Source organism: Rhipicephalus sanguineus, chromosome 1 (assembly GCF_013339695.2).
Source record: "Rhipicephalus sanguineus isolate Rsan-2018 chromosome 1, BIME_Rsan_1.4, whole genome shotgun sequence".
NCBI lineage: Eukaryota > Metazoa > Arthropoda > Arachnida > Ixodida > Ixodidae > Rhipicephalus > Rhipicephalus sanguineus.
The window spans coordinates 263,244,692-263,512,551 of NC_051176.1; the positions used below are offsets into that span (position 1 = coordinate 263,244,692).

The following is a 267,860-nucleotide window of genomic DNA, read 5'->3' on the forward strand; positions in this document are numbered from 1 at the left end:
AGCTAAGGAATAAATAAAAGCTTGTTTGGGTATCATGGAAAGCAACAGGAACGTAAGAGCTCCCACCACCAGTTGTGGGAATAATATAAATTGAAGCGCGATGGCAGTAATTGAAAGTATAACGTAATGCTTTTGAACTGCTCAGTTAGAAGTGCGGCCATTACACGAGTTTTTACGGTATATACAGTTGTACGGTATATACAGAGATAAAACTAACAAACAAACAAAAAATAACACGCGGCCTTTGATCACAGGCCTTACAACAAAACAAAAAAGAAGGTACACAAGATTCCTCAAGTGTATAGTTTTATTGAAAAAACAAAATCAAGAAAGGCCCAAAGCAAGAAAACTTTGTAGCTTTTATACAGAAAACCAAACAGTTACAGCATGCCTTTTTTTTTTTTTACAAAATAAAGTGCGAAACAGCCAACAAAACGACATGTGTCACCAAGAAGAAAAAGTCATGCGCTACATTTTTGTTTTGTCTCACTGCACAGTTTGAGCTAGTTTGAAGATACACCAACCATTAATCAAGTATTATGAGCAACAAGACAACAGAGGCATTGACATCAACGTCAAAAAACACCACCAATATCGAAAAGCACGTCCAATACATCCGGTGCACTGTAACAAACTACTTGTGACGACATTCTCACACAACGCCGAAGACAATGTGGAAGATATATGGATGAAACGCGCATGGAGAGCAAAAAAAAAGAAGATAAAAAAAAAAATTGACAGTTGGACTTGTGCATACGAACCACTGACCAGCAGTCGCTTTCACATCTGCGTTTCGAAACACATGAACCGACGCGCATGAAGCGATGTATAAACACATTGTGCTCGCACATAGTGAAACACGGCGAATCGTAAAACTACGTAAACAACGGAAGCGAAATGTACAACAAAGAAGAGTGGCCCTTAAGAAAAAAAAAAGCGCGACTTCCCGTACGAAGCCGAGACAATGAGCATCAAGATGATTATCTCCGTCGGTTCCCCTGCAACCATGTTTACAGCAAGCAGTGTACCACGACTTTCACACTTTTTTGGGGCCTGCACATTGTTCCCTCACGAAGGAACTCAAAAGGAGCAATTGTACGTACAATAGTAGAAAGAAAAAGGCAGCATGTTTATCCCCTCTCTCTGTGTAATCAGCGAGGTGAAATGCACTGTCAAAGGCAGAACCAGCTCGCGAAGGGCTCCGCTGAGAGGAATGATCGAATCAAATGGTTATGCGGAGGGCTCTCATTAAGTTCCCAGAAATAAACAGTTCCCGCGTACTGAAAGAATTTGCTGCGAGACTTTCTACGGTGGTCTGTTTACAGCACAGAAGTGGTCGTTACAGCTTCAATTTTGCACCGTCAGTCAATCGGGAGCGCCATCGCTCCAGAAAGAAAGAAAAAAAAAATGCTCCCTGAGAAAAGTTGTTCGGCTCTTTCCGCGTCTCTTTGGCTGAGCGTTTTCAACCTGTCACGGCATTTCTCGATATAAAAGTGGCACGTTTGTGAATAGACAGCGACGTCCGCCGGGTTTGTGCGGATTACAGTGTCTAGAACTAAAGTATGGAGGCGAATGCCTTCGATCGAGGCCGGATTTTGTTATACGGATCGATAGCATGGCACTTTGAAGCACCGGTGGTGACCTTCAGAGCACGGCGATGGAAATAGTGCACATCGAAGACTCCTAAAACCACGAAGGAAAAAAAAAAAGAATCACCATTCGCGCAGTGCTGCTAGACCACGGCGTCGTATACGCAAAAGCGTCGTCGATACCATAGTGGACAGTTGCGTTAGCAAAAAACGTGGCTGCTATCACGCCGCACGTGCTAACGCGTGATCAACGTGAACACTGGATTATCGACTAGTGTTCACTCGGTGTCACTGGGAACTTAATGACCAGCCCCTGCTGTATGAGGAAAGCGGATTGCTTACTCTTACACCTCGGCCCATCAAACACGTCGACTGGCTCTTACAAGACAGGGACGTTCGAGCTTTTTTCCCCCGCGGATTGAATCGCGTTCAAGCTTGCTGTTGTCCCCGACAATGTAAATAGCCGCGACGAAAGAAGTGAAACTCTCCCACCAGTTCCGTGCCGAGGGAACCGATCGCGTCCACGACACACGGCCGCCGTGTCTTCGTCGCAGTGCACGCGCGTGTTCCGCCACATGACCAGGATTTGGAGACATGTGCACGTAGCGCCATCTCTCGTCGGTGAGAGCGGTGGCCTGCCGTAACTGAATGGGAAATAGGCGAAAAAAATCATATCTGACGAAAAAAGGTAGTTATCAAAAACGACTCCCGGTCCTCTACAGCAGAGACTTATTTGAATATTCTGTTAAAATTACAGTGTCGCACCACAAACCATGTGGCTTCCCAGAGTGTTTATTATTTTACAATGGGGCCCCATGTGTTTCTAATGGGCGGTGTACAACTGTCCTGGGAAGCCACACGCTTTGTAGTGCGATACTGCAATTTTACCAAAATGTCCCAGTAGGTCTCTGCTGCATAGAACCCGGAGTCGTTTTTGATAACTAGCTTTTTTCAAGAGATATGATTTTTTTTCATCTATTTCCCATTAAGTTATGGCAGGACGCCATTGCTGCGGCCGACAGATGGCGCCACGTACAGATGTCCCCAAATCCTGGGAATGGGCGTCACGGTGAGAGAGCGAGCGACCGTTGAGCTACGCGCGAAAGAGAACACAACCAGAGCCGAGGATGTCGGAAGATGCAGCGTCCCGCTCAGAGGACGTGGAGATCGTCGCAGGACCGCGATCGCGAACAGGCCTTTCGCAGGAACCGCTTAAGGAAGACCTTGGCCTTGCACCCAGAGAAGGACGACGTGCAGCTGGAGTTGCGCCCCCGCATTCGGACCGAGTCGCGCTTGCAGCTCTCCTTGTAGCTGATCTGATTCTTCAGACGAATCTGGTGCAGCAGGCCGGCCAGGAGCTCGTCCACGTGGTGGTTGATACACGCCGACGTCTCGATGAACTTGACCCGCTCGTTGGTGGCCAAGCAGCGCCCATCTGAGAGAACAAGCAAACAAGCAAAATAAATGTTACGCTGTTTCACTGTGAAACGCTAAAATCAGTGCCTGTTCCCAGTACTAAATGTCGATCACTTGATTAGCCAGGACAAAGAGACGTCAAGAAGCGTAATTTCGGCGAAATAATATTCAGTTTTTTTCCTTAAATGTGTTATTTTGCGGGATGTCAGAAATCGTTACTACCTGTATCATGCGTTTAGTTCACCCCACCCATCCCCTGCAAGTTTTCAGTTTGTCCAGTAAGTTAACAATCGCAAATACAAAGACGCTTAGCACTCAAAACGAAACTGAAAGTAAAAAGCAACCTCTAAGAGAGAAAAAGGGCGTCAAAAAGTTATGTAACAGAGGTGAAAAAAAAAAACACAAGAGCTGGAGCAAAGCGTCTTACGCAGCCAAGCTGTATACCCCTAGACACAGTCTTATGCGTTCGGCTAAGCCTCCGACCGCGCGGTTCGATGTCTGGGCGAAGGTCGAATGGAAACTAGCGCCAGAAAGGCGAACGTATACATGCGATAACGGGGGGCCGGCTGCTAAATGCATATGAAGTAACGCCCTTGCGCCCGCCAGATGCAGCGTCGGATATCGTGCTCTTCGCGTGCTTTTTTCCCTTTTTTTATTGCCAGTGACTCACCTCGAACAAGCTTCGCTCAATAAAAACACGCGCATATTCAATGCCGACTATCGAGCCACGGGCAGCGCAATGTTTCACGGCAGCAAGCCGAGCCTACATAACGCATACGCATGTTGACTACATAGAATACGCCTGTCGGTGCATATTTCGCTCTGTTTGGCATTGACGGTTGCACGTCTAAGTCGTATGGGTGCTCCACCCAAAAATCGAAAAAATAGCCCCATCTTTTATCATATGTACCGACTACTGCAGCAGATGTCGACTTTACACGTTCGTGCCTTTTATTTTAACCAAATCGCGTTTCTCAAACGCGGGGAACGAAAATGGCCAGCACAATTAGTATACGATCGTCGTGGCCTGCGATTCACCTGTTTTTGCCTCTGCGGTTAAGCCCTCAAATCAGCGACTGCGCACGAAAGTCAGACAGAGGCAGAAGCGGACGGTCGGACGACCATGACGTAATGCGAGCTAGATTAGGTCCTCGAGAATTGATGAGTTCTCTAAATTAAGGAACGAGCACGGTGAAAAAGTCCCGCACTATTGCCCAATACCGCTGTAACCTAGCGGTTCGGTTATGCACAGGAGCAACAAGAAGGAGGGAAGAAGATCCACTTGAAAATTTACTCCGCAGTCGTAGAGTCGATGGAAGCACGAAATTGATGACCGCAGTACGAGTGTTAATCAATGAAGGCAGCTATGGTGTATATATACTTATTGGCTCGTTTCTTGATTTCTGCTTAGCTGACACGAGAAACAGAGCGCATGAAGCTCAAGATGAGCCTCTGTGCAGAACGTCTCACATTGCACGATGAGAAACATTGAAGAATAAGCTATGTACAGCGTAACGACGGCTTTAACTTTTCAATCTAAGACCGTGAGGGATCGTGTTAACGTTATCTCAACTTCATTTCTTTGCTTTCGTTAGCTAACTATTGCGGCTTCTCTAGGCAAGTCGCTGACGTACATCGTCTCCCTTAGTCATAAAGCATGGCAACAAGCCTTAAGATGAGCGCATTTCTTCCCTGTTTTTCCTTTGTCTATTTAATAACGATTACAACATGTCTATTCTTTTCTATATTTTCTTTAAAAATTTTCTTTGAGGCAACCATGACAGAACCAATCCGCGAGGTGATTACGTGAACATCTCGTGGACATTCTAAGCCGGTCTTGCTTTCTAATATCACGGCGACCGCCAACCTTGGCGGCTTTGAAGATAAATACGACACACAGAAAATCAATGTTAACACTCCTGTTTCCCGAATTCCATTACGACTGCCACAGTTACACGCAGCTGCGGCGCCTGCGCAGTAATTGAGCTGTACTTGCAGAGCTCATGATGACGCCTGTGCGCGCAGAGGACTGCGAAAGGAGCTACGCGAGCATGGAAGGAACATTGGTCTCAATCTTGTCTCAAAGGTGGTTTACTAACCATCTGTGGTGACAGTGCGGTGACGAACGAGGTCCGTCTTGTTGCCCACCATAATGACGGCTTTGTGATCCACGTTGTCCCAGCGGTGTATCAGAGACAGATACTCCTTCGCGACCTTCAAACTGCTTCGGCTGCAAACGTTGTAGACGACAAGGTAGGCATCTGGACGATACATGACCGCAGGGTTGAACAACGTCGGTGGAGTTCTCAATGCCTGGCACGGGTTCCTCGTATGCTGCAACTGCACGCAAGAAGAAAAGGAGGGTGGGGTAATGCGCATTTGCCTTTTCCAGACCACAGTGTCACGCACCGTTAGGATGCGAACAGTGCGGTGGTGAAAGGAGACAGTAAAACTTTTGAAGAACGAACGCAACGCGACGTGAACACCGTTTTCTAGTTCAATTACTACGCGTGACACGTAGATTAGGTTTACTTATTATTTCACATTGTTAGTGGTTCAGCTAGAGTGCTACCAACAAGAAAATATTACAGTACGTCGGCCTCCATCCATGATAACAAGCACAAAACTTGCGTCGACACGCCCAAAAATTTCCGGCAAAGCTTGCCTCAGCTCGGTCATACAGCGCTTCAACTGCGCGAATATTTACTACGTCCCACGTATACAGAGACGAAACCCTTAGAAAGCCTGACAAATAGGGAAATAATGACTATGCGAGTGAGCACATTACGGGATTCTACACGATTTATCTAGAACCAGCTAAACAGCCTGTTATAAACTAAAAAAAAAGAAGGCGCAACTTATTCGGCAAGCACTCTCAGTAATATTCTTCAGTGTCGTTATAAACGCAGTAATATAGGGAGTACGCCTATAGAGGCTTAGTGAGGCGAAAAAAAAAAAAAGCAATCGAGAGTCTGCCGGTTTCTTTGTGAGGAAACTCGACTGATCGAAAAGCGCCTGCAATCGCTGCAACAACTAAAGCAACCGGTGTGTCGACGCAATCTTCTCGAGGCTCGTCTTGCATTGTTTACTTATTTGCTTTTTTTTTCTTTCTTCTTTTTGTTTATGTCTCACTGGGAATGAGACCCCGAAAGACCAGCTGGTGTAAGGTCTTATAGAGCTGCGGCAACATGTGTTTCTGTGGCTTCCTCCTTTTTATTTTCGTTCTTTTTTTTTCATTCGCGAACACAGTGCCTCTATCTGGGTCTAATTTCAAACGGCCAGTGCTCTTTGTTATTTTATTTTTACTCAAACCGAGGGGCTTCATTCGGCAGCTATGAATAAATGCCTTCTTCCCAAGAAGTACTGACGTCTGAGGACTTGAAGGTTACTACGAGCCTGAAGACAAAATGTACTGAACATTTTTAAAACCAGTATTTTTTCTTAAAGTGGTGTCAGAATGTTTTGCAGGCTTTGAAACTGTATAGGTAAGAGCGGTATGTGTCAACAGTATTTGATACACGGCAACAGACCCGCCGTGGTGGTCTAGTGGTTATGGTGTTCGACTGCTGACCCGAAGGTCGCGGGATCGAATCCCTGCCACGGCGGCCGCATTTCAATGGAGGCGGAAGGCTGGAGGCCCGTGTACATAGATTTAAGTGCACGTTAAGGAACCCCAGGTGGTCGAAATTTCCGGAACCCTCCACTACGGCGTCCCTCATAATCATATCGTGGTTTTGGGACGTAAAACCCAACAATTACTTATTATATGGCAACACAAGTTCGGGAGGAAGCCGGAATACATGTAACTTTTTTGTTCCACACTGTGTTGTGAGTAGCATAACTGTCATTTTATAGCTAGAGAGTACTACAGACGTATGTACATATGACGTTAGAAGTATCATATTCCAGGTGTAACCTGCAGCTTTTAATCGCAAAGCAATATAGTTAATTCCATTGCGGGAAGAACCGCCTTGTTTAATTGCCACGAATTCGCTCTGCTACAATGGCATCGTTGTAAAATATAGTACGTCATGCTTCACTCGGTTACATGCTACTAATGTTATCAAGTCGAAGCTTACCAGTTCGTCTTGATGTACATGTTCGATGAAGATGAGCTCCGACTCTTCTCCATTGAGGACCACCATGACGGATTTCTCATTCTCTTCATCTGCAAAAGGGAACAAAACAAACGCAGAGCAGCGCTTAACAAGTGGGAAGCTTTTACGTTCAACAAGAAAATGCGCATACAATAATACGGAAAATAAACAGAGCATCAATAGTTTATGAACATGGTGCGATAAATTGGATTCAGGCCAGGCGTAGGCAACATCGCAAACAACAGCGTTCGACTCTTGAACCAGCTCGCTGAAAAAAGAAAAAAAAAAACGTTGACGAGCAAATTACAGAAGTGTGTCTGCTATGTGTCTGCTATCTCCTATGTGTCTGTTCCCGGCCATATTTAAGTAAAGGTCAAATAAAAAAAAGGAATGCCTCTCGTATTTTATGATCGCACGCAGCTTCCTCAGAACAAGAAACGCAGGGAAGAGAAAGTTATTTCGCAAACGGTGCTTGCACCGAATAATAATTGCTTTTCAAAGAACACGATCGTAAACAATCTCGTTTTACCAATACGAAAAACGACCAGAACCATGATTATACCGCTTCGCAGTGGCGCGCAATTTGGCATTCAGCCAACTGTGATCAGCCTCTAAACATTTCATTCGGGCGAAGGTTATTCCATTTTTTTCTTTCTTTTTATGCGGAATCAATTTCAAGCCCAAACGCCGCTCGAATGTCGTAAGCCGATTGTTCATAAGCTGTATGCTGTATGCTTACTGTTTCTTTCGTGACATCCGGGGCCAAACCCTGCAGATATTTGCTAGAGCCGGCTTCGCAAAAAAAAGAAAAGAAAATACTGCGCCCGACCCACAGGATGTCACGGCTACACTTGGAAGACGCATTGCCAGCAAAACGGCTGCGAGAGCGGTGTTCCCGCTTGAACGGAAACTCACGCGCGCCCGCGAAGACACGAAGCTTGCGTTGTGTTTTTGCTGGGCGTATAGCTCAGGAACGTCATTGTCACTCAGAACGTTACTCGTTTCTCTCTCACACAACTCCTTCAAATAACCGGCGCTCTGATTGGCAGCCGCACGGCAGTGTAGAGCGAGAGAATCAATTGAATAAAAAAAAAAAAGACGGGAGCAGCACTGCTATTTCCAGAACATGAAGTATAATCGACAGGTCTCTTTGGCGCAGTCTTACGTGCTAGGCATACAAATAGAGCGAAACCACTGTTCTCGCAGAGAAAACAAGCGTCCAAGATGATGTGCGCGCACCTTGAGCAAGGGCGCGCCTTTGTAAATCACGCGATAGCGTCCCGAAAGAAAACAGCCCGGCGGCGGCTGTCAGCGCGGTGGTGGCGCGCGTCGTTGGCCCGCACGGCGCTGTAAAACGCGCAGGCGCACATCGAAGCTCAGGACGACCCGCACCGATACAAGGCATTAAATATAGTCCTGTCTCGCCGTTGCCGCAGCGCTAATTTTGGACGCTGGGGTTGAAGAAAAGAAGGTTCTCCGGGCAGAAATAGAGGAAGCGCCGGGCCAAACACAAACATTTCACGCCGCTTTATTTTCGTCGCCAATTTTCTTTCTTCCGTCGGTCCTCCGACCGCGCTGTGAAACTGAACAGGGACTGCTTTGACTATAAGCACGCGCGAGCTTCTCAAGAACAAGACGCGGGGAGGGAGTAGCGAGAAAGGCGATGGTGAAGTGGAGCTCGGTTCAAGGTTGGGGCACGCGTTACATATTCTCTAGTGAGGCAGTGGGTCCTTGTGAGCGAACAAAATGAAAAAAAAAAAAAAGAGGCGAAGGAGGAGAATGTCGTTGTTAAGACGGGACAGGCTTAGAACGCGAGCAGCAAAAAAAGATGGCTTATCTCTATGTTAAGAGCGCCCTAGACCTCTGATAATAAATGTAAAAAAAAATTGGAATATTCTCAACGTAGTACCTGATAATGAAACATCATGCGCAAAAATATACACGAATAACGAATGGAATGTATTTAGTTTGTGTGAAAGGGCACCACTAATAGATCATCCACTAAATGGTGAAAGTAAAATAAACGCCGCTTTACTTCAGTATATTGAAACATCGCGCGGTTCGTAGTCAGATAAAGATGCACTCCCTACTTCGCGAGCTTATCGCACATCGATGGCGGTGCCCCGTCACAGTGGTCCAGCGGCGCTCGACTGTTGACCCGAAGGTCGCGGGATCGAATCCAGGCCGCGGCGGCTGCATTTTCGATGGAGGCGAAGGTGTCTGAGCCCATGTAGTTAGATTTAGGTGCACGTTAAGAACCACAGGGGGTTGAAGTTTCCGGAGCCTTCCACTACGGCGTCTCTCATAATCATATCGTGGTTTTGGGACGTTAATTCCCACATATTATTATCGATGGTGGTAGGTAAATCTACTGTGTTTTTTTTTTTTTTCAGAGTAATGCCGGCTCGTGATGTTTACCGCTATTGCTTTCTCACACTGATATACCTTGCGACAACCGACAGTGTAACGTGTTCTTTGAACATTAAGATAGTAATATTTCCACTACGTCGTCTCGGTTATGATCTCTTTGTAGACGCCGTATAGGCATCTCAGAGTCGTCAAACGAAATGAGGAGGCATGAGATGTATATAGAAAATTAAATATATATTTCGATCGCTAGCTACAAGGATCGACACGCTGCCTCTACTTCATGACGCTGCGTTTCCGTCAGTGTGGTCACGTGGTGCTCTGCGCATCACTGAGTATGCGCAGCCAAGGCTTCATAAGTTGCCGGAACTTACGACCACGAGAACCGACGCGCCACTGCCGCAAGCGCGAGTGCCTTAAGACGTCCGCCCAGCCGAGGTCAAGGTTGATCGTCCAAGTACGCGAGGGTGGTCGCCGCCACCACGAAATCTACGTTAATACTTCTGTGGACTCAATACTCTGATGTCATGCAGTTCATCTTATTTCTAAGTTTCCGTTTATGAATAACATTTATTTACTGCGCTGACGGCTCCAGCCTGCGGATGCTGTTGGTGAGGGTTGCCCAGGAACCCAGCCAAGAAGACAAGTCGATTCAGAATCGTGGTGCCTACATCTTGCAGCACGAGCTCATCAGTCGCGTAAGTCGCAAACGCTGGCTGGCAAAGCACGTGCGAACCACAGTTTCGGCAATACTCATGGGTACACGCTGCTCCTTCGTGCATGTCTCTGACCCTCCTCCTTTTCCTCGGCCGAAGAAGTAGTTCGTTCTATTTTCAATCTTTGGGCTAAGTTTAGACGCATGCTAATCTGAAAGCAGCAAGATGCCCCGACAGATGGGGCCAAACCATGGGCCGCAATTAAGTGCGCGCGGCTCACCACAAACATAGCCGTTATGTTTGCCGCGGCATCATACGGGAGCGAGCAGCGCACAGATATACGGCACGAAACTCGGTCAGGGCTGACAAGAAACGGGAGGCCCCCTCTTCGGGGCCCGGCTCGATTGCGCCAAGCAATCAGAAAGACCTGAAATGACTGCAGAGCGGGACCCGAGAGCGCGGTTCAGCTTCGAGAGTGTCACCTGCCCGGGACAGCATCGGATACGGCCCCAAGCGGGCTGGCGATGGCTGCGCTTTTCTCACTGCGGCCGCCTCTATAGAAGGTCGGCTGCCGGGGTGGCGTGGGATCCTGTTACTGCACCACCCATGCCATTCTTCAATGGCACGACTACTCAAGCCAAGGCAAGAGCAAGAGCAGTCTTGTCACCGGATTCGGGGACCACTTGAGGCTGTATAGTACTCAGCAAACGATCGTCTATAACGTGGCGCAAGACCGCGGTAGTAAACTAGCGAGCACACAAACATTCGTGCCCGTATGTCGGCCTCTTCCACGTTTAGTCATAGATGTGAGTTTGTATCAGCAACAAGCGGCCCCGTTCTGATGTCATGCGAAAGAAAAGATATACTTCCCAACAGGACTTTGTCGCGGGCTATTTATATAGTTAGCTCGTTTCATTGCAAAGCGCAAACTACACGCTCAGTTTTGTTGTGTGTCGGCTCTATCGCTGTCCGCCTTTACTTGATGCAGTTTTCCTTTACTATAATAATATTTATTTACTTTATAAGGAAAAGAGAGGTCGCTTAATAGGAAATTCAAGAAAAAAATTGGCCGCATATCTGCGTGCTACGCTGCAAATGTCATCGAAAGACGATAGTCTTCTGCCGGCCGTTTCAAAGCCGTTTCAGCACAGACTAAGAAACACTGGCATTTTCAGCGTAGCCTAAGAAACGCTAGGGTTTTTAGAATTACGTATCTATGTATTTTCTAGTAAAGGAACACCTAATACTTACGTATTGATGTTGTGCCTCAGATATGCGTAATATTTGCTTTTTGATCGACAATGTTCACAAGTATGAACGCAGCTACCAGTTCAACATGGCTGGGCGTTCAGCAAGTGCTTAAACTTTGGCTGAGTCGTGTGACAGACAGACAGGCAGGCAGACAGAGCAGAATTTTGCGTTTAAGTTCCCCAAAAAGGACTACCGTCTTTAAAACATGTTGCTTAATCTATACGACCCAGTGCAAGTATACCCGACGTGAAAACGCTCAAAGCGTTTAGACTTTCGCAGGCAGCGGATGTTTTGACCCAGAGCTCGGACCCGGTTCATGGGCACCACCAAAACAGCTGTATAGCTTGCGCCACTTCTTTAATGTTGAGAAGAAGGGCGAACGAGTGAAATAAGGGAGGAAAAAACCACCAAGACTAGCCCGCGCCGTTGAAGGTGCGCACTGTCTTCGAACACTAGCACAGACCTGATGACTAGAAGTACTCGACACAGCTAAGTCCTCGTTGTTTTCTGCGCCATCTCGCACGGTAAAGTAATAAGAAAAACTGAGTATTGCACAAGGGAGCAGTGTGTCATTGCTGAACATGAAGCAGCGGCGCCCGTTCCCAGAAAAATTAGGGCCACGGCCTCGTCTGTCATCTGCAGAAAAAGGTTGCTTTCTGCTGGTCGTCAACAGTAGAGCCGTAGCAAACGAAGTTCCGAACTGCTAATTTCGTGATAACCATGAGTGTGCTGCGGCATCTGCTTCACTTTAACTTGTCCCCGTCTTTAAAAAAAATTCTTCCAAGAAATTCAAGCTATATCGCAATACATTTGCTTATACCTCTTGTAATACTGTATGCGGCGATTATGGCGCAAGTTTCAGCTATGCACCGATCCACTAAACAACGCCAGTCTAACAATAAGCAGTTCAGACGGAGTCAGTTGCCCGCAGAGTCAACATATTGCCCGCGCGTGTGCGCGAACGCAAGTGGATAAGCCCCGTTTCTGCAAACATCAATATCTTTCATATTTTTCAACTGACTATTCCAAGGAAGAACCTCAGTCACGACTTTCAAAACATGCCGCATTTTTTTATATACAGAAAGATCCGCACATACTACGCTGTATTTTTCGTTCAGATCGGCTAAGAAAGAACATCACATCATGGCGCCTACGCACGTGTGTGAGGAGGAGGCGGCTGCGTGCGTGCGTGCGTGAGCAACTGGGGAGCAGCGCGGCTTACGGTGCCGGGAGCGCACGTTAAATATAGCCAGTATAGCGAAGGCATCAATTACCGGGCGATGGTACTAATGGCGTAACGTATAGAGTTGCTGATTATAACACGGAGGTTCCACTGCTGCGTCACCCGTAAGGATTACTGAGAATGTCGTCGTTCGCACAACGACCGATACGTCGCGAAAGATGGGAACGCACTCGTTGCAGCGTTGGCAGTGTACCGAATCACGGCTTCTTGGATTTTATTTTTGAGAACGGTCATTGCTGCGAGCGGCGGTTGTCGGAAATGCGATAAAAGCGAACGAAGAAGTACATGTGCGGAAGATTTTTCTCGACGGAAGCTTGAACTCGGGCAGTGAAGGAGAAATGTAAAGGCCGCGCGTGCATTGCTCGCCGCGGATGCACGCTAACTACGTAAAAGTCGCGTGACGGGAGGACGATAATAGAAAGCGACATTTCCCAGAAGTTCCGATTCTGCAGAGCGCGACGCATACCGCTCGTGCGAGAGCGTCAGCACTTCGTGGCCAGCAAGTGGAAGAAAAGCAGCGAGCGCATTCGACTCAAAAGGGTCCCGGAAAATACGCAGCTGAGCGAGGAGTGCAGACGATCCAATATATTGACAGACCAAGGGAGGGACTCTGTCTGGCAGGTTGCAGATACAAAACGGGTCCCAGAGCTGCACATACGCTGGCCCCTCTCTTCACTCGTTCTCTGGCACACGCACATACACGACTCGCTTTGAGCAAGGTAGTTGCGCCACAATCGCAGCCAGTCGCTGCAACCCTGTTGGGAAAGGAGCAGGGGAATCCGGGAATACTGGCGGCGGCGTCCTTTTTGGGAAGAGTGGAAGCGAGGAAATTTAATTTCGCGCGAATTTTCAGCACCAGAGCACATTTCCACAGACGAGTGAATAAGACGCGCACGTAGTTGAATGGGCCCAACCGTGGGATCCGATCAGGCCTGCAATGTGGGCGCAAGCAGGCGTGCTCGAAGCGGTAGTGCAGGGATACACAGAACGCAACGGTTCGCGTCAGTGCGTATACGAGCGCAGGGGTATATACCTGCCCACGGACGGATCTCGGAAAACGGCTGAACTCGGTTATACGAATTGCATTATGGATGGAGCACCGGTTTTCGAACGTACGGCTTTGGAATCTGGGTGTGCGGCTCGGGTGAGCTATCAAAACTTCTTTAAGGTGGCCTTGGGGGGAAAAAAAAAGAAAGTTAAATTCACAGTTCGTCTTGACGACGTGAAAGCACAGTGTCTTGGCAAACCAACACGCACGCCTGTGCACGTCAATGCTCCTCATCTTTGACAACTATAGCGTCTTTGTGCAGTGACATCGTCACTCACGCGCTTGGAAAGTGGCGGATGACGTCACATGAGGGATCGGGCGCACGGACTGTGACAGGCGACCGTCCCACCTGCATGCATGAATTTTAAAGGGCCCCTAAACAACTCCGTGTTCGAAGATGAGACAGTATATGGCTTCTTTCTCGCCTTCACTACCCTTCCTACAGGCGCTATCTCCTCCTCGCCACTTATTTCTTGACAAAGCACGTGGACAATGTGATCACGAAGCGTTGAGTCTATCAAGATTTCACGATTTTCAGCTACACGCTCTTATCTCCGCTTGCGCGGTCGAAAACGCAAAAAACGAAGTGAAATCAGTTGATCGCGCACGATAGTCATACGAGACGAGGGCAGAACGGGCATGGGACTGCATGGCAAAGCGGGGTAGGAGACAATTCACGACAGATATCCCTCGCATATTGGCCAATCGAGAGCTATTTCCTCATGAAGTCAAGTAACAGACTGCTGGCGTCACGAATTGTGCCGAAAAGACGGGAAAAGCCAGGAGAGAATAACGCCATCTTTCTTTGGAGTTTTAGAGGTTGCTCAGGGCCCTTTAAAGAAATGTGTGTAATGCTCTTGCTCAGGGAGTTATGTGCGCGCAGAAGCGTGAAATTGTGACTGATGATGAATACATTTAATAGTAATAATAAGAATTTCTTGAGTTATACGTGTCAAAACTGATTAAAGAAGGTATTTATACAGTAGGCACAAAAACACAATTGAACGACGGGTATCCAACGGCTACCGCTTAATTTCTTGTTTAAGTTCTGTACAAACGAGATGTCGGTTGGGGTTACGGGACACGAACCTAGCGTCACTGGCTTGAATTCTTCTTGACACCTCAACATACAGAGACAGCGAAAAACCTTCATAACCAGCTTATTGTCGTCTCGGCGCAGAACGAATACAGGATCTCAAGACAGCAATCTCGCTGGACAAGGGAAAGCTGTTCAGTGTTAGCTCCATATAATATGCATATTTGTGGCACATCAACTTAACTGAGGTCGGCCTTAGATTCGCACCACGTGAAAACAGTGTCTTCGCTCACGAGAACCTATGCGAAATAAACTTGTGAATCTCACGAAAAACAACAGAAAAATGCTTGATTGTTAAGTTTATTCCTGGCAAAAAAAAATTAAAGCTATCAAAAGCACATGTAAGGACTTACCACAATAACTAAAGCGTGTTAATGCGTATGGCATCTTTACCTTACTGTTGTTGTTGTTCCATGTAAAAATCAGCGCATTCTTATTGCTCCATAAGCAGCATTAAACAAGAGCAAGGTGTCCCCATAATGCCTATACATGTTTCAGTGTGCCAATGCGAGTGATTATATAAAATAAATATTTAAGGCGTGTTCTAGGCTGCTAGTACTTTCCAAACAATTCTTTTTTTTGGGGGGGGGGGGGCAATAATGTACCTTATACCCTTTTTAAAGAGAGAGAGAGAGAGCCAAATGAGATGCAAAAGGCGGGGAGATTTAAACCGGAGTACAAATATGTAGTTTGCTACCTGCAGCCGCAGGCTTCTCTTGCGCACTGTATCTGCTCGAACGGCCTTTCACTCAAGCGTTTCCTTTGTTATTACCATTTGTTAGTGTGTGTGTTTCTGTGACGGGCGAAATCCCCGCGGACTAATTAGCTTGAGTGATCGATTTCTTGCTTCTAGTTCGTTCTGGGCTCGATTACATTTGCTCTTAGTATTAGCTGCGGAAACAATTCTTTCGTCACAGTATCAGCATTATTTGTGCTGCCTAGCTGCTAGTAAGAGGAGCAAGAACCAGCAACAAGGACAAACAGGCTCTTGTTTCCTTGTGACATACATGCAGCGTCGACTAGAATAAAGATAAAAAGTGCACACCGTGATCGATGGGGTCCGCTCTGACTCGAGCGGCATTCGACGTTTCTTCTACGTCTGCGAGTTAGCTCACTCGATATTTTGTTTCAGCGAATGAGAAGGGGTGGTCCGAGTGAAACCGAATCCATTCATTGCCAAAAGGTCACCCATAGAGACAGCGGACCAGACTGGGCGCCGTCCGGCAATCAGTGAGAGAGCATTTCGTTTTCTTCGGAGTAATTAGCTTTTTCTCTCCGCCCACAGTTGCCGGTCACCTGTATTCCGGAAGAAGCAACAAAGCGGCACTGGTGGCCGGGCGTGGGATTGGTAAGGCTTGCCCCTCGAAGATGCGTAATCTCTGGGAGGATTTACAGCGCATTAGGTTGCCGAAGCCAACAGATGCTCTCCTTGTATACACGTGAAGGAAGAGGATTACGGGACGCGCAGTTGTTTGTTAAGCCGCCGGCAGGATTCCCGAGGAATTTCAGGAACAAGTGAGCGGCCGGGGCCTGAAGATAAGCAGCCAATCTTTCTGAACGCTATAAAGCGCATATTGGGCAGCAGTATGGTACAGTAGCTCTAATAAGGGAAACTTTTTGTCTTACACAAATAGAGCAGTAAGAGCGGCTCTCGGAAACTGAGCGATATAGCCAACCTTTTTTGTTTTGTTTTGTTTTTTTTCACCAAGGAGATTAGTTGCCAGGAGGCTTCCATCGTCGTCTTTTCGTTCTGCAACTAGCTGCCTCAGGTTTTCTTGTCTTTTGAAAATGAACGAAATGAGAGGGGAACCGAGGGGAACCGAGGGCAACCCCCATTTTTTTTTGTTAGTCATGGCCATTCCTCTACTTCACTTAAAACAGGAAGTAATTTCCCGCTGTGATTCCTCAGCTTTATTATCCGTTGGCTTGATATTCTCTCAGGAAAGCATTATAGTTCGTGCCTAAATAAGCGAAATATCTCTCCTGAATAAGAAAAAGAATACCAAGACGCACGAAAAACACACAAGAGTAATGTTGCTATATTGCATTTTAGCTTAGTGTTTTGTCTTGTTATTCATGCGCTAGCTGGGTTAAGTATTTTACTGTATATGATGATCAGTTGTGCCCGGAGGCACTGAGGTTTAGCAGCGTGTGGTGAATGGAAAGAAAAGATAGTTTTCAGTGCGTGCTTCTTTTAATGTCCAACTTAAAGGGCAAAATAGAGGTATAAATTCAGCAGCATTATATGCGTCCCACATAGTGGCGGCGCACCGCACAGTAGACAGCGAAAACAGCACGCCTCCAACAGAAGCTTGTTTTAACGCTAGACACGAAGGGTAAGGCGCGTTTCTGTGTGTGTTAAAGGCATCCCACATACGTGTGCGAATTGTCTGCGAAACTGGCTGAGATGGAAAGCAACCGGGGGCCGTTCGTGAGAGATGGAAACCGCACTCCGCGCGCCACCGATCAATCTGCGGCAAGAACGAGATCCACGGTGCGGGGAGAGGGCGAAATTTAAAGCTCCCAAAACGAAGAGAGCTCACTCACACGGGAGGCGAAACGGTGGCACGGAAAGGCGCTCGTTTTTATAGGTCGCCCAACTTTTGAAGGTCACACCGCGCGCGAGCGGCTTGCAGAGAGCGTGAGCTGAGCCGAGCCCGGCGCTGAAAGATCGGCTTCGCGCCGAACCGTTGCGTACACGCTGGCTGGCTGTTGTCTAGGCCTAATTTTAGAGCGCGATGGGTGCAGAACAGCTGCTGCGCGCGGCCTCTCTGACCGCGCGCCCTGCCGACGCGGCGACGAGCTGCGGTTTGCGCGGCGAGTTGAGCCGACGACCGGCACGCCATCAGTCGCTGCCACAAAGACTCACTACGCGCGGTCTGGTGCAGCCGTCCACGCATTGCTTGCAGCGGGATCTGAGCTTAAAGCCGCTTGCAAACGCAGCACGCAGTTCGCAAAAACACGCTAACGTGTGGAGGCTCAGAGTTCTAAGAGGCCCGAACTGGTCTGGTGTCGCTGTATGCAGAAACGCCGAGCCTAAAGAAGCTTCACAGTTTGAAAGCAAAGCACGTGCGTCGTTTTGTACACCCTCTCACTAAATATATATTATTTAGTGTCATATATCAATTATATGACACTCTCGGCTGATTTTTGCCGTCGCCGTCATGCCCCGGATATGTATAAATATAAAAAAGGCACAAAGAAAAATAAAGCAGAATTAAAAATCTGAAGTACCCGACCGCGGATTCGAACCAGCAACCCCTCGCTCCCCAGCGTGCTGCGTTCGACAACTCAACCACACGCCATGTATGCGCCGGCGAAATAACGGCGAGCTATTTATATACACCATGTACCGCTGGTGCTAGCAAATCTCGGAGGAGAGTGAGCGTATTTTATATCACGCAACGCTCCTAATTTTCTTTCAATGTGAAAACTGCCCTTGAGACGCGCACGACAAAGTGGCCATTTTCTGTACCCACTCGTGATGTGGAAGGGAAAAAAAAAAAGAACAACACCGGGCACACCTTGCATCAGACGCCCCCATGTGGCATGAGACGCAGGGGGTCACTCCACGCGCCGCAGTTTAAAAGAAGAAGAAATATCTAAGAGCGTCTGATTCTCCATTGTCGACACTTGCAGCGCGTTGCCCAAGCACGTAGACGTAACAACTGTCACAGTTGTTAGTTCACGCTTGCCCAGTGCATGCCTGTGCGTTCTTTTAGGGCGACCTTCTTTGTGCTTCAGCGGCGCGCTGCAAGTATCGAGCTGCTTCTGGTTCTTCGTGTTACATTTCAATTTCTTGCTATCGCATTCATTACTTCGCCCTTGCGGCGAAACTGTGACTTTTAATTTATTCATGAAATACAAAGTTTCACGGCAACCCGTACGGCCGGGGAAGTGCATACTGTAAACGCGAAAAGATACGCCGACTAAAAAGAACTAATAGTTGACATTTCGGCTCCCCATACGGGAGCCTTGTTCACAATAACGTCAGTAAACAATTTGTTCTTTTTGGTCGGTGTATCTTTTCGCGTTTACAGCATAATTTATTCATAGCCAGAGCAGGCATCATCGTTAAGCCGGAAGCGAAATTTTAAAGATCACGACAAAGAACGGCTCAATATAACCCAGTAGCTACACACTGACCACTCATCCTGATGTACAGTGATATCGAAGACCTAAGGCGGAAAGTAAAGAATAGCTTTCGCGTTTTTTACTATAAACACCGTCGTTAATATTGTCATGCACAACACAATGCCCCGTCTATAGCTTCAACAATGCTGCACGGTTTTAAGCAGGACAGAAGAAAAGAGAACATATTGCCAAGTCCAGCCCTTCCATGTGACCTTGGCGTATGCTCAAAGCTTGTTGAGCGCTCCGCAAGATGTTCAATAAACATGTCAGGTAGGAAGCGCCGTTCTGCGCCCAGTACAATCAGTCCAGCAAGATGGCAAGACACCATTTCGAACGCACAGCAGCGCCGAGAATAGGGCGAACCAGCCGACAGAGACCTGTGATTTCCGACGCTTACACCCCAATCAGCGCATACAGGAACGACTTCTCTTGTCACGAGAATTTTTTCTAACTATTTTTTCGTTCGCTCCGAGCCATTTTGTTGGAAGAAATGAGGACCAGCATGTATTAACTTCGCAAGAAGCCTTCCTGCTTTGCGCCATTCTCGCCGCTGTTACCGGTATAGAGCTTTTTTTTCTTCGCCTTACACTCGCAGCGGCACGTGTGATTAAAACGACGCAATCGAAAGAAGCCATATAAGAAAAATAAAGGAATGATGACAAACTTACGAAACAGTAGACACGACGAAGTTATTTATTTCCTCCCATATGATGTTTTACCTTTAGAAATGCAAATTCTGGATTACCATACCGCAACACTTTGGTGATCTTACACCTGGACGAATATGTGAATGCGCGCATTGAAATCACTCCGTGCATTCACGTATGCCCACGGCGCGTACCATTATTCTCTCGTGCATTTGCCCGATTCAAAGTCATTTCATCGTGCTCCCACGTGCTTCTCAAATGCTGGCAAAGGCAAATATTACGTGCAAACAGCCATTCCAAGCTCGTAGCACTGTGGATGAAAGGACAGTACGAAAGCAGAGCCACAAAGCCTCTACAGATATTCTAGCGCTTCGTAAAGCAAGTATTATTTGGTGCCTGTTTCAGTTTTCAAACGCGCTCTGCTTTGGGAAGAAATATCCGGCAGGATGACATTATTTAGAGGAGATATTTGAGTTCTGTCGCAACATATCTTTTAACCTGCCTCGAGCGCGACTACAGTTCCATTTTTCTTCCCGTTCACTCTAACCGTCAGATGAGGCCGTGACTGCCTTCAAACAGTTTCAAAATCTTCCTTTCTGCTTCTTTTGGAGCGAGAAAGCGAGAAATAGAGAGCGAAAGAAAAGCACAGCGCGTGCGCATCATGCCTCTCACGTTTAATTTCTCCTGACCTAAGCTTGTTACACAAAGCTCGTTGCGCCTCGAGCGCCGGGTAATGGCCTGCCTCGTCCGCGCAGGTGCAGCAAGGGTTAAACCGTGAAACGCGCACACGCTAGATGAATGCGGACAGCAAAATACCCATCAAGCGACGTTTAACCTTGTTCGCACAAAATTACAAAACAGAAAGAGACCACCTCGTTTTAGCTACTGGGTGACGACAACGCTAAGCTTTTCCTTAAAGGAGATGTGAACGGAGTGATGGATTTAGGAGCCGCTTAATCGCCTGTATTTGAGCAGTTTTTGTGTTTTCGTTTCTTTTCGTAGATCCGTTAAGCAACGAGGCAGGCATTGCGTCAGGTGTTTCGCAATTTTATGGAAGAAAGAATGCACATGACACAACATCAGACTGGCGAAAGGGCATTTTTTCTTAAAGTGATCGTAAATAAGATTTCCACGTATCGTACATGAAGTGGCTGCGTGTCTTTGCGTGACGAAAGCGTTTTTTTTTCTCGTTTATTTCGTGTTCGCGCCATCGTAGACTGAACAACAACTTGTGTCGTTTGTCATGCCACGTTTGTAGCTGAAGTTCTGTAATGCAAATGGCTCCGAGTAAGACATAGTGCTAAAGGTAGCACGAAAAAAAAAGCATAAAACGATGTCTCATCACACGAATATATTTCCTGCTATCATGTTATGGGTAAGCACGCGATCGATTTTGAATTTCGCACGTTTAGGAATGACGTCGCAGTTCGCTGCGGATAAGGAGGCATGGAATAGTTCAGTGCAGGTGAGTTCACTGCAGCACTTTTTGTGTCGGGGCGGGCGGAACAACTTCGTTAGAAATAAGCTATTCCCTCGCTTATTTCGTGAAGATGTTTTGGCCCTCCCAAGAAAAATGTGGGAAGTTACGAAACTTCAACTCTCAGTTTATGAGCTGAAATGTCATCTAGTCATCCAACGTGGTGGCACCCTTTAGGGTCGTCGAACTTGTGTGCCGATTACGGACGACACTGCCCCTTCCGTATTCTATATATACAGACCTGTACTTTCTACCGTTAACGATGTCTCGGCCGGGATTACGTAACGGTTTGCGAGCCCATCCCTTTTCTGTCAGTGGCGACAGCGGCTCCGAACCTACGCTATCATCAGGGTTAGCCTGTCACGAACCGTGGACAATAAGGGGTGAATATAATCCGGCAAGAACAATCCCTCATTTATACCACCGCTGCACCCTTTTGCCTCTCTAGAGTTTTTGCACGTGCAGGGCAGCCAACTGGAATCGGCTGTTTCTTAACTTCCTTGCACTTCTTTAGGCACTTCTGAAGCGCTGACGGAACAAACGACCAACGAAAGGAAGCATTTCGCCGTGAAAGCTGCAAACAGTAGCGGGTGTCTGCAAACTATAGCAAACGCACGCTGCAGAAAAGAAGTGCGAGATGGTACAATGGACCAATGTTCCCTGAACCAAGCGGAACTTAGTAGGGCTCACAAGCCGCAATGCGCGTCCTTTCTCGGCTCAGGTCGCGAATGGAGATGTAAAACGCCGAGCGTGGCGTGAAGTGCGTGGCGCAATGGGGGAAGGGGGGGGGGGCACCTGCCGCCTAGGAAGTGCGGCCGTCCGGGCACCCAGTGCGAGGCGCAAGGAGTGTGCGCAAACAGGTCGAGCGCTCCGCGGTTTGCTGTCAAGGACCAATGCCCTGTTTATAAACAAATGTCAGGCTAGTCTTGGCAGTGGCTCCCCGACCCGGGACTGCCAACGCCCTCTTTTGATGAGTCACGGGGTCGCCGCTGCTGAGGCAGCGAGACAGGAAAGTTTTGCTTGCGTTTTATACTTGCGGCAAGCATGGCCTGCCAGCAGTGTGACGTATAAAATGGTGTCTCGCACTCGGAAGCCGAAAGCAGGCGGCACCCCCGTCCCATGCTATCCCGACAAGATGCTTCTCCCCTCTGCTGCTGTACCCCGACAGCAAGTAACACAAGGAACAGCCGTGTCGAAACGAATGATGCTGCGGCAAATGGAGGGGCTTTGTTTGACTAGAAAACGTGCGTCACACGTTCGGTGGGAGATGAAGCAGTCAGGTTGACAGCTGTTGCCTTGGTTGAACAAAAACGAAAAAAAAAAAAGAAACAAGAAACCCGCGGTTCCTTGGCACTTGGAAGGTACTCTATGCTATACAATTGTGCACTGCCACAGCTCCCTTGCTGTTGGCATTTCTGCTAACGACCATGCCTTGCTTTATATTTACGCACATTGGAGGCTTTGTTGAAGCGTATAAATACGAACAAAGCAGGGTGCAGTGATGTTCTCAAATGCTTCGCCGACAATGTGTACAGAACGGCCGACACGCGTTTATCCGTCTCGCTGCTAGTTTTGTCGGGCACGCAGTCTTCCGGGATCTATCGCACTGTCGCAGTGACGTCTTGTTCGTGGTTCTCCTTGATTCTGAAATGCGGACAATGGTGTGTTGAATCTCTTTACAAGTTCAGCCAAGCAAGCGAAGATTGAGGCCTTATTGTTGTTCCTTCGGCATATGGGCGCCGACTTTTAAATTGTGTTCCTTGTTACTGTTCTATTCAACACTTGAGGTAAGTGTGTATACTGCTACTACCGCTGCTACTACTACTACTACGAATACTACTACAACTACTACTACGCATGTTAGCTGCAGGTGAATCTAGCCTTGCAATATTTATACTACGTAGCGTCAATCAAAAGCTTAGGATTGCAGTATGTGCTTGCGCTGACGTAGGAGTTTTCTTCTGTTATGTCTTTGTCGTCGCCTCTCATGCCACATCTCTCAGTAACGCTGTTGAATCCGATGCTTTGAGCAGCAGACAGAGAAATAGATGAAAAGGAAGAGGCAGGGAGGTTAACCTGGTAGTAATAACTGGTTTGCTACCAAGCACAGGCAGCGTTGTCTGCTATGTGTATATAGGTGAATTTGCATATTAACTGGTGATCGGCTAGATGTGCTACAGCTCTGTCTGCCTCGAAGACCTTGTCCGGACCTAACGACGCCTACCCTGCTCCATTTCGTTGAAGCCCCGTCTTATCGAATAGTTGGTTAATGTTTGTAAGGGTTTTTAATGGCTTCAATGGTTGGTCGGCATGTTCAGCAAAAATCTGTTGGCAAACAGAACGATTGATGAAAGACGGCTAATGGGCGGCGTTCTCAGCGGAAGATACGCATTTCCCTTATCGCACCTGTATAGAGATATACAGTGTTTAGATTGCGTAATTCGAGACAGTATCCGCATTGCCCAACCTGCACTTGTGGGCACCATTGTCAAACGAAGTTTCGATTAGTTCGACCACGCGCCATACGTACGACGAAACGTGCGGCTCCGAAAAGCCGCTACTGAGTTGTTCATTCTAACTTAACGTGTAACGTTTCAATACACATGGGTAAACCGCATAGCAACAGCTTTCGCCAAGTTTTTGACGCTGACGCTGTGGTGCTACTCTCGTCTATACAGTACCCGTTATTTTTGTGTTTGCGTCAGATGCATACCGTGTCAAGTGTTTTATTTTATTGGTGCTTACATACAAGCAGCGTTTGCACCGTCGCAGTTTAGTATGTCCCGAAACGGCTATAAGAAAGAAAAAAAAAAGAAAAGAAGGAGCTGCGTATCTTGATAAAAATCAGTGCGCACAAGTGTTCACATAAACGCAGCGGTAAAGAGGAAATCACTGTGCAGAGAATCGGTAGCGCCGCATATGTTGGCATATACAGAAACATTGATTTACGGTCTTCGCAAGTGCGCGTCCCAACACTAGCTGTTGCCTTGCCACTCTACGCCAAGACAATTACAGTTGCAGCCGCTGTGCACAGAACCTGAATTCGAGAAGGTCCAAACATACATGTATTCACGCACACTTTTTTTTGAATTTCTTTTTCTTTCTTTCTTTTGCTTTTTTATTTTTGTCTCGCAAGTTGCAGTTGTGGATCTGTGGACTGCTCACAATTGCAGACATGGGTCAGAGAAAGAGATAATGTATAAAGAACTAAAGGCAGGAAGTGTATGATTATGCTTAACGGGCGGAGCCCTTAGCGACGCGGCCCCAAGGAGAGGTAACTGGATGAATTATTTCCTCCGTAACGACTGCGTGTTCCATTAACAAAACGATTCTTCATTGCGAAGTAAAATAGCGCGGGATGCTACTTTCATGTGTCTTTATCTCGGGGCTTCGCAGATAATGGGCGCCCGACGCCCTTCCTTAAATAAATTATATTAAGAAAGTTTCAAGAAGTTTAAGGATCCCAAAAACGGCTGCTATTTTTTTTTTCTCCAAGACGCCATTTATAATTATTTTTCTTTATAAGGCCTTCTTTAATCTTGTCCCACAACTGCACGAACGGTCGGCGTCTGCAGCAACTGCAACAGCTGCAATGCTCTGCCAGCCATGACACAGTAACAGCGCTACCATTTTCTTTTTTTTTTCTTTTATTCCCTGTTTACAGCTTCCGCCTCGCTCAGTCGCTATAGAAACAACGCGAACAAGGAGTCTGCCACCGGTGGATTTTTCCTCGTTCTACCGAAAATAATTGGACGCAATCGCGGCGGCGAAAGATTGCGAAGGATTAAAAATTATGGGCGAGAGGTTAATCCTTTTAATGAACTGTACGTAATTCTGAAAAGCAATAAGGTAAGGCGACAGTAAATGCGCACACATGCCGGGAATTATTAGCTAATGTTATTCTGTGTTTGTATAGCCGCTGCGCGATTCCGTTCTTTTTCTATATTTTTTTATGATGAGCCGAATTATAGCGGTCGCCATAATTTATTTTCACGTGCCCAAAGAAACACCGTGCACGCATTTACGTTCGCAGAAAATAAGGGGCCGAATTCGCAATACTTCTCCTTAGTAAGTGCGTTTTCCCAATGGTGAGCAGGCTTCGCTAATGATATGTCCCGCATCGGGATTGGCTGAAATGCTCTCATACGAAAATTGTTATCGTAAGACGTTTATGTGAATACGGGCCACGGTATGCAAGAAGCGAACGCGCTGAAGGTCCTCATATTGAAAGAAAAAGAAGGCTAAAGTTTGTGACTGACTTCCGGATCAGACTGTTTTTTTTTTTTTTAACTGCACCATATATGCGAGACTAGCATTTCAGTAGCGTCGCGCTCGTTACTTCATCTATAGAGACTACCAAAAAAGACCGAACAGCACATGCAGATACACGAAAGCATCGTGTTTCGCATTGGTGTGTGTTAGGGCATTCGCTCAAACAGAAAAGAAAACACTCAAACATGTAGCGACGCGAGTGGCGTAGCGAATGAGAGCGGCGTTATCCCGGAGAGCGGCGCTTCATGTAAATCAGACGCCTCACGAAAACGGAGAAATTAAATTTAGATATCTCGGTCGATTGTACTGGATATTCTAAATTGCTTGCAGCCAGGCCACGCCGAGACGGCAACGTAATCGTTACAATACTTATTTCCTTCGAAACTCTGTTTGAGAGACACACGAATACACAAGAGACGAAACAAGGCTGTTCTATGCGCTCACAAGACACTCGGTTTTGAGGACCAATTGAGAAGTCCGGAAGGCTTTGCCTATCAGTTTATCTCACTTTCAAAAATAAAAGACCTGCCGGGAGCCGTGTTTTAGACTCCTGTCTTATATAGTCTCGCTTTTGCTAACAGTGGTTTCTCTCCTACTTACGATGTATATTATATGGCACTACTAAGCTTCTTTCCTATCACATTTTTGTTAGCCGTCGTTATTGATATTTTTTTCGGCACATCTAGCGTGCTTACGCAAGCATATGACACGTGCTTCGGGATGAGGCAATCGATGCCATCTCAACGCATACAATCTCATCCAATTAGTGTGCAAAGCTATAAGGCGTGCAAGAGTGATATCTTGCAGAACTTGTTCTTTGGCCACTCGATCCACACTGAATGCATCAAATAAGGCGTAAAAGGAGGCACATACGTGTGTTCTCGCATTATTTGAATTTATTAACTACTGTCATGTTTACTGCCGTGACAGGTAACTCACGGCGCTTTAGCGGGAAGAGTAACCATGGTAATTCGACAGTCTACCGACATGCTCGCAAGCCACGAGCCGGCAGCGTCGCAATACTGTCTATAATGCCTACTCCCGCCCTACTTACCCAGCCTCCCTCCCACTAGCTTGAACCTCCCTCCCTAACCGCGAGAAAGAGGGAATAAAAGTAAAGAGGAAAAGTTCGGCTACTGGGCTCTTTTCCCAGAAAAGCGTGGCGATTCACAGCAGCGGCGACACAGAGAGGCGGCCAACCTCGCGCATCATTCGCTGCCACGCGTGATGAACGATGACTTGTCTACTGAACTCATGGCCAATCTGGAGCAACAGGAAGGCGAAACTCGACAGCGCACTTTCTTCCACTCCCATCCCTTTCTCGCGCCGGTGGCTCGCCGCGCTCGGAGACCGCCGTGCGCAGCCCAAAATAGCGGCACCCCGAGTGAGCCAGCGCTGAACGTCATCCGCCCAGTGGCTCCGGTGCCGCCGTCTTTCCCCCGCGGAGCTGTACACCACTCCCGACGCGAAAAGTTTCCAGAAAATATTATAACGACGCTCGCCCGCACCGACCGAATGCAACTGAGCAAATGGGCGACGGTCCCGTGCAGGGCTCCCAGTGGAGTGGAAGAAAACGACCACGTCCTCGCGCGGAGCCGGGTTCAACGCTCAGGTGTGAACCGATCGGCGGAGACGTCACCGACACCGGTTGCACCTCTGAGTGGAAACCGCGCGCGCGCGCTTTCTGGGAACCTATAGGCACTCCCGTACTGGTTGCTGACAACGGCCCCACTGGAGCTCGTTGCGCTAGCGCTTCGCTTGGTCACGCCGGCGATGCGTATTTCCTCCGCATCGCTCACTGTCACGCAACTCGGCACCGTGCTAAGGCCGGCACAGCTATTAAAACATAGGTCGTGCACTAAGTTGTACTGATCAAAAGTGTTGGCGTACTCTTGAATTGTTAAACGTCGTGCAGTCGACAGGGATGTAGGCAGAAATTTTTTTCTGGTGGGGCATCTGCTTGATCTGAAGTGGGGCCCGGGCAGGGAAGTGTTGTCTAGTGTCATCTTGTGGTCTGTATCACATGGGGGAAAAAAATTTCGGGGGGGGGGGGGGGCAGGGGCCCGGTGTGCCCCCCACCCCTGGCTACGCCACAAGCAGTGGGGCTTCAAGGAAGGGAAGACCTCCATTGCTGCTTCTGCGCATGCGCGTACGGAGAGAGAGGGCAGCGAGGTTAACCAGACGTGCGTCCAGTTTGCTACACAGCACTGGGGGAAATGAATAAATGAGTGAATTTGTGCATGTGAGGTATACATCTTAAATCAAGCTATATAGGCGTGATTATTGGTGAACAACAGAAACCAAGTCGAAAAGAAAGTTATAAGTTGCGAAAGAGAGAGGAAGCACTTTATTCACATGTAGATACTCCTGCCGACTTGTTTGTCAGCACCTAGATGTTACCCTGCATAGGCAAGGGAATCGGGGACATAAAGATCCTACCGGAGCAGGAGGGCGGGAGAGGAAAAAGAAGGACCCGTTCAGATGGTGTCTACCTAGGTCGAACATCACGCATCTATTGAAACCACAAGCACTCCGGTTGAGCCATGTGCGTTGTGCTTTCTTGTCACTGAGCGGCAAGTGTAGCAGCAAGTGACCTCGACCCTGCCACGGTATAGACCTGACATGGCAATCTACGTGATGCGATGGCCACTGCTATCTGAACCACTAATGTAGTTGCATGACCTTTCTTGCAGCGTCCTCGTCAAGTTTCACAGCCAATAAATGTTAACGCGCTCCCTGCAGAATCGCCGCCTCACGCATCAATGATGTCGCCTGTATATTTACAGATCCATCCGCTCTAGTGAGCAGTATATATTTACACATTTTTTACGTACGAAAAACAATTGAACGCCTGAGAGTCATCATAAGGCTCGTTTAAAGATCGTGTGCTTCACTTGTCTTTTCGTTAACATGGACGATTCACGATCCCAGTGCAGCGTTTATGAAGGCAGGGAGCCCATTCGAGTGAAAACAACAAAATTCCTACACAGTAGATAGCTGTCGCTCCTTGAGACTTACTGTTTTTTTTTTCGGCTTAAGGACTGAATTTGAATAAAGTATGTAAACTCTTTATGAGCCAGGTAGTGTGCAAAACTGATTGGGCACGAAGTCCAATCAAGAAAGAACGTTCATAGCGGCGAGTATTCAGCAGCTGGTCATTGTATTTGCCCCTCGTGCATCGTTCGGACAGGTAGCGTATTTTTTTAACGCGATATCGTTAAAGAGCTCGTTTCTCAAAAACTTCCGGCGTCGATGTCGGCGGCGGAGGCGTCTTGGGTTGTGAGCGAAAAATCAGCGTTGTCCGTGAGCGAAAATTCGGGGTAGATGCAAATAGAGGTAGGAGCCGGATCGCGTCCGCACTTTGGCTTTCCTTGCGGCACAGTTTAAGTCTCCACCGAGAAGCGAAGGCAGGCTGGCGATTTGGAAGGCGATACGAACACGGTCCGATTACGCTATCGCGTTTTGCGTGGCAGAAGCATAGAGCCGCACCAGGCGTCAAAGCATGTGGATTGCGCAACGAGTTGATGTCCTAAAGGCCCATCGATTACAAAGCGCTCAGCCATAATTAACCAACATCGTCAGCAGAAACAGCATCAAGAAAGCGTGCAGCTGTGCTAGTGTGCGTGTTGCCTTACGGACGCGTAGTGGGTACGTTGCCAATTCGGAAAAGGAAGAATCATATGGCGTAATGTGCACTTCGCAACAGTACTCGCAGTAGGCATTCTAAATTACTGTCAACGGCCAATGTTACGCGCACAGACGTTCCTTGCCTTGCGGCAAGGTTGAGGTGCAAACCGAGAAACGAAGACAGGCTATAGCAATTGAGAAGGCGATGCGAACGGAGCCCGATACGCTATCGCGTTCTACTCTTGAAAGCGAAGCTCAAGCGTCCTCCGAATGTTTTGTCAGTGTGTGCGTTTTCGCATTTAATGCGTTCACATTGTAGAGGACGATCAATGGTTTTCGCGGTTGGTAACTACTGGAAACTCCCGGCCGGCTAGAAGCCTGGCAGGGAGCCAAGAGGAGGAGGAAAGACGCAAGAGTCACGCAAAAAGAAGCAGCATTGGTCACGTGGTGAGAACGAGTTTGGAGGTGTCGGTGTCGTCTCGAGAGAGGTGATAGTGCGCTTGAAGAAGAGTGAAGGCCAAGTCTGAGGCTATGTAACGATTCCATTCCAATTCATTTCATTTTAAATTGTTTATTTCTAGCTTATCGGAAGACGTCATCGTCATAGGCGGCGGCAATGCTCTATCGTATTACAATCGCTTAGGGGTAGCCTGATGGAAAGCCATAATTTTTTTTTATTGCTTGATTATGTTTTGTCAGTTGCAATATTGGCATCCTGTCAGCATCTAAAGATGCACCGGGAGCTTCGTGATTTGGTCAAGTAGGAATTAGCTGAGCCACCGACATCAACTGGGGCCATATAAGACGCCAAAGAGACAATTTCGTTGACGTAGCGCTGGCACCACGTACTGTATAAAAGCTGCTGGCTGCACATATTTCGCTATATTTTCGTTCTTGAGGTGGCAATGTGTCACGCAATTGACGTTTAAGGTATGTTGTATATACTTGCGGACGCGACAACACAGGACATGACAGTATAGACGCATAGTTCAGATGAACATCTATGCATCGTCGTTGACTTAACGAAACGATGGAGAAAGAAGGAGCACTAAAGTATGTAACACCGTACCGGTTCCTTCTTTTGAGGGCGAATTTATTAGCGGGTATACGTACATATATCTAAACCCATTGTGATATTGTTTTTTTTTTTTTAACAAACACGCTTTATCTGCTTTCTTCAGTGCTAGAGCTGTCTCAATCCTCCGCGCCCTCTGCTGCCTTTGCACACGTACCATAAAAAAAAAGAATTTTGGAGCAGAATGATAAGGAAATAAAAATGCCCCCCCCCCCCCCCCCCCCACCTCCGCTTCCTCATTCTTCTCGAAGATACGTAGCGGCAGTGCGCGATCAGGCATGCTCCGCAAGAGCACTGTCGTTCCTGTATGTTATGCCTTATCGTAAACTCTGGCAGATACGAGTACCCTGAATAATGAGCAGTACGTAAAGTCGAGGAGGAGCGCATTGGAGCATTCATTCAGGCCCAACAGTTCTCGGCCTTGGAGATCACCCCCCTTCTTCGACTCAATACCGGTATATACTAAGAGCAGTATAGCGAACGTTTCTGCTGCGCAAGCAGTATTTCGTTTATACGCGTATTCTCGGCGCTCTTGAGAATGTCTCTTCTGGAACGTGAATATGAAAAATGCAGTTGAAAAGCGTGGCTCCTTAAGGTGACGTCTATGTTCCCCGTAAGGAAAGCGAAGCAAAGGAAAGAAAAGTGTCACGTGAGAACGAAAGAACAAAAGGTTCGAAAAGGGATCTTGACTTCTGGGCTCCTCCAGTAGCAAACATCGTTTATCAGTGAACAGCTCTTGACAACAGAGGAGTCCCTTAGAGGAGCAAGCAGTGCGCATGCGGGCGAGGCTCGCTTTGACCTTCGCAACGCCTCTTGAATAAATGAGCCTTGTGCACCGGCGAAGGTTGCCTTGTAGCCTCACCCAATCAGCAAGCGTATCGACCTTTCCTGTGCTATTTCTTGCTCCTTATAAGAAATGCACCGAATAAAGAAGGGGCCGACTTCGCATAGCTCTTTTTTTTCCTTTGTTAGTGATATTGGCCATTGGCCAGAGCCGTCGTCACTAATACAAAATCCAGGATCCAGATCGGCTGGATATTTTTCTTACGAACAATTTAAGAGTTTTTTGTGAACACGGTCCCCGTTTTTTATTGCGTAACCTTTGCAATGATAAATGCAATAGAGCTATAATTAGTAATCTACGGTATGCATGACTGCAACTTATAGGATGCCTTAACGAAAAAAAAAATGTGGGTCTGAACCAAAAAAGTTCATACGCCAGAGTTATTCGTAACAGGAAACTTTGAGTAATCCTTGTGATCGACATGTTATTAGGGAAGGTGGTTGTTCAATGTCAAGGTGGACCTACGAGTGAAGCGTTTTCTGTGTTGAGCTCATGGACTTTTACACACCAAAATTACGATCTGATTGCGAGGCACGACAGAGCGGAGGACTCCGTATCAATTTCGAGCACCTGGGTTTCTTAAAGGTGCACCCATTTATTCATGTACGAATGTTTTTTGTTGGTTTGTTTTGCATTTCACCCTCACTGTAATGCGGTCGCCCGCGGCCGGTACCAAAACCACGACGTGCTCAGCCGCGCCATTGCCTTAGCGAAAGTGCTGCAGTGTTTTGCGTGTATATGTTCCGTAACTGTCGTGCACTTATATATACTTTCTGTTAAAGAGGATGCTTGGGGCATTTGGTGCAATACAGTTGGAATTTAAAACAGCATAAGAGACGAGAGGTCAGTAAAGGGACACAGAGAACCGGCAATATCTAATTTCATTTCTTGGCCTACGTATCTGCAGTAGCATGCAAGGCGTGCCGCCAAGCAAACCTGTCCGGTATTAATTTAACAGGCCCTCTCTCTTCTTCTTTCTCTCTCTCTGTATCGTGACGAGTCAGCGTATAAGTAAGCACACCATGTTTGCTCCTTGAGTGGGCTGTACACTGTTATTATCGAAACATCACTTCAAGCACCATGGACGACTGGCATTCGGGCGCACATTTCCGAAACGTGCGGTTACTTCTGCAAAACCTCAATGTTTACCGCCTAACTGTTGACAAGATATTGTTTGCGTGAGGCGTGTTTCGTAAGCGAGCTTACATTCAAACGTAACGAAAAAGAAAAAGAGACCACAGACTTTCCATTCGAAGATTGGATGGGCGTGTGTAAACAAAAACTGTTTAAGTCTATTTGCGTGCAGTTCTAAAGATATGACTGCAATGCAACTCGGTATGCAACACGGTATGGATCATGGCTAACCCTAGTGGCCAGAGCAAAAGGCTACGTTGATAACCGAAGGCGTACAACATGGAAGAAAAAACGCCAGGCCTGCGCTGAAATCGCAGCACAGTCACAGCGAAAGCTGGAAGAGCGGCGTTTCTAGAGCCCGTTGTAAGCTATCTTGGGGCTACAATAGAAGTACACTAGAATGGTACCCACTACGCCATAAATCACAATTTTTGTGAAGTTGGGAAGCACCTACTGAGACATTATTCGTCATTCTGCGGAGAAGCGAGGCACCAGCTACACGTCTGTAAGGCATTATGTGCACTTTGTTGACGCGACGACTGATGACGATGAAAAATTATGGCTCAGCCCTTTGTAATGGGTTGGAAGCTTTAAACGGCCCACCAGTTATTTCCCGGTCGCCATTTCCCTCTCCCGTCATGCTGTATAACATACGTTGACGTGGGAGAGAGACGGGGAGGGGGCGAAGACCTTTACTGAGACCCCGAGGAAATGGATCATGCGCTTATGGGCTTCCTTGGCAACCAATACAAGTGCACTTGCGAGGAACCCACTACGCTATAAATCATTGTAATTTTACTGAGACCCCGAGGCAATGGATCATGAGCTTATGGGCTTCCTTGGCAACCAATACAAGTGCACTTGCGAGGAACCCACTACGCTCTAAATTATTGTAATTTTACTGAGACCCCGAGGAAATGGATCATGCGCTTATGGGCTTCCTTGGCAACCAATACAAGTGCACTTGCGAGGAACCCACTACGCTATAAATCATTGTAGTTTTTGAGAAGTAGGGCAGCAAGCACTGTGCCATTTTTCGTCATTCTACGAAGAGCCGTGGTACCTGCTAAACACATGTAAGGCATTATGCGCACTTTGTTGATGCTGTGCCTGATGACGACGAAGAATTATGGCAGAGCCCTTTGTAATGGGTAGGAAGCATTCAACAACCTACTCGTTGCGCAATTGGCATTGTGTGACGCCTGGTTACAGAATTCGCATTGTGCGACGCTTGGTGCTTATTTTACTCTTCTACCACGCTATATTGCATATGCTAATGTGGTTCCTTCCCGACATGAAGCCTGTGTAGGACCTTTTTGAAAAGCAGTTTCAAGCACCGGCATGGCTCAGAGGTTGAATACTGGCCTCCCACGCAGAGGGCCCAGGTTCGAACCTCGTTCCATCCCTGGCATTTTTTTTTCTTATTTAGTTTTTTTTTCTTATTTCGAGCGATACTGGTTACGGACACCGGCGGCGGCAGCGGCGGCAGACAACTACGGCGCCAAAAACGGCCGGTGAAATGATCTCATAACAGCTTTCGCTTGTAAAAAATGGACTCGCTATCCCGGCCTTGCGAAAGTGGACGTACAGCGAAGCTGCAAGTTTTGTTTGTGCAGGAGCAGCTAGATCCTTTACAGGTGAATATACGCAACATTGTTTCAAACGATTACTCATTGGTAAGACAAAAATTGAATTCGATGATATATTCCCATCCAATTCTAAATTTCTTCCCTCTAGATATCTGAAAGGCTTGCTAGAAGACCATTTAAGTCAGTTGGGAATTTTTAACGTAATTGCTACTGATGCATCCATGCGTGAAGAGAAAGCGGGAGTAGGTATTTTCTCAGAGGCTTTATCTTGGTCATTCTCACTGCGACTCCCGGATTATACTCCAATATTTGAAGCAGAGCTCTTAGCAATTCTTTTAGCCCTTCGCAAGCTTTCAGCAAATGAGTCGTCAGCTGTAATAGTCACTGATTCGAAATCTGTCTGTAGTGCTCTCACTTCAGCTTCTCCGCCCGAGTCCTCCTCCTCAAATGTGTTCATGTCATTAATTCCTAAAAACTTAAGCACTGTGCGGTTGGTATGGGTGCCAGGCCACCGTGGCATATTTTTAAACGAGATGGCGGATGTTCTCGCGCGGTGGTCCCTAGATGGTCCTGCAATGTACATTGTACCAGATACAGACTTTATTACTGTATCTAGATTCCGAAAATACGCATTACATCAGGATTCCATGAAAGCAAGATTACCACAGCAAGAATATGGTCACCTTTCTTTTCCTTGGAACAATAAATGGTGTCCCTCTCGTAAATTGGAGGTGTCCCTTACTAAACTTCGATGCCGTATTCCTCCTCTAAATTTTTATTTACACAGGGCTGGTCTGGTTCCGTCCCCTCTTTGCTTTTTATGTCAAGAGCCTGAAAACATTGATCACTTTTTAATACATTGCCGTCGTTTCTCTAGTCACAGGAAAAAACATTTCGAATATTTATTCAGAAATTTGAACATTCCTCTAGATTCTGCCAATATTCTTTCCCTTGGGGCGTCTTCTCTGGGTCACAGCAACAGGAACGTTTGCATAGCTGTCTGCGAATTTCTTCGAGACACAAGAAGAGTTCCTTATTAAGTTATTTCCTATTGCAATTTGGTATTTTATAATTCTTTTCTCTGATTGATCATTTTCGATATTACGGTTCTTTTCTCATTCTATTGGCACATAACCCAAAGATTCTTATTGTATTTTCAATACTCGCTTTAGTCCGATTAATTCAATTACTTTTGCCTAAATTTTAAATTTCCATGTAATGTTTACCGACGGTGTCATGGCCAATCCCCCTTTGTGGGTAAGAGCCACTAGAAGAGGATCAAGCAAGCAAGCAAACCACCACTACAACTGCTGAGGCGTGTATTCTCTATAAATGCGAAAGCATTATATGGCCCACGAAGAAAAAAAAATCTGGCGCTAACATTCGGTGTAACGAAAACTCAAGCTCAATGGAAAACTCAATGGTGGCGACACGTTTGTCATCAGAACGCAACGTGATAACGTTTTCCCGTCAAAGGTTGATGACGGCATCATCCCGTCAGATGTTACGTTACGTGTTTACCCCATTGCTACGTGACGATATCACCTGACGACGTCTTACGATGACTTCGTCAGGTCAGACGTGATGTCATGCGATGACATCATCATCACGTGATGTCACCTAAGACGTCATGTGTATGCCTCCTGGAGAAGCGGCACGCTGTGCGCTTCCCGCTCCTTTGCACTGCCTTCGGGATCGACCAGCATTTGTGTGTAAGCCGCACCATGCACGACAAGTACCGCTCAACTAGAGGCTAACAGCTTCTCTGTCTAATATGAATGTAAATGCCAAGTGGTACTCTTGAAGATCCACTGTGAACGAGCGCGATGCGTAACAAATCAACGGTGCATTTGCGATTGTTAGAAGTAAAGATTTGTAAAAAAAAAGTGTTATGAACTTCTAGGACACGTATAAAGGATTGCGAGGATACTTGCTGCTGTGCGCGCTAGGGAAGTCTGGCATTGCTGGAGACTCCCAAATAACAAGTTGCACCGAGAATACAGCAATACAGCGTCAATCACGCTTCAGACGTATCGGCGGATTAGCGGGCTAGGCATTATGGCATATGACATATGCGACAGACAATCGCTTGTGCTTGTCTCTTCTTGCGTGTCGTCCTTGTTCCGATGTGCGTTTCCATATGCCATGACGTATCAATCTCGCCGTCAAGACAGTTCAGACACTACTATACTGAGCGAATCTGCCTGCAGATGGTGCAAACGCAGAATACGGTATATATAAGTTCCAGCATTTGGGTGCTCTTAAGGCTTCTGAAAATGAAGTGCACGTTGCCGCAGTGGCATAGGTTGGATCATTGCATGGTGAGGGTAACGTTTTAGGCTTTATAGCTAAAATGCACGACGAGACGACGTTTTGTGGAGGCATATTTTCCCTTCAGCTCGGCTAACGCCAGTGGAACCAAATAAATAATTTGCTGGTAGAAGCTGCGTTTTGCTGCATGCAACTCATTGTCGCAAAATGTTCACAGAAGCAGAGGGATTCCGAAGGACGCAGACAGAGCGCATAAATCAAATCCGCGGACGTGCTTTTACAATCACATCCGCTTATCCCAGGACGATTGGTTAGCAGCTTCCGCCTTCGCGTTTTCTCCCTTGCCTCCCATTAACTTTCACGCCTTCTTCCCGACGTTGTCCCGAAGCAATGCGTATGCTCAATCCTTCCTGACGGGAGGCACCTGGATGCGCCCTAATCTCGGCGGCTCACCAAACGCGCTCCCGGACCCCCGCGGCGAAACGCAGGCCGCCCACACGATGGTCGCCTTCGACGTGGTGGCAGGTAACCCCTCTCCCACTCCTCAATCAGCTGTGCAAAGAAGGGGCAGAACCTCACTCTACCTTGTACCGGCTATCGATTGCAGGTCGCTAAATTTAGGCCTCGGGGTTGTGGCAGCTCGGGACACATCTTCCCGCGTGCAGACCGGAGGCTGCATTACCGCCCGCCGCACACACACACGGGAGACCACTTGCTGCTGCTGCTGTCGTCGCGCCCAGGTGCTGCACGCGGCTGTCGGTGGCGCGAGCGGAGTCGGACCACACTCGGCGGCTTTCGCGCTAACGACGGCGCGCCTGTCGGACGCAGAGCAGCGAGGCTTTGCGAGCCTCTTTCACTGCCGACCGAGTGAGACAAAATTAGCCGGCTCATCCACACTGCAGGCACCAGCGGATCTACCGAGTTGGGCTTTAGAAAACTCACTATCGATTTCTCGGCTCCTAATCAGCGCTCACATGCTTTGCGAGAAAGGTTTGGAACAAGCCTCGTCGGACGAGCTTCTCTCCGTTGAATGTATATACTTCGAAGCTCTCAAGGTATATATGCTGACGAAATAACACGCAGGGTATAGAGAACACTTTCTGTGCTGACAGCGATGACATTAACCCAGCAAAGAGGGGGCGAGGGATGCCGTTTTTAGTGTGCCAAGCTGCTGTTTCGAGGTGACATTTGCGAGCACTTACTCAATAAGAGAGAGAGAGAGAGAGAGAAGGGATATAGGAAAGGTAGGGAGGTTGACTAGACTATACGTCCAGTTTGCTACCCTACACATGGGGAGGGGAATACGGGAGTAACAGAGAGATAGAGAGAAAATTCCCACACTGAGACAAGGAGGTATTACGCACTGTATTCTTAGTACTCTATGTTGTGACTAAAATGGCTTGGTATATGAGGACGAAGACATAATGAAGAATGTGCTTGTAGTGCTCATGCTTTCGTCCCGCCATGCTTTGGTATCAAAACGCTAAGCCCACGTGCGTGACGTGGCACCTCTGAGGGCGCAGGTCGTGTTACCAACGGCATGAGAGCTTTTCAAGGTGAAAATCTACCATCTACGCCAATAACGAGCCCTGCTCAAACCCGACTGCGAGTACCATGCATGCCACTGCGGAAATCGTAAAAGCACGCGCTTGAGCCCTCTAGAAGATTTCAAGCGACAAAATAAACGCGAAATGTTTGTCGGTTCGAGTGCCGCCAAGTTTTGCTGAAAATTACGCTGATGTAGACGGAACTGGCAGCAATCAATAGCTCCCCCTTCCCCTTTCCCCAGCACAGGGTAGCCAGCCGGTCTGAGAACTGGCTAACCTCCCTGTCCTTCCGTTTCTCTTCTCCTCCTCCTCCAATAGCTACTACTAGGACGCCGAAACTGCTACAAAAGTCCACAGCCTAGAGATGGTTTCTGTGCCATACCGCGTCTCTCTGTCTCCACATGCCTCAGTGGAAACACTGACGGGCCAGCTCCGTGACTAGTTGCTGAGTTTTAAATATGCTACAAGGCTAACAAGCGCATGAACCTTCTGTGAAATACGAAATCTGTGTTCACAGCTGATGACAATGATGATGATGTAGACTGCCGGCGGATGTTTAAAGGCAGAATGTTGTGATAAATATTTACGAATGGCGGGCTCTAATATTAACTGCGTGAACGGGGAGAAATGTCTTTTCGGCTTGAAGGAAGGCATCGTCATAGCCTTTTGCCTGCTGTCGTGAACCAATCTAGAATACGTATTTTCTCTTTTTTGTATACAAGCACTGGACTGCGATTGACAAGGCAAGAGTGCCGACGCCTTGTTTACCGCATCGTTCCGCGACGAACGATGATGCAAACAGGCAGACAGCAAATTACAAATACCTTTTTGAAAATCGAAAGCTTTATAAACCTATCTCCAGAGACGTGGCTTACAATGCATCCCCCCCTGGTCACTAAAAAAATAAGATTGTGACCTCGAACTTTGAAAGACCCCACACGCACTGCCTCTTTTACTTTCGAACCAGAATGTTTTCTTTCTTTTTGTAGCCCCTTCCGCTTGATTCGCCCGAGTTTCACGGCAATTGCAGGTCGATCTGCGACAGTAAGGACAGGAAGTGGAGCTGCTGTCCTTGAACGAAAGGAAAAGCCCGCCGCTCTCTGCCGGAGGCAACAAACACGACCACAGCCATCCTTTCGGTAGTAGCGAGGGCAAGTCGAACATTACAAGCTCTAGCGAATCAGTGAAAGAAGGGATAAAAGCACGCAGAGATGAAACCAACAACTCGTCAGACGAGGTGCTCTCGGCTACTGGACCTTACAGAGTGAATGAGGAAGAGTGCGGAAGAAGAAAAAAAAAGGGGGGGGGGGGGGGCTCTGCGTTAGCCGCCCCATAAACACTGCTGCCAAGATGGGCTGTCGACGGCAAACAATGTTATCTCGGAAGTGGGCTCCCCGGCGCAGAGCAAAGAACGAAGGGCGCTTATTGCGCCGCTGCGTAGCCGTCGGGAGCTAATCAATACATGAAATTGGGAGAGCTGTACAGCAGCGAGCCGTCTCTTTTCGAGGCCACGCGCCGAAAACCAGGTAGTCTCATCAGGTAGTCTCACCTGGAAAATTTTGCTTTTCGGATCGTTACGAGCTGTGTATTTACACGCACCGTGTTTGAGATCTTATACGCGGCCGTGTAGTGGCGCTGAAGAGTGGACGTGGGCGCCGAGAAAACACTCGAAAGCTCAGCGCTCGCCGTCCGTGAAAAGCATCAGCTGGACACACGCAAGAAGAAGGATGCGACGCTATGAATGATGCCTCTCGAAGGAAAAGGAGCTGAAGAACAACGCCCACGCGTCACGCAGAAGCTCGAAGACTCACAGGTGTTCCTACGGCACTCATAACTAAACGTAGGACCGTTCGAGATGGTTAGTTTATCTTTCGTTCTGCTTATAAGGTCGAGCAAGAGTGCCCCAGGCCTTTAGCCTCGCAATGGCTTTCTTCTCCCCCACCTTGTGTGTATACCGGCGCTTGTACTAACGCCTGCGGTGAATGACGACAGCCTTCTTCATGAGAACGAAGACACCGCGCATGGGCAACTGCTATTCACTACCTCCATCTCCCATTTACATGCACGCCGGATGTTCTGTAGCTCCTGTAGATAGCAGTCAAGAGCACTTCGCGCATCAGCTTTGTGAGCGAGCACAACTGAACGGCGGCTGCGGTATTGTTGGGATGTGTCTATGTTACACAGAACAAAAATGCGTGCGAGGCGCTTCACGAATCTATTCCTATGGTGTATCTTATTAAAGTGTCACCGACAAGGGGGAGAGAGCAGGGCTCCCTTGAATAGAAAGAAAAAATTGTTAATATCGTAATGATGAATGCAGGCTTTTACGAACATGCTTTTGGCAATTTCCTGTCTTTGTAGAAGCAACTAATTAAGCTCTGGCACGCATCGGAATGGTCGCAATGTTTAAATTAAAAGTTGTAAAAACCGAGCTAGCTAGCGAAATTTTCAAGATACCTCTTACCCAAACGCTTCCGCGTTCGATTACTTTACATAATAATAATAATAATAATAATAATAATAATAATAATAATAATAATAATAATAATAATAATAATAATAATAATAATAATAATGATAATAATAATAATAATAATAATATAATAATAATAATAATAATAATAATAATAATAATGCCAGCGTATATTGAAAATTATATTGCGCTACAGGTGTGTTTTTTTTTTTTATACTGTCGCGCGTCCAATCATTAAACCAACTGTCAAGTTTATTTCCAACGTCCAAGTCAGAGGTCCTTAGGCGAAAAATGTCGGAGACATCTTGAGAGAGCCCAAAGACCCGTTCAACTGTGTGTCAAATGTCAAATTACAAATGGATGCCCTACTATGTAGTGCATTTACTAAGTTTACTCACTATACACGCACTGGTGTGTTTTTGCCAGTGCTATTATAAACCTCGCACTTCTGACAATCCCCGGCAAGACGTCGGCGCATAGGGGGGGTGTCGACTGAAATGCGTGCTGCCACAGTCGCGCGCTTCCCACACACTTGGACGCACACAGCGTACCCTTCCTCTCTCACTCCACTTTGTTGACCTGCCCAACACGGCCGGGTCCCAGGTCTCTTTTCTTTGTTGTTCTCGCGGCTAGTTGATATCTGTTGGCCGCTATTCTTTCTATACTGGCCACCGTGGTTCTCACTATACAGCTGATTTCAATGCAACGTCATTTGCATGCTTTGTGTTCATATTTCATATTTTTTTTCACGTCGGTACCGTACACTGGCCCCTCAAGAACCGTAGCTAGTGTTCACGAAGTAAGCAGTATACCCCTGCAAGGACGTGACTGCGGTGACGAGTACGCCCGTAGTCTGTCTGGACTGCACAGCACTGTAATTTCAATCAAACCTCTTACGTTCGATTCCCGGCTGTGCAATTGGTACAGAATTCCCTTCGCTTCGTCCTCAGGTTGCTCTGCAAGCTGGGCCTGTATTGTTGAAGCTCCTCTTACGTAAGCGCTGTCATCGATGCCAGTGGCTATCGTGAGTGGTAGCCACTTTATTGCCAGCCATTGCGGAAGTGCATTTTACGTAAGACAATTTGCGCTAAAATGGGCCTACATGAACGGTAAACTGCGAGGTGTTATGACTACGACACCGGTGATGCTTATGCAAGACTGTGTGATATAACCGAAATGCCTAATATAAGAGTGCTACGAGAGTTATTCCTGGACCCTGTGAGAACTTACCTAAAGCCTCGCTAATGATTTGGAATGATACGCTAATGCGTATCATTCCAAATAATAGACGCGTTACGTCCCTCATATTCCTGTCGTGGTTTTGGGAAGTAAAACACCAACAATTATAATAATACATGCTTATGGCTTCTACCTCCCCTGGAAGTGCTGATGACATGGAATTAGCTACCCCCAAACCGTGAAAACATTTTTGTTGTTACGAGCCGATATTCTTGTACAAAAATACTGCATTTGAATGATGCCGATTATAAGCGTTTGCGAGGCTACGCGTTGTTCGGAGCCAAACAATTTCGGCGAAGCACGCCGTGCTTGAACGCCAGCGATCGGACCGCGGTATTTATAGTTGACCGCGACCGCTGTCATTTGCAACGACAGGGCATTAACAGCCGAGATGGAAGAGTGCCGCGCGGAAGGCCTTTGCCGCAGGGGCCTTTCTTTTTGCCCGCGGCGACAGCGCGTAAGGGGGGGGGGGGGGAGGGCGTCATTAGCGCCTCGGATGATTGGACGACGTTCGGGACCCTAAGAGCGCCGCGGCAACTCCAACCTTGGGCTTTGTTTCCGTTGAGCAACTTTGCTCGTAACTCGCGAAGGCGACGCACAAAAGGTGGCCTGCGCGAAGCTTCAACGCACCAAGAACGACACAAAAGGCGCCACCTTTACCTGAACAATGTGTCGTGCCTAACTTGCGTCGCAGACACCCTCCTTCTTGTAACCGAGTGTACACTTTTCTTCGACGGGCGCTTAACGACCTTCGACCGGATCCGCGTCTGTGAGTTGCCACTTGCGCGTGAAGTGTTGACAATGGTGGGTAGAGACTGGAGCAGGATGCCGAAACCTACCCTTACAGCTAATTGAATTACACGCAGTATCAGCCGACAAGACGACTGTGTTTGCAGGACTCGTGGACAGAGGAAGAAAAGCGATTCACAAAGCTCCGCGAGGAGCCTTTGACCGGCCTTCGCTTATCTCATTTTCACTATCGGGAGCTAGACCCCGCCTTTTCAAATACGGACCGCTCCGGAGTGCGCGCACTGGTTTGTGCATGCGGGTTGATCAAGACACCAGTTCATCCCACATTCACGAAGAATGCATCGTTAAAACTGAAACGGGAAGTTTCAGCTCTAGTGAAGCTAACCGTGGTTAAGAGCTACCCGACCAAGGTCAGACTATTCATACGAAAGTTAGCGAATCATGAACAAACCATGCGGGATATTCGACACATGTCTGTAATAAAAAAAAATCTCTTCATTCTCTTCCGCACAACTTTCGTGAACAAACAAGAATTCACAAAACTTTCAAATCCGCGGTCCACAAAAAAAAACGAAAAAAAAAAACCCGCAAAAACTGATGACCAATCGCGTCAGACGACGAGAAAATACCCTAAGGCACGGGACAATGCAAACAGTTAACGTGCTGTTCATGAGTGCAGACATTAGCCTTTGGTTTGAAAATGGATAATAATGCAATAATTACTCTGACGCACCGTAAAGAGAATGAACGAGACAGAGAAAGGGGGGACAAAACAAGGTGTATGCCTGGAATCGCTTTTTATTTTATATTTTTTTTTAAATTCTAGTATTTAAGGGCGGCAACATAAAACTAATTATGATACAATGTCCTATAACAGCAACGTACTTCCACTCTCCAACCAGACCCCCCCCCCCCTCATTTAAATAAAAAGGAGGAACTACATACCCCGTTGAAGCTTGACAACGATAAACAAAACATTCCAGTAATTGGACACGCGTCTGCCAGAAAAAAAAAAAGGAAATCTGTCCCTCAGCGAAATTTATGCCTGGTTAACGCTCACTGCAATTGTTCTTTTGACGTGCAATGCCTTATCAGAAAAGACCGGAGTGTATTTGCTAGGCGTTGTACAAAAAGAGTGATAAAGAGATTGTCTTTTTTTTACATTCCTTTCGCTTTTCTTTACACACACGCGTCGAATTACCTTAACGTTTTGTTAACCATTTCCTAACTGTCGCGCGCACTTTTTCTTACTGTTTTCCGCTGCTCTTAACATCACTATCATTACTGTTTACACACTGTACCTTCAATAAAAGTATCAAATATTAGTCAGTAAAAAAAAATACTGGTACAATGTGAGAGCCCCGGGTACTCGATCTTTCTTTCCCTGTTCTGCTCTCATTTGTTTGGTTTTGAAATGTTAGGAGAATCTCTGCTTCTTCTAATGCCGTCGTATTCATTTTTGCGATTGGTGATCGGCCGGAGCAGCGCCTCACGTTACTATATACGCCACAATTATTCAATCAGGAATGGCAGATTATAAGATTGTCTTAGGATCAGGCGAAAAAGAATCTTCTTTTTATTTTTTCGACGGGCCGAGGTAGCTCGTGAACGAATGTCTTTTGCGAACTACTCGTTTCGTGAATACGGTATTTTCGTTGCAGTGTTTTTCGGCCGCAATCGCACAGATGATTTAGCAGTGTTACACTGGCGCAGGCTTCTTTCGTTTCTATTTAGCGCTGACGTGAAAAAATCGCGAATGAGGAAAGTGTACCAACGACGTTCCTTTTCCATGTAGTCGTTTGATGTAGCGCACTGTCGCGTTCACGAGTGAAGCACGCACGCCTCGTCCTAACACACCTCACCTTCGGTAAGAGGCGTCAATAAAGGGACCGGCCGAATCTCCGCAAGCACTCCTCGCGTCTTGTGCTCGTCAGACGCGCTCACTGCTCGTCGATATCGATTGTCGCCCACGGGCTTATTACAAGATTCATTCGGGGCCCATTTGATCTGCGTGGTCACCGAGCGGTGACGGCGGCCCGAATGTTCCGACCGTTGACGACAGCGCTGATTGCCGAGGTTGCGCAGTTAAACAGTTTTTCATTAGACCCGTCACTGCGCAGCGGTGAATGGACGTAGCGAGCTCACTGTGAATTAAAGCTAAATGAAAGCCTCGATGGACGGCGAATTACTAAGGACTCTGTTTCCGCCTGCGGACACCAGTGAGCGCGGCCGTCCTGCATAAGAGAGCAGCCATTCCTGCTCCTTCGCTCATTTCCATCTCGGACTGCTCTCTGGTTGACCCCCCCTGCATTCTGCCTTTTGTATTCCTTCCTTCCTTCCTTACAGCTCCCTTCTTTTCTTATTTTCTTGTTGCGATGACTTACTATACGTCGTCTGCATTTTCAATGTTTCCACTTTTCTCTGTAGCTATGCCGCGTTTCTTTCGCACATTTCCTTAATTCCTTGTTGAATTTTTGTACCTCTGATCCTCCTGCAAGAGCTCCTATAGGTATGCGGTATCTTCTTCAAGTAAGATAAGAGCTCCTTTATCAACTAGATGAAGCAACGCCGGCCCTTGTGATGTAGGCGAAGACGCGTCCACTACGGCGTACCTCGTAGTGGTAGCGTAGTTTTGGCGCGTAAAACCTCCGAATGCATCTTATTATTCTGCGGGAAGATTTGGCGTGAGTGCTGCTGCACTCGAAATCGACCTGCTTCACCAGCGCCTATCGCGTCATTAGGTGCGCCATAAAGCAAAGCCATGTTTTGGAGAAACAAGACAGTGGCTGGTGAGATTAGGCATGGTTATGCCTAATATGGTTACCTGTCTAGTACAGGTACTTACTGATACTGCTGTACTTTAGAAGTTCATTGATTGTCACTTCAACTGGTCTATTACATCAAGAGGGTTCAGTACGACCCCGCCGTTGCGAAACAAGAAAGAGGCGACACTTGTGCTTCTTCGCATTACCACTAAACTAACCAGTTTACCTTCTTCAGACGCATCTTTTTTTTTTTTTTCAGAAATATTAGCTTTACCTCGGCGTTTTATACTTCGCAACCTCGCTGTTTTGCGCTTGCTTTCTAGAGAATTAGGTAACACATAAGTTCCGCACACTGAAATAAGAGCACTGCCATAGTGGACGCTCAATTAAGACGTTACGTCATTCTTTCTTTAGTCTGTGCATCTGCTACTGGCGATTGTAATGGGTTTCCTTTTCTTCCTTGAGAGCTGTCAGCAATTTATAGCCGATACGAGCCTCTGTTCTATCGCGTCGATGTAATGCTGTGAACTCTGCTGTACGCATAACGTGATTCTGACGTCATTTCTATCTCTCTCTGTCACTGCAGGATGAGATGGTTTTTTTACCTCGTCTCACCCTTGGCGCAGCGAATAGGAAAAGACGAAAACAAAATTGGCAGCGGTAACGGCAATGCACCTACGTAGTCTTCTTTATCGTTTCCATAAAGCCTATAAACTACGCTTAGGAATGGCACAACGCTATGAATATAGCGTGCATGTTTGGTATGCGCGGAGCTGTTCGTCGTTGTTCTGGCCTCCGAGCGAGCAAAATTTGTCGCGTCTCATTTTTGAGCGCTGTAAACATTCCTTTGCCGCTCGTTATGCATGCCCCTGCCTCCAGTTATGTAGCGTTCCTTTTATGTCTAAAATATGAAGGTCGTAAAACGTTGTACGCTCGCTTGACACTCGCCGTACGAAAGACGTTTGCGATGTCTTCTGCCCATGTTAAGCAAATTTTTTAGGGTCCCCCTCCTTAACGTACCGAACAAGGATGACATTATAATGTTACTCGTGCACTATATACGCTCGCAACTCTGGCAGAATTAGGTTACAAAGAAATCATGGGGATGATTGCTGCACTCTGCTGCAACGTACTTTATTTTTAATATATTTTGTAACGCGATATCTTTATCTTGCGTAGGCAACATTATGGGACACCCAGTGCGCGAGCTACAGCTATATAGGAAACTTAAAAGATAGGCGCCCACTGGATCGGGCATATAGATCGGGACGTAGCTGCGAATGCGAACAGCTAAATATTGCCGCCAACCTGAACGCATCAACATTAACGCTGACTGATTGATGAAACATGCGTGTTACAGGTTATCGTTCTTCTTCTTATTATTATTATTACAACACACACACACACACACACACACACACACACACACACATATATATATATATATATATATATATATATATATATATATATATATATATATATATATATATATACATACACACACACACACACACCGGGCCTTTTTAAGGCTGTTTCCCTTCGTCCGCCGTGTCTCGCACATATCATAAACGCGCCGCCGCGCAGAGTAAGCGCCGCGTGCGTAATTTCAGATCCTTATAGCAGGAGTCAGCGGCACCAATAACATCGGACATCCTAGAAAAAAAATATAATAATAAAGTGAGTGGCCGTCCACTTTAAAGGAAAACGACATCGAAAGACACATATGCCTTACGCGAGAAAAAGGCGTTCGCAATGTTCTGGTATCGCTCTTCTTCACGCTTCTGAAATATAGGGGAAAAAAAAAACGCAATCTCGAGCTCCTTGAGAACGGTCCGGCCCACGTCACGGGCTTCGCGCGAGTGTGACTATTTTTGGGTCGCCGAGTCTTGTCCGTCCTCTGTCGCCTCGCTCTCGACTCGAAGGAAACCTTTCAGACGACCCCCATGCTGTCCTAAAACTTTTGCTTTGTTCTTGGCTGGCACCCCGCGCATCTGCCATTTCATGCCACCTCAAAAAGCCGATCGTTCTTTTACCTGCGACAGCGGTGGCTGTCTATACGCAGGGTCGGAGATTGAAAGCATCGCCTGCGATGAATGCGCATTTCAAGTGCTGTAAGCTTTCCTCGCCTATCTATACAAGACAGGGCCGCATCGGCACCTGCATCGACGCTGCGAAAAGCCGATACCAATTCGCGCTACACTTAAGAGCAAATTTAACTTGCCTTTTTTATGTTTAAAAGCGAAAGGCCAAAGCTCTTGAGACCATTAGCTCGCTGTTTCCTTCGACTTCTGGCATTTTGTGCTCAAGCATTTTCCTTCAGCCCATAATGTTTGAACTAGGCGTGATATAGAGTAGCGCTAAAGAACGAAAACACAAGAACGAAGAAGGAATACACGCACTAAGGGTTACCAGTTTGCAAGCTTAAAGGTGGCCGTCTATACAGTGTAGACTGTTCGACCCCTATTCGAAACGACTCTCTTTAAAGCCATCCTAATGCAGCAGCAATGGACGCTCTTGTAAAGTGGCACGCTTGATTTTCTGCAGTGCAGAAGGGTCCCGATGTGTTATCATCAGAACGCTGTTAAAAAACGGCGATCACTGTGCAGTTTACGTCGCGCGCTAAGACAGCTGCGAAGTAATTATTATGGCAGCGTGCTGACCACCGTAGCTTCGGCCAATTGTGCGGTGTGGTAAAGCCCGCTCAGTGTTTTCTAGACTAATTCAAATGCATTTTCTGTAAACGCATATATGCCCTGTCCGCGCAAACAGATTACAACCGCATATTGTTGGCTATGCGCTGTGCGCCTGACATTTCATAACCAATCGACGCATATTTTGACAGTTGCCGTGCGAAAATCGACTGCGACGTCTTTTGCCGATGTTAGGCAAATTTTTATGTCCCCTCCCCTCCCCCCCCCCCTCCTCAACTTGCAGAACAAGCACCACGTCGTGCCTCCACTCGCACCACTCGTACAAGGTTGGAATGCATTGCTCCCTTCAACCTTGTTTACTTGTGTGAGGCCTCGATGTCGCCGGCTTTCAGGGCCAGATCCAGTCATGCAGAGATTTCACAAGCTGTACGCATGTCAAGTTTAATATAATTTCTTATCCTACTTCCCCAGCAGGACTGTACCTTCTGTCTGGGACATACGCTTGACATTTTCGGTGCGAACACTGGGCACGCGCTCTCCAGAGCTCCGCACAGATGCGAATGAAATTTCAGTCGGACCCGGTGAGCACTGAAGATTCGATAAGTCTCTCCGCGAAGGACATATGAAAGGCCCTAAAATTACATCTTCACTCTGCCTTCCTACCGTACATACAACAAACTAGATTCTTATGGCATTCTTTTTTCTGCTGTGATAGAGCGCTTTGCAAAAGACCACGCGATGCCACTTTTTTTCTTGTTGTTAGTACGACGTTCTTCTTAGTGCACACTAAATTGTGTTTATGTGCGCATGCGTGTAGCAGGCCAGCGCGCAACGCAGCGATGTCGAAATTTTCCGGTATCCCAGCTTTCGTTGGGGTATCTAAGTCAAGGTAAGGTTTTTGCACCAGTCTGGTTTCGGTTCGAAAACTGGACCACTGAAGTTGCCTTGGTGTCTGGTTCAACACCAATTGGACACCACGCACTGTAGCGAAAATCATCTCCTTCAATCAGTCCTCTGTAATCCCATCCGAACTCTGCTGACGCAAGACAACCTACCTCTGTCGGCTCGACACAGAGTATTTTCGATTTTCTTTATTCATAAGGATGAGAACGCTGCATTTGGCAACCGGTTTTGAAGCACCTCACGGTTCTGCGTTTTCCGCCACCGGAGTATGACAGAAGCTAAATAATTTTTTACATCTTCAAAAAAAAAAAAAAAGGAACTGTGTCGTTTACTACTTCGCTGAAATAGTAACTGTTTTTGCACTTGAAAAGCGTATTTGGATTAAGCGCGCGTAACAGAGCGCTCTTAATCGCATTGCGTGTACCGTCGGCACGCTGTGCTTTGTACCGGAAACCCAAGCTTACTTTAGTGTTGAGCGCTGTCGCCACGCTTGAGCAATGCACTTTTGAGCATCGATTTTGTTGTATTTATATCTGTCTTAAAAGAGCAATACACGCCAAATGCGAAATTGACAAAAAAATCTAATCTTTTGTCCCCGTATAATCGGCCTACATTTATTCGCCGCTGAATTGCGAAACCGAATTTCGTGTCCTTTTCACAAACATCGGGATTCCTGAAAAGCAAGAAAAAAAACAGTCGACACCCCGAGTGCGCAGCTGGGGAAATGTCCGAAAATGGGCTAGTTGGATAAAAGGGGGAAAAATAGGGTTTGCCCGCGTGGAAAAGTACGTTGCGTGTAAACCTGTGCTAACGGAAGGAGAAGCCGGAAGCATAACAGTTGGTGGGGAAATAGGAAACAGGAAGCACTATACATGCCCGATGAAAGGAATAGGAAACACAACACGCCTTGACGCCGATACAACTTTACCAAAGAAAATATGGGAATCATTTTCTTGTAACGGGGACGACTGCGGGGGTCGTTGCCAGGTCTTGCCGATTATCCCAAACAAAGAGCGCTGCTGGGAACCGTCTAGACACTAGCGGAACAAAATACAGTCGAGAGTTTTTTTTTTTTTTTTTTTTGTTTACTCTCACTGTCGCTGCAGCCAGCACTATCGTCCATTTCAATGATGCGGCAATGGCTTGTCACCCGTGAATGTCCCTATGCACATCGCTGTAATTAATTACCCACGTTTCCTCTACCTCGTCTCTCTTACATGCATTCGTTCACGCGCACTTGTTTTCAAGGGTCACAATAGCGAAAATGATCGTCTTTTCGGTCGCAACGCAGACAAGGTAGGCGAAAATTGCAGGCCCACTGTTCATCGCATTTGCTCGCGTCAAAGCAAGGTTCGAAGCGTGCCCCCTACCGCCGCGGTGGCACAGTGGTCACGGTGCTCGGCTGCAGACCCGAAGGACGCGGGTTCGATCCCGGCCGTGGCGATCGCATTTATATGGATGCGATATGCTGGAGGCCCAAGTGGTTGAAATTTCCGGAGCCCTCCACTACGGCGTGCCAGTGCATGCCTCATAATCATGTCGTCGTTTTGAGACGCAAAACCCCAGCAGTTTTTATTAGAGCGTGTCCTGATGACGTCTTCGTCGCTTGCTTCAAAGTTTGTACAACAGCGGACGTAGGGAGCGAGCTACACTGGCCAGAGGTGCGAGCACATGTAGTCACAGCATTTCAACGCTTCGTTTGTTTACAGGCGGAAATAAACACCTGGGTGCAGTGCGCCGTTATCGCAAATAAATATCGCAGTGCGCAGTGCGCGAAGAAACACCTGGACGCAAGTGCGCAGTTATCAACAACGTAGTACTTTATTTTTCCTTCACGTATATTAGAATGAACATGAGTGTTTGCTTTCTAGTGAAATGGACTAGAAAACAACTCGCTATAACGATATAACGAAGCGCTCTTATCCCCCTAATGTCTACCAAAGGTAAATCAAGACGCTATGGCATACAAGACAACAACAACAACAACAACAATAATAATAATAATAATAATAATAATAATAATAATAATAATAATAATAATAATAATAATAATAATAATAATAATAATAATAATAATAATAATAATTAATAATCAATCAATCAATCAATGATTTATTTAACGTGCCCAGGAACAACCGTAAGGTCTTTGTGCCGGTGCACGCAAAAAAAAACAATAAAAATAAACAATACAATACAGACAGTTTTCAGAAATAAAAAGAGCAAAAACACGTAGACAAAGAGAAATGAACACAAAAGGGGAGGAGTAAAATAAGACAACACGAGAAATATTGACGGGGCATAAAAAATTAGATTGCATATATACAGCTATGTGGAAAGACTGAGAAGGGAAGACTTTGTACATTGTGCCACACTATGTCAAAACAGTGCAAAGCTCGGATAAAAACAATGATTGTGGGCTATGAAAAACGTCAAGATCAAGAAATTAACATTATAGAGACTTTGTATTCTGTGAACGGTAGAGTGTTGGAAGAAGCAGGCGGGTACATGAAACGGTCTGTTCTCTCTGGTTAACTTACGCGGAATTCGAAAATTTACACAATCGAGAAGTACAGGGCAGGATATGATACCGTGGACTAGCTTGTAAAGAAATAAGAGATCAGAGCGATTTCGTCGGCTGTGAAGTGATGGCAGTGATAATAATTCAGCAGTATAATAATAATAATAATAATAATAATAATAATAATAATAATAATAATAATAATAATAATAATAATAATAATAATAATAATAATAATAATAATAATAATAAAATAATAATAATAATAATAATAATATCTGGGGTTTTACGTGCCAAAACCACGATATGGCCGTGAAGCACGCCTTAGTGGAGGGCTCTGGAAACTTCGACCATCAGGTTTTCTTTAACGAGCACTGACATCGCATAGTACACGGACCTCTAGCAGTTCGCCTTCATCGAAATGCGACCGCCGCGGTCGGGATCGAATCCGCGACCTTCGGGTCAGCAGCCGTGCACCGCTGTACCACCGTGGCGGACGTTAGGCAAAGAAGAACGCCCGAAAACTGTCAATGGTGTCAAGCAGAGCTGTTGATATTAAGAGAGAGCTTGGATGTCAGGATAGCGGCGGCACAGGAGGACAACACTCGATCACAATGACCCGCTTTGCGTATCTTTAAAAATGCAAGAAGAATTGTGGAGGCTGCATTACAAGCAGGCTTTCAAGTTAAGAGCGCTTCTCACACTTCTTTGACGTGATCGAGTTCGGAGAAAACTTTGTTGACGCTCTACAACAGCCTGCACTCTCACACTCGGAATACATCATAATATTCTGTTTCGCAACTTTGCAGTATTCATTATATTGAGGTTCAAGGGGTTTAGGGCAATTTTCGCTCACTTTTTGATGGAAGTACGCTCGATGGAGCGCGACGGAAAATAATAAAACCAGACGTAAAGTTTTATAATCGAATGACACTATGATATTTTTGTTGTATTTCTGATGATTCTTTTTCTTACGATTGCAAGCTCGCTCCTGTTACTTAACGCCAACGTTCACAGTAGAGTTAGAGGTGAAAAGCAACATATTTCCTATGAGTTGCGACATACTGGAGTGCTTCTCGGTAGCTTTAACAATTTGCGTTTTTTAACGCAAAGGTCGATGCACGAGGATATTTCTTTTTAATATGGTACGACATAAAGTCAGTCGCTGTGAACACCGGGAATAGAAGCTGCGTCCTCAGCAGCAGGGTACTAGAACAAAACAAAAAAAAATCGAATTATGGGCTTCTTTTTCGTGTGCCCGAATAACGACATGATATTTACGCACGCCACAGTGCGGTGCTAAGTCACCTAGTGCCCCACAACGACGCCATTAAGTCACTTCTATACTTGCCAGCTGCTAAAATAACGGCGCGATGTACTACAGCCTGCCTGAAGGAAAACGGCGAAATTCGGCTGAGTCGGTCGCTTTCTAATTTTACGCCGCCGCCTCATGACCCCAGTCAGTCATACTAACATGGATAAGTCCGCGTTCTTCTGCAAGCGCAATAATTTATACAAAGGTGGTCCCCCGCATTCGGGCGCTGTGCACCTGAAACGACATCCATTGTCACCTTCGGCGCGCTTTTTATTGCAGCCCACATTTATCGAAAAGCATGGTTCTCGGGTTCAATTGGCCCTGCCTCGGAACGAGCGGAAGATGGAACTTATTTTGACACGCATTAAAAGGCGCCGCCATCCCTCCTAACTTTCTCTCGTTTTCGCGAAAGACCATCAATAAAGACAAGTGTTCGCCTGCGTCGTAATTCAGCATTTCCGTGCTAGATTCGCACGCACGATGGTTGCGTCGTTTGCTGCAGCTCGCTCCTCCCGAGGTTAACGAGCGAGGATTCTCAACTTCGGCAAGAGAACGCGCTCTCGCAGGCGAAAAAAAAAAAGGAAAATGCGACGCTCTTACGCTAATTAACAGCACACCCTTATCACGCACTGCGTGTACGTGTATAGCACGGAGCCGTACTTCATTACCAACTTGCAACAAGAAGCCGCACGACACCGCGACCTGATCGGCTTTCTCCCTGTCCTCAACACTGCGAAACAAGTATTTTTTTTTTTTTCGTTTTTGTGATGACCGCGCGCGCTTTATGGCTTTCAGTTCGAACTTGTTCGGCTCGCATTGTCGCTCTTCGAGTGACGCTTTTGAGTCTGCCCAGGTTAGGGTCGCTTGTTTGTCGGGAACTCAGCTCAGTGCGCCACCGATGAATGCGACAGCTCTATTTAGCATTCAGTCCTGCGGTGGTAGAAGCAGGGAGGGGGGGGGGTGATGTCTGTTGCTCCCGGCAATTGGACGCTCCGCGAAAGTTCATCAGCCAACCGAATACATTCAATTAGCGGGGGCTATCTTTGCGGCGCTCCGCCACATTACGACACACTGCCAGCGTCGTTGGACGAGCGCGATAAGCCGCCTCGAAGACGGGAAAATAAACCGAGCAGGCGACCGGGGCTGACGAGTCAACTCGAGCGCGACCAATCTTTTCGCGTCGCGGCTTCGACCCTGGAAAAGCCGGCAGATGGGTTTCTCCCCGTCTTGGCAAGGCAGTTGATCTTCGAGCGGAAAGACGAGATGTTCGCGATCATGCTCCCGCGCCGGAGCAGCGCGCCATCTCAAGGGCGAGCCGGAAGCGACGACGCTAAACTTAAACCGCTTTTGCGAAGCGGGTGTGTAGGTTGCGCCGGAGCACGGGATGACGTGTAACGTCGGTGGCGCAGTTTTTATGCAATCACCGCCGTGGTTGCACGGCTGTCGCGCCCAATTGCCGGAGGGCGGAAATCAAGACGGCCACGCGATTGTCTTCCGGACGGCTGATGTAGGTTGTGGCGCGCGCGTTACGTGGAAACGCGCGTCTGCTGGAATTGGCTCGAGATGGAGAGTCACCTTTTCCAATGTCGAGATCGTTGCGCCTTGGGACGTCGAGAACGGCAACTTAGTGCCATAGGAAGGTAAATGTTGGCTGTCGTTTCGAATGGACCACTTCATTCTCGAAAAGGAGAATGCACCAAATCTCACTGCGGGGGCAGAACGAATGGTAATACATGAACGGATAAGATCAATTATTAGATCTTGAGACATCGCGACAAAAAAAAGGCTTAACAATAAAAATGGGGACATGTACAGGTTTACAACAGGTAGAGTTTAAATGACACGGGTTATTCAAGAAACATTCGCCATTTTTCGGGTGTCGCTGCGTTCTTCATAAGTATTCGTGGGCATACATCGTCATGACGTACACCTTTAGCTAACTTAATGTCAACACCGCCATTGTGACAAAAGGGTGTACGACCACGCGTCCGTATATAGGGCCGCATCGTTTAAAGAGAAGACAAAAATGCCGCGCGAGTGCGCATGAAGGGCTGAGTACGTGCTGCCCCGGCCTCGAACAACGCGTCCATGATAAACAAGTAAGAAAAGGCCTGTATGATCGGAGCTGTGACGCTAAGCTAGTAGTAATCCGGTGTGTTTATGGAAAGTCACGCCATAACGAAAACGGCGACACAGTAGGTGTTCTTTGCATAAGCAGCAGCGACAAAAGCCTCGCGGCCCGGTTGCTCTTACGTATATATATAGAATCGGTGCTCGGCATTATGTATATGTTGCAACACGACCCCTGCCGCGACAGTTACCTGTATGCTAATGCTGTAAGTTTAGCAACTGAAATACTCGGCTAATCATACGCCACTTTTATTTTCGAACGAAAACGCCTCATCATAGTCTTCTTCATCATCACCGCCTTCTTCTTTCGTGTCCATTGCAGGACGAAGGACTCTACAAATGATCTCCAATTGACCTTATCTTGTGCACGGTGCTTCCATTTCATTCCTGTGAACTTCTCGATTTCATCATCCCACCTAACTCGGCTGCGTTTCCCATTGGTCTTTCGGTTGTCCTTCCCACGCTTTATATGTTCGTCCCCTGACCTTTTTTATTTATTTTCTTAATGTCTACTAGAATGTCTTAATGTGAAGAACAGGGTGGTAGTCCTGTTCTCTGGTGGTCCATCCTGCTGACGTCCAATCTCTGCATGTTACGCCTTTCCTTTTCCGTGGTGCTGAACTCTTTCTCAAGCTGCCTTGTTATCCACCAAGTTTTTAGCCCCATATATTAGTGCTGTCAACATGCAATAATTGTGCACTTTTTGCTGTAGGGACAGCGGTAAATTGCTTATCGATATTTGGGAATGTCTGCCGTATGCGCTTCAGCCAATCCTTACTCTTCGAGAAATTTCCTATTTATGAATAGGCTCCCCTCTTAGTAATTTACCTAGTTATACGTATACTTGAACAGATTCTAGTAGCGGCTGATTGCTCATCGTGAACTGTTGTTCCTTCGCCAGACTCCATTATTTAGTCCTTCTAAACAGGATTCACGCTGACGTTAGAACAGTAAAGCGTTTCGGGAAGGAACCAAACAATAGCGTAGCCAGAAATCTTTTTCTGGGGGTTTAACTATACTTTACGTACATTCGTACGAGCGTTTGTATGTGTGCTTGCATATATACACATTCAAAACTGAAAAAATGTGGGGTGGGGGTCATACCCCCCTCCCCCCTGGCTACTCCAATGCACCGTGCTCCAATGAAACCAAACTATTTGCAGGATTGTGCTAGCCATGACATTTCCCTAACAACAATCTTTCCTCTACCTCTCTCTGCGCTATTTACACTGCACAGCGCCCTTCACGTTATCTTCCCAGCAAAGGAACTTCGTTGTTTGGACGATGGAGATAGTAGATGTGCGGACGCCCGCAACGCACGTCGGTTCAAAGCTCCGCTCTCTTCCTTACTCTTTCTATCCTGCTCTACTCTTTTCTATCATTACTCCTCTCGTCCCTTACCCCAAAGACTATGAGCAGTGCTCCCTACGATGACTGCAGAAGTAGCGCCTTTTCCTTGCCGCATTCAATCACTTCCCCCTTCCGCTTTAAGTCCCTTTAAAGATGCGTAAAATGCCTTTAAATCCCTTTAAAGATGCGTTAAAAATGTTAATTTTCGGGACATATATTGAATCTACGCTATCGGAAGCGGTACGGTGTCTGATATGTTGAACGAAGGTGCCTGTATAACGAAGGATTTTAAAGGTCCTGATTACTTCATTATAATGGTGTCTGGATTTATTGAGAGTTTGTGAAGTTTGTGTGATATGTGTTAAGTGCTGTGGCTACAATGTAGCAGGCTCCTTCGAGCAGTCCGTCATGTTTTAGAGCTGTTGTTGCAAATAAAAGTCTCGTTTTTTCCGTTTAAATCTTGAAATGTGTTTGCCGGAAGACACTTACGCGTGTAATTGATAACGAAAAGTATATTAATATGTGCAGAAATATTAAACGTCAATCCTTAGCGTCTGCGTAGGAGCTGGCGCAACGCCTATATGTTGGCCATGTGTGTAAGGTATGCATTTTGCGCACACCTTCATTGGCGCTAGCTCCTCGAGCTTTTGTGCCATTAACGCCGAATTTGCCTTGTCATAAAACTCCAATGCCGTCTATACAACTTTTTTAGCTAAGACACCAGTAACAGTAGAGAAACTATGTGCAAGACGAAACTACATACGAGTAGCTTGTCATAAAGAAAAAAAAAAAAAAGAGCCTGGCAGGCGCCTCGCATATAACCGCAGCCTGAGAAGTATAGATTCCGACGCAAGGAGACCAAGATGCCCGGAGCGCACATTGTTATGAATTATATTACGGATAAGTTGGAGTGGCCGCCACCTCCGACTGTTAATTATGGCTTTTCAGAGAAGGTGACAGCACCGAATATTAAAAGTCGAGTATCTGCGCTGCGCTGGCCCCGTCTTCCTGCTCTGTAGTCCGTGTCGTTAATTCTGCTGAGTATAGCTATCGTTTTCGATTCGTACATTTTGCCATCTGTTAGACGCTTTTTATAATGCCGAATACGAGAGCTTTCATCAAAACGAGCGCGCGCAACCAGGCGGAACACCTCCTCCAATCTAGAAGGCACTGCAATGTGTTCATCCTTAGCTTCGTTTCTGACTCTTCTCTCATCTACACCGTGACCCATGCTGCCCGATGACCGCATGCTTTTATTGGTGACAGAAGAAAAAAAAAGGAATTCTTGATGGTGTTATTCAAAGCGCGCTGAACATTTCTCGCGAAACGCGCTTCATCGCCGATGAAGACGAAACTATTAGGGACCATGTTAGAGCGTCGTAACACGAAGCCTTTTGTACAATGCGTATTCGAATATCCTCGTTTCCAGTTAATGCAGCCCTTGGCATTTCCCGAGCGCGCCGGCGCCTCTGCCTGGCGGCTCGATGATCGCGTTGATTTCAATGGGTGTAATATGAGCAGAGCGGGGCCACGCGCTTCTCAAATCGAACGCATAGAGCGTTTCGCGGAAACCTGTAACTCCATACCTCTCGAAAAGGCCCACCGGCGCTCGTGTTCGCGATACTCTAGGCGAATACAAGCGCTAATGCGAAATTTAATTATCGCGTGAAAAAAAAGTAGTTTTGTTCTCTCGCTGCGCAAACGTACAAATGAACCATAAATGCCGGAAAGCAGCAAAGACAAGCGCAATGTATTCCGTTTCATTAACAGTATTGCGTGGGAGAAAGAAGGGAGGGAAAGCCATTTCAGAAGTTTACTTTTTATTAACAGTGTCATGCTGTTCAGACTTGTTTTCTTTCTTTTTTCTTCGAGGCGCCTTTTCGTGTATTGCATCATCGTTAGGGAGGCATATGGACATTTTGCTGTCTGCAGGTTACTGATATTGGATTGAGGAACGGGGCATTACGCGTTGCGAACACTAGCGAACCTTATTGCCCAAGACTGTCATCAGGCTTTTTTATGGTGTGAATAATTGCTAAACCATCAGGGATATTATAAATGCACTCGGATAAAAAAAAAATCAGGAGACGCGTATGCCAAGCGTGTTAACACGGAAAAGTGCGCGTAGCTGAGTGCATTTAGAACTTTGGAAGTTTTGCATATGCTTTTTTGTTTGTCTGCTTGTTTTCGCTCGTCGCTCTCATTTTGGCCTTGCTCAGCACGGATGATGGAACGCCCATACTTCAAACGCATTGCTTTGGGTCTTCATGTCCGGACCACGATGAAGTTTTCTTCACGTGCGAAGATTCCTGCCTGAAAAAATTGTGCAGAAACCATGCATTACGGTTGCAGACGCATGCGAATGGCCGTGCGCTTCTTGAAACCTATCCGCTGTAATTAGTGAACGGTGCAGTAACGGTGTAGTTGTTGCAGTAAGGGAACCTAGGTGGCGTTTGTTGTTTTGTTGCGTAATTTTGCAGAGAACAGAACCATTTACCAGCACATCCGTAGCAGTGGTACAGCAGACAGCATGTCGAAGAGCTGCGACAATTCGCGCTCGGCGAAGCCTATCTTTCCAAGAACAGATACTAAAGGCACAAATTTTCTTTCAAATGATTCTGGTTTTATGTGCTACCGAATCTCAATGAGGCAAAAAATATGTTGATCCCCGATTCTTGTTCGATTTTTTTTCGCCCCTCTTCAGCTTTTCTAGCAGCTCGTCGCCGTCTACATTATAATCAGAATTTGTCAGCCGCGAGCGGTCGATGATAACAAAGGAAACTAAGAACACACAAAAAAAAATCGTTGCATTATAACCTCCGAAGAAAGGGCAAGCCTTTAAAAAATAAAGCCTACAATCATTACAGTATAATCTGCCACACATTTTAAATAAATATCAAGGTGTAAAGGGTAGCTCACCGAAGGAACTTCGAATACTTTTTTTTATCATGTAACGATTGATTGTTATCTTAGTGTTCTTTAATCAGAGCCACTTACGTATGGTTTTTTGTAACCCTAGCGTATATCTCTTTCTTCTTATGTATTATGTTTTCATTATTTCTGTATATTAGTTATATCTTGTTTTGTGCATTTGTGTAAATATTTATTTACTTTGAGTTCCCAACAATGCTACTATTTTTTCGTGCAACCGCCACGTATGCCTTGTAATGGACCATCGGCCCAGTCAAGCTGTTATTAAACAGCTTTGAGCCAATGGTATACCCCGGAATGTATGTATTTCTGGAAATAAAGATGTATTGTATTGTATTTAGAGGAGGCCTGCCCTGTTGATGGTGCCATGTTCGCATGTAGCGTTTCATTGATTCTAGTAGCTTGAGCTTATAAGTTATAGCCTGTGCTCCACACGTTAAAGGAGACCTCCAACCGGGCTATGAACTATCAATCGTCGCTTTACGGCTATTACTTTTGCTATAGGCTGGCTCGTTCGGCAGAGAATGCGAAAATAAAACAGTACCGTCTCGAACCAGCGGTGCACACATCATGGACGGCGGTTACGCATGCCAGAGCGCAGGCTTCCAGTGCCCTGGACAACTGGTAAGAGATGATGTAATGGTCGTAATCCAATTACTTTCATCCTTAAGCATTCGTAGGCGACTCAACCAGGAAATCTGTCAATCCGTCCGTCCGTAACGCGTAACACGATGCGCTCTTTAAGGAAGTATAGAAAGTAAGGGATGGAAAACGTTGGCAGCGGTGACTTTCGAACCTACAGAACCTCACGCTTGGGAGCAGGGTGTCTTACACCCTGGGCTAAACACACGCACTCGCAGAAGGTGAATATACGCCATCTTTGATGTTATGTAACAGTCTCCACGTAGTGGAAACATACAACTCTTACAAATATGTCCCCGTAACGCTATAAGTAAAATACACCACCGCATCTAGATTGAATAAAGTTTACTATACCTGATGTAAACATTTGGAAAGCTCAAATATAATTAATTACGTTAATTATTAGGTACTCTGTCGTAGTACTGCTTGGAACAGTTTCGCTACTGGCAAAATATGGGTGAGTGACAACACAAGCCATTTGCCACAAGAAAAAAAGACATATGAGTAGAACAAAAACAATTGCCCTCAATAGACAAAAAAAAAGCAGTCAGGTCAGACGGAATAACAGATTGTTGCTTCAATGCGCAGTGAAAATGGACCTTCAGTGAAAAATGGGGTCTGGTTTTTCAGGAGGCATAGCAAGCCTGCGAGTATCGATGCCACATCTTTTAAGCGAGAAAATTGTGCGATTAGAATGCATTGTCATAGTTAGAGTTTGGGTTAGTGAACATGACAGGTTACTGCGGGACACGCTTCCGGAGCTAAGTTAGACCCCATTGATTTATCAATAATCGTCGTCTCCGATGTCTGTACTGTTTGCTTTAACACGCGCGGAGCTTCACGAACGGTAGTGGCTTGTCTGGACACGTGCGTGTTCTGATGGCCCGCACTGTAAACACGATAATCTCAATGTAGCAGTCTCGCAATCGAGAGGTGCTAAGTTCGTTATCCCGTTGGTCCTCAGTGTCCTCTCCGCATTCATTTGCATCGTGTCTCTTCATAACCTGTAAGGTACAACTAACAAGACCATGATGCAAATACAACGACATTCTGGGAGAAGTCGACTGAAACGAAGTTCGCAGTTTAAAAATGCTGAACAACAACTAGCATTACTTATTTGAAAGACGTGGCGCAAAGTTAGAACCGAGAAGAACCAAGAAGAGACAAGAGCGCCGCGTCTTTCAAGTAATGATGCACCAACTGGCCCAACGTAGTGTACTGTTAAGCATTACTTATATTCTGTTTTTCTGAGAAGAAGGGAGGCATCGCCTCTCGTACATTTTCTTCACTGCACAGCAACTTAGGATATCCTATCTAATGACAATCGGTTCGGTTCGCGTTGCTCTTTGCGTTCACACGGTCTCTTTTAAGCCGCTTTTCATTTTATCTTCTTTCTTTTAATCAGCTGCCGGTATACTGACGAACAGTGAAGCTTCCCTTGCAAACGGCGATTACAAGCCGCCGCTCGTAATTGTCGATTGCAAGCGGCGCTCGTAATTAGAAGCTGTGCATGGTGGCAAAGGACCACAGATCCAGCAGCGCCTCCAGGCGTTTATAAACACGCGCCACCTCCCTCGCGGCGTTGGTTCCTAGGAAATGGCTGCGCGCATGCGCCGTTGTCGAGCGGGCAGCTGCGCGCATGCGAATGGAAATTACTCGGCCCGAGCCCAGCAGTTTTATTAGTGCAAATTGCGTGTCGTGCCACTGAAACGGTTCTCGCGTCGGGCATAGCTTTTCGGTCGTATCTGTAAATAAGAGGAGCCTTATACTACAATTCCGCACTCGCATGGCCATTCGTTTTACGAGGACTTCGCTTTAAAAAAGACAAGAGTTGCGACACCAGCGAGGAAAACTGGGCGAATTGTAACGGTCACACGTTCGGGGGAAAGGGGGAGGGGAGGCTGGAAAAGATCGACACTGGTTATGCAAATAGCAATGCAAAATATATGTGAAAGGATAGGTGTAGTACTAACTAATGGGCCACCTCCGCTTCTAAATTTCTCGGTAGGTGTTCTATGCAGTATCTCTGCCGCACTAGTAGTTGGACATTGTCAAAGAAACAGCTTATGGGTCCATTTTCTCCCGTAAATTGACAGAGAGAGAGAGAGAGAGAGAATAAGAATAGAAGAAAGGCAGGAAGGTTAACCAGGGCTGAGTCCGGCAGGCTACCCTGCACTGGGGAAGAAGGGAGGGGGAAGAAAAGTTATAGGACAGGAATTTCACAGTAAAGAATGACATGCTCAAGGCGAATATAATTGTTATTCTCTCTTTCTCTCTCTCAAGCACAAACACCTAACGTAAGTAAATAAAAATGATAATTACTTCATTGTAAGCCTATATCTCTAAAATATTGCTTGAATGTTCTGAAGTTATCAATGGCTCAAAAATCTATACTATAGAAAACTTAGAATTTCCGAGTCATGAACTTAAAGGGTAGTTATGCACTTTTAGCTTACACTTCGTTGTGTGCTTTCCTTTTTGTCATCCATGTTGCATAAAGTATGCAGAAATGTCACAAGGATTTCTCTGTCAGGCAGTAAATTTCATGCTTGGGATTTGTCAGCGGGAACAGCTTTCAAGTCAGAGCGAAACCAACTGGATTGCATTTTCGCTTCGTAAGAGACAGAAGCAGACTTCTTTTCGCCGTTTTAGAAGTTGAAGAGAACCGACACTACAAAGGTGCCACCTTATATAGGCTGAAATCTCGCCAGCTTGCTGCAGCGCGTCCCCTAGCAAAACACTGCGGGCTGTGCACACTTTTGTTATTGCTCTTAACGCGTGCAAGTTTTTAGTTTGTCTTACCTTACTCCCTCTCTTTCTCTCACGAATGGCCCCATGCTAGCAGTTTTTTCTGACCGTTTATTTAGTTCTCAGAGTAGGGCACTCAGACGAAAACTAGTCTCCAGTATGGCACACTTCCCCTGCCACTCTTTCTCCGGAAAGTGTCGGCAGTTCTAATATCGAAGCCTGTCAGTCTAACTGAATATAATACATTTTCGACATGCAATTGAGTGACATGCAAGTGGACATAACGTGCTCCAAAAGATAGGCTTGTCTTTCTGTGATGGCCAGATGTAGGTGCTGCAGAAGGAATTTCATCTAGCAAATTTCACATTTAACGTTGACTGTTTAATAGCGGGAAAGGATAGGTACATTTGTAGCTAGGACATAACCACTAAAGTGACTCGGCTTCCTTGGCAAGTAACACGCTTATTACTAGTTTTAGGAAAGTAATTTGGCTGGGGAGGACACGGCGGGGGACACCTTTCAGACGGTGTTACAGCGCCGCTTGAAACGTGCCCCTGGCCGCAAAGGTGAGAGAGAGAGCCCACTCACCGACAGAGCTGTCGTACGCGTAGATGTACTCGGAAGTCATGAACTGGTTGATGAGCGACGTCTTGCCCACCTCTCGGGCACCAAGGACAAGGATTCGGTAGCGGGCCAGGTCAGCCGGCTCGGCGCTTCTTGTGACCACGACCTCGGGCGGCAGTCCGGACAGGCTCGGACCAGCGGGCTCAAGGCAGGCGAGCGCGAACGTGGCCCGGTCTGTGCGCACCACTGGCTCGGGACTGAGTTGCTGCAAGGAGCTGACAACGCGTCTGTCTCCATCCAACGAGGCACACACGCAGTACGCGTCGCTGGTCGCTTCACCGCCGACGTCCGAGGAGCCAGGGACAGCCAGCTTGTGGCCGCTGCCTGTCGAGGCGACACTGTGCGTACTGCGCGACTTAGAACGGAAAGAGTCACCGCGGTTCACGACGCCCTTGGAGGTGACGGCAAAGTTTCTTAGGCGTTGCACGTCTGCCGCCGGCTCGTCGCAGGGCAACGAGCTGCTGGACGAACCGCGCGAGTCGTTGGCGCCGTTCACCATGAGCAGGTCGCCCGGGATACTGGCGATCCGGTCGCGAAAGTGGCGTTGTAGCGAGTGGGGCCGGCGTGTGGTGCGCATGGACTGGGACCGACTCACACTGGCGTCCCGCAAAGGGGATGCCGTGGCCGAGGCGCAGCCGTTGCTGTGGCTGCCGTGGTATCGGTGCGGGGAGGCACGTGGCTTCCTGCGGACGCTGTGGCTGGGGCTGCGCTGCTGCTGGCTCGATGGACTTCGACCGCCAGCGGCAACGCCACCCGCCCCATCGCCCGTCAGGCATGTTTCGCTGTCAGCCGCCGAACCCTGGCTCGAGGAAGGCCGGGCCGTGGTCCGCGTTGGCGACGCGCGACGCGTCGCGTTCTCCAGGGCCATGTCGGACAGCCTCGGCAGCCGAGCTTCGGCACGACCGCTGCTCTCCCGAGACAAACGCAGTCCGGCAGAGCGCGCGGAACAGCGTGCAAATTGTAGCTCCTCCAGGCGGCCTCGATCACAGGGCGGCCACCATGCGCCGCACGAGGCAAAACAAAGCACGCGCGACTGCCACGCGAAAGCGAGGAACGGAGCCGTGAACGCGGCGCCGACGGTTGGTGGTGTGCGTTGTGTGTACGGCGCGTTGCTTCCAACGGCTCTTTTATGGGCCCGCCGGCAATCACGTGGGCCGTGACGTGTCGCCCCAGCGCTCGCGCCCTGAGCGAGCAGTAAATCTATCTTGGTTGGCTCCTGGGCCTTTGACGCACGCGCACACCCGTTCGCTCCGAGCAGCGCCGAGCGGCAGGAGGGTCTGAGCGGCGCGCTCTCCGCTTCCAGGAACTTCCTCCTCGCCCCGGGTCCCGCGAACACCGCGCAGGTGGTTTCAAAACAGCGCGCCTTGGCCACCGGCTCCACAATCACGCGCGGCAGCTACCATCCTGCAAACAGGGGCTTCCGATTAATCTCGCTTCCCTGTTGCACTCTCTGTTGTAGCGTTTCGGGATTCGTTCTAGAATAACCAGGCGACCTCCTTTCTGTTTCGCGCCTAATAGCACGACGCAGTAGTGAAAAATTGCGCAGCGTTACGCGTGCTATAGTGCAAGTGCGCGATCTCCAAGCAACGTATGCTTTATTTTGGTGCGAAATATAGAAGCACTTATCTATTCACCACAGTTATTTTTCCTTAATTGCTTTCTTAAAGCGGCATTTACTCATAGCCTGTTGAGTTTTAAATAAAACTGAGATTACTTTTTACAGGATATTTTTCGTTCTAACGATGGCAGAGAAAGAAGATCCACATACATTTTCACTACACGATACAAAGACTGTAGAAATCGTCAGTTCATCGGTACACTCAAGTGAGCAATACACTCGTGAAAATCGTGTCTTTTTTTTTGTGCATGTCTATAATATTCGCATCCCCAACATAACGTACTTAGAGAGAGAGAGAGAGAGAAACGAAAACCTCATGCCTTTGAATATATGCGTAAATATGTATACAAAAGTATGGCTTTCTTGCACTACAATGGAGCGAGCAGCAGAGCACGCTCTACAGGGGCACAATTAGAAATTCGAGAATGGCAATAGAAAAACAAGCCTCGTGTACGCAGAAAAGACAAGGGCGGTGTCGTCTATCCCTCTAAACCAATAACGGTGTTTGAAAGAAATGTCAGAAACTGGGGAAAGTATAACAATTTGATAAAAGGCGCCAATTCTAAGGTGATGGTACACTTGTGTAGGGGTGTTAACAAGCACACAAACGATATCGCAGCAAATAAAAGGACAAGTAAACAAGCGTTCGTATTGACGCCCACCATTTTTTTGTATATTGTGGTGTTCAGAAGCTCATAAGTTAAATTATTGTCAGCTTCCCTACAGAAAAATTTCTCACACAGAATATGCCAGAACCTTGCAGTATTCTTGCCGTGATCCCATTCCCACCACTTTCGTGATTATACAGCGAAGCGAGAAAGCGCAAATAATGTATTCACTTATAGCTAGAATGAAATGTGCAGTTGTGGAAATTTTAAGTATATTTTTAATGAAGTCGTTGACAGGAAATTTGCATGTCAGAGCTTTACATCAGTGTGCCGATTTACGAATATCGGCGCAGCGCCCACACCCGATCTTTCCATTGTAGAGGCGTTGGTAGTGTATTATCGATGACTTGAGGCTGATTATGACATTTAAATAGTCAATAGGCCGAAACGATCCTTCCAAATGGCGGAACGTCTTACTTATTCATGAGCAATTGCGACTGACTGATATTTGATAGAATGGAGGACGTATAATTTCTATTTATTTCATGCGAGAAAAAGCACAAACAAGAACGTGCAGTGGAAAGCATTTCCAAACGACATACCGGCGGTTATTCAGAAAAAGTGGAGCCCAAAGCAGCAATACATCGGCCCTGTTTTCTCAACTTTCTTAAGAGCGCTTATGTCTACAAATAAATAAATAAATAAATAAATAAATAAATAAATAAATAAATAAATAAATAAATCCGCGGCTGTGACATGACACGCCCGAACGAGTGCACGACGGGAGAGAATTACACTCTCCCTGTCTACACCGCTCGCTAGCTAGCTATATAATACAACAGGCGTTGTGTAATATACCCCGGAACATGCCTAGTGTCGGCAGGCCCATGCCCTTAAGACATTAGGAAAGGCTCATGAGGACAGCGTGGCGTCGACCAACGGGAGAGAACCAGTAAGCTTCAGTCAGTTTCGTTGGTTTCGTGATCGCTTGGGTTTCATGTCTTGATGCAACATTGCGGCTATGAGAGGCTCAGTGTAGGGCTCCGTGCCGATTTTGACCACCTACGTGCTTCTTCAACAGTGACCTAAGTCCAAGGAGACGAGTGTTCCTGCTATACGCGGCCATCCGAACGCGGCCGCTGCGTTCGTAAACCGTGCCCGCGAACTGGCGCTCAGCATCAGAATGTCATTGAAAGCAATGCTTTATATGATAGGCGATCACGGTAAGCGACACCCGAGTCATCCATCGTAATGTATGGGCTGTCTGCCTTCGGGTGCACGTGACGTCGATCCTCAAAGGTTGAAGGCTATCTAGGAGGTGATGCCTGTCACTGACAAGACCGTAGCGTGCAATATTTTAGGGGCGAAGCTCCTTAAGGCGGCACCCGTTCGTCCCTCGTAGTCGTAGTAGTAGTCGTAGTGCGTAACCATTCTTACGCTTTGACCTCCAAGGTGGTGCCGGTGGGAGATTTTTCCTGTGCGTTGTTGAACAATAAAAAATTCGCAGCGTGCGCGTTAACTAAAAGCCGAATTCTTCTGTCTCTCATTTTCCATTAGCAGCCATTGGCATGTTCCAGTAGGAAACGTTAGTAGAAGTAGAAGTGTAAGTGTTAGCTAAAAGCCGACTTCTTCTGTCTCTCATTCCCATTAGCAGCCATTGTTTACCTCCAAGGTAGTGCCTGGTGAGATTTCTCCTGTGCGTCATTAAACAATAAAAATTTTGTTTAAAACGCCGTTGTATGATGAAATAAACCAACGAAAGACGCCAGATGTTTTGTAAAAGCAAAACGAAAGAACGCCAGATGTTTCTAAAGCAAAATGAAAAGACGCCAGCTGCTTAACGAAAGACGCCAGATGTTTTCTAAAGCAATGGTTTTCTAAACAATGAAAATTCACAGCGTACATGTAAAATTAAAGTGAGCTGCAAGTCGTCATAACTCATCGAACCTTTAGTATAAACGCGCCCGATCTCACGTCGGTGATGAGGTATTGGGCAGAATTCACGGAAGATTCACGGTTTACCGATGAACCTCCGCAGCTTCGCCCACTCATCATCATTCACTCCGTGGATATGCTGTGATTTTTTTATATTTGTTGTTAATACAACCATATATACATAACACCCCAATATTCTCGCTTTTATCTTCGTTTATAGGTTGCCCTTCTTTTACTTTTTTTCTTGGGTTGGAACATGAGGAGTAGGGTGCCTCTCGATGTTGTAAATGTTGTTGATTTTTTTCTTTTTATTTCTTTTTGTTTTCATTGCTTTTTTTATTTTCACTTCGTGTTCCTTTGTTTTTCGATAAGCTTACGCTTTGACTGGGCTATCGCTATATAGGCTTTGTTAGTCGCCGTTTGACGCTGTATGCTAGACACTGTACACTTCATGCCGATTATCGTGATCATTATCCGATTCTCCAGATACGGGAGAGAAATTATTGCCTTGTTATTTTCTGGCATGATATTTCGAATAATAACGTTGAAATACCAGCTCTTTCTTTACGTGTTAGTAGGGACATCTTGCTGGACACCGCGATGTAATGATTATGTGTGAACGGTTGGAATCAGCTCGCGTGGTGCAGGGTCAAACGAAGATCATTAAGAGAGGCCTTCGACCTACAGTGAGCATAAAATAGGCTAATAATTATGATGATGGTAACTGTTTCTTTCAAACTGCCGGCATGCCTGTGCGCAACATATGGCATTTCATAGACATGACCCAAGTAGCCTGTGAAAAAAAGTTCTATTTACGTTCATTTCCTCGCCTTATTCGAAAGGGATTTTTCGAACAAACCAGTTTACCGTCGCAATAAGCTATAGATATGTAATTCACCTCTGTAATGTTTCAGTAAAATGGAACGATATTTTTAGCCCACTCTAGTCCATTGATACCAAGTCTGATATGACTGCGGAGAGGGCCATTAAATGATCAGAAGACCTGGAGCTTACGTTACAACAATAACAATGCTAACGCAAATGCAGTTTGTTCGAGCGTTTACTGCCACCTTTTATAGGCCGCATCAGCAACGTTAGAACGACTGAATCTTGAGTAAGTTGGAAAGGATTCGTGTCACTAAAAGGCAGCCCTGCATTTGAAATACGGACACAAGCATAAACAAACTGGACAACACACACGCTGAGTATACGCGGCGGAAAGGTACTGAATGCTCGCGCAGTGGCGGCTTTATATTTTATAACTTTTTCCTGGCGGGAATTTTTTTTATTGTATGCGATAACAAAAACTGTATGTTCTATATCCCACCTATTTAAGAGCCAAGGTGTAGATGGCGCCACCTTTCTGCGCCGACATCTCCTTCTATCCCATCAGTAAAAAAAGGAACAGGTTACCAGGGGGTGAGAATGGAGTGGAGAGTAGGCCCTTCATTCACTCTCTCTCACACGCACTTAAGAAAGAAGTCAACGCGCGTTTGGCGTTGCCTTTACTGCTGACATTAGCTTGGGAACGAACACACCGCCGAGCGTACAAAGGAGTACAGAATTGCTAGAAATGATCCGACGGACGCTATGCAAAGCATATATCAAGTTCGGAGAATGGGATATTGGCGCAGTTCGCGACGTTCTTCCAAGATGGAGTCGATCGCTTGTATGTGGGCCGAGCACGGTGCCGCATTATTCAGTGATTAATTGCTTTAGCATAAATGTTAACCGGCCGGTGCAACACCGTCTAAACATTCGTTACCTGTCGCGATTTCAAGTGTAGTCCTGAATTTTCAAATAGTATGTGTTGCATCAATTTCTCTTCAAATGTTATTGAGGCATGACGTATCATTAATAATGGTGGCACCTGTCATAGTCAGCCGTGTATTACCATGCATAAAGATCAGTTGTCATATCTAAACAGTTATCTATCAAGAGTGGACGCACATTCACGTGGCACGGAGTTACCTACTAATTTATTGGGGACACTAGCGTTGCGAATGTTGAGTTATCACAGAAACAATGGTTATGCAGTGACTTTTCCGATTTTAGTGCATGTACCTGCAGCCATTTCATTGGCTTGCTTGCAACCTATTGTGTGCTTTTTGTCTCCCGACATTTAAAGCAAAATCCTCTCCTTTTACACGCCGAAGGCAGTTAGACTATGTGCACATCCACAATTACTGCGCTTTCTTAAAATCATAATGTGAGATGATGGCGAAAATGATCCTTTCGGAAAGACATAAAGCCGTTAGAAGCACTAACAACGAAGTTAAAGCACATGCGTGCACTAACTAAGCCCAGTTCATGTGCTGCTTCAACCGCGATGTTGTTCACCTCCTGTAAACACTATAGCGCTAGAGTTTCCTCTGATTCGTCACTGCTTTCCTTTGAGCATGCGCAGATAAGCGTTCTGCGCACCTACTTTTCCACCACTGTGCAAACATTCTGCTGATAGCGTTTGTTTTGTCCCGCTCGCTGTCCGTTTTTCAATGTCTGCTGCTTAGTAGCATGGATCAGCAAGATTATTTGTCTTCGGCGGTGTCGATAGTTTTTAGCACATTATTTCTTATAATCTGGAGGAAGACAGTGGAAGCTGTCTTTCTCCGCACTCCACGGGCTTCTTTCTCTCCGTAAACTATGACATTTTCCCGTTTAATCAGGTCAAGGACAGAACCACACCATTTTTATGTCCGTGCTCAACGACTGGACAGTAATTTCCAAGTAGCAATGCGAGAAATAAGAGGAAATCTTTACAGTAAGACGACCGGGCTTCTATTTCAGAGTGATGGTGAAATCGCGGAAAACGTTTCCGCTAGCACAAAGAGGCTGTTTCTAAATGTTCCAACGCGGCAGATTCTTTACAAACGGCTTCGCAGCTCGGCCGTTTCTCACTGAAACGATCCTCACAGCGGCGTTTATCGCCTTTACACAGCGCTTTCCAACAGTCTGGGCGCCCATACAGTCAGGCGCTCCTCTCTCTCGCCATATCCGTGAATAGACAGAACACACGAAGTTTCAAGCTGGCTTTATTAGCGCCTTTCCGCACAATGCCATGAAAAGAGAATGCCGTCTTCGGCGGTTTAATAACGCGTGCGCGAGAGATGAGCCACTTCTCGAGCGAGTGTGAAAATGTTATTGTTCTTCAGAATAACCAGCGCGTACACACACAAATGCTTTGCTACGTTCACGGCATTCAGCTTAAGATTAATCCTGTGCGTATACAACGTGTGCATGAATGATGTTTATATCGGGAGTATTCGATTACATGGCTTTGCGCTCCGCGGGCGAGTTGAAAAGTTACGCTGTGGTTTATAATGGCACGTTGGGTTTTGTACGTACTGGAGTCATTCACGCACCCTAACGAGCTCGCCCAAAATGCTCAACTGACCCCCCCCCCCCCGCCCCCCCTCCATGACACAAATACTTATTAAGATAAGTGAAGGGTTCCCGAAAGTTTCAAACGCGAGCACAAGAAGAAAAAAGGAAACACACAGGACAAGGCTCGACTTACAACTAAAGTTTATTAAAAGACAGTTTATTTCGGCATGGAATCCTCGAAAAGGAAAAAGGTCGAAGTGATGCCATATCTGCATGGCCTGTCTCACAACCTTAAACGGGTGGCCACAAGGAACAGCATTGCACTGATGTTTTCTGCGCCAAGAAAACTGACCAGGCTGTGCGAAAGTATCACAGGAGGAAAGAAAGATGTAAGCAGTAGTTGTGGGAAAAAACACTCTACTGTTTTCATAAAATGTGTGACGCCTGTAGTTTATCGGATACCTCTCTCCTGCGGTCGGTCTTACGTCGGCCAGAAGGGCTGATGTCTCAATGAGTGCATGCGTGAACATCGCAATTTGCTGCCAACCACCACAGTGCCAACCGCCGCAAACACCACTTTTTGACAGTGTCTCGACTGTGGGGAGGGAACGTAATAGGCTGAACGTAGACTTGGGCGTGTTGGTAATTCATTTCACTATTTTAGCGCACTGTAGGAACAAGGCGGAGGACAGAACACTGTAGCGCTGTGTGCGTGCGTTCTTCTGTCCTCCGTCTTGTTTCTACAGTGCGCTAAAAAATTGAAAATTAATAGACTGGAGAGAGATGATATGCGAGGATTTCCACATCAGGAGGTTGGGCGCCAAATTATGTGTCAGTGAACCTTCGGTGCATATCACTGATAAAGAATTTCAATACCTGGTGAAACTATAATTTCCCATGTAGTGCACGTGTTAAGGTTCGCTTAAGATAAAAATAAGGGGGGGGGGTAAAGCGTGTTAGATAGTATGGTCACATGTTTCTGCTGCTGGCTCTTTAGGCATGCGTGGCGGTGTTCTAGGGAATACCATCTTTTAATAAACTTCAGTTGTAAGTCCAGCCTTGTCCTGTGCGTTTTCTTTTTTCTTCTTGTGCTCGCGTTTGAACCTTGCTGGAACCCTTCATTTGTCATCATGTACCTGCTGGCCCAGAAAACCACACTGCTAAACATACTTATAAATAGCGAGAGGGACCCGCTGCGGTGGTCTAGTGGCATTAAGGAACGCCAGCTGGTTGAAATTTCAGAAGCCTTCCACTACGGCGTCCCTCATAATCACGTCGTCGTTTTGGGACACAAAGCATCAACAATTAGTATTATTAATCGCGAGCGGGTTCCACGCAGGTTTACTGGGCATCGCTGCGTTAGTCGATGATGCATCCCCCAAGTGCAACATTTCGCCCAAGAAAATGCGGCGACAGAATTGAGATGAATGCCCACTGTTTCCGTTGCTTTCTCTTTCGAAAGTAAAGGTAACCCGCCTGGTTGGTGCTCTCTCGTCATGTCTTGGAAGCACTGCCCAAACATTTGGGCCGGGGTCAGATTGCGTTGGCATGCCTCTTCACCTTCCCAATCGAAGCTACGAACAAAACTCGTTCCATCTTGGAGCACGGCGACCCGGCAGTCTAGCCATTCAGACCTAAGCCGAAATGGGTAAACAGGGAAGAAAGCGAAGTGCTGCCGGCTGTACACTGCTCCCGCTACCACGAGATCGCTTCGTTAGCGAACCCTCGAGGGAATGTTCTTTCTTTCTCCTTTTTTCCAGTAAAAGATCTGTCACGAAGGGCAAAGCAACGCAAGAGTAACTGAGACCTCGCTAGGAATATTGCTCTTTTGCAGCTGCCAGAAACATGGACAAACCAAGAGTTCTCTGTGAAGCCATCGAAGTAATAAAAAGGTGGATAAAGAAAAAGATGCGTTTAAAAAAAAGAACAAAAATACAAACGAACGATGTAAATTAAAAATATGTGTTTAGTTGTTTCTTTTTTAAACCAGGTGCCGGTAATATTTCAAATGACATCAAAGAACTGTAGCCCTGAAAGTAGGTCGGCGTATATATATGCTACACAACTGTTGCGCACTTCAAAATTTAAAGGCGTATTTGGCATCATATGTCCCGCTGCAACGACGATACCTGTGATGCATGGCTTTCTAAACGCACGTTAGCTGTGGCCATGCCTCAAAGTCCTCCACCTGCACCGTAAGGCTATAGTGACGGCTATATATGTAACTACGTCGATGGCTTTGTGGATACCGTGACGAAGACTTACGGACACAGCAGACTTAATGATAATATTCCCAAGATGTATGCATACCGAAAAGGCATACTGAGATATAAGTTGTCTCGAAGCCGTTAGGATTCCCAATTTTCAAAAGCCTCTTGTTTCGCCAGCAAATAACTAAACACTCGCCTTTGTGATACCTAGCACGATTCCCTACCAAATAGCTAGCCTAGCGAGCCAGTTCAGTGGAACCCACTGCAAGCCAAAACAAGACTATCAATGTGAAACACTGCGTAGTTGAGGAGTTCAGATTACCTTTTACCGCTTGGTGTTCTTTAGCGTGCACCTAATGCTCCCTACGGGAGCGTTTTTGCATTTTGCCCCCATCAATGTAGACTCACTGCAGCGGAAATCCAAGACGTGAGCTTTAAATCAGCGGCGCAGCGCCATAACCACCAGCTACCGCGGCGGCACTACCACAGCAGTGGTCGAACAAAGGGTGCCTCAGGCCTGTTTTCACCAGATCCGTCACGAAGCAACTGTTGTTGTTGTTGTTGTTGTTGTTGTTGTTGTTGTTGTTGTTGTTGTTGTTGTTGTTGTTGTTGTTGTTGTTGTTGTTGTTGTTGTTGTTGTTGTTTTTGTTGTTGTTGAGTCGCTGGTGACTCTTGGTGCCGCCATGAGTATACGAACGTCAGGGAGCCCCATTTAACACGCGTTCTTTAAGCGCACCAAGGCGTCTCCTGTGGCCTCCCGAATACGATCTAAGCATTGTGTGCATGGATGGGCGCTCCTGTTTTCTCTTACCTTCCATTTTGGCTAGCAGTAATATTTGCTCCATAAAACAGGCGACTCGCAGGACATGACCAAATAAGAAAGTTTTGCCGATTAGTGAGCAATTCACTTAATCCCAGCGAGCTTGCGTAGAATATGTATCCTATTTATTGAATCGTTTATTATTGAATTGGAAAATGTCTCGGGTTCTAAGCGTCCTAAGCTCAATAAGACTACGAAGCACGCCTTAGCGGGGCACAGAGGCGTTGTCACATTTCGCCCACAGGCTTCCGCTGTTTGTGCAAAGTTGAACATTTGGTTAATGTTGCTGTTTTTCCGCGCGAGGCTATCTTCGTCGTCCTCATCCTCCCGCCCTACCTCCGATAGTAAAATCGCTACATTTCATCAAAATCGTTTATTGGTTTAACATTTTATAGCTAAATGTTGTACCACCATGCTTCAACAGCCATACAGCCATTCCCCATCAACCATTTTTATGTATACATTTTTCACGCCGTTTGTTTTTAACGCCCACTTTGCTTTACTCTATAGCTACCTTTTTCGTTTAATTGAGACTTCGAGTGCAAAAATGTGCTTTCACAGTTTTTGCTCGTTACACGTATTACAGTCATAATGTTCGTATTGACGTCATGAAAGAAAACATATTGAGTAATGAGTTATAATGGGAAGTAAGTTTTTACTTCTTCTCTAGCTTTGGTGATTAAGGCCACGCTCTTCTGCCACCGGTAACGCTGTGTACTTTCTTGAGAAACCCTGCAATTAGCTCTTCGACATCGTTAAAACGTCTTGAAACGGTCCGGCATACAATCCTGGAAACAATTTGCCCTCACTTGCCGTTTTATTAGAGGAAAGGAGCAGAAGTCATTAATTCTATGACCGGATTAAAAAAAAAACGGGAGATAAGAAAAGTTATCTTGACATTAAAACAGTGCGCGTTTTACGTTTCCTCCCCAAGAGGAAACAAGAAATGTACAGTTGCGAAACTCCTCGCTAGTTCCGTTTTCTTAACGTCGCAACGTCTTTAAATTGGGGACGTAATTATTTGCTCCAACGTTTCTCGAGTTAGGCTCGTAATCTTTCAGGATAAAGCATCGAGATTCGCCGAACACAATCAGCATCTCATGTGACTCCGTGATAACATAGTCCTGAATATTTTTATTTTGCCTGTCCGTGTGCACGAGCTTTCTTTGTCTTTGCATGTGCGTGCTCGCTTGCATGTTTGTGTGCAAGTACAGTGCGCGTCCTTGCGCGTGCGCTGTACATGAGCCCCGAGTGCCGAGGTATTGTACGGAGAGAGAATACGTGGCAGTCCCGAAGGGTGCCCTCAGATTCCCGAGTCCCTGCCGCCTTTGCTTGGTGTAATACGGCAAGATCAGCGATGCGCACGTCCGCGCACACGGTGCGAGAGCTTTCCAATGATGAATTTTTCGAAGAAATGCATTAGTGTCGCCTACACACAAAAGCGATTGCGAGCGAAAACATTAGCAGACAAGTCTAATACTGCCGCCACATTTGCAAAGACTGCTACTCTCAAGCACTCACTTCAATGGTCCAGTTTAGTTTTGGCGTCATAGAGGCCTACGCATTTTTATAGCACGTAAAGCTTGGAGTGGGACGACAGCGTATAAAATTGCTAGCTCTAGTGCTAATGGAGTTCTTTGAAGATTGCCCTAGAATGACGTGCTTTTTTTTTTCTTGGCCGTCTTTGTGTCCAGGACACTTTTAGTAGATGCATATACCTTCCGAACAGGCCCGTAGCCAGGCCCCCCCCCCCGCCCCCCGAAATTTTGACGACACATGGCGTTTTATGGAAAATAAGTAATGAGAATAGGCATTTTTCTCAAATAGTTAAGGCTTTCAGCAAGTGCCCCCCCCCCCCCCGAAAAAATTCCAGGCTACGGGCCTGCCTCCGAATAACTTGTTGTCTACACTGTGTATGAAGGGCTCAGTTTTTCTCGCTTGACAGTGTTGAACTTGACGAAAAATAACAAAGCGCGCAAATTTATTTTCGTCATTTAATGTATAATTAGAACAATAAGTACCGCTATACCATGAAACACGTTCCGTTTTTACGCGCCCAGTCCACTCCCAACGGTGATGCGTTTTCTGCAGTCTTTGTGCCTTCCGCTGGCCTCAGGCCCACACTTATAGAATGCTACTCGAAAATTTTAGAAACTTAGACCTTGACATCGATATTGGACATAAGTCAGAATTTCAACGATGTACCGGTGGAATGCTAAAGGTCACCGTGTCTCGCATTTCATACTTGCATCAACAGGTTTTCGCGAATTGGCTGCCCATCCTCGCCTGTGAAGTTTAGTCAAGCTATCGACTACGATTACGACAACACTTCTACAACCAGTCCACACAACTGTCATCCATTTTTAAGGCCAGCCAACCGTTCTAAAGTGCGGCGACCACAGCAAAGTGTTCAGTTACATCCGCAAAAGCGTATTTTCGCGGGTTTCGCGTCTATTCCTCATTCCGAGAACACGATACTTGAAGCTCGGACGCCACTTTTATGAAGACCTCTGCTCTAACTGTAACATCTATTGTGGATGAAGCGGCACTCTTCGCATTCTGTCGCTGCCTTACTTTTAAACCATGTCCCCCATTTCCCTGTGTAGGGTAACAAACCGAACGCGCGTCTAGTCGATGTTCCTGCTTCTCTCTTTTCACAACGAACCACTTACAACAGAACACAGTGAAATCCCTTCGGTTAACGCCAACAAAAGAAATGTCGACCATAAGTATCACTTTCCATGCACGCCTTCAAATAGCGAGAACCAAGTATATGAAGCTAATGCCCGATCCAAGACATCAAATCAAGTTTGACAATTGTGCACGGATGTTAGAGAAAACTTTAGCTCGGAGGCTTCTTCTATCCAAATATATGTGTATGTAGAAATAGTTGTTCTCGGCCACGACAACGCCTATTTTATAAGCTCTGTTGCATTGAAAAAGTAAAGGTAAATTATAGTGATTGTAGCGAGCAGACGTTTTAAGGCCATCGTTAAATAAAAGTTTCAATACTTTAAACATTTAAAATGCTCACATATTATGTTTACAAGTGTTTATAGCGCTAAGGAAAATGAATGTAACAAAATTCTGTAAACTGCACCTACTGCGACATCTATAACTTTTTTTTTTAAATTGATACATAAAACCGCTATCAATAACCCCACTAATTTATTAGCGTACTATTACAAAACCGTCGAAAATATTCTTTAAAAAATGTCACGTGAACTGTAATGTCAGAACGAGGTTTATTCGCTTCAGATGCTCTAACAGATGCAGTTTACAGAACTACCATGCCTGTTTCTCGTGCGCAATTATTCATTCGCAAACTTCAAGAATCTTTCTAACTTACCAATTGTCGAGAGTTTTCGTAAAATGTTGCAAGCCCTAAATAAAAATTATGCTTCGGTGGGCCACAATTCAGCTTTCACTCTTAAAATGTTACGAATGTTATTAAAATCGGTCCAGTGGTTTTCTTATGAAAGGAATTCTGCGTTTTAAAGTTGACTGAAGATGGGAAAAGACGTGACAACCCCCCCTCCCCTCCCCCTTTAAGCCACATGCGCATCAAACGCTTTTCACGAAGGGCTGAGCAAAGGAAAAAAAAAAGATAAAGGCGAACACGAGCGCAATTACATTCATCGCATGCATTGCAACCATCAGGGGGCACAAACACCTGTACTTGCCCACTCGTCGCGCTGCCTACATATTGTATGACGTAAGAGTAATCAATTTAGGCATGACATTACGAAATGCTACTTCCTGTACTGGCTTGTCAGCGCTGTAATCCTTCTCCACGTGGGCATGTCGATGCCACATTCCGTTCACTCCTGTTTTTGAGGACGCTGGCTCGATACCCGGCCACGGCGGCCGCGTTTCGATGCGGACGAAATGCAGAAAACGCACCTGCACGTCGAAGAACTCCGGGTGGTCAAAATTATCCCGGAGTTCCCCACTGCAGCTTGCATCATAGTCACGCCGTGGGTTTGGCACGTAGGGCCCCAGAATTTAGTGGTCTTATACTTCTGTTCGTTCAATTCCTCGCCAAAGCGTTTGAAAAACGATGTTTTTACAGCAGTCCTTTCGTAAATCATCAGAAATTTCATTGAATCACTGAACTTTAGCAGGGTGAGCGTTTCACTAGCGGCAGTAATATATTAAAGCCTCATATGCGGCTGTATTTTTTTTTCTCCCCCTTTTGCGGCTGCTTTCATATTGCGCGAGAAATACGGCGCTCATGTTCCGCCACCGCGGCCAGCGGTGTGGCTAATCTGGCGGCCGTCGCCCACCGCGAGGTTCACAGGGGTCACTCGGGCAAAGTGGGCAGGGGGGAGAGCAGTGAGGGAGGGAAGCGCACCAGATGCGTGCGAGCTCTGCACGGAGAAGGGGGAGCGGGCTAACGGCCCCAATTATGAGCCCCTCGCAGGGTTGGTTCGCGCGGGAGCCGCGAAATTAGAGCCGTAAGTGGGCGCATGCAGATGAGCCCAGTTATGAATGACGCGAGGCACAATGCGCGCGCTACCGCACTCGCACCACTTACAGCCGCGCAGGCGGCTTCAAGAACGGCGAGCTTGCCGAGGAAACCTCTCACGAGTCTTTGGGTTTCGCTCGTTGCGAGTGCAGAAGCGTTACGAGATTAGCGGGAGTACGGTAACAATGTCGTCGTCATTTCTTTTTTCTTGTCTCATACTCTGAAAACCCTGTATGTGCGCACCTTGTGCGTGTTTGTGTGACGTATACGCGTCCGCCTTCGTGTGTGTCTCTACTTGTGAAATATGTGTGTGTGTGTGTGTGTGTGTGTGTGTGTGTGTGTGTGTGTGTGTGTGTGTGTGTGTGTGTGTGTGTGTGTGTGTGTGTGTGTGTGTGTGTGGTGTGTGTGTGTGTGTGTGTGTGTGGTGTGTGTGTGTGTGTGTGTGTGTGTGTGTGTGTGTGTGTGTGTGTGTGTGTGTGTGTGTGTGTGTGTGTGTGTGTGTGTGTGTGTGTGTGTGTGTGTGTGTGTGTGTGTGTGTGTGTGTGTGTGTGTGTGTGTGTGTGTGTGTGTGTGTGTGTGTGTGTGTGTGTGTGTGTGTGTGTGTGTGTGTGTGTGTGTGTGTGTGTGTGTGTGTGTGTGTGTGTGTGTGTGTGTGTGTGTGTGGTGTGTGTGTGTGTGTGTGTGTGTGTGTGTGTGTGTGTGTGTGTGTGTGTTGTGTGTGTGTGTGTGTGTGTGTGTGTGTGTGTGTGTGTGTCAAGTGGCATCGCTTCACGGTCCGCTTTTACAACACGACGGTAAAAGTAGCTGAATGCACATCTGAATTTTTTAAAAAATTATGCATATCTGCGTGCGTAATTCCTGCGACGATAGCGCGTTTCTTAGATTCAGCACCATCAAGGCATTACTGCTTAAAGAGTCTGGATGACAGTTTCTATTTCTTCTGGCCCTCAGCTTCCTTCTTTTGATGTGCGTAGGGACGCGTGATATCATATTTGCATTCAGCCTTTGCGAGATTTCGTCGTCCGTATTTCTCCTAAAAAGCCTGCGAACCAGGAAGCTACAGCCCACTTCGTGATCTCGAAAGGTCCCCTGTTCGTATTACTTCAGCTTTGCTTTCTAGTTTCCCTAATATAAAATCCCGGATACGTAAATGTAAGTTCTTTTTTCAAGCGAAGCTTGTATTGACTGACCTGTGTAGCTGGTGGTGTTCCAAAAAACCTCCTCACCGACAGCTGGCGCGCGCGCACCAAATAAATAAACAAAATGAATTTTCTTTCTTGGGCTGGGGTTTGAACCCGGGACCCCGCAGTGCGAAAGCGAGTGCTTCGAACACTAGGCTACGCGCCCGTGCGTGCCCGATATGAACTGAACTGACGCATATGAATGCGTTCTAGCGACGATACAAAAAACAATTGGGAAGCAGTACACTTGCTGCGGGTGCTTCATTGCAATATTTCGTGTTGGCGGACGAAAAGTGATCTGCTGGAAAACGCGTAAGGTCGATGTCAGGAATAGCACATGTCAGGAAAATTCCGACCTCGAAAAAAAAAACGAATTCCTTAATCGCGTTTCCATGATCGCGTGATGGTCCTTTCGTTGGGCCGTTCCACAGGCTGACGAACGCTGGAAATGACATGAAAGACGCCACGACGATTCCGCCCGAAAACAGCGTTCAACGGACGGCCGCTGCCTATTAAGAAAGAAAGAAAGAAAGAAAGAAAGAAAGAAAGAAAGAAAGAAAGAAAGAAAGAAAGAAAGAAAGAAAGAAAGAAAGAAAGAAAGAAAGAAAGAAAGAAAGAAAGAAAGAAAGAAAGAAAGAAAGAAAGAAAGAAAGAAAGAAAGAAAGAAAGAAAGAAAGAAAGAAAGAAAGAAAGAAAGAAAGAAAGAAAGAAAGAAAGAAAGAAAGAAAGAAAGAAAGAAAGAAAAGCAGTAGCTCAGGCACGCCCATGCCAAGCTTCGCTTGCCCCAATTTACCCGATTGAGGAAGGGCTCCTGTATTTTGTGTACATCATATTTTTACGGCACCGTGGCACTCTACAGCAGCTTGTGAAACAACCAATATGATCCGGCAATTTTTTAGCATAATTTTTTTTACGACCAACAGCTGCGTACTCAAGGAATGCCATGGCGTTTCCTTCGTCTTACGGCACACGTAACAACATTGCAAAGCCTTCGCCAGGTACAGGATAACCCCAGCAAAATAACACCGCGCACGAGGCTTTTGCAAACGCGAACCTCACATGCCAGAGCTGGCGCAACGACCTTCCCAGACTCGTCCCTTGTTTTCCTGTCGCGACTGGCGGCCCCTCACAGCGCATGATTTATCCCCTTCACAGACGGGCGACTCTTTGCCTTTCTTGGTGCAACAAACTTCCGCCACACTCTGCCAACCAGAGCTGCATTCCCGCTGCCAACGCCAAATGGATGCGGTCTGTTCGACACAGAGGCAAAAAAGTAATGTTTGCCACGTCGCTCGGGTGTGCTACCTGGATATCGCATCCCTGCGTCTGACACTGGACGGCATTCCTTAAGTCCCGAAGTGTGGGCAAACGCATGTTCGAACACCGTGTCGCGTTCTCCTGATTTCCTTTTTACACTCGTTGCCCCTATCGAAATCTCCGGAGCCGGCCAAATGATGTTGAGGTGGCGTAAAATGGACGTTTCTCAGTCCTTCCAGCGACAGACCGAGCCGCGCAAGGCCGGCAAATAAACAGGCGCGTCTCTACTCTGCCTCCTTCAGATCCTGTCTCGCCCTCAATTTTGTTGCTCGTCTCGCTTCCGTTCTGCGTCCTGCTTTGCACTCGAGCCCGGCGCGGCAGTTCGTAGAAACGGCGAGCTGAAGGCGCGTTAAGTTTTCTGAAGAGGTGCCAACAGTCAAGACGCCTTGTCGCGCGAGAGAAGGGGAGCACGGGGAGTCACAAAGCGCGGCGTGGCTGCCTCTTCCTGTCGCGTACACGCCGCGACGCGGGCCACCGATCCAGCGGCCTGCCGGCGGTGATACCGCAAAAGAGAAGCTATCGACGAAGACGGCGGAACGGGCGCACCATCCTTTCTCATCTTGGGCGCCCGCGACCGTTCACCCGGCGAGGGAGCCCCCATCGTTGGCCAGACAGGGCACGCTTCTAACCCCACCCCTCCTTTTTTCTACTAGCGCCAGTCCGGCTGCCAGCAGACGCTTGCTCCACGCTTTCTCAGTGAAGGTGTGTACGTGCCCGTTGCTTGAAGCAAGGGGAGAGGAGGGGCGAGAGACGGAAGCCGCGGTAGCGAGGTGAAACAAGCTGATGCAACTTCTTTTTCTTGGTTCCTTCAACGACGGCTACACGCGCGTTCTCTTCGAGCGTCGCGTGCTTGCTGCGAAGGACAACGGGAGCTCCACAACAAGGGCACCTCAATTTAATTTCTCGACTTTGTTTCCGCTGCGCGATCTCTAAGCTCATCCTCTTGTTTCCTCTAAGAACGATGGGAGACTTGAAGCCCAAGGAAGAAGTGGGGGGGGGGGGGGGGGGGGGAGCTTAGCTGTACGACACAAATGAACCTGCGGCCGGAAGGACATAGCGCGCATAGGTACAATTATTTCCAGTTTAACAGCAGAGCACGGCACGTGCTGCCTGGATTACCCTTGATTTTCTCCGAATGATGAACGCCTCTTTGTCGGTCGTCGGGATTTGGTTTTCTCATTGAGTTTTGTGCGTGCACTGCTTCACGAAATGAGCGCCTAGTCGAGGAGACACTGAATATTTTCTCCATTTTTGATACTGACACTAATTAAGAGAACAAAGGCAACATTCTATTCTCGGTTCGTTGGGATAGGCTGAGCTCAAGCGTATTTGTCGCTGCGTACATTTTCTGACTCTGCAGACAAAATAATACCGACAGATATGCTTCACAACGCTTTCGTTATTATTATTTTTTGCCTTCTGAAATCTTCGCGAGTATTTGATAACAGTGAACGCGCTTCTTTGATATAAAAAAATATTTTCGAAAGAAAAAATCGCGAGAACCGCTGTTAGGATTCATGAGATCCTTTTCTAGGTAAACTCTGTTTTAAACGAAACTGTAAAACAATCCGATCGATTTACTAGCTTTCTAAACTAACGAGATTTTTAAACTAACCCTACACCTTCTCTTTATTTTTCTATAAACAGCAAACAACTGATTACGATTAGGCTTGGAACGCCACAGAAACTGAACTCCGGGACATGGCGCTGATTCCGGCGTAGGTAATTACCCGTACGTGTTATGATTTCATTTCCTTATGAGAAAGAAATAACTATAAATGAAGTAAGAAATGTTTCAGCAGATTTGCGAGCCAACTTTTAAATTACAAATGCGGAACTCATTTCCTGAATGTACAGCTGATGTCAGTGAGTGCTAATAACTTCATGTTTTAACAAAGTAGTTTAATATTATTTTACTGATTTAATAGAAATGCGATAGAAGCACCAGTTTTGAAATAATTGTTCCCAATATACGTGGCCTAATTTATGCTGGCGTACGCCACGTTACACTGTGCTGCAGTGAGGGCAAAAAAAAGTAGTGAAGAAAACTATGCGTAGAACACCTGCGTATTTGAGCCACATTGTGGGAACGCGCATCTGGAAATTTGTGAGCTGAAGTTGAAGCAATAGCCGCTGTGTATAACGCACACGTTTGCGTGAAAGTAACGTACCCGCGAAGTGACGTGAACTCTTTGTTGAAATCGATCATGCGAGAGCGCACAACAATTTACTCGTCTCAACCAAGCATCGATACAGGCGTCTGCGGTAAACACATACTGATATGACTTTTCGCCTATCGGCTAGAATAAAATGAAGCCACGCCAGTTTGCTGCACCGGATTCGCTTGGGCGTTGCCTTCACTCGCCGCTACGCGCACCTCATACGCCGTGAGGACAGCGCGACGCCATTTAACAAGTAAATCGCGTCGGTCGGCGGAACTGAAATCTTGTATACCCAAATTTTAGCCATATTCTTTTTTAAGTTTTGTGGAATTTGGCGGTAGTCTGGATTCACTTCGTTGCTTCGAGGTTTCTAAAGCTCTAGGCTTAATTTTGCTCTAAGATTGATTTAATTTTTCATTAGATTGATAATTGCTCTAAGCAATTATCAGTCTAATGAAGTGCTTTCGAGACCACGAAACAGAGGAGTCATTGAGTGTATTGGATGATTTGGAGAAAATGTTGACCAAACCTGGCAAAAAACTCCATCGTGCGCCTATAGCCTGCGCCTTTGGCCGGTTTTGTGCAGCTCGTGCGCAGCGACGACTTCGGCGTCGGTCGACTTGGCCTGCCGCGCCGATTGCGTTGCTGCTCTGTACTTCTCGCTCAGCCTCTCTGCGGCCTGATGAAACGGCTAAATCCGACGCTTACACAAATACCATAGCGACTGCCAAAAGGAGGTCAACACTGCAGCGTGCCTGCGCCATGGCCGGATGGTAGGGGAGACGCCACCCGCAGAAGAGTCTTTGTCAATTCCACGGAGTGGCTATGAACCATTAGCGACTTAAAACAAAGTATCGCCGATTTCAAAAACTGGGCATGTACGCTCGTGCTTAAAAATTGAGTGAAATAGCCACTACATGAAAAATACAGCGATAAAAGACACGTAATTTCATCGACCTGTGGATATATAGGTCGTAAGAGCGACCCTAATTAGAAAGGCTGATGACCTGTTCAGACGCCTCGTGTCATCAGAGTCGCAGAATAAGGACGATCGGGCCGGGTCGTCTCAGAGCGATATTGTATGACATGCCATCAAAACAGGCATGTAATGCTTTTATCTTCACGAATCTTCGAACCGGTCGGGTTCACCATTAGCCCATACAATGTTAGCTGATACGGAAGTTGAAAAGAGGGCTGCTTCTGTATTCGTTCTACGCTCACGTATACCTGTATGTACACGTGCGCGTTAATGCCTTGGCGCGCCTGAGTTTCGCGGAGGCATCCGATCCTGCCAGGCTACGTAACAGACTGCGCATCGCGTTACAGCGCCATCAGCTTCCGCGTGCTTGCGGCAGCCATTTCCCATTACATGTTGAAATGGGGCACACGCACAAAAATAACTCCGAGCCGAGGGAAATTGCATTAAAATGCAGGTGCGCGCGTGCCGCCAGGAGGCCTGCACTGCAGGTTTTGACCCGGTCGATAGCCTAGCGGTTTCGGCGCGGCTACGAACGAGCAACTTACACGCTGACCCATGTAAGCATACACGGCCATGCGCATACAGCCGTCAAAATATCGCCGGCGGGTCAACGACATTTAAATAGCGCGTCGCATCCGCATGTATATGTATCATGTTACCCGAACGACGTTCCATCAATTTCGTCGCGGCATATTGCTAAAGAACTCTAAAAACCCTACACCGGCAGCGTTAAGTCCCATTAGCAGGAGAACATGGGACAGCGCCAACGACATGCGCGCTAAGTAAAATTACCATCACTGTTTTTGTCATTGTGTGTCTCTAGGGACCTGTTACGGTAGCGTACGCCATCTAATAGATTTGGCAAATGCCGGCCGATGCCTTGGAGAGTCTATATAAGCGAAGCATTCGCACGGTGTCGATTACGGCAGTTCTGTCATCAGAAAAAAAAGTTAGAATTAATTTAAGTTTTGATGGCAGTTGAAAAAGGGAGCAACCAGTGTGCGTGCGTCGCACTCTTAAAAATAACCCAGGCGGAGCGCGTCACTGCGGGTAGATGTGCCCCTTCGAGATAAAATAGCAAGATACAACTCCAAGCTTTCCTGCGAGTGTGTAGCCTACCGCAGTGCGGCGCACGCGCAGACGCGCAGAGTCGTGCGCTCCCCCTTCTCAATTAATTTGCGCGACCCGTTTTTAGCTTGATCTAGATTCCTTTGAGCTCATCTATCGCGAGCATTAGGGGCACGCGCGGCCACGTGCGCTTCCATACGTGCAAACTGGAAGTTGTCCTGTCGCTGAGAGGTTGAGTTCGCGAAGCTCCAGGCAGCTAGGCGTTCCTGATTTGTCGCCGAGATTACGACACTGCGCGACCCGGCGGAAACCCAGTGCAATCAAGATCGGACCGTTGTCCTCGAGGGAAAAAACAATGGGACAAACTCGTGGAGTTCTCTGCGCGCAGCCATAGGTCCTCCGTCTGGCCTGGAGTGTATGGCGATGCCCTTTTCCTGTAGCTGAACACCGCGATGGGATGTTGCCATGGGAATCGCGGGAGTGGCGCAACAGATTCGTTCGGAACGAATGTCTTGTTCCGAGGAGCCCGTCCCGCGGCTCCACGAAACTGGGGCAACGACTCTACGCGTGTTTGTTTCTCTCCTACACACTGTAACGAAAGTGATGGCCGTAAGATTGAGGATCTGTGAGCACGCCGAACACAGAAGCCGCGTGCATTGTTTGGCGCTACGAATAGCAGTGCAAGTCTACTTTTGCCGCCTTCTTAACATCATGACGATCACTCTCTTTTAGATGACGTATGGCTCATGTGATAAGCGATTGCTTCATCATCATTGCGTCATAGCCGCATGGCGTTATTGCAAGATTTCTTTCTTTCTTTCTTTCTTTCTTTCTTTCTTTCTTTCTTTCTTTCTTTCTTTCTTTCTTTCTTTCTTTCTTTCTTTCTTTCTTTCTTTCTTTCTTTCTTTCTTTCTTTCTTAGAAGTTAGCCAACAGTTGAGGTCATTTTCATACAGTCCATTACATCACCTAGAACTAAACGCTACTTTCCTTACCCTTCTAGCTCGTGAGACTCAATCAAACTACAAGTGAGGACACCTCTGGAAAGATTATGGCGTATTCACTAAGCGTGCGTCAATGTTTCCCGCTTATTTGAGAACTCCAAAAAGCGTGTGTTTCTTCTTCATGCTGTATACCCTGCTCTAAAAACCTTCGATAAAGTCTCCTCCACAGTTGGCATTGCTTAATCACTGATCTCGCCGTGACCATACGACGGTTATGTACAGACTCCCTACAATGTCGGCAACATACCCGCAACAAGCCGGGAAGGGCATTCGAATTATCCGAGCAATGCGCTTTTCTGTGTGCAAGTTATTCGAAAGCAACTTGAAGGTCAACGAAATAGTACAGTTGGCCGCTTTGGGCTGGATGTTCATATTGTCTGCGGCAGAGATTTTCTCCACACCCCACTCACCTTTTTTTTTCTTTTTTCTCGGTAGGGGTACACAACTTTCTTGTGTTGTGTTGACCCGTCTACACTCTTCTCATGAGAATTATGTGCCATCTCACGTTATCTAGGTCTATTGGATTGCGTAAGCTAACTACAGCTCGCATGTTGGCCACATGCACATGGGGGAAGAAGGACCTTCTTGGCATCGCGAGCAGCGCGCCTAACAGATGCCCAGGCATCAGTGCGTGTGGCCCGCACGGCCCGGTCCAAAGAGAGAGCAGCACCTGCCTGTCCTGTTTCCTGGTTAAACAAATACCGCGCCAAGAGGAGCTGGGGCGTCGGAACGCGCGAGACAGAGCGGCGCACGCGGGGCGACGCCGCAGCTCTTCTGGCCCGAGTTCCAGGGAAGCCCATTCCAGCGGCGGCCGTTGAACTCCGAGTCGCACGCGGCTCGTTGACTTCGATTCCAGGTTGCTGAGCATAATGCGCCTGAGCGGCGCTAAACACGGCTCTATTCTTGGGCAGCCGCCTGTGTCTCACAGAAACGCTTGTGCCGAGAAGCTGCCGCGGTGGCTCGACGGCTCGGTTCACGCTTCCGCGACACTTCCTCTCTGGTGCAACCCTTTAGTATGTCTCGTGGTTGCGTGTGCTCTATAGGCAGGGTGCGTTGAACGCTAGTATTCTTCCGCTGGTTATGACCACGGGAGACGACAGCTAGCGTAGGAGAGATATTGAACGAGAAAAGCTCTGCAGATCCCACGCCTTGTGGGAATCGGTTTCATGCGAAACATTCGGCGAGTAATTGCCTTTGCTGAATTTTTTGGCTTTCAACCAAGCGTTGCGAGGTAGATCGACGTGTTTTTGTAAGTGTAGTAGTTGTGTGCACATCGTGGGCTTACCAGGACCGTCGACTACACTGGCGTTTAAAGGGTAACCTATGGTATGACGTAACGCCAGCACTCACGTTAATGCAAAGACGTCCGTATTATCGAAACGAAGTGCACTTTACGGTGCGATGGTGTGAATTTCATACGGAACTTTTGTTAGCATATTCTTCCGGGGTCGAGCAACGTTTGAATATAGCTTGCTGAATCATAGGAATACAAATGTAATGTTTATTAGACTGCTATAGAAGCGGAGCCAACACTGGAACCACAATTGTCGTTAACCCAACATGAAGCCCGTATCATAGGAACACATATGTAATGTTTATTGCTTTGTTATAAAATTAGATCGCGAACACTGAAACTACAGTTGACGTTGCACCGACACTACGCCTGAATAGGGTCTTTCTTCAAAGCAATTTCAAGACCTGGCATGGCTCTGTCGTAGAATATCTGACTCCCACGTAGAATGCTTGGGTTCGATTCCCGCTGTGATGCTGATTTTTATTATTTGCATTCGTCGGGTCAATGCTGACGATATCGGCTTTTCTTAACGATCTCGCGATTAAATTGCCAATGTCTGTTCTCGCCGTTCCTAGGCAGATATAAACTGTCAATCGCCTGTGGCGCATACCCGCATACCGCGGCCCGTGGTGCATATAAGGGTATGATGTGCCACACGTGACTGAAGGAGAGGGTTTGACGACGTACGCGACAGCATTTTCACGTCATTAATGTCATGAGCAGACAGTCGTATTCGTCAAGCCCTCTTATCCTCCCATACCAATTTCGGCCGCTAAAGAGGCGATCACGAGAGCACACAGTCGTAGGCGGCTAGATATTTAGATAGATAGAAACTCTCAAAGTGCCAAAGGTTCGCGAAGAAAGACTTCGCATTTAAAAAGAGAGCCCCTCCAGGTTCCACCACTCTCTCTTTCTCTTGTCTTGCTATCTCTTTCTTTCGTTCTCTTCAGTGGCGTACCAACTCGTTCGCGAGTGGGGGGGGGGGGGGGGGGGGGGGCTGGGATCGCTCACTCTGTCCGCCGCATATATATATATATATATATATATATATATATATATATATATATATATATATATATATATATGTGTGTGTGTGTGTGTATATGATTTGAGGTGATTTTTTATATTTATAGAGCTGATCAGATCACTTGCTTTTCAAAACTGTTTGTTTTAAGTCAAGGAAGAATCTGCGCGCAGGCTGGGCCGCCCTATACCGCGACAACACAGTAGTGTTTAATATCATTTTGGAAATATTACCGTGAAGTTTGAAAAGTACGCCCAAATTTAACCTCATCATCTGAGCATTGCATCAGCAAGCTTCCCAGTCTTAGTTTGGCGTTGTAGATACGATGAGTAGGAAGAACTTGCTTTGACTCTAGTACCTTAAATTCTCACTTATTCAACAAAAAAATGGCGCTGACAAAGCAAGGTACTCCGCAGAAGTCTTCAGGATAAGCCGAGTGCCAACTTCTTTACTGTTAGAGCCCTCTAATATAAAGTATTTCTTAAGAGGAATACCAGGTTCAGTCGATTAATACTTAATCAAACCACATTGAGCTCGCTGTGTATAGTTATAAGATTATAAATGACTACGAATTTTTATACTAGGTGTCATTCCTTGCCCTCCTACTTTTCCCAGCTTGGGTGGGGGGTGGACGGAAAAGCGGTGAAGTGGCCCTTTGCTCCTCCCCTCCAGTTCCTCCCAACTAAATAGCCGACGTAAACTGTGTAAGCTTAAAGTTTCCTTGAAAAAAAATGGTGGCGGTTATAACGTTAAGCTACCCCGCATTGTTTCCTTCCATATAGGTCGTTAGCTGTTAATGAGTGGTCGAAATTTTGTGGGTCATGCTCACTGCAGCTGCTCGTAAAACGACGCAACAAATGACGCGTAAGTGATCCACCGCGTAAATACCACGTATGCATGACTGCGTAAAAATAAAATAATACTGAACTATTTTCAATACGGCGTATTGTTTGTCATTGGTTCCTCACTATTCGTCAAAAATTTTCAATGTGCCATAAAATCTCCTCCTTGTTACGCGACTTCACAAGTCTGCGAAAACTCGCGGCGTTAAAATGAGGTGTGCACAATAAACAGCACATTACTGTTTTGAACAACAACTCATATTTTTTTTTTTCGGAATAGCCAGACAGTGTCTCTTTCTGAACGTAATTTAAAAATGCCAGGCCTGCGCTGAAACCGCAGCACAGTCACAGCGAAAGCTGGAAGAGCGGCGTTTCTAGAGCCCATTACGCTCTCTTGGGGCTACAATACAAGTACACTAGAAAGGTACCCACTACGCCATAAATCACAATTTTTGTGAAGTTGGGAAGCACCTACTATGCCATTATTCGTCATTCTGCGGAGAAGCGAGGCACCAGCTACAGTCTGTAAGGCATTAAGTGCACTTTGTCGACGCGACGACTGATGACGATGAAGAATTATGGCTCAGCCCTTTGTAATGGGTTGGAATCTTTAAACGGCCCACCAGTTATGTAATTTGCATTGGGTGACGCCCGTTCGCTATTCCCCTCTCCCGTCATGCTGTATAACATACGTTGACGTGGGAGAGAGACGGGGCGGGGGGGGGGGGGGGGGGAGGCGAAGAACTTTACTCAGACCCCGAGGAAGTGGATCATGCGCTTATGGGCTTCCTTGGCAACCAATACAAGTGCACTTGCGAGGAACCCACTACGCTATAAATCATTGTAAAGCCCTTTGTAATGGGTTGGAAGCATTCAACAACCAACATTGTGTGACACCTGGTTACAGTATTCGCGTTGTGCGACGCTTGGTGCTTATTTTACTCTTCTACAACGCTATATTGCATATGCTAATGTGGTTTCTTCCCGACATGAAGCCTGTATAGGACCTTTTTCCAACGCAGTTTCAAGCACCGGCATGGCTCAGAGGTTGAATACTGGGCTCCCACGCAGAGGGCCCAGGTTCGAACTTCGTTCCATCCTGGAATTTTTTTCTTATTTCCTTTTTTTTTCTTATTTCGAGCGATACTGGTTACGGACACCGGTGGCGGCGGCGGCGGCGGCGGCGGACAACTACGGCGCCAAAAACGGCCGGTGAAATGATCTCATAACAGCTTTCGCTGTAATAAGGCTGCCCGCCAATCACATTGGCAGCGGCTGCTTATAGCAGCGGGCGAGTTGGATTCATATGTGTATAATAGATACTTTCAGTTGTAGTATAACGATGTTGAGCTGTTCTTGCGCGTGTACAATTCTCTGTGAATTCATCGTTGCGGACAAAGAGGTAGAGAGAGAAATAAACATTATCAGGAACAGACACAATCCTTTGCAGGTAGCCAGCCTTCTTAGTCCAGAAAACCGTGGACGCTGATCATCTCCCTGCTGAGGTAGATCAAGTAACGGGGCAAGCTTGAAAGCTCGGCTTCTCAATATGCTCGAGTCCACTGCCTTGTTACAAGCCGCCACGATCGCTGCAGGCTACCATATGATAAGCCAATAATAATAATAATAATAATAATAATATCTGGGGTTTAACGTCCCAAAACCACCATATGATTATGAGAGACGCCGTAGTGGAGGGCTCCGGAAATTTCGACCACCTGGGGTTCTTTAACGTGCACTGATAAGCCAAGTGAAGCAGGCTAATCTGAGACTAGAGTGAGAATCTATTTTAGGCACAACTAAAATACTGGACACTTCTACACACTCATCAACTCACAGCAGCTTGAATATGGAGTAGTGGCGAAGCTATTCGTTTTCAAAGAAAGAAACTGAATTTGCTCAAAAAGGAGAGCCTTTGCTTGGGCTATAAAACGTTTACTCGTTCCCGCCCATATTTGTGTCGCGGATTACTCAAATTTCAGATCAGGCAAAACAAAATAATATCATGACAGATTGCTGTAATGTTATAGAGCCCCTGCTAAGCTCTGCAATGCTCGAGCGCAAGACGCGCAAGCGTGGAATTGGCAGCCCGCACCGCAGGTAGCCTACAGTGCGTGGTCATGACACACGGAGGACAGCCGTCACAGCAGGATCGTAGGACAAATTTTATTACAAAATTAAGCTATTGCTGCGTTCAAGTAAAACTTTGCCTGACTTGTTAGCTTCCCAGTCTGCAGCCGACAATAACCACTGTCGAAAGTGGGGAGGGGGGGGGCGCCCCCCCAACCTTTCTCAGTGTGGGGGCTAGCGCCTCCCTTGCCCCCCGGCAGATACGCCTATGGTTCTCTTCTTTTCAAAAAAATTTCGCCGTTTTGTAACTATCGTCCTATCATAAGTATCACTGTTTGATATTCCTAACTAATGCACCCTCATTCATTACGAAACCGCGTGCGCATGTATCAAATTTATTTTGGTTTAATTGGTTGATATGAAAGCTCGAAGTGACATTCGAAGGGGGAAGAAGTTCGCTACGGCTGCATCTATGATATTATTACAATTCTGGACTTGTAACATTCTTTTATTATGGTTATTGTCAACTTACCCTTTATATATATTGAAACCGTTTGGAGTGCAGTCTGGCTGAGCTGTACCTGAATATTTATAACATATCATGATTGAAAAGCATGTGCCAATTTGTGCACGGAGCTAGGGGGCGCGGAAGCTAATCTAGTTTTTCTACCGCGAGAAAGAAATGGCTTCTATATAAGGCAACAGTCGGCTTTAGCGACCTAGGTGTTCGTGAATTCCGCTTTCTTTTTCGGGTTCCCAGCAATTCTAAAAATTCAGAGAACCGCGTATAACGAGAATTCTACATCGGTACATAATATCTGTCCATTGTTGGAGACTTCTTTCTCTCACTGTGCCAAAAACTGATCAACGAGAAAGGTCACCTAACGGATCAGGGCGGCGCTATCAGATTTCCCGACTTCCACGGCACTGGCTGTCTTTCGTGATTCACAGGGCGAACTATGCGTAGCAGCGCTTCCCTGAAAATTCAATAGCACGCGTGTCGCGTTACCCGAGCCTGGAAAACAAAAGAGAGCGCTAAAGCTGACCTGCTCTTCCGAGTGGCGTGCTTCGCGTCCCGAACGTCTCCAACTTTCGCTCCGTATCAGCGGCCATCAGTGCTATGCGCTTCCCGTATTGTGCCCGACACATGAAACGAACGTCTTTGTTAAACCGTTCACCTTTGCCACGTGGTTCCTCACGAGCATGACACCCGTATAGCATAGAGTTACTGCATATGCTACCTTTAGCTAGCAGAGTTGCGCGTAGGTCTGGCTAGCAACCACAGGTATGCAGCGAAGCCGCACTCCGTTTTTGCAGGCGACATGCACACCGTGTGGCCGATCGACATGTTTGGCGTGTCGAAGACTGGCAATTAACCTGACTGTCGATGACCAGTGCCAGTCCCGTTCGCTGCTGTACCTGCGGCGTCGAGAAATACAAGAATTGGCCCGAGCGGCAGCTTATCCGCAATGCATGGTTCAATCAACCAATCATTCAATCAGTTTATTATGTATCATGATTTCAAAGGATGTTACAGGGAGTAAAATTGCTGCGTCTCTCATAATCATATCGTGGTTTTGGGACGTAAAACCACAACAATCACTATTACTGCATGGTTGCTAGCGCCGTTTAGAAGACGCGCAACTCTGCTACCTAAAGGAGCATATACAGTAACTCTAATATAGCATGCAGACGAGTGGCAGTTGGCAGAGATTTTTCACAGCGGCGGCTCCACGCGAAGCACGCGAGAACTTATGCCACGAAACCGCGTGATCTCTCCTCTCTGCTGCCTTTTTCGTCGCCTTCGAGGAAAAAGAGCGATGCATTTGCGGCTGTGTAATTTTCCACGCCTTTCGCGAACGGTGTCCTGGGCGACGAAAATAAAGAGACTGGTAATGCGTGCATGCTCTTCGCTTACGGGCCCAACATCAGTCACTGCGGATTTGCTGAGACGTTTCCGCTGTACAGTAAACAGTGTGTGTCGTTTTGGTTTAAAGAGAATCCTTTGGCAGACTTGTCGAGGAGGCGATTATGGCCACCGCCGTGGCAAAAGCTCTAGCTGTTGCAATATAGCCTAAAAGCTTTGTCGGTGGTTCTCGCTTGTATTTGCTACTGCGAGTCCAGAGCTAAAAGGCAGTCGCAAACGAGTCTCCTCCGGGCACCTTTGGGAAGCGCTGGCCGCGAACCTCTTTCAGCCCGACGAAGAAAAACTTTTTTCGACACTCAATTTCTTATCTACTATGGTACTAAAGAACGCTTGGAAAGATTTGTCGCATTTGGGTTCACAGGCGTGCACTCTAGCATGCATAGAGCCCATCAAAAGGATACTAGACTGAAGATAAAATTAACAGGTACGTGTAACATAACGCAGGGTCTTTTCACGCCCGTGCAAACAATACTTTGCGTTTCATTATTATACGTTATTTTTCACACTTCGCGAGAGCCTTAAAGGGGCCCTACACCCCAAAGCACTTCACGTTGTTTTGATTGTACGTTTGCTTGCTATGAGACATAATTGTGACTGTAGCACTAATGAAAGAGGTGAAGTCAAAGCGTTTGATATATTAATTCACTCCTGAATTCGGTTCCCGCGCCGACTGAAGCGTTGTACGTACATCGACAATGTCTGGCAGCGAATGTGACGTATTAAGATGTGGGTGTTGACAGGCAGGGAATAAAGAATGTATCGTACATGATTTCGATGTAGTTACTTTGAAGACCTTAAAAATAGAAACATGTTTTGTACTTGTTAAAGCTACAAAAATACACAAATCTGTGAATTGCAATTCTTTCTTTTGTTTGTTTTTTGCAACTGTTACAAGGAACGCTCCCCAACGACCTGCACAAAGCGAAATCTTACATTGAAGTTATGCGTCAGGGCAAAATCATTTATTCTTCTCTGGCAAAACTCCCGATTTCGCTGCACTTTCAGCCTAGCCGTTCCGTTCTGTTCCGTGTTCCGTGCCACCCCGTTGAGTGTTAACCACTATACACTTCTCCTAAAGGGGAATGTCAGTGAGCAGTGTGGTTTATAGCTGGTGCACATTAGGTCGTGGCAGTTTCCTCCGCTATCAGTGGCCATTGCTGCATAGGCACTGCGAAGAAAACAGCCCTCCGCAGCATCACATCTCCACAGTTTCTTTCTCCGATGTTGGCATTAAATTACGTAACGTTCTGAAATCAGAAGTAATAAGTTCAACACCAGAGGTGCAACTTCCTCTTCGTGTCATTCTTTAAGGTTTCAGAAATAGCGTTTTACAGACAAGAAGGGTGGAATGGAAGTTCACATTTGGGTCTTCCACATCACTCCACCGTATTCGTCTGCAAAGCGCCACGTGATCAGTTTCGATGACGCACTATCTACGTATCAACGGTAACCGGTTGCCAGTTGCAAGCCCATAATATCATATACTACAGTCAAATCCGTTTATAACGAGCCAGGGTACATAGAATTATGCTTTCTGTCGAAGTCGTGAAGCTGTCTCATCATTATTCTTCTGAAATGTGCTTTCTATAACGAGCTGTACCTTGGATATATCTAACCTGTAGAAGCCGCGTGCGGAAGGCGTCAAAGCCGCGAGTGCAGCTGAAGATGGTGGCGAGCTTGCTGCTTTTTGTGCGGAACGCGTTCCTGAATCTGTTCCCCAAGAATTTGGCGTTTAAGATTTTTTCATGCTTGATCAAGAGGTCAGTGACGGCAAGCCCGCCGGATGCGGAAACTGTTGCTGATGTGGTGTCGTCTGGTGATACACGGCAGACAAAAAAGAGCCGCAACAGAAAGGCGATCACCCACGCCCAACATGCGCTGAAACAATCTCCGCGACAGGTGTGCTGCAACGCTGCTGTACTGATATCCAAAGGACTTGAGTTGGTTGACAATATTTCACGAGTTGAAAATGCAATTCACGGTGATATTGCAAGGCGCACGGTGAAAACCAAGATAACCGCCTACTGTAAGTAAGTGCAGATTTCGGGACAATAAATTGCTTTTTGAGCATATTATGCATGGTGAGTGGCATGACATTACTTTCGTTTGCGTGTTTTCGTCTGACTTAATATTTCCTATAACGAACTAGGTGCTGGAATTTGTTCAAAGCGGGTTCGGCTATATCGAAATACTTGATGTATCGAGAAAATTCTTGAAGATCGTGGTGTTCGTTATAACCGGCTTTGACTGTATAGCTTTGTTACTCTGTGTATGCAGCCCTTAAACAGATGCATTGTTAGGCGCGATAGTGCCGTGATTACTTCGGCTGCTCTCCTTCAGCTTCTCAGTGGAATGTTATTTACGTGAGAGAGAGGGAGAAGAGGAAAAGAAAAGGCAGGGAGGTTAATCAAAAGCACGTCCGGTTTGTTACCCTGCACTGGGGGAAGAGGAGATGAGGAGAAAAAGAAGGAAAAGCGAAAACGAAGAGGGACGCTTCATCCGAGAGTACATATTGACACCACAGATAGATAATAATCTTTAATGAAAATCCCGGAGAGGTTAGCCTGGTTTGTCGCCTGGCTTTGACACCACAGTTTGTCACTGATGTCTGCAGAGGTCGGTTGCTGAGCTTGAAACATGAGCCCCTGACATCATACTGGGCATTTCATGGAGAAAGCACAGCAAAATGTTCAGAAAGCGTCTATCCATTGGCTATCATATGACCGAGGTTTCTACGCAGTAAGTAAAGCTACCAACTATAGCTTTCATACCTGTAAATGAGGGGTTGCATTTTTTTTTCTGGGCCCCATTAGGATAAACGTAGAGAGTTTTCAAGGCGGCCGTACGAATAGTCAGCCGCCGTCTGGGCTTGTAGTGCGGACGCTGCAGGCACCGAAGTGTGCGCAGCTCAACGGAAGCGCAGCAGTCAACTCTTTTTTATCCCGAGTAGTGTGAGACAGACTTCTCACTGGCTGCTGCGGTTCCACAGCAGGCGACTTGACTGCGGGAACGAAAGCGCACAGACGGCAACTTCAAAAGATCGTCTGGGGTCGGGGGACTTTTTCGGGTCGCTTCCTAAAAATAAGATGGCAGACCACGGAGCCCTCACGGGCCAGCTATACCACAAAGCGTGCACGCGCAGATGCAGCTGCCGGCTGCCACCTTGCACTGTTTTGATTCGTCTTCCGCCCTGGCGCTAAATTTACTGCTTTTCTTTAAGGTGGAGCGAGTAAACAAGGCTAGCGACCCCTTTTAAGCTTCATTGCACGCCCCAAAAGGTGCATGGTCGAACATGATGAATAAAGGAGCCTGCAAGACGGGTAGCAGCCTGCCCCCCAGAATTTCAATGTAGGGAAGAGTTCGGGAACGAAAGATGCGACCGCCAACGTGGAGCACTGACACAGCTCGAGTTTGCTGTCCAGAGAACTAAAAGTACTTTGTCGTGTTTCATGCAACTGGCGGTAAATGAGTTCATCTCCCCTCTATGTCTGTTCGCTGCTGGCTGCTTCCTTAAGCAACGCCTGTCGCACTGGGATCAGAGTTCCACGCGTGACATGACATATATGGCTGTTTCCTTGGTACCCAGATTCGGCGCCTTTTACGAGAGGATATATGACGACATTGCGCGCTTCGGCTATTCAACCGCCTCCCTTTAACGCACTGCAGCTGTAGAAATTCGCCGACATGTGTACAACGGCGGGTGTGTCCTTATCTAGACGTCCTCGACAATCCTATGACAGATAAAATGGCAGAGCTTTCTTAGTTCCACCAGCGCGCCGTGCAAGTTAGCCGCGTATCGTGGAATGCGATAACGGTATCCCAATTTAGCGTGGTCACCTCCGCGGCTTCGTGTGACGGCTGATGGGTTGTGCTCATCACGCGTCATCGACTAGAACGGCGGAGCGCTTATATATTATAGTCCATGTAATCAGGGCATCGAACTGTCCCATTGCAATTAGCATGTGCTGCTATAAATGTGTCGTTGCTAAAGTCTTTTCGAAGGTTGCGCATGCTAGTTTCCGTGGTGTCAGAGTTAACAGTTTCGCTGCGTCTTGTCACAGCTCAAGTATACTCGCTTCACGTCACTTCTAGTTGCTACTGGGAGCTTTTCGTGGCGCATCCGGTCCAAAATGATTGCCATAAGATACCGTTGCAGTGCTGTCCCCACTACTTCATTTGCTCCACTCTGAACTGTTGTTTCTGTCGGAGCAATATAAAGTTATTTCTTGGGGAAGAGGCGTTTCTTCGGCAATGGTCATATCGTTCCCTGATTGTTGATGATGGACGCGTACAATTTGTTTTTAGCCTAGCCTTATTCTCGATATCCGGGTCATCAAAGGTATTTTTACTAAGTGTAAACATGTTGAAACGCGATAGCGAAGATTCGACGAAGAGGGAATGCGCCTTGCCATGTTTGAAAGGCAGTGAAATATCTGCATAGGAGCTCTCAGCGATGCGGCTAAGTCAGACTGTGCTGATGTCTCTGGGAAAGAATATGAATTTTATAAAATGGTTAGCAAGTCTATTCCTCGCATAAGCGCAAAGCGTTGGTTACAATGCTGGCGAGGCACGCTATAGTATTTGATTTTGCACAGAAGTCGCATAGACCTCAGGCGCCCAGCACAGGCACTCGTCACAAGACCTACACCGGACCTGCGCACCCCCTCCGACAGAAACCTTATCGCGTTTCTGCGTCAGAGCGCAAGGTCATTTCAGAGCAAGTCAGCGAGATGCTAACCTCCAGCGTAATTCAAGATTCGTCAAGTCCCTGGGCTGCGCCTGTTATCTTGGTCAAGAAAAAAAGATGGGTCCTGCAGGTTCTGTGTTGACTACCAGCGTCTCAACTCTATAACTAAGAAGGACGTGTACCCGCTTCCTCGCATTGATGATGTCATCGACTGCCTGCATTCAGCGTCCTATTTTTCATCGGTGGACTTGCGGTCCGGGTATTGGCAGATTCCCATGGATCCGAGTGACAAAGAAAAGACGACTTTTGTTACACCCGACGGTCTGTTTGAATTTAATGTTATGTCATTCGGCTTGCGTAATGCCCCCGCAACATTTGAAAGATATATGGACACCGTCTTGCGGGGCCTCCAATAGGAAATCTGCCTGTGTTAGTTGGATGATGTGGTTATTTTTGGCCGAACATTTGAAGAACATAATCATCGCCTTGACCTCGATCTAACCTGTCTGGCGGAAGCTGCGCTTACACTGAATTAAAAAAAAGTGTCGCTTTGGAGAACGTGAAACCTTGGTTCTGGGACACCTGGTGGATAAAAATGGCGTGAGACCGGACCCACAGAAAGTCACCGCTGTCGGCAACTTCAAACAGCCGCAGTCCCTCAGGGAGCTGCGAAGCTTCCTGGGCCTATGTTCTTACTTTCGCCGCTTTGTTCCGAATTTCGCTGATAAAGCACAACCACTGAGTGACTTGCTGCAAAAGGATGTCCCTTTCCACTGGACACCGGATTGCGAAGCAGCCTTTAAGCAGTTACAGTTCATGCTGACTTCAGGACAGGCACTACGCCATTTCGATCCTTCTGTTGAAACGGCAATTCACACAGATGCCAGTAGAATCGGCCTTGGTGCTGTGCTCGTTCAACGCCATGACAATGCTAAACACGTGGTCGCTTATACGAGTGGTCCGTTGAGCAATGCAGAGCGCAATTACACTGTTACAGAACAGGAGTGTCTCGCAGTCGTTTTCGCCGTGCACAAGTTTCGCCCGTACATGTACGGCCGTCGCTTCTCAGTCGTCACCGACCATCATTCTCTATGCTGGTTGGTAGACCTCCGAGACCAATCTGGACGACTGGCGCGATGGGCTTTGCGCTTACAAGAGTTTGACTTCACAGTACGCTACAAGAGCGGTAACCGGCACGCAGACGCTGGCTGCCTATCGCGCCTTCTTCTACTGACGACTGAGTGCCACGCTGACAACTTCGACCAGTATATCGACGTTATTGTCTCTCAGTTTCCTGACCTTGCGACTTTCTGGACAGCCCAACACGAGGACCGTTCCTTAGATTCTGTGTTCGCCTCCGCGGATGAACACGCAGACCCAAGCTGTTTCGTGGTTCATGAAGACGTCCTTTACAAGAAGAATTATTCCAGACAAGGCGCCCGTCTGCTTATAGTCGTTCCACGCGCTCTACGGTCTCACGTCTTTCGGTCCTTACAAGACGACGCAAGCTGCGGCCACATGGGCTTCGCCAGAACGTTTCAAAGCATCCAATAAAGGTTCTATTGGCCCAAGGTGCGACACGTCACGGAAAAATACGTCGATGGTTGTGAACAATGCCAACGACACAAGCGTCCAACGACTACGCCGCCAGGACTTCTCCATCCTGTGCCACTTCCTAACTCTCCCTTCAAGACTGTTGCTGTCGATCTTCTCGGTTCGTTTCCACGGTCGAACAGTAACAATCGATGGGTCGTCGTCTGTGTCTACCAGCTGACAGGGTAAGCAGAAACTGCTGCAATACCTGCTGCAACGGCCTTGCACGTGACGCAGATTATGCTTCGCTTTATTATTCTCCGCCATGGTCCTCCACGCGTTGTCATTAGCGACCAGGGACGTCAGTTCGTTGCCGACGTCATTGAAGAGATCCTGCGTCTGTCTGCCTGCCAGTTCCGTCATGCCTCCCCATACCACCCGCAGACCAATGGCCTCGTAGAGTGCACGAACAGAACTCTCACGAACATGCTGTCTATTTATGTCGATTCTAAGCACAAAAACTGGGACGAAGTGCTACCTTACATCATGTACGCGTACAATACCGTGAAACATGAGACCACAGGGTACTCTCCATTTTACCTGCTCTACGCTCGCTCCCCGCACAGTTGTCTCGACACTATTCTACCTTTTACGCTAGATGTGGAAACCTCGGTAGCCGAGACGCTATGCCGCGCAGAAGAAGCCCGTGGTATCGCACGCCTCCAAACTCTGGCATCTCAACAGCGTTCGAAGAAACGTAACGACGCCTGCCATCGCTCCGTATCTTGTACTAAGGGCGACCCTGTGTGGTTATGGACATCAGTCCGCAAACGTGGTTTGTGCCAGAAGTTCTTGGCCCACTATCCAGGTCCATTCGTAATTCTTGACCGCCTCAGTGACGTCACGTACGTAATTTCAAGCGCCACAAGCAATGGTCGCAGCTCTAGCAAAACACAGCTAACACACGTTGCTCGACTTAAACCGTACTACCATCAACCATCTGACTGACTCGCCCAGAGGGCATCGTCTGCGAACAGGGAAGTGAAACGCGCTAGCGATGATTCCACGAAGAGGAGAACGAAGCTGGACTGGCTAGCGAGCGGCGCCGTGGACTCTTCTTCGCTGAGCTACACCTCTGCATTGCCTACCTTGCCAATGAACGCGTTCCATCGTCACAATATATTACCCACGTACCCGTGGCATCACTGAGTGCCTGCTCCCGTAAACGTATGTTAATTTTCGCGTACGCACATACCTCATGCCATCACTGGATACCTGTCTAATGTGCCTCTGTCACGTCACCAATTGTCCATAATCTTCGTGTGTATGTATGCATTCAGCATCGTGCATGTACATGAGGCACATAATTCATATGTACTGTACCTGTGTTTGTCTTCTCTGTTGATCTAAATATCAATGTATAGTTAGGCTATTTTGACCGGGACACTCTTGTAAACACTTTATAGTGCACAGTTGCCGGTACGATATTGTCATAGTAACACTGTGCCAGCCATTCTTACTACGTTTGTACTGTCACTCCTACAAAAAAAAATCTAAAATGCACGCAACGTTAGACTGTGTGTTCCGCGTGGAATAAAGCAAAGGCATGGAAGCTAATCACAACTAACTCTATCGCTATTGTGGGACCACGAAAGGGCGCTGTACAGTTAGTGTTGCGAGAGAGGAGACGCCTTTGTACTATGGGAGTGTGACCGGTCTTTGCTATTAATGAGGTAACTTGCAGAAACTGTTCACGCACTCGAACAAAAAGATATTATAGACAAGCGATTCAGAAGCACTAGCACAATTGTAGCCATTATTGTAGTTCTGTATTATAGCGTTGCTTATTCGACGTAATGCAAATATTCACATACACATAAGCGGTCGGTATAGGATATCTAGACACGCATAAAGATCACAAGGGAAACAAGTATTGACGGTGGCCAAACAGCTATAGCATGTATCAAGCAGCTTCACAATTTTGCTGCAACATAGGAAGCAGTGCATAATAGATACGTACCTTACGACAAGTACGAATGCCGCAGTGGATTGCTTTTAGCCAAGGTAAGGCTAAGATCGCGTTGCGCTTATACATCAACATCCGTACAGCCCAAGACTTTGCGATGTTATTAAGAATGCGCCTGCACGCAGTTAACTCAGTGAAGGAAGAGGCGCTTAGTGAAACATATTGGAAATGACACATGTTGAAGTACTAAATAAGTAAAAACGCTTTGTCATTAGCGGTATAATGACAGTTCGGTAAGAGGTTAAATTGACCAGTGAGCCCATCTGTCTAGCTCTTATAATTACTTATGTGCATTTCCCTCTCTTTTCACTTGTCTTTATCTACAGTGTCGCCAGTTATATATTGCCTGTGCCGAAATTGGCCGATATTCTGGTGAACACTACCATACCTTCAAAATACGCATATTTAAAATTAAAGACAACATGGATCCTAATACTTATGGTGAATGAGGCACTGCCTTATGTAGAAGACGGGATTGGCTACTACAAAATAATATCAGTGTTGAAGTGCTCTCTGCTATACTTCCACGTTGCTTTCACCAGAGAAGAGAAATCGCGCACGTCTCATTCTGTGCGTGCTCTTACAGTGGACACCTGCATCTTCGTCTGTGGTGCTTTCGTGCCCACAGCAGAACGTAGGATGCTTCACCTGACGATCGTCATCCGCACCGCGTCAGTCTTCGTCCCTTTCTTCGCCCGAAAGCTCTTACCAGAAACCTCGGCAAATCCCCCCCCCCCTTCCATTTTAACACCGCGCTTTCATGACCCCCGCGTTTACGTAACGTAAATAAAATAGGTTTTGTACGTTTGTACATCGTGCGCGCGTGCGTTCGGAGAGATACGACAAATGGGCGCGGTGCAACAATGCAGTTGGTTGGTAACAACTTTATTGAAAGTCCTGCAGAGCTTTCGCCGACCGGGCCTTAGGGCTCCCACGTGGGGACGTCGAGGCCTTGCCTCACCGCCGCCTCGCGGGCCTGCAGGACAGCCCAAAGTTGGTCGCCGAGGCTGGGGCTGCGCAAGGCAGCGGCCCAACGCGGCGGAAGGGTTCACTGAGGTTTTCGTGAGATCGGGCAAGGATTGCGTACATGAATGATGTGAAAACTCGGTGTGCGCTCGCTGGTGTACTTGAACGTAACTGAATTAATTTCTATAATACTTTGGTACCCACGCCTCACGTGCAATCCATCGTTGAAAAAATGAAAAACGGGGAGGGGAGAGGGAGAGGGGGGAGAGAGACCAACAAAACAGCTGCGCCCGCTGCATGCCCGCTGTGAAGAAAAAAAACGAAATGATGGCGGACATAAACAGCTACGTTGGATATCGTCTTTGGAAAGAGTATTGCGTTATGAAAGCCACTCTCTATACACTATGCTGTGGCACGGTGTAACTCCTTTAATAAATCATCTGCATCGTCCCCATCATCAATAAGATGAGAGCACGTATTCAAGTCATTTAGTGCCAAAGGTGAGCTAAGCCGGCGAACCCGCTCGTAGGCGCATCTGCGCCGTTCCCACGGTGGTTTCCTTTCGGGCAGGGTTTTTTTTCTTCAGGTGGCCGGCGTGCGCCAGTAGCAAATATGGGCCACCAGTGGAGCGGCTCTGTGCAGAGATTCTTCTTGGCAAGCGCATTTGCGTTTACCGCCAGCAGGCCTGCTGTAATTAGCGGTGTTTTGGCGCTCCCCGTTATTCCGGTGCTTGCTAGGCGAGCACGCTGCTGCGGGTCCAACTGGCGCAAATGAGGGGTCTTTCACCCCGTGCCTTTGTTTTCCTTCTGACGCCGGGGCGCGCCTAAGTTTGGGGCAGTGTGTTTCGACGGCTCGTCGGGGAACGCGTCTGTTTGGCTGTCCCGGCCGGACACGCGAGCCCCTCGACTCGCTGATCCATCCTCGTCGTCGGCTGCCGGAAGACAGCGGAAGCTAAAGGAGGGAACACTGTGCGTCCCTTCCATTCACGACACATTGGCACCCGCTTTACTCACTGACGACGCTGGCAAAGCAATCTCGTTGTCACGCGCGGAAATTGCAGTCCTACAGCTTCGAAGAAGAAAAAAAAAAACGTCGAAATCCTGTCATTCCTGGCCTATAGAGACGGCGCAAGGCGTTTTTTCTTTTTCTTTTGCATTTATTGTTTTTCTTTGTCTGCCCCCTCCCGCATGTTTGGCGTGACTGCTGGCGCTGACGGGTCAGTGCGTATCTCTTGGCGGGTATATTTATAGATAGTCTATACTAACATTGTATGTGCGCCGAATGAAACTGCCAGCAATATGTACGTTGGCCGACAAAGTGGTCTATAAGGAAGCGCACATCTAGTCTGCTTAGAAATAATATAATTTCTTATTTGCAATTATTTGAAATAAGTGATGGTGATGATGATGATGATGATGATGATGATGACCGCTCCGGATTAGTTAGTTAGTTAAAAGACTTATTTGTTTATACGGTGGACGACTATCCTAGCCCCGCGAGGGGCGGATGGCCTTCGCCTTCGAGTCCTCCCAAAGGAACAATCAGATGATCAGATCAACACCATCGAGATGAACTTCCTCTTCTTCTTCTTCTTCGATGATTATGATGATGATAATGATGAGCATTAGCCTTGGTGCCATTCGTGTTGCCGACGTCGACTGCACCCACGGTTACTTTTCCCGTTTGATGACGCATATAAGGCTGTCGCCTTAAAATGGAATCAGCTGGCACAAGATAGAGTGAATTCCAGATCATCGGCTTTCCTTCGTCCTGCAGTGGACGTTAACGTTCAGTAACGTTGGTGGAAATAGAATTGGTGAGGTCCCTGTACAACCGATTTAGTCAAACAGCGGTTATACAGGGACTTTAAAGAGATGATGATGATGGTGCTGGTGATTGTGGTGGTGGCACATTCTCAGGAAATCTTTTCCTCGCGTGTTTGAAGCTGCTTTTAAGGCGAAAGCCTTAGATGCCTCATCAAGCGCGAAAATTGACCGGCGTCCCGCGTAGGCGTCCCATGTCGGCGGCGTCAACACGAGTGATGCAAAAATCATCTCGTGATGACGTCATCATGACGTCATAGATTGCCAATATTTGTGACGTCCTCACATGACATCATTGCTTGGTCAAAGATGGGCCGATCGCGGAGGCAGTGCAAAACAAGATAAGGTGCAGAAAGCTTACAATGCCTCCGATCCTGGAGGCATTGCAAAACCACGTTAATTGCAGAAAGCTTTCGGAAGGGGGCGCGGGAGGTTCAATACATCGACTTGGAAGAAACTTCGAGTCGACTGAGGCGGATGCTTAAGTGACCTTGTGAGTTTCTGCATTCCAAGTACAGGTTCAATTTATGCAGCTGCAGCACTGCAAGATGAGCTTCTTTGCGGTGGCTTTGCAGGGCGCGTCTTCTTTTGGAAATGGCATAGCTCTATTACATCTGCTTTTGACGTAGTCGCCTATACTTCACTGTAGTGGTTTATATGATACGACAATACAATGCGATTTAACAGAAGCGTTATCTTATTGCCGTCCAGATTGGAATGCGCGCTAACGGAGGTCCATGACTTCAAAATAGCGTATAAACGCGTGAAGACGCAGCACCTTTTCACTATACGCGATTTTCCGGGAACAGTAGGTATTACACAAACGCGTGGTGAAATCGTATTTTCTCGAGCCTCATCAAGTAGCCTCTTCCTCTTGCATCGAAGCACAGATAGTAATAGATGTAGCACATCGTGTCCCCCACTTTATTGCAGTCTGCGATTAGCCCGCAATTCTTGAAATCCCACTGTTGGGTGAGCACCTATTCTATCCAGATTCTATGCGAAAGCGTGGTTTCATTGTGGCATCCTTTTGATAGCAAATGCTTCGTGTGGCGAAATTCAAAGGGAGTGCAAGTTGCGGCGAATTGTCTCCTTGGAAAGCCACATAATTATACCGTACTCTAATTTTGGGTTCTACGGGAACGTCTTCTATCGGGAGTCTCTGCACTCCATTGTTACCAGATGTACGCACGTGTAAACGTATACCCACTGCAATATAATGTTGGAATCTTCACTCCGCTCTGCTTAAGTTGCGTCGACACTGCAGACTAAATTCGTTAGAATGAAATCGATGAGATGTGCTGAAGCGCTGCTTTGCGATACGTATAGAGCAATATCTTGAACATACCTTTTTTTTCTGTGTCCGAAAAACCACGGATACGCGGCGTATGCTAGCAATGTCAACATCCTCTTTTAGTAAGGCTAATTGGTCTACACGACCTGACCATACATAAACAAAGGTTGGAATGTAGGGCACAGTGTACAGTTTATCGAGATGGAGTGGCGAAATGATCAACATTACCTTCCTCTTCGTATATACATGAAGCTGATTTTCCAAACGTGGCGTCTAAGTGTTTCGTGTTTTGCTACCCTAATTACAGCGAAGCTGTATGCGGCTATAGGGTATCGTGTATTTTTTCTGTGCGTCAACAAAAACGTACGTGCCACGCAAATTGGCCAAACTCCACCACTCGCCACCGGCCCAAAAAAAATGAAGAAGGGAACACACGGGCGGCAAACACCAATCGCGATCATGCACGAAACGCCAAGCGCACGCGGCAAGCCAGACAAAACGACGCACGTTGCGAAACGGAGAATGCGACAAAAAGATGCAAGTCTTTTTGGCACATTCAAATGGGAAACATTGAAGGACCACATGCTTAATTCAAAAGGGACTTTATGGGCAGACATTTGAGATTTATTCGCAGGGTGCGTGATCGGCTATGGCTCGAAACTCTGTCACCTCTGTGGCGTGTGCTAAACAGCTTCGCTGGCCATCCACCTTCACGGAGTGGAATGGCTCCTCAATTTTCGTTCTCTAACTTGCCCCATGACACGGATGCAGCAGGTGTACAATACAGTAATGCGACGAAAGGGGCTGGTTGGTTCGTGTTGGCTTGGCGATTCGCTTATGGTAGGGAAACGCTACAAAGAACACACTCCTGCGTTCTTTGTAGTTTTTCCCCATACCATAAGCGCATCGCCAAGCCACTACAATAAAAGCTTATCTGACATCTTTCAACTGAGTTTCACTCAAGCGCATGTATAAAGTTGGCTCAAAGGAAGCTTGGCGCAAATGGGTTTCTGTACTTTCAGTATATTTAGTTTACCATGACACTTTGGTGGAAATGCTGTTCTGTGGTTCTGTTTTATTATATGCATGCTATTATGTGCGTTAGTGACCTGTCGTTAGGACTTTGAAGCTTTTGGCAGAGAGTGAAAAAAAAAGAAAGGTGAATGCTTCAATCAGGTAGCGGGTGTGGTATACGTCCCACATTCGGGAGCGAATGCCAAACATAATGACAGGGTGTGGTCGTGCTACAGACGTCCAATGACCATGTCCAGAAATCTTTAATTGGCTTCTTTTATATCCATCTCTCGCTTCTCCCATTATGGCTTCCGGCCACCCACCCCACTCATTCGCATTGACTAATCCCCCGTATTTAGTGTGAGCCGTGAACAAAGGCAGCACAACCGATCAACCCCTACAGCGAGAAAAAAGTAGACTAGTTCTGACAATTCCTGTTATCCTTTCATTTGAAACTTCGACACTCAGATGCTGTGTGAAACTTCAACACTCGGATACGACACTGGTATGTTTGTGCCACCACCCAGAAATTTATTACCATTGGTTCCAAGCGATTTTATACCTAAATCTAATACTGCTATCGTTATCATTTTTAGTATATTTCAGTTCTGCCTGTCTGACTCATTATTTTCCATCCGTGACATTGAAGTTATCAAGAGCTGCAAATTTCCAAATGATAGTTATTTTATTTAGCTTCTCCCGCTCGAGCGTTGGTCAAATAGTGGGTTCGAGTCACTAGTTCAGAGTGCATCAACTGCAGCACGGGGGTTACAGCGTCCTCGCATTAACAATGTTCCACAGCTCATGTCATTATCTCGAGAAAACAAAGAAGGCCAACCTATGCCCCTCCTGAGTTTAATCGACATGCAACGACGGGTGAGTGGACGTGAGTGTAGCTGTTGCTCTTGAATGTATCACGAATGTCCCGCCTGTGATCTGCACCCAACGCCTTCTGACATTGCTCGCTAGCGCTCCGTCATCACCAACATTTAATCCGACTTGCGTGCCATGGACACTCCGTGCGTCATGCGTTTATCAGCACATTGCACAGCCAGCGCTGTCATTTGACACCCTTAAGCGTAAGTTTCTACAAGTTCCTCCATCGTAATCTTCATTACGATGTATATGACTTAGGCTCGAGCGTTGTGAACTTCAGCACCTTCTAATGCGTGTACAGAAATGACGGACACGAACTACCAACTCGTTCAGTTGACACAAGCACGAAATTTGCACTGAAACGTCGTTGATGTTTGTTTGTTTTGTTTCACGCATAATTACGCATGAAGACAGCGAACAGAAATGCAGACGAAGAAACAATATTTTATTCGCCCGGTCTCGGCAAACATTTTTTTCATTCTATTCAAAATTTCATGCATTGGAAATCTTTGTAAATGGGGAGGCAATTATGTTGTCGGATATGTATTCAGCGAAGGCGACCAGTCAGTGTTAAAAAAACTGTTATGAACAAAAAGTTTTGTGAATTCAGCTCGAAGTACACACTTCCTCCTTATAGCTGCAAGCAGCTGCCAGAGGATTGACGCTTTAGTAAGGACTAAGTGTGAGAGAGGCGCAATTTATAAGTAACGCCCATTATTCGCACTATTTTGGCGCTTCCCAGAACACAAATCTACTCGAGCTTGCCAGCGACACTGCACCCTTTCATGAACACATCGGTGCGCTGATCTTAATAAATGTCTTAGCGACCTTGATGAAGATAATCAAGAGGGAAGTTGCTATACAGCAGTCACTATAAGTTGACCCTGCTAGATAGCAATTGAATTCATTACAGGAAAATATTCCAGCAATATTCTGAGATTCAAATGTATGGGCGATTTTGTTGAGAATTTCCAAATTTGAATGTGTATGTATGTATGTATGTATGTATGTATGTATGTATGTATGTATGTATGTATGTATGTATGTATGTATGTACGTGTGTGTATGTGTGTTGATAGATAGATAGATAGATAGATAGATAGATAGATAGATAGATAGATAGATAGATAGATAGATAGATAGATAGATAGATAGATAGATAGATAGATAGATAGATAGATAGATAGATAGATAGATAGATAGATAGATAGTAGATAGATAGATAGATAGATAGATAGATAGATAGATAGATAGATAGATAGATAGATAGATAGATAGATAGATAGATAGATAGATAGATAGATAGATAGATAGATAGATAGATAGATAGATAGATAGATAGATAGATAGATAGATAGATAGATAGATATGGATGGAAATCGTTTTCTACGTACTATATATTTTTGCGGACGAGAAAAGATTACGAATGCTCGAACGAGGAATCCAGGCACTGTCAGGAAAGTTACATCCAAGTAATTTTATCCGCGGATGCTGTGGAATATTTTTTTTTTTCGAATAGCAGACGCATCAATTATTTAATATTCTGCGCAGTTCAATTAGGTTACTTTTTTTTTCTCTGCTTGATATACCGCGATTCATAATTATAAAACACAGCAGACTTGTTATTCCTTTCTTCTTCTTTTTTTAATTTCCGAAAAAGATAAGTAAACAGCGCACGAGCCACGTGCTTCGTAGGAGTACAAACTTGACCTCAAGAGCGTGTTCGGATTAAGTAAAACGAAAAAGACCGAACGGTTAAGTTTAACGGAAAATTGACAACCACCCGTTTGTAGCACGAAGCTACAAGGAAACCGATACGGATTTCTCAGAAATAAAGCCTCTTAGTCGCCGAAAAATTCGTCCTGGTTCGATGGATGGATGGATGCTATGGGCGTCCCCTTTATAACGGGGCGGTGACAAGTGTGCCACCTGGCCCGTTACTGGCCCGGGACCAGGACCGCCACCTTGCGGGATTTCGCAGAACTGATTTGCTATATGTGTCCGTGTGCTTCGAGTTGTTGATGACTTCGCCCTCGCACTGCCAATTGTTAGCTTCTTGGTTAGCTCAACTGGTAGAGCGACCGCCCCGGAAAGGCGTTGGTTCCGGGTTCGAACACCGGACCAGGACGAATTTACTGCTCGTAAAATTAATCAATTTAAACATCGATAGCAAACTACTCTCTTGGATTGAGCATTTTCTAAACGGTCGCTCGCAATATGTGTCTGCTAACACCTTTAATGCCCATTTGAGTCCCGTCCATTCTGGCGTACCCCAAGGTTCTGTACTTGGCCCCCTCCTATTTCTCATTTATATTAATGACTTGCCTCAATGTGACGTCTAACATTCACTTATTGGCCGACGATTGTGTAGTATATCGAGAAATTACTGACCTAACTGACGTAACAATTCTTCCGAATGACCTCAACTCTGTATATAACTGATGTAAAGCCTGGCTAATGGAACTGAACACTAATAAATGTAAAATACTACGTGTTTCCCGTACATCTTCCTGCTCCGCTACTTACTTGCTTGACAACTCTGCTCTTGAAGCCGTAACGTCCTATCGCTACCTCGGTGTTCACATAACTAGCACTCTTACCTGGTCTCTTCACATTAACAAAATAGTTTGCAATGCTAACCGCTAGTTAGGTTATCTCCGACGCAACTTTTCTTCTGCCCCTGTCCCCTTAAAACTCCTCCTTTACAAAACTTTAATACGAAGTAAACTAGAATATGCCGCATCCATTTGGGACCCGTTTACTATTGCACTAACCTCTGCTCTTAAGCTAGTCCAAAATAACTCTGTCCGCTTTATCCTTGGAAACTACAGTCGTACTGCAAGTATCACTTCAATGAAACACTCCTTAGAGCTTCCGTAACTCACCTGTCGCCGTAAATTCTCTCGCATATGTCTCTTTCACAAAATATACTACAGTTCCAGCCTGCATAACAACCTTATTCTGCCTCCATCATACATCTCCACTCGTTCTAATCATCCCCAAAAGGTGGGAATCATGCGATGCTCGACGCACACATGTAATCAGTCATTTATCCCCCGAACCTCACAGGACTGGAGCAATCTTCCAGGATCAATCATGCGCATTATTCATCATTCTCATTTTCATAACGTTTTAAACTCAAGTGTCCTGTTGTGCAACCAACCAATTATGTAATTTTTTTTTGCAAACTGTCTGATTCTTGCTTGTTTATTTGCGACTTGTACTGTTACTTATTTTTTTAGCTAACATTGTATTTATAGAACAACGTTTGTATTATGTTTTTTTAAATGTACCACTCCCCTCTCTAATACCTCTGGCCCTGAGGGTAATTCCAATAAATAACTAAATAAATAAACAAACTCGCGCCGGAGCTTGACAGCGTGGTCTGGAATATAGCAAATAGTGTCACTCGCTACTCGATCGTGCCCCTAAAAATGAAAAATCAGCATCATGGATGGTGTTTCTCATAGAGCGCGTCGCTGAAGTGAAACAGGACTCTTAACATACATTTCTGTTTTCCACGGAAGGCGAAAAAGGCTTTTGAACTAAGCCAATCACAACATTCTTTGGTAATGCTCCTCATTATGCCGGCCCTGCAGACGACTGGTTTACCTCTGTGTGAGAGAGGCAATTCGTTTCCCTTACCGTGATCGGAACTCCACCTCCCCCCTTTCATTTTAATTTTCTTGCACTGTTTTCTTTCCTGCTGACAACCTAAGCATAACCACCTGTGGTAAGCCTCCTCGCAGTTCCTTATATCTGTTGCTATTCTATCACTCCGAACCCACTCATACACGTACGCAGGACTGAGAATAACATCCTATAGCTGTCTCGGTCAGAATGTGGCCATTAGTAGTTATCCCTTGATTATTCGCACGTATTTGCGTAAATTGTCGCCAGCATCGCCATACCACGCATTTCATCCTTTCCACTGGTCTTGTGAGATTACAATGAAATAAATGTGTTTTTCGTTTAGCGCCACTTATTCGTTACTTATTTAAATCTTTCGTCTCACGTCTCGCTGTGCGTCTGGCGTCACCCTTCAGGCGTAAAATGACACCGCGCAAAGGCGAATGAGACACTCCCTATCTGAGTCCTGATAGGGCGCAGCCGGCCACCTAAACCCACTTACTCGGAGCTTCGCAATACAGACTCGAAGTCGAGAGGCACAGTTCGGCCGCTAACTTCCTTGTCTGGTGTACGGCATAAGTATCGTTGAAACCGACCCCCGAGTGGATTTTTCGCCGCCGGACAACATGGCGAACGCATTGACGGCTGCCTGTGCCATCTGTGTGATCATGTGCTCCTGTCTGGTGCTTGCAGATGAGTAAGTACACGCACAGAGTCTTTTCTCGTTGGCTAATTCGAACGTCATGAACGTCAAGAGTTGTACGCAACGCGTTATAAGTAATCGATTACTTGTACTCTTCTAATATAATCGATTACTTTTTCGAAACTGTAACGTTCTGGGTAATTCAATTACATTTTCTTGTAATTGATTACCGGTAATCAATTACTTTTTTTTTCCCAAAAAGAAGTTGTAACCAGTCTTCTACGGCAGTTTTCGTCCCGAAAAATATGCGACCGCTCTGTAGGGACCCCCCGTCTGACAGGGCGGGGGGGTCCCTACAGAGCCTTTTTTTTTTCACCTTTTACCTTGGCCTTACCTGCAACGCCTTACCCGAGCGCCAGCAACAGCGAAGCGCGATGCTTCATAGAGTACATAGACACTAGAACATAGGTCAGCAAAATGATTGGAACTCACTCAAACTCACTCAAAAATATATTATATTCTGCTCTGAGGGCTCACTCGGACTCACTCACCAAAATTTTCCTCAACCAGAATCACTTGGACTCAGACTCACTAAACTTTTTTCTCAACCGGACTCACTCATACTCAAACTCACCAACATATTACCCAGCCGGACTGACTCAAAGTCAAACTCACGGCTTGACTTGAGTCTGAGTAAGTCTGATAGAGTCGACTCACGAGTCCGTGAGCGTAAAACTACCTTTTTTCGTTCTACTAGTCAATGCCCTTTAATTCCAATATCTCACAAAATAGGTGCTCTGCAATACGCCTTTTGATCTTATACCTTCATAAACGAGTTATCAGTAATCCAGTAAGGACATTTTTAGAAAATGCCCTGCTCAAACGAAATATTTTTATCAAGAACTTTCCGTGAAAGAGTTTGAGGGGTGGAGGTCCTGGTACCCCTCCCAGTTCACGTTTCTGACCAATAAATATTGAGGTGGCGCATGTACGTGAGTGCGTTGGGATGTGTGTGAATCGACTTGAGTATAAACGTGAACCGATATAAGGCTGACAGTAATGCTGAAGATGAGTATATAGGACCATTGGTCGGCAATAAAAGGTGGAGCTCACTCTGACTCACTCAAGAAATATGTTTTGCGCTCAGGGCTCACTCGGACTGAGATTCACCAATATTTTCATCGACCGGACTCACTCGGACTCAAACTCACCAAAATATTACTCAGCCGGACTCACTCAAATTCAGGCTCACGAGTCGATTTGAGTCTGAGTGAGTCTGAGTGAGTTAACTCATGAGTGAGTTTGCCGACTTGTGCACGAGAATCGAAGCAGTGTGCAGCTACGAGCTGGTGCGCAAGGTGCTCCTACTTTATAATACCGCCCTTCCCTCCAGCGCATGCATTGAGAGAGTGTTCAGTGTAGCAGCTGACCTCTAACGAGGCAACGTAGAAAAATCACCGACGACAATATTGAAAAACAACTCCTGTTGAAAGCTAACAAAGTGTAACTCTATGCCTCCCAGCCTTCACGCAAGCCTCCATACTTCTCTACCATGCAATACACAGTAGTTCGTTGTAGTTTGAGCAAACTTGTGTTACTGTGTTACGACAATAAAATTTTGAAGGAAAGTAACGCAAAAGTAATCGATTACATTTCTGCAATCGCTCAGTTACTTTTCTGGGGCTGTAATTGTCCACTGTAATCAATTACATTTTAAGAGAAGTAATTGTAAGAGTAATCGGTTACTTATTTTCTGTAACTTGTACAAGTCTGGTTGCTCGTAATAAATGGCATTCTTCTTTTAGATGATTTATTCCGCCAGAACACGTGAAATGTCAACAGATACTACTGTTAGTCGGACAATTTTTGAGATAGACAATTACAGGAAAGAAAAAAGAGAGACCTAACGCTGAATACTGAATTATCCTAGCGGAAGTTAGCTGGTGAAAGGTCGCGCGGAGCTTAGACTTTTTAAGAGTTGCTGCTCGATATATGTATTCTCTTCCTGATGCCCACATTACTTGTTGTGTAACGTAATATTTCTAAATTTAATTCTGCAAAAGAAAAGAATGAAGCGAAGTATGCTGGCAGAACCGAACATGCGACGGAAGCCACATTGGTGTGTCTTTAAATATGACCGAGAAACTAAAAACTGCTCTTCGCAAACAGTTTTTGGTTTTTAGGGCAAGCTGAAACATTGCTGCACCAACCCCTTATAAAACTCTTAAAGGGACACTAAAGTGAAACAATGAATGTGATTACACTAATAAATTATACTCTCAAAATTCTACTGCCGTTATTCCCACCCCCAAAGGTTTATTCATAGAAGATAAAATCAAGGTCAAAGTAGTTTCATTTTTGAATTTCACGCCGAAATTTCCGAACGTGACGTCACGATTTCAAAGCGTTCTTTTCGTATTCTGGCGGGCGAGCCCCCCCCCCCCCCCTCCCCCGAACTTTTTCATGCCAGGTTTGCGTGCCGTTGAAATCGCCTGAAGAACCTCCTGAAGTCGCCTGCAGGGTCGACACCAGCTTTAAAGACATGCTCGTTCATGCAAAGCTGAAAACAAAGACTAAGCCAACATCTGATCCCTGTGGCCGCTCCAGATGCTGGTCCCTGTGGTCTGATCCCTGTGGCCACTCAGAGCCGGGCGACGCGCGGACGTCGCCCGGCTCTGAATAGCTCCTGTTGCATTTCGCGCCGAATGCGCCGAGCTGCGCCGGGTCGTTAGGCGGGCAACTCGCCGCGGGCCGATCGAGGCGGCCGTGCTACCGTGCTGTTTCGCGAGTGGTTTCCAGACAGGGGACATGAATGCCGATTCAAACCAAGAGCATTCTGTATTTGCTGAACCACAATTTCACTCAAACCTGGTCTGTTCGACTAAACAGCTAGAAATAGAATGAAACTTAAGAAACGTGCAACAAGGTGGACACACAAGAGCAGTGCAATAAGGTGCTCACCTGAGTGTACTTAGTGACGTGACGAGCACAGACAACTAACGAAAAGGTGAATACTTGAGGAAGAAGACGCGCGTTCCCTTGCTTCATTGCTATATTATACGAATGTACCGCAAGTACTTCATAACGGGATAGAAAACGCGCAAGAAGCCTTGCCTGCCTACCCCTCCCCCTCCTCCACTCCTGAATAAAACCCTGGCTACACCACCGCCTTCAGATGCCAATGTAGATCATTCTTACCGATTAGGAACTACGTTGGCCTGAGTAGACGCCGTCAAAATTTATTCACTTTGCGCTGATCACGGTAATCCCGGCACCAGGCGGTTTCTCGCTTACCAAGCGTCTTCTCGCTGCAGGCGTAGCGATTTTGGTATTGTGAAAGAGTAATCTACTAAAACTCACAGGGTCCCTTGTGCATACACCTAAGACGACTCAAAGACGAAAGCCATCTTCTTCTTCTTCTCAGTCGATGTATTCATCCTACCCCCCACCCTCCGAAAGCTTTCTGCACCTAACGGGCTTCTGCACTGCCTCCAGGAACGGAGGCACCTTACCTGGTTTAGCTCTGCCTCTGTGATCGGCCCACCTTTGACCTATAGCTACGATGTCATGTGGTGGCGGCATCACGTGACGTTACGTCACGGGACATCACAGTGACGCCATGATGACATCATAATGACGACACAATTTTTCGTGATCTCTGACGTCATGATGACGTCATCACGTGATGACAATTTTTTTTTCATCACTCGTGTTGTCCCTCACAGGCGTGCGCAGGGTTCCCCTTCAGGGGGGGGGGGGCGAAGGTTCATCGCGGCGCCCCCCTCCCTATTAAGTCAATGTATGGGTCAGACTTTGCGCCCCCCTCTTTTTAGGTGACTTGGGGGGGGGGGCGCCCCCCTGCCCCCCATCTGCGCACGCCTATGTTGCCCCCACGCCGAGGGACCCCGACGCCGCCGGTCAATTTTCGCGGTTGATGAGGCATCTATGCCTTTCGCCTTAATATGAGGGAAATCCTTTTTCTCTTCTGTCCCTGTAAGGTCGCACTACCACTGCACAGGGGCTCCTGTAGGAAGCGCCCTCAAAGGAAATAGACAAGTTGTCCTACGATGTGTCTAGATAGATGTAATGGACAGATACTTAAATTGCATTGATTGATTGATTGATTGATTGATTGATTGATTGATTGATTGATTGATTGATTGATTGATTGATTGATTGATTGCAAACAACTATGATGTAATAAAATCACTCAGTTAAGTTGGATTAATTGTAGAACGAACATACAGGCATATTTAGTGATGGCGGTCATTTAATAATAATTCAGGGAATTTTTTTACTTCGTAGCCGTCACGTGAAGAGCCGTCACGGTTGCAGCATATTGCCCGCCCCGACTGCTTCTTTATGTACACGTAAATGCGCAACAGAACAATATAGCTCAACATGGTAATATGCCGAGCATAATAACAGGATCTTTAAGCACCGATCACTTAGAGTTTTTAACTACAGCGTTAAAGGTTAACTAGCGAAATGGTAAAATTACACAACGACTTCCCGATGAACTGAAAGACAAGTCTAAAGGGAGAGCGAAGCCAGTGTCAATAAAAAACACAGAAGAATATTACTGTGTGATAACGTATATTGCTTTTAAACGATGCACAATTTAAGCTTGCTTCATCTCTCCGAAAGTTGTCAGTTTTTTACTTGGCGGCGTGTCCGAGCTTGCCTTTGTGTAGTTAAGCTAGCAAAGACACCTACGTGAGCGTGATGCAATTTCGAGCTCCTGTGAGCCGGTGTTACGTTCATTCACGCGTTCGCCTGCGCACATTCGTCTGTGCTTTGCAGTGACGCCTTTCTTTGAAAAAGCCGGTTCGCCCGAAGTGAATATAACCGCATGAGGTCTTTCGAGGAGACGCTGCGCAGTAACACGTCCGCTAGAGCCAACAAGAAAACCCCTGGTCACGCCTGGCCAGAATAAGATGCACGTATACTACTGGCTCAGAATTGCAGTGACCCTGAACCACTGCCAACGACGAAATATGCCAAGCCAGAAGCTGGCTAAATCACTGCAATCCATCCAGGTGGGAGAAAGATCACTGAAAATAAGCGTGAACTGACCCTTGCGCAACTGCGGCTTCTGCGAAGAGATGATTCAAGCAGTCGCGGCAAATTATCGCAGTCTCTTCGTTCAACGAGACTGTGCTGTGACGGGCCGCACCTTGGTTAAGGAGGCCAGATTTTCCCTGGAAGGTACGTCGTGCGCATCGGTCTGGCTACAGTGCTGCCTTTATGACGACCACGAGAATGCAGCTTTATGAGGTTCACCAGTGGGACCTATGCGTTGTAACGCCGAGCGGCATTGCCGTGCGTCGTCAGTAAATGCCAACATTGCGACCACGTCCACAAGACAACAGCTCAGCTCTGTTCAACGAGGGCCGAGTTGTTCATAGGACACTGGTCTAATGAGGATTGCAGCGTCCTCTTCCCCGCATGATTATAAGAGGGATCCGTTTCGTGTGGCAGCAGCCATGTGCACTACTTCCCAGTCTACAAGGCAGAGTAAAATACTGGCGAGCAGGGCGCGCTGAACATATTCATTGTTGAAAAGTGCTGTAGAAAGATGGATTGGTTACGTACTTCCAGAAAGGAAGGAGCGGACACGATGACAAACTGTCATCCTGCCAGTTCTTTTCTTCCGTAGGTGTTTCAAAGAATTGGCCCGTTCTTCCCTCAAGAACACTGAAGCGTAAATGTTGTACAGTCCTTGTTGTACAAGGGGGAAGATTATTAATGGTGAGCGTACTGCGCATTGCTATGTAGTGTTCCACACCATTAATGTCCACGGATGCGAAATAACAGTCGCTCTGTGTACGCACTCATAACCCGCACTAGGCGTTGAAAAAAAAAAACCGCTTTTAAGGATGCCTGGGTTCATCGAAAACGTCAGCGTGTGTCACGCATGAACATTAATTCTGTTCGCATAGGTTAAGTGCCTGACTCAAATGCACAACACAGGAATGTCGAGCAGAGCAACAGATGTTCGCCATCTGTGTTACCGCAAGTCAATCTCCGAGGCTCTTGAGACATGTTTTTCACTATCACAACTTAAAAAAAGACTATAAAAGCATAAGAATAACCTTGTAGTCCCCGATGAGGAGCTCACTAACATCTCATTTCAATTCTCGAGTGGCTCGACCATCTCGCCGTACCGCTATGCCGTTTCTGTTCGTTTGCATTCGCGTGCCAATTCTGCATTCAAGTGTTCTCGGTACGCTTAACCTGGCGGGAATCTTTTCAGAAACTGTTTCGTAGTGGCGCCCAATGTCTTCAGAGTGGGGACCAAGGAAACTCTCGCGGTCATGGTGGACGGTGGTCCAAAGAGAGTGACTGTGACGCTTCGTAACTTCCAGGATAGCCCGACGAATTTCTTTTACTGGTCATCCCCTGTGAGCACCGGTGAGTAAACTCAAGTAGCCTTTGAAGACGGAATTCCGTTTTCAAGCGAGAATTCACGGGCAATATGTAAGCAGACGAGCACGCTATTTTGTTTTATTCATGCCTGAGCGCATGCACAAACAAAGCGGATACTTTCACCTTTGGAACAAATAACTTTGTTCCGCCATCCGTACCAGTCGATCAAGAATTGCTTTTTTTTTACGTAGGAGTAAGAAAGGATCAAATAGGAAAAGATTGCATTTCTTTAAAACACTTTTGAATGAACACTTGAGGGCGCTATCGGCTAATGCAGAAACCCGCACAAAGGAAATGCGTGGGTGCCACTCACTGGGATATTTAATCTCGAGGTTTTTCTTAGAACGCTTGTGTGCTGCTAGTTTATGGTCACGACGAGTTTTCGACTCGGCAGCCATTATGTAACTGGGGCAAACGTGAATGTTTGGCGCAAGGAGACGGCTACAAATCAAACCATCTAGCCTAATACCCCATCAATGCCGAGAAATAACGTTGCACCTGTTGTCCAATTACTGTAGCTTAATGCTGCTGCGATACTTGGGTGGGATACGAATTACTCCTTTAACCGAAGCCGAATTAACATTTCGCAGGTTCTCCCCAAATTGCTGACATCATCGTGCGTGCGATCGATGTGCCCGATCTGCAGTACGAACAGAACAATGTCTATGTCACGCTGGAAGTTACGTGCGGCACTTTGTGGACAAGGCGTACGCAGGTCCTGGTGAGCCCTGCGTCGGGCGAGCATTTTTTCCTACAGATCGAGAAGCCCATATACCATCCCGGAGAAGAAGGCAAGTATGCGCAAATTCCTAATTGCCTCATAAGGACAAAAACAAATGATGTTTTCAGCTGCTTTTGAAGCGAAACTTTAGCTCAGAACGAGACCTAATTTCCTTATTTAAATGCATTGAAACGCAGAACCACTTTTTTCCGCACCACGTATGGGGCGGTCTTATTCGGATCACAGATGGGCGGTGCAAACTCATGATCAAAGAAATGTATTCAGTTGTAACTCAACGTGAAAGCTGTAGCAAGTGCGGAGCAGTGATTCGCCTGCCCTTCAGCGACGCTCGCGTTCACGGGCAAGCAAACGCTGGCACTCCAAATATGCTGCCTGTTCGGCGTCCATGGCGGGAAAGGAAACCTTCAATTGTGGTGCAGTGGCGCCCTCTCCCCTCCTTCTTTCCTTCCTCCTCACCCTCACTTTCCTTTCCCACCCACTTGCTATTTTATTTATTTATTTCCAAATACTGTTGGCCGTCATGGCCGTAACAGGCTGGGTACAGTGATTTTACAGATAACGCAGAACAAAGTAAGTACAACATAGTATAATGAAAACAAAACTGTAGCAAAATACATACTTTTCAAAAACCAAATAGGAAACTGTAGAAAACTGTAGAAAAAAAAAATATACAGACAGACATTGTGACGGTGGTATAGTGTGCAATATGAAAAAAACTACACAATGTAATTTCGAACGTCATGACAATGTGCGGGATGTCACCTCTAAGCTGTCGACAATTAGGCAACTTGACGTATTCACCGATTCTTTAGCGGCTGTCCAGGAACTCAAGAAAGTTCATTAGGTGATGGAAATCTGCGAGGAGATACATAAGATGAACCGTAATACAGGCACTTGCATAAGGGTACACTGGATTCAAGGCCATGCTGCGAACCCTCATAATATTGCTGCTGACCAACAGGCACACTGCCCTCCTAATACAGACCTCCCATCTATTCCCCTTCCACCTCAACCCCTAAATACACTCCGTGCCCGTAAAAATGTTCTCCGGCAGGATACACGCGCTCTTATCCCACCGTGTGTCTGCTCTCTCCCCCTTCACCTTACTAGGGCAGAGGAAGTCGTGCTTAGGAGGCTTCGGGCAGGGGTGGCCCTTACATCAGCTGTTCTCTCAACATGGAACTGGTCGCATTTACCAGTTGGTGATACATGCCCGTACTGTTCTGTTCCGGTGATGCAAGCAGATGCATACCACCTTATATGGACATGCCAAGGATTACAGTCGGAACGCTCCCGTCATCTCCTGCAAGCTGGTCTTCGCTACAGTGACACAAACAGTTATGACCGATGGATACATGACAACACATTCCACAAGACACTTCTTCACTTCATACACAGCACCGGCCTAACGGCGCACATTTAACACAAATATACCCAACAAATATTATACCTTAAGGGCAAGTCTCTGTCGTAAAAAAAAAAAGACAATGTACGTACAACACTAGCAATAATCAATGTTGTAATATATTTTTATTTCGCGCCTCAAAACTTCCAATGCTCGTTGAAGTCAACGCAGACACTGGCAAATCGTTCCACTCTTTTATCGTTCGGGAAAAAAAGAATACGCGTACACATCAAGACAGCATTTTGGAACCGAAAACAAAAATTGATTGCTTGATCTGACGTTGCTGGTTTGCCTGGGAATAAGATAAGGTTTAGTTTCAATATTAAAGTGTCCTTTCGATAAGAAAAAAATAAATTTAAGTCTAGCAAGTTTCCGGCGTTGAGCCAGCGTAGGCAATTCAAGCAACCGAAGCATTTCAGCAACAGAGCCATTTCGAGAATACCGGGATAAAATTAGCCAAGCGGCTTTTCTCTGCATTTTTTCAATGCGATTTATCAACCCCGATCGGAACGGATCCCATACTGCACTAGAGTATTCTAGCGTTGGTCTTACGCAGGTCAAATATGCAAGCAGCTTAAAGGGGTGCTGACGCAAAAATGTTGGCCTCGCGTTCTTTTTTTTTTTTTTTTTGCTGCAATGTGTTGCTGGGGGCCTGTTAGTCATAATACGGCACATCACTTGCTGCAGCGCGCGACAGATAATTAATTACAGGCTCCTCATTACCGACCAGTGTCAGTTTCGGTTTCAAAAACGACAAGCCTCCGGGTGCAACTATCACCACCTAGCGGGTGCAGCGCTCGAACACGTCAGCACACAGAACTGTGACGCACTTCCGCACGGTTAGCGAGCAGCCGCCGAGAAGTAGGCTGCTGGACACGGTGCTGGAGCAAACGCGGCAAAAAAAAAAAAAAAAAAAAAAAACATGGCGGCTATGACGTCATAACTTGTTGCAGCGAGGGAAGTAGGGAGTCCCCAATGGTCCCCTTTGCGGGTGTCAGTAGCGCGAGGATGTCGATCGCTCACGCAAATTTCAAAATTCACTTAAAATAACTTCCAAGCTATATTCGCTGTTGGCATTTTGCAGATGATATACGCATGTTCACCGGAATCGATCCCGCAGGCTATCTCGGCCGCGAAATATTGTGTCAGTACCCATTTAACGGATGGTGTTGCTAGCTTTAGTTTGCTGCGAAGGAACCATAAGTTGTTGTTGTTTTTTTTTTGCAGCTGTACAAATCTGGTTTATGTGTGGTTTCCAACTTAAGTCTTTTGTAATTGTTAGGCCTAAGTATTTTATCGTGTCAGCTTCGGTAAGAGTGGTACAATTCATTTCATAATTACCTTTAATAACGTGCTTTTTTCGATTGGTAAGTCTGAGCATGACTGATTTAGATTAATTGATTTTCATTTCCCATTTAGCGGCCCAACCTTCCACCGCTATAAGAGCTCGCTTGAGTGACGCCTGATCATTACGGTTATTAATTTCTCGATATATTAGGCAATCATCTGCGAATAACCTAACAGTTATGTCATCGCCCATGTCATGAGCAATGTCGTTTATATAAACCAAGAAAAGAAGGGGTCCTGAGAAGGATCCCTGTGGTACGCCTGAGGTCACCTTTAACAGATTGGATTTGCTATCGTTTATTTCGGCGTATTGTGTCTGACCTGTGAGGTAAGTGCGGATCAGCGCAACAACCTCATAATTTATATTCATTTCCATTAGCTTACTTATTAATTTCGTATGCACGACCCGGTCAAAGGCCTTGGATAAATCTAAACATACAGCATCTAACTGTTTTCTGTTATTCAGTGCAGTTTAAAAGTCATTAATTGTTTCTGCCAATTGTGTAACGGTGGATACGTTTCGTCTAAAACCGTGTTGGTGAGAAAAGAAACCCTTCTTGTCTTCAAGGTAATCATAGATTGATTTCGATATTATATGCCCAAGAAGCTTGCAGCTCACACATGTCAATGAAATCGGCCGATAGTTTCCAATGTTTTGCTTTTCACCAGATTTGTGTACCGGGACAACTTTTGCAACTAGCCAATCATTTGGAATCTGCTTCTGTGCTAGCGATGCCTTAAATATAATCTCGAGATACCGGGCTACCCATTCCACATACCTACGTAGAAACGCATTTGGTATACCATCTGGTCCTATAGCTTTCGTGTCTTTAATATAAAGCAAAAGTGCTACACTGTCTTCATATGATACCTCTATATCAGGCATCGGTGAAATGTACGGGGATTCAAGCGCGAAGGGTGAAAAACCATCTGCAGAACTATCAGTAAAGACGGATTGAAAAAAAAATCATTAAAGCAAGTTGCAGTGCGAGAGTAGTCCAACACAAGTTCATCATTAAGGACAATGTCCCTGGGACCTTCGTTGTCCAGTGACAAATGGCGCCAAAAGGGAAGCGGACCGTCCTCCATAACATTGGTCAATGTCACATCATCGAAAGATTTTTAGCAGCAATCATCTTCGTGCGCAACCCTCACTACATATGATTATGCCATGCTTTAGCATCCCCCTCCTCATTTTCCTTCCTTCTCACCCTCACATATCTCCTCCTAACCTTCAGTTTCCTTTCCCACCCCCTTGTTATATTGTACTATACACGGCTATGCTATGTTCTACCCTCCCCCTCGTCCTTTCCCCTTCACCTTCACCTCCCTTTCCCACCCCTTGCTGTACACATGGCTACGCTATACTATGCTGGCTATACTATGATTTACCTTCTCCCCTCCTCATTTCCATCTTCCTCACCCTCACTTCCCTTTCCCGCCCCCTTCCTATACTTACTCTACATGACTATGTTATACATGGATTTGCCTGCGTGACGCCATACATGGCTAAGCTATTCTTTAAACTCTCCCCTTCTCCTCACCCTCACTTTCTTTTCCCGCACCCTTACTATACCATAATATACATGGCTATGCTATACATGGTTTTACCTGCGTGACGTCATACATGGCTGTGCTATAGTTTACCCTTTCCCTTCCTCTTTTCCCTGCTCATCACACTCACTTCCCTTTCCCGCCCCCTTGCTATACTATACTACACATGACTATGCTATACATGGCTACGCTATGCGCGGTTTTTCCTGCGTGACGCCAAGCGACGACATGAGAAGACAGCATACGACAGTCCGGATCCCTAAAGTGCTCCGCACTTAAAACATCGGATGTGAGCTACGTTTCTGTGACGGCTGCTAGGTCCAGGTTCATGATCAATGATCAAATTTTCAAAGAGTTCAGGCTCATTGTTGATGAATTCTCTAACATTCACCGTGGGAAGTGTTCGTTGATTTTGTAGCACGACGAATAGTAGCTCAACTTTTAGTTTGGTCGGTGGGTGCGTTCGTCGCACCCACCGTTGCTCCAAACATAAGCGCAGTTATTTATATATAACTTGTCAGAAACAAGACGAAATTTCTCTCATTATTTTGTCGGTTTGTTTTCGCACTGTTCCAAAGTTACCTTCCAATGTCACGTACACGTTTCGAAAAATTTTCTCCTATAGATAGGCCTGTACCTCTAAATTTATAGGCTGTATCTGTAAGTTTATATCCCCGTTTTAGCATTGAAGCTTTTAACATTCTAGCAGCTTAAGAGTTACAGGCCGAATGTTGTTTATTCCTGCTCTAACATTCCGATGTATACGTTCGATTGCCGCTGGTTTTGATTCTAGCGTGGCTTCAATTATATTTTTGTTCACTGCATGTTCAATTGTCAGTTGAGTTCAAATGTCTTTCCTTCCACCTCCGGAAAGCCAAATATTATCAGGTTAGTTGGCCTTCTACGTATCTCCAGATTGTCAATTCGGTCTTGCATGCATTTTGTTGGAGCATTCATATTTGCTCTTTGTTCCTGACAAGAATCGACCTTTTCTTCTAGCCTTTTCAGCAAGTCTAGTGTCTTGCCTATTTGAGCTAGGCGACTTTCCTTAATCTCTTTGATATCTGCAGCCATTTTCTTTTACTGTTGGCTGATTTCAGAGCCTGGATTTGTCTCAGTGTCAACACCATTAGGTATAGGTACAACATGCTCAATCACAACAGCACATAGCTGTGCGTACGGCAGAACAAATAAGAAAGGGTCGTTTGAGCTGATACACTTTTCAAGTCGCTTTCTAACCTGCAGGATGAAGATAAGTGGATTAATTGTTAGGCGGCCGCATTCCGTGAGTGCCGCCGTGCCCGTTAACCCGGCCTTGCACGAGGTGAGCGTATATAGCTGGGCTGAGTGGTGGAGCTGCGCTCAGGTTTTGCGCACGGGTTATTCGCCCAGCGTAGACGCAAGGTAGAAGACTAGCGATGCTTGATTGTCACGAAATCTTGTGCGCGGAAAGTGATGACCTTGACGCCGCTTGTTGTTCCGGTTTGTCCTGGTGGCTCGGAACTCGGACCGGCGTGAAGCAGCAGTCGGAGAACAAGCTGCAGGACGAAGATAAGCGGATAGTTAGGCGGCCGCATTCCGTGCGTACCGCCGTGCTCAATGAGTCTTGTCGTTTCTCATGAATAAAGAAAATCCAGGTTGCATTCCGCTGCGTTTCTCCCTATCAGCGACGTCCTAAACACATGTAATAACAGGTCCAGTTTTTCTTAATTAACATTCCGGACCGTAAAACGCGACCCTTCATCAAACTTTTAGCAGCCAGGTTGCACCTAGTTTGCAACCTAACACTGAAGGAGGGGAAAGAAAATTTATGACAAAATTATGACAAAAGCGAGAAAAAAATGTATAAGTTATGATTGCGCACAAAAAACAACGTTCACTGCGCGATCAAAGTTGTTCGGAGAAGCCTAGTCATCTTCATATAGTGTATCCGCCCTATTATGGTCCTCTAAGCATATAACGATGGAGCCAGTGGTTGAAATACCTTTATTTTCTTCTCTGAACGCTTTTTTGCTCAGTCATCTTAAAGCAGCACGCAATGTCTGTGTTACATTGTTAAAATAGGGGCGGTGTATTAGAATACGTTGCATGGACTTCTCGCGATCACAAATGCTACACGAAGTGCTACTGTCTATCAGCCAATACGGAAACATTAGGCGTTCGTAAAAGCAGCGCCCAGCCTCAAGCAAGCGGCGCCGTAAAGTTGCGTCTCATTGAGACGGACGAGGCAGTAATGCAAGGCACGATGAAGGAGTGGCAGTCACGAGCTGACATATTCCTTTTAATTCCTTTGTTCTAATTCATTGCGCGAGCCAGTAGAAGTTCCCGAGCCAGTACAGGTGCATAGCGGAACACTAGACTTTTTGGTACAGGCCATACGCACTGCTTCATCGGCTGTTCCGTTGCTGACGGTTTCCGGACATCAACCCGGCACAAAGTGCAGATCACTATGTATTGAAACACTGATGACCGCCGGCTATGTGCAGGCCAGCGTGTGTAAGTTTTAATTCAGTCGTGCGCCCAACCACCAGAGTAGCGAAGGTACGAGAAACACAATCTTGAAAGTTTTTCTTAAGTCTTTTAGAAACTTATAGAGAACAAAGTTATTCGAAAAGCACGACGTAATCTGATGCCTTATCGTTACAAGCGTGCTCGAAATAAATTTGGTATACTTTAGACGTCTAGGATGTATTCAACAATAGTCCGTGCATGACTGTGCACCACTGGTTGTATAATTACAGCATTTCTTTTTTTTTTCAGTGAACATAAGGTTCTTGGCCGTCGATGGCAGGCTTAAACCGTCAGAGAGCACCTTCAGACTGGAAGTTCGGGTACGAACAATTTTCATTGTCAGTAGCTACATCTGTGGAAAATTTTGCTGGCTAAAGCTGCGCTGAAACAAACTCCCTTCTTTCATTGATTGACGCGGACTTCATGACAAGTATCATCAGCTTCAACATCATTTGCCAAGTCGACTTGTTCCTCTCTTTTATTCACATGTATGCACCCAAAAATTATGTTGAGTTACGGTCATCATAAGACATTGTAACGTAAAGAAGAACAAAGACGAAACATCAACACTGTTTATAGCGCGCATGCGCGTATTCTCGCTCGACCACTCCGCCGCTGTGCTCCGCTGTACGGCGCTTATCAACTGGGCGGTCGATGCTCGCGCGCTCAGGTTGAAAAATGGGTGGCTGTACATTGCTGCAGTGACTCCTTTCGGCCAGGCGGGTCGCTGTAAAAAACAAAGCCTTCAATTGATAGTAAGCTCTGGTTTCGTTCCCCTTTCTTGTCTGCGTCCTAGTTCGCGCTTAAATTTTCAATGATACTGATCTCTGTGAAGGCTAGACACTGCATGGTTTGAAACTCGTGAGATGCGAGGGCAACAGGACATGCTACAGAGCTCGGCACGCTTGTCCATAGAACGTTGGAGCGGCGAATTCCGGACTGCGTAGACGGCGTCTACTGCTAACACGTACTTTGAGGTAGCCCACAGTGAAACATGCGCCGCCACCAATTACGCATGATTAGATGTGGGCTATCTCTAAGCACGTGTTATCTGTAGGCGGTACGGAGCTGCCGAATTCTAGACAAGAATGCTTAGCTCTGTACAAACGTAGTATACTATGTGAGTGCCGTACGATGGCAATAATTTTGTTAATGAAAGAAGGGAATTTCGAGGGCTCGTTTCTTTGTTTGGCACAACCCTAACGAAAACCAGCAGGTTTTCATTAGATACAATAAGTTTTGTAACTTTCAAGGTGCGTACGTTACATTACGACAGTAATATAAAATGCGCACCTTTTGTGCTCCACGCAAGACGAAAATTGGAAACAACCCGCCGAGATGGCTTTGTGGTTATGGCGTTTTGCTGCTAAGTTTTCCTGAAGCATGGTATCCTGGTCGCGGTAGCCGGATTTCGATGGAAGCGAAATGTAAAAACGCCCTTGTACTTACATATAGCTTCAAGTTGAAGAACCCGGGGTGTTAAAAATTAATCGAGTGCCTCCCAATTCGCTGTGTCTCATAATCATATCGTCGTTTAAACGTATGAGACACCATTTTATCATTTTTTTTATTTGTATATTGTTAAGGTAGTCGGTGTGTAAGTGGTGGATTACTTTTTAAGAACGTGAACATAGACCGAAAACATGCACTTGGTGGGCACGTTGGGGCTACTAGCGTACACGTTCAGATATATAATTCACTTGGTCTAGCTTCAAAAGTCCACCTTGTCAATCCAAGAGAACGAAAGGGCGCAGAGGCCAACTGGAGCACACACGATGCTTAACCTCACGGCCTCGCCATTCATGTGCGATGAGAGTGCGTACTTATGCAAAAGACAAATACTCCAGTACGAGGCAGAGCGCACGCGTGCGGCCTTCGGAAAGCCCTTGTCCTGAGTTCATTTTCATATAATTCGGAATAAACGTTCTAACTTTCATTTACTGCGTCTGTAACCCTCTGCGCACACGCGCGCTGGAACGTTTCTATAAACATGCACACATGCTTAGTTGAGCCAGTGTTTGCCATGAGATTCAGCCAGAAGTTCATTCAGAGAGCGATGATGCAAATACCAATTTCGGAGACGTGGTCCCTGGCGCTTTCGAAACGGGTCGTCGCTCCCTCGTTCCCCATGCGGGATGCAGTCATGGGCTCAAGTCATGTGCAACAGCGCAATGAGTCACGCCTCGAGTCCTACTTAAGGAAACGTTCATGAAAGTACTTAGCACGCGGCTCGAGCTAATGCGCACATGTGAACGTTTGACGTTGGATCAGTTACCTCTGGCACGCGCTTAATTTCTGGCTTTGGGAGCCCCTGTAGTCAGCAAGACTTGAGAGCGAACGTTACTGCAGCGCCTTTTAATAATCCATTTTGCTTTTGCAGAATCCCCAGAACGTGATCGTTGAAAGAACCGAATTTCAGCCCCGAAGAGACTTGCTACTGACACACACCTATCACCTACCAGAACGCACGCTTCTCGGAGAGTGGTCACTTCTCATCAAGCACGGCTACAACGTATGGCTGACGCTCCTCCTAATTCGGGATCACAATGACTTGAAGAAAATAAGCTTGCCATGAGCAAGTATAAGTAGAAGCAACTGAGTGTTTGACTTCAGCGAGCATGCCTCTAGGAAGACCCTATAAATTATCGTTTGCTCGTGTTAGGGTACGCTGACCTAGCATCGAATTCACGAGGCTTTCCTTTCGTAAGTTGACTCTGTCATTGGTCAGCTGCCTTCAATAATGATGTGTACAGTATCAGGGTAGGTCGAAATTTTCTCTTCCGAACAGTTGGTGCGGAAGAGCTTTTTTGCGTATGTGTGTGTAGATACGACCCTAATTATTCCCAAGGTATCGTGTGTTTCAGACATCATGTTCCTCGTGCATATTTTTTAAAACTATGTGATAAAATGTAACATCACACGCTACTCCCGAACAAGAGGTACATAGCGAGTCGCGGTTGTGTGCCAAGCAGAACAAATGGCTTATGCATAGCTAGGCTTTGAAGAAGCTAACAGTTTAGCTGACCACGTAGACGTTGCACGCGGGAACTGTTACATGGCCTAAGAAAATATAAAGCTTCACGATGCTAGAACTTGAAACATTGACCCCTCTCTTTTCACCCCCCCCCCCTTTATCCGCGCACAGTTTGAGCAGAACACGACGTCCACGTTCCTGGTCGATAAATACGGTGAGTGGCGGAAATAATGTGGACTATTTACGGTAAATAATGTCCCGTTCCATTTATCCTGGTAAACAGATTTTTGGGTATGTCGATTACCTTGGGATGAGGACACAATTCTACTGCTTCACTTCCTAATTGCATTAATGAATGTTCCACGCAAGCTATCAAATAAAACATTTTGGTTCGACTATGTCTACTCAATAGATATTAATTACTAGAAATCTCACCACATTCGCCAACCACCACGCCCTTATTACGCTACATCGGGCCACTGTGTGACCTCTGAAATATTCGTCACCCCGAAGAGCAAAGCGCTCTATTAATGCACAATTTCATTACTGGGCCCAATTCTTTTCATTATTTCCTTTGAAACAACGAGCTCTTGCGCCTCTTTTTTGAATACGTTGGCTCTATCAGAGCCAGCGTAGTTACTGCCACATGTGTCCTCATATGTGGTCTACCATATTCATACTATTGCTCCAGTTTGTACGTATCACCGCCTTTCAAGATTTTCTCATTAATAATCTAGGGGATAGGTACACTCATTTGCTTTCCGTGACCGCCTACGTGCTTTTTTTTTTGATAGGCTATTTATTCTGCGGCGGAGTTTTGCATAAGAAGTTTGCGGATGAATCAATCTGATTGCCACTGAAACCGTTTTTGTTTGTTTTTGTATCCCACAAGGGACTGAGCCGCCGTCGCAGCGCGTCGTCTGTCCCCTTACCTATTTTATCCCGCGTACAGCAGCAAGCCATGATATCGGTCGGGATGACTTTGCCATATTTTCTTGTATTTCTTGGAGATGGAATAATGTAGCGTCATTCACCACACTTTGCATAATTTGGTATAAGTTAATCGTTTCCCGCATAACCAACGGCAGATATGTCTATACCTACTGCTCACTCAAGCGCGGTTTCTTCAATTTCGCGCGTCAGTGCAAAGCTGAGCTGTAACCATCTAGTCAGCGACCATCAGGTTTTTCATGCAATGGGTCGGTGCTGTTCATGGCGGATCGCTCACCGCATGACGTTGAAACGTTCGAAAAAAAGAAAGAAAGAAAGGATTCGTCATAACGCTACTTGCGATGCGCGGGTACCAGCGGCTGCCGCGTACCAAAGCAATCGCGCGTGCGCGGATGATATCCTCGACCACATTTTCTAAAAACATTCTGAATAGATCCTCCAGTTGACAAGCACCCTCGCAACGACATACCACTCGTGTCTGTATGTGTCCTCTCTAAGCGTTCTCTATGCAAGCAATGCGATTATTCACACCCATTTATCTACTCTTGCTGTATTCGTTGTTAAATTACTGCAAATCGAAAAAAAAAAAGTTTTATCTGTGTACTCACGCTCGTTCTTGCGTATTCATTTAAGACCCGCGAATGATGATGTAATCCCGATATTACACGAACAAATATACTTAGTAATCCTAACCAGGAAAGACTTGGAATACTCTGTGAAGCCCTTTTTTTTCTTTCTTATGGTGTTTTAATGATTATGTATACGTCATACTGCGTAAATGATGCGGCTGTTAAATACGATGCCCGTCATGTTGGTCAGTGGGTATGGTGCTCGACTGCTGACCCGAAGGTCGCGGGATCGAATGCCGGCCGCGGCTGCCGCATTTTCGATGGAGGCGAAAATGCTTGATGCCCGTGTGCTTAGATTTAGTCGCACGTTAAAGAACCCCACGTGGTCGAAAGTTCCTGAGCCCTCCACTACGGCGCCCCGCGTAATCATATCGTAATAAAAAAAAATTAAATGTTAAACATGATAGCGATGGTAGCGCACTTGCTTTAAGTAAAATTACCCCTTTTTTTCATCACGATGCAGTGCTTCCAAGGTTTAAGGTCAACCTGAACGTGCCGGAATATGTATTGAGCAATTTTTCGACGTTACCCTGCACTGTGGCTGCAAGGTAAGGCTGAATTTTCCGTCGCGCGTACTTTTCGACACTATGCATTTCGCGGATATTATTCAATGCACTCAAAAACAAAAAAAAATGTGGGAATGTGCCTAATTGTTTTAGTCAGCCTCTCCAGCAGTATACTATTAATGAATTTTGCTTTTTTTTTTCTTCTTCTTTTTTAAGTTCGGCTATAGAGCACGCAATATACGAGAGCGGTGTTTAAACGAAGGTCTTTGGCGAAGTTCAGTCAACTTCATTGACGCAACGATTATTTTACAAACAGTCACTGGAATATTACTGTGCTTTTACCTGCCTCGTTAAGCTTGCAATCGCGGATCTCGCGGTCAATACTCGTTCATTTTGCAACTTTTAAGCAACACAGGATAAGCCGCTGAAATGTCGAAATCGTTGTACACGTGAGCGAGGAGTAAAAGAGCCAACAAGAAAAAAAAAATTGAAAAAAACAGTCATCTTATAAACAGTCCACAATAATAGCATGTGCACTGGAACTATGTTGAGATTTCAAATTTTACTCTATAAAGTTTTGTCTGTCGTACCTGCTTAGCCTCTTGTTACTGTCCGCAATTTTTTTTAAAGCTACTCTCTTTCAGTAAAACTGAGCGCCTTATTTTTGTCTTCTACTCAATGACTGAGACAGAAGCATTTGGCTTTAGAGATCCCTAAAAAGTGCGCCAATATTTCTTCCAGCTTCGTGAATCAAAAACCCGTCGAAGGTGTGGTGGTTTTCGAATTCGGGCTGAAGCAGGAGGTTGGAGACGTGTGGTGGTTTTCAAGCAGCAAATATCCAATGCTTGTAAGAACTAAACCATTTATTGAACCGCTATCTCGGTCATTTGTAGCAATGGCTTCGCAGGAATAGCTTGCTTCGGGGTTCACTGAATCGCTGGTTCGATTGCGCAGCTCGAAGGCGGTTACGCTGTGTACAATCTGAAGCGGGAGCAACTTGAACCGTTCATTGGCAATCGCTTGGACACGCTGTTTGCCAGCCACGGGCGGTTGGTGGTGAAAGCTACTGTCACCGAGGAAGCTACCGGCGCCAAGGAGTCTGCTCAAAGTGACAAGACGGTTTTTTCTAAGACGCCTTACGTGATTTCGCTGAAGAAGAATCAACGAAGCTTCAAACCCGGTACCAAGATATACATAATCGTGAGTGTTAACTAGGTTTCAACTTTTCGCCATTTAAACTTCACGTGTACCCTTCGGCTTTGTATGCGTCCAACGTGTACAATCACCTTCGCTGCAGCACGAGAAATGCAAAGTTCCGTCGCGTTCGCGAAATTTCCGGAACTCGCTCTCACCTCGCTACGTGAAAAGTGCTGGAGGAAATCTAGCGTGAACAACACTAACCCTTTTGTGTCGTGGGCACTTGAGAAGACAAAGCTCAAAAAACATCGAAGTTCTCTATCTGTGGCCATCTATGAGGGTAATCGGATTAAACTTGGTACCTACGCCCACTCATCATTTTATACTTTTTTTTTCACCCCTCTTTTATTTGTACGTTTCGTATAGTCTGTTTCCAACTCAAGCTCGCTTGCTGAACTATTCGCACTTTTCCTAGATCTATAGAATATATATATTCTTCTCTTTCACGGAATGGCGACCTCTCGGGCGCTTGATGTACACGTCATTCATCACCGTTTTTGAAAAATAAAATGCTATCGCCTCATTGCGAAACAAAAAAAAACGACAATCGGTCAATTTCCATTATTTCGTGCTTCCTTACGGGATAACAACCGCCGATTTCAGTCATTCTTTGGCACCCTATATATATATATATATATATATATATATATATATATATATATATATATATATATATATATATATATATATATATATATATATATATATATATATATATATATATATATATATATATATATATTGGGAATAGCGTTTTTTTTTTTAGCTAGCGCGATGAATTCGGAATGGATGGACGATACAGATTCTGGCGTGACGCTCACCCACACACGAGCTCGCGAGTGACGTCACTGGAGTGTATAAACGTATAATGACGGGGGGATTGGCCTCTGTGGGTCTAGTACTGAATCCCGGTGCTCTAGCCGCTAACCGGACGCCTGATTAGGGGGAATAGAACGTATTCAAGAATGACCTGCGTGCAAGCAAGCGCGTTCAGACGCTTGCCGCGCTTTCGCAACACTGAAGGAGTGTCATCAAGCCGCCGCTGTGCTATTATTCTCACTGACAATCATAACTGACGCCAGTAAATTTCTGCTGCAATTTTGCAGTATGTATGATGCCTTCTCGTCAACGTCAAAAAGAAGTCGTTTTCGTTTAAGAGCTTAAATGATTTCGCCTCTCAAGCGAAAACGGACACACTCGCTCAAGGGCCATTCGTGCTACTAACGGGTGGTTGTCAATGTCCCTTTAACCCTTCCGCCACCTTGCGGGATTGAGCAGAACTGATTTGCAATAATATGTGTCCATGTACTTCGGGTTGTCGATGGATTCGTCCTCGCGCTGCCAACTGCTAGCTTCCTGGTTAGCTCAATTGGTAGAGCGACCGCCCCGGAAAGACGTTGGTCCTGGGTTCGATCCCCCGACCAGGACGAATTTTTCGGCAACTAAGATGCTTTCTTTCTGAGAAATTTGTATGGATTTCCTTGTGGCTTCGTGCTACATACGGAAGGTTGTCAAGTTTCCTTTCTTAACCCTTCCGCCACCTTGCGGGATTCAGCAGAACTGATTTGCAAATATATATATATATATATATATATATATATATATATATATATATATATATATATATATATAAACTGCGAAGCATTGCTTAGCGAACTTCTGCGACTTTGTGCTCTCCTGGCCGTTTCGTTGATGGGATGTATACCAAATTGGTATGACGTATGACATAACAGGAATGTATGACGGACATAAATGGCAGGTCATAACATAGAAATCACGACATGCATGTCATGAACAGCATGCTTTACCCGCCACGGTCTTTGTGCTCTTGCATCCGTTTCGCTAAGTTCATATATACCAAAATTAGTATGGCGTCACAAGAGTGTATGACAAACATAAGCGACTGGTCCTATCGCGCAAATCATGACACGCATGTCATGTACAGCATTATTTACATGACATGGTCTCGGGGCACTCGCGGCCGTTTAATTAGATGGATATACACCAAAATTGGTACGACGAGATATTTTTGGGTGGCGAACATAAATGACAGGTAGTAACATGAAAATCATGACATGTATGTCATGTGCGCCATGACAAACATGCCCCGCTCATGGTGCGTTTTCTGCCGTTTAGCTATGAGGACATGTACCAAATTTGGTATTGCGTGATATGACTGGATGAAGAACATAAAGAACAGGTGGTAACATGAAAATCATGATATGCATGTCATGTGCAGCATGATTTACATGCTATGCTCATGGTGCGCTCTCGTCCGCTAGCTTGGTATACCCCAAAATTAATATTTGGTGACGTGACTGCATGACGAACATAAATGACTGGTTGTAACATGAAAATCATGTCATGGATGTCGTTAGGGCTCGATGTACATGCCATGCTTATGGTCTGGTCGCGGCCGTTTCGCTAGCTTGACATACACTACTATTCGTGTTGCGCGACACGACTGTATGATGAACACTAATGGAAGGTGGTAACATTAAAATCATGACATATAGGCTATAGCATGTCATGTAGGGCATGATTTACATGCCACGCTCAGGGTCTGCTCGCGGCGGTTTCGCTAGCTTGACATACACCAATACTGCTGTTGCGCCCCGCCACGGTGGTCTAGTGGTTATGGCGCTCGACTGCTGATCCGAAGGTCGCGGGATCGAATCCCGGCCGCGGCGGCTGCATTTTCGATGGAGGCGAAAATGCTTGAGGCCCGTGTACTTAGATTTAGGTGCACGTTAAAGAACCCCAGGTGGTCGAAATTTCCGGAGCCCTCCACTACGGCGTCTCTCGTAATCATATCTTGGTTTTGGGACGTTAAACCCCAGATATTATTATTATTAATACTGCTGTTGCGCGACGCCACTGTATGGCGAACACTAATGGCAGGTGGTCACATGACAATTATGACATGCATTTCATGTACAGCATGATTTACATGCCACGCTCATGGTGCGCTCCCGACCGTTTCCCTAGTTTGATATACACCAAAACAGGTATTGCGTAACGTGACTGTATGACGAACAATAAATGAGAGGTCCTAACACGCAAATCATAACACGCATGTCATGTACGGCATGATTTACATGACACTCTCTTGGTGCGCTTCGGCCGTCTTGTTAACTGGATATACACCAAAATTGGTGTGGCATGACATGAGTGCGTGACGAACATAAATGACAGGTCATACATTGTATATACCAGAATATACGTTTCATTTTATAAGAGATTGTACATGCTGTACATGCATGCGTGCATGACATACATGTGGTGTAAATGAACTAGATGTCATGACATGAATTACTTCATTTTCCTCAGAGGGAAACAAGGCGATGTATGGAGCTCTTTGCTGGCTGCTTCATCGCACTACATCGATGCCCACAGTGCGTGGGAAATATATATATATATATATATATATGAACAACTTTTTCACCGTTGTCAATACTTACTTCTCTCCACCTTCCGATGTCACATCCGGGGTGCCGCAAGGTAGCGTCCTTGGTCCTTCACTATTCTTAATCTACATTAATGACCTGCCAAATAACATATCATCTTGTATACGTATATTTGCTGACGAGTGCATTGTTTATCGTTCCATAAAATGTGCTGATGATAACCAATCCCCCCAAAGTGACCTGGATCGCATTAACAACTGGTGTAAAAGATGGCTAATGACTTTTAACAATTCAAAATGTAAAATTACCTCATTTACCCGTAAACCAGTTCGTTCGCTCTTTCCTTACAACATCAAAAACAACACATTGGCTAGAACCACATGGCATAAATATTTAGGCGTTCACCTCACACAAAACCTTTCCTGTTTCGACCACATAACTACCATTTCTGCTAATGGTTCTCGATCATTGGGGTATCTTCGTCGCAGCCTACAATCCACTACTCCTCACGTACGTAAACAGGCCTACCAAACATTTCTCCGACCCCAGTTAGAGTACGCATCATCCATTTGGTCACCTCATCAAAAATATTTAATACAGAAGTTAGAAGCTATTCGGAACAGGGCTTGTCGTTTTATCACGCGGAATTATAACAACTTGTCCAGTGTAACCCAGCTAAAGCTCAAACTTTCACTCCATGCATTGACAATACGTCGTGAAATTGCGCTTTTATCACTCTTTCATAAATATGTCACTGCCACTCGATCACAGCTAGCACAATTACAACGTTCCTCTCACTTATCGCACAGATTACACGACTTCAGCTACGTCCCTGTCTACGGCACCACTGATGCTTTTAACTACTCGTCACTCCCGCGTGCCTTACGACTGTGGAATGATCTTCCAAACAGTATCGCCCTTAACCGTAATCACGATAAATTTCGCGAGCATCTCATCAACCATTTCACTGATAATACTTAGCTGGTCCATTTGCTCCCAAGATTCATCATCCCCTTTTTCTTTTATTTCATCATCAAAGTGATGCTGTTGCATTAAGTTTTGTTTATTATCCCAACTAGTACCGGTAAACTGCGTAGTCTGTTTCACTCCGCTTCATTCGATCTGTCCAACACGCTGTTCAATTTCTTTTATGAGTTTCAAACTTGCCTATTCATGTGACATACATATGACTAGTTTTGTACTTTGACATATTTTTTTTGTTGTTGTTGATGATGTTGTTCGGCATTGTTCTTACTGGCTTTGATGATATGATGTTAACCCAATTTGGTCTTACTTTGTATCGACCCCTCCCCCCTGCTCCTTACGCAATGCCTCTGCGAGGCCTGTAAGGTACTTGTAAAGAATATATATATATATATATATATATATATATATATATATATATATATATATATATATATATACACGCAATAACTACGCCATGTTCACCCTGTGCAGGCTGAAGTGACGTACGTCAATGGAAACCCAGCTCGATATGTACCGATGAAGATAAAACTGCCTTCGGGAAAAATCGAAGAAGCTACGACCGACAGTGACGGAGTGGCAACGTTCTTCATACCGACCTCCACCAACGACCGAGCGCTTTCTATCGAGGTAAAACCTCGCGTTCCCAAACAGAGTGCTGCCGCATAGGTCGACTGGAAACGTCTCGCCTGTAAGCACGGTGCTGAAGGTAACAAAATAGTTCGTGACGAGGTGACGGAAGAAATCTTTGGTATTGAAGACACTTTGGGCGATAAAAAGGGAACGCGTAATCCACAGTAACTGTCGGCAAGCATAATCTATTGAGCCCACTGGAAGTGTCTGTGACAACTGGAGCCGCAGTTTCCACAAACACATCCAGTGGGTTTGTCTCTTCACACATATCTCTCACAGAGATGTCCACAGAGGCTGCTGGTTCGTTTCAATGTGGCCAGTTTTTTTTTTTTCATTTTTTTCCTAAGAGAAAGCTAAGTTCAAGAGTACAACATTGGTCTCAGTATGGCACTGGTAAATTGTGATTCTTGGAACCTAGAAGCTTTTGCGTAATAAGCGTGCTGTACATTATGCACGAAAGTGCAATTGTCCGAGGGGATCGTTCCCTTTTTATACACAACCAATGAAACCAACAGACAATGAGCCAAGGAAAGCGCACAGGACATGATTTGTTGCTTTAAATGCGAAGCATTTCTTAGCGAACCCTACCACTTTGAGCGTTTCTGTCTACGTATCTATCTAGTATCTATCTAGCCGCCTACGTCTGGGTGCACGCGTGATCGCATCCTTAACTTGGTGCAGACCGAAACTGGCATGGAAGGGTAAGAGGATTTGACGAATATGACTATCTGGTCACAAAAACGCATCGCCCCACCTCGTAACGCTTGGCTCAAAGCCATAAAATGCAACATAGAAGTACTCCCCGACTGCTTCGCATTAAACCGATTCCCACAAGGCGTGGGATCTGCCGAATTTTTTAACGGAAGTGTATTGGCTTGATGGATTGATGAAAAACTTCATTGCGGTCCTTTAGGGCGCGCGTTAGTGCGCAGCGGGCCGCTTCCACGTCGGGACAGAAAGCACCCCTCCCGCCTGCGGGATCAAAACCCACAACCTTCGAATTCGAAGGTTGTGGGTTCGGATACCACCGACGGAAAGGGTGCTTTTTCATTCACTTTAATTCATTCGATTTAGATCAGAATCATCGCACTACAGTTGAAAACAACAAATAATGTCCCCTAAGCATTCCTTGGCTTAATTGGCTGTTGGTTTCGTTGGTTGTGTACGTTACACGTTGCTTTGGAGTTCGTTTCATTTACAAGAACGAAAAAGTAGTACATTATGCCTAATATCTGCGACATGTCTTAGCATATTTGCGGAGTACTTAGGCCCAAACTGGAGGTAACAGTCATAATGTTTGCGCATCTTCCTTTGCCCATTGTGGTAATGTTCAAAGATGTTGCTCATCTGTCTTTTCCTTTAAGGTGGCCACCAATGATCGGAGGTATCCAAATCAGTACGAGGCACGAGAACGACTCGCACTAGAACCCTACAGGGATTTTTCAAACGGATTCATCGCTATCCAAAGAAAAGACCCAAAGAATGTTGTTAAGGTAAGATGACCTGTTCGCTTGCGTCCTTGCATAAAAGAACGCGCAAGATAGGGCACCTTCTTGGACTACTCGGAGTGGTCTGAAGAACATCGTTTGCGGGTGCAACTTAAGACACGTAGCAGGGCAACACAAACACGAAGCGCACTTATTTCATGTGTCTTAATCTGCGCCCACCGACGATGTTTGACAGTGTGCATACAAAAGGCGTTCGAAAAAGCGGCCAGAAAGTTAGAAGCCCACGGAGCCCGAATAACAATTTCTCCGGACACGAGCCTCTGTCATCGCACCGTCACTAAATCACTGTAAGCAAATGCCCTTATTCTACTATGATGCGTTGTAGGACATAACGCAGCAATCTAATAGTTTATTTGAACACTCACATGCATGTTGTACGGCATAAATGCTTCAACTACTGTTCTGGTTTTCTTTATTGTTATTATCTTGTTGCAACAAACAGGCTAAACTTTTCGCGATCACTATCTCCAACACAGCATCAAAATTCTGCGTCCTGTGAATATCACGACGGCAAGGCTTTCACCTCCGTTCATAATCCGCGTATGTTTCATAAAAAAATTTATAGTGAAGTCACTCAACAACTTTGGTGGCTCGGTTTCTGCATGATGCCAAGGGAGAAGTCGTACAGTGACCGCACTCCGATGGGAGCCGCCGATATAGCGAAAACACTCACTCATCGAGGCGCTTTAAAGGAGTGGTGACAGAAAATTTGTGAACCTCTGTTTTTTGCTCTTAATCAATGGCTACTGACTCGATAATAGCGGCAACGAAACTCATTTGCCCCAGCGCGAGACGAATGTTTAATTATATGCTCGTATGTTACGACCGGAGGCAGTTTCGATTTCGAGGAGCACTCGGTAGCCCCGTGACGTAGATGGTCTACTTGGTAAACAAGACCGCAAGAACCAGTGACGTCACTGGCCAGCTTCTGCTATGTTGTCAGTGCTACTGTTTCATTTGCTGTGTTGAGCAGGTGTTGAGCGTTGCGAGTGCTTGTTTCCTCGATTGTCAAACTACGTTGCTTATCTAGTGCGGCGATGGTCGAAAGAGCTGGCAGGAGTGTAAAAATCAGTAAGAAAAGCTCGATTCACTTTGCGAATCTCGCCGGTAGCTGCGATTTTGTTCTTGTAGTCGTTGTCCAACTGAGGCGACGTTTTCCGCCAGGCTTGGAGTAGCCGCAGCATTAGACGTGCTGAAACATTTTCGCTCCGATCATTCGTAAAGTAGCAGGATGAGAAGTGACGAAGGAAGCATTGAAATCACTACATTGGCACTCTGTAAAAGTGGTTATGCGTAACATGCAAATGACGTGATGTACGCTTTACTGACTCATATTTATATCGGGCAACGCCGCGTTCTCAAGGCATACCAATCCCACGTACGCACGTCGGAGGGTCGAAGCAGTTATCTGTCCACTACGCAATATGATCCCGGCAGCAGAGAGCTTTAGTTCGTCTGTAGACTTCCTATCGATTGCGGGTACCTGGTTACCGGAGCTGTTGACGGCTGCAGCAGCAGCAGCAATGCGTACAACTGCGGAGCCCGTAGCGACATTTGTGGCGTTTTGTCCAACTACAATAATTTTTTTTTCGATTTTTTCCGTCGCGTTGTAGTTCTTGTCGAGAAAAAAAGCAATGAGAATACTGTGAGTTGCTAATTATCTCATTGCAAATGCTTTACATAGAATCAGTAAGCGGGTAAGTCGCTGCGATGTTATATTGTAGGTCTCTGGTTAGGCTACGCATCATCAGGTGTCGCTACCAGCTTTGTCGGTCTCGTACACGCTAAAGCCCCTCCATCGCGTCGGCGAAAAACGCATGGAGGGGCTTTAGTACACGCCTCCGGTAACCCGGCCAGAACTCGTGACGTACGTGGTATCCACTCGGTGACCTCATCGTCTTTTGCTTCTATTTCGGATCCGGCACTTTCACGAACTTCAAAACTCAATTAAAATACCTTTTAGGCTGTATTTGTGGCTGATATTGTACAGATGGCACCTATATGCACCCATTAGTGTGATTCAACAGTCAAATTGTGTCCGAATTTTTGTGTCACCACTCCTTTAAGAACGCTATAGCTTTTCACTATTAATCCTAATGCCTCAATATTGAGCAAAATTCGGTAATGCGAACAATTCATTCAGTATTGTATGCTAGCCTTCGTAACAAATTTCTGAATAGTTTTCAGGAAACAAAGTGACGTTCCTCAACTAAACTTAAACCAGCAGATGCGTTATTATGCGCGCCTTTTTTTTTTTTCGAAACCTTTCTTGTGCACTTTTTACTTCAAGCGCACGAAGTATTTAATAAAAACAAATGCGCTGAAAGCTCAACATAGGTTAAACAAACTGTGCTTTTTTTCAGGCACATGACGTGTACGAAGCTGTTTTGTTCATACACCGCTTCGACAAAATTCATTCCTCGGTCTACTATGCGGTAAGATGGTATTCTTTCTTTTATGCCATACACGACTTTTCTGTTTACCCTTAATTTAAACTTTGCAGTGAGTTGATAAATTGATAATTAATCTAGCAAGTGTATGCGATTAGATTAAGGCTACGCATTATCGTGCATTGGCTTCTCTATTTTATGCAATATAGTTATGTAGATAAACATCTACGATTAAATTAAGCTCACGAATGGACTTGTTTTAAAAGCACGTTGTAGAAGATGAGTACTTTTAAATGCGAAACCTAACCGTTTTACGAAATATTCGCTTCTCATTGATTCAAACCGTCAGTTTATTCTGATTTTTTTTTTCTTTAAAGCTATGATTCGGATCGTTGGCATTGTTCCAACCTATTACATTTTTTTTTTTTTTCATTCACAACAGGTTCTGTCGAAGGGCAGGGTACAGCTGGTCAAGAAGCTGCCTGACGGAAGAAGAATCGAGGAAAACATAGTGATACGTGTTACGCCTGAGATGACGCCCAGCTTCCGCGTCGTGGTATTTGCCGTGCTCGATGGACGCGTTGTTACAGACTCCATTTACGTGAACGCCCAGCCAGCGTGCACAGACGCATCTCAGGTAAGTTCAGCGGTGTTGCTTCGCTCGTTTGTCAAAGGCCGAGCCCACGGGCCAAATTGAATCTATACAACAGGAGCATATACGATACTATACAAGGCTATGCTATGTTCTGTCTCCGTGCCTGGATAGCCGAGTGGTTAAAACGCTCTCTTTCGGATCGTGGATACGCAGGTTTGAATACCGCTGCCTCATGAGGAATTTTTATTGCCAAGATTTTTCTCTTTCTTTCTCTCTCTCTGTACTAGTTCTCTCCTGTCACCCATCAGGGTTATTACAGGCCACGCCGAAGAAATCGGCGCACGTGTTTTGGGAGCGAAGCAGAAGATGAAGAAGAGGACTGAGAGATAGAAGAGGACGAAGATAGCGCGTGCCGATTCATGAAGATGATAGTTTATCTTGGCACTACCCGGCACAACGAAAAGCTTAAAGAGCTCCGCTTTTAAAACGCTTTGTCTTCCGATCCATAGCAGAATTAACTACTGCTTTGGCAATGAAGCTGAGATGCATACAGTAGTTGAAATTCGCTATCGTTATGGTTACATTTTAGGGGCGAAGCACCTTAAGGCCGAGGCTTGCCCGTCCGTTTGGCGTCCGTGCTCACGACACAGCACCGTGTAAAATCGAAACATCAGGTTTAACAACAGACTAATATCAATCATAATTGTGACAAAACAATACAAAACACCTGCAAGCACAAACCCATTATACTCGGCGACTTGAAGGTACACATTATGAACCTTGGGACCTAGCTTTGTCGTCGACTCTCACTGTCGGCTGTCACGGTATATAGAAAACCGTTGCTATAGTCGAAACATATATGTGTGTATGTGAATTTTAAAAAAGAAGGTTCACAATAGACGAACATCAATCATAATTGTGACAGAACAATATAAAACACCTACAAGCACAAACCCTTCATACTAGTCGGCGACTTCAACGTAGACATTATGGACCTTAGGACCTAGCTTTGTCGTCGACTCTTTGTCACTTCATGTCAGTCAATTTACATTATATGGGGCAATGCTCGGATAACGTACGGTTACTCACCCATACGATACCCAGAGCTTCACCCACTCGTCATGATTCACTACGTGGAGATGCGTTGATTTTCTTTTCTTCTTAGTAACGTGCACATATGTTAAAAAGTTTTTACCCAATTTATTATTTTCTGGTTGTTATTGTAGCTTTCAGGAAGCGTAGTAACGTTTTCGTCAGGCCGCGGGATCTATACTTTATCCATGATGTTCAGAAAATGTGAGTCGTTGGCTTTACAGGGGATATAAATAAAGAATACACGTACCCCTTTCCAATTTGCACAGGTATCGCGGATTGGTCTAGTATATGGCTTCGGAAGATATCTGTATCATACACGGACGCTAAAGCGTTCATTCTAGAAGAAGCCGCGCACTGGAAATGTCCACCCAAAGATTATGCGTGCGATTTCATCGCCTCCTTTACTTGTACATTTCAGGTTACCCTGGGAAGGAAGAATTTGGGAACATCCGAGCCCATGGCCCTCGAGACGCTAGTCGTTTCGGGCACGCCTGGTACACTTGTCGGGTTGTTGGGCGTAGACCAAGCACTGTACCTGCTGAGAAAGAAGGATCTCCTAACAAGGGACACGGTAATGAATGTCTTCAAAGCACCTTCGCTTGGTACGATAAAAAGTGCTTAGCTGTCCAGTCATTACTCGTAATGAGGGCACAGTCATTTATGAAAGATGCAGAACGGAAGAGTCTAGACAGGGGAACGAAACATGAAACTGTTTCATCGATTTAAGCGATATAATGGCGTCGTTACTTTTCCTCGACAGAGGACTGCGCATTGCAGGAGAACAGACACAAAAATACCGCAGTGCATTGGAGAAGCCAGTGATGGAAATATATCAAATAGTCAAAAAGAAACTCTAAGGATAAATATTTTAAAATAATTGAAAGGACAGTTCACTACTATTCCAAGTGACATCAAGAAGTCTGAGAACATAGCGTTCTAGGAAGAAAAAAGTCGATGGTGGCTATATACTTGGATTGGCAAAAAGACACGTGGAGTTACGATGGCGCGAAAGCAGGCAGCATATGAAAAAAATATTTTAAAAGAATAAATTTGTATTAGATTTTAAGGTTTGCTAACACGAAACATGGGTCCTAAGTGCCGATAATAAGCGCTTAAGATATAGATGTAGGAGCATGCGATTGTGGCATCCTTCACCATTTGACATGTATGCGGTATCTCTCAATCCAGGTTCAATCACACTACAGCAAATAGACTGTTTACACGAACCTTCCAATTTCGTGTGCGTGTTTGGATTTTCCCGTTTGATATTCATTTCTACGTGACTGTACTTGTTTTTCGTGTCCTATACGCTTCTATAAGAATCACGTGGAGCACTGAAGCAAATACGTTTGCCTAAACGTTCAGCATAGAGAAAACTGCGGGATTTTGCTATTGAACAGGGTCGAATTCTCAAACTTTTCGTCCGTGAGAGCTGTTTAGCACTGGCAGAGAGTTTTATATAATAACATGTTCGCTCTCGTTATTGACTGGTATGTGTTATTGCGAACGGGTGTAGTGTAAGAACTGTGTTGTGAATACAGGCCCTGTTCTGTTCGCAAGACCTCATATTGAGTATTTGGTGTTCTATGCATGTAGAAAGCATTCATGAATAAGCGATGTCATAAAACATGTGAAAACCTTAAAGCGTCTAAGAGTATGGATTGTAGCATATGAGCTGTGTTGTGAATACGAGCCCTGTTCTGCTCTGAAGCCTCATTTGCAAAAAAACTAGTACTGAATATTTAGTGTGCTGTGCATGTAAAAAAAAACACAGTTTCGCCGCAAGGGCGAAGCAATGAATGCGATAGGAACAAATTGGAATGTCACGCGAAGAACGGCAAGCAGCTCGAAACTTGTGCGCGCTGCTCAAGCACAAAGGACGCACGAAAATAACACACACAGGTCGAGCGCGAACTAACAACTGTCACAGCTCGGCATTTGCAGCGCGCTGCTCAAGCACAAAACAGGACGCATGAAAAGAACGCACAGGTACACAGGACCCCCGCCACGGTGGTCTAGTGGTTATGGCGCTCGGCTGCTGACCCGAAGGTCGCGGGATCGAATCCCGGCCGCGGCGGCTGCATTTTCGGTGGAGGCGAAAATGTTTGAGGCCCGTGTACTTAGATTTAGGTGCACGTTAAAGAACCCCAGGTGGTCGAAATTTCCGGAGCCCTCCACTACGGCGTCTCTCATAATCATATGGTGGTTTTGGGACGTTAAACCCCAGATATTATTATATTAGGTACACAGGACGAGTGCGAACTAACTGTTACAGTTCTTACTTGAACTAGCCCCTACTTTGGCTCTTCTAGCTAGCAGCTCACTCCTTTCGCAAACGCGGCCGCTGCAGCGAGTGAAGTGACCTTCGTGTCGCCTATAGCTTCAACGCAAATTTTGCGGGAAAGCACAAGAGATGCAAACCTCCTACTCAAGACATAAGCGCGCGAGCACGGGTGACCATGCCCTGTATGTCAAAGTACAAGTCGGTGGCGCACATTGCACCTCCGGTGAAACACTAGATAGCTTCAGAATCGAGGACCCAAGGAGCTAGGGGACCCAAAAAATTTGCGAGCCGCCAGGGCGCATGCGCAGAATCCAAGTCACTCTTGGGCTCTTGCGCTCGCGTTGTCCCAAGGCCCAAAAATCGAAAACTAGCGTGGGTCGACAGCGAGACGACGCAAACGCAAAGCGGGCAACGACGCGGCATGGCCCGCCTCTTGCATAACTTTAATTTCGCCATGTGTGGCGTGCCGTGCGTTTGATTCAACGCCGCCTGCGTTTGGTCCAACTCTCAAACGCTGCTGCTCCTCCGAACACAAGAGCAGCCTACCCAACGCAGCTACTCGCGAGGCGACGGCGTTTAACGCACCCTTCGCGCCATATCGCGGGTGATAATGAACCCGCCGAAGCACCTCCGATCTCTGGGAACCGGCCGGGGTAATTGGTGTCTATAAATAGCTCGCCGTTAGTAAGCTGGTGTATGTATATTGCGTGGCGCAATTGTCTAAAGCAGTGCGCTGCGGAGCGAGGGGTCGCAGGTGCTAATCCCCGGTCGCGCGCTTCGGAAAGTCTTTCTTCTTAATTATTTTGATTTCTGGTTTTTATATAAGTACATATACATATACGGGACATGACGGCGACGGCAAAACCCGCTGAGAATTTCTATATAGTTACTATCGCAATAAAACCATTCACGAGTACACCGTTTCATGAAATATGTGAATATCTTAAAGCATCACTAAGGTTATAAATTGTAGCGTGGTGTTGTATTCATCGTAAGGCAAAATATTAGCTCCGCACCGACAGGGAGGTATACAGCAAAGTACATCGCTGCCGCGGACCTACACGTATTAACAGAATAATTATGCATGGGGAAAGTTGCCGTACACAGCGTCCATATTGCAATTTTAAGCCTTGCAATGCTGTTATTGGACGTAAAATTCATATTTCAGTGGAACTAGGGACGTACTTTGATCAGATAAGCCCGTCACTACGCTTCTAATGGCCAGCCTTTTCATAAAACTGGGAGCCGAATTCCTAAATGTGCGTTTTCAATGCGCTTTTTTTTTTACAACTGCTAAGTCACCTTCTCTAATAATATGCCCAGCATCAGGATTAGTCCGAATTGTTTTCTTACGAACAAATCTGTTGCAAGAGCTTTTTTCTGGATACGGGCCTATGTTCCTCGAAAGATGCGTGGCACCGTAATCCTCACTACTTAAGCTGTTTTAAGATGCAGTTCAAAGATCTCTCTTGAATCCAAGAGCCTGATGCTACAGCGTAGGTGCAAACATCGTTGCATCGGGTGTTTCTTATTGGCTTAATAATAATATTTTACTATCATAAATTGCCGATGCTACCTGCCGTCCTAACATACGAAGTCCTTCGTAAACACTGGCGGCTAGTTTGTTTTGAGAAAGCAGTTTCTACGCAGAAGTGGCTGAAAAGAAAAAAAAACAGCTGGGGCTGAATTCGCAGTGGTTTTCTTTGCTGTAAATTGCACACCTCCTTGATTTTGCGCCGTCCGCCTGTGTCTACAATTATCTACAATAAATGCACAGCGACACCTAAGGAGAAATGGTGTATATTGAATCATTAAAGCGAAACATCTGGAGCCCTCTATGAATTGTCGGAAGAAAGCAGTGCATCAGAAAAAACACGCGGGGAATAAAGGAATAAACGAATAAAACAAAATCAGTCTTGAACCCGGGCCCCCACGCTCCTTAAGCGAGTGTCTTAACCACTGTGCAGAAAGTGCATGTGTCTGAACCATGTGAATGCGTTGTACCCGCGGTGAAAAACAAATGTAAAAAAGGAAAATGTTTTTATGAAGTCTTCGTTGGCTTTGGTGGTGTTTGAATAAAAGCCCTCTGCAGGACAACGTGTAAAGCCGACATGGATACATGTCCAGATAAGGAAAATTCTGGCTTTGCGAAAATTTCATGCCAAACATTCGTTTCGGTGGTCACGTGATGCGCCTTTTAAGGGGCCGCCCAAGATGATCACGAACGCTAGAAAGAAGACGCCATACCGATGCCGCCCAAAAACAGCGTTCCAGGGAACGGCGCCAACCCACAAAAATTCGGCAGATCCCACACCTTGTGGCAATCGGTTTCATGCGAAGCAGTCAGCGAGTAGTTATATGCTGCATTTTTTTTTGCTTTGAATCAAGCGTTACGAGGTTGACCGACATCTTTTTGTAAGTGTAGTAGCTGTGTGACATGATGCCTGCATCGTAGGAGTACATATGTAGCGCTTATTGCTTTGTTATAAAATTAGGTAGCCAGCACCACAACGACAATTGACGTTGCAACGACATTACACTTGCATAGGGTGTTTTTCCAAAGCAGTTTCCAGACATGGCGTGGCTGTGCGGTAGAATACCTGATTGCCACGCATAATGCTTGGGTTCGATTCCTGCTGGGATCCTGATTTTTATTTGCGTTCGTCGGGTCAACGCTGCAGGTGTCGGTTTTTACCAATGTCTGTTGTCGCCGTTCTTTAATAGATATAAACTATCAATAACCTGTGGCGCATACCCGTATACCACGGTCCGTGGTAAACGGGTATGTGTCATATACCTGTCTGCAGCAAAGGGTTTGACGACGTACGCGACAGGATTTTCACGTTATTCATGTCATGACCAGACAGTCATACTCGTGAAGTCCTCTTACCCTCCCATGCTATTTTTGGTCTACACCAAGTTAAGGAGACGATCACGAGAGCACCCAGACGTAGGCGGATAGATAGATAGATAGATAGATAGATAGATAGATAGATAGATAGATAGATAGATAGATAGATAGATAGATAGATAGATAGATAGATAGATAGATAGATAGATAGATAGATAGATAGATAGATAGATAGATAGATAGATAGATAGATAGATAGATAGATAGATAGATAGATAGATAGAAACACTCAAAGTGACAAATTTACGCTAAGAAATGCTTCGCATTTAATAAAACTCTGCACTTAAGCATCCATTAGGCAACTCCCGAAGGAATTCCACGCCCGTCAGCTCCGCTGGTCACCCACATTAACAGAGTAGAATGGTCTCGCGTTTATTATTAATTTTCTTTTCGTACGCGCCATTTACTACGGGTCATCTGGTTTCGCTAATGATATGCCTAGCATGAGATTCCACTGAAACCTTCTCTTACGAACAATTCTAGTATAACGTGTTTTTGTGAATATGGATGGTTATACTATAGGGAGCGTATTCATAGACGGCTGACCGATAGTAAACGTTTCTAAAAAACACAAATTGTCCTTTATACGTCCCAAAAGTCCATATTGAAAGCGGAGTTTGTATACGCTGTATCGGTTGCCAGGAAGAGGAACAAGCCGACCACGATATAGCGAAGGTAACGACGGAACACTGAGCACAAAATTGGCGGCCTATGACAAGCAGTTGTTGCAAATGACAATGTTTTGTAACTTCTACAGGTCGACAGCCAAATTCGAAAATGTTTCCGATCCTGACAACCGTTTCTCATTGACCGGCCACGACTTCTAATATTACATCCAGTCACACAAAAGGGTTGGATACGAGCCTATTTCCTCTTCTCTTTATTTATGTCTCTGCCTCTTGCAAAAGCCAGATGGTCAAAATTTCCGGAGCCCTCCACTACGACGTCCGTCTTAATTATATCGTGTTTTTGGGACGTAAGAAAAGCCCAACAATTATTATTATTACCTCTTGCAAGAGCTGCTGGCTAAACAAATATACCCCAGGTCAACCTATCTGCTTTTCATGTCATTAAGCTTTTTTCTTAACAATAAGTGAACAACATTCATATTACGCTTATTATTCTTTTCATGTGACCAAAACGGTACTTTTTCAAGGCTGTGCTACTCACAAAATTGTAAGCGGCGAACCGAGCTGACAGAACGGTACAGAACATCACCGTATGTTGCGTGACGCTAACATCCTAACGCTCACCACGTGTTCTGGGCAGCTGTTCCAGTCTCTGGATTCTAAGGACCTCGGCTGCGGCGCGGGCGGAGGCGTGGACGCGGCGGAAGCGCTTTCCAGTTCCGGCGTCGTGCTCCTCACGCGACATGACGTGAGCAACACATTGAGAAGCGGTGAGACATCTGGCAAGGGGCCACAGTCTCGGGCACTTGGACGACACACGGCTAAAATTTCGTTCTGCTGCTTTTTCGAAGCTCTTGGCATGAGAAAAACCGGACAATGGTCTAGTTGGTTAAATATGATCAACGTTCTTTGCGCTGACGTGTTCTGCATGCGTCTTTTCTCGCCGTGTCCAGTACTTTTTGTAGTTTTGCGCAAAGAAGGTGATCTTGGCGTGAGATAAAGATTCTGGCGCTTCTGTAGTGTCGGGAACTACATTTATGATCATCAACAAGTACTACATAGCTTGCACAGATACTACACCTGTACTTTTAAACTCATTCCCGTAGCCCCCCCCCCCCCCTTTTTTTCTGTTTTTTTCAAGAAAGGCAGTGTTGTTATTTGCTGTAAACAAAAACAAAACAATTCGAAAGTGAACGCAGGCTGGTAACTGCTTTCGAAATGGGCGCAACACCCGCTTTCCTGCATAAGGAGAGGCAACCAAGACGTATACGCCACAGATTCATATTCACTTGACCGTCTATAATACGATCTGAAAGAACTAAATATGTTCCTGCAACAAAAACTAAATCATCGTGCACTCTATGCGCTGGGCATTATTCCCCTTGCTATTTTTGGCACTTGTCATGTCTGTGTGCGTACGTGCGTGCGCGCGTGCGTGGATAATTCTCAAGTCATGATAGCTTGTACAATATTCGTAGAAGAAAAGATAGACCTCATGAATATAAGCTGACATCAAACGTTTTTCTTCTTCTTTATTTCAGGCATTTCCTGCCACGAGCACCGAAGAAGGAAACGAGAAGCAGCGAACAACATCTGTAAGCTATTGTTCCATTCCTTCTACGTCACTCACAGTTCAACTCCTTATAACACCTTCACCAATAAGGAGTAAATGCTGCACCATAATTTCTATTAGCTTAAGTACAGAACTTCATAGAACCTGCGTTCCGGGTTGCATCGTCGAAGGTGTGTAAAGAGTATGAATTATTCGGTAGGATGACTTCATTTTATTGGATCTCAGAGAGGCAAGAAAACAGCCTGCTATACACTTTTCTTGTATGCTACCATCACTAATTTTACAATGGGTGGAATCACGACCCAGTCTACAAATGAACGCAATAAAGCGAACGTGTAGCGAGCAGTGCCATTAGAGAAGCCCAATCCGCCATGGCTTTTGTACACAGGGCGATTCGGTTGCACTTCACCACGTATACGTCATGCCTGCCCACGTAATTTCGTCCTCTACACAGTTTTAACAAATAAATTGCGTGGATAGCCAGTTTTCCTTTCTGATCGCTCGCAATTCGCTATGAGTTTTTATTCAGCACAACCTACAGAGGCGCGAGCGTTACACGGTGCCCCACAGTACTCAGTTCTGGGTCCTCGGTTATTCCTCATCTACGTAAATCACTTAAGAACTATTTAACATCTAAGATCCGTCTCTAAACAGAAGATTGTGTCATTTACAACGTAACTAAAAGCCCGGAAGACCGCCTACGTCTTCACAATTATTTCACCCTGTTTCGTACCCGGTGCGAGTCATGGCAAATGAATATTACCGCTTCATAGGTCGTTGCAATTCATTTACAAACAGCACTAAACCCTCGATTTTTTTATTGTTCGCACTTCACCTTTAAAGGGGTCATGAAGCACCCCTTGGGCTGATTGAAAAAACACATCCTGCGGAAAGCTGACACGGCTATGAACTGCTCTGCCAAATATTACAGTCGTGCGCGCCGCGTAATGGCCACAAGCGGAGCGCGAAGTTGCCGTTTCCCCAGGCACCCTCTTTTCAAACAGAGGCCGGTTCTCACTCTCGTCGGTGGGCGGGGCGTCTGTCCGCTGTACGTCGCAAGAGACATAGCATGCTTATTGGCCGATAGCCGACGTAAATCGAGAGCGGCGTTCGGATCAGATGCGCTTCTTGCCGCGGGGTGCCGCCACTTGCCGGCGCCGCACTCCTCAGTACACGGTAGCCGCACTCGCGCAAGCGAATCACAGCGGGAGAGCGATCGCGTTTCATGACGCGCGCTGGCCTAACTTCTTTCCCCCATGCCATCCCTCCCTGTCTAGCTTCCAGTGCGCTCGCCGGCACGAGAAAAGAGAGAAAGCGTTGGGAGCGTGCGCCAAACCCCCGTAACTCCGCTGATTCTTGACGGATTCGAGAAATTTTTGCGGCAATCGATTCGGGAGGCAGTACACTCCGATACTGAGGCCATTAGATCATTACTTGGAAAAGTGGTTCATGACCCCTTTAAACAGGGCGTTTAACTATAAATGTGTAGTTTATTCATTATTATTATTATTATTATTATTATTATTATTATTATTATTATTATTATTATTATTATTATTATTATTATTATTATTATTATTATTCTAATTATCGCCCGATTTCTCTACTACGTGCCACATCAAAGATTTTCGAGCTGGCTCTTCACAACATATTGTCTTTTAGTGTGAAAAACTCATTGATTCCTAATCAACATGGTTTTCTCGCTGGCCACTCAACTACCACAAATCTTGCTAGTTTTATGATGCAGATCTCCACACCTATTTCTAAGAGAGGACAGGTTGACGTAATTTACTGTGACCTGAGCAAGGCTTTTGACGTAGTCAGTCACACACTGATTGTGGTTAAACTTGCGCACTTTGATGTTTACTTGTCGGTTGTGAATCTCCTGCAGAGCTATCTGCGCAATAGATATTGTTATGTAGCCGTAAATGGCCGAACGTCTTGTTTGTATAAAGTGACTAGTGGGGTCCCTCAAGGGTCGGTATTAGGCCCACTCCTATTTTTAATTTAGGTAATGATGTTTCTTTTGCCATTCGTAATTCTTCTTTCCTCTTGTATGCCGATGACATCAAGATCTTTAAGGAAATTCATTCAGTTAACGACTGTCGCTGGCTGCAGTCAGACTTGCGCTCTTTTTCCGAATGGTGCACTGGTAATAACCTTTCTCTGAATACCTCGAAGACAAAATTCATGTCTATCACTCGCAAAACATCTAGCGTGTCATTTCAATACTCTGTCAATTCTGTGTCCTTATGCAAGGTTTATGAGATCAGTGATCTTGGTGTTGTTGTTGACAGCGCGTTAAACTTTTCTGCTCACGTTTAAGCGTGCTGCTATGCGGGGCCTTCGTTCTCTCGGATGTGTTTGTAGAATATCTCGAGAATTCAGGTCTCCCATGGCCCTCCACAAATTATACACCGCAATATGTCTTCCACAACTTGAGTATGCGTCCGTGATATGGAATGGCATTGCTCAATCCAGCGGTAACACCATTGAACGAGCCCAGAAAAAATTCCTCAGCATATATATCCATCGCTTTGCTAAAAATGACTCTGGATGTAGTTCAAATACTGCTGAATTATTATCACTGCCATCACTTCACTGCCGACGAAATCGTTCTGATCTCTTATTTCTTTACAAGCTAGTCCACGGTATCATATCCTGCCCAGTACTTCTCAATTGTGTAAATTTTCGAATTCCGTGTAAGTTAACCAGAGAGAACAGACCGTTTCATGTACCCGCCTGCTTCTTCCCACACTCTACCGTTCACAGAATACAAAGTCTCTATAATGTTAATTTTCTTGATCTTGACGTTTTTCATAGTCCACAATCATTGTTTTTATCCGAGCTTTGTACTGTTTTGACATAGTGCGGCACAATGTACAAAGTCTTCCCTTCTCAGTCTTTCCGCATAGTTGTATATATGCAATCTAATTTTTTACTCCCCGTCAATATTTCTCGTGTTGTCTTATTTTACTCCTCCTCCTTTGTGTTCATTTCTCTTTGTCTACGTGTTTTTGCTCTTTTTATTTCTGAAAACTGTCTGCATTGTATTGTTTATTTTTATTGTTTTTTTTTTTTTTGCGTGCGCCTGCACAAAGACCTTACGGTTGTTCCTGGGCACGTTAAATGATTGATTGATTGATTGATTGATTGATTGATTGATTGATTGATTGATTGATTGATTGATTGATTGATTGATTGATTGATTGAATGCGCATGCCAAGGACAAAGAGGGAAATACGGACGGAGGAAGGAGGCCAAGCCTTTATCTTGCTCTCTCTCTCCATGTGCACTCGAGTGCTAACAAAGCATTTTAAAAAAGCTTGAATATGTGAAGCGTACACTTCCCTCTACACCTAAATAGACTAGAGGGAGAGAGAGAAAGGTTAAGTGAAAAGCAGGGAAGTTAACCAGAAGGAAATTTTCCGGTTTGCTACCCTGCACTGGTGAAGGGTAAGGAGGGACAGAAGGGAAAATATATAAATGTATAAGTAGCTAATGCGGCCCATATTAAAATGCGGCTCAGTTTTCTGGTGCCCGCGCAATGTAGCACCATGTATGAAATAACTAGAAGTGGTACAACGAAAGGCTGGGCGCTCTATACGCCGCAGACCCGACATATATTTTTACTCGTCATCTGTTCTTCCATTATTAAACTTGTCACCGTTTTCTGCACGTCATTATATCTATTCACTGAAATCCATGCACAATATCATTAACCACTCATGTCGGCTCTAAAATGACGAATGCTTATAAGCCCACTATCACGAAATTAACCTGAAAATGTCTTTTTTGCACGCACTAACGCATTTATATACAGTTTTTCCCTCCAATTATGGATCTTCAGAATTCCTTCCACTCTTTCCCATCAAAGGAACTTTTCGCCACACTCATTGGTGGCGCAGCCTAATAGCATTCTTTCTATTTCTGTATGATTGCTAATCGCGTTCTCAGGAAGAAGTTTACTCTCTCGAAGTCTGTCTTTTGCTCCTGTAATAGGCCTCGCTTGGCTACAGTATGTTCAAGTAAATAAGTAAGTTTAGCGGAGAAATGGCGTCGCTAGTTGGGAATAACGAAGTTCTAAAGAGTAAATTGTCACCTTAACCCTACAAAAACTGCACATGCGGTCATAATGTACACCGTAGCCGGAGGGTTTCTCTAACGTGCGCGCATAGCATGCTGCTCCGACGCTTTTACATTCCTTCTCCATATGTAAATGCGGCCGAAACATCGGTATCGTGCTCAGCTGCGCAACGCCATAAATGCAGAGCCGTCCGCAGGGAATCGAGACTGTTATCACAAACACTGAAGGAGACGCCGGCTATACAAACTAAATAAAGCTAAAGTATCACGCTTCCGGCATAAAAATATAGAATGGCTATGTACCTCTTTTTGTAGAGCGCAGCGCAAATATTTTTTTGCAACACCTGAAGACGTTATGCACGTGTCGGTAAGTAATGCGGCAAGGATCTTACATGCGCGTCATAATTTCTACAAAGTTCTCAAGTACGAAGCCACGTGTGCGGACGCATCTTTATGAAAACCAGAGCGCGTTGTTTTTTATCATACGAGAATGGTAGCTCTCCCGCTCCCTTAACCGAGGCGAATGTACTTCAAACGTCAGGTCTTGAAGACTCAAAAATAAAATTTTTTATGGCTTCACTGAACACCCTCCTAGCAAACAATAAAAATGTTTCGCCTATGGCGCATCGTTAGCGAACGCGACGTCTTTGCTGTTTCTTGTGGTTTTAGAGCCAGCGAAAAAGTGTCCTTTTACAAGAGATATATACCGACGATCATAACATGTAACTTAACGGCATATAAGTGAAGTGGACGGTGTGGTTCGAGTTATGAAATGCATTGTGGCCTACGATGCACACTATATGTTAGTGTCTTGGAATCAACTTTGGATATCATCGCAAGGTCTGCTTATAGCAAACGCGCGGCAACCGTCCATCGCAGTGGAAGAGTACGAGGACGAGACGCTGCGCATGTGCTGCTCTCGAGGCCAAAGGAAAGACAAGTTGCTGCGCTCTTGCGACGAAAGAGTGGACATCCTGAAGAAGTACATGGAACTAGGAAACCCGAATATCAAGCAGGACTGCGTCGACGCTTTCGAGAGGTGTTGCAAGCTGTCAGACGGTAAGAAATAGACAACTTAATTCCAAGGTCATAAATTATGCGTATTGCATTTCACTGCTGCTTGCAAAAGCTGTTACAAACGTATAGTAAACTTCGTTGAACATGTAATGTCGCTGGAGCCAACGTTTTGACATGTGAATTTGTCTTAGTCAAGGCAGCAAGGAAGACAGGTCCCCTTGTCGAAACGTTGGCTGCTGCGACATTCCCTGCTCAAGGATTTCTCTTGGCTTCAAGCCTCCTCCACCTTCCCTTGAACTTCTGTCTTATTTGAAACGTATACTAAGGCATACGCAGCTTTTGTAAGCGTCTTGTTCTGCCCACTGTAGTAAGTATATAAGGTCATCTTGCTACTTCCGACACTTTTGTTTAAACGCTGCATGCTTAACTGCATGCCTCTTCCACTAAATCTTCCTACAGTATGCTATATTCAAAATCCACCCCATTTTCGATGGAGGCGAAAATGCTTGACACCCGTGTACTAAGATTTAGGTGCCCGTTAAAGAACCCCAGATGGTCAAAATTTCCGGAACTCTCCACTACGGCGTCTTTCATAAACATATCGTGGTTTTGGGACGTTAAACCCCACCACTTATTCTTATTATATTACAATCCACCCCACGAGTCCTTTCCGGTATGAAATTTCTTGTTTTATGAGTCAAGGAGCCTTACATACGGTCCTTTCGACGCACCTTTAAAGGTTCAAGTTTTATTACTGCATGGGGAATAGGTAACGTAAAGTACGCATCTTTGTTAGCTTTGTCGTATTTGCCATGGAGTTAGAAGAACAGACTGGGTCCTATGGGGAGCGTTTCCCCTAGAGTCTGTAGTAACTATCGTATTTGCCCGAACGTGGTGTAATCTGCAACACTCACACCTCATTTTATTACGGCAGAGCTGTTATGGTCGACGTTTCCCGTGTGTTGTAGATATAACATTATCATCATCATGAACCGGCACGCTCTCTCTTCGTCCTGTTCTTCATCGCCTTCGTCTTCTTCCTCTTCGTCTTCACTCCCGAAATACGCGCGCCGATTTGTCTGGCGTGGGATGAAATAACTCTTACGGGTGAGAGAACGGGTAGAGAGAGAGAGAGAGAGAAAGAAAGAAAAATAGAGAAAGAGAGAAATTCTTGGCGAAAAAAACTTCTCGGCGAGGCAAGATTCGATTCCGCGTCCCCACAATTCAAAGGCGAGCGTCATAACCACTCGGCTATCCAGGCACGCTAGCAGAGCATAGCATAGCCTTGCATAGTGTAGTACAGCAAGGTGGTGGGAAATAGATGTGAGGGTGAGTAGGAGGGAAAGGAGGAGGGGAGAACCAGTACAGAGAGGGAGAGAGAGAAACAGATAGAAAGAAAGGGAGGACTAGATAGAAAGAAAAGGATGAAAGAATTAAAAAAAGACAGAAGGCGAGAGAACGACTACACAGAGAAAGAGGAAAAGAAGGACACGAAAGAAAGAGAAAAAAAGACAGAAAGAAAGGGAAGAAAGACAGAAAAAAAAGAGGCAGACTCAAAAACAACAGATAAAAAAGAGAGCAAGCATAGCCATGTATAGTAAAGTACAGCAAGGGGTGGGAAAGAGACAGCTGAGAGGATAAAAGCCTAGCCAAGCCAAGACCAGCTATAGGTGCCTACGCGCTCTGCTGTGACCCATGCAGCTTTGCGTGACTTAAAGCAAGCAGCGCTTTTTTTTTTTGTCAGGAAAAGGCTAGAGAGCACTGTTTGCCGAGGCCAATGCCTCCTTCTGTATTTATGTCAAAGCAACAAATAAAAGTGCTGCACAAGCTTTCTTATAATACTGGCTGTGTGGCCAGTGACGAGCCATGCAATTACGCAAACGGAATACAGGTGCTTGTAAATATATGTAGCACCACTCGTTTTCAGCAATAGACCAAACAATCAATCAATCACTTCGCAATGTCATGTACTCAATCGCAACTACAGTTTACAACATAAAAAACAAAAAGCAGCAAATTGCAATATTCAAGGTATTTGCTCCCGTTTCAAAACACTTTTATTGTTTATAATCTCCTTTGATTACAGCTTATCAGCTAATGCAGTTCAAATTTGTTTAACAACGTCCGACATTTGCGTAATAATGGTTACACGAAAGAGCAAAAAACAACAATAAGACACTGTTCATCGAGTAATTGTTAGATTTTATTGCCCTAAAACAAGACAGAGGCTGTGTAGTACGCCGTATAAAGTGAGTAGAGTTAAACATGCCCAAACACCACAAAGAAGAATGACAACTGTGGAGCGCACTACTGCTAACTGATTTTGAGGTCACTTAATTGCCACTAATATAAAGCGTAATAAATGCATAATTGCGTACAATCTTAATCGATTCTATATAGACATTTTATATGGTTCTTTATTTTGTTGCTTATGCAGCGTACCGTTTGCCTTACATAGGCTTCATACATATCAGTGTAATTTGGTGTACGACTCTGACGCGGTATTTTACGTCCGCCTTCGATTGTTTCGTGCTGCAGTTCTTTCTCTCCCCCTTTTTTTGCGTTTACTTGTGTCCACCAAATAGGGGAACACCGCTGACTAAATTTGTGCGAGATAGTAGAAATGAAGGTTTGCCATGTTGGTTCGCAGCCATCTTCATATTACCCGCCACGGTGGTCTTGTGGTTATGGTGCTTGGCTGCTCATCCGAAGGACGCGGGATCGAATCCTGGCCGCGGCGTCCGCATTTTCGATGGAGGCGAAAATGCTAGAGGCCCGTGTACTTAGAGTTAGGTGCACGCTAAAGAACCCCAGGTCGTCGAAATTTCCGGAGCCCTCCACTACAGCGTCCCTCATAATCATATCGTGGTTTTGGGACGTAAAACCCCAGTGATTATTTTTATTCACCATCTCCATGTTGTGTTGCACTGTGAACTTAGTACACCGCTTCAATTCTTTCTCGATTACCGGGCTCTTTGTGTTATTGCGTCCCTGATATTTCTACAGCACAATTTCAGCGACAGTCATTTTCAGTTTGGCTCCATTGATAAGCCGCTAAGAAGAAACCTTTATTTTTTTGTCGAAGCTATTCCACAATAGACGGCTGTGCGAATTTGAAAGCGCTGACCCAAGGCGCAACGTAACTCAAGTCTTTTGAATTATTTTCTCTACCCAGCTCTACCGAAAGGCGCCAAATGCTTCTGCGCATGCTCTGAAACGAGCCCGCTGTTTTATTGCGATAGCAATTATATGGACAGTTTCGGCTGCACCGTATATATATATATATATATATATATATATATATATATATATATATATATATATATACATATATATATATATCAAAGAAAAATATTTTAGAAAAAGGCTTGCGAAGGGCGGAATCGAACTAGCGACCTATCGTTCCGCAGCGCGTCGCGCAAACCACTACGCCAGAAAGCGCAGATCCTTCGGGTAGCTAACGGCGACCATTATATACACACCCTTACCGCTGGCAGGACTCAGAGACGGCGGGTGCTTATAAGCGTTTCTTCATTACCAGCGAGATGGCGTGAAGAGCGCGACGGGCGCATTTAAGTCTTCGGCGAGCTCGCTCGCTTCTTCTTATATTTGCGCAGGGAGAACCTTGCCCTTTTTAAGCTTGTCAACAAATTTGTGATGTAGCACTGAGTTTTTTTTAACATGGTTTGCACCTCCGATTGTTGCTCTGTTCATTGAAACAAAAACAAAAAAATCACTCTTCCAGATTCTACTGTTGGGAGGTCAGGCGGTGCTGATACAGAGCTGACGGATGAGCTATCAAAGGGTACCACACAGGTCCGCGAGGATTTTCGTGACACTTGGCTGTTTCACAGTGTTGCTATTGGGTGAGTGACCACGGACGACAGATGAAAAGTATGCGTCAAGACTTGTACCCAAAAAAAATTTTTTTTCTTGCATAAATGCCGCGGTGATCCTGTGTGACTCAATGGCGGAAGGTGGTCGAGAGATTTACGATAAATGGCAGCGCACACGAGGTAAGGACACATCCACGAAACACGAAAAAAGACGACACCAGCGCTGAACTTCAAATGATCTTTATTGACGACCACATTTGCTTAAATAGCATCATTTTGCGCATGCGTATTGCATATGGCTAGAGCAGATTCCAGAGACAATCTCAAGAGCAACAAAACCCGGGCGCCGCATTCATATCACAATGGTTTTGTTTTTTGGTTTTGCTATCTTGAATCCTTTCGTTCTTGCATAGTGATTTGAATGCGGCTCCCGGGTTTTGTTGCTCTTGAGAATGTCTCTGGAATCTGCTCTAGCCATATGCAATACGCACGCGCAAAAAGATGCTATTTAAGCAAATGTTGTCGTCAATAAAGATCAGTTGAGGTTCAGCGCTAGTGTCGTCTTTTTTCGTGTTTCGTGTATGTGTCCTAACCTGGTGTGCGCTGCCATTTATCGTAAATATGACCAACAAACTAGTCCACAAGTACATTTTAAGCAGGTTGAGAGATGGAACGGTCGATTGCGTGCCAAGCGCCCTCGCGAAATAATGGATGAATAAGGGAACTTTTATTTGGTCAGGATGGTTCATTCGACTAAAGGGGAACAAAGAATGTGGAAAGCCGACATATAAAAGGGGCCAGTAAGAATGCCGAAAGGGGACAGAGGAGACAAACGACTCTTGCAGTTTCAAATGATTCGTGGGATGCCCTTCTCTTTCCCGAATTCGTAGAGAACCAACTGAGACGTTCCCTGGTTTCCAGGTGGGATGACCCATTCAACCCGCCTCGATATATGCTCGCAGCGCATACTTTCTGTGGCTAACTATGTGGAAAGTGGAGCAATCCCATAGTAAATGGCGAAGGCACCCCTCATTTTCATTCTTGGAACCACGTGAGCCATATCTTAAGTGATTAACATTTAATTAGCTTACCCTTTTAGTTTCGAAATTATCGTTCATTTTTGTTTATTCCTGCTGCTAATGTTGACCTAACCACGTAGCCTATCAGAAAAAAGCGGCAGATGCCTGTCTTTGACTGTGCATTCTGCATGAAATGCGCGAGAAGTGACCTCGAATACCAGCCAGAAAGCGATGTTTCATGATCGCCCACCTTTCTGGAAGAACTGTCGCAGTGTTAAGGAGTTCTAGGGGTATAGTCGCACCCAATATGAGCTGCAACATGCCACCCATGGTCAAAGCGGCGCCAACACTGCACGGTGGCGCCGACATAGAAAACAATCAGCAACGTAAACACTGTCTCGAGTGCTGGTATTTGCAAAACCAGTTTCACGTTTGCCGGTGTTGCAGCATAGGCGTGAGGCACTTTCAACGATGGCCACCGTGTTGCAACTGATTTTGAGCGCCACTGTACTAGGCGACTCAAAATTGTAGCGGACGTAATCCGCTAGTCATACCAAGGAACACAAGAAAGACAGTGCAAAAGGATTCTTTAGGTTGCCTAGTTCTCTTGGAGCGTGCGTGATTTTCAAATCCCCGAATTGTCTGTGTTGTGATGCAGGGATGACGGCAAGGCTGAATTTCAAGCCTCCCTGCCCTCATCGATAACCACGTGGGAGGTGAGCGCCGTGAGCGTCTCACCCAGCGGCGGCGTCTGCGCGACCGACCCTCTCGAAATTTTAGCAATGAAGAAGTTCTTCGTCGAAGTGAACGTGCCTTACTCCGTGGTCAAGAATGAGCAAATCGAGATCCCGGCTACTGTCTACAACTACGGTCAGAGGGAAGTGGTGGTAAGGCTCGCTAATATTATTTTCGACATTCACAGCGTTCGTGGTCCGGTGCAGCCCAACTGTTTAGTCATAAGAATTATTTTAAAAATGAGAGAATAAGACAGACAAAGTGGGGAAAGAGATCCACGATGCTTTTTTTTTTTTTTGGTAAGGCCGGCCATGCCTCCTGATATATGGTCAAGGGCCCAAACAGCGATGAACTTACAAGGCCAGCCATAAAACCTTAGATTGTGTGCTGAGGAACATAGTTTCTACGTGACCCAGATGTTTCAGCGTAACTCGTGTATCCCACATTTAACTTCTTATAGTATATCTACTCCCCTGAATTAATCATACATGTATTAACGCAATGGCGTTAAAAGAGCCCGTGTCGGCCTCGGCGCCGCTATACGTGAGCGAAAAATCCCGATTGATGCAAAAAATAGAAATCAAGAGCTGGAGCCGTAACCGAACCTAGCCATTCTGCGTGGCAGCCAGGTGCTGTGACACAGAGCGGCGCCTGTGCTTGAAACTGCTTCGAGAAAAGAAACCCTAAACAGGCGTCATGTAGCCTGAGGAGTCTCGTGAACAGCAGTGGCGGAAGCGTATATAATCGCACCATATCAACTGCGCAACGAGTGGGTGATGTAAAGGCCCACCCATTACCAAGCGCTCAGCCATAACTAACCATCATCATCAGCCACAGCATCAACAGTGTGTGCAGCTGCATGGGTGCGCGTATTGCCTTAAGTACGCGGTGTGGGTCCTTTGCTACTTCGCAATATGACGAGCTATGGCGTGTTAAGCCCTTCGTAACTGTGCTTGCAGTAGGCGCGCTATGAGAAGTTTTCACGCGCATAGCCGCTCCTTTCCTCGCTGCACGGTTGAGGTGTGCACCGAGAAGCGAAGCATTGCAAGTGAATGACAGGGCGATGCTAACGAGGCCCGATTGCGCCATCCAGTTCCGCTCTTGAATGCGCAGCTTAAGGGTCCTCCAAGTTTTTGTACGTGAATTGTTTTCTTATCACTTATGCTAACCTCTATTTGTCTCACGTTTGTTCGTATATTTCAGATTTGAATAGTTTTCTTTTATTACCATCCATATCCTTTAACTATCTGCGTTTTTTGGTTAAGATAATTTCTTCTCTAAGCGCACTGTGCAACGCGTCACTTACCGATAATAAAGTGCCCCAGTAGTTTTTTTTTTTTTTCGTAGTAGTCCAATCTCATCTAAAAACTGTCTCTTTTTTTATTTTCGTTTTCAATTTTCGCTTGTTATGTAGCATAACTATGCAGTCTCAAATGTATTTTTTGGACCGCGATTGCCGCTGTATTAATTTGTTCGTTTTCTAATGTATGTTATTATAAGAATATCCAGTGCAGTTTATAAACAAATTGATTTTTTTCTGTGTATCTAACTCCAGACGTAAGCCTACTTGATTACGTTCAATACAATCAAACCACCTAGCCAACGCGGCAAGAGTAATTCGCTTAAATGAGACCTGCCCGTATAGAAAGACAGCAGCAGCATCTCTTTCGTCTCAAAAACAACTGATCAAAATGTAGCTAAGAAAACCCTCTTGTTGACGCCCGCTGCCATAAGCATCCTAATTGCACACTTAGCGCGCTCAACAGCAGCACTTATGGCCAGCGTGTAAGCATAATAAAGGCCCTTCATAGCGCATGAAAGAAGCCAGAGCACTGAATGCTCCGGGTTGCTCGGCAACCTTTTCATCTTGCCGTCTCTTTATCAACAAGTACAGAAAGCTGGCAACAACAATCTCCTAAGGCGGTTACATTGTGTTATCACTCTGAGGCTGTATTTAGAAACAAGGACGTTCGGGCGTCGCCTTCGTAAGACGCAGTTGGCGTCCCAAAGGCTCCGAGGATCATGATGTGGTGTCTTCACCATCAGTGAATGAAAGTCCTTTGAAGGCTACAGCGTGAAGTACCTGTTTTAAATACCGCAGAGATGCTGTATTTCAGGCTGCTGTATTTCATTTGCCCACAGTCGTGGACAAATGAAACGCGAACAATAAATTACAAAGCAGAACAGCTTCCTCAAGCGAAAACTGGAGAGCACAATCTCGCATCAGCAATTATGCGTTTACAAAAGATTGTTTGGGCCGTACTCTAAGTGTGCAAGGGGAAAACATGCTGTTATCGGGCGTACCAACAAAAACAGAAAGGAAGGAACGTGTTTAGATTAGCCCTGACTTGTTCGTATTTCTATGGTCCATGAGTGTACTAGTTATCCGAATCAAATAAAGCAGTAATCCGCGTCAGCATCCAATGTGAAAAATGGTGCTTGGAAAGCGAAGACGCTACCCCGTAAAGCAGCAGTCACTGAAAGTAAAATAATCGCAGACAATCGAGGTGTCCAAGTGTGGCACTTTTTAGACTTATCTTCAATTACCAACGCTACAATCCCCAGGTGTGTACCACTGATTTAGGGGTTCTTAGTTGCTTTTCTCATTTCACTGGCTCAATTCGTAGGACAATAATATTGTCACGGGGTCGTGACGTCGACGAAGGCGGCAGTCGGCGTGTCCAAGATGAAATTCTTTGTTTGGCCGAACTTGTGGCCGGGAAACAAAGTCATACTGCAGCAATACACACTGTACAATGATAGCGGCGAACAGAGCGTCGGCTGTTTACAAAACCTTCCACATCAAGGCGCGTCGGCATTTATACGTGGCATCGAACATACGAGCCTTATCGCTGGTGGCTGCGTTAGTTGTAGAATAATCTCAGCTGTTCGCGTTTTCGCGCTCAAGCCTATCATCATCATCATCATCAGTCTGTCTACGCCCACTGCAGGGCAAAGGCCTCTCCCATGTTCCGCCAATCAACCCGGTCCTGTGCTTTCTGCTGCCACGTTATACCTACAAACTTCTTAATCTCATCTACCCGCCTAATTTTCTGTCTCCCCCTCACGCGTTTGCCATCTCTTGCCGACGTGCTACGTGCCCGGCCCATATCCATTTCTTCTTCTTGATTTCAACTATGATATCCTTAACCCCCGTTTGTTCCCTGACCCACTCTGCTCTCTTCCTGTCTTTAAGGTTACACCTATCATTTTCCTTTCCATCGCTCGCTGCGTCGTCCTCAATTTAAGTTGAACCCTCTTTGTAACCTCCCACATGAATACAAGCCTATAAGAAGATTCTAACATAATCTGGGAGGTTCCCAGACATTAGGGCGTTACATGGGCGTTACAGGGCGTTACTAGTTACATGAAAATAACAAAAGAAACGTGCGTGGCCATATATATGATATGATATCTGTATACAATATACAATACGCCCTGGAGCGATTCGACAGCTTTATACTGGTTATACTGCCACATAAAATATTAAGACGCACCTGAATCCACAGTCACTGGCATATAAGAGCATAGGTCGGCGAACTCACTCATGAGTCGACTCACTCAGACTCACTCAGACTCATATCGAGACGTGAGTCTGAGTCTGAGTGAGTCCGGGTGAGTAAAGTTTTTGTGAGTCTGAGTCCGAGTGAGTTCGGTTGGGAAAAATTTTGGTGAGTCTGAGTCCGGGTGAGTCCGGTTGAGGAAAATTTTGGTGAGTGTGAGTCCGAGTGAGCCCTAAGGGCAAAATATATCGCATGAGTGAGTCTGAGTGAGCTCCACATTTTTTGCCGTCCTATGGTCTTATCTACTCAAGTTCAGCATCACTAGCAGCCTTATGTCGGCTCACGTGTATACTCACGTATACTCCCACATAATTCAACGCGCTACCGTTCATACGTCAGCTCAATATTTACTGATCAGAGGCATGAGTTGAGGGAGAAGGGGAGGAGTTGCCTCGACCTACCCCCGCAAACTTCTTCACAGGAAGTCACTGATCAAAATATCACGTGTGGGTCATCTCTTTCAATAAAAAAGATCATTATTGAACTGCAAACTCAGATAACTCGTCTTTGAAGGTACGAGATCAAAATGCACTGAGTAGCGCACCGATTATGCGAGATATTGGCGTTAAAGAGCATTGACATTATGGTCGAAAAAGGCTAATTATAGGCTAGCGGACTCATGAGTCGACTCACTCAGACTCACTCAGACTCAGATCGAGCCGTGAGTCTGAGTCTGAGTGAGTCCGGGTGAAATATATTTTGGTGAGTCTGAGTCCGAGTGAGTCCGGTTGAGAAAAATTATAGTGAGTCTGAGTCCGAGTGAGTCCGGATGAGGAAAAGTTTGGTGAGTTTGAGTCCGAGTGAACCCTAAGGGTAAGATATGTTTCGTGAGTGAGTCTGAGTGAGCTCCACATTTTTTGCCGACCTCTGTATAAGAGTGGCAATCACCTTAGCGATCACCTTAACGGAGCCCTCTCCGGTTATTTCGAGAGAATGTTTCAGCTTTGTTTTGCATATTAATGCTCTGTTTAGGTCGTGCAAGTCTCCTTGACGCGGTGAGTTCTTGCGAATCTGTGACGTGGCTTGATAGACAGGCGATGTTAGCATGACATGATTTTTTTTTTGTCAGCAGCTAAGGGCAAAAGCCGACAAGGAGCAGATTCTCAAATAAATAATTCTCTGTCCTTCTACAAAGATAGTGATGAAGCAGCGCACAAAAGACACATTGACGCACACATTAGGAAGACGCAAATACAAGCGCTGGACTGCAACTGCAGCTGCAACATATTAAACAACTTCTGCCAAATCTTGCAAAAGTAATCAGTACACGTACTGTTGAGATGGGGCGCTTTCTCGGTTTTTGTTGCATTTCGTGACAGACAGGCGCAGTGAGCATGTCTCGAAAGATTTTGACCAATCGCGGAGGGCAAAATGGCTAATTTGGAAAAGACAACGTTGCAACATTTTTTACATTATGTCGACCCTGATCTGATTTAGCAAAGAAGAATTTGCTGCAGCGTGCCACACTGTCCAAAACATTTTGTGGAACGTGCATTTTTTGTTGAGGGTTTCATTGCCACACTGCCTGTAAAACCTCCTCGGAACAGCATTTGAGGCAGGGCTGCCTATTTTCTTCTATTTCAGGCACGAGTGGTGCTACTAGGAACCAACGACATCTGCTCTGGCGCCAAGCTAGGCAAGCCTTCTGCGATTCGAAAGCTCAGCATTCCGCCGGGACGTGGTCGTACCGCCCTATTTCCCGTGGTTCCTCTTTCCGCTGGAGTGAGACACATCCACGTCAGAGCGTTCAGCAGCAGCGGGGAGAGTGACGCAGTCAAGGTGGAGCTGAATGTCCGGGTGAGAGGATCGCTACCCACTTAAGGACAGACACCACCGTTGGCTTCGTGTTCAGTCCGTTGCACTTTAAGAAAAAAAAAAAAGAGTATGTGTTACTCTTTTTGGTAAGTCCTGACATGCCACTTATAAGATGCGCCTTAAAGAGACACGTTAACTGTCTTTTGGATCGCACGACTCCCCGAAGAGAGTATAATGATCTCCAAAGAGAGTTCACGTGTCTCTTTAAAGAGAGTCAAACACGTGGCAGTCAGGACTCACAAAAAGGAGTCAAATGACTCATTTCCTTTTTTTTCTTAGTGTGCATCAATCAGTTAAACCGCGTAGAAACTAGGGATGCATAAACGTGGCTAGTAAGTCCTTTAATTATTCCTAAGAATGAACAATTTCGCAGAAGCAGCAAAGGCGCACTTTCACATATGTCAGCGCCCTCTGTATCTGTGTCTATCATTTCATCCCTTATTAGCCTTCCCCAGCGCGTCCTCCTCCTCCTCCTGCGTTTTGAATAGGGACCCCTAAACACAAACCCATACGCCAGATCTTACAACAAACCTCGTAATACTCGTCCATACCTCTACGTCTATTCGAAAGGTTAGTGACTTTATAAACGCGAGATGTCATGTGTCATCAATAAGAGTGAGTAAAAAGACATAAATTTTGGCATCGGATGCTCACGCAAAAGCTCTGCCGCGTGTTATGGCCGGTGCCTCAACAGTAGGCCAAGGGAGCGTTTGAACTTCATGTAAAGGACAGCGCACATCGATCTTGTAACGCATATAAGAAACTCCAAGTTGCATGATGTGCACACCTGAGTTTGAAAAAAAACATGGCTGATCCCTCCGTCATAGGAATCGGTATAACACGAAAGTGAAACGTCTCTTCACAGAAGTAGTGCTTATTGTGTAATGATATATGAGAGCTTGTACAATCTCTATTCGTGTTTGGCAGCTATAGCACCGTTTGACGTGGATGCACCCATGTTGACAGCATGTCTCTATCGTGACGACTAACGTCCATGATCATGATTGAACCGTTGTGGTAGCTGACGGTGTGAACATATATTTGGACATCGCGAATCGTGAATCCCGCGTAAGGATGATATCAACAAGCTCATAATCAACACTGTTACCCGGTATGCACTTCTTCAAAGCGTCGTCAATTAGGGAGAGAAACGGCACGGTGTGCGCTTTCTAGTAATGGGTAGCCGACGCCTGTGCTCATGCATACATAACACACACTGTGCTTCAGCAACACGGGAGGTAGAGGTTCGCAGCCTGAGCCGCAAACGCGTGCGTCCCGCTGGCCTCTGTCTCGCAGGCGCTGCTCTCGCTCCACCAAGGCACGACATTCGCCCGTCGAAATCGCGTCCTTTCTGCAACGCATATTGCAGCAGTTTTGTTAGTCGGTGCTCTCGCAATTGAAGCAGTCGGCGGCGGAGAAATTCCGTTGGTGCACGTGGAAGCTGCACTACTCCGATGATCCGACGCACGCCAACACGAAGCCAAAGGCAAAGAACGTAACTGCGTCAAGGGTGCCTCGGCGACGCCAGCGCGGCCAGTCTACCTCTCTGCTATCGAGACGCTTTCACCATGACCTCCGATATCGCGTGCAATCTCGGAGTAAGCGCTCGTAAGTGTCGATCGTGAAGCATTATACTTTTCACCTCTCACAGACGGCGGCACCGCCCCGCTCCGCCCGCCGCGAAAGAGAATGTGTGAAAGATATAAGGCGCGTTCGCGCCGTGCCTAGCATCTCCCACGTTGGCTTAGTCGGTAGGGCGTCGGGCGCTTGCCGTCGCGGCCGCAACGTTGTGGGTTTGATTCCCAGCGGGGTATCTTTTTCTTGGTTTTTTTCTTTCTCACCCACTGGCGTCCATTTTATCAACGTCATAACCGTGACGGATGTACTTGGTGGACCCCGGCATAAAACACTTTCGTGTTAAAAAGAAGCTCTCTTGCAAAGGAACAAACGTCAAACTACAAGTTTTGAAAGTCCACGAGATGCATGCATACATACCAAATCACCCATTTTTCGCTTCTACTCTTTTCCGTCACAATGCGCGGAAGTTCATCACTATAATGCGCAGCCACCGGTTGCACAGACCTGTTAGAATATGACAAAAAAAAAAAAGGACGCCACATGGGCGACGCATTGCAAGTGATTTTTGTGCCACTGGGACCGAATCCAAATGCAGGGTTCAAGGAGGGCAGGAGGCGATAAAAGGTGTCCTGAGAGCTCTTAAGCTTCGCTGTTATTCTTGACTCAGCTATCAAACAGTGTAATTAGCAGAAAGTTAATTAACTTAACAACATTTAATTAGGGGGAAAAGCTTTTGAAGTCCAGGTTAGCTCTCGGAGGCTTGTGGCGAGTATGCATGTGACTGACAGCGCTGACAGCCCAAGTACACTTGTGCGCGGAAACTTTCGAAAGAGCCGCGGTGCCTCTTTCAAAAGCGTCCGCGCCTCGTGGTGTTTCACTGCACCGACTGGATGGCAAAACAAATAAACAAGACCTATAATTAATCACATAAACAAAGATTGCAGGCTCGTGGCAAGGAAATGTACTTCTATAGCTGCCAGTCAGTAAAGTATTCGATTCGATTGAGCAGTAGAATTATACAAAAAAAAAAATCGAATAGTCTTTGACTACTTAATGCGTCGGCTCTTCGCGCTAAAGTGCTCAGTTGAAACTCAGATAACTTAAACGCCGTCTACAGTGGACATAAAGGAGTGAGCACGTTGCATCGCTCGGACAGCCACGCCCGATCACTCGCAATAAAAATTTCAGACGTGTCTTTCAGAAGCGGGTATTGTTCGATGCCCTTGATAGGTGCAACACGTGCCTCCAGTCGTCAGATTAAGTATGAATACGCTTCACGGCAACGTATTTTATGCAGTAGTGTCACCATCTGCCGCGACAGTTTCCAACTAGAGAAAAAAGGCACTCATTTCCTATTTGGCCTGGAAGGTACAGCGAAATATTTGTTGGCAAGCAAGGCCTACTTTCTAAGCTACGTGTGTGAATTAATTAAAAATTCGTAAACAGGGGGTGTGTGCTGGAGCGGACGCTTCGACCAGCGGACTTGTCGAAACGTCGGATCCAGCACACAGCCCCTGTTTAGGAATTTTTCATCGCAAGCTTCCATCTTACTCTGACTCCTGCCTTTTCTTTTTTTTGGATGTGTGAATTAAAGAACACGTATATTCCGAAGAACCCCGAGATTTCGAACGAGCCACTTAGTTGTTTTATGCGAAGTTGTGAAGTTCATCGAACCTGTGCCTTGTAACGTGCGCTGTACTTACTGATGGAAACCTTCTGTTGTGAATACCACGAGGCAAGAATTTTTTTATAATAATCGTGAGAAGGCTGCACATTACTGAGCATCCAATACTTAAGAAATATACACAATTGACATTCGAATCGATTTCAAAAACTACTGTTCCTGCTCCTGTAGTAATTTTTTTTTGCGTTTTGCGTCCTTCCTGCTCGCGATAGTGCGGTTCACTCGTGTACTCTTGAAACTCGTATTCATCTTTTTTCTTTCTTCTTTTTAAGCACGTGGTTGTATCACAGGCCAGATACGGCTCAATTCGTTCTTTGTCGCTCATATAAATGATGATTTACTCATTGTGAAACCTGATTTACTTATCTGGAGGTACAACCCAAGACATGTACTTTGGGGAAAATCAATAACCCAAGTTATTTTCATCAATCTCGGAGGCTTTGTAATGTTTACCTGCGCAGCCACCTGGTATTACGAAGACGAGGTCATTTGCTGTTGTCTTGGATCCTCGAAACTCACAAGGGCGAAGACAGCGAGACGTTCATGAGTCCTATACAGGTAATTAAATAAAAGCATTATATTCATTCCGTTTGAGAATGATTGCACACAGATGACATACCGTGACAAAATAATAGGCAACATACTTCCTGTTTTCGTTAACTTTGTTCAACCGGTGTTCTATCGTCAGATAAGCAAAGCCGAAATCATGCATGTTCGTAATGTCGTCTTGCTATCCAGCAATCGGTCATTGTAGAATTAGGATGCAGTACTTTTCCAACTTCGAGCTGATTCAATCTCGTTTGCTTTTCAGCGATCTATAACTCTAATGACACCCAAGTGGTCAACATTAGACGGCCATATCCGGATAACGTTCTGCCGAACACAGAGCGCTGCGAAATTGACATCGTTGGTAAGTACGCGTCTGCGTTGTGTAATGCAGTACAACAGAAGGCAACGCAATTCTCGCTATAATCGCTGTAATTCTACACTGCAATACGAATATAACCGCAGACTTCCGAAATCATTGATTCATTGTTATTGTGCTCTTGACACCTCAACATGCAGTGTAACCAGTGATACAGAATCTCAAGGCTGAAATCTTACTATATTTTCCCACATCACAGAATACGCTGGTAATGCAGTGGTCAGGGTGAGCAGACTTATAGACTTGTAACATGCAGTGTGTCACGCGCTATTTACGCAGTACTTTCTTTTTCTTGTCGTTGTTGTTTTGATGCTCCGGTTTCTCTGGCAAAAAATAAAAATGTCCGTAGAAAAGAGAGCATGAAGATAGACCGTCCTTTTCGTAATTTCAAAGGTGGTATTCACCGCAAACTTAAGCGCACCACTTCATCTGAGCACAGAGTCACCTTGCATTGAGCAAGATGACTATACTGTGTTCAGTTTGCCGAAATCTTTCTTTCTTGCGCAGGAGACGGAGTAGGCGCCATGTTGGAAACCGTGGTCAAACATCCAGAAGGGGCCATAATTCGGCCAACTGACTGCGGAGAGCAAGCTACGAGCAAGTTGGTGCTAGCACTGTACGCCTATGAGTACTTTAAGACTACAAACCGCATCAGCTTCAGCGACGAATACAAAGCGCTCGAGTTCTTCCGGAAAGGTAATACCATCATGTTTTGCATATGTGCGTTGAAGTGTTATGTCACTGCTGTTTTGTTTTTCACAGGACACACAACGACTTAAGCAATGAACGTTAACTTTATATACTCACGTACAGTACAACGCTTTACCAGCGACACAGTCTTGGGGCAGCCTCTAGGACTCGCAGGGCCTGCGTGCAGCTATACATTGAAAGCTGCTGAGAATGTCTTTTTTTTTTAATCTCATCGCAAACGCTGCGTCTATGTGTCAGAACCACCATGTTAGAATATTAAGTGTGGCTATTAAGTGTTGAGTGTGGCTGCTATGTTGAAGAGTAACAGAGCCACACTCAACAACTCACCTCCTGCACCGCGTCTGTTCCGTTAATCGACACCGGCTATGCTAATGCCAACCACTTGGATTTCCAAGAAAACGAGACGGCGCCCCGGCACTCTGGAAGGACAAGAGGCGCGCACTTGTTTGCATCTTCGTCTGCTTTAATGGGATGCACCAAACCTTGTTTATCCACGTCAGCGCTCAAACACCATGTCCATTGTTGCACGGCGTTGTACAAGCCCCCTCCAACCTTATAGGAAAAATATCTTATTTCGCCATTTTTTGTCCGCATGGACGACGTGGCCGATATTACGCTAAGCGCAGACGTCCAAGGAATTACTCGTGCGCTAGCCTATATTTAGCATTTAATCTTTCTTTTCCTCTTCTCTCTCTCATCTTTCAACTCCCCTTTCTCTTTCCCCCAGCGTAGGGTAGCCATCCGGGCATGTGTCTGGTTGACCTCACTGCCTTCTCCCTTTTGTTTTCTTCCTTCCTTCCTAATGTTTTACAAGTATTTAAACGCCGATCAAGCGTTTTAAGCAAATTGCCCTTTTCATTCGCAGCATGCAGAATGGCTTGATAGGTGTGTTCTTCGAACGTTCCTTCTCTGTCAACACTGCTTACCTCGACTCCAGAGTCGCAGAAGACAGCTTCACATATGCCAGCTGATCTGGTCGTTTCGCTTAAACAACGCTTAGATATACGCATGAGACATTTGCGTCTACTCAAAAGCGTTGCAGCATATGCAGAGACATGTTTCACAAGCTACTCCTCAAATTGCAAAAACGAACACGCCGGGCAGCTTTATGAAGCACATTGTCTTGATAAGCCTAGGACATTGCTGCCATCCGCTCGATGGAGTTAAAAAATGGGACTCATTAAAGGCGCGTTTGTGAGTAAAATGGGAGCTTCTCGATATGCAGAGGCAAGTGGCATCGCCGTAGTTCAGGGCATGACCCTCGATTTTTGTCCCACTCGCTGAGCAACGTGCGTCCGCCTCTGCAGCAGCCCGCGAAGATGTATATATTCAACGCAGAAATTTGGCCTAGTTGGTGATAACTGAGCTTACGCATCTCAACGAGCGCAAAGGAACACACACAATGGGAAGAGACAGGACCCTCGTGTCTCTTCCTTGTGTTTTGCGCTTGTTGAGATGCATATATGCTGTGAAGCGTGCACGTACGTGTTGCACAAAAACAGCATAATGTGGAGTTCTCGACTTTATCACCCCTTCATCCTCCTTCCTTCTGAGGTCGCATCTCTGTTGTTCCCTCAAGCCCCTTTCCCATCCGCAAAGAAAAATTAGTGAGAAAAAATGGGTGCTCGCTCCACCCATTTACTGTCCTTTTTTCTTGTTTTGGTATTTTTAATTATACATAGTTTTTTCTTTAAGAGGCATGATTATTGGCTCAAATACGAGTATCCAGATGGGTGGATTATAGTCGACAAATATACATTAGTTGCCGATTCGTGTTTGTGTGTGTGTGTGCGTGCGTGCGTGCGTGCGTGCGTGTGTGTGTGTGTGTGTGTGTGTGTGTGTGTGTGCGCGTGCGTGTGTGTGTGTGTGTGTGTGTGTGTGTGTGTGTGTGTGTGTGTGTGTGTGTGTGTGTGTGTGTGTGTGTGTGTGTGCGGGCGCGCGCACACACACACACACACTTTGGTTTGAAGAAATATTGAAACTCAGCGCCAATGTGTCGTTTTTTTTAGATAACCTTTGTTTGGTTCCTATATTCTTGTAGTTGATTAACTTACCTAACCAAGCTTTACGAGAATAACTGAATAAACAGCGACACTCATGAAATCTTATTTGCTTCATTTTTTTTTCTTCTAGCGTACAATCAGATACTCCGGTACCGAAAAGTAGACGGCTCCTTCAGTATTTTTCAAACAACACCTTCGACTTTGTGGTAAGAACCGCAGTTATATCATTACGCGTGCATCAAGCTATCAACTTTTGTATGCGAACACTTTTTTTTTATTATATAGTGTTCAGGAGATTTTGGCACTTTTGTCTAGCGCCGGCTACTACTTTTCACAGATGGCAGTATGCGGTAAAGTCACAGCAACGAAAAGAAAAAAATACGTAAAAGATTAGCTAGGCAGAGTTCATATATAGTCCAGTCACATAAAAAAGGGGAAGAAACAGACACACACAAGATACAGTCTCGTCACATAACACTATAATTCACGTAAAATGTAATCACACGAACACTGTGTATGCTGTAAATAACACGAAAGGTCCAGTCACATAACAGCTACTAAAATTCACAAATTCCAGTCATATGGATACAAAATAATTTCGCACATGAAGCAACACAGCGACACAGTCAGGTCAAAATGTATGCATGAAGCGAGCTTTTGAAAGCTTTTCTCAATAATTTCCAAGTATATCACTCCTTTCTAGGAACTTCTTTACCGCTAATAGTGCAGGTTTTTGCAAGGTATGTGTTGGCCATTGACCTAGGATTTTTCGTTGGCTGAAGGGCCTACGATCCAGTGCCATTAAATCTCGTACTAGTTGTTCTCTTTCGTCCTGATATCGCGGCCATTGTAATAAAATATGCTGTATATCTTCATCCACGTGTCCGCATGCGCATTCTGGACTCTCTGCTCGTGAAATTTTATGTAAAAAGTGTTTTGTGTGCGCGGTACTCAGCCGGAGGCGGTGCACCAGTGTTTCAAAGGCCCTGCTAGTATTTAACGTTAAGGGGATCCAGAATTGAAGAGTAGGGTAAATGCAAAATAGGTCTGAATTTCTAGAATTTCCATCAAACCATGTCGCTCTGCAAAGACGAGCTGACATCTGTCGCAGTATGTGTTTTATTCGCTTTTTGATATAGGTATTCCCGATGAATTATTTTTGCTATGTGCTTGTCCCGCTGCTTCATCCGCTGCAACATTGCCAGGGATATTGCAGTGGCCAGGTATCCACTGGAATATTATTGTGTGGTTTTGTTCACTTGCTTTTGTAAGTTCCTTTAATGCTTCGTAAATTAAAGCCGAATTGTTCGAATTGATGTAACTTTTTAGTGGCGATAAGGCTGCCTGTGAATCACACAGGATGACCCATTTATTTTCTTGTGTTAATGAGTTGATATATCGTAACACAGCCATTATTGCGAATAATTCTGCTGCTGTTGATGATGTTGCGTAAGACAGTTTTAATGTCTTGATTTGATCCCATTCTGAAATAACAAAGGCAGCCGTAGATGAATTATTTTAGCACGGACGTTCGAGCCCAAGATGCGTTCGCAGTATTAAGCTGTTTATTTAGCGCCACACCTGGGCCTGGCCCAGTCACTCTACCGCATGCTGCATTTCGTTGCCGGAGCCCTCCGCTCACATCGCTTTGGGACATTTTAGCGCATTGCTCCTGACATTTGCCAGAATTGTTTCGATACCCACCGTCTTAACTATAGGGTACGACGACGCACGTAATTAGGGACGCTCTGTGTAAGCTGACTGTAAAGAAACCTACAAGGAAATGTGATCACCCGAAAGGTCACACATGGGAGAATGTAGATGCAGTCGGGTGAATTCTTGGGTGAAAGTAACACTCACGTAAATCAGCCAAAGGAACTATGACGACTTACCGAAAGCACTTACGTTCTCCTAGAGTTCTCATGCGTTCTCTGATGGCGTCTTACACACAAAAAAAAATATACAGATAACGTCGAACAATCATCGTCATTGAACGCGAATAGCTGAATGATTCTATAAAACTATTCGTTTTGTTAAAGCAGTGGCACGCATAGATTTGTTCCAGTAAGGATATTCAGTTAGCGTATGTCTCATTGCCTAATTCCATACAGAATAGGCCAGTATTCACAAAATGGTGTTAGGCTAGAATTGTTCGTAAAAGAAAATTTCAGCCGATCCCAGTGCCAAACGTATCATAAGTGAAGGTTGCTGTTCAATGTCAAAAATCACTTGCAAACGGAAATCATCGAGATTTTGGCCCTTTAGCCGTTAACCAGGACATATGGGGCCGAATTCACAAAACCTTTTGTAAGTGACCCTTGCCCCTGGAAAGATGCATTCGCTAATGGTATGTCCAGCGTCAGGATTGGCTGAAATTTTCTCTCGCAAAACAATTCTAGCGTAAATGCTTGTTGTGAGTATGGGCCCTGTAGCGTTAGTGTAGGTGGGCAGCGCGTGCTTCCCGGACAGCTTAAATAGTTGGCGTTCGGTGAACAAAGCGCGCCGCATACCGCTTACGCGAGAGCACGCGCACCTTGCATCGGAACCTTTCACCCGGCTCCACCCTCGGACCACCAATGACGATAACAGATCAAAGAGTTAAAAAAAAAAAGCTTTTCACTTGAGATACGCATCCATAGAGATAGGAGTCGCTGTCCTCACCATTCGTAGTGGGGAACTGCGAATAAACCCCGGCTGGAAATGAACCAGGCCTTGTCCCTCTCGGCCCGAACAGCCAGATAGGCGACGTTTCCCGTGGATCGTGCGTATACTACGACCGCGCTAAATGTTTCATCTTTCACTGATTCGCTCCCTGACATTGGACTCAGTGAACTGTATAGTTCACCGCTCTCCTGACGCAATTCGAGCGTTGCAGATATACAAGTACAAAGGAAACAGCCCCTCGGCTCGTCGCAGTCTAAGATTGTAAAGAGTGTCTCCTGAGCACAGCACGCTTACCGGCTTCTGATGCTGCCACTCCTGCGGTGTATATCTATGAGCGAATTCCAGAACCCTTTGCCCTGACACTTGACGCTACAAGACCGGGACCTCATTTTCAACCATACATTATAGTGCACCCATAGCGATCGGTATATATACGAATGCTTTTCCATTCTTTACTATTATTGAAATCGCAATGCTCGACGCAAAATTTATGACATTTACAGTCTCATAAGTGCAGAAATCATATTAACATACAGCAAATAAAGGTGTTCGCCATTAGTAGCTCTTAGCTACCTGGATGGCGACAAATAAAATAAAAATGGCATGTACCCTTGCACAGTATACTGGGTCAAACTCGAAGCTTCTCGTTCGTAATTGTGTTTGGCTGTTCGTCCTTGCTAATATGTATAGCATCAGGATTGGCTGGAGCTTGCTCTTATGAACTAGTTTAGCGTAAAAGCTTTTTTTAATGAACATGGGCTCAGTATTCTTCATATCACCGTTATGACCAGTCTCATCTTTTGGCGTACATTATGCAAGCCATGGCTCAGCGGCGATGCGTTCTGGTATAGGACCAGTAGTGTTCTGCAGGATGTCCCGAACATCTCGGGAACACGAGTTTGCTCCGAGTTCCCACTATGGCGGTCATGACAGGAAGACAGTGCGGAGGGCGTGAAAGCAGCGTCGAGAAAACGGCCACAAGAACGCACGTGGCGTCACAAACGCACGCTATCTTTCTGCCAACTGAACATCGCGCCTCCCACAAGCGTGTTAGTGGCCGTTTGTCCTCTTTCGAGCAAGTTCTTTCATTCCACAGGCAGCATGGCAGTTTCCACTCTTGAAGGCAATAAGGCCGCACACGGCGCACACGCAGCACTCTCGTGCAGCTCGTTTCGCTTCTATCGAAAATTACAGATAAATAAATGGACAAATTACTGTTACTTACAAAACTCGACTGAAGATTTTTCTGCAGTAACGAATCGGTAGAAGCAATGACTGCACAAACAAGTAAATAGTAACACTTCTCGCCGCAAATGTCACCACGGGCGCTTGCTTCATGGCGGCAACGCGGCTGTGTGGGGTACGCCGTGAGCGCGGTGAAATTGAATGCAAAACATCGCAGCCACGTGATGAAATAACCTTTACTTCTTCGTGCGTATGTGCATAGTCTGTGCGATTCAGCTCATAGATTAATCGTGCCGCTCGCTGGCGTTGCGGCGTGAGCACTGGTCCTTGGCAAGAGCAAACGCGGTGGGCGGACCCGATCTTCGCCGTGGGCGTCTGTCAATCAAACTGAATGACACGCGAACTCGGGTACAAACTCGTTGATTCTGAGAAGGCCCCAGTTCAACTCGTGGTTGTCAGTGTCGGTGACACTGTCAAGCGTTTCATGCGGTAGACGCTAAGCAGCAGCTTCTTTGCATTTAAAATAATTTGGTCAGCTTGCACTACTTGTGCAAGGCTAAAGCCATCACAGCAGCTTGTGATCACCTCGCTTCTTCCAGCTTTTTACGTGGCTTAACGTCTATTCAGTCTGCTCGGTCTGCTTCGGAGTGAAGACCCCGTCAACTCGGTCTTAACTTTGGTGGTATTAATTAGGTAGCTCTTAATTAGCGAGGTCTTAATTAACGTGATTTGAATAGTTATGTCTTAATTGGTATTGCTTTAATTAACGCCACATTAATTAACTTTACTTGATCAGAAATAAATTCATTAGTATGGAGCTAACATATTTCATATCAGCATGATCCTAATTAGCATGACCTTATTGAGTAAGGTCCTATTTAGCTTGGTCTTATTAGCGCACTCCTAGTTTACGTCGCCTTAAATGGCATGACCTTACTTAGCTCTGTCTTAGCTTTACACGGCTTCATTCATGGTATTTGTAAGATGTGGCTTAATTAACTCGGTCTTAGCATGACCTGACTTAATTAGTTTGGTCATAGCATGTCCTGACTTAATTATCTAGGTATGCCGCCTAGTTAATTAGCCAATAAACCGGGCGCACGTGCTCGGGGAGCGAGCAGTCGATGAAGAACAGGACGAAGAGGGCGCGCGCCGGCCGAGCAATGCGCTAGAATGTAGAGGCCGACCATGATGATTATTCACGGGGCCTCGGCGATTAGCCCCGGCCGTTTGCTGTGGCAAGGTGCTCGGCCGGCGCTAATCTCGGAGGCCACGGTACTGTTTATTCTAAAGGATGCTTAGTGCAGGCATTAAACGCTTGAAAATAAATTTAAACAGCCCGTACCTCTAAAAATATCGTTAGCAAAAATTTCTGACACTTTTTTTCCTTGGGTGCACTTCTGCACTCAGTGGAACGACAAACAAATGAAAGAAGATTTCTCTGCATGGGTTGAAGACACCACCCAAATTTGCCGACCGCCTTTGACGTGACGCCGCGTTCCATCGTAACCAATGGAACGCAGCGCGCGCTGGGCTGGATTGGACTTTTTCGTACTAGTGGCTCGTTCAAAAGAGGGTGTCGCCAGAGCTCAGAAAGATTCCGAGTTTCACCAAGCTCGCGCCATCCTGCATAGCACCCCAGAGCTTGATTAACGGCTGTATGGTAGCGATTCAAATAACACAATCCAAGATTGAAACTATCTGAGGTCGAATTCGCAACGTTTTTTTTTTTTTGTTCTTAAGTGTTCTTTCTCATTGGCCGGCCTCCCCCGCTGATAATGCGTGCAGCTTCAGAATAGGCTATAATTTACTCTTACGGACAATTTTAGCGTAAGAGATTTTTGTGAATACGGGTCAAGGTGGCCAACAAATACAGGGAAGTATTTGCAAATGTTCTTAACAACTTTTACACATTATTCGGCAGTCTTAGCAAATAATAATAAAGCAGGTTGCCGTTGGACGCACGCGTATGCTCAAGTTCTTATTTTCGTTATGATTAATGTCTCCTGCGACTCCTTTGTGGACCTTTGCATCGCCACATGTTTCACACCCTACGACACGTAAACAATCGTAATCCCAATAAAATAGTCAATTATTCATTTAGCTATCTATTTACTAAACAGGGACCGAATTCACATAGCTTTCTTCTATAAATGCTCATAGTTATTCCCCGACCGGCGTCGCTAATGATATGCAAGCATGGGAACCCGCTAAAATTTTCTCTGTAGAACAATTATTGCGTAAGACGTTTTTGTGAATATACACCCAGAGATGATGATTTCGTTTTTCTTTTTCACAGGCTTACAGCCTATGTCACTCGCACTTTGTGCCAAGCAACAAAAGCCATCATGATCGACGAAGCTGTCATTACCAGCGGGCTGCGCTACATTGCCAGTAAGCAGAGAGGAGACGGAGGGTTCACTGATGAACAATCCTCGTATCAGAGGAGGCTAGTGGTTCGTATATTCAATCTTTATTGCGAAACATGAAATAAGTATTAACCATATATACACTATTATTGTAACTCGATTCTTGTTTCTTTCTTAAAAACAAACGAGGCAGAAATGCAATGAGAGGCAACACTCGCCTGGCACGAAGCGTTTTTCACAAGGAGAACCACTGCAATTAGCTGACTGTCAAAAAAATAACCTGAAGGAACATTTCATAATAACGCCGTGGCGTTAGCATCAATTACCAGGATTTGGGGACATTTGTATGCGACGCCATCTCTCGGCGGCAGCAACGGCGTCCTGCCATAACTGAATAGTAAATAGGCGAAAAAAAATCATATCTCTTGAAAGAAGCTAGTTTTCAAAAAACGACTCCGGGTTCTATATAGCAGAGACCTACTGGAACGTTTTGGAAATATTGCAGTATCGCACTACAAAACGTGTGCCTTCCCAGGACAATTGAACACCGCCCATTAGAAACACATGGGGCCCCATTGTAAAATATTCAACACTCTGGGAAGCCACGCGGTTCGTAGTGCAACACTTTAATTTTAACAGAATGTTCAAAGAAGTCTCTTCTGTATAGAACCGGGAGTCGTTTTTGATAACTAGCTTTTTTCGTCAGATATGATTTTTTTCGCCTATTTCTCATTCAGTTACGGCAGGCCACCACTGTCACCTACGAGAGATGGCGCTACGTGCACATGTCCCCAAATCCTGGTCATGCAGAACTTTTTTCATTTTCCATTAGTGCAGGAATTTCGCGGTTTAAAGAGTGCAGTAAGGGCTGTTTACATATACAGTGCTCTCTAATGCATGCTCATAAACACGATTAGAATAAATTGTATAAATAAACTAGGATAAATTAACTTGTGCAAAATATTAAACATTGCCTCGGAAATCAAGCCGTGCCACTGCCCCTCCGACACTGCACTCACCTCATCGCGGGTGCTCGCAAATTGTACAACAATTGTCAAATCCTCAAATATGCAGGGAGACTTGCAGCACCCAGCAGCACTGACGGCCTATATGCTGATCACCCTCGAAGAGTGCGATGCCGAGGGATTTAAGGTATGTTGAAAGGCGATAACATTATCAAAGTGTAAAGGAGACATCGGAAATGATTTAATGCCTCACTAACGACGAAGTGGCGCTGTGGCATTCTTGGCGAACTGTCAAGGCAATGCAGGGTCCGATTCTAATGTCCTTGACACGACCGATACGCTTGAGTTTGTATGATGTAAAACACTCGGGCCGAATGCAGGTGCAAAGTCCATAAGCACTGCTCGTTATGAAACTGTCGGCCAGGCAAATAGTAGGTCCAATAAAATGATTCACCGACACAATATCTGAACTAAATTTATAGTGCAAGAACTTTCTTAATACGGGCTCCATTGTTTAGCTCTCTACACTTGGCTGAAGAGCCGCGCGGTAATGTCATAAGGAATGCTTCTGATATTGTTCTAATTAATTCTACGCCAATGCTAACGTCCCTAAGGCAGGATACGCATGTCGCGCTTACCATGCCGCCTTAGCTCACGGCTGCCATACGCGATGTCTACAAGACTGCTGTAGTCCTCATACAGCGAATACAAAAAATGTATGATGATTCAGAAGTTTTAAGTTGATAGGTTGTGCTGCACCTTCCTGATACTATCGTGTCTCCTGACTTAACTATGAGAAAGAGGCCGAGGTAAATGCTAGTGCGCTGCTTATAAGATAGCTTGAAATAGCTGATAAACTGGTACAGCGCGCTACAGGATTGAACCACGCCCGAAGGACACATCTAGACAAATTATTTACCCGCAATGGCTTGCGATCCATGGGCAGACTTGGGCTCACCCGTGATGATTGCGCGCAGACATCGTGCATCATATCGTGGCAGCCTCAACTGCAGCACATACGTTTGTGAAATTATGCCGTCCCTTTATGGTACCCATACTAGACAAGCAATGTGTATTGCTTTTTGCGAAACGCCACCGTTTTTGCTTAAGCGCAATTTTCTCACTGCTTCCTCCTCCAAGGCTTCTGCGCTCTCAAAACAGAGAGCAGCTTCGTTTGTGGAGCGGCATGTACGGAAAGGAGACTCACCCGGAGGACTGGCTCTGGCCGCTTACGCTTTATCGTTGGCGAACAGCCCAGGAAGGCAAAATGTCATCCAGTGGCTCGAAGAAAGCGTGCGCTACGACCAAGGTATGGTGCGCCTCAGAGCAAAACTGTACAAACTCGTGTATTATGCTTGATCCTTCTGTTACTAAGCAGTTGAGGTTATAAGACTTTCTCTGTTTTTATTTAATACGCGTGCGAGGAGATGCTGGTACCTCTGTTCCGGCATGCGACAAAAAGAGAAACACTCCGAGAAGAGCAAGGTCATCAGAATACAAAAATAAATAAATAAATAAATAAATAAATAAATAAATAAATAAATAAACAAATAAATAAATACCTTTAAGAACAAGCTCCTGCGAATAGTTCACAAGCCGTGACACGCAAGCTGTAAGTTAGCAAACGTGCTAATGCAACGTTCGAAAGAAAGAGTAAGAAACGAAAAAACGACAAAGAAACCACCACCATATGCACTATGCACAACAATAAGATTGCCTCGACAGAAAAAATCGCCAGGCCTTCGCGGAACACGCAGCACAGTCACTGCAAAAGCTGGAAGAGCGGCCCTTCTTGAGCCGGTTGTAAACTCTCTTGGGGCATCTAGGGAACAGCACCTATGGCACCGTCTGCAAACGCGGACTTTACCTACCCCCTCCCTCCTCTCCCACTACCGACCCACCCCACCTTCCTGCATGAGGACCTGGCCGGGAGGACGCAAGTGTTCACCGATGGGTCCGTCCTACAGGATCGCTCAGCCGCGGCCGCCTGCATAGCCCCTCAGCTCAGCTCGGAACGACAGTGCCGCTTGCGATACCTGAGCTAGTCGGGCTCCAGCTGGCTGCAGACCTCCTGCGCAATTCGCCGGCCGTCTCTAGCGCAGCAATCTTCTGCGACTCGAAACCTGCCTTGCGCCAGCTCGCGAGGGAGGAACGGGGCCCCCTTCTTGCTCAGCGCGCCGCTCTCAGCCTGCTGGCCCTCCAGGAACGAGGCTGTGACGTGGTCCTTCAGTGGCTCCCTTCACACGTCGGCATCGCGGGCAACGAGGCTGCAGACGAGCTCGCAAAACGAGCACACTCCGCCGAGACTTCGCTGACAGATTACGCCAGCTCGTTCGACTCGGCACGCAACAACCTTCGCCGGGAGCTGGTGCGCGAGCATCCGGACGCACGGGTCGCCGCCGGACACCCCCCTCCTCCCATCCCAGCCACTGGTTTCACTCGCCGCGAGCGCGCGCTTCTTCTTGCCCTGAGGACCGGGTCAGTGTGGCCCGCGGAACGCAGGCATCGTCTTCGCGGCGCCGCTGCACCGAACTGCACCGATTGCGGCGCGATCGAAACCCTGTGCCACCTATTGTTTGACTGCCCTTCTCTCAACACCGCGCGGAAGCAGCTCGTCATGAAGTACCGACTCGTCGGACTGCCGTGTGCGACCCAACAGGACTTGCTCCATCCCACCGGCCACGTGCACCGTCGCCGATCAGCCCTTGCGGCCCTACTCGCTTTTCTCGAGGATGCCGGCCTAGTCCAACGAATTTTCTAGCCGCTCACCACGGTGACTCGGACGCCCGTTCTCCTGCCCACCCCCCCTCACCTTTTTTTTTTTTTCCACTCATACCTTTCTTTTTTTTTTCTTCTTTTACCATCTCTTTTCACTCTCACTGTCCCTTCAATCCCCAGTCCTCCGTGAGTGTATCGGTTGAGGTGTCCTCACTTGAGAGGCAGTTATCGTGCACTCTACACCCAATTTTCATTTTCATTTCCTTCTTCCTTTTAAGAATCACCCCCCCCCCCCCTCTGTGCAATGCACCGAGGGCAAACCTAACCCACATTCTCCTGGCCTGTCCGTCTTCTCCTCCTCCCGGCGGGTCGGTGCCACTCAAGACCTGGGAGGACTGGGAGACCTCGCTACGCTCCACGGACCCGGCAAGGCAGAAGATCGCCGCCCGCCGGGCTGCCAACGTCATGGACTTATTAGACATGAACGTTTGAGTGTGGTGGGGTCGCGCGGGGACCCAGGGGGCCTGGGCGGTCCTGAATTCTCTTGCAATAAAGTTTTTTCGACTCGACTCGACTAATGCAAGTACACTTGCATGGTACCCACAACGCCATAAATAATCATAATTTTTGGGAAGTAGGGAACCACCCACAATGCCATTATTCTTCATCCTGAGGGGAAGCGTGGTACCCGCTACACATCTACATGTGCAATTCGTTTGTTCTGTGGCTGATGACTAGAGACCGGATTTTAGGCAAATGCCTATTTTGTTCCTTGCGCTCCTATCACGCCATTTTGATATATGACCATAAATTAGAGGTTAAGAAGGGCTTTCATAGTGTTTTTATAGTGCCTATAAATGCCTATTTTTGGCGTTCGTGCCTTAATGCTTACAAGTGCCTATAAATGCCTATTTTCAAAATTGGCGCTTATATGAACACTATTTAGCATCGAGTTTCGCTCCCGGGTGCTGTTTGAGACCGTTATTCATGTTACCGCGTAAGATTAACTGTTGTGAACCATGGCGTTCAACCTAGTCCTGTAGTTCAACCAACCAACAACCGCTAGCAGCAGTGAAGCGGGACACGCAAGCGAGCATTCGCCGCCGCGCTGAAATGGCCCGATCGGTTTGCGAATGCGAAACTGCGGAGAGCCGTCGGCGGAAAGGAGAGTGAAGAGCAAAAAAAGAAAGAAAAATGTGATGTGCACGCAGCTTTTGTATTGTTTGTAATTTACTTTTTAAGATGTTCACTACAGTAGCGTAGCCAGAGACCTCTTTCGGGGGTGGGGAAGAGGGGGGAGGGGGACAACCATACTTCATATATGCTCGTGCATGCGTTTGTATGCGTGCGTGTATATAGGCTACACCCACGCAAAAATGAAAAGTTTCGCGGGAGGGGGGGGGGGTTGAAGACCCCCCCTCCCCTCAGCCTGGCTATGCCAGTGGTTCACTGCCAGGGGAGAAATTGGCTCTACGCAATTCGACCCGGCCAATAGGAGGAATCCCTCCCTTCTGGTCTTTTAGCAATCTGGCTGTCTGCTCCTGCTCTGCACTTCTCAGTCATGCCGGAAAAACACACAGGAGTGTGTTGATTTGACAGTGGACATTTGACTCACTTGACTCACTGCAGAACACGGGAGTGCGAACCGTGCGGGACAAAGCACGCGATGTTCGAATGTTGGCTCCTTTGTGCCATCTTAAGCAATGACATTTTTGTTTGCCTGTCGTAGATAGAGGTCGCACACGTCTTTATTAGAAATTATTTGCATTTATGTGAAAATTTATTGTGCCTATATTTACGATTTTGGAAGCCTAAAACATTGTTTTGCCTGCCTATTTTTGGCGCCTAAAACGAAATTTTTCAGTGTCTAAAAATCCGCCTCTACTGATGACGATGAAGAGTTATGGCTGAGCCCTTTGTAACGGGTTGAAAGCATTCAACGACACACTCTTTGCGCAATTCGCATTGTGCGGCACCTGGTTCCTATTTTAGTCTTCTACCACGCTACATTGCATATGTTAACGCGATTCTTTGCCAAACATGACGCCTGTATAAGGTCTTTCTGCGAAGGTACTTCAAGCACTGGTGTGGCTCTTTGCTATAGAATACTCGACTGCCACACAGAGGGCCCGGTTTCGAGTCCCATCCGATCCTGGATATTTTTTTTTTCTTATTTCGCGCGATAGCGGTTACGAACACCAGCAACGGCGGCGGCGGCGCCGGAAAAATCGGCTGTTGTGATCTCATAAGAGCTTTCGCTGTAAAAAAGAAGGTTGGCTGCTTTACGCGCTTTCTCGAGAAAGCTCAGCGACAGCCCTTGCGTACAATTTACGCTGTACATGATACACGTAAATAGGTTGCTCAGATCTCGTCAATCAAATCAGAAGCCATGAATGAGCGCAGGGACAAGTGTCCTCATAACTTTCACCAAAATGCGCTGCTTATACCGCTTTGTATCAAGTAGTTGTGAAGAATCGACGTTCTCGTAATCATTCCTTCGCGACAGCGCTCAACCGATTATATTACTTTATCCTCGCTGTGCGTGACAGACAAGTCCACAACAAACTGCAGCACCTCAACGACTACCAACCGCTAAGAAAAAAAAAGCGTTGAAGACTTTCGCTATCCTCTAACTGCTTTCAGGGATCCCAAAGCTTGAACCGTTAGGGAAACTCCTATGCGGGCTTCTGCACACATTATTAATGCTCTAAGCAAAAAAAAAAAAAAACGCTATGATCACGACGACATGAATTGCTGTCGACTAGGGGCATATACAGCAGGCGATGTTACGAAGAGTGGCAGAGATGGCAGCGTCAGCTTGTGTGATCCCGTATTTTTTCTTATTACTTTTATTGTTGTTATTGTTGTTGTTTATTTGATTCCTCCTGTTGGCTGGCTCAAATTAAGTGAAGGAAGAAGCGTATGCCATAAGATTTCTGCTCGGGTTTTTTTTTTTGAAACGTATAGTCGTGACTCCAACAATGCAACGTGTATATATATATATATATATATATATATATATATATATATATATAATGTGTGTGTGTGTGTGTGTGTGTGTGTGTGTGTGTGTGTGTGTGTGTGTGTGTGTGTGTGTGTGTGTGTGTGTGTGTGTGTTTTAACGTGTATTTGCGTATATTTCTATGCCCAATCACGCGAGCTATTCTTATTGAAAATGATGTATCTCATGTTAAAGCGACAATGAACTATTGGCTGTCTGCCCTGTTGAATTTGTTTTGCCCTTCTGTGCAGCTTCTCTTGTGTTGCTCCACAGTGACTGTGTTCTTAATTTTCGCTAATTACTGCACTTTTCATTTTTTTTTCCATTTTGAACAAAGGTGAACGTCACGTGCCAGGAAACGGCGATGTCTACTCCGCTCAGGCGACATCTTACGCTATCATGACGTTCATAAGGGAACTGAAAGACGTCAATTACATCACAAGCTTCGTGCAATGGCTGGGCAAAAAGATGAGCCCCAGGGGATCTCTCCAAACCTCTAGGGTATGCCACTCCTAACTTTACAGGCCTCTAATGGGAAGCGGGGGTGTATAAGAACACACCAAGTGCATCATTCAGAGCAGCGCCAACTACATGAACTACATCTAGCCTCGTAACCCGTGAAAATGTCACAAAATCAACTACGCAGAAAATGCGATCCCCGAATTCGTTTCAAACCACTTATGCCACGACGCCCGTACATAAATATGCTAGTGGAACTCTATTCTGCATTTAGGGACCCTGGCATTATTGGAGATGTGTAACGCGAAAAACACTGTTTTGTAAGTGGTGGGACTGGCATGACTTGCATTCAGCACATAGGACAAACAGAGACGTATGCTGTTGTTTCTAATGCATTCAGGTGTGTTTAATGTGACACGGACGCCGTGATGCATCGAAATATATGCGTCGTCATGTTAGATTTCAGTTATCGGAAGACATTTGCATAAGATATTTCTACTTATTTTTCAGTCTGAATACCATCTATCTGTTGGATCCTTCCATTTCTTTCTTTCTGTATGTGTGTTTTTTCACCGCGATGCGGTTAGCCTTTAGTTGGTGGGGATTTTCAGCAGCGGTGTGCTCACGGAACAATCTGGACCGATCGCGGAAGCAGTGCACTCTAATGCGACGTCATCAGGTGACATGGTCACTTGATGACGTCACCTGCTGACGTCATCCAGTGATGTTACGTTTCATATGAGAACATTGTGCATGACATTTGTCGCGATGACGTCACCATGTTACATACTCATTTGGACACATGCGTTTTGGTGCCATCGGATTATAACGACAGATTTTTCCCTTCATAAGTCGTACAATGCTTTCGCATCCATAAAGAATGCCACACTCAGCAATTGTAGTGCCAATTTTCAACAGCTTCGCTCATCCATTTTCACAGGGCTGGTACGGAAACTAAGTTCAATTTTCTATGTACTGAGTCGACGGATTAGTGACCTGTTTTGTTCCTCACTCCCTCTTTCTCAACTCCACCCCGCCCCACCCCTTAAGGATACCGTGATGGCTCTTCAAGCACTAGCCAAGTATGCCGCCTACGCCAAAGAGAACAGCCTTGACTTGTCATGTCAAGTGACCTTAAGTAACAACAAGGATTTCAAGGAGAATGTAAGAATCAAGCGAGACAACGCCACCGTCCTCAACAAAGTCGAGGTGAGTCGGTATAAGCCGATAAGTAGCTGCAAAAAGCTGTCAACAGTGCAACGCGATAGGACTAGCGAGCTAGGCGTGCGATAAGAATACTTAGTTTAGCATAGAACGTTTGCAGGATGTATTATTTAGCTTCGAACAACAAATAATGATTGCTAAACGACTTCACAGCAGCAGCGATGCAGTGCTGCCACTACGTGATGGCATACACTTCCCTGGTGGTACTCTACCAATGCAAAAACCGAAACTGCCGTTTGAATTGTGCCGACCGCGCAGTAGGGACCGTAATTTGTGAAATGTATCTTCATTCGATCCTGTTCTTTTCATATCATATACGCCTCGTTCCATCTGCAGATAACGGGGACTGTTTTGTGCGTGTTTATGAATTATGCCAAAAAGAACTAAAATCAAGGTAATCGTCAGAACGTATGGCGCCGGGGGCATTATTTTCTAACGATTCTATTTTTTTAACAGAACCTTCTTATTCTAAATGTTCAATTTTTTTCCCAGATCAATCAACCAGGAGAACAGATATTCGTCAGCGCCAAAGGATCTGGCACCGGCATTTTGTTTTTCAACTACACCTACAACGTCAAAGTTCCTGATGACATTTGCAAGGTATGCACATGCGTTCCCTGATCGGCAACTAATTTTTGTTAGCTGACGCATAACATAAAAACGCTAAACGTAGTTTATAAATATTTCGACCTACGTTTTACCGTGTGACTTGGCCAGGTGATTTGCTTTCCAAGGTCTGAACAGCAAATACCACAGGACATGAATATCTCTCAACAGATCGTATCGAATTTTCTTTAGTGTCCCCGAAGCTGTTCTTCGTTACGCTTCTTTTTATAACGACATATGACTAATAGCTAATGTAGCAAACGAGAGTGCATAGCGTTTTTTTTATCTTAAGATAAATTATCGATATATTATGAATATTTACAGAACTACAACCATTGTATACGTCAGCGCATAAGCACTTCGAGAGAAGTCTCGCAAGGCACTAATTGGGATATTTAGAATTGGACGTAGGAGGAGGCGTCAGCCAATCCTATTTCTGAGCATATTAGCGAAAGCAGCCGTCCATTGATAAACGAATCTTGCGAACGAAAACCATGCGAATTCTGCCCCAGTTTTGCAAGAATAACAGGATATCTTATTTAATGGTGAAACCGCATAAAAACGTTTCACTGAGGACTACTCAAGATTTTTCAGGCTTTTCGCTGCCAAAAGCGACAAAAAATGTTGTTACTCAGCGTAAGCATTTTTCTGCGCGTGTGAACGCGGATCTTGATGTCCAGATTATGAAAAAAACTGACGAGTTTCTCCACAAATAATTGAGAAAAAAAAACCCAATACATACGGTTTTAACACAACATGCAATGTGTTCATATGGAAGGCAAGAACACAGACGCCTAATTCATGACATCATAGGGCCATTCACTGTTCGTGAATCATTGCGAGGTGTGATCAGATGGCGTTATTCTTCATTCGATAACTTCCAGATGGCATTACTGTCTCTTTTTTTTTTTTTTTTCATTCTGAGTCATAAATGTGAAAGCAAGTGAATCATAACTTATGTAAGCAGCCCCTGCTGTAATCACAAACTTACACTCGCCTCGTTCTGTCTGTTTCAGTTCAACGTCACAGTGAACTTTGAACAGAAGCACCCCAGCCAAGTTGAAATACTGACGCGAATTTCTCGTAGTAAGTATTTCTGAAATATACCTCTCATTTAACTCGTTCTGTCGATAGTTCACCGTCTCAGTGAAGAAAACTAAGCACACGTCGCATGTCTTCAATGCAGGAAAGTGGCGCGAAGTACGGCCGTGAAATTTCACTATCAAATAGAGGTTCGAAAATTTAGTGTTAAATAGAAGTCATACAGGTATTTACATTGCAATATATGTACCATAGTGCCGGCGATGCCTCTGAAGTATGTCTTTGTAATAGTTACCTGTTATTTGTGGCAAGATTTACAACTTAACTAATTACCAGTGCTAGCTATAAAGCACCTCAAAGGTTCCGTGAACTACAAACCTCACCATGGTAACTTCCGTATCACCCATATTATGCCGGCCGCATCGCATGGGATTTCTTTTTGCCTGTGTTACTTCTCTTTTACATGCATCTGACGCGGTTGCGGCCTCAGACATTTTTGTGTGTGTGTGTGTGTGTGGGCTTACAAGGTGCAGGATGAGCCACGAACAGCGTATTTTTTTTTCCTTACTTGGACATACATTCGAGAACTATGCGCTCCGTGTCTTAGGTATCGAAGATGGAGGCGTGCACCGTGAGAAATACCCGAAGCCTGACTATCGCATGGAGGTCTGTGCAAGGTGAGATCTTGAAATTCTCCGATTGTTGCAGTCGCTCGTTCGATGGCTACCGTTGCGCTAAAACAATTTTAACTGCGGAGGCGGTTTAAGCCGGCCGTAATCTGTCCAATGCGAAAAAAAAAAAAAACTCGGGCGGGTACGCGCCACAGGCATTGGGCAAGACCCACTACCGATTACAGCAGGGAGAAAGAGAGAAAGAAATGGCTAAAAAGAGAGGGAGAGAGAAAGAAAATAGAGAGAAATAATGGGAATAAAGACATAAAAAGATAGAAAGACATAGAAAGAGAGAGAAAGAGATAGCAGGGAGCACGACAGAAAGAGGAAGAGAGCAATAAAGAGAAACAAAGAGAGAAAGAAACAGAGAAAGAGAGAGAGAGAAAAAGGAAGCGATAAATAGAGAGAGAGAAAAATAAAGAAAGCAGAAAAAGATAGAAGGATAGGAAGAGCCAAAAAGAGCGAGAAATAGACAGAACGAGAAAAAAAGAAATAGAACGAAACAGATACAAAAAAGAGACTCGAGAAAGAGAGAGAGAGAGAAAAAGAAAGAGAAGTAAGAAAGAGAAAAACAAAGAGAACGCCGCCCAGCTCCGCTCTTCCTTCATGCTTGTCACCACTAGTGCGAAGCTGCCATAATTCTTTTAATGTTATTTGGTAGTACAGATTGTAAGACCATCTCATGGTACACCAGTTTCACGAACGTTACGCATAAACACATGCCCAGAAATATTTCACATAGTCCCTTATGCATTCGCCTAAGACAACTCGAAGGCGAAAGTCATTTTCTTCTTTTTAAGGCGAAAACTTTAGGTGCCTCATCAAACACGAAAATGGACCGTCGGCGTCGGTGTCCCGCGTCGGCAGCGGCGTCGTCAAGCGGTGTCGGGTGCGAGTGATGCGCAAAATCATCATCACGCGATAATGTCACCATATGCCGTCATCATGACGTCACAGATCGCCAAAATGTGTGATGTCAGTATGAAGACATCATGACGTCACTGTGACATCACGTGACGTAATGTCGCATGATGACGTCATCACCTGACATCCTATGGCTTGGTGAAAGGTGGACCGATCACGGAGGCAGAGCTAAACCAGGTGAGGTGCCTCCGATCCTGGAGGTGGTACAAAACCACGTTAGGTGCAGAAAGCTTCCGGAGGGCGTCGGGGCAGCATCAATACATCGAATGAGAAGGAAAAATTCGGGAGATCCCACGAGTTGTGAGAATCGGTTTCATGCGAAGCAGTGAGCGAGTACTTCTATGCTGTACTTTATGAGTTTGAACCAAGCCTTACGAGGTGGATCGACATGTTTTACAGCGAAAGCTGTTGTGAGATCACAAGGGCTGTTTTTGGCGCCGTACGATTGTCCGCCGCCGCCGGTGTCCGTAACCGCTATTGCGCAAAATAATGCCACGCCCACTTTTTGTCTTGTTTTGATGTATTCGGGTTTGACCGGCAGGGACGGTTATCAACGCTCGACGCTGTCGGCGAAGTAGTGTTCTAGAAGCGTCGCGATTGTAGTAGATCGGTTTGTTAAGATTGCGCCCCGCACGCGAATGTTCCAGCTTTGTCTAGAGATTACGCCGCCACCAGCGATTTCGCTGGAAAGTTCGATAGCGCCTGTATAAAAGCCGACGCGCTTGACTGCTTGTCAGTTGATCGACGAACGACGCCCTGTTCGCCGCTATCATTGTACAGCGTATATTGCTGTAGTTCCAGTTCTCATTTTCCGGCCACAAGTTCGGCCAAATAAACAGTTTCATCCTGCAAACGCCGACTGCTGTCGTCGTCGACGTCACGACCACGTGACATCTGGTGGAGGTGCTGCTTCATGATCCGGACGCCACCGCGGAGCGCTGACCCAAGCCCAAGCCGCGAAGAAGGCGACTCTAAGGACAACCCGGATCCTCGAACCAGTCGCCGGCAGAAGGGACTACAACCAGAGTACGGACTCCTTCCCGAAAACGCCAGGCAGCCGAAGACCGTCACATCGACCGCCGAGACGATGACAGACCCCCTGCCACCTACAACGGTCGTGATGCAGCCACCCAGGGAGCCGCCGACGTTCCGTGGTTCGCCATGTGAAGACCCCGAGACCTGGCTCGAGACCTTCGAAAGGGTCTCAACATTTAATAACTGGAACTGGGAGGACAAGCTGCGCCACGTGTACTTCTACCTAGAAGACGCCGCGAGGACGTGGTTCGAGAACCGAGAATCCGCCCTACAAACATGGGATCTCTTTCGGAAGACGTTCCTAAGCACGTTCACGAGCGTGGTCCGCAAGGAACGGGCCGCGGCTATGCTGGAGACCCGTGTGCAGCTGCCCAAAGAAAATATTGCCATCTACACGGAAGAGATGAATCGCCTGTTTCGACACGCCGACCCAAGTATGCCCGAAGAGAAGAAAGTGAGGTTCCTCATGCGGGGTGTCAAACAGGAACTCTTCGCTGGATTCATAAGGAACCCGCCGAAGACGGTCACTGAATTTGCATCGGAGGCTTCCACGATCGAGAAAACGCTTGAGATGCGAACGCGGCAATACAACCGCAGCTTCTCGGCTACAAGCTACGCCGACGTTCAAGCCCTAGGACCCGCCGACCTGCGTGAGACGATTCGAGCAATCGTGCAAGAAGAGTTGCGAAAAATTCTACCTTCGTCGCAACCTCAAGTAGAGTCCATCGCCGACGTCGTGCGCCAGGAGATCCAGCATTCACTCGGCGCGCCTCAGCTAGCAGAGCCGCAGCCGCAAGCTATGAGCTATGCTGCTGCAGCCCGCCGTCATGCTCCTCCTCCACGCCCGCGCCAAGACGCCACACCGCCGCAGTACCGTCGCCAGACGCCGCCGCCGCCACCGACGCCCTACCGACCACCTGTCGGCCAGCGCAACACCCCGAGGAAGACCGATGTCTGGCGTACTCCCGACAACCGCCCGCTCTGCTACCACTGCGGAGAGGCCGGCCACACGTACCGCCGCTGCCAGTACCGACAGATGGGACTACGCGGATTCGCCATCAACGCGCCGCGCCCGCAGCCAGGCGAACGGCCGCGCGACATTGACGACTACCTCACCGGAACACAGTGGCAAGAACGACGACCTTCCCGCTCGCCGTCGCCCGGCCGCTACATGTCACCGCACCGCCGACCGTACACTGGCCCAAACCGGGGCCGGTCGCCTAGCCCGTATCCGGAAAACTAAGGGCAGCAACCGATGGAGGTGCGGTTGCTGTACGACGAACTACCGAAGATCCTCCGCCGCCGACGACGACGCCGCGACGAAACCTTCAGAACACGACGCGAACCAGACAGACCCCTGACGACGAAATCTCGCGGACTGAAGAAGACCCGACGACGCAAAATGGAAGCAGCGGAACACACCGACGCAGCCGTGACCCCACGCCACGACCTAACTGCAACGCGAGACGACGAACTAGCGACCTCGACGTTCTTATCGACGGCCACAGCGTCACAGCTCTCGTCGACACCGGAGCCGACTATTCTGTCTTCAGTGGACCGTTCGCCACCAAGCTGAAGAAAGTAAAGACCGCTTGGAGTGGACCCGAAATCCGGACAGCTGGAGGGCACCTGATAACGCCGATTGGCGTCTGCACGGCGAGAGTCACCATCAATAACCGGACTTATCCTGCGAGCTTTGTAATCCTACAAAATTGCTCTAGGGATGTGATACTTGGAATGGACTTCCTAAGTGACCACGGCGCCGTCATCGACCTGAGGTCTGAGTCGATAACGCTAACCTCAGACAAAGCGCTCCGGCCCCACGCGACGCCAGGGAACCATGCATTGAACGTGATAGAAGAGCAGGTGACCGTTCCACCGCGCTCCAGCGTCATTATTTCCGTCGGCACCGAAAAACCTGCGAACCTTGAAGGCGTCATCGAGGGCGATCAGCAACTACTCTTGAACCGTCAAATTTGCGTCGCAAGAGGTATAGCCAAACTGCGTGACGGTAAAGCAAAGGTAGTGCTGACAAATTTCAGCCACGAATATAGGCACCTCAACATTGGTACGACGGTCGCCTACATCGACGAATGTGTGGCCGCCAGCAATGCTTTCACCCTCTTCGATGCTGCCGAACCTGCTTCAACGAATCGAGGTCCCGAACCAGATTTCGACGTCAACCGGAGCCTTCCGAAGGTCAAGTAAGACCAGCTGAAAACCCTGCTCCTGCAATACAAGGACTGTTTCTCGTCGTCATCGCGGGTCCGACAAACGCCCCTTGCTAAGCACCGCATTATAACAGAACAAAATTCTCGACCACTCCGACAGAGCCCCTACAGAGTTTCGACGCGAGAACGTGAGGCCATAAAGAAACAAGTCGACGAAATGCTACGCGACGACATCATCCAGCCTTCAAAGAGTCCGTGGGCGTCACCCGTGGTGTTAGTGAAGAAGAAGGACGGGACACTGCGCTTCTGCGTTGATTATCGGCGCCTGAACAAAATCACGAAGAAGGACGTGTACCCCCTCCCACGGATAGACGACACCCTGGATCGACTACACAACGCGACGTACTTTTCGTCGATGGACCTCAAGACCGGCTATTGGCAGATCGAAGTAGACGAAAGAGACCGAGAAAAGACCGCTTTTATAACACCCGACGGCCTCTTTGAGTTCAAGGTCATGCCTTTCGGTCTTTGCTCGGCACCTGCGACGTTCCAGCGCGTCATGGACACCGTGCTGGCTGGCTTGAAGTGGCAGACTTGCCTTGTTTACTTGGACGACGTCGTTGTGTATTCCTCGAACTTCGACGAACACCTCCAGCGACTTCAATCCGTACTTCAAGCAATAAAGAACTCCGGGCTCACCCTGAAGCCAGAAAAGTGCCGCTTCGCGTACGAGGAGCTCTTGTTTTTGGGTCACGTAATCAGCAAGACTGGAGTGCTCCCAGACCCGCAGAAAACAGCTGCCATCGCCGCTTTCCCGCTACCCACCGACAAGAAGGCCGTGCGCCGATTTCTCGGCTTGTGCGCCTATTACAGACGTTTTGTCAAAGACTTTTCACGGATCGCCGAACCACTAACGCAGCTCACGAAGACCGACGTCGAATTCAGGTGGCAAACAGCGCAAGTCGAAGCATTTCATGAACTGAAACGACGCCTGCAGACGCCTCCGATACTTGCGCATTTCGACGAATACGCCGATACAGAGATTCACACCGATGCAAGCAGCATAGGACTCGGCGCCGTCCTCGTGCAGCGGACGGGCGGACTGGAAAGGGTTATCAGTTATGCTAGCCGGTCGCTGTCTAAAGCAGAGGTCAACTATTCCACAACAGAAAAGGAGTGCCTCGCCATCATCTGGGCTACGTCAAAGTATCGCCCCTACCTCTACGGCAGGCCCTTCAAAGTTGTGAGCGACCATCACGCCTTGTGTTGGCTAGCTAACTTAAAGGACCCTTCAGGTCGCCTCGCACGGTGGAGCTTAAGACTTCAAGAATTTGACATTACTGTCGTGTACAAGTCCGGAAGGAAACACTCCGACGCCGACTGCTTGTCTCGTGCCCCCGTCGACCCGCCACCGCCCGACGACCAGGATGATGACAGCTTCTTGGGGAGCCATAAGTGCCGAAGACATCGCCGAACGACAGCGAGCCGACCCGGAACTGAAGGGTCTAGTGGATTACCTGGAGGGCAGGACCATCGCTGTCCCAAAAGTATTCAGGCGAGGATTGGCATCATTTTTCTTGAAAAACAACGTCCTCGTAAAGAAGAACTTCTCTCCGGCCCGAGCCAGCTACCTTATCGTTGTACCTTCGGGACTGCGACCAGAAATTCTGCATGCCCTGCACGACGACCCGACGGCTGGACACCTCGGACTTTCCCGAACGCTCGCACGAGTACAGGAAAAGTACTACTGGCCGCGCCTTGCAGCCGACGTCACTCGCTACGTAAGGACGTGCCGAGACTGTCAGCGACGGAAGACACCGCCCACAAGACCAGCAGGCTTCCTTCAGCCGATCGAGCCTCCTCGGCGACCATTCCAGCAGATCGGGATGGACCTCCTGGGGCCGTTCCCAACGTCGACTTGCGGAAATAAATGGATCGTCGTGGCTACCGACTACCTCACCCGCTACGCCGAAACGAAAGCCCTGCCCAAAGGCAGTGCCGCTGAGGTAGCCAAGTTCTTCGTTGAGAGCATCGTCCTTCGACACGGCGCCCCGGAGGTTCTCATCACCGACAGAGGTACGGCGTTTACGGCTGACCTAACTCAGGCGATCCTGGAATACAGCCACACAAGCCACCGCCGCACCACCGCGTACCACCCACAGACCAACGGCCTCACCGAGCGTCTAAATAAGACCATCGCCGACATGCTGGCCATGTACGTCGACGTCGAACACAAGACGTGGGACGCCATCCTTCCGTACGTGACCTTCGCGTACAACACGGCCGTACAGGAAACGACGCAGATGACGCCGTACAAGTTGGTCTACGGACGGAGCCCGGCAACGACGCTCGACGCCATGCTACCAAACGTGACCGACGAGGAAAACATCGACGTGACCACCTACCTACAGCGCGCCGAAGAAGCACGAGGGCTCGCCCGCCTACGGATCAAGAACCAGCAGACGACTGACAGCCGCCGCTACAACCTTCGACGACGCCACATGGAATACCAACCCGGTGACCGTGTATGGGTATGGACGCCAATACGCCGACGAGGACTTAGTGAGAAGCTTCTTCGACGATACTTCGGACCGTACAGGGTACTTCGACGCCTCGGCGCACTCGACTATGAGGTTGTCCCTGACGGCATTACGAACTCTCAGCGGCGCCGTGCGCGACCTGAAGTCGTCCATGTCGTGCCCCTTAAGCCGTATTTTGCGCGTTAGCGAGCCTGGGGACTCTATTTTTTCCTTTGTTATTGTGGTTTATTTGTGTATGCACTTGTTTTTTTTTCTCTTCTATGTTCTTTCACAAGCATCGGGACGATGCTTTTTCAGAGGGGGGCAATGCCACGCCCACTTTTTGTCTTGTTTTGATGTATTCGGGTTTGACCGGCAGGGACGGTTATCAACGCTCGACGCTGTCGGCGAAGTAGTGTTCTAGAAGCGTCGCGATTGTAGTAGATCGGTTTGTTAAGATTGCGCCCCGCACGCGAATGTTCCAGCTTTGTCTAGAGATTACGCCGCCACCAGCGATTTCGCTGGAAAGTTCGATAGCGCCTGTATAAAAGCCGACGCGCTTGACTGCTTGTCAGTTGATCGACGAACGACGCCCTGTTCGCCGCTATCATTGTACAGCGTATATTGCTGTAGTTCCAGTTCTCATTTTCCGGCCACAAGTTCGGCCAAATAAACAGTTTCATCCTGCAAACGCCGACTGCTGTCGTCGTCGACGTCACGACCACGTGACAATAAGAAAAAAATATCCAGGACGGAACGGGGTTCGAACCTGGGCCCTCTGCGTGGGAGTGCAGTATTCCATCTCAGAGCCATGCCGGTGCTTGAAACTGCTCTGCAAAAAGACCCTATACAGGCTTCATGTCGGGAAGGAGCCACATTAACATGTGTAATGTAGCATGGTAGAAGAGTAAAGTAACAACAAGGCGTCACACAACGCGAATTCTGTAACCAGGCGTCACACAATGCGAATTGTGCAACGAGTGGGTTGTTGAATGCTACCAACCCATTACAAAGGGCTTTGCCATAATTCTTCATCCTCATCAGCCACACCATCAACAAAGTGCACATAATGCCTTACAGGTGTTTAGCGGGTACCACGGTTCTCCGCAGAATGACGGAAAATGGCATAGTGGCTGCTTCCCTACTTCACAAAAAGTATGATGATTTATAGCGTAGTGGGTTCCTCGCCAGTGCACTTCTGTTCGTTGCCAAGGAAGCCCATGAGGCCCCCATGATCCATTTTCTCGGAGTCTCAATAAAGTTCTTTCCCTCTCTCTCTCTCTTTGTCACGTTAACATATGTTATATAGCGTGGTGCGAGAGAGAAATAAAGACCGGACGTCACACAATGCGAATTACGTAACTAGTGGGTCGGTTAAAGCTTTCAACTCATTACAAAAGGCTCAGCCACATTTCTTCATGGTCCTCAGCCGTCGTATCAACAAAGTGCACATAATGCCTTACAGATTTGCAGCTGGTACCTCGCTTCTCCGCAGAATGACGAATAATGGCGTAGTGGGTGCTTCCCAACTTCACAATAATTATGGTTTGTGGCGTAGTGGGTACATTGCTATAGTGTACTTGTATTAGTAGCCCCAAGAGTGTTTATAACGGGCTGTAGAAATGCCGCTCTTCCAGCTTTCGCTGTGACTGTGCTGCGCTTTCCGCGCAGGCCTTGCGTTTTTTTTTTTTTTTGTAAGTGTAGTAGCTGTGCGCACATCATGGGCTTACCGGGCACGTCGACAACACTGGCGTCAGCCCTCACGTTAGAGTACATACGTCAGTATTATCGAAACTAAGTGCACTTTATGGTGCAATCATTTGAATATCATAGGTAACTTTCATTAATGTATTCCTCCGGTGTCGAGCAATGCTTCAATATAGCTTGCTGAATCATAGAAATACAAATGTAATGTTTATTAGACTGCTATAGAAGCTGAGCCAACACTGGACCCACAGACTTAATCTGATATGACGCCCGTATCGTAGGAGTACATATGTAGTGTTTATTGCTTTCTTGTAAAATTAAATAGCCAGCACCACAACCACAAGTGATGTTGCACCGACATCACGCCTGCATAGGGTTTTTTCAAAAGCAGTTTCTAGACGTGGCGTGGCTCTGTGGTAGAATACCTGACTGCCACGCAGAATGCTTGGGTTCGATTCCTGCTGGGATCCTAATCTTTCTTCTTTCCTCCATTCGTCGGGTCAACGCTGCCGAAGGCGCTTTCTTAAGCGCCTTCGGCCCCGCCACGGTGGTCTAGTGGTTATGGCACTCGACTGCTGACCCGAAGGTCGCAGGATCGAATCCCGGCCGCGGCGGCTGCATTTTCGATGGAGACAAGAATGTTTGAGGCCTGTGTACTTTTATTTAGGTGCACGTTAAAGAACCCCAGGTGGTCGAAATTTCCGGAGCCCTCCACTACGGCGTCTCTCATAATCATATCGTTATTTTGGGACGTTAAACACCAGATATTATTATTATTATGCTCCAATGGACGCAGTTTGCAGAACTGCGATATCGGGCTTTCACGCTGTGTTACGGATTTGTGAACTTCGGGCTCCTTCTTTTTAACTTGCCGAATTTCGACAATTTTTGCAAGACATTCCAGGCCCAAAATAAAAAAAAACAATCTGCTTCCTGTAACAACTCTAGGATTTAACCTCTTTTCTCTCAAATGAAACGTATTTAAATCAAATTAGTCCAGTAGTCGTCTCATAAAACAATCTTTTACTTTTTAACGGCGGAGCTGTTTAGGCTGACCGTTGTTGCATGCAGAGTGAACAGAAAACTATCATCATCATGAACCGACACGCGCTCTCTTCGTCCTCTTCTTCTGCTTCGCTCCCAGAAAATGTGCGCCGATTTGTCCGGCGTGGGATGCAATAACCCTGATTGGTGAGCGAACGAGTATAGAGAGAGAGAGAGCGAGAGAGAAAGACAGAGAGAGAGAAATGCGGAGAAAGAAAGGGAAGAAAAAGAAAGAAATATAGAAAGAGCGAGAAAAAGATAGAAATAGATAAAGAAAGACAGAAATAGAAATAAACAGAGACAAAACAAAAGAGATAGAAAAGAGAGAGAGAAAGAGAAACAAGGCAGGCCGTCCAGCTCCGCACTTCCTTCAGGCTTGGCACCACTAGGGCGAAGCTGTCTTAATTTTTACGTGTATTTGAATAGGCGGCCTCCAAGTCGGTCCCTATCGAAAGATACCTACCACCGGCTCATGTAAGTGCGGGCAACCTACGACGGTTGCAGAAGAGAGGTGTCATTCTAAAACCGGCGCGATTCCTGCATTCGCGTCTGGTGCAGGCGTAGGCTACTAATAGAGAAGCGGTGTTGCCAACGGCTCGTATATATTACCAAATAGGTAACGCTTGTTGGCGCTATAGTTATGTTACGACATCTCAAGCAATGATCGAGCGCGCGCGCTTTGCAACACCGGAACGATATCTTGCAGCGAGTCGCGGACGAGCTAAAATTTACATTCAGATGAAATGCCAAGTATAGGCCGTCCGATTGGCTCTTCAGCTGGAGCGATGGGGATATATGACACGAAATATGCTCGTTCCTGCTTTCCTTTTCCTTCATTCTTCTTGAATTTTTGTTTCTCTGGAACATTTTGTTGAATACTGAGTGTCGAAATTTTGGCCACGAACAACGAGCGCCTCCGGCTGCCGCGAGATGGAAATAGCACGGTTTCTGTGTGGGAGTCCTTCGCGAATATTTCATCACATTTGGAATGTACACGAGAAAGTATACTCTGAAGGCACATATACAATATCGTCTCACTTCCTGTATGTAGCAGTGTTCTTACTCTTTTTTTCTGCCCACCATTTTGTCCGCGCATATACCAATTTCAAACTATCCGGAGGCCGCTGAAAACTGTCGAATTTCACGGAGGAAAACAAGATTTAGGAAGGAACTGCAACGTGAATTGAAATTTAAAAGCGCCTATATTTAACTCAAGGACCCGGCTTTTATTGCTCTAAGGTATCTAGTATACTTGAAGCTTGTCCAGTATATAGCAGCTTTCAAAACGAAGCTGCTGTATACACTGCTGGCGCAAGCTTGTAGCATCAAAAAAAATTATTAGGCAAATACAGCGACGTGGAACACTGGAGAGTTCTTTAGGCATGTGCTAAAAGTAGTTTGTTAGTTTCGTCTGCGCAAAAGGCTTCGTTTTTTTGTTTTTTTTTAACCCTACGACACATCACTTGGGACAACGTGCGTCAAAATGCAACTGGTACGCGACGGTTATTAAATGGTCGCCATAAATATGTTCAAGTGAATTGAAACGCGTCACAGCTCTTGAGGTCGAATTTAAAAGCGTCCTCGTTCTTAAGAGTTTTTGACGATTTGCCGGTTGCCTTCGCGAATAAAATGTCCAGCATCCGTATTCGCTGAAATGCTCTCTTGCGAACAATGCTAGCGTAAGAACGTTCTTTGTGAATATTGGCCTGCCACGCGGCATTAATTACCTACAGCTAGGAAGGTAACACTCTTCATCGCAATAGCTAAGATATGAATGATTGTCAGTTTCAATAAGATGGTAAGAAAATGTTCGGTTATTTGCGAGTTACGTGCCGTCTTTCTCGAAGTCTTTTTGGCTCTTCTCAGCGTCCTTTTCTCTTAGCTCCATAAAGAAAATGCTCTGTCTGATGATAAATTTCGTGGCAGCTGCTTTCAAACTGTGACAACACTCTCAAGCTGGCATTTATCGCTGATAGGTTTTCCTTTCACTGATAGGTTTTCCAAACCATCTTAAAGACGTCTTTTTCCTTGCTCACTCGAGCCAGAAGTACAGTTTGGCTGAGACACAAACATACCGGAAAGGATATGGAGGTCAAATAGATAGCGAATGAAACCTACAGTATTGTCTTGGTCATACCGTGGGAAGTCGCTGGCAAGCTGTATCGTCGAAATGTCTCGTTTAGGCTACTTAATTTAAATTATTTTAATCATCGCTCAAATTTAACTCTACCTTTTATACTATTGAGTAGCTATAGGCTACTCTCTTACAGTTAATCTACGCTGTTTAACTGTGGGAAGTGCACATCCCACGCGAATGAAAAAAGGGGGCGAAAATTAATCCGAATCCTTATACTGCGGCGTCCCTCATGCCCGACTGTGGACTTTTGTACCGTAAAAATTCCACAGTTTAATACATTCCGGTTACGCGCGAAAACTATTCTGGTGATCCGCAATCGGCACGGTAAAGTACGTCCTTGCAATTCTTCGATAAGGTAAGCCATTGCGTCAACGTGCGACACCTCCTCAAACAATCCAGTGTCATATCACTGTTCCGGCGGCAGCCGCAACCGCTGCAGTCCAAGCGTTTTTCGACACGTGGCGCCTTCTTATAGCTGTTCATGAGGCCATTTTCTATGCTCATCCCTTCTGAAGTGTATTCTTAACGCTCGCCTTCAGCAGTAGAATTGTTTTTAATGAGAGAAGTGACAGCGCCGAAAAAAGAATCGCTCACTATTGGTGGTTGCGACATCGCCACGGTTGCCATAGCCACGACACGGGCGCGCGCTGAAGTCATCAGAGAAGCTTTTGCGGCGAATTCCGCCTAGGCGGGAGCCTTATGTAACTTTTGTACATTATCCATTCAAAATTTCAAACCGCTTCGAGCACTTCGGGGTATGACGGATCGAATTTTCGTTTACTACGCCTAAGAACTAAGCGTGGGCTTAGTTCTTGCGTGGGCTTAGTTCATGGGCTTAGACACCGTAGTGCAGGATTTCGAATGAATTGTGTCATCCAGGAGTGCCTTCACTCCTGAATGAATCGCAGCACGCAGGTATTTTTCGCGTCATGGCACCGTACAAATTATACCGTTACAGCCACAAATAAAGCTCGTGATGTCGCCGTCAGTAGAGGAACACAGTAATTCTTATAGGATGCTGCTCTTCCATATTAAATTATAGTCGCCTTATAATAATACAATGGCGAGTCCCACAGTTGGAGATTTTCAGGAGAACCTATTATAAAGAAAAGTAGGAAATATTCGCAGTCTGCATATATGTATGAACTACATGGTAGCTAAATGATATTCACGCTAAAAAAAATTTTTTGTCATAAACATAAGAAAAAGTTCAATAAATGTGCGCGCAAATAAGAAACCTACATACAAGCCACGTAAGCAGAGACAAAGACTGTCAGAAAGAGTAATAGCATTGAGGTATAAAAAGAGGTATATTACTTTGGAATACATCATTTGGGGGACTCCCTTTTATTTTATTTATTTATTTATTTATTTATTTATTTAATATACATGAAAGGGTTCGGTAAGCGACATCACACATGGTGTGGAATCGGTACAATAGTCATGGATAACATAATAAAATTATCTTTGCAGACAAACAGATAGATAGATAGATAGATAGATAGATAGATAGATAGATAGATAGATAGATAGATAGATAGATAGATAGATAGATAGATAGATAGATAGATAGATAGATAGATAGATAGATAGATAGATAGATAGATAGATAGATAGATAGATAGATAGATAGATAGATAGATAGATAGATAGATAGATAGAGATAGATAGATAGATAGATAGATAGATAGATAGATAGATAGATAGATAGATAGATAGATAGATAGATAGATAGATAGATAGATAGATAGATAGATAGATAGATATTCGGTCCACATTTTTTTACAGCTGGCTGCAAGATGCGCCGACTACAGTAAATCATCTATAATTAGTTTATTAGTTCTCACTTTAAAGGGGTGGTGCCACCAAATTTGTGGCTTGCGCGTTCTTTGCTGTAAGCGTTTCCTATAGCTCCAGGAAGCATAATGCACGCGCCAAGATTCATGTATTCTCGCTAAATAATTTAATATCGCATTTTGATGTGGACAACTTTCGGTTTCGGTTTCTGGGCGCCGAGGTTGTGCATTGACGTAGAAGTGTAGGAGGCGTGGTCACATGACCACACAAGACTGTGACGCACTTAGCCAGGAAGTGATCGAAACTCGGCGAGTGATGAGCAACCGATGCTTTGCCGGTACTATAATGAACTAGAATATATTCTAGTTCACTACAGCCGGTACGTACGTTGCGGAAGTGGCGGAGGTCCGGTGGTCACTCACGTTACTACAGCAGATTTGGTGTGACGTCACTACAACTTTCCTTGCCCATCCTACAGATCTACGTCAGTGTTGGCGCGCTAGCGACTGGTTTCGATCGGGAGAATGGGCATTGAGGTACACTTTGGAAGTGAATTAAGATATCTTTTAAACGTTTGCTGTGTCCGACCCTTCGTGTGGAGTGTCCTTGCATACAGAGGAAACCCACAAAAGGCTTGTTATAGCTTCGAAATTTGATGGCACCACCCCTTTAAGTAGGAGAGCCACAGTGTACTCTGAAAGTCTTGTCATATTAAGTACATGTAGAGTGCATGATTAATTATATGCGAAAGTCGTCATGTGAAACTTGATACACAAGATAATTTTCCGTTTTGAGATGTAGTACGTTGGTAGTATATTCGAAAAGATCTACTGCCCAAAACGTTTTTTCACCATATGGGACCAATGGATATTTAAAATGAGTACCACTTTCGTGCACCTGGTTTTACTGTTCTGCAAACATCTAGACCTTTTGTTCTTGTTCCTAAATATCAGCCCTGCCAGCAGTGAACTTGCAATTGTGTTTCCCAAAATTTCTTGCTGATAAAAACTGAAAACTGCAATGTAAGCTTCACACGATAAAACAGTATGTGAAGACGCTTCTTCGATCCCTCTTAGTCTAAATTAATTTCAATCCAATGTAATTCATTAGTCACGTAGGCATCACGGGATATCGGAGGTTCCCTGTCGCATGAAATAGCCCTAGCCAGAATTTTCGTAGTCTTACAGGGACGCCTCGCTTGCAGCTAACTCGGGTCTGCTGGTTTCAAGTGTGTGAAGCAAGTATAAAAATGTTCATTTTTTCTTGTGCAAAAATCTACCGCTTGATTACGGGATTTCAGTAGGAATCAAAAGGCAATAGGGTCAGTCCACGAAACGTGATATACGATGAACATCTGCTCGAGTGCAATCCAGACTGGCGCTGCATTAACAATTGGCGTGAAAAGCTGCTGATAGTAATGAGTGTGATCCAGTTGTCCATGTGTCGACTCATGGAAAAGATGCAAAGTAAACCATAACGTGCGAGGTACCGTACTACTGAGCACTGATCTAGTTTCATTTGTGCGGGGAGTAGCCAAGGAAGAGGGAGGGAAAGAGGCAGCAAGCACGTCTTCCTCCCCCGACTCGTTATTTTTCTTGGGGAGGGAGGGGGGCAGGAGGGGAGCTTACAACTGGCTACGCCACTGCATTTGTGACTACATGTTACATCAGGTGCCACTAACACTTTTTTCTTCTTTCGTTACCTAAACCAACAGTCCGAATGAAGATACTCCAGATGGTATGGTAATTTTCGAAGTCGGTCTGCTGACAGGATTCAAGGCCAACGTTACGGACTTGGAAAATGTACGTGACATTACTTGTTGTTGTTGTTGTTGTTGTTGTTGTTGTTGTTGTTGTTGTTGTTGTTGTTGTTGTTGTTGTTGTTGTTGTTGTTGTTGTTGTTGTTGTTGTTGTTGTTGTTGTTGTTGTTGTTGTTGTTGTTGTTGTTGTTGAATGGTCTGTTACTACGTCTTGTCTTACAAACAAACCGTGCCAGCGCTATTAAGTTGCGGCTCTGCGGTGCTAGCCTGTGCATAAAATTCGTTACACGCTTTAAGAAACCCTCTGTTGCCAACACTTTGCCAACGTATCCTAAATCAAAGTGATCTGTAAAAGCATTCCACAAAAATACTGTTTTCGCCTCTCACATTAACTTCGGCATATCGGGTGTAGAGATAGCTCTATCATAGCTATTTCCAAATTATCACATAGGAATGGAAGGGCGCGTGGACGACGCTTACATCTGGCTCGTGGTTATTAGAACTAGACTTGAAACGATTCTTTAAAACTTCATCTCTTTGGAAAGCTTCATCCAAAATCGTCTCGTCGCGGTTTTTGGAGACGATATCGTTTGTGTTGCTTTCTTGTTTGAGGTGGCAATGAACACGACTGAAGTTAATCCACGGCATTTACTAGTCTCGGTGAGCGATCTCACGTGTTAGACTCACTGCCACAACCTTGGTTCCAACGTTCTGCTAGAAATGCGCGTTCGATACAACGATTGCCTCAAATGCTTCTAAGGTTGAATGTCCACTTTAAATCCATGGGACATCGCTTGGAATTGCAGCCACCCTCTTTGCATGTTAACCTGCTCGTGGGGCTCGTTATCATTAAAGTATTGCATCAGTTATCGTTTTTGAAGCCGTCATACAAACGATGTCACTCGCAGACGGTGATTTAGGCCGGCTATTTTGAGAATCACTACAGCATGCGCAATAGGATGGTGCCCTAGTAGCTTCTAAGACATTAACAGTATGCTTTCGAAGAGTCCCAGAGATTGCTAGTTCATTTGCTCCCCACTGACCTAGATATCCCACATTTTCGCACACTAGACGTTAAATGGCGTATGCAGCACTCATAGGCGACGCTTATTTACAGTATTAAATAACTATCTTGTCTTATGACAGGTTATTAGCCTGACTTGGTGTGGTTGTCAGAGGTGCTGCATTGTCAATGGGGCATTCTTTCGCTCTTTACTGCAATTAACGCCGATGGCTCGAGTAAAAAATCTTGCAGTGGAACGCATATCAGTCTAGAAGGCTAGACATTTGCAAGTTTTTACGTCCAAATGGCTAATACAGTGATTTCTTCACTAGCACTGCCGGTGGTCGTGATTTCGAATAACCATAGTAAGTCGCTGCTACGGCCTTTTTTCTACTATGTTATCGCCGAGCGTAGAACTATTGACCCTTAACTTCTTCAAACCACGAAGCGTTCATTGAGCTCCTCTGTGATTCAAAAGCTATCCTCCAAAATGATTCACGGGAATTCTGCCACAAGAAGTTTGGACAGTAGACCATATATTACCCAAAGCGCCTAAAAAACACAGCTATAGTGTCAAGTTATGATGGATTCAGTCCCATGGTGTGTCTTAAAGGGGGAGTGGGGGGAGGAACTCCGGTCGGCTTCGCATAATTTGCGTGAACTTAGCAACGCCAGATTCTTGCACCGACGAGGATGCCTGACACCTTAAAATTAATGGTCCCACTCCACTTTTTTGTCCTTGCGACGCTATTCCATACAACCATACGTGTAACCAAAGGCGTTCACCGCGTCCTTTAATTTTGTGCGGCGTAGTATGCGCAGGTCAGTATCCTCCATTGCGTGTCTTCATAGGAGTTGGTCGTGACTCCTTGCAACACAGTGCCGCCTAGCGTGCTTCTTATTTACTCATTTATTACATAGCGCCAGAGATAATGCAGGGTTAAGACATGATGGAGTAGAAGATACATCGCAATCCCTCTGGGCAAAAACTATCAAGAGAATGTCCAGACATATAGCACTCATTGTACAATATCAAGAAATATCTATCAAACTGGTGCAGAAAGAACTCTTAAAAGAAACTTTTGACGAACTGGTGGGAAATTCATTAAGTAACCGTACAAATAAAGAAAAAGAACTTTCGAAAACGTATTTCGCAAACTAAATAATAGTATCACTAATAACGGATGCGGCTAAAGTGAGATCGATCGTCAAGTTTAGTTTGATTTTACCATACATAAATGTTTGCATGCATTTGCATATTTTATTTTTATCCTAGTAAATAGGTTTCGCAATCCTGAATGAGTTCACTATGCGGAGGTATACATAATCTGTGCTAAAATTGGTACATAAAACGGAACGCTACTTTTCGTAGATTACGATGGTCGGCTACCTGTGAATCAGGACTCCCAACAATATCCGCCTATTTGAGCGCTACTCGAATCAACAACAGTTGAGCCACAAGCTTCGTTTCAGGGCTACGAGATTGTGCAGTTCGGTGCAGAGACCATTGTAAGCGGTCCTTTCGCTATTATATGATTTCCGGTGTCATCAACCCATCTGATTGCATGTGTGACATGCATGTGTGATTATAAGACTTGCATGTTGCTAGTGATGTGAGTGAGTTAGATTTGTCTTGAGAAACAGGCTGAGAGGTTGGAAGTATGTGCCTAAGCTACTGAGCACGTGCATAAAGTTCTGTTCTGTTTCATTATGGGCGAAAGCGTTATCAGCGATACAAGTTAGATTACTAGAAAAAAAATACTAACGTGAAGAAAAAAGTTATGTTGTCCGTTTCCCTCCACCTGGGGCAGAGTCGCACGACTCTTTCCTTTATTTTCCTTCCATTGAAGGTGTGTTCGCAACATTTCTTTTAAAGAAGCGAACAGCACATATGTCGCCATTTTTATGTGGTCCCTTTTCGTCCTTTCGTGCGTCTTGCCTCTCCCATTTTAATCCAGCGTTGCTGGACACCTGCCGAAACTTACACGTCCACCAGACGCTGCGCTAATGCGTATTTCACAGGGTGATGAGTTAATTAAACAGTTCATTGATAGTGAGAGTGTTGTCAAGTAAATTGTAATGTGAACGCATTTCGTTTAAATTAAATGTCATTTTTCACTGATGGCATCATAGCATTAATTAAAGTCACATTTCCTTATTTCTATACAACAGAGTTTTTAGCGCTGTAATTCAAGTTTGTCTATGACAATGTCGCTTATGGAATCTAACGAAAAAAGTAAAAACATTGGCCAACGATTACAATACTCCCTAATAAGAAATTAGAGCAAAGAAGGATACGGGAGTCAGCGGCGCTGAGCTTCTCGCTGCTCGGGCAGTTCGTATAGCAGCAGCTTCAGACTAAGTACTACTTCCACCGCTTGCGTTCAAACTGCGCCAACGCGCAACGTTCCGCCAGCTGCGCCGTAGAAGAATCGAATGGGCGAAAGTGCTAACTCTATGAGTGAAAATGCAAGGAGGCCGCATCTGAACTAGTGGAAAGGGTCAGAACCACGTAACCTTAGAACCCAGCAGGCGCGAGGTCCTGCAGTGTACTAGAACTTTATAGATATATATATACAGGGCATCCCAACTATAACGCAGCATGATTTAAAAAAAAAGGAACGGCGTTACGCGAAGCAAACTTAGTACATATTGTTCCCAGTAGACTGCAGTAGCCACCACTAATTTCTTCGCTAATGAGGTTGAACTAATTAGTAATAATTATATTGATAGCTCGACAAGTAATTACGTAATTATTAAAATGTCAATGAGGCATATGTTCAAATGATATCTAACTGCGCTATTTTCAACAACGTATACTAATTGCGTGCTCATCTTTTTCCCGCAGATAAGGAAAGCACGCAAGATATGAAAAATAACAGGTGACTATACGCTCCCACACGCGAAAGAAAGCAGTGCCCTCAAATAAGCTTACTGCAAGCAACCGTTTTGCCTGTTGTCCGTTGCCAGGGACAGCGTTTTGTACTTTGGCAAGGTTACAGGTCGGGCGCCAACATGCGTCCCAATCTTGCAGGGATTCATTCCATTCGATTGTACACCACTATCATTATCCAGGCCTCACGGCCGACTGTTCTCATTGATAACGCGGCAGAAGCCGCTGAGAAGCGCTGTTCTGATTACGGCCTGACTCTGTAAGACCAAAGCGGCGCATTTCTTCGGCCGGGGAATGACAGATAGGGCGATCCATATTTTTTTCCTTTATACTGGTTACCTCACAGTGATCCTGTTTGGGGGCGCAGCTTACTGACGCGCGCAACAGTCTAGTCACGCGTCATTTTCCAGATTCCGCGGGCTTTCTTTATCAACCAGAAAAAAATGAGCGCGCAATTAGTACGTTGTTCACAATAGCGCGGTTAGATGTCATTTGAACATGCCTGCATATGCCTCATTGACATTTTGATAATTAGGTGAGTACTTGTCGAATCACAAATATAATTATGACTAATTAATTGAGCTTCATTAACGAGAAAAATAGTAGTGGCTGCTCCAGTGTACTAGGAACAATATAAACTATGTTTGCTATGCGTAACGCAGTTCCTCTTTTTTTTAAAATCGTGCCGCGTGATAGTTGGGACGCCCTGTATACATATACCCGCGCTCTGCGTTCTGCTCTGTTTCGTTTCATCCTTCCCCTGTGCCTATTGTTCCCTCGGTTACAACAGACGTCGCTCACGACACAATTCTACAGCTGCCTTCGCTTTGGCTTTGTGTAAGCCAACTTCCCTTGGAGCCAGCCTGAGGCTTCTTTCTCTTTTCGTGCATAGTTGATAAATACAAATTGCTATAGCTTGCTTCGCTAAAGCAAATAAACATTTTGCCACTAGAAAAACTCAAGTAATACCATCTGAGAAAATGTCTGAGGCTGCTGCCTCAACACAGCGCCACGCCCCTTCGTACGCCTCCGAGAAGCCTTAAAATCATGCGTAAACCTGAACGTCAATGTCGACACCGAAATAAATCCATGAACAGTGCAGATCAGCTGTATCACAGTCAAAGTCTTCGCTGGTTACTTGCAAAGAATACTATAGTGATTAGAATTCTTTATTAGTAAGCGAACGGACAGAGACAGAATAGCAGATAGGATAAAGGAAGAGGAAAACTGTCTGCCTATAAGTTGTTTCTACTAAAAGACTGTAATGAACGCCAGCTTGCGCTAACTTATTAACATCCTTCAGTGAAAAATCTTACCCGTAAGCTTCGCAATTACACATCACTGCTCTTTTACTGCGTTTGAGCACTCATATATAAAGAGCGATTTTTTTTTTACTTTACCATTCTATAACGTTCTTCTTCCTTTTCTACGCATTTGCAGCTCGTCCGTGAGAGAAAGATCGACTTGTTCGCTGTATCAAGCCGCAAGGTGGACATTTATGTCCCTTCGATTCCAAGAAACACAACAACCTGTGTTAACTTCTCCGTTGAGCAAGAGTTCACTGTTGGCCAATTGCAGTCAAGCTATGCGAAAGTGTATGCTTACTACGAACCAGGTACGTACGCATTTTTAATCTGTTATCCCAGTCTTTACCAACAGTGAAGGCAAAGAGTCATTGACGCTATAACGTGGCTTTGTTGGTGTGTGGCAATAAAGTAGTAAAAGTGATAATAAGCGGCTTCACTTCCTACAGTAGAAGAAAGGCAAACCTTAATGCAGTTTAAACTGTAAGGGTTGCCGATGTAAAGGACATATGCATTTGCGTTTGCTATCTGCACAGCCACTACAGCTGAAAGTTTGACTGAATAATGATGGCTAAAAAAATCGTGCGAGCTTGCATTTCGCGCGAATCAGCTGCATACAATCTTAAATACAAAAGATGTGTTTCACCGAGGACTTATTCCAGGGACCCTTCGAAACATCGCCGTAAAAGAGGTTATTCTTTCGGCAACATATTGCTTCCCCGAGCTGTAATTCGGAATTATAGGCCGATACACTGATTACCTTTAAAGTTATTGACTTCTCTCATTAACCATTTAGTGCGATTCTTGCAATGGTGGTATCGGAACTAATTAGTCCACGCGAAAGCCACGGTTATTTAGAAAAGCAATCCTGAGACTATATCAGCAGTTTTGAAGTATCCGGTAAATACTCGTCTCCGATAGTAGCCGCGTAACACGTGGCTACTACCAATTGAAACTTCACTTGAACGAACTCCAAGGGATCCCAGGAAAACATTCGTTTTACAGCGAAAGCTGTTATGAGATCATTTCACCGGCCGTTTTTGGCGCCGTAGTTGTCCGCCGCCGCCGCCGCCGCCGCCGGTGTCCGTAACCAGTATCGCTCGAAATAAGAAAAAAAGGAAATAAGAAAAAAATTTCCAGGATGGAACGAGGTTCGAACCTGGGTCCTCTGCGTGGGAGCCCAGTATTCAACCTCTGAGCCATGCCGGTGCTTGAAACTGCTTTGCAAAAAGGTCCTATACAGGCTTCATGTCGGGAAGGAACCACACTAGCACATGCAATATAGCGTGCTTGAATAGTAAAATAAGCACCAAGCGTCGCACAACGCGAATTCTGTAACCAGGCGTCACACAATGCGAATTGCGCAACGAGTAGGTTGTTGAATGCTTCCAACCCATTACAAAGGGCTCTGCCATAATTCTTCATCGTCATCAGGCACAGCATCAACAAAGTGCGCATAATGCCTTACATGCGTTTAGCAGGTACCAATGCTCTCCGTAGAATGACGAAAAATGGCACAGTGCCTGCTGCCCTACTTCTAAAAAATTACAATGATTTATAGCGTATGGGTTCCTCGCAAGTGCACTTGTATTGGTTGCCAAGGAAGCCCATAAGCGCATGATCCACTTCCTCGGGGTCTCAGTAAAATTACAATGATTTATAGCGTAGTGGGTTCCTCGCAAGTGAACTTCTATTGGTTGTCAAGGAAGCCCATAAGCGCATGATCCATTTCCTCGGGGTCTCAGTGAAGTTCTTCGCCCCCCCCCCCCCCCCCCGTCTCTCTCCCACGTCAACGTATGGTATACAGCATGACGGGAGAAGCAAATAGCAACCGGGCGTCACCTAATACAAATTACATAACTGGTGGGCCGTTTAAACCTTCCAACCCATTACAAAGGGCTGAGCCATAATTCTTCATCGTCATCAGTCGTCGCGTCAACAAAGTGAACATAATGCCTTACCGACGTGTAGCTGGTGCCTCGCTTCTCCGCAGAATGAAGAATAATGGCTTAGTAGGTGCTTCCCAACTTCAGAAAAGTTTTGATTTATGGCGTAGTGGGTACCTTTCTAGTGTACTTGTATTGTCGCCCCAAGAGAGCTTAAAACGGGCTCTAGAAACGCCGCTCTTCCAGCTTTCGCTGTGACTGTGCTGCGGTTTCAGCGCAGGCCTGGCGTTTTTTTGTTAAAGTGAAAGTTCGCTGAACTGAAATAGCTATGTTGCAACTTGTTATCAGGAGCTAAAGAAAACGTCAGTTGTTGAAATGAAATTTCAACTCTTTTATTTGCAATGCTGCTTATTTGAATGTGAATTTCTGCTTATTTAGCGTGTTTTGAAGAAAGTAGCAATCCTTTGCTGCACCTGTGCACTTATGACTGCAGTGGTCATGAACTGAGTCACTGTGTCCAAGCTCTCATAAACCTTCTCCTGCACAACACTTTCTGGGCAGCGAAAAAGTTCACTTTTTCCAAGTACATCAATACTTCTTTTAGCTCAAATTATTGGTGCTTCCTCTGCAAGGGTTACTTCATCCTCCTCTTCTTCCTGAGGTAGGACGTTCGCCACAATCTTTTCTGAAGACAGAGTGGCGCATGTCTCAACGCAAGTCACAAGCGACAGAGTCCACAAAAGGCAATGCGCTGTCTGTACCCAGTCTTACAGGCAATGCGTAATCAATATGACGTGGGAGGCATTGGACGGTGTCGCAAAATATGTTCGTAGAACTGAAATGCGCTCTGCACTAATTTCGTTAAACTGAAATGAGTTAGCGGCGGGGTATATCGGCGGGGTATATAAAAAAAGTTCGTACAAATGAATAGTTCGTTTAACTGACGTTCGTTCAAGAGGTATTTTACTGTATGTATATAATCCCTGAACATCGTCGCTGAGCGCCCACGTGATACTTACATCTTGCCATCTAACTTCGTCGTTTGAATGCGCGACGCATTACAGAGCCTTTTTTTTTTTTTTTTTGCGCGCGCGCAGTGTGTTTCAGGGGAATCCTCCGGACGTGTCCGTTGCCATCCTGTTCTCGAATAGCCGTGGTGAGGAGAACCTTAAGAATGAGCAAGTGTTTTAACTGAAACACTTGAAATGATATACTATCAAGACTGAATCGTAAGCCTTCTATAGATATAGTAGAGTAAATTTTACTTTCTTTCCAGAATCACTCACTCCCTCAGTTTTCGTTAAAATGATACACGTTTTCCTGCATTCGATGTTCTTTCAAAATGGGAACTCGTGATACGGTAACTGCTGATCGTTTCTTGTACGCGTCGGGCATGGCAACGAGAGGAATGGCCACGACAGTGGCAGCCATGTCGCAGCGCAATAAACGAACCCACGCTCAGAGCTGTGTACTGCTTCCTGTTACAGATTTTTCCTGCCAACGTTTGTACACGCCAGGCAAGTCAAGTCCACTGTTGAAGTTCCACTGTGACAAGGAAAACACGGACGTCTGTACTTGCGCAGAAGGTAAACATATAACCACCCAAAAGAAAAAGTGGAGTAGCATTGTTAATGATAATTGAGTTGCGTCAGTTATCGTTATCTATGCTAGTAGCATAGCCGCCACTCTACGACAGTACGTCGCCGTTGTGAAAACTAGCCAAGCGTCTCAACTTGCTGGCTTTCACGAAGGACAACCCATCAGCGTTGTCGAAAACGCGCCAAGTGTCGGAACACGCTTGCTTGCACGCGGGGCATTCGTAAATGCGTTCTGTTCGGTCTGTTGAGGCGCGTCCCTGATGCGTAGCGGTTAGAGCGTCGGGCTTCGACACTATGGTTCCAGTAGCGCCGTCGGCATATTGTAAACATTTTTGTTTATGTTTATATGGTGTACATATGTGATGAGTTGAAATCACTATGTGTGTGTGTGTGGGGGGGGGGGGGGGGGAGTGGGGGAGTGACCTCACACCGAAAGCTGGATCGTCCAACCATCCAGTATCCATCGTGCTAGCCAAATAAATGTTATTCGCATTTAAACGAAACGTGGTGCCTCATAGCACGCACGACATTTATTATCACCCATTCAGTTTCAATAGCAGCAGCTGAAGAAGACATGTAGCTAAAGGACAGACAGTGTTGTCATCTAGCTACAGTTTCAAACAAGCAACGATCGCGCGGCTCCATTATCAAGCGAACGCACGAGTAAGCCACTCCTGCGTTGCAGTACACTATATTCCGCCAATACAACGGAATATGGAAACATAAGTTATCCCATGAGCAAGGAAAGAGACATGTACGGCACGAGAACTTCCCTGTACCGGTGTATGGGTGGTGGGGACGGTAAATTTTTGATGACATAAAAAAACGCCCTGGTCGTAGTGATTCATTCATTCCTTTGAGTAAATTACTGCGGACGCCGGCCTTCGAACCGTCTTTGCGGACGTGTGCAACTTCGCGGAATAGTTGATCAAAGATCAATGAAGCCGTCACACTCGCACTCGTGGACCGGGAAGTATGCAGTGACGTTGCCACCGTGTTGCACAGCGCCCTTTAGGAAGCTGTTTCAGTGCTCTTGGCACGTGCTGCTCACGTTATCTCTATATACTCATCCTCCTTCTTTTCCACAGCCGCCGCCACTCAGTGCACCCGCTCCAAATAACGCTTCAAATAATTACGTTTCCTATAATATCTTAAATCAACATTCAATGCTGCCCGTGGGCTCATACAGAAATTGCGGCTAAGTATGTGCCAATATTAAGCTAAAAGTAATTTACTCCTCACGGAGACAATTTAAAATTTATTTTCAATCTTTTTTGCAAGCCCATTTACTGATCCCGAGGGTAATTTGCTAATTCGTTTATTTTTACCGTCCCGCTCAATGAAAATTTCTTGGCACGTTCGCTCCTTTCTGCATAAGTTACGTCGCCATTCGACGTCAATAAATGCATGCCGGGTGTTCTAAGAAATGTGTCCGAAAATCATAAAAAATAAGGGAAGTGCGATATTTGCTCGCTACCTTCATGATTGCTTCTTCTGTGGTGGCATACATCGTAAGGTGACTAGAAAAATAATTACGGCAGTAATTATCGAAGCTAAAATAATTAGCTATTTAATTAGAGGAGAAAGGCAGTCGGGTCAAACAGGAAAATTGATGCCCTTCCTGCCAAGACCCCCCTACCGCTTCGAGATTTGCCAAAAGCGGCCGCTCATAATTTCTGCGGAGTGATGAAATTCCATCAATTTCACCGAGGCCGAAACCGAAGCGCCGAAGAGCGCAGACACCCAGAATGACGGTATTGCTTCCGAAAACTACTGTAGTGGCGTTATTCCTCTGCATTCGTTAACAACGTGCAACGTGCGTGCTGTTGTGGCAAGCGCAGCCGGCACGCCCACGAAGCGAAGTAAATCGATGGTTGATTACGAAGCTCGCTCATTCTGGGCTTCACAGAAGAGCATGGCAGTTGCGCTCTTCGGCGCTTCGGTTTCGGTTTCGCCGGCGAATACGGTCGGATTTCATCACCGCTTTTTCGAAATCTCAAAGCGCCAGTGAGCTCATGGCAGCAAGGACTTCGATTCTCCGATTTGACCAGATCGTTTAATTATCATAATTGACCAATTGGTTAATTATAATAACTTATATATTTACTGCCGTAATTAGTTCTCTAGTCACCTGAATATGCCTACCGACGACACAGGAAAAGTAATGCCGAAGCTATACTAGTGTCGTGGTTACAGTGCTCGTATGTTTTCTTGTGTTCGTCCGTTGTGTGCGCTGTTTGTTACGATCATGAACGACCAACTAGCCCGAATTACCGCCCCTGTGATATATAGGGTGTTTTTTAGAAAATACAGATATTTTATAAAACTGCTATTACAGGCGTCTGTCATCTGCATACACGAAATTGACGTCGATGCGGAATTACCTTGCCACACCTAAAGTTACACTGAACTGATTAATTAACAAAAACTCGTTAATTAACTTTCTCATTATGTACTTGAGGGCAGTTGTTTATATGGTGAAGTTGTAGGACGTGAATTATTTATGGCATACTCATTTTTTAGAAATCCCCAGAAACACGCATACTTTGATATATGAATCATAGAAATTGGAGGCGCCATACGAGGCGAAATCGCAACGCCCCGCCACGGTGGTCTAGTGGTTATGGCGCTCGACTGCTGACCCGAAGATCGCGGGATCGAATCCCGGCCGCGGCGGCTGCATTTTCGATGGAGGCGAAAATGTTTGAGGCCCGTGTACTTAAATTTAGGTGCACGTTAAAGAACCCCAGGTGGTCGAAATTTCCGGAGCCCTCCACTACGGCGTCTCTCATAATCATATCGTGGTTTTGGGACGTTAAACCCCAGATATTATTATTAATTATATCGCAACTGGCCGCGCCGGGCTCTTAGGAAATGCGGCCGCTGTGTTACGTCAGACCGGAATTTCCCGTGACGAATTTTGAAAAAAAAAGGCGCGTCGCAGCAGAATCTGGCAAGGAAAAACGGCAAGTCGTCTGAAATACACAAGTAGACCTCTCGTAGTGTTTATTTATTTCTTTCGCGCTGTTCACAAGGAAACCACAACTTCTACTTTTTCTTTCACTGAATAGCGTAAAACTAGGGGACAGCCACTGCGGCGCTTCTTCTCGCAGACAAGCGACAGAGTTGTTTGCGCCTATTTAGAGTTTGAGAAAGAAGCAGATAAGCACAACGCATTGAATCTACACATTCAATGTTTGTTCCGCTTAGTAAGGCATCGTCAACAATGTCGCAGCGGTACAAGATTAAATTTCGGACCACGCTGTTCATACGACTATGTTGAAAGCGCAGCGCCTTGAGCCCGCTAGACAAGGTTAAGTGAGGCCAGTGTGCTGAAATTTATGCATTTCACAGATTTGCGAAATCTCTTAGTGACGCATAGTTACGGATTTATAAGCTCCACCTTCACTAACTTCTACAATATTCGGGGAGTTTCGCGTCCATGAATCAACATTCTGCGTCCAACCGCCGCTGTAATTCTTTAGTGCAATGAATTTAATTTAAATCCACAAAAAGGTTGTTAAACAGAGTATTGAAACCTTTCGCACTAATCTTAATGAATACATCGACCTTCCACGTTTCCTCAAAACCATGGACGGCAAGCAGCATTGCCAGCGATTACTTATTTCGTTTCTTCTTCTTTTTTTAATACCAAGGTGGATGTCCTCCAGCGGATCCGCTTAACCAGTTTTTGAAGGACAATACCAACCAATTTCTTGAAGAAGCGGAGCAGCACGAACGTCTCAGAGAATTCGCCTGCGACGAAGTCGACTACGGTAAGAGCGTTGCCATCGCGAGTGCTCGTTGCCACGGCGCACGCGTTGGAAGACATAACGCATGGCCGGTGTTCGTTTCAGCGTATTTACCTTACCAACAACAGCGCAACCAGTACGCAGCCAGCGCATCGCTCCAGTTTCGCTTGGGATAGCGGCGCGTCGTTATGGAGTATATTGACTACTATGTTGCAGCTAAAAATGAAGGCTTCTGTAGCTGTATACAGCTTACGGTGCAACAACGTGGCAAGGTCCGTTGCTCTATCTTTTTCACTGAAAAAAATAAGAGAGAGAGAGTGAGCGAGAAGCCTTGGCTAAGGTCACGTCAGCGATGCACCGCCAGGAAAGAAAGCGCGTCGACCAGAGTTGAATGCAGAGTTGCTGTTGAGGCGTCGCGACTCATAAAAAAAGTTTTCAGCGCGGGAGGCAATGAGGCGCAAAAGCAGCTAGAAATGCCTTCGTGTATCATTTTAGTGCCTTGAAGAAAATGTTCCGTTACTTTTACTTCACCATGCAACGCTTCCTTTCGTATCATGTTCTTCACCGTCATCCGAAACAACTGTTGCTTCTATACCGCACACCTGAACAATCTACGGGAAGCCTATTCAGCGATTTTATGCGGCTGTTTCTTTTGTTTAATGTCTTGCCGGATGAGTTCTATTTATGCATACCCACAATGCGAAAATTGGAGCGGCAATTTGTGCGTGATGCAACGCATAACTATCAGCTCTGCATTGCTCTTTCTATCGTGGCACCGCTCGACCAAGGCACGGGGTCGTTGGCTGGCGCACGTTATCTGCCTTTGTACATTAGATCAATAGTGATCTACTTATTGCCTACCTTTTTCCTTTGGTCGGGAAACTTTAACGTGTCGTGACGATGTTGAAGGAGGAAATGAAGTGAGGGTAAGTGTTGAGCTTAAAGAAAAATGTCAAGTTCTACTCAGATCAACTGTCCCATATTCACACCTTTGCACCGGTGAACACAGATCCCTTGCGCGATAAATGTTGAGGTGAAGGCGTCGTCGTGTCTTTCAGTTGCTCATTAAGGAATGACACGTTGGAGCCACGAGATAAATAAGGATATATCAGCCTACAGTGGACAGAACCTTATCCTTTCTTCAGAAGAATGGCACGAGATCCTTGAAATCTCGAGCTGAACACGCAGGCCTTGCCTAGTGAGGAAGACGTGTGAAACTATCTTATTGCCACTGTGGCCACTTGATTTCTGTGGAAATTGTGGTTTATTTAACCGATGGAGTTCAACCTCCCACGATAAAACGGCGGCTATGAGCAACGCCGTACTGGAGGGCTCCGCGTTTATCTAGCACAACTATTAGCATGTGCTCCAACCGGGAATCGAATATTCACTGCAGCGGTTGCGGTTGGACCTAACTGAGTTACTAAACTTTATCACATGCTCAGCGATTTGTTTGTAAACTCTCATTCCGTCTAAATGACAAAAGTTAATATTTTCATTTATATAAACCTTGTATTCGGTGTAGGAAATAACATTTTTTTCTACGCTGGTAGTGAACCATTTCATGTGCTAAATGTAGTACGCCCCTAAACACCGTAAAAAAAAATTCAATAACGCTGCTTTTTAGCACCTAACTTGTTTTGTTTTTTGTTTTTGTTTTTTTAGATAGACACCTTCATCTATATTGATACTGAGTGCTTTCTGCGCGTTTTTCTCATCCACAATAGCAGTATGCATGGCATTGTACAGAAGCAGAAGCCGCCACGGTGGCACAGTGGTTACGGTGCTCGTCTGCTGACCCAAACGGCATGGATTCGATCCCGGCCGCGGAGGTCGTATTTTCGAAGGAGGCATAAATCCTAGATGACCGTGTAGACATAAGTGCACGGCAGGTGGTCAAAACCCCAGAAATTAAGTTGTACAGAAGCAGAGCGGGTACCCGTAGAAAAAAAACAGCGCTGTATGGCGTCAAGATGAGCTCAGGAGTGGCACGCGCTTGCCTTTCGGACGCATTATTTTTAGCTGTTGATTTTTCCCGAATTCCTCGTCGAAAATTACGCAACACTGCCAGAAAACACATGGGCATCGCGGGACGCGCCTCCGTACAGCAACGGCGGAGCGCGTGTCGGTACCATGGCAACCGGGCAATGGTGACGGATCTGTTCTCGGCTCTCGCTGCAGCTTGTTTACCGTAGCTAGTATATACGGCATCTTTTCCCGTTGGCACGAGCGCGGTATCACCTCTCACCCTGCTATCAATGGTAGCGCGCAGCAGTGCATCGTTTCCTCCTTTTGGCTTTAGGTGGCCCGAAATACGCTGTTTAGTACACGGCCGACTGCAGTTTCATCGACCGCGTAGTGGGTGAAAGCTCGCCCATGCTCTGCGATAAAATTAATCAAAAGAAAACTTGGCTCGAGTTCTTCACGAACATTCTCGCCAACGTTGAAGTAATTGCCACCTGCTCGCGCGGGCGCGTTTTACTGCGAACAGCCGAGCCACAGAATGATAATTGTTAAATGTTGCTAATTTGTCATGCTTTTTTACGCACAGCTTTAATAATGACGTATGCGTTACGATCAATACCGTGCGTACAAAAGCGTGACAGGATTGTTGCGGAGGTATATTATATATCTGCGGTCGAACTGAGCACCATATGTCGTTTCACTGATCGCGCATCCGTTATCAGACACTTAGATCAAGTATGGGCTTCCCATAGAAGGCCAGCTCCTTCATGGTCAGAGACAGGGAAGTCATGCTGACGCTATTACTGCCCTCGTGCTGCATTTCGTCTGACTCGACAGTCTCCCTCGTGCGCTGATCAGTTCGCGGAACAAAAATTGGGGGACCCTGCCTTTAAGAGTTGAACGCGATAGCAATATCCGCACGCACGCACGCACGCACGCACGCACGCACGCACGCACATACACACACACACACACACACACACACACACACACACACACACACACAAACACACACGCGCGCGCGCGCTATCGCCTTCCCAATCGCTAGCCTGCCTTCGCTTCTCGGTGGAGACCTAAACCGGCCGCAAGAAAAGCCAAAGGGCAAACACCCTTCGGCTCCTATCTTTATTTGCATCTACTTCGAATTTTCGCTCACGGCCAACGCTGCTTTTTCGCTCACAACCAAAGACGCCGACGCCACCGACACCAGAATTTATGCGCAACGAGCTCTTTAACGCTGTCGCGTTAATATAGTGCATTCATCAAACAACCGTTTGCACTCGCACTTGTGGCAAGTGAATAAGGCGGCCGACTAACGCACGCGTGCCTGTATACTGCGCAGTTATACGTGGGAAAATCATCTATTAACGAGTTTTATTATAGGTTTACATATGTCTTGCCTAGAAAATAAATTCCATTTGGAAGTTAGCCTCTGCCCTTGTCAGTCTCGTCCTTCGTCTGAAATTTTTCGCGCTTAACTTTGATGGGTTATGGAGCATCACAAAATAATTCGAGCCAATACGTTATGCGATGTCTGTATATGATGATGTACCAACATGATGCATGTGTCACCAACTATCTAGAGAGCTTTCTTGGTATATGACATTATTATTTATACTTTTGAGACTATCCTTTGCAGTCCTGGTGCTATTTAACTTGTATATGTTATTTAGTATCTACGAGGTTTTTTTTTCTTTTTCGTCCTGATGTTAATGTAAAAACGTTGTTTGAGATTTAAGTTCGATTCATTCAAGAGCTAAGGAGTAGTCGATGTCTTAATCGTGCACCAAGATCTCCTTATATCTTATCAATTAAAAAGCTTAAGACAGCTTCGCCCTAGTGGTGCCAAGCCTGAAGGAAAAGCGGAGCTGGGCGGTCTTCCTTGTTTCTGTTTATTTTTCTCTTCCTTTCTTCCTCCCTTTCTTTCTCTTTCTCTCTGTTTTTTCTATCTCCTTTTTGTCTCTTTTTCTTTCTATTTCTTTCTCTCTCTTTCTCGCTCTTTATAACTTTTTTGTCCTTCCCCCCCTCTCTCTCTATTTCTCTATTCCTCTTTCTATATATATATATATATATATATATATATATATATATATATATATATATATATATATATATATATATATATATATATATATATATATATCTTTATTTCGTTCTCTCTCTTTCTTTGATTCTTTCTCTCTTTCTTTCTTTCTATCAAGTTCTCTTTTCTTTCTATGAAATGCTTTGCTCTCTACCCTCCTTACTTTACCCTGCTCCTCATCCTCACAGCTCTCCTCTTCACCCTCACTTCCCTTTCCCACACCCTGGCTATACTATACCATACAAGGCTATGCTATGCTCTGCTAGCGTGCCTGGATGGCCCAGTGGTTACGATGCTCGCCCTTGGATCGAGGGTACGCAGCAGGTTCGAATTCCGCCTCGTCAAAATGTTTTTTGCCAAGAATTTCTCTCTCTCTCTCTCTCTCTCTCTCTCTCTCTCTCTCTCTCTCTCTCTCGGTAATTGTTTCTCTCGCCCATCAGGGTTATTCCATCCCACGCCGGACAAATTGCGCACGTGTTCTGGGAGAGAAGCAGAAAACGAAGACGAGGGCGAACATAGCGCGTGCCGTTTCGTGATGATGAGAGTTTTCTGTTGATGGATTACAACCAACGGCTGGCATAAACAGCATCGCTTTTAAAAAGGGACACATTTCTGTACTTGAATGTGCAGCCGTCCGCCGCGGTGTTACAGTGGTTATGATGCTTGGCTGTTGACCCGAAGGTCGCGGGTTCGATCCCGGCCGCGGTGGTCGCATTTCGATGGAGGCGAAATGCTAGAGGCCCGTGTACTGTGTGATGTCAGTGCGCGTTAAAGAACACCAGATGGTCAAATTTTCCGGAGCCCTCCTCTACGACGTCTCTTATAATCGTACCGTGGTATTGGGATGTAAAACCCCATATTAAATGTGCAGCCATTGGACGGCTCTTTCATCTCGACGGTGCGCCTCCAAGTTCTGCAAAAATTATTTTTGTAGATGCTTAATTTTAAACACCATATTAAACTGGAAACCTAGCGTTCACTTGCTCATAATTTTTGAAAGCTGCATGCGCCAGGACGTTCGTACGTGATCGTCGTTACAGCGACGGCTATTTAGCCGAAAAATTTGGTAGCCGTTCATGCGCTCTTGATTAGAAACATGTAGTATGAAAATATGTTTGTTACGACTTACGAAATATATAAAGTCCCTACAATGTTTTTTTTTTTTTTTTTCAATTGCAGTATGGAAGGGAAAGGCAAAGAGGAATGTTTCCACGGATGGATTCATAGAAGTGACGTTCCTTATCACGCAAATTTTGAAACCAGGTAAGCACTTTCAACTGTAGTTTTATTAGATTTCAACTTTAGATTTAATAGACCTCCAAGATCTACACACCACCAGCGTTATATGGTGTATATAAATAGCTCGCCGTTATAATTCCTAAGCATCCGGTTGCGCGTGGCCCAGTTGTTTAAAGCGGCAGGCTGAGGAGCGAGGGGTCGCAGGTTCAAATCCCAGTGGCGCACTTGAGAAATTCTTCTGATTAATTTTTATTTGTTGGTTTTATTTCTATATACATACATATACATATGCGGGACATGACGGCGACGGCAGAAACCAGCCGAGAGCGTCCATATAATTGCTATCGCAATAAAACACCGCGCTTGGTGCGAGGAGACGCTTAGTAAGCGAGAACACGCGCAAAAACAAAATGTGGTTGGCGACGCCACCTTGAAGTTTCCGCACCATTCGCCGTGACGTCAAATGTTTGACGGCGCCTACTAGGGACTACGTAGTTTCTAATCGGTAAAAATGAAGTACATTGTCCTCTGAGGGGGCCACAGACTTAACATACCAAGTTTGCGGTAACTTTGCTGAGCCAATGGCGCCAAAATACGATAAATACACTTTGAAATCCTTGACGTCACGCGGGGAGATTTCGGTGCGATATTTCAAAACGAAACTTTGAACTTGATTTTCTCCTCTATTAATAAATCTATGATGGTGAAATTAACGACGTTAGAGTTCTCAGAGCACAATTTATCGATCTAAGCAGATTCATTCTTTCTCCTTAGTGTCCCTTTAATAGACAGGTACGACTCTGCTGATTGTCCGAGGCGCTACGAAAAATCGCAGACGTCCAGACATTCCAGCTCTCTCGTGCGTAATTGCGCCGCGACAGTTATTTTCCTTTTATCAAAGAAAATCGTGTCTTGTTATCTCTGACGATCAGTGATCAATTAAATTGAGAGCTTGTGATTAGATAAAAAAAATATGTCACAGTTTCGTCGCAAGTGCAAAGCAATGAATGCGATAGTAACAGATTGGCCTAAGGGAACACAGTCGCTCCAGGGAGCGAAGCGGTCTTCGTGCTGTCTGTCACCTCAACATTAAGTGGTAAGAGCACAGAACGTAAAAGGGTAGGCCCGTCTACTGATGTCTGTCGAGAAAGCACGCGCGACCACGCCCCTTTGATCAAAGTTCGCGGTTGCTGCCTGCAATCTTTCACTCGCACTTAGAATATACGACCCCCAGGGCGATGCTATTGACTTGAAATTTATACGGAACATGACGGCGACTGCGACAGGAAAATGTGCTTCGAGTGTCAATATAATTGCTATCGCAAAAACGCAAAACGAGATGAGGAGATGACTTGCAAAGAGCTGCAGAACCCAGGGTGCCTAAATGCTCTTTATTTCTGTGTCTATCAGCAAACTATGAAAAAGTAGTCGTCTACATCGAAAGCTCAGGAATAATCTGCGCGTTACAGCTCGTATGAATCCTGTTTGTCCGCTGTAGTTATTCATCAGCCATCCAAGGCCATTTGGGAAAGCTAAATAAAAGTCGTTTCTTAACCCTGACGGCGAAAGTGGTTATTCAGTAAAAAAAAGTAGCCCGAAGGCGATGTCTATATAGAAGAAACACGCGTACTCTTTCCTCAGAAGGACGGCGTCGCAGTTACAGAAATATTCGTGCTCCTCTGGTTATCGAACCCGGCACGACCGCCTTTGTGAGGCAGATGTGCAAAAGCTTAGTGATCTGGCGGACTAGCCGATGGAATATGGGGACAGCGAATTTTTTCCCCCACCGAAAGCGCGAAGTAACAATGAATAACAAAAACAGTGGGCGATACAGGAACGAAAATGCTTGCATATAGCGATACAGGCGGCGCACTTGAAAGAAATAACGAGCTGCAGCCTTCGTCATACGCACTTTCCGGAGCAGCGCACTTGCTCGCCGTCTCATTGCACTCAGATGTGTGAGTTTCACTTTGTACTATCGGCATTTTTTTTATCTCTGTATTTGTACGTGGATGACACGCGAGCAAATGACAACTTTCTCTTTTTTATGAAAGTTGATAGAATCGCAGGCAGCCTGTTCTTTGAAAACATCTGCCTCTGAAGTATATGCATGTGATTTTAGAAAAGTGTACGGCGCTGTCATCGATTTAAATCGACGCGTATTCATGCCTTGCTGTCACGATCCAATTTCCTTTTTGGGCTTCGTAGTTGAAAGCGCTCTTACACAAGAATCGACAGACGGATCAATCTTTTGCTGCCCGACACTGTTCCTCTCAACAAACTACGAAGTGTTCAGACGACGTGGCTCACTTTTCTGTGCAGCATTTCGGACCACGCATGAAACCGACTCGTCTCTCTACACAGCGCCGAAATCATTACCGGATTCGTCAGTCATAACAAGCTGGGATCACAGGGAAAACGTAGCATGTCCTTGCGCTGGTGGAATATAGGGTCGAATTCAAGGAGTTTTTCGTCCATAAATGCTCGTTGCCGTTGGCAAGCGTGCCTCTCTAAGTCGACCATCCGCGTTAACTTAATTTTCCTCTTACGAACAGTTCTAGAGTAGGATGGTGTGCGTGCGTGTTCGCGCGCGCGCGCGTTTTGTGTGTGTGTGTGTGCGTGTGTGTGTGTGTGTGTGTGTGTGCGTGTATGTGTGTGTGCGCGTGTATGTGTGTGTGTGCGTGTATGTGTGTGTATGTGTGTGTGCGTGTATGTGTGTGTATGTGTGTATTTGTGTGTGTATGTATGTGTGTGCGCGCGCTGTGTGTGTGTGTGTGTGTGTGTGTGTGTGTGTGTGTGTGTGTGTGTGTGTGTGTGTGTGTGTGTGTGTGTGTGTGTGTGTGTGTGTGTGTGTGTGTGTGTGTGTGTGTGTGTGTGTGTGTGTGTGTGTGTGTGAGAGAGAGAGAGAGAGAGAGAGAGAGAACGAGATCATGTCCAACGTTGCGATTTCCTAGCAGCTGCTCTCATACGGACAGCTTCAGCACAAGAGCTTTGTTGTGACTACTTCCGCTGGCTAACAGTGTCCCGAGCTCGGCTTGCAAAACTGGGTCCCTTATTACCCAAAGGATCTCACGGTAAAATTGTTTCGCAAGAGAAAGTTTCATCCAACTCCGCTGCTGAACACATCATTTGCGAAAGCGGGTGGTCAACAGCAAAGCGCCCTTACGATTGAAAAGCATTCGACCCTTGATCACTGTAGTTCATTGATAACGATTGATAAGTTCGTCGTACACGCAGAAAATGTTTCACATTAGCCAGAGTATAGAGCACAACACATTATTTATAACAATACTTTAGTTAAAAGAACACGAGACATTGTTACGCTCTACGAAAGAAGGCTTCAAGCAACGTAGAACACTCGGGTTAGAGACCCGGTTTACCTATTCCTGGACTTTTGTGCACGGCGCTTGTAAGCATGTACTTCGACCACGATGTCGAATCGACAGAACTGCTAACGACATAAGTTCTTATACTTTATCGGGTTGTTTCGCGTGATGGAGCATCGATGTTCTCCACATATGATATTTTATTTCGCTTCAGCAACGACTAATTAAAACATGGCATTCGAGACACGGTGGCCTAAATTCGCAGCAGGAGCGCACAAATGAAAGCGTTCCGAGAGTCAGTTAGCACTCTATTCACTAATTCACAATTCACAATATTCACTAATTAACCTGTAGCTATCAAAGCAAGGTCACTAACGCCAATTGGACATTTGCAGATAATCGAGAGCTCATAACAAATAAGTTTTGAAAACTTATACAATATGCTGGCAAGAAAACTGTCGCGTGTTTACATATATCTGTAAAATTCTCACTTGCGTACTGCACATACAATGTATATCTGCACAAAAGCGGCTGTTTCAACCTCTGTTGCTTTGAACGTTCGTTGTAAGCGAAGGAGCTTATAGAATATGTTTTAAACTCACTCACGTACATGCATGGCACAGGAAATTATACAAATACGTAATCATCTAAACTGCATTACGTTGAACTGTTGAGCTTATATGGCACGTACTCGTACTAGAAGCCTTACAGCCATTTTTAAGGCAAATTTATCTTGATTTTTTCACGGGGCTTGCTGTCATATGGGCGCCCTCCCTGTTGCGTTACTCAGGGGCCCGTCGCTTCGGTAATTGTAGTCCGCCTCGGTGGTACAGTGGTTATGGTGCTCGGCTGTTGAACCGAAGGTTGCAGGTTCGATCCCGGCCGCGGCGGTCGCATTTCTATGGAGGCGAAATGCTAGAGGCCCGTGTACCGTGCGATGTCAGTGCACGGTAAAGAACACCAGAGGATCGAAATTTCCGGAGCCCTCCACTACGGCGTGCCTCATAATCATATCATGGTTTTGGCACATAAAACCCTAGATGTTGTTATTGAGTAACTAAATATACTACACCGTCTTTTCCCTTTTCATTCCTTTTTTAGGCCATGAAGACGGATTGGAAAATAAGATACGCCGTATCAAGGCGCGCGATCACTGCGCCACTACATTTAATATGCCCGATGACACAGAATTCATCATCATGGGAAAAGATTCCACGTATCTTGAAGAAGATGAATTCAAGCACAAACAGTAAGTACACTATCGAATCTCTCTTGTGTTAGTGTTCTGGGTAACTATTTCAAATGATTTTACTCTTAGCGTACGTTTTAATATTGTTGTTGGAAAGCAGCTCTAACGACTCAGTTCAAAAACGCAGACTTTTTTTTTCTTTATTGCGATAGGGTGCATCGTTGTACATCATCGTTGTACATGTGTGGTACATGTATGGAACAAAAATGTATGTAATGGTACAGTGATGGGCATGAAATCACACATCAAATAATGTCAACTGGCGCATGAAACAAGTGCCATAAAGACAAAGTCGCAAGTCATCGTCCATCGTGTAACTTGTCACTCGAATATGTACCTTCATCTGAAACCGCTGGCTCACGAACGTGTGGCCAAACCGTTCGGTCCATGAAGAAACGCTTTCTTTATTTATATTTTCCTGTCGGGAGTACAGCAAGGTAGTTTCTTCATCCTGCACCACATCGGGCGATAATGGATTTCTTTTTCCTTCTTTTTGACTGCATCTATGTATCAGTGTTCTTTCCACTATCTGTGAAATATGCACGGGCAGACTTCACATGCGCAGAATGTATTGATTGATTGATTGATTGATTGATTGATTGATTGATTGATTGATTGATTGATTGATTGATTGATTGATTGATTGATTGATTGATTGATTGATTGATTGATTGATTTGTTATCTGCTGTACGCCTTGGACAAGGCTGTAAGCAGGATTATGAATTACAAGAATCGCTTTAGGCTTCGCTACAGAGGGTGCCCATAGGGTCTCTAGACTATGAACTCCCTTTCATGTACCGCGCTCTCCATCTCTGTCTTTCCTCCTTCTTCGTCTCTCTCTCTCTCTCAGTCTGTCTCTTTCTCCTCCTTAGTACCTGCATGGGAAATCGATAAGCACTCTCATGTGATAAAAGAAAAAAAAAGAACACCCTGTGTCGCGTGTGACGCCCTACGACACAAACTGCATTTGTACTCTGTAACAGTGAGGCATTCGAGCAAGAGGAAAAAGCAAAAATGCAGTCATATCGCAGCAGAAACTACGTCCCAGCACAGACTGTTCGAGGCATTAAAAAAATAAAAGAAAATAAAAATAAATAAAAGTAAATAGACGCAAACTATCGATTTGTGGCAGGGAACATTTGCGCCAATTTAGAAATGGGAAACGTGAAGATAAAAGCAGCAGCGATATCGCCTGAAAAAAGCGCAAAAGCTCACCTCGGTTCGCGGTGCCCACGCACACTTAATGAATCAGTAATGTCGAGTCGCGCAACAGTGCAGCTCAGAAGCAGAGGGAAAATCCACATTCGATCCCTCATGTAACTCTGTCATTAGCAGCGCAGTTCTGACACCGACAAAGTCCCTCACCGTGATTCTTGCAGCATGCAGCGAAATCGAAAGCCGCCAACTTTCTTTCCATTGTTCTTTTTCTTTTGCCTTCTTTTGAAGCCACGTTGCGTCACGAAACATGCCCACATTGTACTTTCCAACCTTCTACTATATGTTCTTAAACACCGCCGCGAATGAATTATATTTTCCTTCTTGCCTGACGACAGCGCGACATATCGCCTTGAGTTAACGAATACGTTATACTGACTCGCTGCTTGAAGTAACAATGTGTGCGTTCGTGAGAAGGTTAGACAGACTATGTAAAGTGAACAAAATTTACTGCAGTCTCGTTTTCCCCCCCTACAAGACCAACCCGACGGATCTTACAGACAACTGGCCAAAGGCCGCTTGAGGTGTCGTATGCAAGCAATCCGTAGCAGCATACCCACAATCATGGTCATAGCTTCAGTTATGGCACAATTTCAGTGCTTTCTTATGTCACTTACATTTGCATAAAAGCTTAGCATCTTGTTATATTTTCTCGCTTTTTTTTCAGGTTCCTGTATTTGATCGACAGCAGTTCTATGGTTTTTCCTACAACGCAGCGAAACAGCAAGAAACGGAGGCTTGTGGCATGGTTCAAGCAAGAGTTCTCTGACGAAACGACGCGCTGCTTCTCATGAGCGTTCTCTGTGTAATATGTATAGAACTCTGTTCGTGCATGTTTATGAAGTCGAGTACCACAGCGAAATCGTTGTTTCGTTCATTTTGCTTTACGCACGCTGCGGCTTATTTCTGCATCAGTGTCATGCAGGTTTGCCGAACAAGTGTTAAGATAGAATGTTATTTAAATTGATGGTACACGCAGAAAGAGTAAAGCTATAATATCAAGCTTTCAGCGTTAGTTAGTTAGTTAGTTAGTTAGTTAGTTAGTTAGTTAGTTAGTTAGTTAGTTAGTTAGTTAGTTAGTTAGTTAGCTAGTTAGTTAGTTAGTTAGTTAGTTAGTTAGTTAGTTAGTTAGTTAGTTAGTTAGTTAGTTAGTTAGTAGTTAGTTAGTTAGTTAGTAGTAGTTAGTTAGTTAGTTAGTTAGTTAGTTAGTTAGTTAGTTAGTTAGTTAGTTAGTAGTTAGTTAGTTAGTTAGTTAGTTAGTTAGTTAGTTAGTTAGTTAGTTAGTTAGTTAGTTAGTTAGTTAGTTAGTTAGTTAGTTAGTTAGTTAGTTAGTTTCAAATGCCCCTCGTTTCATACTGATCCTGCGCACGGAATGCATAGCGCCGCGAAAGCCAGTAGCATTGATCTCGACCCGTATTCACAAAAACGTGTTACGCTAAAAATTTTCATAAGAGAATATTTCAGCCAATCATGATGCGGGACAGATCGTGAGCGAAGCCGGCTGACCAATGCGAATACGCACTTACAAAGGAGAAGTTTTGTGAATTCGGCCTCAGAATCCTGAGAACATTCAAGGACTCGAAAGTAAAAAATGCCATCTTTTCCATGTCATCACGACAGCTTTTCCCTCGGAACCTATTGTAGACGCAACAAGTACATGAAATGCATCCGCCGCGACGCTGTACATTTTTCACATAGCATGTTGCTTGGTAATGATCACGAGCGGCCCCTCTTTACTGGGAACAAACATTACGGCCGCACGAACTGATGTAGCAAAGACTGTGTCGAACGGACATTGTCAGCAACTTCTCGTCTGTATAGGCCTTAGACACCTCGTCGTCTGTCTACTCTATAGCTTCTAAGCTCGCGAAACAAGCCATATGACCGGTTACAATATATTTACTTCAGGCTCATCTAATGCAGTGTACAAATTTCCACGGCCTTCGAATTTTACAGTGGCTGCCCTCATTTGAAGAGTATCAATTCAGGCATGTTACTAGGCATTGGCGAGAAAAATGTGTTTCTAAAAACACATTTTCGTGATTTATTGAGCAAAAGTCATCAAAGACGACGCCACGACATGAGTTTTCGTTGTTGTTGTTCTTGCTGTTCTTGTTGCCTTTTTTCAAATTTCATGTTCCTTCTCGAATGTCATCTACACTTTGTTATTTTCTTTTTTTTTCTATCTATTAAATTTATGTGTTTGTGCTTTCTTGCTAGTGCACGCTCCTCCATTCGCCACTCCTTCCCAATAATTACAGTGAAACCTCGGTGATGCGATCACAGTTCATACGAATTTCGGGGCGATACAAATTTTTCGTTGGTCCCGGCCAAGGCCCATTGGCCTGCAATGTAAGGAGTACGGTTGTTGCGGACCGATTTTCACTCAGCGACGTTTGATACGAACGTACGCTACCGCCCAATTACGAAGAGATGCTGTCCGCGCTGTCGCGGAAGACGCACCAAGCACATGCGAGCGCGGGAATGCAAGCGTGGGCATGCGCGCCGCACCGCCAAATCGTCAGAATCACGGTGTAAGAAAAACATTTTTCTTACGGTCAGAATAAACCTTCAGAGACGCGTTACGGCCTCCGAGATTTTGTGCGCGAATCTTTGAGGCTCTTATGTGCCTCTGTGTGCCTTCGCGTTTAGATGACAGAGGACATTAGCGCCATGTTTCTTTTTCTAACTCGTCGACGCGGGCTGCTGTCGTTGTGTTTACACGTGCCTGCCTCGTGCATCAGACTTCCTATGAAAGGTGGACGAGGACCGAAAGAAGGCGAGGACGGTCTTGGCGAAGGAGTCAAGCTTCACAACGTCAACATGCGCGACCGTTGAGGTCGCACTTGTGCGGGCACGGCTAGAGTTACTGTATATGCTACCTTTAGGTAGCATATACAGTAAGGTAGCATATACAGTAACTCTAGGCACGGCCGTAAATCTCCCAAGAGACATCCCCAAGAGATCCGCGATGACAAAATCATAACACAGGACCGTGGTTCTGTGATTTTGTGGCCTTGATAAATGGCGTCAAAGCGCTGCTTTTGTTACTTTCGCTGCCGTACCAGTGTCATGCAAAAACGCATACTAAAATACGAAGGGGCTACTGCTGTCGCGGGTCACAACGCCCCTGGTTCATTAATTAAATGCGGGCGTACGGGCCGTATAGTTACGAGTGCTGGTATGATTGCCGACATCTAAAAACTTAACTGACAATCATTCAGGGTTCTTCCTGACATTGCTGCGGCCCTGAAAAACAATAAATGAAAATGTACGCCAGCTTTCTTTTGTCGCATGCTAATTTTCCATGCTTTCTGGTGATACGAATTTCGGGTGATGCGAATATTTTTGGTGGTCCCGCGAGATTCGTATCACCGAGGTTTCACTGTATACACAACGGCATTTTTACAGCAGAGCTGTTGAGGTCGCGGTTTGCCGTGTGTCGTAGATAGAAAATTATTATCATCATAAACCGGCACGCGCTGCAGATGGTTAGCAGATGGTTAAAAGAAGCTGGCTGAAACGTGCACACCATCTCTGCTGCGACTCAGCCTTGCGCGGCTTTGTGCAAGCTGCGCTAATTTCTTTCTCTCGATCTTATTAAATGACATGACGCAATTTAAGAGGTTCGTTCGAATGTGCCCTAAAGAGACGTTTAATACCGAAAGTTTGCACTTGCGAACGTTCTTCTTTGAACCTTTTCTGTTCTCTCAATATTTGCATTTGCGAATGAGTTCGCAGCTAGCGCAAACGAAACTTGGGGTGAAGTCGGCCCCAGATTCACTGCTTGGCAGCAAGCAAGAATAAGGGCTGCGTAGATTTAGCGTTCCGCAGTGTTCGCTAACCAATGCATTGTGCCCTATACGCTGTCGGGAATGGCGGAAGCGTTCTAGCGGGGACGTGGCCAGAAATGTTCAAATGCAGGGCAACATATTCCATGAATTTTGGAGACGCTAGAACTTATAAATAACATATACGTAAGCTTCTCGTGCATCGCATTCGCGTTTTTTCTTTCGAAAACGGCAGAAAGTTTAGCCATGTATATACAGTAGGCGATTGCACGATGATTCCCTTTCGAGTTCGGTAAATATGTGGGAAGAGAGTTCGACTAGACCAAACGAACAACTCAGAGTATAATCAAGGGACGATGGGATGCGCAAACACACAGATCTCTGTTGCCATATGTGGCGCTTTCCCCGTGCATACGTTTTTTTTTTTTTTTTTTTGCTACTGAGCACAAGGTCAGAGGTTCGGCTCCCAGACCGCGACAAGCCGCCTTCCGATGGAGTCTGAACGCAATAACTCATGCGTGCATAGTTTTTGGTGCGCAGTAATTGAGCCCAGCTGTTTAAAATTAATTTGGACGTCCACCATAACGTATTGTTCACGGATTGTTAAACTGAAAAATCAAATCTTTAATAAAAAGTCAGGCAATTAATCAGTATCAGTCAGCAAAACTATGGTCGATCCTGTAGAAGTGACAGGAACATGGATAGACTGAGTTTACTTGTAGTATTATACTCTTTACAAAAACTTTCACTTCAGGCGCCAAATACGAGCTATCCAGTATTCTCTACATAGAATACGCCCTCGGATGTGGCAATGACCTCTAATATAGCCACGTGAACGCTTTCTAAACATGGAAACAACAAGAGTCAAAGGGGGAAAAATAATGCGATAACTGGGCGACATTGTGTATAGGCACATGTCAAGAGTTTTCCGGAAATTCTACTAGCGCTAGCGGTTTCTCCCAATTGTTTAGGGCGTCTACAAACCACACGTGGCTAGTCTCCTACACCGCTATTCGCTTGCTGCTGTGTAAACAAACGACATTCTGCGTTTGTGTGCCCTTCAGAACGCCTTGCTGTGCTCGCCCTCGGCACTTTACACTAGCTTTCCACCTGAAAGTTCCAAACTGGAATCTTGCAATGGGGAATGACCGCCACCGACAGGCAACAATGCATCGTCGAGTGCGTCACCAACGTTTCCGAATCGGGCATATACCTTTCGTTCTCTCGGAACGGAGAAATGTTTGGCCATCGGCCATGTTGTATACGCTGGCTAACAATACGTCGTCAGAGCTAAACACCATTGTGCTTTCTAAGTAAAAGGGTGACCACAGAAGCACACCAATCGAGCGCCCAAGCTTTCCCTTCTGCTTTCGGAATAATTGAGGGACCGAATTCAAACAGCTTTTCTTTCGTAAGTCCGCGCCGTCCGCCATTGGCCAGTCGCCTTCACTAATGACATGACCACCGTCGAGGTTGGCTCAAACTTGTTCTCACGAACTAATTCTAGCCTAAGAGCTTTCTTCAACTTACAAGGTGTTCAGTTTATGAAGGCTATTTGCCAATGACCGGCATCAAGTAATGTTCACTATCACGATTGGCTGCCGTTTACTCTTAAAGGGCCCCTAACCACCCCGCGTTCAAAGACGAGGGAGTGCTGCCTTTCTCGCCTTCGCTAGCCTTCCTACAGGCGATATCTCCCCTTCGCCACTTATTCCTTAAAAGCACGTGTACAATGTCAGCACAAAGCGTTGAGCCTATCAGGATTTCGCGCTTGTCGGTTACACGCTGCTATCTCCGCTTGCGCAGTCGGAAACACAGAAAATTAAGTGAAATCAGTTGATCGCACACGATAGTCATTCGAGACAAGGAAGAACAGATGGGCGACTGCATAGCAAAGCAGTGTAGAAGATAATTCACAACTGTGTATTTCGCGTATATGGACCAATCGAGAGTATGTACCGTGATGACGTCACGCGAATCACTGTTCTCGCTTCACGAAGTGCGCCAGAAAGGCGAAAAGCACCAGTAGACAATAACGCGCTCTTTTTTTTTGTATTTTCAGAGGCTGGTGAGGGGCCATTTAAGCAAACGGTCTTGGCCTAACAATTTTGTGAAAGCAGGCTCAGGTAATAAATCTGAATGGGACAGTTTTTTTTTTTAATTCCCCGCATGCCACACACTGTAATATACCAGTCAAGTATAAACGTAAGCAAAAGTCTCGTTTGACGCGGTTACGGTGACCACTGTAGACGTTCCCTGTCCATGATCCTCAGAAAAATCTCATTTTTGTTCTGTTCTTTGCCGAAGACCTAACGATTTCTCCCGCCGCTAGTTAGTGTAATTATCAGCATCATCTTCAAGGAAGCTCCTATAGTCACCAACTTTTGATAGGCTAGAAATGTTCGTAAGTATTGCACAGCAGCGAATTCACCTCGCCGAAAGAAAGGTTTCGTGAATTCTGCTGCTGAGCACCAAGAACCTGCCAAGCATTTTAAAACCTTCTTTGGTGACATTTGATTCCCAAAGTCTTCCAGGGGGGGGGGGGGGGGGGGATCGGAGATTTCTGTTCGTTCCGCGTTCGTTCTGGCGGTATTACGTCACAAAAGTGGGCGGTCCGCAGCTCTCTTCCGCCGAGAGGAAGAGGACAGCCAATCGTCAAGCGCTGAGCGGCGAGCTTTCCGGAAGTAGACGCGCATCGTTTGTCCTCGGCAAAGGGACCGAATATTTCAAAACGAAGTGTTTCTCGCCTTCTAATAAATACAGTTATACGAAAAGATATTGTTTTTCTTTTCAAGCTCAAGCAGTTTCTGAAACAGCAATAGCTTTGAGTGCTGATATTTATTGGTGTTAGTTTTTCTAACGTGCTTGCTATGTTAAGTCGCCCACGCGAAAAAAAAAAGAAAGTAGCGGTTGGCGCAGTTTTTCAAAATGTCGTCCCACCGGAATGTCTGGCTTGGCTCCCGGGTGTCGGATCGTCAAAGAGAGTTTCTGCTGGCTTTTATAAAGGAGTGCCCACAGATAGCTATGTCGTCGCGCCCGCTGGGGCCGTCGTTCACGAGTGAGGACCGCGACGACACGTGGCAAGAGCTGGTAGCGCTTTTGAACTAAGAAGTCCCTGCGCGTAAGACCACAGCCCAGTGGCAGGCCCGTTCATTTCGTTCGCACTGTTCGTTTCGAGAAGCGAAAGCGACGCCGCACTCGCTCGTGGCTTCAAACGCATCTCGCACCTTCAGCCGCAAGAGGAGCACACGTCGCAAGCGCCATTTTCTGAAAATCAGCTGTTGCGGCAGCCGCAACCGCCGCATCATGCCGTGCGAAGCCGTTTGTTCGCTCGGGAGAACGCGAGCGAACGGCCTCGCGATCCGTTCGTTTGTAGCAGACGACATGCTCGTTATGACGCGGTCTGACGTCACCAAAAAATAAAACATCAAGCAAAAAGAAAAGTGGCTACGCCCCTCAGAGACGTGGTTTTTTTTCGGCTTCGGCTAATCGCGTGCGCCGCCAGAATGGGTGCAGAACGAACGGCGCAGAACAGAGATCTCCGATCACCCTACTCGTTATGACGCGAGATGACGTCACCAAAAAAGAAAAGATCAAGCAAAAAAAAGAAATGGCGACACCCCCCGGCCTTGAGTGGCATCTCCCGCTTCAGCCAATCAGCGCGCTTGTTCTTCCCCAGGAGAACGAACAAGCGGAACGAACAGATCTCCGATCGCCCCCCAGTACCATACTAAGCGAAAATCGCAGTACATTACGGCCTGTAGTTCTGAAGTTCCGAAGCGGCACGAAAGCTCTACAAGAACAGTCCTAAAAGAACACAGGGCCCAGAAAATTAAGCACCTGTGGGAGTAGCTCTCAAAAAATTGTAAAAAGACCTGGAGAGGTAAAATTTAACGATATTTTTTAACCTCATTCTCAACATAACTAAACTACTCTTCGATTTCCCGCCCAGGTACCAAGTATTTACAAATGTTGGTCAGCTTTTAAAAGCAGTATATTATAAGTATGTTTACGCCAAGTAGACGCAAGGACCCTTATCATGAGAAGGAAATCAGGAGGGGATGAAAAATCGGTTGAGGTGCACTTTAGCAGAAACAGTGAGGTCAGTAGCCGCAGCGTAACAATACCAGTTAAAAGAAAATAAATAAGCGCACATCCACCGTATTCTTGCAGTATACTTAACTATCGATGATAACACAAAGTCGAAACGAAAGCTAAGGATTACATATAGTAACGCAGGAAAAAAGGGATACGCGTAAAAGATAGACAGCCAAGCAGCAGATTATGAATAAAACAAAATTATATGGCATTCTAGTCTAAATAAAGACGAAGTTCAATTCGATAGATATTTTATGTAAAGCAAATGACCGGTGATTTGTCAGAGTAACAGAATAGGTTCTGAAGGAATGAAAACGCGCTCGAATTAGGAGACAAAGCAGTCGCGTGAATAGCGGAAACTTGTGTGCATAGGCGTGCGCACGGGGGGGCAGGGAGGGGGGCGCCCCCCCCCCCCCCTCTGATCACCTAAGAGGGGGGGGGGCGCAAAATCTGCCCCGTACATTGACCCTTCTAGTCACCTAAGAGGGGGGGGGGGGCGCAAAATCTGCCCCGTACATTCACCCTTCCAGTCACTTTAGAGGAGGGGGGCGTAAAATCTGCCCCATACATTGACTTAGTCGGAGGGGGAGCCGCTGCTATGAACCTTCCCCCCCCCCCCCCTGATGGGGAACCCTGCGCACGCCTATGCTTGTGTGTGTAGCTTCGGTACACGCAGGACAGGAACTGTCAGTTATTTACATGAGGGCCAGCATTCACAAATACGTCCTACGCTACAGAATTGTTCGTAAGAGAAAATTTTACCCAGTCCTGGTACTGGACGTATAGTGAAGCCAGATGACCCAATGGCCGAGTGCACTTACGAAAGAAAAGCTTTGTTAATTCGGCCCCTGGTCCAGAAGTGCGCCTCATTAGGCTAACGACGGTAATTGGAAATAGCGACGGCGAATTTGTGCAGAAAGTGCGATACAACGGCTTCCTATATCGCGCCCCAAGAGGCGCGCTGCAGCGTTATACGCTGACCCAAGTCAGGCTCGGTAAGCGAACTATCGTCCGTCTTGCGAATCCACTTAAAACAGCGTCAATTCGCGGATAGGAGGTCACACCGTGGCGGTCCGTTATTTAATTCTGGGCGAGAAGAAGACTCGCGGCCGGCACGGCAATATATCGCCTCCTGCATTCGTTCGACCCCACCTCTGCCGCGACACACGAACAATCGGCCGAACCAGGGAGCCCCGGTGTTTGCAGCCAGAAACCTGCTTATACCGTCGAGAACAAGAGCTCTTGCTTTGTTCGAATGCACAAATTTCGGTAGTGCAGCAGAGAGAGAGGGCCGAAAGACAGCTTGAAATACTACTTCTCGCCGAAGTCCAATTGTTCCTGTAGCTTTCCGTTGGGGGCTCTAATGTCCAGCGCCAGAGATACGGGGGCTTATCTTCGGCATCCAAATCTAACCGTCGCCAAATTCTCGAGAGCAAGCGGGAAAAGGGGGGGGGGGGGGGAAGTGCGGGCGGCTAAAAGTCAAAGGCCGTTGAACCCGGCCGCCCCTTGTGCGAGCTCGTATATATCCCCCTCTCCTCCGCTTCTCGTTCTTCGCGAAAAAGTCGGCCGACCCGCCACAGGCTCGACAACAATTCGCTTCCTCCACCTCCTTGGCATCGCGCATTTTACATTGTCGTAGCCGATTCCTTGCTTATATTTCCTGCTCTACTATGTCAGGCATAGCGTACTCCGCTTTTTTTTTTTTCTCACGCGGAAGAAGATTCGCGGCTTGACAGCAACATAAAACCCGCCAAGAGGTCTCGAGCTCCTTCGTAATTAAAACGACAGGAAGAAATACGGAGACAAATCTCGGGGTAAATTGTTAGCACAAAGTTTTAAGGCAGAATACGGCAAGACGTCCACCATTTCTCCGTCCGTGGCAGAAAATACATATACTGCAAGAAGGATCACGCCTGAAAGCGTTCAGGCGCGATTTGCGTGAGCTGCAGTCTAATACGCAAATCAGGAGAGAGCGAGTGTGGAATCTAGACTGCGCCCCAAAGCTTTTTTTTTTTTTTTGCCGTTTGATACGACACATTCTTTCGTGCAATTAATTGCCAGAAAGAGGGTCAGAGGACGTCGGCTAATAAAAAAGTCACAGATTCTGTCAGTGTGTGTATCAAAAAGTCAAGTACGCTGTATGCTGAGTCGCTTCTTTTTTTTTAACGCGGAAATCTAAACGCGGCCTCATATTGGAGCAAAATGAAGAAGCGTCCAGCCAATTGGAACACCGAGACCAATCCGAAATATAGGACCTCCCATAGCCTCCTCCCTCTCCCGCCAAGCGCCGTCAAAACAATCAAAGTTCACAACCGTTGTAACGTCGTCCGGCGCCTCTTCGCCGCGGTTTCTGGGCAGCTGACAAATAGGCGGTCGCCTTTCAACGCTGCCTCGCAGGTTGCCGCAGTGACAGGCAACTCTGCAAGGCTAGTGGGAGGTGCCAAACGTTGCCGCCACACTGCGACCCATGCAGCCACTCCGAGACCCCCGCTGCCCCGCTTGCAGGCAATGTGCCCTCTGCGCGGCGCTGAGCACACGAGAAAGAAATTGCAGGAAAAAGCAAGAGAAAAGTTGGCCCGCAACCAGCTTGGCGTAACGCGAGGCAAATCCACGTTGGTGCGCCCAGAGTGCAAGGGAGTCCCTCTGGGCTCCGTGCCACGCATGTCGGTGCGAAGCTCCGAGTCGGCCTACGTCATAGGCCGCGAAACAAAATAAACGAAGGGCGAGCATAAAAAAAAAGTGCAAGGTGCGGGAACGACGTTCGAGCGAGCGTGAGGAAAAGAAATAAAATAAAGCCGGTGACGTTGTTGCGGCGGGAGGGGGCGACGTGAGCTTGTCGGAAGCGACGACAGTGGAGCGGCCGCCGGGGGCAATACACCCTAGGTCGCCGTATACAACCCACCGCGTGGTATGGACGACGACACTAGCAGGCCCGAGACACCATGAGGCTCGTGGCTCGAGTGTTTCGCCGAATGCCTCCTTATGCAACCAGGCCATGCAACCAGCCGGCAAGCGCATCTGCAAGCGCCACGATGAGCTGTGAGCCGTCCGCAGCGGGACAGCCGCAGTCGCAACGAAGAACGAGTAGAGGGCGCCGGGCCACTGGGTCATGCTGCGCTAGTGTTCGTGGTGCCGCACTACGACGCAACGAACCAATGACAAGCGCCACTGAAAACCATGGGAAGGGGTAATTTTAAATGCCAAGTACTTCTATCAGAAAAACAGACTCTAACAGAATCTTGTTTCAAGTGAGGGGCTGGCTTACACTTTAGAATATATATATATATATATATATTTTTTTTTAATCCGCGGTTTGGCGCAGCTCGAACCCAGGACTCCACGCTCAACAGTGGAGCTTCTTAACTATTAAGCTATGTGTATGGATCCTGAACGTATTAATAAATGTCCATCATATGCAAGGCCCGCTAATACACTGAAAAGAAAACATAATGTAACGGACGTTCTGAGAATTTTCTACTAGTCCGTAAGCATTCTTTGGCTCAGCTGTTACTTCACCTTTGCTTATTTCCTTAGCTTATGCATCTCCACTCGTGGTTTTTATGTTTTCCATGTATTTTCTACGGAGCCCTATATGTATTCCTTATGGGATGTTTCTTTTTTTTTTTTTTCCTATAAAGGCCACACTTAAAGGGACACTAAAGTGAAACAATGAATCAGCGCAGAATGATGAATTATACTCTGAAAACTCTATTCTCGTTAATTTTACCATCATAGGCTCATTAATAGAAGAGAAAATCAAGGTCAAAGTTTCATTTTTAAGCTTAGCGCCGACATCTCCGCACGTGAAAGATATCAAATTGTTTTATTCGTATTTCGGCCACACTGGCTCGACGAACTTTTCTAAAACTTGGTATGCTGTCTCTGGCCCCCTAAGAGGACAATGTAGTTCATATTTACCGATTAGGAACTATAGCCTAGGCACTAGTAGATGCCGTCAAAATCTATGGCATCACGGCGATTGGTGAGGAAACTTCAAGGTGGCGTCGCCACCCGCATTTTCTTTTTACGCGTTGTCTCGCTTGCCATGCGTCTTCTTGCGGCAAGCGTGGTGACTTTGGTATTGCGAAAGTGTAATTTATTAAGACGAGAAAAAATCCTTTTTCTCTTTCGAGTCCCTTCAAGTTGCCAGCTGTGTACATTTCCAATGTTCCAACTTAAAATGTCACAAATTGTCCAATTATGGCATTTATGTGCAGCTGTACGCTTCCCATGTATTTCCTATGGAGCCCTGAGTACTCCTATAGGCTGCTTTTTTTTTTCCAATGTTCTACTTTTTGCTTCTACAATGCTCTAACGTTCCACCCGGCCGCGGCGGCTGCATTTTCGATGGAGGCGAAAATGTTTGAGGCCCGTGTACTTAGATTTAGATGCACGTTAAAGAACCCCAGGTGGTCGAAATTTCCGGAGCCCTCCACTACGGCGTCTCTCATAATCATATGGTGGTTTTGGGACGTTAAACCCCAGATATCATCATCATCTAACGTTCCAGTGACACAATGATCAAATTTATTTCCAGTGACAATGCGTCACGAGACAGGCAGGATTTGCTTATGCCTTATCTCCATTTCACCAGCCTCGCGTCGTTTTAGTGACATTGAAGGAACGCGTCTCGACACATCCGAACCCTTCAAAGCGATCGTATCAACTGAGCCGAAACGCCGTCACAACGGATGTTCTTATATTTTTATTCCTTTTTATTTTTATCGTTGCTGGTCCTTTTTTTTCTTTTCTTTTGCAACGACCTGGACGAGGCGACGGTGACGTCATCACTTTTTCGATGCTGCTGCTACGACCTTCACAAACCCTTCAAAGCGATAGTATCAAGTTAGCCGAAACGGAGCCACAACCGGTGGCGTCACAGGCAGATTTTGCCGAGGTACTCGCCAGGCAATGCTTACGAATTAAGAAAAGCGAAGTGCAGTTGCTGTGGCGTGTGGCGACTTGCAGCGGCAAAAGGAAGTGTAGGCGCGCTTACGTAGCATCGGGGCTGCACGTAACGAAGAGGCAGGGCAAATGGCGTCGGGGTGACGTAGCGTCGCCTCTGTCGCTTTTGCGACGCATCGGCGCAGTATAGCTCGGAGCGTATCGCGACGTGGGACCTCGCAAGCGAGCACCACGTACCGAAGCATAAGCTCATATATCGCGTTTCCAAACTTTAATAATCAACGCAGATTGTTTCTCCCATCAGTCATTTTCTAACTTAAATTTCAAACTTTATGTCCTGCAGCTGAAGAGAACGAGGACGATTGAAAGAAAAAAATCACTTTACCGCATAATGGAACGCCAGTTCCCTGTCTTATGGGATCAGCGACTGCTTAACATGAGCGCACGGGCCTGGACGAGCGCTTCTTTTCCTCTGGATTTCCTTAAGCTGAACTGCTCGCACTAGCTGAGCTCCCCAGAGTTGCCCGCGAGGGCCACGACTGACATTTAATAACAAGTTCCGTCTGAACGCTGTCGAGACGGCCATTCTTCACAGATTCAGGCTGGGTTGGGAAGCCCGATCTCCCTTTTCAGCGCTGGTGTGCTGTAATTATTTTGAACACGTGGCCTTGCAAGTGCCCAACACATCGGCTTCATGAATTTCTCCTTTATATACGGCTTAGGGGAATGCTCCTATACACGAAAAGCCTATGAATGCGGAAAATAAGTAAGAAAGGGCAAGAAACGCACTCGGGCGAAGAAAGAAAATGCGCATCGAGCGAGGGATCGTATAGTGCAGTATATAAAAGGCCCCGAGTAAAATGTAGCCGTAAATGACAGGCAAAAGAAAAAAACAGATGTGTATTTTAGTGAACTTTATTACATCTCCATCGTGAATTATGTTCTATTTTCCATTTCTTTCATGCTGACGTGGCCGTTTATTTATTTATTTATTTATTTATTTATTTATTTATTTATTTATTTATTTATTTATTTATTTATTTATTTATTTATTTATTTGTCCTTTCGCTCGTTTGTTTGTTTGTTTGTTTGTTTGTTTGTTTGTTTGTTTGTTTGTTTGTTTGTTTGTTTGTTTGTTTGTTTGTATCCAATCGTGGATTATGTAGTTTGCTTCGTACTAGTCTATCCTTTCTCCCTTCTACTGACCAAAACAATGTTTCAACGCAGCTGGGAAAGTTGCGACAAAGTATATGAAATGCGTATGCTATGAGAAAGAAGTACTGTTTTGACGTCGCCATTTGAAACTTGTTGAAACTCAGCCCATCTTTGAAAATGTTTCTGCTTGAGTTGCGATGATGTGTTGCGGTGAAGTTTAACAGATGGCGGAAGGAGAAATGCTTGAATTTTCTGGGTAGGCATATCACAAGTCTGCCCTGCGCACTCGTTGTCTCAATTAATTAACGGTGATGTATGTCCTGATTGTGTAATCTAGAGTGATTGCAATAGCTTCTGTCGTTGACGCGCTCCATATCAAATTAATGCACATCCTGGCTGTTTGGGCTCGAATACATTCGACAGTTTAATAGTTAAATCCACAGGTGTTGTAGAAAAGAAGTAGGTTTTGCCGTAACACGACAAATGGAATCCTCTACAGTTGCAGTGTAAAATTTATGGACCATCCCCAGGTATTTCCTGCTAAGTACTTAAATATATTCGAAGCTGTAGTAAGTGGCTTCTTCATGTATGGTTATTTCGAGGAGCCCAAAGGTTCGTCTCCCCTTGCAAATATGTGCGGCTTGCGCTCGACACTAGTGTATCTCTTTATATAAATTTCACGTATATATGCATTGGCTATCTGATAAGGGAAACCACTGTGCTCTTTTCATATGTAAAATGCGCTTCTTGTTTTTGTTGGCATGGGACACGTTAAAGTGACTGCCTTCTGAATCCGAGCACGAAACTGAAGCCAAGTCTCTCCCGTCCAAATAAAGATGTCATCGGAGCTTGGAAGGCTGTCAATCAGCCTAATGAAAGTTACATTGAAGATCGTTGGGTACAGTACTGGGTCCCGAAGGACCCCACCATTACTGTAATGCGGGAAAGGTTGGACCATCCTCAGCACGCAAGAAGAAAGGTCTCTTTGTAGGTATGTAGTACATATTCAGAGACAGATTGTGCTGCCAAGTCCTATTTCACCTTATGCGCTGAGGATGGCATCGAATACGAAAATAGGCCCCTTTACATCCAGAAACGGGAAAAGATAAGGGCGCATGGGAGTTCTGGTGCTCCTCGTACGTCACCAAATCAACGGGAAAAGAGACGCATAGGCGGCTGGGGCGGGAACAGCAGGGATATTAAACATTTGCGCAGACGCTTTCTCGACACTGCGTAGAGATATTCAGTATAGGAGAGCGATCATGAAAATAAAATAACAGCAAAAATACAGTCTCTTCCTCGATGAAAGCAAACGTTTCCCATAACACAACGAAACACAAGCGTGTAGCCACTCCGCTGCATCAAAATGCACCTTTTTTCGTCTATGGATTCTCCTCAGTGTAATGTGCGCGTAGCTCTCCAACATTTTAATCGCACGCGCGCGTCGAGCGACACAACGGTCAGCACCGCGGGGCGTGCTTCTGTCCGAACATTGTCGGCTAGGTTATTCTTTTCAATCCACTAAAGGCTCATCACTTCATCTATCGCTTGTGTGCGCAAGAGCCACGGGAGGCGTCGGGAAAAAGCGGTGGACGAAAGCTTCAAAACGCTTTGTAAACAAACACACACGCGCGCATTCGTGTTTTGCGTTGAAAGCGGATAAGCAGAAAGATATATAGAATAGCCGCGCAGACGACGCTCCTTGAATGGGATTATCTTTGCGTCTGCGTATATATGCCTTCGCTACTTTCAGAAGCGTGCACCGTGGCATGGCGTTGATCTGTTTGCGTCGGTCCACGCTCCCGCGAGATGATTAAGCGACTTGTACGCCATATAAAACGATACACAATTACTTTATCACTCGCAAAAGATGGGTCATACTGCCTCGGGACGTGCAGTAAATATATCGGAAGAGTTTGCTATGAATCGGCACAGCGTTCATTAGTTGATTACGATTTGATGATATTAAAGTGATAGCGTTAAAGAGCTCGTTTCTCAAAATTTCCGGTGTCGCAAAAGGGAGAGTCGGGCTAGTTGGTTTGCGTTCATAATGAAACAGCGCAAAAGACGAGCACACAGAAAGACTAGACAACACAAGCGCTGAACTGACAACTGAATGCTTTATTCAAGCGAAACATAGAAAGGGAGAAGAAGAAAGAACAAAAAATGCGCACGCAACCTATGCACATGACAAAGGATTACTCTAGTACCATCATTATGTCTTCTCCAAGTACGTTAACTCGCAATCAAGTAAAGAAATCGACGCTGCGCTGACACACGTGTCACCGTTTTTGCAGATAGCGAAGGCTTCAGCTATCTCTCTTATGCGAGAATCCGTGTGTCTAAATATGGTGGTCGTGCGGCAGAATTCTGGGGTGCAACCACAGGCGGCACAGTGGGCAGACAAATGGGAGAATGGCGCACCCTTTAAAGAGCTATGGTGCTCACGCAGGCGAATGTTGAGGCAGCGCCCCGTTTGCCCCACATAAACCTTACCGCATGAAAACGGAATAGAATAAACAACATTGTTTTTGCAAGGGACAAATGGCATGCGGTGCTTGACGGTGCACGTTCCCCTGGACGACATATTCACACTCGTGGACAACTTATCGATTCTGGCACACAAGCTGTTGAGCTTATTTTTGGAGGAAAAGTGTACATCAACATTGAACTTGTCGGCAATCTTTCTTATACGGTGAGAAATACCATGAATATACGGAATCACCGCTAGCCTCTTGCCCTTTCCCGATTTTGCATTGCGAGGTTCTGCTTGAACATTTTTGACTTTGTTCAAAACTTTTAAGGATGCGGAAACAATGGCATCACGGGGGAAGGCTGCATGTTCCAGACGTTGAACTTGAGATAAAAGGCTGGAGGACATTTTGTGAACACAGGACTTTGTTAAGGCAGAATTCTGCCGCACGACCACCATATTTAGACACACGGATTCTCGCATAAGAGAGATAGCTGAAGCCTTCGCTATCTGCAAAAACGGTGACACGTGTGTCAGCGCAGCGTCGATTTCTTTACTTGATTGCGAGTTAACGTACTTGGAGAAGACATAATGATGGTACTAGAGTAATCCTTTGTCATGTGCATAGGTTGCGTGCGCATTTTTTGTTCTTTCTTCTTCTCCCTTTCTATGTTTCGCTTGAATAAAGCATTCAGTTGTCAGTTCAGCGCTTGTGTTGTCTAGTCTTTCTGTGTGCTCGTCTTTTGCGCTGTTTCATTATGAATTTCCGGTGTCGGCGTCGGTGTAGGCGACGGTGTCGTCGTCGTTGGTTGTGAGCGAAAAATCATCATCTAGTCAGTGACCGAAAAATCGAGAAAGATGCAAATAAAATAAATAATAAAAATCTTCGGGTTCGAGCGAGAATCGAACCCAGGCTATCTGCGTGGCAAGCAGGTGTTCTACCAATTGCAATTATTTCAGCGGGAGTGGTCAATGTAAATGACAATGCAGGCAGTTACAAGATAAGTTAAGCAATGTTTTTGTACAGGGTGAGCTTTAGACAGCGCGAACACAATAATACATTGATAGAACGCTAATAATGCGATAACACAAGTAAGAAAAACAGAGAAAGAAAACAGATCAAGAACATCCTTATGCAATATTACTAGAGAAAGCGATGCAATTTTCTTCCAGACGTTCGCAAAGCACGCAATGTTATCAGGAAGGCTGTTCCATGCTGCTATAAAACGTGGCAGTGCTTATACGTGCAGCAACACAGTATGCTTGTAGATTTTCCCTGTTATGTGGCTATATCTACAGTTACGTACACATATTTCTTTCCGGGTGGTGCTTTTCAGACTTTTGTACTGTGTTGTATTGTCCTCTGGAACCTGCCGCTTCACCAAGGTAACTTTCTGCGTTGTATTGGCCCGGAAGTGAAAGCGAAAGTTTCCCGAACACTTTCTCGACACTTAGAGATACTGTATCATGGTCTACGACTGCACGCGGCGTGCACGAACAGTTATTTGTACCACATAGGGCGTACCACTCACCCCTACTGTGATAACTGAGGCAACATACAGACAGTGGAGCACGTATTACTCGAATGCCCCGAGTACAACGACGAGATACAATTGTGCGAGCAACAAATGGACATGATTTTCCACGATCCGCAAAGGTTACGCAGCCTATTAGGTCCAATGCGTGGCCCTTCAAAACAGTGACGGGTTTTAGAGCCACTATTTAACCTATCAGAAAGTGGACTAATCGAAAAGCTTCAATGAATGACTATTTCACACAGAAAAGCCTAAACTTACCTAACATCCTAGTTGTTAATATTAGTGTCAGGTTCACTTGAGCTTTTCATATTTGTTTACAATCTTTGCTTTCATTATTAGTTTCTTCCCTCTCTTCTGGAACCTTTTAATCCCATTTCCCATCCCTGTACAGAGTAGCATGCCAGCGGTTATGTACACGCCGGCAAAAGTATCCGTTTTTCCAATAAACAGTCCCTCTCTTTTCTTTCTTTCTTTCTTTCTTTCTTTCTTTCTTTCTTTCTTTCTTTCTTTCTTTCTTTCTTTCTTTCTTTCTTCTTTCTTTCTTCTTTCTTTCTTTCTTTCCAGGTGGCGCTTTTCATATTTTTGTACTTTGATGTATTGGCCAGTATCTGTGTAGTCGTTTACGATGGCACGCTCACCGCTGTAGACGCCATGTATCAAAATTAAATAAATAAAACTTGTGGCAGTGCGGCTTCGACTATGAGCGATCAAAGCTGACGAGATGAGCGTCCTTGGTGTGCACCGTTCGCATATATAGACTTGACTAAACTTCCTCCGTAATTTACTGCAAAAGGCGGAGTATATACAAAGCCATAATTGACTGCGGCTGACCGACTTTGTTGCATTTGCACAGCCAGTCTGCACTTTGAAACATCAGCCGTCGAATTTCGTTGGACCTGAACCTACTAGATTTCATACCACGCGCAAATCATGCCGCAATGAATTCCTCCATTGTTTCATCCACTTACGGATGAAATACTGCCCTGCTTCGTTTTTTTTTTTTTTTTACGATAACTCTGTACCAGCTTCGACGTGCTGTGAGATGCAATGCAGCGTCACTGGCCGCCCTTGCCGCCAGAAGCACCGCACTATGTCACGCCGCTTACACCACGCCTTCACATACCCGCAACGTATACATTTATGCCAGACATTTTCAAAGGCACGCTCGATTAGAAAATGCTAGCGTCTTTATAACAGAGGTAGACAAAAAAAAAAAGAAGGTTGGCTGAACATGAACACGAAAGCTGGCAGACTGCTGCCGTATCGTATAACTGCAGCCAGCAGTATAATAGGAGAGGAAAAGGGCAGACTCACAAACTACACAGCTGTGTAGTGTAACTTGTGATGTTAGAATGCTAGGGTCCCTTTGTACTTGCCCAACAAATGCACCGAAGCACGGGTCAATGGACGGTTTCATAGCCCTCATTGGCCGGTAACCATTGTCGGAGGGCGCTGTCCCATGGCCTGAAGCTACATTTTTACGAGGTGGATCAACAAGAGCCTTATTGGAAGTTTCGCAGTAGTAGTAGGCCCGCTACGTTATGTACACATATGCGCTTCTCCCTCCTTTTTTTTTTTTTCACCTTCCTCATTTATGAACAGCAGGCTAGAGCGTATACCTGCCCCGGCTGACGACTTTGTCTCTATCAAAAATAAATAAATAAATAAATAAATAAATAAATAAATAAATAAATAAATAAATAAATAAATAAATAAATAAATAAATAAATAAATAAATAAATAAATAAGGAGCATGCTGTAAAATTCTGAGGACTGATGAATCCGTATAGTAATGCAGGAATTCCATGTTTGCTGTCTATATAAGCAACAGGTGTCTCGCTAACAAGTAGCTTACAGTGAACTTTCCTTAGATACTCAGATACTTTTATCGAAATAGCGTAAAGGGCACTGAATCAATTTTCCCTTGTATCAAGTAGCTTAACTTGGTGTAACTTTTCCGGAATAACTTACAGATGTCTGCCCCAGGCACATACAGAAACTTGCAATGAACTTGTGTAGCTCTTGCAACATAATTGACATGAAGCGCGGCTGCATGGATATATTATGCTGACAGGCGTTTCGTATTGTAGTGTAATCTACATAATGTACATAATGTGTAGACACCGCGCGTCTTTTTTTTTTAACGTTGGTCCCACATTCATGACCTGAACAACGGAAATAAATACGGATGAGACAGCGCGGGTATACAACCCTCGCGTAAGTCATGATATCCATGGCAGTGGAAAAAGTAAGTACGTGCTACCTGCTAAACCGATTGGTGCTTATGCAACACTGTCTTTTATTATTATTAGTAGTAGTAGTCGTGGTAGTAGTAGTAGTAGTAGTAGTAGTAGTAGTAGTAGTAGTAGTAGTAGTAGTAGTAGTAGTAGTAGTAGTAGTAGTAGTAGTAGTAGTAGTAGTAGTAGTAGTAGTATTCCCTGAGCTCCTCCTTGATGTGCAGTCGCGTATAAAGTTAAGATGCCAACAAGAGGAAGCTTGCGACCAAGCTGTAATCATGGCACTTTTTTACATCAATGTATATCGGTAGTAAGTGCACTAAGTCATTTGAATTGTATGACACAGCTGCCCCGCCACGGTGGTCTAGTGGTTATGGCGCTCGACTGCTGACCCGAAGGTCGCGGGATCGAATCCCGGCCGCGGCGGCTGCATTTTCGATGGAGGCGAAAATGTTTGAGGCCCGTGTACTTAGATTTAGGTGCACGTTAAAGAACCCCAGGTGGTCGAAATTTCCGGAGCCCTCCACTACGGCGTCTCTCATAATCATATCTTGGTTTTGGGACGTTAAACCCCAGATATTATTATTATTATGTATGACACAGCTGATCAAGTTTTGCTCGTACCTTTGAAACGCAGAATGTAGATGTATACAATAAGGTCGAGATGGCGGGGTGGGGCTTCCGCAGCTGGCGCCGTGAAGTCATATCCATCTTTGCTTCTGCGCCTGTTGACGCCGATATGCTGAGAAAAGCCCATTGCAACAGAAGCGGGACCAATGTTTGTGCCAAACAAGCCGGCCCAATGCGTCCTTTCCTCGGTGATCGAGTGATGGCGGGCTTCGTTGGCAGCACCGTTGTGTTTAGGTGCGCCTCGATTTTTTCCAGCGTCGGGGAAACGCCGACTCGACTTTCATGCATTTCCAAAGGCATAGCCTTCGTCTCTAGTAAGCAAAATGTGTCTGACATCCGGCCAGTCCAGCATACCGACGCAAAGGTTGAGTCTAGCAGCGAATATCGACGATGCACAGCGTGCGGGCGACGCGCCGGAAAATACGCATATTCGGGCCGGCGTTTACACTGTACAGTCCAAAGTTTCGACACAATATGAAGCTTATGAAGAGGTCGTTTGCTCGTGTTCTGCGAAACCGACCATGCTCTTAACCTCTGAATGCACGCTACCCACTGCAAACAAACGCAAGTATCACTGCGGGGTACGTCAATAAGTCATCCCTATGCGTAGATTTCTGCTATCTAAGGTGGCTAAGCTAAATATATGGTGTGATGTTGCCCAACAGTAGAGGCTATATACTGCTACTGTAGATAAACCTATATAGTAGCACTGGTGTAGCGTCTAGTTTCACTTGTTTTGTCTGGTTACTCAACGCAAATTTCACGATCTACACAAAGAGTTACCTGTTGCATCGTAGACTGAGCATACTCTCGTCTCAAGTACGGCAAAGGCTGCATATTTACACAGATAACTAAGAGTCTTTTAGTGCAATGTGGACTCACAGGTACAAAACAAACTGAGTAAAAAAAAGTTATTTTGGGAAAGGCAGAGAAGTTGACCTGCACGGTGCAAGATAGTAGGGGAATGAACAGAAGTAGACAGCGCGTACGCGACGCACGTACATCGACAAAAACATGTTCAGTGTGAAAAAACAACAAGGAAATAAAACATGCAACCCAGCACAACGAAACACAACTCGCGGGTATACCAGGTCCCCCCCCCCCCCCCAAAGACACGTTTCAATTTTAACATGTGTATAGTATATGCATGCACACATAAAAGCGCACGCACGAACATACATAAAGGGTGAAGTCGAGAGTATGACGGAAGCCCGTCTGGCCGGGATGAAACAGATTGTGAACATGGCTCCCGTGGGGGAGCCGAAACGTTAATAAACTTTTTAATTATTTTGGTCGGTGTCCGGATCCCTTCTTTTAATATACATAAAGGGTGGATGAACTCCCCCCTGTACAAATACAACCGAATACAACCGATGAGCGAAACTCCTTAGAAATGGATCTCGCTGCTGGCTTTCATGAAGGCGGTAGGATGGGGAGCGGATGGGGAAAGCGTCTGCTGCGCTTGGTGGCGGGAACGACTGAGCGAGTGAGTGTGCGGCGCGCGCAGCGCAGGGAGAGGGAGACAGGTGGGAGAGGGGTGCGAGCAGTGATGCGGCGGGGAGCTTCAACGGCGGCGACAGAACGCCGCGCGCAGCGTTTCATTGTCTTTTTGCGCCGGCGCCGGGTGTGGAGAGCGTCTGCCACTACCTTCGGCAAAGCGCCCGTAGTGCGCTAGAATGATGATTGTCATTTCACAATCCACGATAAAGTTGGTGAAGGTGAAGACGACCATTATAGCCAGTTGTTCACAGAGCTTATTTCTTTTAACCTCGAATTTCTGGTGCGCTAGAACCAAACCGCTAAAGGCCTAAACATTTCCTCTTAAATCACCGGCCACTGCAACCTAAGCGATGCTAAAGCGAAGCTTCGACGGCGACGGCGACGGCGGGGTGCGGGCCTAACGAGCTCCGCTCCTAAAAATGTGGAAGACCAAGCAAAAAGCTAAAGAAAACAGTTTGAGAGGACCTGGCTACCCTAAGTATATAGGACTAAAACCATCGTCTTACTACGGATAACGTGGTGATGTCTAAGACCACCATCTGGTGTAGCCACGATATTTACATAGTCGCTGAGATGGCTCACAATGAACGTATATGAAGACGGCCCCCGGTGTTCAGCATGTAAACTTCGTGGACAATGTCATTCTTTGACGTCTCAGGAGGATGCTGATGCCTCAGAATGAGTCCGTGCTCAGAACACAACTAGCCGAATCCGTTTTTTGCTCAATGATTGACCTTCATGACGCTGTTTGCGGAAGATCGCTGCGTCGTAAAATATAATCATGCTTGGACATGGGCCATCCTTGAGAAACCACTTCAGTCTGACCAGCCATATGGACTCCACCAAAGCTCCAGTGCAGCTGGTTAAGGCAACTGCTCGAAAATATGAGCTTGCGGATAGTTTGCCAGGGCTTTATGATAGCGACAGACGCCTTGTCATACTACATTAAGGATGGGCACCTGAGGTCCTAAATGTGCAGGTATATGCGGACCTCGGGTCCCTTTATACACGTGTTTACTGTACCCGGTCAAATGCAGCGGCACTTGCAAAGATCGAATTACTCTTGAGCCAACTAGCTGATTGCCCTCTCACAAGATTTGAGAGACGACTGAACTTGTTGTAACACCGAGTAATAGTAATTATAAGGAAGCCTATCGTCAAGAGTGATAACGCCATCTGATGCTGAACCATGATAGCGATCGCCTTTGTGTTTTTATTTTCGTTGCCGACGAGAGTTTTCGATAGTCTTAAGAACTATGTAAATTTCCTTAAATACACGTAAGAGAGGTGAATACGTAAGCAGGGTGCAGAAACATTGCGTTAATTAGGTAGTGCTTGTGAAAACGATATCCGGAGCTTCCTTAAGTGGAGGTACAGGAAAGCGTAAAAAATACCTCAGAAACTGGGCTGTACCCGCCAAATCTAACCAGTCAGTACACTTTCTATACATCTGAATCATCAACAGGTGTACCTGAATAGCGCTGAAATCTTGGCCTGCAGCTATCTGCTCCTAAAAGTTCACTGTATTTATAAGTGACGCCATCGGACAAAAAAGGATGTTGCACATTCGCAGCCATAACCATGAGTGGCGGCTGGCTAACACTCCCGGGATTAGATCTCGTGTACATACGTAAAAGCCCAAGAATGTTGACGAAGGCGTAGTCGCCGTTGAGCGCAAGTGATAGCGCAACTCACGCTTGATCCGGAGGTTGGCGTTCCGGCTGCTACCAGCGGCAAGTTCTTTCCCATCCATTTTCCTTTCCCTTGAGCATGTCAGTTTTAGGCCCCAATTAAAGCTACAAACGACTTACCCTATTTGTTTCCTTAGCGTCACTAACTGTTGGCTTCATATGGCTGTGACTTACAAAGGTCACGCTCATCGGTCCCCCTCTTGTTCGCCGAGTTCTTAGGCATTAACAAAGTAAGCTCGAAGAAGGAAGCTCGGACCATTTTCAAGACCTGTCTGTTCCTTCATTGCACTGCTTCGGAGTAAAGTTGAAATCGTCACTCGTGAACAGGAGGAGGTGCTGAGGTGGGGGTGATTTTGTTTCCACGCCACATGTGCAAAGCAGCGGAGCGCGGAAGAGTGGCGATCGAAGCAGCGGAACCAAGGCCGGACAGCGGCCGGCGCCCATGGGTGCTATACATAGCGTCCAGCGGAAGGGTGGCGATGCCATAAATTGGGGCCCTTTATCCGGGGTCTTGTTTAAAAGCACATCATTCAGGGCTCCGGTCGGCTCCGCGCAGCAGTCCTCTGACGTCAATGGGCTCCGGGAGAAGCACCTTGCCGCATAAGACACAACTCAGAGCTCACGGAGCCCCAGCCGGCTCCCTTCATCGCAAACGGCTTCGTCAACAAACACCAAGGCCCGAAATACACGTTCGACGTGCGCTCACTGGCATGCTTACTTGAACCGCGCCCAGCTCTACTGCTAGTTCGGCCACCAGACAGCTTCTTGGAAAGCAACAAGTAGTCCCAGGGGCCAGAGGTCACCGCACAGTGCCGACTGTTTCTCCCAGCCGAACGCGCGCGCCGATCCCACGTCGCCTGTATGGCCACTCTGACATAACACAAACATGTGTTGACGACCGTGCTGCCCGATTATTGATGCAATCTTTCGCACCTTGTATTGCCGACGATGCGGTCAAGAGCGGCGGGCGCGTTTCATTGGTGCTACTCGATCTGGTTACCTGCATACCTACAACGACCTTAACCGCAGCAGAGCACTGGTACTGACAAGGACACATTGAAGAGTACGAGTTCCACATTGTACTGACATATGAAGATGCGTCTGGCGAATCATAGTCAACATACCTTTAAAACATAATTCGTCACAGCCGTACTCAGGATGGCATGCAGAGTCGCGACCAGTCTGCAGAGTAATAGTTGTGCGAACGCTCCTTCGGATGCAAACAGAAGAAAATTGCAGAAGAAATTTACTGGTGTCAATTATCATTGTCAATGCGAATGCATAACGGTGAGTCGACGACACCCCGTGAGCGTTGTGAAAGCGCGCCAAGCGCCTCAAAGCCAAAGGAAATGCTTGAGAAAAGCATCGGCGTTGTAGAAAACGTGTCAATCGTCTGCACGCGGGGAGAGAGAGAGCATAAACTTTATTGGGCTCTATAGCTGTTCAGAAGAGCGTCTGTGGATGGGTCCTCAGTCCAGGACTCCCGCGGCCTTAGCTGCCCGTCTGGCGCGTTCAACCAGCCAGATCTGGTCGTCCGCTTCCCGGCTGGACAGCGCAGCCTCCCACTGCTCCGGCGTGATGTTGTGTACGACGGGAACTGCCGTTATAATCTGACATCCCAATGTTGTGTGGTATACTGTGGGTTTCTCGCCACACCAAGGACAAGTGTTTCTGTATTCTGTTGGGTGTATATTATTGCAAATGTGTAAACATGGGTATGAATTTGTTTGTAGCTGCCGCCAGGATGCCCACTGCTCCCTGTCCAATTTCTTGCGGGGTGGGGGATATCGCCTTCTTGTTTCTCTGAAATGTTCCAGAATGTCCCTGTAAGTGCAGGTCACCGCGCTTTGGCACGCCCGGCCGCTGATCTCGGGTGCTCCTGTGGCGTAGTGCTTCGAGCATCGGGCTTTTGGTGTACACACCAAGAGGTCCCGTCGGTTATGAACTGTACCTTTACTTTTGCTTCTTTCACCCCAAGTGAAAGGGCGTGGAATAAAAAACAAGAAGGGGAAGCATTATCCTGCAATCGACCGCTGTGAGCATGCAAGACCCTGCGCAATTATGACAGAATACGCAATGTTGTTTTTCCAGCCAAAGCAGACCCCGACGCATACTTGCTCAGCCCGATCCCGGTGTTGCAGCACACTAGTGTAGATAAGCTGTTTTGCAAGGGCTCCCATACGGCGTTTAAATAAGGCCGTTACTCTGCTCATACGTTACACGGCAGACAAAAGTGACGCCCATACCTAAGCAACAGTGCTTTTGATGCAGAAAAAGGCCCACCATCCATAATATACTCGTGGCTTCTGTCATGCATCTTGATGGCATCATTTTACGCAAGGGCCGCATGCAATATAGTGCATGCGGCCCTTGCGTAATGACACGGAAAATGTATCGGTTACTTCATAGCGCGAAATTGCGTAAAGGAAACGTAAGTATGTCGTCCGAAATAATCACTGCATTAACAACCAGGTACACTTTGCGTGCGTATTTGATGCGGTGAGGCATTAAACTGTTAATGAGCTACACATTCGCAAATATTGACCGAAGCCGACGCTCGGCAGCCGATCGCATCCGCGACTAAAGAAATAGTCCCGTTGGGATCCCGGCCGTGGGGGTCACAATCCTTCCGGCTTATGATGTCAGTCTGGAGTGCACACCCATGGGTGCAGGCTTGTGTGCAACGCCTTTGAGGAGGAAATGCCGGAGACTTCTGAAGCTGTACCCGACTATAGCTGCTAAAGTTACCGAAAGCTCAGTCAGGCATTATACTATGTCACATGCATGGGGGTGAGTGACGCCACTCTCAACATTCAGCACTCGATAGGCGCGCAAAAATGGGAATGTCACGGCTGTGCTACCGACTTTGCCGCTTACTACGGTGCTAGTAAGTATCCGTGACTGCGTCAGGAGGTAGACTGTAAAAGCGCTTCGAGCAGTGCGGAGCCTGCATAAGGGGATCTTCATTTTTTTTAAATTCTGAATTTGTTAATTTCTACCTCTAAATAACAGAATTACCATATTTTTTTAGAAGTATAATGGGTATCATACCATGAGATGCAAAATGCGAAACACGCACGGAATTCGATTACGCTGTTTGGTGTTTTTAATTGAAAATAATTACTGAAAATTTAGTACACTTACTCACACAGGTGTGGCTTTCAGCAGTTATTGCCTCCCTTCCTCCCCTCCCCCCCCCCCTGCTTAAAAAAAAGATAAAAAAAAAACTCACAGAGTCCCTTATGCAGTCGCCAAAGACGACTCGAAGTTCAAAGCCATCTTCTTTTTCTTCTCAGTCGACATATTGATCTCCCCCGCATCCCTCCGAAAGCTGTCTGCACCTAACGTGGTTTTCGGCTGCCTCCAGGATCGGAGGCATTGCAAGCTTTCTGCACCTCACCTGGTTTTACAAGCGACGGTGTCATGTGAGTACGTCATCATGTGGCGTCACAGTGACGTCATGAGAACGTCACAAGTTTCATCTGTGATATATGATGACGTCATATGGTGGAATTACGTGATGATGATTTTTTTGCATCACTCGTGTTGACGCCGACGGTCAATTTTCGCGTTTGATGAGGCATCTAAGGCTTTCGCCTTTTAAAAAATCTACGTTGCAGGCCTGGTCACAAGTGAGGAGCAAGTTGTAGTTACTATACACCCACGTAATGCTCTGCTATGCAGCATTACAGCACGTTATTAGGAAAAACGCCAACACAATTTTCCCTAGCTTTTGCTTCTCAATTTCTTGGCCACTGACTCGACACAATGATGACTGTACAAGAGAAAAAATGAGCCGGCCAAATTTGTGCCCTGCGCGCATCTATTGCCCTCGTCACCCTGTTCTTTCGTAATGATTCACCGGTACACCAACCGTCCTTACGTTACGAGGAGCACTTAACGATGCGCAAGAAAACGTTTTCTTGACCTGTCACTTAGTGCTCCTCCCAATCAGTTTCAAAATGTACCAACAAGCGAAATTTTCAATCATTCTGCACAGGCATCAGTTACGAAAGAAAAAAGTGTGTGTGTGTGTGTGTGTGTGTGTGTGTGTGTGTGTGTGTGTGTGCGTGCGTGCGTGCGTGTGTGTGTGTGTGTGTGCGTGCGTGCGTGCGTGCGTGCGTGCGTTGCGTGTGTGTGTGTGTGTGTGTGTGTGTGTGTGTGTGTGTGTGTGTGTGTGTGTGTGTGTGTGTGTGTGTGTGTGTGTGTGTGTGTGTGTGTGTGTGTGTGTGTGTGTGTGTGTGTGTGTGTGTGTGTGTGTGTGTGTGTGTGTTACCAGCTGCATTTTGTTCTAGAGATGTAAATGCACTGCAGGAATGAACCACACGGATAACTTCCAGATGTCGACTACAACAGTAATGGACTTATTTTCTGAGCCTCCCTTAGTTTCACAGTTAATTCGGCTCCTAACATCTCCCGCTCCACCCCCACCATTTCCGGGCAAATGCTAAACCTGCGCCTCTGCTTCTACCTACCAGAAGCGCGCGAAGTAACCGCTAAGCAGCGCCACAGCTTTCCTCGTTTCCTGCAGCCACAGTCACTGTCTGTCTTCGCGAAAGATAAATCCAGGCGCTACAAAAAACTAGCTGCATACACACGGCAGCATCCGTACGACCGATACAAGTACAAGTACGCGTGGCGCCTCCGCGACACCACGGTCGGTGGGTGGGGAGTGGTGAAAGATGCGCGATCCGTCTTCCCGCTATTGGTGGCCTACATTTACTTGGCCAAGATCGGTGGTGGACCCCGATGGATAAAGAACCGGAAGCCCCACGAGCTGTGGCGCGTCACCCTGGCGTGCACATTCGCGACGGTGGCGGCAAACGCCTCCTTCTTTTACCAAAACCATTTCGCGATGTCCGCATATACTCTCTAAGAAAAAAAAAAGAAAAAAAATTGTTACTCTTTCGGTGAGTCCCGACTTGCCACATATATAACTCTAAAGATACATGTTAACTCTCTTCTGGAGATCATTATATACTCTCTTCGGAAAGTCGTGGAAGGCGCGGCTCTCCGAAAGATGGTTATACGGCATATGTGGCAAGTAAGGACTCGGCAAAAAAGTAACAGGTAATCATCTTTTTCTTAAGGATGTGCTTCGGCGGCGGCTATAAGCTTATTTTGCCAAAGCATCTGCAGGAACACTGACCAGCGGTCCACGAATATTCTGAACCTGGGGTGCTATGCAGGATGGCCCGAGTTTGGCGAAGCTCGGGATCTTTCCGAGCTCTGGCGACACCCCCTTTTGAACGGCCCAACAGTACGAGAAGGTGAAATCCAACCCCCAGCGCGCGCTCGTTCCATTGGTTACGATGGAATGCGGCGTCACGTCAAGGGCGGTCGAGAAGGTTGGGTGGTGTCTTCAAACTAGAGGCACCTTCTTTCATTTGTTTGTCGTTCCACTGGGTGCATAAGTGCACCCATGCAAGAAAAGTGACAGAAAGTTCTATTAACTATATTTCTTATGTGTGCGCGGGCAGTTTGAATTCATTTTCAAGCGTTTGATGTCTGCACTAAGTATCCTTTAGAATAATCAGCACCGTGGCCTCTGAGATTAGTTCCGACTGAGCGCCTTACAATACCGCGGCTAGAGCTAATCGCCGAGGCCACGTGTATAATCACCGTGGTCGGCCTGTACATTCTAGCGCGTTGCTCGGCCGGAGCGCGCCATCTTCGTCCTCTTATTAATCGTCTGCTCGCTCCCCGAGCAGGTGCGCCCGGCTGATTAGCTAATCGGCTGGGCGGTATGCTTAGCTAATCAGGACATGCTTTGACGAAGCTGATTAAGCCGAATCATGCTAAGGCCGAGCTAATTAAGCCACGTCTTACTAAGACCATGCTAATGAAGCCGTGTAAAGCTAAGAACAAACTAATTAAGATCATGCTAATTAACACGACACTAATTAGCACCGTTTAATTAAAACCAAGATAATCAAGACCTTACTACTCACTTAGATCGTGTTAATTAGGATTACGGTAATTACCTCTGTACTATTCAGGACCTTGCGAATTAAACCTGAGTAATTAATGTCGTCGTAATTAAAACATTAACAATCAATACAGGACTATTCAATAACATGTTAGTTAGGACCGAGCTAATTAGGGTCATGCTAATTAACACGGCGCTAATAAGAGCACGCCAATTCAGACCAAGCTAATTAGGGTCTTTCTCACCAAGTACGCGGTAATTAGGATCACTCTAATTAGAAATATGTTAAATACAATCGTGCTAATTAGGGCCTTGGTAATGAAAGCTGAGTAATTAATGTCGTGTTAATTAAAACGTTACCAATTAAGACATAGCTATTCACTGCCACGTTAATTTAGGCCTAGCTAATCAATAGCACCAATATTGAGACCGAACTGCCACGGTCATTACTCTGAAGCAGGCCAAGCATACTGAGGTGGACGAGCCACGTAATAAGCTGGAAGAAGCTAGGTGATCACAAGCTCCTCCGATGGCCCCAGCCTTGCACAAGTAGTGAAAGCTGACCAAATTATTTTATATGCAAAGAAGCTGCTGAGTAGCGTCCACCGCATGAAACACTTGACAGGTACACCGGCACTATGACAGTCACGAGTTGAACTGGGGCCTTTTCAGAATCAACGAGTTTGTGCCCGAGTTCGCACGTCAATCACATTGATTGACAGACGCCCGCGGCGAAGATCGGGTCCGCCACCGTGTTTCGTCTTGCCGAGGAGCAGTGCTCACGGCGCAACGCCAGCGAGCGGCACGATTCATCTATCAGCTTAATGGCACAGACTATGCACACACGCACGGAGAACTAAAGGTTATATCATCACGTGGGTACGATGTCTCGCATTCAATTTCGCCGCGCTCACGACGTACCACTCACAGCCACGAAGCAAGCGCCCCTGGTGGGATTTGCGGCGATAAATGTTATTATTTACTTGCTTGTGGAGACATTGTTTCTACCGATTCGTTACTACAGACAAATCTTCAGACGTAAGTATAGCAGTAACCTGTCCATTTATTTATCCGTAATATTCTAGAGAAGCGAAACGAGCTGCACCAGAGTGCTGCGTGGGCGCCCTTGTTGCCTTCGAAGTGGAAATTTCCATGCTGCAGGTGGAACGAAAGAATTTTCCGAAAGAGGACAAACGCCCACGAACACGCCCGTAGGAGGCGCGATGATCAGTTGGCAAAAAGATAGCGCGACAACCACGCTGACGTCCTGACGTCGCTGCACTGTTGAAATGTTGACTGAGTGGCGGCGCAGACGCGTTCGCACGCGGTGTTCCTTTGAAAACCGCCACAAATGCCGCACATGCGTTTGTGACGCCATGGTCGATCTTGTAGCCGTTTTTATCAACGCTGCTATCGCGCGCTCCGCACTGTCTTTCTATCATGACCGCCGTAGGGCGGGCTCGGCAGAAACTCGTGTGCCCGAGAAGTTAGGGCCATCCTGCATAGCACCCCTGTCCTGGTGGTACTTGCACGTTCGCGTCGCAAGCCTTCTAGACGGAGTATGTTTTTCTTCGTGGCTCGCAAAAACTACTCGCAAGCCCCAGCGCTGCACATGATTCACCACTACCTCTTCGTGCCAAGCGGCTAGCTGTTGGGTGTGGCTGAACTTTGGAACCGAAGGTCAAGGAATGGCGACGCTACTCATCGACCAGGCTGCGGACGTTATCAGGCATAGGCATGCGCAGTGTTCCTCATCAGGGGCAGCAAAGGTTCATCGCAGTACCCCCCCTCCCTACTTAGTCAATGTATGGGGCAGACTTTGCCCTCCCCTTCCCCCCCCCCCCCCCCACACCGTACGCACGCCTATGTTATCAGGTATATTTACTACGTCATGGCGGCCCTGGGAAACCCGATGCGTCCGTACATTTGGTGGAAAAAGTGCTTGACCACCGAATCGTGCAGTTCTTTTTTAGATGCGAAGTATCTCTTGCTCGGGGATATGTCACGCGGCTTGGTAATCCGCACGCGGCGTAGTAGTCCGCAATCACACTACGCATGCGCAACTATTCTCCTTCCCTCTCTCCAACAGCTGCGCGTTACTCTCTCCACTTCTCTACCAGCACCTTCTTGCGCTTCTCCTGCGTTCTCGCTTCTGCTCTCACGGCGTATGCGCTACTCTCCTCCTCTAGTCTCCTCTCCTTCAAGTGGTAGAGCGCTGCGCGCGTTCAGTCCAGCGCTTGCCTCGGTTGGCTCCTCTGAAATGCGGGCTCGACATGCCGAAATTATCTCCTGCGCAGCGCCGCGATGAGCGCCAGCGCATGCGCGTCCCCCCCCCACCTCTCTCCTCTCCTACGCTGCTTCCTTCTCGCGCGCCTGTCGACCGCGTTCCCCGCACGCCCTGTGAGAATTAACGGCCAGGCTAGAGGGAAGACACGACGCGCGTAGTGTTCCTCTTCGCGTTCCACGACGCGAGGTCGGTAGCATGCCCAGCGAACGCGAACGGAACGCGATCATGCAAGTGCTCCGGCTTCGCATCGCCTCATGGTCCCCTTTATTATCACTGGGCACACGACTACACCAATACTCTACGACTACGGTCATCCCAAAGAGCTGTCCATTCTGGGCAGAGTTCATCTTAGACTTCCACTATTCATAAATTTATGCATGTAGACGCACACGTTGAAAAAAAAGGAAATCTAGACACAACTCACTGAAGACGCCAAATTCCAACAAGGCTGAGTAAAACTGGTGGCAATTCACTGCTGATGCCTTAACGACCTTGCTGTTGCATTATGGTACCAAAAAACACTAAGCGCTCACAAATTATTCGACTTCTATACTTCTACGCACGAGAGAGAGAGAGAGAGAGGCAAAGGAAAGGCAGGGAGGTTAACCAGGTTGTACCCCATTTGCTACCCTACACGGGGGAGGGAAAAGGGGTGAAAAAGAATAGAGAAAGCAAGGAAGAGAGAAAAAAGGTACGCACACACGTCAGCGTTCACCGCGCACACTTAGTCACAGCCGAGAAATGTTTGAGACCGGTTCCTCTGCGGTTGTCTAAAAGTAGAGTGGAATCCGAGATGTTAAAAAAGGCTTGCAAGGACTGGCTCCAAGGAATCCAGAACTTGCAGTGCGCATTGAGCTGATGGAGTTGTCATTCCGTTGAGAAGAGTGCGCATCGTGGTCATGAGAGACCTCAACACAGCGAGGGCTTGTCGGTTTTCGTCGTGGAAATCATCTGTGGACGATAATGTACATTGCGGGCAGGCCCGTAGCCAGGAATTTTTTTCGGGGGGGGGGGGGGGGGGGGGGGCACTTGCTGAAAGCCTTGACTATTTGTGAAAAACGCCTATTTTCATTATTTATTTTCGGTAAAACATCATGCATCATAATAATTTCGGGGGGGGGGGGGGGGGGGGGGGGCGGGCTCCTCCCTGGCTACGGGCCTGATTGCGGGGCATTTTGCACCGGCTCTTTATGAGTGCGCAGTGGTGGTAGCAGGGCTGGGCAGTATCGCGATACAAGAGTATCGCGATAGTATCTCAGAGATACTTTTGAGTATCTGTATTTCTGTATCGAGATACATTTGAAAAATGTATTTGTATCTCAGTAGTGAAATACATTTACGACGTATCGCCTGTATCGCGATACTATGTTGGACACGGGTATCTCGTTACATTGTTTTTTTGTGTCGGAAATGAGTTGAGGCGTGTTTCCAATGGGGGAATGGCGTTTTTTTTTTGTGCCAAGACAAGCAAAGGCGCGCCGCCGGTCGCCGACAGATAGGGCGGCGATGGTTTCCGCTCAAGCACAGAATGGTCCATGCGGTAAAGCGCGCGACGCCGCAGACGGCAGAATCGCGGGGGCAATGCTGTCGGCCTCTGCCGACGAAAGTCGTTGTCTCTCAAGGTCAGTGCAGCACGCCTAATTTTTTCCGGGTGGCAAGCTATTACTTCGCGACCCCCCGCGCGGATACCGCCTTGGAACAGGCTTTGCAATGCTTCGCGTGCATTCTGTTCTCAAAGCGGCGGCACTTCCAAAAGCAGTTCCCGTAGTCGCGGTGGAAGGGACTAGAAGATGGCTATCTTTGACGCGCCTTCAGCCACCTCTCCAATGTCAGGGTGCGTTCCTAATTGATTACATGCGTGAAACGGTCTTTTGTGGTAGCAGGCGCCCCCACCGCCGGAGCCGACTTCGCCTGTTGCGGCTTTCTGAAATGGGTGCTGGTAGCGTCGGTGGTGGTGACAGCTTCATTGAAGCCGACAGCGTCAGACGGCTTAGGATTCCGAAGATGGGGACAGACTTCGGATTCTGAACAGTCAGAACACCCAAAGTGAGGGCGGAAACGTTTCGGTATCTATATGACCCGTGAACAGATATCGCCACGCTGCAGGGCAATCTGGCTATGAAGGCGATATTTTATTCACTATAACACGAATTTGTGCTCGCCTTCAGCGGTAGACAGACTTTTTTTCTTTCGTGAGTCTTGTGCTGAGGCTGAATCGACGCTGTTAGAAGACAGCCTCTTTGAGATGCTCACACAGCAACCTTATCAGCAAAGTAAATCTTACGTGCAAAGTAAATGCATACTTTTTCTCAATTCGCTTGTGTTCATTAGTGATTCGAGTGATTTGCTTAAAGTGTGCTATTTCTAGCATAGCTTAGTTTGTTCGCAGAAGTATGTCAATTTCGGTGTCCAATCCTTGTTACTGTTGCTGTGAAATAGCGTATTTTTATTGCAATTGATACTTGTTAATATGTCATTATTGCTAATTATGTACTTTGTCCACCCCCTCCCCTGCAATGTCTTAATGGAGCTGAGGGTACTGTAATAAATAAATAAATGAACTGAATGTTTCGATGTGCTGTAACTTTAATTACAACATTATGCTGCACTAATAAGTGTCTTTGCGTAGTATAAGCATCCTTCAAATAAAAAAAGTATTCCAGTATCTGTATCGCTGTAACTGTATTCCGGAATACTTTTTTCGTCTTATTGCAAAAGTATCTCCGAAATATCCCGTTACGTTAAAAGCAAATGTATCTCAGTATCTGTATTTTAGGCTTCCAGTTCATGTATTTCGATATCTGTATTCCGGAATACATTTCTGAGTATCTCTGCCCAGCCCTGGGTGGTAGTGAGGGCCTCGCAACATCCGCCGCCGCTTTCAAAGCCTCCGCACCTTTTCGGCTCTCCGACTGTGATGCATTGGGCGGTGGTGGTGGCGACAGGGATGGTAGCTGTCAGGAGAAGTCTGACTGTCTGTCGAAGAAGGAGATTGCGGCATCCGTCCAGATTAGGCAGCAGTAGCCCTAGACCTTCGTCGCCGACGCGAGCGTCGTTGTCTATTTCTCACAATGTCTGCAGCCTCTTTGTGCGTTGAGCCGTCCCATATCATCTGTTTCAAGGCACTCCATTCTTTTTTTCATTAATGGGCAGTCTCTTGGTCATGCTTCGTGCGTTCCATCGCAGTTGGGACATTTCAGGGCGGTTGATCGGCAGGATTCCGCATTGTGTGGCTCTGCACAGCGGGGGCAAATCACCACGCTCCTGCAAACTCCGCTCACATCAGGGGCGTAGCCAAGGGGGGGGGGGGGGTTGGGGGGGTTCAACCCCCCCCCCCGAAATTTTTCAATTTTGCTTGCGTATATATACACGCACGAACATAAAGTATGGTTGACCCCCCCCCCCCCCCCCCCGAAAAAAATTTCTGGCTACGCCCCTGGCTCACATGACCCATTTTTTTACATTTATGGCACTGGAGTGGTCTTGGTGTAAATGGACGGACCACGTTACGAAAGTGTCCCACCTTCACGTGGGATGGCCATGTGTCCCCTGTGAAGACAATCTTTACGCAACGCGAGTTGCTCAGACGTGAGACTTGGACGACGTTGCTATGGTCACTAACTGCCTTGATCAGCATTGGAAGCTCGGACCTTGATACCATCAAAGTCTGTGACCCTGGTCAGAGCAAGCAGAGATGCCTGTTGTATAACGTCCATGGCCAAGACATTCTTACTGGGGTTGACTCGAACATCTTTGATGTCGTTTGGCGCCAGAGACTCTAGTTTTCTCGAGATGGTCTGCCGATTCAGGGGTCTCAAATTGTCCGATGGCGTAATTGGCACAAATAAGACGGTGTAGTTCGTTGAAGCCACCTTCCGCTTCACAGTAGATGCGGTTGCACAAAGCTGGTTCGAGCCCTGTACGGCTGCAGAAGTTGGCTTCATAATTAAGGATCGGAACTTGGGAAATCGGGTGAGTAGATGTCTGTCACACAACGCTGCTCATCGGTGCGCGAACATTTAGAGCGGTGGCTCTTGTGTTTAGGAACACGATGCAACCGGCCCCTTTCCACTTCGTAAGCGCAACGATATTAGATAAAATATATTTAGAGTTGTGGGAATTTTCGAAATTTCATTAAAAATCTGTTTGTGAGACTGCTCGATCGCTGTAGTTCGATCCATTCAATAATTCACCACTCAAAATTCTCCAATATTCTCTTCAGTTCGAGTAACAACACTTAGAAGTGCCTCTGGGAAGACGGTTGTAAATGGAAAGCTATTCGAATGGTTCTGTTCAAGGATAGCTGCGGTTGCTGCGCCGAGGCAATGCTGAGCGCATGCACGAGGCAGAGGACTTCGTCCGAATAACTTCCAGTAATTCAAATAAAAAAAACGTGGCTCTTTCTAGTTGCAGCTTGGTTTTACTAGTATCAGTCCACTCATCTGTTACGTCGATTTAGGCACACAAACCAATTATTTGGCCAATCTAATCATGTTTGCCCCGCTAGTCGTTCGCCATGGATATGAGAGAAACGTTCCCGGCCGTGGCGGTCGCATTTCGATGGAGGCGAAAATGCGAGAGGCCCGTGTGCTTAGATTTAGGTGCACGTTACAGAACCCCAGGTGGTCGAAATTTCCGGAGCCCTCCACTACGGCGTCCCTCATAATCATATCGTGCCTTTGGCACGTAAAACCCCAGATATTGTTATTATTGAGGGAAAACGTGCAAGGGTGAGCCAAGAAGGAAGGCGACTTGATGCGCCCGCCTCCTGCTTTAGCTGCCCAGCCGCTTGTCTGTGTTTACGCAAAGCGCCATCCGGACACGTCGTGCGTGCGGGCACGTATATACAGCCAGGCCGCAACGCCTGCGTAGCTCTACGCGTCGCTGTACCCATTGGCGGCCCGCGCGCGCTACTATCTTGCAGGTAATCTGCTACGGTCACGCCGTGGGTATCTCGGGCTTAGCGGCTAAGGTGTTGCACTGTTATGCTCGAGGACGCGGGTTCGATTCTCAGTCATGGCGGCAGCATTGCGACAGGGGCGAAATACACAAACGCACGTGCATTTACATTTAGGTTCGCGTTACAGGTCTCTATGTGGTTATTCCGGAGTTTCCGTGCATCATAATCATACCGTAGCTTTAGCAAATAAAACGCGATTCCTTTTAATTTTTTTTTCTGCTAATGATGCAAAAAACTTGGTCAGTCGAGGTGACTGGTGGCTGTTAAGCTTTTCCGCACGCCGAGTGATGGAGCCTGAAAGACAAGGCCTTAACTGTATTTCCAGATTTAACGAAATAATTAGAACGTGGCCATCACTTCGTTAAATCAGGTGTCAACTGTAGACCAATTTTCGCTGTACTCTCACTACCGCTTTTACATCGTCTAACATTCATTTCTTCAGTTTTTATAGTTGAAAGCCTGGTTCTCGAGCAGAGGCGTAAATCAAGAATAATCAAAAGGGGGGACACGCATCCTCCCAAGACGGCCATTCTGTTTTTACAAATATAGGTGTACCCGCCACGATGGTCTAGTGATTACGGTGCTCGACTGTTGACCCAAAAGTCACGGGATCGAATCCCGGCCGCGGCGGCTGCATTTTCGATGGAGGCGAAAGTACTTGAGGCCCGTGCACTTAGATTTACGTGCACGTTAAAGTACCTCAGGCGGTCGAAATTTCCGGAGCCCTCCACTAAGGCGTCGCTCATAATCATATCGTGGTTTTAGGACGTTAAACCCCAACAATTACTATTACAAACATAGTTTCCATTTTAATTATAAAATATTAAAATCATGCTTTGAAAATAAAAATAAAAAACTTGGAGAATGCTTGAGCTTCGTCTTCAAGAGTAGAAAGCGATAGCGTAATCGGGCCCCGTGCACGTCGCCTTCTCAATTGCTAACCTAGCTTCGGGTCTCAGTGGATGCCTCAACCGTGCCGCAAGGAAACGAACGTCTGTGCACGTAGCATTTGCCGTTTCAAACAAACCTAAAATGTCTACTGCAAGTACAGTTCCGAAGTGCCCACAACGCTATATTCCTTCCTTTTTGCGAATCAGCGAAGGGCCCACTACGCGTTCGTAAGGCAACACGCGAACCTACGCAGCTGCTCACTTTGTTTTTGCTTTTGCAGCTGATGATGATCAAATACGTCTGAGCGCTATGTAATGGGTGGGCCTTTTGAAACACCCACTCGTCGAGCAATTCACATGTTTTGGCGCCTGGCGCGATTCTACACTTCTGCCACGCAATATTACATGCGTTAAGGAGACTCCTTCCACTACATGACATTCATATGTTTTCTTCCGAAACAGTTACAAGCAATAGCGTAGCTATGCGGTAGAACACCTGCTTGCCACGCAGACGGCCTGGGTTCGATTCGCACTCAAAAAGATGTTTGTATTTATTTTATTTGTATCTTTCTCGATTTTTCGGTCAAGGACATGATTTTTCGCTAACAAACAACGACTCCGACACTACAATTTCTGCTAAACGAGCTCTTTAACGCTATCATGTTAAAAGCGAGCATGGGCCTCAGCACCATGTCAGGGAGCTTAACCTAACAGCACTGAGCAGCCAACAGCAGAAAGGTACGTTCGTGAAGTTAGTTTCTAAGTGTGGCTCGTAGGTGGGCTTGATATATCACACGGGTTAAACGATTTAGTTAAAATGCTAGCACTTCCTTGTTATAGACCCTTTTCGAAAAAGGGCGCCCCTAGCGCCGCGCACGCAAACTACAGTCCGCCGCCATTGTGAGGGCACCGCAGCAGGCGACGCGGGCTTCGGCAACGTGCCAGTGCGTGACCTTTCAGCACCGCCGAATCGTGAACTGTCATCAACGTTTTTCGTACAGACGGCGTGCTGCAATGGTGCAGACGTGCTGCGTTCCCATGTGCCACCATCGAGGATATCGCGACGAGAACAGCGATAAGGTACGCGATAAAACGTGAACAACAAACGCACGTGCTCTCTCTCCGTACGTGATTTCAAACGGACGTGCGGAAGGCCGCCGTTTTGTAAACGCGCTACAGAAACGGACGTGCTTATTTCACAGCGCCATGTGTTGCATTGCTTTTACGAATGAATAGTCTTCTCCCGAGTGCCTCCATGCGGTGAATTTCGATAGATTGTTTGTGCAGAAATACTGCGAGGGTTCGTAAGGCCAGCCAGAAAAATAAAAATCAAGTTGCGTACCGTTCATTTAGTAGTGACAGTACCCGCATATCGTAAGCCACGTGTCAACATTTTTTAGTACATACAAACGGGTGTATGCAGAAATTTTTTTCTGGGGGTGGGGGGACCACCTTGACCTGAAGTGGGGGCCGGGCAGGCAGATGTGAGCGGATGTCATTTTATGCTCTGGGTGCCATGGCAAAAACATTTCGGGGGCGGGGGGGCACGGGCCCGGTGTTCCCCCCCGCCCCCGCACCCCCCCCCCCCTTCCCTGGCTACGCCACTGCATACACATAAACCCAACGCGCGGCGTCCGGAAAATAGTTGCGTGGTGTGGCTTGCGGCAGACAGGATTTTCGCCGGTTGCGGTCGCATAGTTTCGCGACAGTGACGTCCTTCCTTTCCTTCGGTGAGAAGTGTGTAGCTTCGGCGAGCCTTTTTCTCCCGGTCCGGGCACGCACGCGAGTTGGCTGTGGTCACGGTCCCGCAACCGCGGCAGTCGAGCCAAACTGCTCGTCCACCCCGTTGAAGGGTACAAAATGTTGCTCATTGTGCATCGGAAGCACCTCAGTAAGACCAACGGAGAGTACTAGGAGCTCGTTCAAGCAAGCAAACGGTGAGATTTCAGCGTATGACACGGAGAACTAGCCGCCAACACAAACATCACAGCACTCACGCATTTGACGGCTCGCTTCCCATGCCCTCACGATGGCGCTGACTATCCCACGCTCCTTTGCGAAGCGAAACTGACGAAAAGCCCACCGTCAGGTGGCGTATTTATGAAAAGGGTCTATTACATACAAAGGTACAGCTTTTCTTTAGCTTCAGATCGAGATCTGTTCCCTACCTTGTATACCTGTCAGAAATAGCCTCCCCCGACAACCTGCTTTGTTTATGTTTCCCGGCAATTTTTTTTAGGTTAACATAACCATAGTCCAGCAATCGGATTCATACT

General features: G+C 46.2%; 3 protein-coding genes across 3 annotated transcripts; 2 read left to right on the plus strand and 1 right to left on the minus strand.

The window, feature by feature from the left end:
- Positions 1 to 289: 289 nt before the first annotated feature.
- LOC119378864 (uncharacterized) lies at positions 290 to 63,501 on the minus strand. Its single transcript, XM_037647912.2, has 4 exons — positions 62,387 to 63,501; positions 7,085 to 7,173; positions 5,105 to 5,345; positions 290 to 3,024 (listed from the first exon to the last, which is right to left on the minus strand). Exons 1-4 carry the CDS (start codon positions 63,288 to 63,290, stop codon positions 2,741 to 2,743), a joined length of 1,518 nt encoding a protein of 505 aa, XP_037503840.1. The 5' UTR covers positions 63,291 to 63,501; the 3' UTR covers positions 290 to 2,740.
- Positions 63,502 to 110,665: 47,164 nt separating this feature from the next.
- LOC125757356 (ophiophagus venom factor-like) lies at positions 110,666 to 127,327 on the plus strand. Its single transcript, XM_049412868.1, has 5 exons — positions 110,666 to 110,818; positions 117,021 to 117,178; positions 117,784 to 117,988; positions 123,487 to 123,565; positions 127,133 to 127,327. The coding sequence occupies exons 1-5, from the start codon at positions 110,748 to 110,750 to the stop codon at positions 127,325 to 127,327; spliced, it is 708 nt and encodes a 235-aa protein (XP_049268825.1). The 5' UTR covers positions 110,666 to 110,747.
- On the plus strand, positions 125,006 to 228,516 carry LOC119378865 (A.superbus venom factor 1). The gene is made up of 36 exons (XM_037647914.2): positions 125,006 to 125,072; positions 127,133 to 127,264; positions 127,898 to 127,940; positions 129,770 to 129,854; positions 130,554 to 130,659; positions 130,767 to 131,012; positions 135,875 to 136,030; positions 137,398 to 137,526; positions 139,905 to 139,976; positions 140,374 to 140,568; positions 142,040 to 142,192; positions 148,086 to 148,215; positions 148,987 to 149,040; positions 153,984 to 154,163; positions 157,867 to 157,987; positions 159,635 to 159,863; positions 164,859 to 165,071; positions 168,813 to 168,909; positions 169,163 to 169,261; positions 169,784 to 169,972; positions 172,121 to 172,196; positions 178,139 to 178,295; positions 179,283 to 179,360; positions 180,314 to 180,482; positions 185,230 to 185,393; positions 186,402 to 186,560; positions 187,068 to 187,175; positions 188,198 to 188,267; positions 188,830 to 188,899; positions 203,942 to 204,029; positions 209,323 to 209,497; positions 212,560 to 212,658; positions 216,327 to 216,446; positions 221,650 to 221,733; positions 226,137 to 226,284; positions 228,168 to 228,516. The coding sequence occupies exons 5-36, from the start codon at positions 130,654 to 130,656 to the stop codon at positions 228,292 to 228,294; spliced, it is 4,161 nt and encodes a 1,386-aa protein (XP_037503842.2). The 5' UTR covers positions 125,006 to 125,072; positions 127,133 to 127,264; positions 127,898 to 127,940; positions 129,770 to 129,854; positions 130,554 to 130,653; the 3' UTR covers positions 228,295 to 228,516.
- Positions 228,517 to 267,860: the final 39,344 nt, after the last annotated feature.

Coding starts and splice junctions, on each gene's coding strand:
- LOC119378864 (XM_037647912.2), bottom strand. CDS start 63,290: ATGGCCCTGGAGAACGCGACGCGTCGCGCGTCGCCAACGCGGACCACG. Junction 7,174..62,386: donor CGCGTACGACAGCTCTGTCG/GTGAGTGGGCTC, acceptor TCCCTTTTGCAG/ATGAAGAGAATGAGAAATCC. Junction 3,025..5,104: donor CCGCACTGTCACCACAGATG/GTTAGTAAACCA, acceptor TTGTTCTCTCAG/ATGGGCGCTGCTTGGCCACC.
- LOC125757356 (XM_049412868.1), top strand. CDS start 110,748: ATGGCGAACGCATTGACGGCTGCCTGTGCCATCTGTGTGATCATGTGC. Junction 117,179..117,783: donor GTCATCCCCTGTGAGCACCG/GTGAGTAAACTC, acceptor AACATTTCGCAG/GTTCTCCCCAAATTGCTGAC. Junction 117,989..123,486: donor CATCCCGGAGAAGAAGGCAA/GTATGCGCAAAT, acceptor TCTAACCTGCAG/GATGAAGATAAGTGGATTAA.
- LOC119378865 (XM_037647914.2), top strand. Junction 137,527..139,904: donor ACCCAAAGAATGTTGTTAAG/GTAAGATGACCT, acceptor GCTTTTTTTCAG/GCACATGACGTGTACGAAGC. Junction 216,447..221,649: donor CTGCGACGAAGTCGACTACG/GTAAGAGCGTTG, acceptor TTTCAATTGCAG/TATGGAAGGGAAAGGCAAAG.